Below are 260064 nucleotides of genomic sequence, written 5' to 3'. Positions count from 1 at the left end.
ACCTAAACCCTTCAGGTTCTTGCTCTGTGGAGAGGTAGGGCAACCCTGGCTACAGACCAGGTATGTTCAGGGCCCAGGTGGGGAAGGAGAAGGCCACACTTGCCAGGTACTATTCTGGTTGCTTTGCATGAAGAGCTGCAGTCAACGCAGTCAGATTTTGTGAAAAAGAAAGCCACTGTTGCCTGGTTGGTGGGAGGGATGTGTGTGCGTGTGTAGGGTAGCATGTGTGTGGCATGTTATGTGTGTATGGTGTTTACAGTGTGTGTAGTATGTATATGTAACGTGTGTGGTATGTGACTGTGGTGTGTATATGTGTATAGTGTGTGTGTTGTGTGTATGGGGTATGTGTGTGGTATGTGTTTGTAGTGTGGGTTGTATGTGTGTGGTATGTGTTTGTAGTGTGTGTATGGGGTGTGTGTGTGGTATGTATTTGTAGTGTGGGATGTGTGTGTGTTGTGTATTTGTAGTGTGGGGTGTATGTGTGGTATGTGTTTGTAGTGTGGGGTGTGTGTGTGGTATGTGTTTGTACTGCCCCCATGACTCAAATTATCTCCCACTGGGTCCCTCCCACAACACGTTGGAATTATGGGAGTACAATTCAAGATGAGATTTGGGTGGGGACACAGAGCCGAACCATATCATTTTGCCCCTGGCCCCACATACCATATGTGTGTGTGGTATGTGTAGTGTGGGTTGTGTGTGTGTGGTATGTGTTTATAATGTGTGTATGGTGTGTGTGTGTGTGTGTGTGTGTTTGAAGGGTAGTGGTCAGGGAAGGCTTCCTGCAGTGGGGGTGGATTTTGAGTGAGCATTCTCAGCAGGCAGGGTAGTGATGGGGACAAGGGAAGGTGTGGGGGCAGTGGGGGCAGGGAAGGCAAATGGCTGGGGCTGTATCTGACTGATACTGAGGGGCCTGTTAGGAGTCCATGCCAGGGAGGTGAGCTGCTGTTGTCCTGACCAAGCCCTTTGCAGGCGCCTGACTTCCCCGTTGCAGCAGTAGAGCCAGGTCTTTTGGCAAGTGCTCTTCCTCCAAACACTGCCTTCCAAAGACAGTGATCTGACTCCAAACATCTGCAGAATGGAAAAAGAGAACAGAGGCAAATGGGATGGGCGGGGCAGTCATATCTTAAAACTCCAAAATGATCTCCTCTGACTCCATGTCTCACATCCAGGTCACGCTGATGCAAAAGGTGGTTTCCCATGGTCTTGGGCAGCTCGGCCGCTGTGGTACAGCCTCCCTCCCAGCTTCTTTTATGAGCTGGTGTTGAGTGTCTGTGGCTTTTTTGGGCACGTGGTGCAAGCTATAGGTGGATCTACCATTCTGGAGTCTGGAGGATGGTAGTCCTCTTCTCACAGCTCCACTAGGTGGTGCCTCAGTAAGGACTCTGTGTGGGGGCTCCAACCCCACATTTCCCTCCTGCACTGCCCTGGCAGAGGTTCTCCATGAGAGCCCTACCCCTGCAGCAAACTTCTTCCTGGACATCCAGGTATTTTCATACATCCTGTGAAATCTTGGCAGAGGTTCCCTAACACCAATTCTTTACTTCTGTGCACTGGCAGGCTCGACATCACTTGGAAGCTGCCAAGGCTTGGGGCTTGTACCCTCTGAAGTCATGGCCCGAGCTCTATGTTGGCCCCTTTCAGCCATGGCTGGAGCAGCTGTGACACAGGGAACCAAGTCCTTAAGCTGCACACAGCAAAGGGACCCTGGGCCCGGCCCAGGAAACTATTTTCTTCTAGGCCTCTGTGCCTGTGATGGGAGGGGCTGCCTTGAAGACCTCTGACATGCCCTGGAGACAGTTTCCCCATTGTTTTGGGGATTAATATTGGGCTCCTCGTTAAGCAAATTTCTGCAGCAGGCTTGAATCTCTCCTCAGAAAATGGATTTTTCTTTTCTATCGCATTGTCAGGATGCAAATTTTCCAAACTTTTATGCTCTGTTTCCCTTTTAAAATTGAATGCTCTTAACAGCACCCAAGTCATCTCTTGAATGCTTTACTGCTTAGAAATTTCTTCTGCCAGGTACCCTAAATTATCTCTCTCAAGTTCAAAGTTCCACAGATCTCTAGGGCAGGGGCAAAAATGCCATCAGTCTCTTTGCTAACAGTTCCCAAGAAGTTCCTCATCTCCATCTGAGACCCCCTCAGCCTGGACCTTATTGTTCATATCACTATCAGCATTTTTGTCAAAGCCATTCAACAAGTCTCTAGGAAGTTTAAAACTTTCCCACATTTTCACGTCTTCTTCTGAGCCCTCCAAACTTTTCCAGTCTCTGCCTGTTACTCAGTTCCAAAGTTGCTTCCACATTTTCAGATATCTTTTCAGCCACACCCCACTCTACTGGTACCAATTTACTGTATTAGTCTGTTTATGTCTTCTGATAAAGACATACTAGAGACTGGAAAGAAAAAGAGGTTTAATTGGACTTACAGTTCCACATGGCTGGGGAGGCCTCAGAATCATGGCGGGATGGGGGGCAAAAGGCACTTCTTACATGGCAGCAGCAAGAGAAAATGAGGAGGATGCAAAAGCAGAAAGCGCAGATAAACCCATCAGATCTCGTGAGACTTATTCACTACCACAAGAACAATATGGGGGAAACTGCCCCCATGATTCAAATTATCTCCCATTGGGTCCCTCCCACAACATGTGGGAATTATGGGAATACAATTCAAGATAAGATTTGGGTGGGGACGCAGCCAAACCATATCATTACTATACCCTGGGAGAGTTACTAGCAGGAAGAGACAGTCCACCACAAAGACACCTCCATTCTGGATGGGAAGACTGAATCTGCTAGTACAAAAAGTTTGCACAGTTTTGCAGCTAACTTCCATGACTCTCATTTCTCATGTGAGAATCCTCTACTTCTCGATCTTGACATATCCAATGACCTCTGAGGCTCACCCGGTTAATCTCAGAGCCTTGACCTTTTCCTGTGGCTCTTTAGAATGAGAGAAGAGCTGAGTGCAGTTTGCACTCTCCTTCACATCTTTATCAGTAAACATGCAGGAAGCATCACCGTGTCTAGGCACCACGGAGGCCACTGTGCCCCAGGCAGACACAGGTCTTCCCTCTATAAGCCTGAGGTGTGGCAAGGTCAGCAGCCTGGAGGAGTGAGAAGCAGGGTGTGAGGGTGTAGGGTGAGGCCAGAGAACTGAAGAGGACCCCTACCCTAATCCAGGAGGTCACGAAAGGCTAGCATATCACCAGGGAGCCCAGAAAAGGGGCAGAGTGTTTTGCAGCAGTGGGAACAGCAGAGCAAAAGTGCCTGGACAAGAACAGGCATGGTGGGTTCAAGAAACTGAGAGATTTAAACAGCTGGAGCTCTGGGGGCCAGGGAGAGAGTGGTCTATATGAAGTTGGAGAGGTAGGCAGAGAGTACTTTATCCTGTGGGAAGCCCTCTCCTCCATTCCAGTCCCCATCAGAAAGAAGAGCCCATGAAGGTAATGCCAGCTGGCAGTGAGCACCAAAGACAAGGACGAAAAGCTACTGCCTAAATGCACAGGTGATCTGTTGCCATGGGCATTGCCTTGGGCTCCCCAACTACTGGTCCTAAAGCCATGAAGCAGAATCTGTCTATAGGGCCAGCTGGCATCCTCCTTCCACAGCCTGTCATGGTAAGTACCAGATTTATCTCCGACCCTACCTCTAGGCATCTCAAGCACCCTAATGGGAAGAATTTTTTTTTTTAAATAAGGCCAAAAGCCAGCTTTTAATCTATGAATAGAATCCTTTCAATCTATGGGTACAATCAGCTTCTCCATACCGTTTTGCCCACCCACCCCCATTTTCTGTTTTCCCCTTAATTATATCTAAAGTTATGTAAGGGTTTCTCCCAAATACAATTTATGGAGAGTTGATTTTGGAAATGAATTCTGTTTGCTCAGATAAGGGTAACCTGGCAAAGAGACATTGAGAATAATCTTAAAATTGGACATTTTGTGACCTGTTTTTTGCCTAGAAAAACTAGCCTGATTCAGCTCCATTTAGCAGATGGGTAAAGAGAGTCATGTTGCCTTGAATCCTTTCTGTGCTCACGGAGGTGGCCCAGGGTGTGATGCCCTGTCCTTTGCTGGAACCTCCTCTAGACTGAAGCTCATCCCATATCTTGTGTTTGTGATCAGCACTTCCAATCCTCTTTGCCCTGAGTAGTATTTGATTGTAGAATAGGGAGGAGGGAAGCCCAGGTAAGGGCCCCTGTGAGCAAAGGTGTGCGGGCTGGAAGGGATTGGTGTGTCAGGAACAGTCAAGAGGCCAGTTTGCTGGTGCAGAGACACATGTAAGGCAATAGGGAGATAAGGAAGGTGGAGGCCAGATCCCAGAAGGCCTTGAATTGCAGGCTAAGATATTTGGACTTTATCTTCTGGGTAACAAGGAATAATGGAGGCCTTTAAGGAGAGGGTGACAAAAGTGAAAAGGTGTGGGCTGAGAGCAGTGGCGCTGTGCCTTCCTACCTGCAGGCGTTGCTGTGGGGTTGGGTGATTGTGAACTGGGCAAATACCTCAAAAGTTTGAACAGGCGTCCCATGCCCCAGGGTCCAACTATGTGCCAGCAACTCCTAAATTCTTCCATTTTCTGAATTTGAAACTCGCATGACAGTTGCCTTCTTAGCATCTCCACTTCGAAGTCTCACAGGCTCAAACTTAAGAGGCTCCAAAGGAAGAACTTGCTATTCTCTCTCAAACCTGCTCCACCTCAGTCTCAGTCTCAATAAATGGCATCTCTAATTGCCCAGCTACTCCGCTGGAAAACTGAGGCATCATCCTCCCTGCTTCCCCCTTGGTTGTCCTCATACTCATTCATCACCAATTCTGTTGATGCTATCTTCAAATATTTTCAAACTTATCCATTTCTTTACTATGGTCCCTACCTTAGCCTAGCTGCCATCATCTCTCTCTCGAACTTCTCTGCAACTTACTGATCTCCTTGATTCTATTTTAGAGCCCCATCCAACCTACCGTCCCCAAGCAGCCAGACTGATGGTTACATAAATAAATTGTCATGTAACTTCTCTGTGTAGAGTCCCTTTTTGGCTTCCCTTTGCACGAGGACAAAATGTGCAGCCCTTGCTATGGCCTCCAAGGCTTCATTCTGGTGGTCCAGACTCCTCTTTGACCCCCTCTCTTGCTGCTCTTCTCTTTGCAAATGATGCTTTGTTCCACGGCTCCTTTCAGGGGCAGGATCCTCCTTTTGGCTTTAAGGTCTTTTTGCCTTGAGCCACGCTCTCCCCCACACCAACCCTACTTGTCTTCACATCTCAGGATAAGTAGCATTTCTGCAAGGGGCTTCCATGACACCCTAATCCTGAGCAGTTTTTCTGTTGTTGTCCTCTCCTATAGAGACCCGTTCTTTTCCTTTGAAATCCCGATCACACTTTGTGGTTCTTTTGTGCCTCCTTGTTTAAAGCCTGTCTGCCCCACTAGACTGTAAGCTCCCTGAGAGCAGGGAGCACAACTGTATTGTTCATTAGTGCGAGTTGGAGCCTGGTTAGTGCCTGACATGTGGGACATATTTACTAAATAGTGAATGATTGAATGAATGAATGGTGCTCTGCTACCATTCTGTGATCAACATGATCCTTCTCTCATATCCCAAGATTTTGTGGGCAGGGGAAGGAGGAGCTGAAGGTTGAGGATGATGGCTCGGGAGACAGTGATCACAAATAACTTACCATTGCTCAGCAGGAAGGTGCTGGGTCTCTAGCCCACACAGACCCCTAAAGACCCCTTTAGTACCCTGTGATGGAAATGGCATCTAGGTGCTCTCACCAAAGTCCCTCTTCACCTGCAGCCCAGATGCTGAATTACCCAAATGATTCAGGGGTCAAGGGCTCACTCCCAGTGGCTTATGGAGAAGTGGCTAAGCCTGTACTCACCTGTTTTCAAACAGCAATTCCCATCTTTGTATCAGGAAAGTAAGTCCACAGAAGGCCCGTGTAGGCTGTCAAAAGAGTAAGTCCATCAACCATGCTTTTTCTATTATGACTTGAGATTCTATCAATTTTCTAACTTGTGCATATGGATAAATTCATATTAATAATAATAATCAGAATTTTACTAACCTTCCCATCTGTTTATAGGGTCTTGACTCCCTTGCAAAGTTTCCACTGAATATTTCTGGATTCCCCTGGATGTCTCTTGTGTGCTCCTGAGCATGTCTGGTAGCCACTTTGTGCTTCTGTTTCTTCCAGGAACTGCCTCCCCATCACTGAGTTTCCCTCCCACCATGGGGTCCTGGCATGCCATCTGAACATGGCTTTGGACTCTGTTGTCATCTTCTGTGGGCTCCACAGTCTCCCGTGGTCACTCCTGCTACCTGACTCCTCTCATCAGGAACTGTGGTCCTTGTTAGCTGCAGCACTGATGCGCAGGGGCCCTCCTAGCCTGAAACTGAAGGCTGGCCTGTGCCCTTTCCAGTTACCAGCTTGTCTTAAAAAGTTTAAAGACAACAGACATAAATCTGTAGGACTAGATGGGGAAGAGATCTGAGGATCAGAGCCAGAGTACATTCAGAATCACTCCTTTGCTAAGATGTGGAAATTTCATATCTAAGTCTCCATTGCTGAGTCTTGCCTTAGGATGAATTCTCTTCCCGAAAGAAATTCAGTTCTTTATGCAGTTAGAGTTCTGAGAATTCTGCCCTGAACATGTCTGGATTCCCACATAGGCTTCAGCCGGGACTCTTGCTATTCACCATTGCGGTCCAGAAGAAGCTAAGTTCAGGGATCCTGGGCATTGAAGATAATACCCATGCTGTGGGCTGAGAAATTGGTCTTGACTGCCTGCTGTCTGGGGGAAGACACCATGTAGATGAGGCAAACTGGTTCTTCTGTAAATCTCTTTGTACTTGGCTTGCACTGCTGGAATCAACCTGAGGAATTAGGATTCCATGACTCTTGTTTCCCCCTTAGCAAACACATGTTTTGCATTCTTATCATGTCCAGCCATCTTCTGTTCTACCTTTATGATTTCTTACCTGGAAGTACAACATGCAGGAAAATCAAATATTCCTAAGTACAGTTGGAATGTCCCTTGGGAAGCTGCAGGAGTCCAAGGAGATGTCATAGATTTTTGTCTTAAGTAGATTACAGCCTGAGAGCCCTCCAAGTTGTCTCTGGAACTTGAGCTATAAACATCTCCCAACAAGACGCACACAGCTTGGCATCTGTAGGGGAGCACAAGACTGTAGTAATGATTGGCAGATAGCTTTGGGGCTGGTGGGGATTTTTGGATCTGACCCACTGATCCAACAGCAGGCCTGGGATTCTGTAGCTGGTTGAATGGGCAGGTGGTTTGGCACTGCTGTGGTGCGCAGTCATGCCTGAGAGTGGATCACCTGCTGCAGCTGGCACGGTGTCCTCAAGGCTCTTCCACGGGCTGGAGACACCTTTGCTTGGCTCACTTTCGTTGGCAAAGCTGATGCACATGGAATGTTTCCTTCAGAGTTAAAGGCTGTTATCTTGCTAGGAGAGGGCCAAGAGTTTTCTGTGTGTTTCCAGCCCACGAGGGAGAGTTCTTTAAGGCATCACTCCCATGCTGCTGAAATCATGCTGGGCTGTGGCTAGTAATTCAGTTCAACACCCCTGGAACTTCCTCCTTGGTGCCAGACACTGAGCCAGACCACAGGGAAACAGAGGTGGTGAAGATGTGGTTCCTGCCCTCAAGACCACCTTGGTCAGAACATAGAATGGGGTGCAGCCTGGTATCCACTTTCATCTACTTTTGTTAGGCCAGAAACTCTTTTGAGAGTCTGATGAAAACAGTGGATCCTCTGTAAAAATGTACAAATACACTCCCTCCCCACGGCATTTTACATGCCAGAGCAGGGATCCCTGAAGTCAGAACCTCAGTTTGAAAAGTTCATCCTAGAGGACAGATTGGTGGAGTGGCTGGAAGGACATCTGTCTGTGGGCTTTTGTTTTATTCCTGGCAAGGGAGAAGTTGACCCAGAAATACAGTGGCATTGGGATGGAGAGGCTTGAAATAGAATTCACGGAGGGTGAAGGCCAAGGAGACTTAGAGGTTTCAAACTGGTATAACTGGATAGCAAGTGTTGCCACTATCGTGGAATAAACACAGCCTCTCCTTCCTCATTGAGTGATGGGAAGAGAGGACTGCACCAGGTTGGGGAAGGGATGAGAGCAGGGATCTTGGGAGCCATGGAAGGAGAGACACGTAAGGGATACTTTTGTTTTGAACCTAGCTGTGCTGGCCTGTGCAGAGGTGGCCGTGGCCTCATCAATGGCCTGTGATCTTCAAGCTCAGCCTTGGGGATGTGGTTTTGTCCCTAATGTGCAGCTTGTACTTGGGCATAACCAAAGCACCTCAACTAGGCTGATGTCAGGAAATTGACCTAACTGCAATATCATGCCACGGCCACATTTGCATGAGTAGAATGTTAAGTTCCGTTCATGGAACTACAGGTTGTTGGGGACACGTCAGAGTCAGCTGCAGAAATTTTTTAACTTCCCATGCCTAGGCCACCTAAGATATGCTGGAGGTGGGGGCCTGGCTTAGGCATTTAAAAAGCTCCCAAGTAGATTCTAATGCATGCTGTTTATGAACTGCCAATTTGGAACATCCTCTCCTTTTATAACTGAAGGGATGACGTCTTAGGAAGGAAAAGGTCGTGACTCAGATTCTCTGCAAGTGGCAAGACTCCTCTTAGCGTTCCTGAATGTAGAAACAGTGCTTTCCTCAAATCCCAAGTACTTCCTCCTAGGGATAGGCCATAGTCTCAGGCTTTACCCACTAGACTTAAACATCAGACATTTTTGCAGACGGAGTCTTCCAAACAGCTTTTAATTCTTTGCTGGAAGGCCTAGGGGATATGCATCTTCCATCCCAGGTGCTTGTGATGGGAAGACAGCACATAGAAGTTTTCCCCGAGCTCCATACTAGAAAACAGGGGCTGAGATGGCTCTTTTTATGGCTTCTAGAGGACACGTGGGTCCCATCACAGCATGTAGAAGGCAGGTCTTGGCGTGCTCAAGGCCCTCAAATTCTTCCCTGAAGACATCACAGAGCCAGTCTGCTCGGCGTTGGATCCAAACAGCCTGAGTTCCCAGAGGGATCAATCTCCAGAGGGACTCTGTCTTTCCTGCTCATGGTTTAGCTTGGCCACAATGCTGGGGCTGCCAGTGCCCAGGTGGGCTTCTCTAGGGCCAGGACAGCAGGGTTGCTGGAGACAGGGCTGTTGGGCCTCAGCAGAGGCTATTTAATACAGGTGACATTTAGAGGGCACAGCTCATAGTTGGGTGAGTTCTCCCAGGGTATTTTCTAAGCTGCCCCAGAGCACACGGCTTGGGCCCTTTACCTGGCCCTCAAAGGCAGCCTCTAGCCCACCCCGTTAGCTGGCCCTGAAATGGGAGCTCAGTGGCGGACAATCGGTGATGTTTATAGTTGATGTTTGCGTCTTCTTTAACTTTCCTCCCCTATAAGGGAAGGGAGAAGTTCATAATGTAATTGTGTAAGTGACATGATCCTACAGAAAAACCCTGAATGAGGCAGCATCTGGCTCCAAGTGCGCATTCTTCAATAGCAGGAGAGGTGTCTGGATGTGTGAAGGGGAGAGCGTCTCTGGAGGAATGGGAGCCTGGAGTGGGGTTTCAGGCAAGATGAATCCCAGAAGCTTTTCTTTCAGGGGCATTAGTACAATTAGTTTGCACTGGGCCACACCTACAGAATTCCTTGCTCTATGTGAATTCGGACAGCAGGGGGTTAGTATCTGGTTACAGACAACTGTAACAGTAAAAATGCAATGTAGCAGGCTGGATTGGGAAAACAGTCTTTGTGCTTTCAGAACTGAACTCAGAGAAATAACAGACTGAGAATTTAGTCCAATAATTCTATCAGTCCTGAGACAATGAAGTGACACAGTCAGGGACATGGACCAGCATGAGACAGAGTAAAATGGGACAAGGTCCTGCATGGATACAGGGGGGATAAAGGAGATCACAGATGGCAGAGGAGCCACAGAATGAATGAGGAGGAGCAGGCCTGGGCAGAGAGAGAGATAGCACCTTCACCCTGCCTGACCTATGACTTTGACTTGTGCCCTAGGGAGGGGGAATTGGTGATTAACCTCCTGGGGATTACAGCGTGCTCTTGTAAATTTAACAGTTACAGTTTTGACTAGAGGCCCAAAGCATGTGGTTATTTACAATCTTGTTGAGAGAAGAGTTTGAATGGGACTCACTGCAATGCTGGAATGGACCATGAATGATTTGGTCAGACAAAGCTGAGCTGGCCTCCTGCCCTCATATCTCCATCTACACTGTTGTACTCCACTTCTCACAACACTGTAACTGTATGTGTGTGTGTGTGTGAGAGAGAGAGAGAGAGAGAGAGAGAGAGAGAGAGAGAGAGAGAGGGAGGAAGGGGAAGGAGTCACACCATTCATAGTATTATAAATGAATGGCCCCTCCTAGAATTGTGCAGTACACAACCTGTACAGCTGCACATATCAGCTCTGACAGCGAAAAAAATAAAAGTTTGGAAAATTTAAAGATTAGACTGTTGAGCTTAGCACTGGCTTGGCTCTGTGATGTGTAAGAGTCCATTACATATTTTATCTGGGGAATGGAAAAGGAATTTGGGAGGCTCTTGCTGAGAATGCTCCAACTAGTGAGAAAACTTTTCTCTCATCAAGAGAGAGATAAAACTCCAGTGAAAGTCAAAAAGGCTGTTAACTGTGGTGTCAAGCTAGGGCATAGAAAATATGAGCTCTCTACCAAAATATAATACAGGAGAAAGCCAGGAGCCTGTTCCAAAATGTCTGCATTTGTATATCTGTGGATTGCTGAAGGTGGTTTCTGGGAATACTGAAATGTTATTTACAAAGTCCTACTGTTATGTACAAATGTGTGTATGTGTATGGACAAATTCACTTGGCTTCAGAGTGTATATAGTGGACTCATTTTATGTGCATTTATGTTACATGCTGACTTTAGAAATTAATCACAACTTAAGATACAACTTTGCCATTGCCTTCAGACCTCAACACAACAAACAGCACTATTGACATGCATCAAGGTTATAGTTGGAAGCTTAGATACACAGTGGCAGGAACTCTTCAGAAAAGCAGGTGCTGTCTATGCAAGTTCCAATTACTGGTAGGAACGTGAGGGTTGTCTTAAAGACAGGATGTTTTAACAACTGTTTATTGAAGTGTAACATACATACAGAAGAGTGAACGTCACAAATGCATGGTGTGATGGTTTTTTACAAACGGAATTCTCCTAACTCCACTTAGGTTAAGAAAAAGAACATTAAAATCCTTAGATTCCTCCCAGTCACTCTCTCCCCCAAATGGAAGCAGTATCACTGCCCTTAATATCATAGATCTGTTTGACTGATTTTGAACTTTATATAAATAAAGTATGTGCTCTTTTGTGCCATCTTTCTTCTGTTTAGCATTCCATTTGTGAGATTCATCCATGTTGTGATGCGAATAGTAGCTCATTTATTTTATCATCGTTCTATGCATATGTTGGAATTTATTTATTCTACTGTTGATGGCATTTGAGTGGCTTCCAGTTTATAGCTCTCACAGACGGGCAGGAAGTTCCAAATGCCCTATAACTTTGGATAGTCACTTTCCTTTTGTTCTTTTTTTTTTTTCGCTCTAGATCTTTAGATCAATCTTTCTCAAACTGAAATGTTCATATATACACAAAATCATGAATACTGTACTTTATGGACTTTTTAAGGGTAATTTAGGTGAGTACCTCTTTCAGTGTGATTTGCAGACCACTGCAGGTGTGGGAACCAGCTGTTACTTGTCTACAAGGGGATAAGGACCTTGTATCAGGATGTAAATCAACTGTCTTTAGTAAATGCAAATGTGAAATGTAAATGTAAATCAACTGTCTAGCTCTTTATTATAGCTAACATTTTAATTTTTCATAGCAAGACTTTCTCAATGAACAAAGCATTATATTGATTTAGCTACTCCCACAAGTTTCTTACATCATTATAAACCAATAGTAGCAAGCAGTTCATGGGCTGGCTGCTTTGAACAAAATTGAGATAAACTATTTATTTATTTATTTTTGAGATAGAGTCTCTGTCTTCCAGGCTGGAGTACAGTGGCGCGATCTCGGCTCACTGCAACCCACACATCCCGGGTTCAATTGATTCTCATGCCTCAGCCTCCTAAGTAGCTGGGAATACAGGTGTATGCCATCATGTGCAGCTAAGTTTTGCATTTTTAGTAGACATGGGCTTTCGCCATGTTGCCCAGGCTAGTCTCGAACTCCTGGCCTCCAGTGATCTGCCTGCCTTGGCCTCCCAAACTGCTGGGATTACAGGCGTGAGCCACTGCACCTGGTTGAGATAAACTATTTAAACTTTTTAATTTTCACAGTATATGATGATTATAGACCCTCCTATCCTCCACTGCCACCCTCATAAGATGCATCACTATGCATTTTACATATTACATGGATTTGCATTTTCCCTTGGGGATTCGTCAAGTTCAAAGAGAAAAGTAGCTCCTTCAGTTATGCCCAGGAGAGAGAGAGAGACAAGAGCCAAAGATGCCAACAGGCCCATATATTTGTAGTCATCATTTTCCTGGATGACTAGACAAGTAGCCAGCCCCTTGAGAATGTGTCTTGGTCAGGGCAGTGGCTTCTCAGGTGAAGATGATATCTCTTGACTTTCTCAGGTAATGTGATCCATTTGGGATGTTAATACGGTGATGAACAATGCCAAGGCCACCCTCCAGCTGTTCTGCACTATGACTATGACTACGTCTTGCAGTGTCCTTTCTTCATATATTTGCTTATTCCACATTTTCTACCCGCAACACCTGGGTCTCTGCGATGTCACACATCATTCAAGCTCCACTGCAAGCTCCACTTCCTTTTTTGAAATAATTGATTGAGATAAAATTCACTCAATATAAAATTCCTCATTTTCAAGTGAGCAATTTTATGGCGTTGAGGACATTTATAACTTTGTCTACCTCTTTCTGGTCCCAAAACATTTATATTGCTCCAAAGCAAACCCCCTTATTCATTGTTGTGGGTTGAATTGCGTCCCCCCAGAATTCAGATGTTGAAGTCTCAACCCCCTGTAAATCAGAATGTGACCTTATTTGGAAATAGGGTCCTTTCAGATGTACTGAGTGAAAAAGAGGTCATTAGGATGGGCCTTAATCTAATGTGACTGGTGTCTTTATTCGAAGAGGAAAGCTGGATGCAGAGCCACGTACATAGGGAGAACAGCATGTGACAAGGCAGAGATCGAGGTGATACAACTGAAGGCAGGGACACCAAAGATTGTCAGCAAACCACCAGAAGCTGGGGAGAGGCATGGAACAGTTTATCCCTCACATCCCTCAGAAGGAACCAATCTTGCCGAGAACTCCATCTCAGACTTCTAGCTCCCAGAATTATAAGCCAATCAGTTCCTGCTGTGTAAGCTGCCCAGTTTGCAGGATTTTGTTATGGTAACCCTAGGAGATGAATATGCCCATTAAACAGTTTTTCCCATTCCCTCTGTGATGGTTAATTTTATGTGTCAACTTGGCTAAGCTATGGTACCTAGTCTTTGGTCAAACACCAGTTTAGATGTTGTTGTGAAGGTATTAGTTTAAGATCTGATGAACATTTAAATCAGTAGATTTTGAGTCAAGCAAATGGCCCTTTATAATGTGGGTGCGCATCATCCAATCAATCCAAGTAGAAGACCTTAACAGGAAAAAGACTGATGTACCCTGAGTGATATGGTTTGGTTCCTTGTCCCCATCCAAATCTCATCTCAAACTGTAATCTCCATAATCCCTGAGTGTCAAGGGAGAGACTTGGTAAGAGGTGACAGGATCATGAGAGTGGTTTCCCCCATGTTGTTCTTTTGATAGTGAGTGAGTTCTCACAAGAACTGATGGTTTTATAAGTGTTTGACAGTTCCTCCTTCTCACTCTCTCTCTTTCTGGCCACCTTGTGAAGAAGGTACTTGCTTTTCCTTTGCCTTCCACCATGATTGTGTTTCCTGAGGCCTCTCCTCAGCTATGTGGAACTGTGAGTCCGTAAAACCTTTTTTCTTTATAAATTACCCAGTCTCAGGAAAGTTCTTTACAGCTGTGTGAAAATGGACTAATACAACATGGAAGAGGAAATTCTGCCTCTGGACTGTCTTCAGATTGCAGTAACAACTTCTCACTGAATCACCAGCCTATCCTGCCCTGCAGATTCAGACTGGGGAGCACCAACAATCATGTGAGCCAATTTCTTAAAATAACTCTTGCTTCCCCCATATGTATACATATATATCTATATATATGTATAAAATAATTGGAGATACACACACACACACACACACACACACACACACACACACACACATACACACACACTGTTTCTCTGCAGAATCCAACTATTATACTCAATACCCCCAGCTCCTGGAAACCACCAATCCACCAATCTGTGTTGTGTCCTTATGGATTTATCTATTCTGGATATTTCACATTAATAGAGTCACACAATATGTGACTTTTCATGTCTGGTTTCTTTCACTTACCATAATGTTTTCTAGATTTGTCAGCATTATAGCATGTATCAGTACTTCATTTCTTTTTATGGCTGAATAATTGGTATATTCCATTGTAGGTATATGCCATAATTTCTTTATTCATTCCTCCATTGATGGACATTTAGGCTGTTTCCACCTTTTGGATGTGTGAATATGCTGCTATGAACATGTGTGTACATGTACTTATTTGAGCCCCTGTTTTTAATTCTTTTGGGTATACACCTAGGAATGGAATTGCAGTCATATGCCAATTCTATTTAACTTTTTGAGGAACTGTCAAACTGTTTTTTACAGCAGTTAAACTATTTTACATTCTCATCAGCAACATATGAGGGTTCCAATTTATCTACATCCTTGCAAATATGTTATTTTTCATCTTTTGATTATTGCCACCCAGTGGTTGGGAAGTAGTACCTCATCATGATTTTGGTTTGCATTTATCTAATGACTAAGATGTTGAACATCTTTTCATGTGTGTTTGGCCATTTGTATATCTTCTTTAGAGGAATGCCTATTCAAGTCCATTGCCCATTTTTATTTGAGTTGTTTGTCTTTTTGAGCCTTATCAGATACATGATTTGTAAATATATCCTCTTATTCTGTAGGTTTTTCTTTTACTTTCTTGATAATGTTCTTTTTTTGATCCACAACTTTTTTTTTTATTTTGACGAGGTCTAATGTATTTGTTTTTTCTTTTGTTGCTTATTCTTAGATATCTAAGCATAACTAAGAATCCATTGCCAAATCCACAGTCACGAAGATTTACCCCTATGTTTTCTTCAAAGAATTTTGTAGGTTTAGGTCTTATATATAAGTCATTGATCCACTTTGAGTTAATTTTTGTACGTGGTATAAGGTAGGGTCTAACGTGATTCATTTGCATGTGGATATTCAGTTGTTTCAGAGCCATTTGTTGGAGTGAGTATTCTTTCTCCATTGAATGGTCTTAAAACTGTTGTTAAAAATAAAAGTTAGTGATAGAATTATAGGGTTATTTCTGGATTCCCAATTCTATTCTGTAAGTCTATGTGTCTATCCTTATGCCAGTGCCACCCTGTCTTGATTACTATAGTTTTATAGTAAGTTTTGAAATAGGCAAGTGTCAGTCCTCCTACTGTCTTCTTTTTCAAGACAGTTTTGACTATTTGGAGCCCCTTGAAATTTCATATGAATTTAAGGATTGAATTTTCCATTATGCACAAAAGGCCATTGGAATTTTGATGGGGATTGTATTGAATATGTAGACTTCTTTGAGTAGTATTGACACTTTGACAGTATTACATCTTCTGAACCATGAGCACAGGATATCTTTCCATTTACTTAGGTCTCCTTTAATTTCTTACAGCAATGCTTTGTAGTTTTCTGTGTACAAGTCTTTTACCTCCTTTGTCAAGTTTGTTCCTAGGTATTCTATTCTTTTGGATACTATTATAAATGAATTATTTCCTTAATTTCCATTTCAGATTGTTCATTGCTGGTGTACAGAAACACAGTCAATTTTTGTGGGTTGATTTTGTCTCCTGCAACTTTACTGAATTTATATACTAGCTCTAATAGCTTTTTGTGAAATCTTTGGGATTTTTCTTTGCATGAGATCATATAATCTATGGAAAAAGAGAGTTTTATTTCTTTTATTCCAATTTGGATGCCTTTTATTCATTTTTTTCTTGCCTATTTTCTCTAGGTAGAAATTCCAGTATGATGTTGACTAGCAGTGGTGAAAGTGGGCATTCTTGTCTCATTCCTAAGACTGAAATTTTTCAGTCTTTCACCACTAAACATAATGTTAACAGTGAGTTTTTAATAAATGATATTTATTATGTTGGAGAAGTTCCCCTCTATTCTTAGCTTTCTGCATTTTTTTTAATAAGAAAAGGGTGTTGGATTTTGTCAAATGCCTTTTGTGCATCAATGGAGGCGACTGTGGTCTTATTCTTCCTTCTAATAATGTGGTGCCTTACATTTTCTAATTTTCTTATGTTGAGCCATTCCTTGCATTCCTGGGATAAATCCCACTTAGTCATGGTATTTACTCCTTTTTAATGTGCTGCTGTGTTCAATTTACTAGTGTGTTGTTGAATATTTTTCATCTGTATTCATAAGAGATATTGTTATGTGATTTTCTTTTCATGTGATGTCTATATCTGGCTTTGGTACCAGGGAAATGCTGGCCTCATAGAATTAGTTAGGTAGCATTCCTTCCTCTTCTATTTTTTGGAAGACTTCGAGAAGAATTGGTGTTAATTTCACTATAAATATTTGGTAAAATTCACCAGTGAAGTTATCCGGCCCAGGGATTTTCTTTGTTGGAAGGTTTTTGATTACTGATTCAATCTCTCTCTCTCTCTCTTTTTGAGATTTGTGTTTCTCTTCTTGATGTCTTGCCAACTTTATTCGTCAAAAGTAGATTGAGAAAGTGATAGTGGCCAGGCTTGGTGGCTCATGCCTGTAATCCCAGCACTTTGGGAGGCCAAGGTGGGTGGCCACCCTTTGCAGGGCAGCAGGTAGGATTGTGGTCCATGGCTCTCACCTCAGCACACATTGCAGTGAAGGATACAGTCTGGTGTGGGCTGGGCACTCAAAATGGTACCATGCTGCTGCTGCTTAAGATTTAGGGGTTTGTGTGATCCAATGTAAGCTCTCTTTCTGGAGAAATACCTCCTTGTAGTTTCCTGGGAGCTCTCTGTGTTGGTCTCAGGTTCTGCTAGGGTCAAAGAGCTCTCCCCTGGCTATGGACACCTGGGTGCGGGTTGAGGTGAGTGTCTCTCATTTACCGTTTTCCCACAATCAGAAGTCTCCCAGCTCCCAGCTGATCCTGGCCAAGCAGGTTGCCTCACTTTCCTCTCCTTCCTTGCTTTACATGTTTCCTGTCACTTCCCTGTTGTATTCCAGTGCCCTCTCTTGGGTGATCTATTCCAACTGTAATTGTCTACTCACTATTTCAGTTCTTCCTAGTGAAGGAAGTGAGTAAGAGATGCCTGTAATCAACCATCTTGAAAGCCCTCTCAATCTCTTGTTATAGGTCTGTTCAGATTTTCTGCTTTTTCTTGAGTGAGTTTTGGTAATTTGTGTATTTCTAGGAATTTGTCCACTTCATCCAGGTTATTTAATTTGTTGGCATACAATTGCTCATAGTATTCTTATAATCTTTTCTATTTTGTTAGGGTTGATGGCCATGTTCTTACTTTCATTTCTGATTTTATTTGCATCTTCTCTCTTTTTTTATTAGTCTATCTAAAGGTTTGTCAATTTTGTTGATCTTTTCAAAGAACCAACTTTTGCTTTTATTGATTCTCTCTATTTTTCTATTTATTTCTGCTCTGCTAATCCTTTGGCTAGCTATAGATTTGATTTGCTCATCTTTTTCTAGTTCCTTAAGGTGTAAAGTTAGCTTACTCATTTGAGATTTTTTTCTTTTCTAATATAGGTGTTATCAATTTTCTTCTGAGCACTGCCCCATTGTATCCCATGTTTTGATATGTTGTGCTTTCCCCCCGTTCATCTCTATGCATACTCTAATTTCCATTGGGATTTCTTCTTTGATCCATTGCTTGTTTAAAGATATATTGTTTCCATATTTTGGATATTGTCATTTGCCACAACATGGGTGGTCCTGGAGGACATTATGCTCAGTGAAATAAGCTATACACAGGAAGAAAAATATTGCATGATCCCCACTTATATGTGGACTCTAAAAAAAGTCAAATATATACATAGACTAAAACAGTGGTTATCAGGGTAAAGCAGGGAGTGGTGGGGGAAAGAAATGGGGAGATATAAGTCAAAGGATGTAGGATGAAGAAGCTGAAAAATTGAATGTGCAACATGAGGACTATGGTTGATAATACTGTATCGTATTTAGGGTTTTTGCTAAATGAGTAGATTACAGATGCTCTTGCCATAGAGAGGAAAATGGGTGACTGTAGGAGATGATGGACATATTAGTATGTTTCACTATAGCATCCATTTTACTATATATATATGCATCTTATAACATCATGTTGTATTATATATGCATAATACAATTCATTTTAAAAGGAGTATATTCTTTAATTTCCACATATTTGTGGACTTTCTAGATTTTATTCTCTTATTGATTTCTAGATTTATTCCTTTGTGGTAAGAAGAATCATCATTTGTATGATTTCAATATTTTTAAATTTATTGAGGCTCATTTTGTGGCCTAACATGAGTTCTATCCTTGAGAATGTTCCATGTGCATTTGAGAAGAATGTGCATTCATTCTGCTAATTTTGGGTGGAGTGTTCTGTATTAATGTTATATCTACCCAGCATCTTCATTAATCAATAGGATTGACTTCTAATGCCAAAATGGAAACTCTAAGCTGGTCTTTCCTACCTTAGAGTAAGAGCTCACCCTTTCTCACTACTATGTCCATTCGAGGCTCCAGTCTCAGCCTGGATTCCCACTCCTGAGCAACTGTGCTTTGAGAAACAGATCTTGGTGCTCTTACATATTGTTAAAGTTTCCTATTTTTATATTGATCCTTCTGTCTAGGTATTCTATCCATTACTGAAAATAAGGTATTGAAAATTATCTATTTTTATAGAACTGTTTATTTCACCTTTCAAATATGGGAGCTCTAATGTTTGGTGCATACATGTTTATAAGTGTTACTTTTTTTTTTTTTTTTTGAGACAAAGTCTTGCTGTGTTGCCCAGGCTGGAGTGCAGTAGTGCAATCTCAGGTCACCACAACCTCCGTCTCCCTGCTGGGATTACAGGCGTGAGCCATCATATTTTTTGATGAATTGACACTTAATATGTAATGTCCTTTTTTGTCTCTTGTCACAATTGGCCTTATAACTAGATTACCTTCCTGTTACCCTTAATAGAGTGCCAGTGACTTTAGAGATAGATCTAATACCCCCACTCCACCCCCAGGCCCTCCACTGGACACTGCTCATGGTATGCATCTAGAAATGTTGACCAGTTAACTGGACTCTTATGCTTAGTCATATCCCGTGGATCAGCCCCCACATGGCCTTGAGTGAGTTGCTGAGAGAGACAGCACAGCTGCCTATTCCTTTGACCAACCGCAACGCAGGTTTCCATTTACTTTGTGTTCATTTCGGTATGGATCCAGTTCCCTTGAAATGAAATGGGACTTGCAAGGAATTCTTTGTTCTTGCTTTGTAGAAAGAGGCAGAACAGAGAAGACATGTACTTCAGGGGAGTTTTGTGATACTTTTCTTGTCCCAGCTTCTTGTCCTATTCTGTTTCTCTGCAGTCTTTCTTTCCAGAGAAAGTTTGACTCAAAAGATGGTTGGATGTTGGGCTCTGGTTGAGCCTGAGGCTCTTGGCTTCCAGAGTGAGCCCAGCAGCCCTTGTGCTGGCTTGGTGTCTGTAATAGTAAGTTTGTTTAATGAACAAAAAACATAATGACTTTAATTAGGTTTTAGTGTAAATAATGAGCAAGATTACAGAGCAGGTTCTTTTGTCACTCTTATGGAATTTATGGTTGTTTGAAAAGTCAACACTGACTTCTAGCCACTTCTGTCCTCATTTCTTGGTCAACCCAGCATCTTCATTAATCAATAGGGTTGACTTTTGATGACTGAGTGGAAACTCTGAGCTGGACTTTCCTACTTTGGAGTAAGCCCACCCTTCCTCACCCCCATGTCCATCTGGGGCTCCAGTCTTAGCCTAGATGCCCACTCCTGAGGGGCTGTGCTTTGAGAAGATACTGGGCAGGGGTGAATAGAGGGCCAGCAATGTTGGAGGTAGTGGTCCATTCAATGAAAGACAGGCTGGGGAGTTCTGGCCTTCCACCCAGAGCCCGATTCCATCCTGTGCTGAATATCTACTATATTTCAGGTACTGTGCTGCTCACAAAATCCCCAAAGGCTAGAGGGGCTCATAGCAGGCCAGATCAAACCTGCTTCAGAGAAACTGAGAAGGACAAAGGCCAAAAACAAGCACTCATATAAGATCTGGCATATGCCAATAGCCTAAGGCCTCCCATAGGCCAAGACAGAGTCCACAGCCATTTGGGCAATGGGTGCAAAGTGGGCTTTGTGGGATGAGCTGGGGAGGAGCTGAAGTTGCTCTTTGGGTGATCAAGCCTTCTCTATACCCTAAAGGCTGAGATGCCAGTTTCCATGGTTTGTAAAGTTATTTTTTTTTCTAATCTGGTTCTCATTCCCTGTTGTCAGCATTTTATTTGCTAGCCTGGCATCTCCAGCTTCAAAGATACTACCCATGGACCAGTCTCCTATCCCAGGGACCAGCCCCCACATGGCTTAGAGATGCTGAGAAAGAGCACAGCTGCCCTATTTCTTTGACCAACCACAAAGCTGGTTTTCATTTACTGCCCTGAGAGAAACTTCCTGAAGACAGGGGCCTCTGTCTGTATCTGAACTTCTTGGGCAGTGAGTCCCTTTTTCCCTGACCACACCCTCCACTGTCCCTCATGAGAGACCTACCCACTTCCCTGAGCCCCTCCTGATGGTGCCCAATGCAGCTAGAGCTGGCCCAGCTTTCCCTGCCTGGGTCTCTACCAGGAGGTTGATGAGAGCTGTTCTGCCCATGGACTTGAGGGCCTCGTTTCCAGCTTCCAACACATGCTCTCTTTCCACTGGAGGAGAGGGCAGGTTCTGATAATCTTGTCCTCTCTTCCCAGGTGACTCAAGATTGGCCTCATGAGTAGGGCTCACCAGCCTCAGCTCTCTGGCACAGCCCCATGCTCACTGGAGCTGTGGTGTGGAGGGGCTTGAGTGTGCCTGATGGAGGGGCAGGCAGCACCCTAGTGTGTTCAGAGAGTAGCAGAAGCCTAGGCTGCTCTGGGCCCCACTGTGTGCTGCAGCCTGGTGGTCATAATGATTTCCCAGTTATTTATTGTCATAACATTAATCACTCTGAACTCACTTGGCATTAATGAGGACATAATGTGTACTTGGACAGGAATTTTTATTGTAGTGCAGCATTAACTAACTGGCCTATTATTTAAAGTGTTACCAGACCTGGTATGTACAAATGGTTTACTTTGCAGTCTCCAAGTGTTGAAACTTTGTATGGTTTGTGTCAAGAAAATAGGAATATGGAACACAAAGAAGGCAGGGGCTGAAGTAATGTGGGGCTGTCTTCTGGCTGTCAGGGATACAGAGTACACTCAAGAAGGGGGTGCCCACTGGTCAGCCTGGGCACCCACCTCTGCCCTGGGCCTCTGCTGGTCTAATTCGTATGTCTGGGCTGGATGCCGGATGTGAGAAGCTTGGGGTGGTATTGAGGTGCTTTCTGAGTTACCACCATGGGGACAAAGAGGAGCAGAATAACAGGATTTAGAATGTAAAAAGGCTGTAGCCTATGCTGAAGATCACGTGTTTTTCAGATTCTTCCTCGATTCTTCGTCAGTGGCAGCTGTAGCCCTTGTCCTCCTGCACCTGCCCATCTGTGGGTCTCCACTCTTCTCCACCATCAGCCTACCCTGTTGAGGCTTGGCCCTCACTGCCCACCCTTACTGAGCATCAGCTCTTGAGATGCTCTGAGCTTCCTGGCCTTTTCATGTGCTATTACCTTGTTTGGCTAATGTCTTTTCATCTTTTGAGATTTAACTCAGGCAACATACCCTTTATGAAGTTTCCTAGTTTCCCCCGCTCCAAAGGTTTATTTAGATGCCCTTTCTATGTGGACCCCTGTTAAGGGCCACACATGCACACATACTGGGGAAATGACTCAGATGAGTATGAGATAGTCCTTGCCAGTTTAGTGTGGAAGGCCAGCCAGCCACACACATCCACATCCACACACACACCCACACACACCTCAGTTAGCTAACAGGAATTTGGTGCATAAAATGCTTTAGAGATAAGGTGCTAAACTATGCAGTCCTTACAGCTAGAGAAGAGTAGACAAATGGACCACTAGGTTGATATTTAGAAAAGGGGAAAATTAGTCTGTACTGGACTTTGCAGAAGAGATAGGAAGTATGCACATCTGTGAGAACGTATTGAGGGGCATATTTGGCTTGGGGAGCAACTGAATGATAGCCCCATCCTGTCTCAATCTATCTGCTTTATGGTTTACAAAGTACTTCCATTTTATCTTCTTTGAACATCAAAACAACATGAGTAGATATGCAAAGAATACATTCGTCCCCATTTTTCAAATGAAAACACAACACAACATGAAACAAAAAAGGAGGCTCAGATAGGTTAACTAACTTAACCATGGCCCTCCCAGCTGACAGCCTGAAGCAGAGTGAGACTTCCTGCCATCATACAGGGATTGTTGGTGAATTACCAAGTTAAAGTTGATTTTTTTTTTTTTTTTTTTTTTTTTTTTTTTTTTTGTGATAGGGTCTTGTTCCACCACCCAGGCTGGAGTGCAGTGGGACAATCTCAGCTCACTGCAACCTCCACCTCCTGCGTTCAAGCATTTCTCCTGCCTCAGCCTCCCCAGTAGCTGGGATTACAGGTGCCTGCCACCATGCCCAGCTAATTTTTGTAATTTTAGTAGAGACGGGGTTTCACCATGTTGGCCAGGCTGGTCTTGAACTCCTGAGCTCAGGTGATCTGCCCGCCTCAGCCTCTCAAAATGTGTGAGCCACGGCGCCTGGCCAAAGTTGATTTTCGAATGCAAGAGTTATGCTTGCAGCTTTTACTCCACATTGACTTAAGCTGTGTTCTGAATGAAAAGAACATTGCATTGAGCTCAATGGTTCCATCGGAAGGTGAGAGATGAGAAGGAGTCAAATAATGTTAGTCGAAGTTGTCATTTGTGCCCATAGATGCTGACTGGTGAAATCCAGGAGGAGCTGAGGAATATACTGTCATTTGTGTACAGTGAGTAAACAGAGCCTCCTTTAGAAAAAAACAAGTTGCAGGTGACACATTTTTTTTTCTAAGAAGACACATAGCAGCCATTCAAATGCCAGCATTAAGGGATCAGGGAAAATTCACAGGAGTAGAAGATTGAATCATTGAGTGTGTATAGTGAGTGGTATAAAAGAAAATGAGGATTTTAAAGAAGAATTCACATGTAATAAGGTTTTCCATTTGCTGCATTGCATTCTCCAGTTCAAGTTAATCCATAGACTAACCATATATGGATAACCAAGGCTAATTAGAAGTAGTAGTCATGTGATCCAAGAACAAGTGTACTGGGAAGAGAAGGAAAGGAAGTACGAATGTGCAGAGCTACAATGGCAAATATGTCTTTGACTCAATGAACAACACTCATTGGTGATTTGTACCTACCCCACATCAGTTGCTGTATACATTTTTGAATGAATAAATGTGTAATGAATGTGTCTACAGCTCTGCTCTTGGACTATGACCTATGCTTCCACATTATAACATTATAACAAACACATGGCTTTGGTGTTTTCCTTTTGATTTTGACTGGCACTGTACCCAGTGGTCTCTTTATTACTTCCTGCTGCCCCTTAAGAGTCAAGGCATAAACCTTGTTTTTACCCCTAACTCAGCTGTGAGGCATTCCTAGAAGCCAGCTAAGCCTGGCAGGTGTGGAGTGGGGTGAGCTGAGGATGTGCCAGCCTGTCTTTGGGAAGATAGCTCGTGGATTGGCAGGAGGTACAGATGTAGTGTCAGACAGGTCTGTCTCAGTGGAAAAAGGACTCCTGGCAGTAATCAGGTCTCACAGAGAAACTTCCAGGGGCCTGAGAGAAGGCCAGAGCCTCATCAAAATTGTCACTCAGAAAGAGTAGGGCTTCAGTCCTTGTGGAGTCTTCTCAGCAAACCAAGCTTAAGATCTATGTTAGGGTAAGTAATGTTAGTGTTTGCATGGTTATAATGAACAAATCCCCAAATCTCAGTGGCTTAATGTAGCAGAAAGCTTATTTCCCACTCACGCGTAGTCCAATATGATGTTCCTGATGTCTTTCCAGGTGGCATTAGATATGTTCATTTAGGGACATTGGCTCCTTCCGTCTGTGGTTTTGCCTTACCCTGGGGCTGTGGATTGCTGTGCCAGGTTTCTGTGTCTGGCTGACAGATGGGGGAAAAGGAGAATGACACATGGAAGGTTTTAATGGACCAGACCTAGGAATGGAGCGCAGCACTTCTGCCCACAATCCATGGGCCAGCACTCAAAGACGTGGCCACGCCTCACTGCAGAGGAAGCTGGTGTATGGTCTGTGTGCCCAACAGGAAAAGAAAATGTATTTAATGAATCAGTCTCTGCCATGCCTTGCATAGACTGTAAATAGTCATAACTACCTACTATGTGCCAGGCATTATGCTGATCTCTGTATACAATTTATCTGTATCCTGATGGATATTTGAAATCATGGGCCCACCCAGACCCACAGGATACTGGGCTTAGGTTAGAATGACCTCTCCTTTTGATGGGGTATATGGGGTTTCATACACAGCCTATACAGCCTAATCTACTTCTTTTTTTCTTTTTTTTCTTTTTTTTGAGACAGTGTCTTACTCTGTGGCCAGGCTAGAGTGCCATGGCACCATCTTGGCTCACTGCAACCTCCACTTCCCAGGTTCAAGCGATTGTCCTGCTCAGCCTCCTGAGTAGCTGAGACTACAGGCACACACCACCACACCCAGCTAATTTTTGTATTTTTAGTAGAGGCGGGGTTTCACCGTGTTGGCCAGGCAGGTCTTGATCTCCTGACCTCATGATCTGCCCGCCTCAGCCTCCCAAAGTGCTGGGATTACAGGCATGAGCCACCACACCCGTCCCTAACCTGCTTCTTATTGGTTAGGGCCTAGGCTTGTCAACCTGAAGTTGGATGGTTTTTAGGGCTTTGAGTGCCTGTAGACTGATAGGAGCTGGATGGAGAACTGGGGGATCAGAGGGTCTAACATCATTGGCCTTGAACCATTGCTGCTGGTCCAGCTTCTCACCAAGCCCTTTCTCCAGGTTTAATGGTTCACCTGGGAATGTGGTATGTTTGGGATTTCATCATAAAGAGCCATTGGCCAGACTTTGGGTACCAGGTTATCACTGAGTGACACCCTCCGAGGTCTTTTTTTATTCACTGTCTTTCCTTTCTCTGCTCCTGTGTTCCTTTTTTCTCATTGTTTCTCCTAATTTCCTTTTATTTTCCTCCTAATTGTCATTGTGGACAGGTCTGCTGGTAAGTTGAAAGAGTTTATCCAAGCTGACATTCTGTTTATAATTCCTAATTTACATTCCAGCTTTAGCTTTTGTTTCTTGACTGTGGCCAGTGTGTTCTCTGTGTTTTCTTTTCGTCTCTTGACCGTGGCCAGTGTGTTCTCTGCGTGCTTGGCATTGGGTTGTGCAGAGTGAAGAAAGCAAAGGTCGGGCCTTCAATGGGTGACATGTTGATGAAACCCAGGTCTCAACATGACAGATATGTGGACACCACATAAGAGTGTTTACTTGTTTACTCATTACCTGCAAGTAGCAGCATCCTTATCATGTTCGTGGAAAACACCCAGGAGTTTGGGGCATGCAGGAGTAGGGAGCTGGGGGCTTTTTCCCCAGTTAGGCATGTACCTCCCCCTGTTAGGAGCAGCCCCTTCTTTATTGTTAATCATGCCTTTGTTTAAAATGCCTCCAAATTATGATGGGCTGGGGCCTGGAATGCACACAATAGCATTCTCTTCCTAGTTCTGTGCAACTTTGGGCAAGCCAGTATTTTTCTTTTGACCTCAAGTTCACCAACTGTATAGTAAAGAAATTGGAAAAGATGTTATTTGAAGTTTCTTTCAGCTCTGAAATCCAAGAATCTTAATTTTCTTTAATAATTTATGTAGCTCTCTTTTCACACAGGGAGGCAGTATGGTAAGATGGAAATGGTGTGTTTTCTAAGCCTCAGTTTTTTCACCCTTAAAATGGGGGTAAGATCTATTACTTTGTAGGAATTTGTGAAGATCAAATGAGACAATATATATGAGGTGTTTAACATGATCCCTGACTTGCGGGGGCTAATTCAAGACATGTCTGTTGCCCCTTTCACCCCAGAGTTAAGTATGGCCCATGGCTCTCTGGGACAGCTCAGCCAATCCTCCAAATAGACAGAGAAACCACATGTCACAGATGGTGAATCAGGCATGTGAGGCAGTGGCCCAAACTCAGGCACCTGGAGCCACCCACATTAAACCAAGCGTCCTGGGAAGACAAGAGGTGTTGTTTCTGGGGCTGGCACCTGGCTTTGCCCTTTGGAGCACAGGGAATAAAAACCCTATTAGGCCACAGAGAGGGCAGGCTCTCCATGTAGCAACACATGCAAATGTGTTTGTCATTAGGCTGTTCATGCCAATAATCCATATCTTTTCCTCTTTCCTTTGTTGTGTTTTTTTTTCTGATGGCCAGAGGCCATACAAAACACACTGTCTCATAAGCTTCAACGGCCCATTCTGCCTTCCCAAGCCGGAGTGGGGGCTACTCCCTAGGGTTCTGGCAGTTCCCGAGTCTTTGTGAAATTGAGCTGGGACTTGTGTGCTGGTCTCTTGGCCAGCAGTGTCATCCACTTATCCCTTCACCAAACACATAATGGCCTATGCACACTCCCAAATACCAGCACTAGACCCATGCAAGGAGGGTACCCAGAGTGCCGGCTGGGGAGGCCCTCAGATGCAGGATGCCCAGGCAGGCCATTGGTTTCCGAGGACAAATGAGTGGGATCCCTTCCACTTAGCCTGGCACTGACAGTCCTCCATGGGAGGCCCCATCTTCCTTCTCCTGCTTCTTCCCTGTAGTTCCCCTATCCAAAATATCTGATCCTCTGACCCCAAGCTTGCAACACCAATCTCCATGCCCGTAATGTAGATTCACTGGTACTTCACAAGTACCAACCAGTGCCTTTGCTGGGCATGCCACTAAGAAAGATGTCAATCATCTTCCCTATTCCTGCTCCACTTCCTCAAGGCTAGTCCTTGTGTCTGAGGCTCAGTCTGGCTGCACCTAAGCATTATTTTCCTGACTGTTCCAGTCCATGGTGACTTTCAGCCCTCTTCTGACCCCTGGTTACATTGCCTGCTCCATCACTTCCTCACAAGGCCACCTGAAAGTGTTATTCATTCATTTATGTACAAGCAACTGGTTTATTAAAGAATCTCTGCTTGATGAGGTTTACCATCATAATGATTTTTAATTTTTTTCCAATCATCACTTTCAGTGAAACCATCCCAAATCTCCTATTCATACTACCTAGTAGCTCCCTTAACAATATCTAGCCCAGATTCCATAATTTTTTAGTTACATTTGTTTACTAGAATTATCTTATTTGGTGATTTGACTTATTCCTAATAACTAATTAACCCATTTATTCTCCAATTTGATTCACAGCCCTTTTCTCTCCACCCACCAATGTCTAGCTTTGCTCTCTACTCTGGTGGCATTGAAAGAAAATGTGCTTTGTGTACGTGCATGTGTGAGCGTGCATGGTGGCATTTAGTCCCTCAGGTATGGTAGGGTGGAGTGAAGAGACCCTAAAGAGGGCAAGCATCCTCCTTCCCTGGATGAGGTTGTGGTCTTCTTCTAGGATGACTATAACTGCCCTTCTGTAGTTATAACTATAACTACAGTTTCCATGAGGAAGTGTGGTAGCTCCAGTGTGTCCTACTGACAAGGGCTCCTTCCCTTGAGACCCCACTGGTACTGGAGGTTCCTTGGAGATTGGGCCAGCCCTTCTGCCTGTTCCCATGTGGTGGTATCAGGCTACACCCCCTTTATTGTATGTCTTTCTGTCACCTGTACTGAGCAGTTCTCAAACTCATCTGCTCTCTACAGCCAAATGGCAAGCATCTTTTGTACCTCTTGGAACCTGAAAAGTCAGGAAGATAGTTCTAGTCCCTCTTTTCTCACATTTTCCCACCGCAGCAGTTCTCCCCAGGTTCCTTTCTCCTTGCTTAGGTAACAATGGGGCAGGTCAACAAACCTGATACTAAAGCAGATATCAAACAAGTGAACGAAATACAAGTCTCTTATTCTTGGACATACCACTGTATTAGGTTCTTGGGGCTTCCTTAAGATGGTACCTCAAACTGGGGGCCTTGGAATAACCAAAATTCATTATCTCACAGTTCTGGAGCTCCAACCTGCTCAGAACAGTGTTAAAACAACCATATCCCTAATGATATTAGCTTTCTTTTATAGAGTTCCTACGGGCAGAGCCTTCCATTTCTGATTGATTTTGATTCTTATGAAATTTGTGTCAGGGATGATTATGTCTCACATTGTGGCTGTCCCACTGTTACCCTTGGTCTACTTTGTGCGCCTATGGAGCCTGCTGTGTTCTCCAGATCCTGTATAGATCCACATCCTACAGGCAGTGAATTGGTTTGATGGGATTGATGGCTTAGCTAAATTGTTTCAGCATCACTGGAGCCAGTTTTAAGGAGCAGGTCAGTTTGGAAGGATTAAGGAATTATATGTGATTAAAAAAGTTTCCAAAATGAGAAGCCCCCAGATGACACTGTCTGAGAAACAGGAGCCAGTGGCCAGTTTCTATTCATTTTTCAAACTGAGATGAAGACAAGCATTTTACTGGCTTTTAATTTAATACCAGTGAGGCCTCCCACATCAATCAAGGCTTCCTCTGCATGTGACCTGGGAGGGCTTCTGATTTGAGAGGCAATTCTGAGAGGTGCTCAGGGATTTGGTCAGACACATGCAGATACAGCCTCAGTTCCTTACTTGAGTGCTAGTTCTAGCTTTACCACGGTCCCCTAATGTGACGTGTAAGCTCTGTATGTGAGATTGGGTGTGTGATTGTGTACTACCAGATGAACACACCTATGGATACGCCCTTTTAGGCTGAACTAAAATTGCCTTTCTTGGATGGTGAAAATAATACCTGATCATAAAAAAGGATAATCTCGAGGCTATTTCTTCCCAGCAGAAATTCTCCCGTAAGCCTTCTCGCATCTGTCTGCCCCACCAAGCCTGTGTGTGACCCCAGAGTCTGGTTGTTTTGCCTCATTCAGGTTTCTCTGGGTCCCCGGAATGATTCAGGATCCACGCTCTCCGTCAGCTCTGGAACGGGGCCAAGCGCATGCCTGCCTTTCTGCTGTCTTCATTAATACTGGGCTTGTGTCCCAGCATTCCTGAGAAATTGATAGAGACAGAACATCAATTGTAGTTTAGCTCTACAATGGGGAAACTCACGGTGACAGACTGGGGGATTTTTTTGCCAGGGAAGTCGATGGGCCCTTTCCTGGAGCAGCTCAGTGTTGAGGCTCTCTGGGCTTTTGTGAGGTCATCGAGTGGGACATAAGACAAGAGCAACAAGCCGCTAATCTGCTAATTGCAGCCTGGCTAAGTGATATTACCTTTGTGTTTGGCTTTCCTGGACTTGAAGAATGGCTATGTATGTGCAAGAGAACAAAACCAAGATGCCTTCTCCCAGACTGGGAGGAAGCTGTGGTGTCAGATTTAGAACTCAGCAGATCCAGACTGAGGCCAGCCTGGGCAGCTGTGGTCTGACCTGGAACTCCCATCTGGGGAAGGGCACAGAATGGGGGCAGAAGAAGGTAGCCTGAGCAGTGTGGGTACAGGGTGGGCCCACTCAATGTCTGTTAGATTCCTCTATTGGTTTCCCATGGTGTTTGAGAACATCATGTAGCTGTGGCCTCTTTGGGTCCCCATTGGTCAGGTGATTTTTGAGGGGGTGGCTGCAATGAGCAGGACACACCAGAGTGGGCAGTTCCTGGGTGGAGAAAACATTTGTCTTTGCACTATGGGCAGGGAGAGAGGTGGCAGATCTTTCCCAAACCCACCCACTTCTCTTGCATTCTTCATCTTAGTAAAACACCGTCTGCCACCTCGTTGGTCAAGTCAGAGATCTTGGAGTTGCCCAAGACTCTTTCCCCATTTCCACTCCAGCACCATGGAATGGCAATTCCTTCCTCTGTAATCTCTCTTCAAGCTGTGCCCATTTCTTCTTCCCCTCTGGAACCTCCCTTGTCCAGGCCTCTGTTCATGCTGGGCCACAGCGGTAGCCTCCTACCAGTCTCTACTTCTAGTCTTGCCTCTTAATAACTGACTTTCCATCCTTCACACAGAGTCATCTTTCTAAAGTGCAAATCTGGCCATGTCACTTTCCTGCTTAAACCTTTGGAAGGTTCCCCATTGCCTTCTGGAACAAGTTCAAACCTGATCTATGAGGTGTGGCCTGGCCCCACCCCCTCGCCAGTTGTATCTGTCATCATGCCCTCACTCAGGTTGCTGTGCCCCTCTCAGCCACTGTGAACCTCTTGTAATTCTGGGTGCTACCAGGCTCTCTCTTGCTTCTAGCCTTTGTGTGTGCTTTCCTCTGGATTCTCTTTCTCTTTTCTATTGGCTAACTCTACCCTTTTTTTCAGGTGCTAGGTTAGGAATTGCTTCTTCTGGGCTATCTTTTCTGACTCCCTCAGTCCAGGCCTGGATTTCTCTACGCTCCCATAGTGTTCAATAAATTCCCACAGCAAGTACTGATCATACCGATCATAGTACATAGAAAAGGCCTATTTGTGCAGTGGAAGATTTTTCTTTTCTTTATAGAGGGTTCAGAATTTCTCTTGAAGAAAGAATTGAATTTATTTAGGAAAACATCTTGATAAGTCACTTGGTTTAGAAGGTGAGACTCTGGGGGCCTGGTTTCCTAGGAGATGAGGAAACAAAAGAGATGACTAAGCTGTTACATATAAGGACCAGATGGGAATATAGGTGTTAGTGAGAACAGATCAGGGGAATTGGACATGGAGAGGATGGTTGAGCCCAATGGTAGGCTAGCCAAAGAATTTTCAAGACCAGAATAACTCACGTTTAATTAAAGTTGTAGGCATTTTTAAGGCATAAACATCTGTCAGCTACCCAGACCTCTAGTAAAATTTATCCTATACTCTAAGGACTTGTGTGGGTGTGTGGTATAAATTCAGAAAGTGAGGTGGGTTCATGTCTGGGTTTCTTCCATGCGGAAGTAAATAGCCATAACACATTGCAGAAAGGGGAAGAATCTAGAAGGGAAAGATGTCACAGGTGAATACACTAAATCAGGATGGGAGCTCTCCTTGGAACACACAGGAACTTTGCATGTAGGAGCAGAGGCTATTGCATGTTCTGCAAATTGTGGATCAAGGATGTAGACCAACTTTACTTAGATTTATAAGCGAGGGGACTCCACTTGAAACAGGGGTTCCAATTTCTTGTCTACTTCCTTACTGAGGTAGACCTAGGAAGGAGGCATGTTTCCATTATACTAATCCCACAGTAAGCTTAAAAATGGGCATGCAAGGAATGAAAGAAGAAAAATGATGAAAGGTAGGAAGTAGTAGGTCTAATTTGTGGCAGCTATTTAAGCTTTCAGAAATATCCTGGACAAAACTGAGGTCTCAGATCATAGGATTCATGGAGGAAGTGAGACAGAGGAGGCTTACAGATTCCCAGCTGATACCAACCCCTTCTACGTGCAGGAACTGCTGCTTGATCCCCTTCCAAGAACATCTTATCTGAAAAGGTGACTGGGCTTAACAGGGACCAGGACGCTGGCACAGGGAAGGAGCCTAGGCATCGGGCTGAAGGCCAGACAGAAGAATCAGGGCTCATCAGCACATCTGTGGAATGTTTATTTCTGTGTTTCCAGCTCAGGACTAGATGGCTGGAAACTACATATTGACTCATTATCTTCAGAGCCATGAATGAGATGTGGTCCCTGCTCTCAAAGTATTTACTGCCCCTCTGGAAAGCAGGACATGGGTGTAGGAAAGGAGAAGGTGCACAGGATAAGATGTCGTATGAGTTGGACTTCTGGAGCCTGGGTATGGGATGATCTCTCTGATCCCTGTGAACATCATCAGGTCTGCTTGGCTGTGGCACCTGCTGGAGCCAGAAGGTGAAGCCCAGGGCTTGCCATCACAAGCCTTTGAGCCATCTGCTTCCCCTGATGAGTTGTTATTAACAGTTTTGTTTTTGTGTGTGCTGTTCTTGTTTTATTTTTCATAATTATTCATGTTTTGTCCATATTTTATGCCATTATCAAAAAAATAGGATCCTCTCCCACATAATGGATTTAGTGATAACTTAGATATTAAAGGTACAGATAAATTGGTTTTTGCTGTGTGAAATTGATGGGCTTTTCTAAACCCCAAATCAAATAAATGCCTTGTGGTGGTCTTAATTAATCATCTTTTACCATACTACCAAGATTATTTTTTCCCTATAAAAAAAGGTGTCTGTCAGTGGAACAACCTGAACGAACTGGAATGTTCTTGCTTAATTTAATTGCCTGGAAGAAAACCTCATAGTTGATGGACTTTAATCAGATCCTCTTCTCTGTTCCCTGGAAATCTTTCTGAAGTACTGCTCCTAACCCTTGGTCCCTGGGGTTTCTCCCCCTCCTGAGGCCAGTGTGGGAGTAGTTCTTTGGAAAGCTGGCGGGGAATAGCAATAGTGAAGAGTGTGTGTGTTTTCCTCTCTGAGAAAGGTCACGGGAAAGCCTTTACTAAGAATAAGTTTTCTTTTGGAGGATATTCAGCACAATTTGGAGTGGGCCCTTCAGTGAGGGCTGCACCCTCTGGAGTTTCTGGGGGTGTCAGCAGCAAGAGCAGCAGCCTCAGACTTGGGGAAAGAAAATGCCACTCCCCCCATCAAGGGATGCCCACCTTCCCTTGGGCGCCGGTGTGTCTATCTCCTTCTGAGGAATAGACCTGGCACTGGGAAAGGCTTCCTATAGCCCCCTTTGCTCCCTGATCTGTCCTTCCAGCACTGTATTTCTCCTATTTCACAGGGTAGCCCCAGCCTTAGCATCACTCTAGCGGCTCTGAGTGTTTGTAGATCCTGCCATGGCTAGGGTATGTATGGTCCCTAGCCACCTCGCCTTTGCTCATGCTGTTCCCTTGGCCTGGAATGTCCTTTTCCCCGCTTCCTTCTGTGGCTGACTCCCCTCCGCCCTTGAATATTCAGCTCAGGTGTCAGCTTTTCTTGGAAATCTTCCTTGGGTCCCAGGTTAGATGTTTCCTCTGAGCTCCTAGCATGCCCTATGCAGACCTTAGTCCTAGCTCCAGGTGCATGCTATTGAATGAAGTTTTTGCTGGCTTGTCTTCTTTACTAGACCCCGTGACCCTTGAGTGTAGGGATATTGTCTGCTTCATTGTGGAATTCCCACCATTCAGCACAATACCCAGTGGGGTGGGTACCCAGGAAATATTGTTGGATATGAGAGGGAAGGAGGGGAGAGAGGGGTAGAAAGGAGAGAGGGGGGTAAAAGAGACTGATTTTAGGATCAGCTTTCAGGAATGGTACATGATCTCAATGTTGTGCTCTAATTCATGGCTTGCTGACCCTCTCCATGTCACTTGAGTACTGACCCAGGGCTCAGCTGCCACAGGTGCCTCAGACCAAGGGTTAGAGGATCTGAGTCTTGGAGCACTTGTATCCATCTGCAACTGGTTGAAAGCTCTGCTCTAAATGTCTTTCTCCCTGTGAACAGGCTCTGCTCTGGCTTGTTAGTAGACTCACTTTCCCTCAATGTGCCCTGTATTTTTTAATCTCCCTCCTCTTTACTTCTGCCATCCTCCGTGCCTGGGATACCTGTCTTTGCCCTTGTCTTCTGTGTGAGCTCTTTATCTATTTTCTAAGATCTTGTTCCAGCCCTGTTTCTGGGACTCCTCTACTACCACAGCCTGCTGGCCCACAGACCTCCTTCTCCTCTGCATCCCGGTGGTCCTGACTCAGACCTTCTACATTGTCACTTAGCATTCACAACTCGCCATTGATCAATGTCCCCCTTGGGATCCTGTCTCACCAGGAGAACAGTAAGTAAACGGCTGACCAACTGTGTCTCTCTGACTCCTCCGCCTGGTCCCTAGCCAGTGCTTGGTGGGTGTCTGGAATCCTTCCTTCCTTGGACTGGTAGCCCTGGGAGGCTGCTCTAGGAAAGGTGGGCCCAGAGCTGCACAGAGGACAGGGATGGGGGTACCCAGAAGTGGAGTAGGTGGGTGTTGGCATGGTGTGGTTTCAGGGACCTTCCATCCAATAACATCTCCACCTAGAATGCCACCATTAGAGACTGCAGTCTCTCACAGACAGCATTTTTGACAAGGCAGAAGCAGCCCAGAAGAGAAGTTTACACTTCTGCTTTGGGCCTATCTGTGGCCAGGAGAGTGTCAGAGGGCAAAGGACAGGAGAGAAGCTGCATGGCGAGGAGAAGGTGAGAAGGCCCACTATCCTGACTTCTCCACGTCTGTGTGGGCTGGCCCAGCTGCAGGAGGCTGGTACAGAAAATTCAGACAGACCCAGGCCTCCCTCTGCTTCTGCCAATGAAACTGGGACCACCCTTTCCAATTGGGAGAGGCCACTGCAAATGAATTGCTTCTTTGAAATGTCCCCTGGAGTCATCCTTATGGAATCAAGATGCAGAAAATAGTTTAATGAGGACACCAACCTGCAGGTGTACCTGTGCTAATTCTGTAGACAAAGGCACTAACCTGACAGCTCAGGGAGGAAGGAGCCATTAAACCTCTTTTGGGAAACATCCGTCCTGCAGGGCCGACAGAAGCACCTTGCTAAAGCAGGAAGCAGGAGGCAGGAGGCAGGACTCTGCCCCATGAGCCTGGCCTGCTGGCCTGCCCCCCTGACAGGCTTGCCAATGTCCATGGGGCCCAAGGGCTGCTCCTCAGCAAACCACGGCACAGGGAACCCTGTGGGTTGTGAGGGGACCCTGTAGCATGGAAGGTGGGGAAACGAAAACAGGATAGAAATTCCCGCAGGAAGACTGAGACAGTGGACGGAGAGTTCAACATAACAGTGTTTGGAGATTGTTAACTGTGACTCATAGTAAGGTATATATTTAAAATCATGCTCTATTGCATCCTGTGTGTAATGAATATACACACATTCATATAACTGAAACAAAAGTTTCACGAAACAATACCTACCTTTACTATGAGCGATGCACTCTGAACATTATATTCCATTCTTCCATTTAAAAGAAGAATGTTGTGTAAAGCTTGTTGTGTCCCATTACACTGATTTCACAAACCCACTGACGTGCTTCCCACAGTTCCAAAAATGCAGATCAGGTAGAGGCAGGAGTTGGACTGGAGAGCAGGCAAGGCTGAGAGGCCCAGGGGAGATGGCATAACCTTGACCTCTATATTTTTTCAGCGGGAAAACAACTGCATGCCCCTGGCAAGGTTTGTTGTAAAAGTTCGATGAAGTAATCTGTGTAAAGTACTTAGTACGGGGCTTGACATTGCCAGCATTTCATATCCATTAGAGATGCTGCCGCCGCCAATGACGATAATGATACTGATTTTGATTTCCGTCTTCTTGGATTGTGAATGTACCCTGCTGTCCGCTGTGACGCTACCTCCTTTCCTAAAGCCGCCACCACTGGCATAAGGTTGCCAGCCACATTTGTAGCTGTTTGCAAGCTCCTCAGAGAAGTGAGATGCATGTTGAGAAGATGCTGGAGAAGAATCAGAGCTTTGTTTAGGGCCTACAGTTAAGGCTGGGACCTCGATTTGTAACATCTGCAATGTGTTTGCAGCATGAAAGATTCTCTTGCACTTCCTAGGCTTGGTAAATGATGGAGACAAAGGACAGCAATGTAGAGAAGCAGAAAAGATGTCAGCCAAAAATGGCAGAGGAAAAGGTCATAGACTGGGCAGAGGCTGCCTGGAAAACAGTGGTAGACCGGGAGTCAGGGCAGGCAGTGGCCACCAAGTTGTTCCACGTTTTGGGCAAGTCTTTCTTCATGCTCATTCTTGATGGTGAGAAGCTCTGTGTCTCCCTCTCTCTCACCTGGACCTCTCTTCCCTGGCTCTGACATGGGAGAGGGCAAGAAGACAGGAGGGAGAAGTGTGCTATGGGAGTACCTAGCCCTGAGCTGCTGGGGACCGAGGTGGACAGGCCCGGCACCTGGAAAGAGACCTCTCAGGCCTGCCTGGGAGAGGCAGGTCACCTGGCTCAGGGCTGAGCAGCCACACCCATTTTGGTCGCAGCCTACAGGAAGTCCTCTTTGGAGCCCTCTGGCTTGCGCCCTCTGTCGTGTGGATTTGGCACATTGCAAAAACAGTGGGCTCCTTGCCCCTTCCACATGGCTCATATGTTTTCGATTCCCTCTCTTCTCTAAAGTGAGCTGGAGATGTTGGTGTCACAGCAGGGCAATGCCGTGAAGCCTGGAAGAAGGGGGGCAGGGCAGTGAGAAGCCTGGGCCTCTGGGTGGGCTGGCCTTTGGAGAGCAGGTTGTTAAGGTGGTCAGCTCCAGGCAGTCGTAGATCTTTGCAGGCCTGACCTGGCCTGTTAAACCCCTGGGGGTGATACCAGAGAGCCCGGAGCTCATTGCTGATACAAATGTAGGCTGCGATTCTGAAGGCAAAGGTGGGCCATGGTTGGCCTTCCTAGAACCCTCTGGCTCCCAGTGGTTGGATGCCCCTGCTTTCCTCTGCAATGCCCCATCCCTCAGGGCGTTGGCCAGTGGCAGTGACTGCTGGCCTCGGGAGCCCAGGCTGAGGCCAGGCCAGTGCCCATGCAGCTTTGTGCTGCTTCTTCATCTGTGGCCAGACAGCCTGGTGGGTGCTTGTTGGTGCCACGAATAACATTTTGCTAGAGTGGAAGCCCAGAAAAATTCTTCTTTTGTTAGGTTTAAGTCTCTCCCTGAGATATCCCTTTTTCCACTCTAAAAATAGCTGCCTAGCACAGTTGCTACATTTGAGTCACCCACTCCCTGCTTAAGTACAGTGCTCACACTCCCTGCTTAAGTACTGCTTAAGTACAGGGCTAGGTGAAGGTCAGAGCCTGCGTCGTTTGCCCCTTCTCCCTTCTCTGTCTCTGTCTCTGTCTCTAAAAACCTCACAGTTAGTTACATGAAACAGTAAATGAACACTTGCTGTTTTGTAGAGCGTCTTCTCTTTGTCTTGCTCTGTGTTCTGCTCAGTGCAGGTAGCAGGTGCCATGCCAGGCCCAGGCCTTGTTTTCTGAGGCTTCTAGAGGGACTCAAGGGGCACTGTAGCCCCTTGGAGACCCAGTTGTACCCTGAGGAAGGGCTGCGAGGGAAGGGAGTTCCTCTCGCCTGGGGACTCGGGAAACTTCCTGGAAGAGGCTCACCCGTGGCCAACCTTGGAGGTGGGGGCATTGCCATGGCATGCCTGGCCCAGCTGGGGTAAAGGCTGGAGGGCCCTGGGTGGTGAATTTCAGCCCTGACCCAAGCTCCCCTAAGTCTTTGCCTTTGTGAGCTGGGGGAGCCTCAGGGCAGGCTCTTCGGTACCACTCAGGTGGGTGAGTGATGAGGACGTGGGCCCGGGGTCAGGCACACGCTGCATGCTCTCAATCCACTTGTGGGTCTGGCTGGGGGTTGGGGCGGGGGCACTGTCCACTGGAGGGCACTGCAGCACCACCTTGGGCCACCCTGGCAGCCCCTCTACCTTAAGAATAGAGCTTGTCTACTTCCTGCAGCAACCTCATGGTCAGCTCTAGAGACAGAGACAGGCCAGGTTCCGCCTGTCTAGCGATGATCTCCTGTGGGGCTGGGGCCTCCAGCGGGGTGCTCTGACACACAGTTTCCGGCACACTAGGCCCAATGTCTCCACATACCCCATGCCTCCCACCTTCATTCACATGGATCTGTACAGACATACATGTTCACCATCACACACAAACATGGGTCCACACATACACATTCCCAACCACACACATCTATACACTGACTGTCACACCATGTCAGTAACACACACACACACACACACACACACACACACACATGCTCTCCCACTGCACTTCTGTGGTGTACGTCGTAACATGACTGGCCCAGCCATGTGCCCCACACATGCAGGCGGCCTGGTGCAGCTGTTTGTGTGGTAGGGCTGATGTCATGTCAAGAAATTTCGTGTTATATTTAAAATGACACCTGTAAAAATAATCGTCAATTTGCAATTTAAATACTGTAATACTCAATTATGTGAACTGACAGGAAGTGCCCCAGTGGCTTTGGAGAACAACACGCTTGTGTGCCGCCACCCTCCAGTGTGCTGGGAGCTGCGAGGTGGGGACAAAGCCCAGCCTTCTTCCTGAGCCACCTGCAAGGTTGCCGGGGTCTAGGGCTTGGTGGCTTCTATACCCTGAGCGGTGCCCAGCGCTGCCTGCTTGCTGTCTGCACATCCCTCTGTCCTCCTCTCCCAGCTGCTTCCCGAGAGAGCACCTCTTGGGGATTTAGCCAGGCAACTCGAAACACAGTTTCCACCCTGGGAAGACAGGAGGCTCTGGCGTGACTTTCAGCCGTCTTCCGGCCTTGGGTTACAGTCTGAACTCTCAGAATAACAGGCCAAAGCCACAATCCCTTGGCCTCACGAGACAATTTTGCCATTCTGCAGCCCCTTTCTCCCTGCCCCTTAGTCTTTCACACGCAGCATAAAGTCTGTAGTTTGCAGTTTCGCAGTTTGGAACCCGCAGCCCCAAGAACCCAGCCCCACTTCCCAAACACCACACCTGTGTCTCCATCTGGCAGCGCAGCCACCCCTGGTCGCCACGGAGCACAAGCGGCAGGGTATACTAAACAGCACACTAATGGTGGTGCTAGCCCCTGCATTCACACCACTCCTGAGAGTCCCTCAGCTCAGCCTCACAGCCCCCAGCCACTGGCCATCCCAGAGCTTACAGGCTGAGCTGCACCCACACAACATCAGCCTGTGGGTGTTCTGCAGGCACCCCATGCTGAGCACACCCACACTGAACACCCTTCTCTCCTAGACTCACTCTTTCTTCCCTTTTCTTTTCTCCCACTGTGAGTGACTGCCCCTCACTCCCAGCTAACCATGCCAGAAAACAGGTCTTTGTTTTTGTCTTCCCCGGCTTCTTTGCCCACCCTGGCACCCCAGCCAATTGGTAACTGAGTCTTGTTTCTTCTACCCTTATGTATCTCTCCTATCTGATTCCACTCAGTTCTCTACATCGGTCCCAGTCTAGGAGCATTTTCTCCTCTGTACCAGCCTCCTTGACTCCAACTCTGTTTCTTTTCCATGGAGGTGGAAGAGCTGTTCCAGAGCAGCGCTGTTCAGTAGAACTTTCTGGGATGACGGAAATGTTCCACACTTCCACCATCCAATATGACAGCTACCAGCCACATGTGGCTATTGGGCACTTGAGATATGGCTAGTACAACTGTGGAGCTGCATTTCAGTTTTATTGAATTTTAAGTATTTAAATAGTCACATATGCCTAATGGGTATCACATGGGACAGGGTGGCTCTAACTTATGACTCAGAGCAGGCCATGCTGCTACCTCCATGCCCTCAGATTTAGAAGAAACGTTGACCTCTGTAGTCCACCTGTGGCCCTACCCCTGTCTCTGGTCTCACATCTCCTGGCTCGCCCTTCCCTTTCTGTGCGCCAACCTACTGGACTCCCCCAAGTTCCCTGAACTGAGCACTCCTCTTTTGCCTACTGTTGGGATTCTCACTGTTTCCTCTGCCTGGAGACACTCCCTCCCATCTATGAGACATGTTCCTTCCTGACCCTCAGGACTCAGTGAAGGCCGCCCCGCCCCCAACCTGGGGCCCTCCCTGTTTTCCCCAGGCTGACCTGGGCCCCAGCTCTGTGCTCCCACAGTACCTGCTGAAGCCGTTAGCCCCCTGTGGGACAGTCACCTGTATCTGTGACTCTCCTTTCCTGGATAATAACCTCCTTGTGTTGAGAATTGGGTTCTGCCCTTGGGAGTCTCCCCCTGCACCTGCCTCAGTATCTTGCACACAGTAGGTGCTCAGCCAGTGTTTGCTGAATTATTAAATGGAAAGACTGGGTGGCCCAGACACCAGCTGTGGCTTCTCAGCAGTGTGTGTCCTGGAAAGCGCAGTTGAGATGGATGCAGAGTAGAGAAATTTTTGGATTCTGTGGTCTGTTTCTTAATGGCCTCAGTTTTCAAGGTAAGGATGCGTTCATGCCTTTTGATTGACAACTCACTACTTGCTCTTCTCTTTCCTCCCCTTTCCCATCCTTATCTTGATGCTGGAGACAGAGTTGTACCAGCCTGTGCCCTTGGATGCCATTCCAGGCAGCAATTCTGAAGACAGCTCTGGGGCTCCTCAGGTCTCTCTGCAGTGCTCCTCCTTCCCCTCTGCCTCCACTGCCCCATCTCACCAGCCCTCCCCACCAACATTTCCTCCAAGCCTCAACAAGTCACCCAAGAGTATTCTAAGGTCCCTGCTGGTCTATCTGACAATATGCAGATAGGCCTTGGTTGCCTTGGCTGGCTGTGACCTTGCTGACATCTATAGACAGAGAGGTGGGAATGAAAGACACATTACTCCTGGATGTTGGTGGAGAAGGTGGTGGTTGCAGTTGCTACGCAAGAGTCACCAGGCTGCAGACTCTGTCCACTTCTGAGAGTGCAATGTCCCCTGTGATTGGCTGGGATTTCTGAGCTTTTCAGCTTGCATATGGTGAGAATGTTGGCACACCGCAGCCCTGAGGGCCTGGGCTTTGGACTCCGGCAGTCCCACATGTGTGTGCTACCTCTGCCGCTCTCTGGTTGTATGAAGTCAAGCAATGTCTGTAACCTCACTGAGTCACAGCGCTCTGCTCTGTAGAATGGAGATGGGATCCTCTCTACCTCCTGCAGTGTCTGTGAATGCCATAACACAAGCCAGAGTGCTGAGCACCGTGCCCACCCTAGAAGAGGGCTCGGTGTATAGTAGCAGCTCTTAATGCTCCCAGGATGCCTAATAAATTCTTTCAGAAAAGTATGTGCCCGTGTGTGTGGTTTTTATTTGGCCAACCCAAGAGCTCTACTACTTCCCTTTTCTAAAGGCTAAAGGCAGGAGTGTGTAGAATCTCTTTTTCATGGTTAGGAATTATAACAACTCCCATTTACTGAATGCTCTCTATATGCTAGATATTCTCCTAAAGGCTGTATAGACATTTTTCTAATCTTTGCTCAAACTTCAAGAGAGCTATCAACTTTCTCATTCTACAGATGAGGAAGTTGGCTCAGAGAAATAGTTATTTTTCCAAATTCACACAGCGTGTGTGAAGCCAGAATTCTAACCCATGCTCCTCTCTTTATAAAATACAAATATCCTAACAGGCAGTGAGACACGCTCCACATTGGCCAAGGCAAGGCCTATGGTGTCTCAGAGCTTGTTTCCTCCTTATGGGGCCCCACCTCACTCTTGTGAAGTGGGTAGGGTGGGGGTTGTTATTCTCTTTTGACAAATGAGTAATCAAAGCTCAGAAATAAGAGGTTCCTTCTTGTAGGATTTAACATTTTGAAAGTCATGGGGCACTTCCTGGGTCACTGAAAATCAGATTCTGTTCAGGAAAATTAATGGTGGCTGGAGGTCAACCCCCATACTGGCTGTGGGTACCCTGGAGTTCCTTCCCATCCACCTCTTTGTGCCCTTTCTTTTCATAGCACACTCAGTGGGAGAAATGTTTCTTGGACCTTGCCTTTTGGATTTTTGCATTTTTCCCTTATTCACACCAGACCCGGCATCTCTAGAACTTGGTTTTTCTTGGAAAGGCTGCCTGTGAGAATGGGCTTTTGTTTGGATTTCTCCTCTCCCTGGAGGGGTAGGTGGGGAGCTGGGGGCCAGCAGGTCAAGGGCCCTCCCTTCCCTCTTCCCGTGGCCTCTCTAGCACTGCAGGCAAGGCTCAAACCCCAAGGAGAAGAGCTTGTACCTTCCCTGGGAAGAAAGGCAGGGGTCTTGCTTCAGGACTCTGGGCATGATGCTAGAGTTTGGTTGCTTCTGACCTTGAAGACTAATTCTAGAAGCTTCTTTGTTCAGGATACTTTGGGCAGTTAGTAGTTCTGTGTGTGTGTGTGTTGGGGGGGGGGCGGGGAGGGGGTTCCTTTTGACCCAAATGTTTATGCATTGCCATACATCAGAGACCCAGAGTAGCAAGGGAGAAGCCTCCACTGCTTCTGATATGTGTGTGTGTGTGTGTGTGTGTGTGTGTGTGTGTGTGTGTGCACAAAGCCTCAGTCACTAGGATGCTGAAATATCACAGGGGTGCTTTCCCATTCATTCTTCTTGAGATAGGGGATGCATCTTATTCAGGGCCACATCCCAGCCCTTAGCCCAAGGTTTGGTACAGAGAAGGCATTTATAAATAATACTTGAGTGGATTATTTTATTTTTAATTATTCCTTTACATTTAATTGAAGTATAATTACATACTATAAAATGCACAGAACTTAATGCACATTCAATGAGCTTTACCAACTGTATATCCCAATGTAACCAATAGTCCAATTAAGATAGAAAGCATTTTCATTACTTGAGAAAATTCCCCATGTCATTTTCCTCTAATTTCTCTTTCTCTACAGAAAAAAAAAACTCCACTATTTTGAATACCATCCTCATAGATTCATTTTGCCTGGTCTTGAATTTGTAAAAAAAAAGTTGGATCAAACAATATGAACTCTTTTTTCTCCTTGGTTCCTTTTGCTGAGCATAATATTTTTGGGATTTATCATGTTGTTTTTGTGTATCTGTCATCATTCCTTTTTATTGTTACCTGCTATATCATTATATGGGTCTTACCCTTGCTTTCTTTATCCATTTTCCCTTTGAAGAACTTTGGGGGTATTTCAAATTTGGAGCTTTTATGAATAATGATGCTGGGAGGATTAATATATAAGTCTTTTGTGGACACATGTTTTTATTTCTTTTGGGTAATTACGTAGGAGTGAAATTTCTGGATCGTGAAGTAAGTGTATGTTTTACTTTATAAGAAGTTGCCATACAACTTTCCAAAGTAGTTGTACCATCTTATACTTCTACCAGCCAAGTATGGAAGTTCCTTTCCAACATTTGATATTGATAGTCCTCTCAATGTGAACCATTATAGTGGGTGTGTAGTTGTAACTCGTTATGGTTCTAATTTGTATTTACCTGATTACTAATGATGTCAAATATCTTTTTATATGTTTATTGGCCATTGGGATTTCTTTTTTGTAAAGTGTTCATCTAAGCCTTTTTTCATTTTTAGGCTCTTTTAAAAATTGATTTATGGGAATTAAAAAATATAATTTGGATTCTAATTCTTAACTGGATATATGTATTGTAAATATTTTCTTGTGGCTTATTTTTTTTCATTTTTATGTGCCTTTTAGTGAGCAGAAGTCCAGTTTATCAATTTTTTCTTTTTGAGATGGGGTCTCACTTATGTTGCCCAGGCTGGAGTGCAGTGGCATGATCAGTGCAGTAGTTAATTGCAGCCTCTGCCTCCCCAGGCTCAGGTGATCCTCCCACCTCAGCCTCCTGAGTAGCTGGGACCACAGGCACATACCACCATGGCTATTTTTTTTTTGGTATTTTTTGTAGAGATGGGGTTTCACCATATTCCCCAGGCTGTAGTTTATCAGTTTTTTTCTGTGGTAACCACTTTTTCTGCTCTGCATAAGAAATCTTTGCCTACTCTCCAGTCCTAAAGATATTATCCTATATTTTCTTGAGGGTTTTAGCTTTTTCATTTAGGTTTGTAAAAAAATTGTTGAGTTATTTTTTGTGTATGGTATGAGGTGTGGGCCAAAGTTCAGTTTTTGTTGGGCAAACCCTATAGACAAGCATTTGCTGAGTGCCTCTTCTGCTACGAGAAGCAGGCTGATCCACCTGCATTTCCACGAGGGCGGTCTGAAGCCCAGGTGTCCTTGGCAACCTCTGTGTAAATTGAAAAACAATTTATCTGCCTTGTGGGAGTGCTTTCCTATGCAATAATTAATTAAGTAGTTGTTATAATTCGGTCGTGTATGGCCCAAAACGTAACTTTCAGTAATTTAAACGGGAGTGATCATCTCTTTGAGATCAAGGAAGGCTCCTTGGAGGAGGAGGTTCTTGAGATGGGCTTTGAGGAATGGGGAGGGCTTTAGTGCACTAAATGTAGGACATGAACTCAAATAAAATCAGTGGCTCCATGTCTGTGTCCCTCACGAAAGGAAAGGTGCTTAGTGGGGAGATCACACACATACACACACACACACACACACACACGTACGTATGTATCTATATATGTAGATCTATACACATATACCTATATCTCCAGTCTGTGTCTATATCTCATCTGTATCTAAATCTACTTCTAAGTCTAACTCTAGTTTATATCTATGTCACCAGAAATCCCTAGGCTTAGGAGTAACTTACAGACACAAACTTTCATGGAACTTGATGGCATGAGTTAGACAGGGCTGGGCATAGGACAGTTCTTCCGATCTGCTAGCAGATTTGTTGACACTGTTCTGGCCTAAGCAGCAGACTCATAGATTGGCACTGAGCAGGCCCTCAGTAATCATCCAAGCCAAGCCTATCATTACACAGACATAGAAATCGGGACCATAGAAGGGAAGGGACTTCTCCCCATGTTCTACAGTAGGTCATTGGCAGAGCTAGGGGCACAACTCACGTTCCCTGGTTGTGAGAACTGGGCTCTCACCATTTACAACGTCCCACTCTCTTAGAGCCGGGGAGCCTTTCATCCCTCTGCATGTCTGAGTTCCCTTGTTGCTCTTTGATGTTGTTACCATTTGTGAGTCCTCTGTGGATTAGAGAGGTTAACAGGGTATCAGCCTTGCTACTAGATTTGAACTTGTTAAGCCATCTGAGCTTCTTTCTTTTCTCCTTCTAATAACTCATGAGCCATTTAAGGACAGAGGCTGTGTTTTAGTGACCATGGCATCCCCACATTTAATGAACTGACAGCTTGAACCATACTCTACATGCTGTTCAAGTTCTGCCTCAACAGGGAAACTCTGAGGCCAACACGTCATTCCCAGGCCAGCTGGTAGCTCTGCCAAACACTCTTCTTAGGTTCAGCAACTCCTCCTCTTCTAGTGGCTTTGATGGGTTTTGTGTTTTTCTTGTTTTCTTTTTAAGAACCCATCCAGCCTCCAAAACAGCCCTAAGTCTGTGCTTTGTCACCAACGCAGATGCTGTACAACCTTGTAGCAAAATAGCCCCTTTGAGGCTTAAGAACACTGGGGGTTCTTGCCTACAGTGTAGACTCCACCAAAAAATAGTAAAGGGAAGCTTGCTTGTCCATGTATAGCACAGACATTTCACAAGCAGGGCAGTTGGTATTCAGGTACCAGTTGACTCTGATGAGATCTATAGAGGGGGGCCCCAGGTTCAGGAGAGACATGTTTGTTGGCTCGAGCCCTTGGGTCACGGCAAGGCTGGAGTCCTCTGGCTTCTCTTTTCGGTTTCCAGTGACACACGCCTTCGCTCCCCGTGCTGGAGTGTCCCCAGGGAACCCCAAGCATGATACTATTGCTCCATTATTGGCAGCAACTGCTCCTAATTCTGCTGGAACCATAGCTGTGAGATTCCCCACAACTAGCTTGCCCCGGAGGGGAAGGATCCGTCTGATCGTGCTGTTCTTCTTTTTGGAGGCTGAGTGTCCCTTGAAATCGGATTCCCTTTGTTTATTTTCTCATAGCCTTAGTGATGGGTTCCTGCTGACTTAGAGGGAAGCTATGTATCCTGTGGAGGAGGCCGTGAATAGCTGTTTTTTTAATCCAAATTTGGGGAAGCCTCCACGGCCCCTGAGCTCCCCTTGAAGCATGGGCAGAGCTCAGCTCCAGTTTATCACTGAAGGCTGCTTGCCACTGAGGAGGGCTCAGGACAGGAGGGCAAACCCTGAGCTTTGCCAGGCAACCTGAGCCTGGAAGCTGAGAACAGACCTGGGGCCTATACTATGGTTCCATGACTGGCCCTACGGAAGCCAGTTCGTGCTGTTCCCGTGTCGATGTTCAATTTAGTCTTTCTTTGTGTGCCTTGCCTTCTCAGTTCTTATCATTCAAACCTCACGGAGGCCTAACCCACGTCACTTCTAGAAAGTTTCTCCTACCTTTTCAGCAATAATACTGTCACCTTACTAGTGTCAGTCTTTTGCTGTCTCCCTACTTTGGCATCCAGCAGTATCTTCCGTTGGTTTTCCCCAGCTGACCTCTTACTTTTCTGGGATGAGTTAGCATTGTCTCTCCAGTGAGAGTGGAGCCTGGGCACAAGGACCATGCCTTATTCAGCCCTGACTCCCACAGGCATTTAGCACCCAAGGGAGCTTAAAGACAATTCAAGGGCCACCATAAAAGTTTCTGCTGCCTCCAGGTAGAACTAGTCACCCTCTCCTTTGTATCCCTAAAATTCTCTGCACAAATGTCTCTCTTAGCATCTGCACAATGGGACTCTTGTTTGTTTGCAGGTTTTTCTCCTAATAACTTAATGAGCCATTTGAAGATAGGGGCCATGTTTTAGTCACCTTAGTATCCTCATATTTAATGAACCAACAGCTTGGACTGTACTCCACAGCAAATAAACCACCCTGCTGCTGAAGATCCATTTTAATAGGGAATCTTTGAGGCTAAGAGATTATTTGTGTTACCAGACAAACTCTACTGGGTGGAATAGTAGGTAGCACAGAACTTGCTCTGCTGTCTATTAGGGACTGGCTGAGCTCTGCTCACCTTGGGAAGCATAAGGGAGTTTTGCAGGTGGAGCAGAAACAAAGGTACCTACTACAAGCTGCCTCGTGAACCTGCCAAGACTTCCATGTTTCACCTCACTGTCTGACTGCCTAGGCAGGAACACTGAAGCAGGACATGGATGTGAAGGTGCCCAACCTGGTATGTGACGCATAGTAGGTGCTTAAAGAATGCTGGTTCTCTTTGTCTCCATCTTGATAAGAAATCAAATGAGTGTATATGGCCATTGCCCACCATGGGTTATGACTTAGAATTGAGGAAAGAATAAAGCATTGTTCAGCTTAATAAATTACTCCAGGCTGGGCGCGGTGGCTCATGCCTGTAATCCCAGCACTTTGGGAGGTCGATGGGGGTGGATTACCTGAGGTCAGGAACCCGAGACCAGCCTGGCCAACATGGTGAAACCCCGTCTCTACTTAACTAAATATACAAAAATTAGGCATGGTGGCACACGCCTGTAATCCCAGCTACTCAGGAGGCTGAGGCACGAGAATTGCTTGAACCTGGAAGGCAGAGGTTGCAGTGAGATCACGCCATTGCACTCCAGCATGGGCGATGGAACAAAAAAATAAAAATAAAAAATAAATCCAATAATAGGGTTGTTAGGGTCTGAAATTCGAAAATTTTCTCTCCACTTGCAGCGCTCCACACTGCCTCTTCTGGTTTCTATGGCACTTGAGCCCCAGACACCCGTGCTTTGAGTGAGTCTTATTTCCCTATCTAGGCTGTGAGCTCCTGAGGGCTGAGAGGTCGACTTCTTCTGGGGTCATTGCTTGCTGATGACAAGTGTGGGATGTTACAGGATGGAGATCACTGGAGCTAATCTAATGAGCTATCTGGGATCCCCTAAGCTTCCCTTCCTGAGTTTCCATCACAGCCAGGGCCCCTGATGCAGCCCAGATGATAGAGTGAAGGGGTGCAGGTGAGGGAAGGCAGAGGTGCATGGGGATAGAGGTGGCATTCCTGGACTTCCACGGAGCAGTCAGCATATTGGGTTAGCCTGAAGAGCATTCTGCTTGGCGTCCACACACAGCAGAGTAATGGCCCGGAGGACCTCACCCACGTTGCTAATGAGGAGTTGCTTAACTTCTAAAGGCCTGTTGACCTCTGGCCAGCTCCAGGCTGCTCCCCAGATCCCTGAGTTTGTTCTGGGCTTCCCAGAATGTGCTTCCCATCAACCTTCCTGCAGCTCACCCGAGTGTCTGAGGTGGAGAGTGAGGTAAGTTGATACTCAGTATAGCTCTGGGCCTAGTCCAGCCTAGCAGCCCAGCCCTGATTACACAGGCGGGCAGGCTCCCTGCACTATGTGACCAGCTGCATGGCTGACATGCCGGGCGACCAGAGCCGCTTATGATTCCCAGGAGGGGAGAGCTCAGGTCTAGGGCATGGGCTCTGATGGACGATTGTTATTGCAATGTGTGTGCAGTTGAATGACATCATGCTATTGAGTGCATGAATTTTTTTTGTCAGTCTTTTAACACAAGTTTATGTTTTTCAGACCTTAAAACTGCAGGTCATTTTTTACATTTGCTATTGAGAGCAGATGTGACTGATCCCTATCGGGTTCTACTGAAAAACGGCAGGGTTGCAGAAGGTCAAATGCAGAACGCCTTTCAATCTCCATTATTATTTCCTCCACTCAGTGGCCTCAGCAGGAAGCCCATGCTTGGTAATGGTAGCCTTCTGGAGACTCTCCACGCTCCTAGCCCCAGCCCCTGACCATTGGTGATTCCCACATGGAAAGCCACATGTAGGTTCAGCGGGCTGGCAGGGGAAAAGAGAGCATGGGCTGAGAAGCAGGAGACTTGGCACTCCCTGGTCTTGGCTTCCCTGTCTGTACAATGGGCATGTGGACTGGGAGGTCTGTAAGAGACTCATGACACTACTCTTGGATTTGGAGATGATCAGATTGGGAACTGTGTCTTTGGCATTGTTAGGTGCCCCTCCAGTGATTTGGGGAAGTTCCAGGAGATGCCTTTAGTGAGTGAAAATGTCCACTCTTTCCCTGCCCTGATACTTGGCAGGTTGAGCCAGAGTGAGGAATAGGTTTGGTGTTCCCCACACGAGCAGTATCTTCCATGTCGGTATCCATCATTGGGGTCTAGTGGTTACTCTTGAGGGCAGCTCTATTTTTACTGGTCACTTTTACAGGAAAATTTCCAGCTCAGACTTGGGAAAAGACATGCTCCCTCCAAAATCAGATTCCTTTATTCTTGGAGGATTGGGGGAGAGGAAGGGGTTGTAGGGGGTGGGCCTGTTTTGATGTCCACAGTTGTGGTGAGCACTGACCTGAGTCTAGGATCCTGATGCAAAGTGGGTGGGAGAGGGCCTGGAAGATGATTCTGGAGGAGACTCAACTCCCAAACAGAAAGACTGCACTTGCTTGAGAGCACAGCTGGACCTGTTCTGGGCTGTTTTCACAGAGGTAGCACTAGATGTTCCCCTCCCTAAGCTGCTACCATGGCAAAGTTAAGGGGTATTTGTGACATTCTGGGGATGGCCTTTTGATTCAGACAGGACATACACCTCTGAATAGAATCCAGGGGAGTCAACTTTCTGGCCATAAGGGCCTAAGTGTTACTATGGGAATTCAGCCATACATTCATTCATCTGCCCATCAATTGCTTCATCCATGTAAACACACATCCATCCATCCATCCATCCATCCATCCATCTATCCATCCATCCATCATTCCTCCCTTCCTTCCTTCTTTCCTTCCTTCCTTCCTTCCTTCCTTCCTTCCTTCCTTCCTTCCTTCCTTCGTTCCTTCCTTCCTTCCTTTATGGAGCATCTCCTTGTGTCTTCCTCTCATTAGGATGTAAAGATGGACAAGGCAGTCCCTGCCCTTGAGCTCAGAGCAGGCCCAGTAAAGAGTTCAACTGGATATGATGCAGACAGTAAGGGAGATGGGATAGAGTGAAGCTCCATGCTTACCTCCAGAGGGAAAGTTGAATGCCATAGGAATGCAAGGGGAGAAAGAACGGGGAAAGGAGCGGGGTTGAGAGGATTCACTCAGAAGAGGGTGCCAGCAGGAGGCTGTGAGGTTCAAGGACACTATTGACCTTGGGTGCCCTGGGCCTTCCTGCTTCACTTCCAGTGGCATCCACAGTGTAAGAGCTGGGCCATCACTGTGTCCCACTGAAAGGGACAGGGTTGAGGTGTGTATATGTGTCATAGTAGGTGGGAAGGCTTGGGGTCCCAAGGTAGCACTTCAGAATTTGGGCGTCTAGAAAATGGGGTTCACATTAAAGGTAACTCTGTGTTATTTGGTCCACTTACTTTTTAAAAAGTATATTTTCTTTTAAATAAACTTACTCATCTTTTTGACTTGGGAACATCTGTTTGCCCACAACACGTGTTCTTGGAAAGTTGGTGCATGGTAGCTATTCAGAAAGATTTGCTGACTGGGTGAGGCCAATTGTGTCATCCAAGGCTGAGGGACTCAGCATGGGAGTCCCATGGGAGTGAGTGGAAGTCCTGGACCTCAACAGAGCTTTGCCAGCAGCAGTAGGAATGGCAGAGTGTTCAGCTTTACTCTGACTCTGGTATCCATCTCTAAAAACGGGATGGTTGGAGCTATCTTCCAGCTGAAGCCAGAGATGCATGGCCTCCCTCAAGCTCATGCCAAAGGATATTATTCTTCTTGATGTTTCTATAAACATCTCGACAGCAGTGATTCCATGACTCAGATGCTTCAGCTGTAAAATAATCTCTGTCATATCTTTTCTTCCCTCTGCCCTGTGGGGACAGCATGGGGGCAGGATGAACTCATGGGCAGGGAAGCTCTCTGGGAAGTTCTGAGGCCCAGCCCATTGTGCTTAGCCCGGTAAGCAGCATGGAAGTAACAAGGAGTTAAATGGTTTGGCCAAAGGTAGCCTTTTCATTTTCCAGGGGGAGCCTTCTTCAGACACCTCAGGTTGGCCTTACTTTAAACAGGAGAGAGCAGTTTTTAGCAAGAAGCTCTGAGAAGAGGAAGGCCAAAGTGAGTCCTTCCTCAGGCCTCATGGGAAATTTGGCAAGCAGCATTAATAAAGGCATCTTTTTCTTCCTTTAATGTAAAATGCCAGGTTACGGTTGGCTAAAGCGCTGTAGCATTGGAGCCAGTTAATCTTCTGAGTCCATATTTTTTACTGGCACTGCGGGAGCTGTCTTGGGTTTTTGTTTCCAGCAGTGGGATATCAGGATTTGTATCCTATGGTATATTCAAAGAATAATTCTCCTTTTCTTTGATGTTCCTCAGACATCTTGAGACACTTAGGGGTGCACTCTCAGGGAATGTCGGAGGGCTGGGTTGCACAGCCCTCATTATGCTATTAAAATAGATCCAGTAAAGGAGGACTATGAATTTCTTGAGCAGAAAACTGCATTGCTAAGTGGAAGGCTGGTTCAGAAGTCACTCCTTGTCCTGACTTCTTGAACCAAGAACTATATTTTATTGCAGTTTGGGCAAGAGTAAGATGCTTTGCTGCTTCTATAATTGTTTCACAGTTAGAGGTTAACATGGATTGTTTTTCCTGACATTTGGAAAAATCATACTTAAAAAAATATAGTTTAGACTTAAAAAAAAAACATTGAAAACGCTGTCAGTTCATAACCTTGAAAAAAGTTTTAAAAACCTGCTGTTACTATGGGATAATTCTAACAGTCTCTTTGAAGTGGCATTTCTTCCCCTAGCCTTTGCTCACCAACCCGACAAAGCCCAGCCAAGGTGATTTTCCCAAGGGGCTATTTCCATCACATTGTTCTTCTGGTTACAAGACTTCAGTGGCTCCCTACTGCATCCAGAAGAAAGTACTGTACAATTAGCCAAATTGGTCAGACCCTCCCGATCAGGCCCCCCGGAGCCCTTTCAACCCTATCTACCAGGTGGGAAGCCTCCTTCCACCCCAGCGGGCTTCACATGGCCACTGTTAGATGTCCAGTGCTTCTCAGTCCCTTGTCTCTGTTTCTGTTCTCCCCATTTCCTGGCACTTCTCCTCTGTCACCCCCGGTCTCCACCCATCATCATTCAGTTCACCTCGTCCATCCAGAACAAGTCTCAGCTCCTTTAAAAAGCTTTCTCTGCTCATTGCAGCCCTGGGTGCTTCTCCTTTCTCCTTCTCAATTTTACATGCACATTATGGAGAGGCAACCAGTTTATTAGCAAAAGTCACACAGACCTGGGTTTAAAGCTCAGCTGTCGTATGCTGTGTGACTTCAGGCAACTTGCTTAACTCCTCTGATTTTCACTTTCCTCAGACAATGGCGATATATGAATACATACTTACCTCACAAGTTTGATATGCAGGGTCATGAGATAAATTAGGTGAGAACTCTCAGCCTAACATCTGGCATTTGGCAAGTGCACTGAGAATGTTAGTTTCTTTCCCACCTTATGACACTTCCTACATTCAAATAGTTATACTTATTGGAGGATTTGCCACAGCTCTGTCCATAGGACTCAAGCTCTTGGAGAATGGGGACTCATCTCCTATTACTCATAGTGCCTTGCATAGGACGAGATCAAGAGACACTGAGATGAACAATCAGGTGAAAGGGAAGTTGATGGGCTTTAAAAGAAGTGCCCAGGGGACTGTCACATCAGAGCCATGCCCATGAAGGCTAAGCCAGTGGCACTTAGGCGATTCATCAATAGGGCTGATTGAATTATTGTACCTCTCTTTTCTGGATGGCAGTAAGGGACCTCAGAGTCTCCACAGAACTGAGAGTAGGGAAGAGGTTTGCTCCAAAGCGTGCTCTATCCCTGGGGGCTCAGGAAACATGTTAATGGTGAGCTTAACTGGAAACCCCTTAACCAGCTGATCTAACAGCCTCTCCTCTATGACCTGACAAAACCATCAATGATCACTAGGGAATTTCAAGAGGGACTTTTAGTTATTTTGCAAATGAAGGAGCTAGGGAGGAGCATTCTCAGAGATAAGGGAGAATGAAAGTGGTGAGGAGGGCCCAGGGCCATTGCAGCACCTGGGGAGGTGGCTGGACTGTGGCACTAGGCGCAGACAGTGGGGAGAAGGGATGGTGGGTGGGGTGGCTCTGTGGACAAGCTGCAGAAGTGGCAGGCCCACGCTGGTGACATTCCCCTTGTTTGCCATGCCTTGATAATCTGGGTGGCCCCTCATCAGGGTGACACAACCTGCTGTAAGGTCCCATTCCAATACTACCTACTCCCTGAAGCCTTCCCAGAACCTTCATACAGAGGAACCTTGCCCTGTGTTGTCCTCTGACCTCTGAGCAACAACTGAACATGATGCCTTCCCTTATCTAACACCCTCACCAGAATGCAAGGCCTCAGAAGCAGTTGCTCTGTTGAAGGGGTTTTCCTCTTTCACCCTCTCACTTACTGACATTTATGGGGAGTTGACTGTGTCCCTGGTGCTATCGTAAATGTTTTATATGGATTTCCTCATTTCATCTTCATGAGAAATGCATGAGGTAGGCAGTATGCTTAGCCCTACCTAAACCCAAGAAAGCTGAGGCTGAGGGCCTGAGTGATTTGCCTCGGGTCATACAACTTATTTTGTAAAGGAGCTGGGATCTGAGCCCAGTCCAGCTCTGGAGTTTGCATTGCTAAGCATCATGCTACTCTGTCTCCCACCAGGCACGGAGGCAGTCCACAAAAGACAGTCATTGTACTGTCATTGTAATGATTTCAATACTGCTGCTGCTGATATGCTGCTAGCTTTGATTACAGTAACTACAACTACTGCCGCAACTAGTACTACAACAACTACCATAATTACTACAACTACTACAACAACCACTACTGCAACTACAACATCAACTACATTATCAACTACTGCTACCAAGTACCACTGTAACAACAACTACTAGCACAGCTACAGCTACTACTTCAGCTACTGTAACTACTACCACAGTAATCACCACAGCGATTACTACAACTGCTATGATTACCACCGCAACTACAACTATAGCAATGCCTCTCCTGCTGAAACATCTACAATTGCTACTACCACTACAATCACTGTAGCTATAACAACAACTATATGATGGCAACGACTACTAATACAAAACTACCACAACTACTACTACAACAATGCAACAACCACTACTACTACCACTTCTCCCGGATTGGGCTAGGACTCTTTATAGGGCAAGGATCAGAGAATGAATTCTCCTTTCTTTCTGCCAATATAGCATGGTTGCAAGTATGGGCTCTGGAGCCAGATTGCTTCAATTCAGAGCCTGGCTCTGTCAGTTATGAGCTGTGCCACACTGGACAGGCCACTTAATCTTTCTGTGCCTCAGTTTCCTCACTTGTAAATGGTGATGATAATGGTCTGCCTACATCAGAGGATTACAAGAGCTCCTATACATAAAGCACTTAGAACAATGACTGGCACCCAGCAGGAGCTCCATGTGAGAGCCATTTTCACTTCTCTTCCTTCTCCTGAGTCATAGTTTCTTGTTCTCAGCTGGCTTTCCTAAGTTCTTATTATGGGGAGAAGGCTCAAAAGTGGTTTGCTGATATGCTGGAGGGGCTGGTCTGGGGACCTGGGAACACAGAAGTGTGAGGACAGGAGCTCTTTCAGAAACCACCCCCAAGAGGCAAATGTGTGCTTCGGGCAGGCAGTCCTGAGCTTGTGCATATTGAAGGACCAAAAGTAATTTCTTAGAAACTCTGGGGTAAGAGTGCTAGACAGGTCCTTGGGGACTATCATGGAGGAGCCACTTTTTGAACTGGATGGGGAAGAGGGGCAGCACTGGAAGGAGTTGGAAGATGAGGATGAGAGAAGACAGTGAGGGTGAGGCCTGTGTCTGGACAGGGGCTGAATCAGAGGGAATACCCAGAGGTGTTTCCTAAAGCACTCAGAGCTGTGTCCTTCCACATGTGGATGGGAGGACAGGCCAGGCACCAATCTGGGCAAAAGGCCCCAGATGTAGGCTGCATGGTGAGGTGTGCAAGGATCATATTCTTCCTGGTGCCCTGGAGAGATGAGCTCACCCTCTCTGAACCCTTACCTCACAGTAGTTTGCCTCTCTTGTGGCATGGTGGGATCAAGGGCTTTGACATCAGGCTGATCTGTGTTTAAAATCATAGCTCCTTCCCCACAGTAGTGTGATCATGGGGTCTTAGGCAAGTGCTGGCTTTATTTGATCCTCAGTTTCATCTTTAAAATGAGGACCACAACACTTGTGCTATAGGGTTTTTCCTGAGGATTAAATCACATGATATTTGTAAAGGGTGTTGAACATAGCAGACAATAAATAGGGGTCTTTTTATCCTCCAACACTGGTTCTCAGGATGTGGTCCCCGTGCTGGCAGGATTGGCATCACATGGGAACTTGTTAGACATGCAAATACTTGGGCTCCGTCTACTGAATCTACTGATTTAGATTTTACTGAATCTCAAATCTGGGGTGAGGCCCAGCAATCTGTGCCCTCCCCGCTTTCCAGGTGCTTCTGCTGCAGGCCTAGGCTGAGAAGCGTGGACCTAGTGCAGATCAGGATTAAATGCAAGAACACTTGTGAGGCTGCTGAGCACAGAGCCTGGTACACAGTAGGTGCTGAATATCTGATAGCTCCCCTTCTTCCTCCTACCCAGGCAAGGCCAAGCCCGATGGCTTACCCTAAGAGGTTAATGCTACCGCAGACCTCCCGGAGGTGAAAGGGCCTTGTTCTCCCGGAGGATAGACACATTATGACGGCTTCATTTGATTAAAAGGGGATGTTGATCATTAGTTATGACCCAAATTTCTTCTCTCCCCAGCAATCACTCAAAGTGTTCCCAGATGCGCAGGGGGCTATTGGGTACCTGTGAATACAACATCCCTTTATAACGAGGACGCCCATACTAATGGAGACTTTCAGAGAAGGGTAGTGGGCCTCCGCAGCCCCTCAGGCCTGCCTTAGGTTTGATGGAGTGAATGATTGAAGGGAAACATATGCATTCCAGATTGGACCCAAAGAGCTGAGCTTTGAGCGGCGGCCTGCTTCCAGCGGCTGCCAAGGGGCGGTGGGGGAGCTCAGCAAGAATTTGTTGTTCCCGTGGGGCTAATTATTGACTTTTAGAGGCAAGTAGCTGCCCCAATTTTGGTTAGCAGAGTTGTTCGTTACTGCATAATTAATAGGAAGGGGGGACCCTGGTGCAGAGCAAGGCAAAGGGCCTGAATATTTTTGTTTAAGGAACATGGGGCAACAGTGGCCAAGGTCAAATATTCGGTTCTTTTAGACAGAGTGGGCAGCCACTTAGGCTGGCAGGGCTGGCTGGAAGGGGGAAGGCGGGCATGAAGGTGAAGGAATCAGAGTTCTGGCCTTAGGCAAATTTGAGTGGTTTAAAGGATCACTGCCCCAGTGGCCCCAAGGCGGGTTTAGTTTTAGAAAGAATGAGCTTTGCTCCCAAGCTCAGGAAGCAGATGAGGAATCTTCCATCTGCAGACGATGGAATGGGTCTCCCGAGACCTCTGATGATGTGATGATGTTTGAAGGAAATTCGCTGATGCTGGGATATGGACAGAGCTCTACCAGCCCCGAAAATGAGACAGGGTTCACTCAGCATTGAACAGAGACCTAAAGGTGGTCAGGGCATGGGCGTGGCTGAGGATTTAAGGCTTGGGTCTGGTTAACCTTCTTGTGAGGCGGAAGACAAGAGACAGGATGCAGGGAACCTAACCTGTCTCTCAAGCCTGTGGTTACAGCAGCTTTTTCTTGCTAGGAGCTGATGTGTCCTAAGCCTTTTGTGCTGCTTTAGGTCTAAGCTAAAACACCTTCAGGTCCCTGAACTATGGGGTGAGGGCCTGAGTGCCTGACAGACCTCAGTGGAGGGAGCCCCTGGGGAAGGGTGGGCAGGTGCAGAAGGAGGGGAGGAGAGCCAACGGGCAGGGCAAGGGAAACGTGAACCTCCTGAGTGGCCGTGACCTGAGTTTCTCTATGCTGTGGGGCTGGGAAAGTTCCAGAATGGGAGTTCGAATATGAAGCCCTGGCTGGAAAGTCAGGAGCCCTGGGTTCTACCCGGTTCTGTCACTCACTGGCTGTGTGCTCTGAAGAAGTCCTGCCCTACTGGGCCCTACATCTTCATCTGCAGAACTGAGAGGAATGAATGTTCTTAATGACCCTTTTGAAAAATCTCTTGGCCTATGACACTGCAGTAGAGAAAAATAGAATTGGTATGATGTTTCTCTTCGACTATCATGCTTTCCTCTCCCTTGGTGTCACAGGTGGGAGATACAGTGGAATGAAAGACACAGGGGAATGCTGTAGGCAGAAAGCAAGGCTGTGACCCTGTGGAACGTGGCTGCTGGGTTATGGCTTCCTGGGAACAAGACTCCAAAGTGAGGGGGGAAGCATCTTAAAAACAGATGCAATCAACTTTGGGGCAAACCTCTAAACAGGCTTTACTTCATTCATGCAGAGACTCTTCTTCATCTTTCATAATCTGTCCGAATTACAGGTAAATCAAGTTCATCATGGAGGAAGGTGGGCATTGGAGGTGGTGGAGAAAGGAATGACCACGGAGGTTGAAAACAACATACATTTATTATCTTACAGTTCTGGAGGTCAGCAGTGCAAAATGGGGCTTATGGGGCTAAAATAAAGGTGTTGTCAGGGCTGCATTCCTTCTGGAGGTTCTAGGAGGGGATCCATTTCCTTGCCCTTTCCAGCATCTAGAGGCTGGACAGATTACTTGGCTCATGACCCTCTCCTGCATCTTCAAAGTCAGCAATGGCTGGACAAGTCTTTCTCATGTCACATCACTCTGGCACTGACAGTTCTGCCTCCCTCTTCCACATTTAAGGGCCCTTGTGATTACAATTAGGCACACCTAGACAATCCAGAATGCTATCTCTATTTTAAGGTCAGTTAGTTAGAAACTTTAATCCCATGTGCAATCTTAGTTTCTCTTTGCCATATAATGTCACATAGGCACAGGTTCCAGGCATTATGACACGGACACCTTTGGGAAGCCCTCATTCTGCCTACTACAGGTGTTAGTTTACAAAGAGCAGTACCAACCCCAGGTGCCATAAGCCCCAATGACAGTGGCCTCATTCCCAAAGATTGGCTCCTGGGCAGCCTTTTGGGATACCTGGTTTCAGAGTTGGGGGCATTCTTCTCTCCCTGACTCGGGCCAGGTGTCTTTTCCCAGGATGTCCCTTCCCCATAGGAAGGGCTGTCCCCACACTGTTGAACACCCCAGGGCCTTTGTGGGCATTCAGGGATATTGGCTCTGGGAAAGCAAATTTCCCCAGGCCGAAGGAGGAGATTTTTCATTCAGCCATTGCTTTTTGGAGGGGTGCAGAATGAGGCTGCCCAAATTGCAGGTGAATCAAGTTAATCCATTCCACAAAGAGAGGCTCTTATAATACAGCCTCTACTGCACGAAGGCTTAACTCCCTTTAAAGTGTCAACAACTCTTAGACAAGGAGGTATGATGTGCTTATCAGAGGCCTTTTCTCAGAAAAATTTATTGTCCGAGAGATGCCATAAAAGATTTCTCAGACTCTGGATCCCTCTTGCCTCCTAAGCCCCTTTTCTAGCTCTTTCAATAAGAAATTACCTTTCAGGTTTTGTCTACTTTTTATTTCGTGTGGCTTTTTTTTTTAATTTTTTTATTTTGGTGCTTCATTGTATAACAAGAACTTCGCATCAATTGGAGCGTCAAAAGATTACACAGTGATTTGTCATTCTCTTGCCTAATAAAAGCGTCAGATATTCCTAAAAGGTTGGTGGTTGCTTTCTCTGGATCAACCCGGAGGCCCTGAGCTGCCTGAGTGTGGGAGGAAGGTTGCCCATTAGCTACTGCTTGGGAGGGGCTTGTTACCTAGCTTCCTCACTAAGGGCTTGGGCTCTAGCTCCTAGTCAGTGGCCAGAGGGACAAGGACATGGATTGTGGAGTCTTTGGCAACAATGTAAGGCTGAAACACTTTTACGCTGCTTTTAGATGGTGCTTTTGGGACGTGAACAAAAGTTGTCTGAAAAGACAATTTGGATGAAAGGGACTTTATTTCAGTGACGTTTACAAACTGAGGAGACGCAGCCTCCCATCAAAATGAAGGTGTGTTCCAGAGAACAAAGGGAAGGCTCAGGTTTTATAGCAAAATTTCTCACCAGGTTCCCAATCAGGTCCATTTATGCAAATGAAGAATTGACAGTTCTGCTTGGTTGGTGTAGCTGAATTCTGATTGGTCAATACAGCTGAGCCCTCACTGGCCAAGGCAGGTGAGCTCTGATTGGTTGGTTCAGGTGTTTTTTCTTTTTCTTTTTTTAATTTTTATTTTCAGTAGTGAAGCTTGCAAGGTGAGTTTTGAAAGTCCCAAAGTGAAACAGAGGTGTGAATTTTCCAGGGACTTGGAGTACGTGTGTGACCCCTAGACAGCAAACGACCACTTGGCTGTATTTTAAATCTAGGCCCTGTGGAATCCACCGTGAGGGACTGACCCTTTCACATTCACATTTGTTCCCGGGGAAACTGTTTAGTTTCCCCATAGGCCTCCTGTCTGTGAGAGGAAGCCCATTTGTATACAGCTAGATTAATTTCAGAATTTCTTGTAACATAAATAAAAAATAGAGCATATAATATTGTAGTGGGGAAGAATATTTCTTTGTAGGAGAAGAAATGAAGTAGTCAGGTTTTGAGAGATGGTAGGGTTCTTGCCCTGATCCTGAGGGACTTTGAATTTTAATCCTCAGGTCAGTTTGCTGGGCTGTGTTGTGTTTGTGACGTAGTGTTTGGAGCAAGGATGTCTCGCTGCCCTGAGAACCCCTAGCTTTCTCCTGAGTATTCCAGGGACAAACTGATACAGGAGGGGAACTTCTCTCTAACGATTCAGTTTTGCTCCTGCTAAAACTCAAATTGGGCCTGTTTTTAAATCAGAAGTTCTGTTCTATTGGCCAGAAGCCTTAGTAGCAATATAATGTGAGCCACATATGTCATTTAAAATTTTTCTAGTAGCCATATTAAAAAGTAAAAAGAAACAGGTGAAATTAATTTTAGTAATAGATTTTGTTTAACCCAAATATGTCCAAAATATTATGTGGACATGCAATCCATACAAAAATATTAATGAGATATTTTACATTTTTTTTGCATTCAGTCTTCAAAATCCAGTGTGTATTTTACACTTAGAGCACATTTCTATTCAGATGCTAGATTTTCATTGGCAATACTTGATCTGTATTTAGAGTTCATAAAATTGAGTGTTGAAAACGCAGATTCACACACCCAAAGTGTTCCAACTATACTTAAAAGTTTTCCAATAACTGACTGAGCTATTAGTTTTTAATTTTAAATTCATTAAAATGAAATAAAATTCAACGTTCATATTCTCAGTTGTGGTAGCCAGGGTGTGAAGCCTCCCTGGCCGCATGCGGCCGGTGACCTCTGGATGGAACAAGGTGGATGGAGGGCATCATTCCACAAACCACATGAAGGAAACTCATGACTTGAGTTAGGAGGTCAGGCTGTGGGCAGTGGTACCCAGGCCTTCCCCGCCTCTGGATCTGGCTGCAGTTCTGAGCTCATGCTTTGCTGCCCGCTACTCCGTGCGTGTTTAGGATGCCAGGCCTCTGCTCTTGAGGCTTTCATTCTACTTCTCTCAGTCATTAATTCACACATTTAATCAAATCAGTTGAGGGCTTAACTACGAGCCAGGTGGATATTGTGGTGAGTTGAGCAAAAGAATCTAGGCCCCTGCTCTTTGAGGAACTTAGTTAATTTGAAACACTGCGGGCAGCTAGACAATAGGTAAACAAGCAGGATCATTTCAGATGATGGTGACTGCAATGATAATTGCAGGGATAATACCTAGAGACAATCCAGTGGGTGAAACTTTTAGAGCAGGGGCAGAGAGGTCTTTCTCAGGATAGGTCAGTGGAGCTGAGACCGGGAGACTGTGGGCCAAGTAGAGATTCAGAAGAACAAGCATGCCTGTCAGTGAGGGCTCAGTGCACAGGCCCTAGGATGTTTGCAATCCAGGAGGCCCGTGTGGCAGGAGCTTGGCAGAAGATATCTGTGCAGGAAGTGATGTCTTTAGTGGTTGGTGAGCCCTCCAACCATGGGAAGCAGAATGGAGTGGTGCTTACCCCCTCTGGCTTCAGATGTGGTTGCCTTTGCTCAAACCCCAGTCGCACCCACTAGCCTTGGGCTATTACTTATCATCTCTGGGCCTCTGATTTCACATCTGTAAAATGAGGGTAATAACCCTGTCTATAGATTTGTTGTGAAGATTCAACATGTTATTACATGTAAAACACCTGGCAAATTGGAGGTGCATGGAAATGTTAGTTACCGTTATGGTTCACTTATCAACTATGCCAAGCTCAGCACTGGGCTCTCCTAATTCTGGGATGGAGATGGGTACATGAAGGAGAATGAGTGGTGGTCGAGTTTTTGGTTCCTGTGCTGACCACGCATGTTTGCAGCACCCTCTCCCCCATGACAGCTGCCCCACAGGAAGTACTGCAGGAGAGGCACTGAGGGAGCACGGGGCATGTGGGTAGGACACCGCCACCTGAGTTCTCCTGAGTTCCTGACTCAGCTTGGCCCATGCACCAGGTGCGGGGGATAATGGAGAGCCCAGTTGGGCAGGTGGACCAGCTCTGCTCAGCCCCAGCTCATTCAGTTCCTCTCCATCACTTGTTTGTTGACAGGTTATCATGGCAACAGAGGAGGCACAGAAATGAAACAGAACCGCATGAAACGGAACAATCTGGACTTTGATTTAACATTGATTATAATTCTGCTCTCTGTCTCTCATGTCTCTTCCAAGTCCTGGCTCTTTTCTTCAGTCTTGGGATATCTTTTTGTCTCTTGCCTCAGAGAATCAGATGACTTAAAAATAAACTCACCCCTGAACTTCAGAAAAACAGTGATTTATTTTTCCCACATAGAATGCATGTTGAGGGAAGACCTGCTCTCCTGGGAATTGGGGAATTAGAGGGCCTTGCAATTCAACAGCCGCTCCTACAGGGCTGGTGGGGGAGGGCTGTGAAGATCACATATTGTCATCATCACTTTGTTTTTAAAACCCCCATCCAGGCTCCGCAGTGTTCAGCATTTCCAGTCGAGCATTCAAAATGTCTCATAGTTGAGGAAGGAGGCCTAGTGAAGAGTTTTTTCCAGGATTTTAATTACCAGTGTGTGTAACATGCAGAACTTTTATTGGGCACCCAGCCAAGCATGGGGCTGGAGAGGGGTAGGCTCATTTCCAGCCTGGAGCTCTCCAGCCTGCATGGCTCAGGTGGGTGTTGGCCCACACAGACTCAAAAACTGATGCTGGTCTGAGGAACAGAAGCAAAGAGACCCCACCTCATGCGAAGATATAACTGGTGCACCCGTTCACCTATTCATTTGTTAAACACATATTTATGGGATACTGCTGTGGTCTGAATGTTTATGTTGTCCCCAGATTCATATATGGAACTCCACCCCAGCATAATTATTAGGAGGTAGAGCCTTTGGGAGGGGATTAGCCCATGGGGGTGGAGCCCTCATGAATGGAATTAGTGCCCTTATAAAACTAGGCTTCCAAGACACTCCTCACCCCTTCCACCATGCGAGGACATGGTGTGAAGAGGGCTGTCTCTGAGGGAGCAGACCCTCACAAGACCTGGAATCTGCCAATAACTTGCTCTTGGGCTTCCCGGCCTTCAAAACAGTGAGAAATAAATGCGTGTTGTTAATAAGTCACCTCTTCTGTGGTATTTGGTGATAGCAGCCTGAACGGACATGCCTACTACTGCTGGGCACTGGTTAGACCCTGAAGAAAGAGTAAGAGACACAGTTTCCTATTCTGCATGGGTTCTGCACTTGAGTTGGGAAAATAAATAGGATAATAAGAAATGTGTACAGGATATTAAATATTGATATGGGCTACGGTGAAAAACAAAACAAGGTGGTAATGGGGAGTATTGGGCATGTGTGTGAGATTTTATTTTATTTCATTATTTTTTTTTTGAGACAGGGTCTTGCTCTGTCACCCAGGCTGGAGTGCAGTGGCATAATCACGGCTTACTGCAGCCAGCCTTGACCTGATGGGCTCAAGCAATCCTCCTACCTCAGTCTCCCGAGTAGCGGAGAATACAGGCATGCACCACCACACCCGGCTGGCTGGTGGGTAGTTAGTGGTAGTGGTGCAAAGTCATGAGATTTTGGATGTAATTTGAAGGTTGAACTGGTACCATTTGTGGTGGGATTTGATGTGGGGTTAGGAGAGAGAGGAGTCAAGGATGATTCCAGGACTTTTGGCTTGGATATTAGTCAGGGTTCTCCAGAGAAACAGAACCAATAATATATGTGTGTGTATGTGTACATACATGTAGAGACAGAGAGGGAAGGAGATTATTTTAAGGAATTGGGTCACATGATTGTAGAGGCTGCTGACAAGTCCAAAATCTATAGAGTGGGCCATCAGGCTAAAGACCCAGGGAAAAGCCAGTGTGTAGTCCGAGGCCATCTGTTGGAGAATTCCCTCTTGCTTGGGGGAAGTCAGTCTTTTGTTCTGTTCAGGCCTTCAACTGATTGGATGAGACCCACACTTATGGAGGCCAATCTTCTTTACTCGAAGTCTACTGATTTAAATATTCATCTCGTCCAATAAAAAGAAAAGAAAACTTCCTCATAGGAACATCCAGAATAACGTTTGATGAACTATCTAGGCACTGTGGCCCAGCCAAGTTGACACATCAAATTCACTATCATAGCTTGGCAACTAGAAGAATGGATTTGCTATTGACTGAGAAGGGGAGGGCTTTAGTGACTCAGGTTTGGCTGGGTGGTCAGGAGTTTGGTTTGGGGCATGTTAAGTTTGAGACGTTGTTAGACATCTGGATGGAGATGCCAATAGGCAGCTATGTAATGGGCCTGGATTTCAGTGACAAGGACCAAGCAGGGGATAGATGGTTGGAAGTCATAAGCCCTCAGAGATGGCATTTAAAGCTACAAGAAGAGGGAATGAGAACCCAGAGGAAGGAAGCACAGAGGGAACCATTCTTATGGGCTCTTTTCTTATCAGGAAATCTGTGCCCAAGGTGGCTCTCCACCTGCCTGGTCAGAGGACTACTGTGCTGCTTTGGCCTTTGGGCTTCTTGCATTGAGCTCTGCCAGAAAAAAACAAAACAAAAAACCCAACCGAAGGGGCCAAGTTAGTTCTGGAATCACTTGTAGGGGTGGGGTGAGTGGAGCTCTAAGAACATGCACTGCAGTCTGATGTGTTTCAGGCTTCCCCTCTGATGTTCTGGTGGTTCTCAGTGTCATGTATTCATTCTCTCAACACCCTCTTACTGAGTACCAGCTCTGCTTCATGTTTGGTATCTTCCGGAAACACACACAACAGGCACTGTCTGATGGGGCAGACACAGACATGCGAGTGAAGCTGTGTGGCAAGTGCCCTGGGAGTGGGAAAGCCAGGGGTGGGGTCCAGAGGAAGGACAGCTCGCTCGCAGTCTTCTGGCTTGGAATCCAGCCCCTTCTTTGCAGCTAGTATCTTTTGCAAGATGCTGTCAACCTCCATCCACCCAATGTCATTGCCTCTTTTCCTGAGTGTTTGTCTACCTTCTGGCTGGGCACCTGGACTCTCCTGCACACCCACCTTCTTGGCCCTTGGCTCATCTGCTGTTATTTGGCCTGCTTGGATTGTCATACCCCAGGTCCAGGGCCATTCTCATGGGCCCAAGCCCGATTTCTTTCTTTGCATTTAGCGAGTTGTCATTTTTCCCTCCCTTTGCATAGGGATTCAACTCCTGCAATCAACTCCAGGGTTGTTAGCTTAGCTAGGACACAGCCCCGGCCTGGAATAATATCATTGAAGGCAATTTGGAAGTTTCCATCATGTTTCAATAACCTCATGAGCTGTTTTATGGGCAGACCTTTTGCGGGGAGGCAAAGGCATGGATGGCAGAGACTTTGAGATGCTCTGGCCCTTATCTCAGGTCCATCCCTTCTTACTCCTCAGTGTCTCTGCCTGTCTGGCCCAAAGCCTTGAGCTAACTCTCCAAACCTGGCAAAGCTGGAAGCTTTGTCACCACTTTCAAATGTTCTGTCCCATGGCTGGGTGCCAGCACCACACAACCCAGGCATTTTTATCCCTGAATGCCCACGTCCTCCCTCCTGGTCCGGATTGTAATCTTGCCTACATTTCAAGGGTAATTTCATCCATCTGGCCCTGATTCGGGCATCCCAAGTGTGCCTGATGAAGACTCAGGTGCCAAGATTTCTCAAACTGGTTCCAAGCAAACCCCAAGCGGGCCCCAAGGCAGAGGTTCCTCTGTATTTTCTGGGTAAGATGCTCTCTGCCCACCAGAGCATGCAGTGTTCTCTTACGGAGAAGTCAAGGGAGACCTAATTGCTGTAAACGCTGTCTCTTGGAAGAGGTTCCCAGGCAGAGAGAGCTGGGCTCACAGGCCAAGTATGGGAGCTTGAATCACAGGGGCTTGGCTGGGAAGGGGCACATGAGACAGAGGGGATTGGGGGGAGCATGCTGGGCTGGCTGGTGCCTGGCCTCCACCTTACTAAGCCTCTTGGTGTGATGTCCCTTCTTCTGGCCTTGCTGCTCTTCAGCACATAGTCCCTCATGCTGGTCCCCTAGGGCAGGGGATCTGCATCGAGATAGAAACTGGAGAGGGGGAACCAGGAAGGGCAAGAAACGAGAGCCCTACATGGAGGAGGGCCCAACCCAGACTCCAGGAATTTGCCTGTTGCCAGAGAAGCTGCTGAAGGCCTTTGCTGGTGGGACAGGCACTTGCTGTGCCCAGCTTCCAGGTACTCCTGGACAAGCCTTTCTCCCTGCCACCCTTTGCACCTGAATTCAGCGATCAGCTGCGGGGTAGCTCACTGGCGACCTCACGCTCAGGTGGAGCTTTCCCCGGCCAAACCCTGGGGACTCTGGAAAGCATCCTTGTTATGTTGGCTCACAATCGCTCCCTCCTTGAGCAACCTGGGCCCCCAGGGAATCCAAGTTCTGGGTGGTCCTGAGTTCTCAAATGAAATGCTATTCTAATGATGCCAAGCCAAGTGGCAGAGACACGAGGCCAAGGTGGGGCTCACAGGATGGCATATCTAGATAACAGGATTGGACCCTCAGGTACTGAAAGAGTAAAATGCGCTGGGATTGGCGGGAAGCATAGCCTATCAGAATCATTGATGAGCTAGCATTTTAAAAGCTGCAATTTGGATATAAATTTGAGTGGATCTGCGAATTGCTTCCTAAACGTGGAAGGAGAGTGATGGAGGAGGAAGAATTGTTTTCATGAAGTGGAAAGAATTTAAATTATTATACTTTGTACAGGCCTCGAAAGTGTTTGAATACGTTGGTTTTCTCCCGTTAGTGAATATTATTTGCTGGCTTGTTTGCACATTTAAAAAAATAGCATATTAAGTAATTTTAGTGTTCACTGTGCAGTTTGAATTCTGACCTAACTTTGGAGGAATAACTTATATCCTTTGGAAGAATCTGTCTATACACACAGATAATGGCTATGCTCATTGGCATGATTTGGTATGTCCAGTACAGACCCTCCCCTTTCATTTCTGAATCCCACCCTTCCACATTACCTACCCATATTGATAAAGCTTCATCCACTCAACTTGCCCAAGTGTGGTTTAGTTTTGAAATATAAAAGGGCTGTTGTTCTTAACATGGCAAATTTAGATTAAAATTTAGACATGTTAGTAGTCCTGAAGTGTGTTCTTCCAGCTGGCCTGTACAATTTCTTATGGACTGGGATAGAAACGCATTGGGAGAGTCAAGAATATGGGCTCCACAGGCAGGTACCGCATCTGTCCCATTCTCCACTGTACCCAAACACCCAGCATTCCCTGGGACTCATATCCTGTCGAGCCAACATGCCAGAGCATAGCCACTTCCCTCCCAGGGTACAGCATCAACTGATCCCAAGGCTTGGCCTGAGAAGTGCCCCTTCTCCTTGGGGCCTGGGGCCCAGTCTGCCACCCAGCCCCTTGGGGGAAGGCTTTGGACTTGTTATGTTTGAGATGCCTGTTAAGTATTCACTGGGAGATGCCAAGTAGGCCATTGGATCTATGGGTCTGGGAGAGGTAATTTTAAATTGGCACATACGTGGTTTCTAAAGCCCCATGAGACAATTGGAAATCACCCAGGGACAGAGTGTTGGGAAAGAAAAGAAGAGACATGAGTTGCTTGGCTCAGGAGACTCCTATATAAACTCTGGAGAAATGAAAGGAACCAGCTGAGGAGTGCTTTTGAGGCAGGAGGAGAACCAGGAGAGTGTTGAGGACATTCAGAGAAAGCGCTGAGAATTAGCCTCTCAGGGCTGCCACAACCAAGTAAGACAACTGAGTGACTTAAATAACAGAAATTTATTTCTCATAGTTCTGGGGCTAGGAGTCCAAGGTCAAGGTATCAGCATGGTTGGCCTCTTCTGGAGACTGGAGGGCCTCTGCCCCAGCTTCTGGGGGTTTGCAGGAAGTCTTCAGTGTCCTTGGCTTCAGCTGCATCACCCTGCTCTCTGCCTTCATCCTCACATGATGTTCTTCTTAGGTTTGTGGCCCTGCAGCCAGATACCTCATTTTTATAAGGACATCCACCATATTGAATGAAAGACCCACCCTACTCCAGCATTACCCCGTCCTTACTAATTATACCTGCAGAAGAGCAGAATCAGTGGAAAGGAAAAGACCAGAAGGCACGAGCCACTATGGCATAGTGGGGCGAGAGTCTAGTTCTCCTCTCTGTGACTTTCCCTGCAGCCACTGCCTCTCTGAAGCTCTGATAGAAGGTTATAAGTCACTTTAAAACCAAAAACAATTTGCTAAAGAAATGCAGCACAGGGGCTGGGCATGGTGGCTCACATCTGTAATACTAGCACTTTGGGAGGCCAAGGCAGGAGGATCGCTTGAGCCCAAGAGTTTGAGACCAGCCTGGCAACATGGTGAAACCCTGTCTCTACAAAAAGTACAAAAATTAGCCAGGTGTGGTGGTGCATGCCTGTAGTCCCAGCTATTCAGGAGGCTAAAGTGGGAGGATCACTTGAGCTGTGGAGGTTGAGGTTGCGGTGAGCCATGATCGCACCACTGTGCCCCAGCCTGGGTGACAGAGCCAGACCCTGTCTCAAAAAACAAACAACAACAACAAAACAAATAAAAACGCAGGGACACAATGTGTAATGGTATAATGGTATTATTGGTGGTTTTTATCTTAATGGCAAAGTTCTGGGGGTTGGAAATTTGGAAATAATGTCACTGAGTGCCAACTTGGGGTAGTGTTACTGGGGTTTGGGTCCAGGCTTATTACCTCTCAAAGAACTGTACTACTAATGTTGCATTTTATATAGAAGTAAGGGACAATTGAAGGAGGCATTAGGGTCTCTGAAAAACCCTTAAAATTCTGCCATTCTGTCCTCTCTCAGTTAGAGTCAGCCTTCCTTGGGCTTCTGTGCATTGCCTCCAAAACACCAGAGATTGTTTCTGAGACAGTGGGCCTCAGAGCTCCCCCCTACCCCATTCCCTTCTTAGCTATCCAAGCCCCCATGCCCATGCTACCTTACCCAGCTGGTCACTCTGGGCAGGCTGCCCATGGGCCAAGGATGACACTCATCTTTGGCTCTCCTAATGGAGGCTCCAAATAAGTGAGCCAGGGAAGCATTCTGAGGCCAACAAAACTTTTACCCTTCCTTTGATATGTCAGGCCCTAGGGGTCCTTTTATAAGCCTGTGGGTAATCTACAAGCCATGGAAATGCCTACCTGTGGATATGGGTGATTATCGGTTTTCAGATGAGTACTTTCTCTATGTAAGGGTGTTTGTTGTTGTTGTTGTTGTTATTGTTGTTTCTTTGTTTGTTTTGAACATTGAGCTCCACAAGGCTGGAGAGCTTGAAGAGCAATTGGATCCATTATCCCCTTAGGTCCTAGCTTCTAGGGGGAGGGGGAAATCATTACTTCTTCATCTCCAGCAGCTGGAGAAACTGGAAAGGGATTAGGGCAGGACCAGAAGAGCAGAAGAACATTCCTCGGACTCCAGGCACAGGACACTTTAAGAGTCCTTATGAAAGGTCTAGTTCCTATATCTGGGCTGCCCTGAGGGAGGGTAGCTATGGGGAGATCTGGGGAAGAAATGAAGCCCGGGGAGCTCCTCAAATCCAGAGATGACCAAACTCTCCTGCTTGAGCAGAGAGTTCCCCTGCAATAAGGTAGACTTGCATTTCTTTGAGCCAAAGAAACTGAGTGGAATAAGAGGCTTGCTCAGTGCTATTTTCATGGAAAGCTGAACTCTGAGACCAGATTGGAGGGTGGGTTTCCATCAAACGAGAGGACCCTGCACCCACCACAGATTGGCCGCTCCCAGGCTGGTCGCAGTCATTAACTGGAATCCTATTGGCTGGTTTAGGGGTGTTGCTAAGGAAGCCTTTAAGTGTGGGGTGAGAGGTCGGCAGAGTCTGGTAATGGGAGTTTGGTCCCCCACAAGTACTCAAAAGTTTTTGTAGAAATTCCCTTGCTCTGCCCTCTCAGTAGACGATTGCCCTATTTGTAGGCCCATCTGCTTTAAACTCTTACAGGAGCTGAAAGGTCAAATGTAGTTTTAAAAGGTTTTAGAAACCAGTGGAATTTCAGGGAGAAGTTCTTCCAAATGTGGTGAGAGGCTGTGTGCTTTACTGAATGGATGTTTATATCTTGTGGTGTGAATCAGAAATATGATCACCAATGCCCAAACCACTTCCTTGGCTAGTGGGTACCTACGTTTTCTGCCAGCTAGGGCACTGGATATAATCCTGTGACCCTATTTTGTGTTTGACCTCAGAATCTACCCTTTTCCCCTCGGGCTCTCCCTGAATTTTCCCACATTTTCTTCCTGGGAAGTTCCAGCCCTGTCCACTGGTTCGCTGAGACCCAGATGGCACATGGGCATGGATTGGCCATGGTCTAGGGGTGAGGGTGGGTCGCTTCCCTTGATCCCTGGCTCCAGGTCTGGCACACAGTGGGGGTTCAGAGTACTCATTCAAGTTGGTGGAAAGAACTGCAAAAGCCAAGGTGGGAGGAACAAAGTCTCCCCCTGACCTCAATTTGATTTCCTAAGGGGGCTCTGCAGTAAATTTGGTAATGCTCACTTGTCACAAAGATATCTCTTGGACGTTTTGACAGGGCAGGAGCTAAAGGAGACAAGGGTGGAGCAATGAGTACAGCCCAGGAGGATTAGAAGGATTCAATGCGGGCATATCAGAACCATGTTTGGCACTCGTGTCACAAGAGGGTTTCTTAAAGAAATGCAATCTGGGGTAAGAACTGGGTTTAAATTTGGGCTCCATTTTTTACCAGCTGTGGACTTGGTAAGTTGCTTAACCTTTCTGCACCTCAGATTTGCCGTCTACACAGTGAGACTAATCATCACTGACCTTCCTACCTCAAAAATCAGGTGCAGTGCTCGACAGGAGCTAATGAACATTTGTGAGTGCTTTGTGAACCCTTAAGTGCTGTGCATATGGAGGGATCATATAAATAGTCTAGGTTATTGTTGATACAAATATCTGGTTGGCCCACTAAGCTGTGGCCCCACTGTTGAGTTTTTTTGGGCATCAATTTCCTGTTCTCCCATCACCGCTTCTCTTCTCATCCCTGACCGTTTTTCATCTGTATTTCTCCCAACAGCTAAAATTAATTATTTGTGAAGGCTTCCCTAAGCCCCTCCAGAGTGTCAGTGGTGGGGAGAAGTAGGGGGTCAGGACACATTGCTTTCATCATGGAGCGAGGCAGGAGGGAAAAGACGGTGGCTGGATCAAATATCTGCCCCTCACATGCTGCCGGTGGGCAGTGATGCTGGTGTTTTGACACGTGTCAGGTGGTTTTGATTCTAACAATTGCTCACCAGAGCAGTGGGACTTGTTTGGATAAATCAGAACCAGCCTGAATCTGAACTCTTTCTTTCACTCAACAATGGAGTTTGCTCTTCTTTTGTCTCTTCCTAAGTTTCATGTTGCCTGTTCATGGGGCAGCGCACCTGAGCTCCAGGGAAGTGACCCTCATTCTCTTTCTCTCTGGATGATTAACTGGTCTTCCCTCTTCTCAGAGGGCACGTGGGGGTAGAACAGGTTTTGTGTAGGTGCAGGGTGAAGATGCCGTTTCCACCTGTGGCCTCTGTGTGCCAGCACCATTTCTGCATCAGAGCAGAAGCCATTTGGAAAGTGATGAATTTTCCGTATCTCCTTCCCTCCCTCCTCTTTCTTCCTGGAACAGCTTTGTAAATGGATCCCACAAACTAACATTACTAGAGACTTTTAAGGAGGGCATTAGAGATATCAGTGGGCTTAAAAACTAGCAACAGAGGAGTTTGGGTCAGATACAGACCTTGTGGGGCCCATGGGTTCCAAGCAGAGCAATTGCTTGGGTCATGCTTGCTGATTGCGAGGCTCCAGAGAGGGCCTTCTTAGGAATTTTGAGACTGCAAAGTTATTTCTAGAAACCACTTTCTCAGGAGATACGGCCACCAGGGTACCCACAGAGCAGTTCTTATCACATTTGCCCATTCAGTGAACAACCAGTAATTGAGCTCCTACTTTTTGACAAGCCCTGGGGCAACAGAGATGAATGGGTCTTGGTTCGAAGATACAGGAAAGTTTATCCTCTAGCAAAAGAGATTAAAAGGTAAACAGGTCTTTTTGATATAAGGTGATTAGTTGGGATGGAGGCAGGCCCAGGAATGTGGCAGGACAGAGGAAATATATTTCTGTGATGTGGGGCAGTCTTGGAAGGCTTCCTGGAGGAGGCAGAGAGAGAGAAAGAGAGAGAGAGCGAGCGAGCTCATGTGTGAAAGATGAATTGGCATGAATAGGAAAGGCCGCAGCAAAGGGTTGCTGAAGGGTAGCCAACTTATATGGTTTGAATGTGTGTCCTCACCAAATCTTATGTGGAATTGTAATCCCTGATGTTGGAGATGGGGCCTGGTGGGAGGTGACTGGGTCATGGGGGTGGATCTCTCATGGCTTGGGGCTAAAGGAGAGAAGGGCTGTCTTCTCAATAAGTGAATTATTACCATGTAATATGCAAGCACCTGCTTCGCCTTTTGCCATTGAGTAAAAGCTCCTTGAGGCCTCCCCAGAAGCCAAGCAGATGCCAACACCATGCTTCTTGTACAGCCTGCAGAACTGTGAGCCAATGAAACCTCTTTTCTTTATAAATTACCCAATCTCAGGTATTTCTTTATAGCAATGCAATAATGGCCTAACAAACCAACTACCCAGATTCACTGGGGCTTAGAGTCTTCCCAGGATGTGGGACTCTCAGTGCTAAAACTGAGATAGTTTTGGGCAAATTAAGATGGTAGGTCACCCTAGGTAGTAGAAGGGTCACAACTTTTACAGTTGGAAAGACCTGGATTCAAATCTCTGCTCTGCTACTTAAAAGCTGTACGACCCTAGGTAAATTGTTGAACCACTTTGAACCCTAATTTCCTTACCTAGAGGATATACAGGCCACCTTCTTAGGACTCTGCCTAGGTCAGTGTTATCAGTAAAAGGAAGTTATTATTTTAGATGGAAAAAGCAGTATTTTCAAACGCTAGGCAGAATATAGTTGGAGTAGAGCACAAAGAAGTGGGCGGTAAGAAGTTGGCTGGAAATAGAAGCAGGGGCCAGATCATGAGGAATTTAGAATGTTTTCCCTTAGAACAATGGTGGTTCACTAACTTAACTTTACAATATGAGTAAGGCAGTCAGATTCTTGTCTTAGAGAGATTGTCCTGGAAGTAGAGGGGAGCACATTTTTGAATCTGGAGGGAGAAGAGAGGGTAAGAATGATGCAGTAAAGTGATTACAAACAGGGAGTTATATTCTTAGAGAAAACAAGAGGCCACCAGCCAGCCCAGGATCACATCAGGGGCCCCAGTGGTTAAAAGGGACAGGAACCTCATCTTCTGAGGTCAGAGGCTGCTTGTTGGGTGCAGCTACATGCTGAGCTGGGTTGGAAGGTTATGTGCTTACCAAACAGATCTGACACCTGGGAAACTGTGTGCATGAGGATGACTTCATGAGCTCCTTGAGATATGTTTTGGGTCCTTTGGTTAATGGGCGTGTCCTTCCTCTCTTCTCTTCTTCCTTGGCTTCATCCTGCATGGGAGGCTTCTTGCCAGTGCTTTGTCGCTCATCATCTCCATGGCGATGGAACAATGGTATGGTAAACACATGACCTCACTGTGTAATTATGCAAAAGAGTGAGCAGAGAAAGGAAGCTTGGGGTTTGATGAGTCTAGTTAGGGAGGGAAATCTTCTGAATCAGATGCCTGTGAAGTGGGCCCTGGCCTTGGAAGAGGAAGAGGATGTGCTAGCCCCCCAGTTGAAATAACTTGGATCAGACTGCTCTTTGGAATCAGGAAGGACTTTCTGTAGATAATGATAAGCAGAAGAAGTTATAAAAGAGAACTGACTGGGTTGGCTAACCTCATACAAATAAGTTGTTTTTTGCATGTAAATGAAATAAATGAAAAGACAACAAATTTGAGAGATTCTTTAAGAATCTTTAAGAAGACTTTTTTTGAAAGCAAATTATAGTAATTAAAGAAAAAAAACCCTAGTAGAAAATGTGACAAAGGATATAATCAGAAAATTTATAATGGAAAAAAGTTTCATTCATTCATTCATCTTTTCAATAATGTATTGAGCCCTTCCTATGCAGCAAGTGTTACTCTATGTGCTGGAGATACAGCGATAAACAAAACAGGCAAAAATCCCTGCCCTCATGAAGTTTCCATACTTTCTGCTATTTTTCTTTATGTTTTCTTAATTAGTTTTTTTCTTAATTAGTTTTATTAACATCAATTCTAGATACTTTCTTTATTCATCTGGAATTATGCTCACATAAAATTGAGTTCAGAATTTATTCTCCCCCTCAAAATAAACCATTTACTTTAGTTAATGCTTTAACCATTAATTCTTCCTCTCCTCCCTGATGAATAATGCTCCTTTTATGAAATAATACATTTATTTTATAAAATAATGAATCTCTCTATTCATATGTTTGGAGCTGTATAGCCTGTCGAGTGATTTAATTCACAACTCTGATTGCAGCTCCCTACTGTTTTTATTATTGTGGCTTTGTACCATGTCAGATGCCATAAGTTTACATGATTGGGAATAACCGTGACAAAAGTGACTTGAACACCGTATTGGTGTCTTTCTCCATGAGATGGCACTCACAGTCTTATTTCCTACCTTTATGAATAATTAGTGATTTTTGAACAGTCCCAGAACAAAGAAAACTTAAGTTTCACAATTTCCAAAGCTGACATCAAGTACTCTCATGCTTCATATTCTGTCATGTTTCTAAAGCTTGCATATTTTCCTCTCTCTGGGACATTAGATCTTTACACGTGGACATGGCTGGGTGGGGCTGTGCTCCTCTGTGTTCTTGAATGCTTCCAGCATGAGGGTGTACAGTACCTGTTAGAGCAGTCCTGCAGGCCTTGCTCTTCCCCTCCTGTCGTATACAATTCTTCTTTTCAAAAAGTATTTGAGAAAGAATTTGAAAAAAAAAAAACTTAATGTTTCTACAGGGAACATGATATTTCTTCAAGTCTGCTTGTATGTCTCACAATAAATTTTAAATAATCTTTTTAATAGAACTGGTGTGTTTTTTCATGAAGATTATTTTTAGGTTTATTATTAATATTGTTATTTCACTTTAAATATAATCTTTTCCCCCCACCTGTATTTTTAAACTAGCTACTTCTGGTATATAATCATCTATAGATGCGTATATTTTTAACTTATTGCCCACCTTACTAAAATCCTATTAGTTCTGGTAGTTTTCTCTTGAATTTTTTTTTTTTTTGGCAGACTAGGATATTGTCTATAAATAATGATATTTTGATTTCCTGACTTTTAAAAAATATTACTTTTCTGTTTCAGGTTATTGACTAGAAATAGAAACTATATAATCATGGTAGGGCTAGAAGTCTTACTTGCTTTGTTTCTAATTTTGGTAGACATGTACCTATTGTTTCGCCATGAACAGGAAGTTGATTACAAGTGTAAAATCCTGTCTTCCTGTTTGCTACGTTTTTTTTTCTAATCCACATAATGTATTACATTAAAAAATCTGTATCTTTAGATCTATTAGGATGATCTTATGGCTTTTGTTCTGTGACAGATTGATGTAGACTATTACATACTTCCATATCTAAAGTCATCATTGAATTCCAGGGATAAATACAATATTAGTCATATTAAATTATTCTTTGAATATCTCCTGAATTTATTAGTTTTTCATTTGGGATTTTGCTATACTCTATCCTTGAGCATATATTTTTGCTATACTATATATTTGAGTATATGGTATTATATACTATAGTATATAACATATAGCATATATATAGTATTAGTATATACCCTAGTATTAGCATAATTTTTCATTTGGGATTTTTGCCATACTATATACTCAAGTATGCAGTATATGTTAATACTTGAGGAATACATTTTTTCTATATTATATACTTGAATATAAGTATATAGCATACTCCAGTACATGGTATAGCAAAAATCTCAAATGAAAAATGAATACATAATTAACATTGGTCTGTGTGTGTATTACTTATACATCATATAATGTTATATATGTATTCATTTGTATATTATCTTTGCCAGGTTTTGTCATGAAATTATCCCTTAAAAAAGAGATTGGAAAGCTTTCCATCTTTTTTCTCTGCTCTATAACAATCTGAAAGCACTCATTCGTAAAACTGTCTGAGCTCAGAGCCTTTTGTAGAGATAATTTGTCCACAATTTTTCTCAGCATGGTTAATAGTTCTTGAGTCAATCTTTCATCTTCCTAGAAAATTGTCTATTTTATCAAGATGTTCATGGCAATAAACATAGCTGCTCCTACAGAGCACTCTGGCCATGGACTTTAATTAAGTTTATCCTGATTTTCTTTGGAGCAGCTGAGGCAGGCTAGACAGTTCTAAAGACAGTAATGGATTACTAAAGGAGAACAGGGAAAAATAGCATAGAAAATTCAACAAGCCATGGCTCCTCCTGCATCACATTCTCCGAGTTCATAGTCTCTGATCCGTAACATCTACCTTCTAGTCCTAAAGGGCTATTAGTTTTTCAGACATCTTGCCAGAAGTTTTTATTTTCTAGTTCTGGGCAAACTCCAACCAGAAGATTCTGTTTTAATATTGAAATTCCCTCTTAGACATTTCAAAGTTCTTGTGGCCAAGGCCACACGTGTGAAAGGCACTCTGAGCCTGCCCTTGGCCCTCTTTCCTTCCTTCCTGGTGTCCAGTGTGAGGGTGCCCCTCTCTCCATAGGCAAAAACAGGCCCTCATACCTGGGGGTGGCATTGTCCCAGCCTAGACTCAATCCTATTACTTTTCATTTAGCCACATAATAAACATAGTAATGGGAATACTGTTTACTTCACAACAAGGGAGAATGAAAATATATTTATAAAATCAACTGTTGCCCACCCCTAAAAAAATACATCTTGATTGAGAACTCTAAAAATATTTCAATCCAGTTTATGCACAAAGGAGACAAGTGTTTCGGATTATCAGGATGAACCCATAGAGTTTGGAAGACAAACAATTCTAGTTTATGGTCAACATTCAGCCTCTCCAACCTCCAAAAAAGATCTTTGTCATTCAGGTACCAGTTCATACCACCTAAACTTGGACAGATGGATAATGAAGGTGTTCAGAGCTAGACAGGCTGTAAAACCCTGGTTGAAACACAAGTTTTGCTCAGGAACTAGCAGAGGGAGAGCTAAGCTGTGGACCTGACCCTCATATGGTCAGCCCCTGTTGACAGGAACTCACAGAAAACACAATCAAGAAGGCCAGGTTCAGGCAGCTTACTAGTGTTACTGCAGTGCTGTGGATGTGTCTTCAGGAGGAGTCCACTTTCAGTGCCTGGTCTTCACTCTGAAGGTGAGCCTGGAGGTGTTTCTTCCCTTATTCCTTAATAAATGCTGCCCCTAAACGTTCAGGAATCCTGGAAGGTGGTGAAGAGTTTCAAATAGTCCAGTGATTGTTTTCAGACCCCCAAGCCACTGCTGAAAAGAGCTAGTCATGGCCCATGAGCTTGACTTCAAAAGGGAAGCTTGGGCCAGGCACAGTGGTTTCATGCCTGTAATCCTTTGGGAGGACGACGAGGGTGGATCACTTGAGGCCAGGAGTTCAAGACAAGCCTGGCCAGCATAGTGAAACCCTGTCTCTGATAAAAATACAAAAAATTAATTGGGTGTGGTGGCATGCACCTGTAATCCCAGCTCCTCAGGAGGCTGAGGTATATGAATCTCTTGAACCCAGGAGGCAGAGGTTGCAGTGAGCCGAGATGGTGCCACTGCACTCCAACCTAAGCCACAGAGCCAGACTGTCTCAAAAATAATAAAAAAGAAAGCTTGATCTTCTCATTCCGATTGTACACTCTTTGTAGCAAGGACTGTGACTTCTCTTTCTACCCTGGTCCCTTAAACTACATTTGTCAATGTTCATTACTGTGGATAAAATTCCAAACCAGCACAGATTTGTTTGGGGAAACAAATTCAGTGACGCAGTAGAAGCCTGAAATGAAATCTGACCCTGGGGCTGCTGCCTCTCTGGAATGACTATTTTTCTCCATGCTCCACCTATCCTTCAATGGCCGGCTCAAGTTTTAGCCTCCCCAGAAAGTCACATCTGATTACCTGGTCTAAAGGGATCTCCTCTCTCCTTAACCTTCCGGAGCACTGACTTCATGCAGTATCTCTGAATCTCACTCACTCAGCAAATACTACAAATACAACAATACGATACTAGTAAATGTTGAGCTAGTGATGAAAAATGGAATTAAGATTTACCACTTATGAAGGCAGCCTGACTTTCAGCAGGAGGTTTCGGGGTTCAGGGGCAAGTCTGGACTACAGTAGATCTCCTCCTTCCCCCTTCATTTTCCTTTCATGCCCTCTCAAATGGCGCTAGGTTATATTAAGCTGATTTCTGGTGCCAGCCAAGGAAGACCCACTGTGCACTCTCGGGTCACTGTGGGCTTATGCAGGGTTTGTGGAGATAGCCATCTCTGGACAGAGTTGGGAAATCAAGGCCTGTGTGTCTAGCACTTATATTCAAACTTGATATGTGTAGGGCAGAGTTCCATGGGGAATTATCTGTGTGTTTGCTCAGCTCAGGCAGTTCAGTGCATCCCAACTTGTTTCCCCAGGACTCAGTGTTTTATGACCAAACCAGCCCTGGGTGGAGGCTCAGCCACCACCTCCTATGTGACCTTGATCAATCTCTTCCTTTTATTGGGCCTCCCTGTGCCTGTCTGAAAAACAGGATGTTGGACTCAACAATCTGAGGCTCTTTCCATTCTGATGTTCTGTGACTCATATTTGGGCTGGCTAGGTAGAAGGACAAGACACTAGGTGCATTAGCTTGCTAGGGCTGCCATAACAAAGTACCACAGACTGGATGGCTTCAAGAATAGAAATGTATTTTTTCATGATTCTGGAGGTTAGAATTCCAAGATCAAGGGGTCAGCAGGTTTAATTTCATTCTGAGCCTTCTCTCTTTGGCTTGAAGGTAGCTGTCTTCTTCCTGTGTCTTTACATGGACTTTTCCTTGTACGTGTGCATGTCTGTGTCCAAATTTTCTCTTATTATAAGGACACCAGTCATATTGGACTAAGTCCCACTCTAAGGACCTCATTTTAACTTAACTGCCTCTTTCAAGACCTTATCTCCTAAATTCTGTCACATTCTGAGGTGCTGGGTGTTAGGACTTCAATATATGAATTGAGGGAGGGGGGAAACAATTCAGCCCATAGCACTAGGGCAGGGAGGGCCAGCAGTAAGCAGTGAAAACTTGGGTTTGAAGAAATATGTGTTTATTCATTTTAAGAATTATTAACAAGTAGCAGATTGACCTAGGCTTTGAACTGCTGTGTGGAAGTCTGTAGGGACATTCTTTAATGAATGGGTAGATTGATCTGTAGTTGGCATTACTGACATTCTCTCTACAAAAGATTAGATGGCAAGTTAAGTTCAGGAAAGAGTGAGTCCTTCGCTGTGTCTGGGGCTAAAGGTGCATCCGGGGCAAGATGAGACATAAAGATGAAAGAGTAGATTGAGGTCAGATTCTGGAAGACTTTAAATTGTAGATGAAGGAGTTTAGCCTTGTCCAGTAAGAGACAGAGATGGGTGAATAAAAGTTACCCAGGTATTTCCCTTTCTGGTGGAGGTGCCATTTGAAGGCAGGGTCTGGGTGAGGAGGAAGCACCCTGCTCTGGGACTTGAGTCTCTTACCGTGGAATTTCTAGGACTCTGGTGGGGAACCAGGGCAATGATAAAGGCCAGGACCTTCTGTACTCCTGCAGTTCCCCTGCTTTTGCAATGTTCTCTCTATGCCTATAAAATTTGGCCCTTGGAGTAAGTTTATACAGGGAAGTGTCTGGTAGAGGACCCAGGACTCTAGACCACAACACTAGAGCAGGGAGGGCCAGCAGTAAGTAGTGCTCATCTCATCTTAGAGAGCGGAAAACTAATGTTCAGAGGAGTAAAAAAAATTGCCCAACATTGTGCAGATGTGAAAGAACTAAGACAAGAACCCAGGCTTCCTGAGCATGAGCCCAGGGCTTCTACACAGTGGTAAGAAGATATAAGTGACATGCAGCAGAAGGGGTCTGGCCAAGGCAGAATGCTGTGAGATGCAGCAGGACACTGTTGAATTCATGATGCATTGCTTAGTTCAGACTGTAAATGTTCTCATACTGTTGAATGGGAACACTTAGCAGCAAACTCACAGATTGTGGTCTGCAGGGGCCCCTGTGTCCCATCATCCCCTGCACCTCCTCAGGTAATTGTGGGTGGAACGATGTGGTCTCAGAATTCTGGAGGAGCTGGTGGAGAGCACACCTCTTAGGACAGGCAGAGCTGCCTCCTAGATCTGATGACTTTTTAAGGACCCCTTCCTGTCCCCAGGCCTTGCTCCTTCCACTCAAGGATTAAGTGAGGCCCACCACAACACCATTGGGGTTGCATGGCTGTCAACTGCAAGGCAGGAGGGGAAAGGTGTCAGGTAGGTTTGGAGGTGGGGCGGGCTTGGCGTGGCATTTTACTTTTCATGGAAGACCATAACCAACTCAAACTGGATGTGAAAATGAGAGTCCCAGACCCAGTTGCTTGAAAACCAGACATGCTCTTCTTTTGCCGGGCTGCAAAGTCATGCTGGACCAGAGAGGCGGTAGGGCCTAGATTCTGCTTTCAGTGGAACTTGATTCCATTATCCTGTGCATGGGCTAATTTATGACCAAGTCTTTAAGCTTGTCTGGTCCCATTTAGGCCATGGAAAGAAGAGGGATTAATCACACCCAGCCCAGGGGATCAGCTCTAAGAACTGTGGCCAGCACCTCCTGGTGGTCATTGCTGGTGTGTGTGTGTGTGTGTGTGTGTGTGTGTGTGTGTGAGAGAGAGAGAGAGAGAGAGATTGATTGATTGATTGATTGGTTCACACACAGATGGGAGAAGCTGGGGGAGGTTTCTTGAGTATCAGCCTCCCCAGGATATCTCAGGTTTGACTTTCTACTGAGGGTATTGATGGGCAGGACTGAAGCAGGTCAGAGCTTAGACTTTCTCTTCATGGAGCTTAGCATTTGTCTTTGGTGGCAGTGATGAAGTCAGGATGAGCACAGGCTCACGTGTTGATTTTATGTGTTTTGCTTCAGTAATACACCCTCTTCATCATGGGGTGGGCTACGACATGTGGGCAGACTGAGGATGTGTGCCCTTTCAAGGCAACTGACAGCTGGAGCCCTATGGCTGGTGGAGGCAGACACAGGGCAGGGGCTCTCAGCTGGCCAGGAAGAGGGCACATTGTTGCTGGCTGGCTCAGCTGGAGCCTTAGTTGGCAGTAAAAGGGTTTTAATGTGGCCAAAGTATGTGTGTAGCTGATCTTAGAACTGATCAAAGGAATTAAAGATCCAAAATATCATTCAACAGTTATTGTTTTGCGTGTGTGTGTGTCTGTGTGTGTATGTATGTATGTCTGTTCATCTAATTAATGCTATAGTAACTGTTTCAAGTTTAATTAACTACAAATAGTTTTATGTTTCATTTATATGAGAAGTATAGACTAGCTGGAGATCTAATTGAATCCCTGCATCTTAAAATGTCAGAGCTGGGCGGCCTCTTAGAGATTGTTTGTCCCATTTCTCCCATTTGGTGCATCTAACATTGGGACCTAGAAAGGAGGGGTGACTAACCCAGGATCACTCAGCGAGATCCAGGTCTCTTATCTTGGTTTACACTAGAGTGTGCAAGAACTGTGTGTGCTGCTGGTGTGAACCTGAGGTTATTCCATCAGTAAGCCACAGTGCCTGATTTGGGAGTGCAGCCTTATTGGTAGCAACCAGGGGCAACAGATTCTCTGTGTAAAGACACCCCCAACAGTGATGATCAGCCAATATCCCATCACATTTGCATGGAGCTTTGAAGTTTGTAATGCATTGCTATGCATGCATCATCTTCTCTGATCTTCTCCATGACCCCGTGCCCTAAGGGTTAGCCCCATTCAATGAATATAGAAACCCACCTCATAGAGGTCAATCCCTAGGGGCTCCTGAACTTCCCTATTTCCTGTAGACTGATCATTTTTCCACTGATTTTTCTCTCTCTCCCCACCATCCCCTTACTACTTCTTCCCAAGAGCCTCCCTCTCATTTTCCCAACTCTTGCCAGTGTCAGCTGTGTCCACTGACCCTTGGTCAATTCCTAGAGTGATATGGAACAAGGAAAGGGAAACTTGCAGAATGGGAGATCTAGTTTCCCGCTTCTCTTGCTTCCTAACTGGACAGAGCAGTCATGAGCTTGGGCAAATCAGGTCACCATTGATATCATCCCCTTTTTTTTCCACTGGTTTATCTTAGGAATAAAAGCTGAAGCTTTTCCCCCCTCCCTGCTGGCCCTCATGTTAACCCCCTTCTTTTCTGACATTCTCCAAAATATTTAAAAGAGACATCTTCATTTTCTGTCATCAGTATTTCATTCCTTAATGCCTTGCAGTCTGGCTCTTGCTTCTAACCTCCAAGTTTGAAGGTCACTAAGATCCACTTGTTTGCCAAACTCAACACTGTTTTCCAGTCCTCAGTCTCCCTGTGGGTCACTTTCTTCCTTCTAGAAACCTGCCATTGGTTAATGAGTCAGAAAATGCTAGGTCGTGCTGCAGATACAAACAATTACCCCAGTGTCTTGATGCAACAGAGGTTGATTTCTCACTCCTAAGTGGCCTGGACCCACAGTCCAGCCACTGCTGGAACATTCATGGTCATCGTAGTAGAGGGAAAGAAGAAGGAGACTCTCAAATGTGCCACATAGAAGTGAGATATCACTTTCACTCATGACTCATTGGCTAAAAAAGTCATATATTTCCACTAACCATTGCAGGGAGTCAGGAATTCCAGTTCTGCTGTGCTCCTGGTGGGGCAGACAGACTGTTTGATCAACAGCACTCATGACGACCCTACTTCCATGCAACCCTGATGCTTCCTACCTCCCTCGACACCCCTTCTTTGCCTCCCTTTCTGGCTACTCTTCCTTCTCTCAACTCCTAAATGCAGACATTCTCCAAGATTCTCCAATATGCCCTTTCAATTTTTTCTCTGTCATCTACTCCAATCCTTTCTCTACATCTTTCTTTGCAAACATCTCCCAAATATGTGTCTCCCCTCTGTCTGACCTTTTTCCTGATTTCTGGTCTAAATTCAGACATGTACAAAACCAGACTCTGAATCCATGCACCAAAGGTCAATCTTTTCCAGCATTTTCCTTTCAGTCAACTGAGAAGCTGGAGGTACAGACTCCTGTTTCTCTGCTCAGCTGCCTTACTGTTGACCCTCTTCCACCTGGGGGGACTCCTTGGTTTGACACTTTCTCTGGCAGCTGTGCTCCTGGTGCTCCTGATGATCTGCTGAAATAGAACCCCAGGCATGGGGGCTCCAGATCTGCAGAAGGAAGAGACGCACCCTGGAGCTCCACTGTCTTGCCCTCTTGCCCCATCTGTTACTTCATTGTTTGGCATGGAAATCGCCATGTCTTTATTTCTAGCTCCAGTCTCAGATCTGTGTTTTAGTCCAATATTCTGCATCTACTGGAAGTCTAAGCCAGAGGGCAATCCTGGGGAGGTCCCCTATCTTTCTCAGCCCCTCTCATTTCTTGCAGCAACATCTGCACAGCAATTCAGATCTAGGTCTCTGAATTTCATCAGTTCTTCTTTGTGATTCAAAGTCCTTCCTTGCCCTCAAAATGGAGTACTCAATTGTCTCTAAGAGTTGTATGATCATTGCTTTTCAGGTCTATCATTTTATAAGAAGGGGAACTGAGGTCCAGAGAAAATGAGTGATTTTGCCGTCATCCCTATGATTCATCTAAGCACCATCCACCAGGCCTCTTGCCTCTGTGAGTTGTTCAGGGCTCTGGTCTGCCCACAGCTCTGCAGACATTTGTGTGTGAGAAAGGGGAAAGTGGGGATGCTGAAAGATGGCGGCAAAGTTGGTGTCTGCCGACTGAGTATGGCCACTTGTCACTGCTGGCTGAGGTCAGCCACGCTGGGCCCCACCAAGCAAAACCTTGGATGGCAATAAATAGAGCCATTTAGCTCTAACATGCTGAGCCCAGGAGAGGGTGAGGCATGGGAGGCGGAGTGGATCCAAGGAGCTCTTGGCACGTCAGGCTTGGTAATGCACTCTTCCCCCTCCTTGCAAAGGCCCGATTTGGTTATGTCTGAGCAGCTGGGGAGCTTTGCCTCAGATGCCTCCTGTGGCCCCAGTGCCCTGGCAGTCCCAGTATCGGCTGCCTGCTGTCTGATTGTCCATGGAAAGCCCAGCCAGATGGCCGCTGGGCCCTGGCAGTGTAGGATGTGAGACCACAAAGTCCTGGGCCTGGCTTGCCCCTGCCTCGTGCATGCCAGCTTTTGATTGGGAGATCCCAGGAGCTTGGATCTATAATCAGAGGTTTCTGGGCCCTGGATAAGGAAAGGAGAGTCCCTCTGATTACTGGGGGGTTCTTTAATTTGGTTCTTCCTTGTCGTCAGCTCTCTTGCCAGTGGGGCACAGGCAGGTGCAGGGGTGAGGCAGGATAGCTCCCTTGGGTGACCAAGGGTAGTAAATAACCTCTGGGGGCTGCCCTTCTGCTGGGTGGTGGCCTGGTGGTGGGGAATGAAGGGCTACTGGGAACAAGAAGGCCTGTTTGCCTCAAATCTGCAGAGAAAGCACCTGGGCTCAAAGTGAGAGGCCTGTGTCCGACCTGATTCACGAGGGTGTCTTGTACTTCTGGCCTTAGGTGGCAAGTCCTCCCTCTGGTTGGCTTTGTCTGTTTCTTTCCAGTCTCCTGTCCACTGGCCTCCCCCTGCTCACTCTGTCCCTGTCACTGTGGCCTGCTTACTGCTCCTCATAGCTTCCAAGCATGGTCTACTGCGGGGCCTGTGCTCTGGCAGTCCCCTGTGCCTGGAATACTGTCCCCTCATGCCCTTTGGCTTGCTCACCAACTTTCTTCTAGTGTTTGTGCAAATCTCAATGTTTTCAATGAGGCAGACCCTGACCACCCTGTTTAATCTTGGAAACTTCCCCATCCTCCATGCACATCATCTCCGTTTTACCTTGCCCTGTTCTCTCATATTTTCTGTAGCACTCATTACCTTCTTATATAAGTAATACTACATATTTATTATGCTTTTATTTTAATGTCTTTATTCCTCCACTAGAATTTAAGCTCCCTGAGGACTGAGGTCTTTGTTCTATTCACTATTAGAACCATGTCTGGTACGTAACAAGTCCTCAACAAGTAAATGAATCTGCAGGGAATCATGATGATAGCAAACCCCACCTCACAGGATTGTCGAGGGAGTCCACTGGGCGCTGTCTGGAAACAGGCTTTTAAATGTATAGGGGTCCACTGTCAACTTAAGGCTGTAGATGTACCACAGTGGGATGATGTTAAGAGGGCTTAAAGGCCACACCAGAAGGGAGGTGTTACTGGAATAAATGTGCGGCAGGCCTTGAGTCTGATAGTGGACCGTACTGTCAGCTGGTTGAGTCCACAGTTGAAAGGGTGATGCCTTCCATGTTCACCATCTGGAGCTGCTGGGGGCTGAGCCACAGGTGGGTTGTTACTAATGGTGGTTACTGAAGTGAAGTGTACAATAGCTTTCCTGGGTAGAATGGAAAGGGATGGAGTTACACCACAGGCTAGAAGGAGGTGTGGCCACAGTGAATTTCAGCTGTGCTGCAGCCTGTGGCCCAGGGGAGTGTCCACGCAAATAAATGACATATGTTTAGGGGCTGGAAGAAGGTTGAAAATTATTATCCTCACCTGGGTCATGCCTCATAGGTAGGTTGCTGTGGGTTCAAAGTGTGGAATGGGAGAGCTGTGGAGCTTGGAGGGTATCAGACGACATGTCTCAGCCTTTTCTGCTGCATCTTGCACTTTTGACCTTCCTTTTCTTCCCACTCTCTTGTGCTCAAAGTCTTCCCTCCTCAGACCCCTGCATCTGGGACCCCTGGCTCTATACAGGTCTAGCATGCATGAAATCTGACCACGCTGGGAGTGTGGGCTGGTGCTCAACGTTGCTAATCGCTCCCCAGTGCAGTCTCAGTTATTAATATCTTGGAAGAGGGGGCCCTACAGGCCACAGCTGATCTAATCTTCACAATCAGCAGGGACTTTACAGTGATCAAAAAGCCATTTCCTGCTGAACATATTGATACCAGAAGGTTCTAAGTCATATAAGAGAAAAGTTGATAGGTAGGGCCCTGGGAGATTGGTAGGTTCTGGCCAGGGCAGTGTCCAGGGTGGTCTGCATCCAGTGTTGTGCAACTCTCTTGTGAGACCATCCTGGCACTTCCCTCTGCAGCGTGTGCACACCTTGGAGATTGTTCACTCTTATGGTCAACTGGGAGTGTGAGTGAAGGGAGACGGGGACAGGCTTGAGTCTGAGTGAAGGCAGTTGTTCTGTGTGAGGTGTTGTTACTTTCTAATTGTCTCCAGTGTTTGGAAAGACTGGAGGACCGAGGAAGAAAACGCAGCCTTCCCTCTCCACTTGGGAATGCCCCGGGACAAGAAGATGAACTTAAGTGCTTCAGGGGGGTCTTTCTTCCTGACGGAGGGTGTAGAGGGGCCATGGGAGGCTAGACTTTAGGCCAGGGCAAAGAGCTTAGGGAGAAAAATGGGAGTGTATTAGGATACTCTCCAATGCAAGTGACAAAAATCCAACCTAACCTATCTTAAGCAAATAGGGGGATTTATCGTTGAATTAAAGTCTTGGCTCAAATGACATCATTAGGCTCTGCTCACTGAAGTCCTTGTCTCTGCTCCCCACTGCTGCTGGCTCTATTCTGCAGACGGCTCTGTCCCTGGGTTGGAGAAATGGCTGCTGACAGCCTCAGACTCATGTGCTTGCCGCTTGACACCAACACTGAACCAAAAGAGAGGTCTATGTCCCAGCTTATGTAGAGAAAACATAAGACTGGCTCTGTGGGTCATTTGCCATTGAAAAACCAATCCCAGCCACCTGTAGCCTGGGCCAGGGAGAGTGTGGTAGTGAGAACACCCCAACTGACAGAGCTCCATGACTGTGTGGAGTAGATTGCCTACAATGGAGCCACAGCAATGCTTCATTTCCCCCTTTACCATGGGCTAATCTTTCTTTCCATTTACCATTCCCTAGGGCCAAGGGTTACCAACTCTGAGTTAGAATGAGGTGAAAATATTCAAGAGTTAATGCAACCATTTGCCTTTCAAATCAATTGCACATGTAGGGAGGAAACTGCTGAGAGATTACTACGATCCCGTTACTGCTGGGGGCCTAGTTTTCCCTCTTTTTAAACAGGAGTGTATATAGTAGTCATGTTCATCCCACCATTGAATGTTGGGTGTGTAGGGGGCAGATAACATGTCACTCTCATTCAAAGGTCTTCATATCGATTAAGGCCCTGTGGAAGAAGAACCACACCTGTGGGGTCTCCTTGGCATTTGGACCTGGTTTAGATGAAAAGATCCTGGATGTCAAGCTGGTGCCAGCTACAGTGGGACTTGGGGATCCCGGGGCCAGCACAGGGGCACGTTGCACATGGAAAAAATGTTAATGGTTTGAAGTGTGGTTGTGGCAGTGATGTTGTGACCTTGGCAGACTGTATTTTCAACAGATGCCACAACAATATCTTCCATCCCACGCGCTCTTTTTGCAATGTGACCTTGCCAGTCCACTGTTGAGAGGCAGAATCTGTGTCCCTTCACCTTCAACCTGGGTGGGTCTTTGCCACTGTTTCAACTCATAGAATGTGGTGAAGCAACGCTATGGACATCCAGGGTTAGGCCCTAAAGGTTGATGCAGTTTTGGACTGGCTCTCCCTCTTTTAGGGACACTTGCTTTGGGGAAGTCTGGGCCTTGGGGAGGGGCCACACGTAGGAGTTTGAGCTGCAGCATCAATTGCCAGACATCTGAGTGAGCAAGCCTTTGATCTCCAGTTCTGTCTGACCACAACTGCATGGCAGATCCTGACAGAAAACCAACTAGCTGAGCACAGTCAACCCTCAAAACTGCAAGAGATATATTAATAATAATATTAATAGAGGATTTTTGTATGCCCCAAAGTTTGGGATGGTTTTTTACATACAATAAATAATGATAACTGTTGAAATTGGAGATCCCAGGGGAATCTTAACTGTCCACAACTTTGAGATGAGCTGAGGCTGTGGCTACTTAAATTCTAAAATAGATTTTAAGAACAACAATGTGGATTAGAGGGAGGCTGCCCTGTGAGTAGGGTTAATCAGAGAAGTCAAAGCAGGCATCAAACAGGTAGTTGAATTTTTGAGGGGGGACATTTTGGCTAAAAGTGTTATTAAAAACATGGTCAGAAAGATCCTATATCCCTCAGAAACTTCCCTCTGGAGGGTGAAGATGTAGGAATAGAATCAAGTGACAATTTTATTTTTAGTTCTCATTTTCCCACATCACCTGATTAAGTTCAGGTTTAGTTCTGGAGGATTATAACTGTGGGAACCTTAATGAGGACTCCATCAGCTCTCATGATGGGAGACATTTTTGCTGATAATCTTTCAAGTCCTCCCAATACCTCAAAGCCTTCCCTGATTGGCCTGCCCTCAGTGGTCTCTCCCTGGAATGAGCATCTACCCTACATGGCTAAGTGCTTAATTACAGCATTTCCCTTCACTGCCCTCGGGACAAATGCCTTAGTGGGGCAGGCAGTGCTACTCACCAGCCAGGCTGTCTTCTCATCCACAGCCTTCCAGAACATTTGGTGGCTCCATGAACAATGCACTGCACCTTCTCTTGCCTCATGGGCCTTTGCTGAGGCTGTTCCTTCTGTCAGAAATACTATTCCCTTTGCTCTCTTTTCTTTCCTTCCCTCCCCACTGCCACCACTTCCCACTGGGAAACATATACATGCTCCTATCCTCATCTACCCCTCTTCATCTAGCTAATGGCTACTCACCTCCCAGGAGTCCATTAAGAAGCCCCTTCCTTGAGGAAGCCTTCCATAACTGCCAGGGGTGGGATAGGGCTCATCCTTCCTTACACTTTCTCTTACATACATTTCTCTCACTCTTTTGTAATTGTCTGGTTCCTGGATCCATCTAGAAGGTGACCTCTGTGAAGGCAGAGACTGTGATCAGTTCATCTTGGTGCCTTTTTTTTTCAGTCTTGTCTTCCTCAGCTGGAACCTCCTATAGGTAGGAATCAGGCTTTCTCTTTACACCGCATGGAGAGAAGCATATGTGAGGGCTCCATACAGCTAGGTGACTGACTAATACGTTTTGGAGAGAGCAGTCAGAGACATAATCACCCGTGAATTCGTCTGTTTAGCATAATGAATGAGAGTATGGGTTCTGAAGTCAGCACAAGACCTGGTTTGAGCCACAGCTCCTTGGTGTGCCACTTTCCCAGGAGGGGGACTCAGACCTCCAGGCAAGACAGATGTTGTCAAGGAGCTTGGAGTGGGGCAGTTGGCTGATGGCCTCCAGCTACTGCATCTTTGGGATCCTCTGCAGTGTTTGAGCCAAGCTTGCTCTCACCCTGGGCTTCTCCCAGCCAACAGCTGAGCACAGCAGCACTCCAGGGGCCTGGGTATTTCAGCTCTGTGTGGGACCCTCTGCAGGCAATCTTTGCACTGGAGCTATCTGTTGGGCCATGAGATTTTTTCAGATATGCATTAAAGTCAGGCCTTTCTGCCCAATCTTTCTTCCTCCTGCCAATCCTTTTGCAGATGTCTGAAAGTCCTCCTGCTTCTCCCTTTCCCTCTCCCTGTTGTCTTTCACAGTTGTTTTTCCAATAAATCTCTTGCACTTCTAACTTTGCTTGACATCTGCTTTCCAGAGCAGCAACTGACACACTCTGTCACCTTAGATAGACTTCTTCACTGGTCTCTGCCTCAGTTTTCTCATCTATACAATGGGTGTAGAAACAGTAACAGTTTCATAGTTCAATAGTGAGGATTAAATGAGACCATACATGTTAAGTGCTTACTGTGGTTTCTGGCACATAATAAGTACTCAAAAAACCCAGCCAGGTACAGCCACATATAAAACCTAACACCTATAATCCACCAGACCTGGTGTTTCCCAGAGTGTCTTCCTTGTCTGTCTGCCCTGATCCCCCAGCCCCCAGCTCCAGGTCTGGCATGCAGTGGGTACTCAGTGAAAGCTAAGTGGGAGTGGAGGCCAGGAAAGCACTTCCTGCTTTCACAGCTGGAACAGCAAATGCAGTCCCTGAGCTGGCCCCTGTGAATGGACCTGCCTCTGGAGCCACAGCCACCCCTTGAAGACTCGCATGAGCTGGGCCAGGATGAAGACACACCCAGGTGGCCACCAGCAGGGCTCCTTTGCTGATCCCTGCCAGTGGGTGGCTTTACTGACCCTAGGGCTACCTCATCATGTGGCAGAAAGAAGGGGAGAGTGAGGGAATCCTTCTCCCTCTCTGTGGAAAGAGGTCCCACATGTCCCCTCTGGAAAAGGCCAGGCTCCTGGAGCCCCTGTAGTGGGCCTGACTAAGCCAGTTGCTCAGTCTCAGAGGGTGTGGGCAGGTGCACAGGCCTGAAGGTGACACCTGACCCCAACTCGGAGCCCCTCCGTGGCCAGGAATTAACAATTCTTAGGGCCTGGCTTTTCAGGATGCTGCTAATGGAAGCAATAGAGGGAGGTGAGGCCATGAGATGCCCTCTTATTTGTGGGGTCACAGGTGGTGCACTGTACAAATGCATTCATAGCCCAGGATCGCTCACTACAGATGGCCCTGGTGATGGTCTGTGAGCCCCCAGGAGGTCAGTGTGCATCTGCCTGCCCTGGGCCTGTGGACAGAAAAAGCTGTAGATCATAGAGGCTTCAATTAGTTGTCCTTGGACCATTCATTTATGAGGTGACTATTTGGAAAAAGCCATTGTTCAATATAGATGTTGCAAAAGCTATTTTCGCCTGGGAATCTTTTCTGGAACAAGGGACCCAGGGCTTGCCTAAGCTGACCTCCATGGCTTAGAGAGAGGGCCATTTTTCTCTCTGCTTTCCTTAGAAACTGGGGCTGGGTCTCAGGGGTCAAGCACTCAGCAACATGCCACCACCCTTGACTGAGCACTTCCATGGGTAGAGTACTGTGTTAGCCTTCATAGATGTCATTTCCAATGGATACTCATAGAAACCCTACGAGGGAGGTCATCAGGGACCACCCCCTGCCCATTTTATAGATGAGGAATCAACTAAGGCTCAGAGACAAAATGTCTTGTGGAGGCCCATGGTGAGAGAAGCCAGGGTTTCATTCCCTGCGTCCAGATGTCAGTGTCTAGTGTCCCATCTGAGTGCATTGTCTCTCAATGTACTCAGAGGGTCAGGGAGCTGGGAGGCTAGAGGGTATCTTGCAGATCACCAAAATAAAGGGCTCCTTGGAAAATCTGTGAGTTCTTCCTTTAATCCTTCCTAAAATACTTTACCCAAATAAAATTCCAGGGACCCCAGCCACCTACGTTCCTGGCTCCAGCCATGAGAAAACTCTATGTCCAAGCATGTTAAGGCTGATATCTTTTCCAGTTTGCAAAAATTTCTTTAAGTTTCATTGAAAGATGTTCTCTCTTGTGGGTATTTATAAATATATATGTCCAAATAAAATGAATTTTAGAGGCTAGGGTTACTGCCTGGTAACACTGCTGTGGAAGAAGACCAGGATGTGGCCCATAGTAGGCTGGATTGACTGAGCTTTGGGAAGGCAATATGCAAATGGATGACAGGGGCCTCTCTGGGGCACGTGAGTGCCAGGCAGGGCTGGCTTCATGAGTGTGGGGCCAGTGTAGTCAACCAGGAACTCCATGCTTAGATGGGCCCTGTGCTTGGAATTTATACACCGCACTCACTGACTTGAAATTTGTAATAATTTTATCTTTGCATTTGTGTTTCGTAAGTCAAGTCTGATGGGACATGTAACATGTGCTTGGAGCCCTGGCTTATGTGAGCTTCTCACTTACCCTGATCCTGGTTTGCTCTAATGCAGAGGCTGCAATACCCTTGGGGGTTGCCAGTTTGCTGTGGGTGGGGGCAGTGGGCTCATGGGAAGGGAAGATGCCTGGCTTGACTTCCTTGCTTCTCACTAGAGCATGGCGTGAGGGTACAGTGGCGGCTATTAGAAGGAGGCCCTAGCAGTTGGTGAGCTGATTGCTCAATGAATCAGGGGTTGGGACTTCTGGGCACCTGTGAAGGTCAGCATTTGCCTTGCAAGGATACCTGTGCTTGAGTAATCATGGCATTAAATAGCATAGAAAAACCACCATCACCATCATAGGGGTGCTGGGTAGCTCTGATACTGCCATACATGTATCCTGGAATTGAACAATTGAGTAAATGGATGGCAGATGGCAGGAACTTTGTTCTTACTGTTAGAGAAGGAGGTTATAGACAAGCGAGGAGAGGAGGCCAGAATGATTCATGTTGTAACAGATTAGAGTTGGAGACATTGGCATAAACTCACGTTTAGTTTAATATAGACACAGATAGATATGTATTTAAATTTACAGGTGTGTGTAGATACACACATTAGTATACCCATATGTATTTACTTTCTCTGTCAGCTGAGAGAGCCTAGAAGCAAGAACACCTCAGTAGCAATGAGCATATATAGTGCCCAGATATTGGTTTCTAATACCATTCTCTAGTAAGAGGAACTATGGGCTGATTCTGGGACTGGAGTAAGAAATATGTAAGGTGAGCCTGGAGGATCTTGTAGTGCCATAAAATAAGAAAGTGCTCAAAACCATCAAACCACCCTCAGCAAAAAGGGTACTATAGGAGTGCAGCAGTAACTAAAAGAGTTACCAACGGCCAAGTTGAAACAATTTGAGCAAGAAAATAAAGAGTAGTAATTTATATAAACAAATGAGCGAATAGAAAAACAGAGGAAGAATAGACAAATCTCCTGTGTGGAAGAATTCCAAATCATTTATGTAGGTACTCCGTCCTCAAAGAGGTGGAACGTAACTCCACATCTCTCAAGAGTGGGATGCACACAGTGACTTACTGCCAAAGAATGATGGGGGAAAAATAGAGTAACTTTTCAGTGGAGAAACCTGGCAAGTGTGACTTCAGCCAGGTGATCAAGGTCACCGTCAGCAGTGATAAGTCATATTGACTGTACATCTCTATGTCTTTCCCTACCACCCACTCTTGTTGCCCAACTTCCACATTTGTCAGGTTTCCAACCCCACCTGGCAGCCTCCCCACCAATCCTGCCCATTGACCAAGGCCCACACCCAGGCCCTTCTTGCAGGAGCCTCCCCTGAGCCCCAGGTTGCAGGGCTCTGTATGTGTTTAGCTCATCAGGTGCCCCTTATGGAGTTTAGGCTCTTGCAGAGCTGAGATTGGGAGCTCCCAGAGGGAGACAGGGCAGGACCAGCTCCCACCTCTTATTTCCTCATCTCTGGGGCTGTGGGTCCTGACTGGTAGGCTGCAGCTCACAAATATTCTTTTTTTTTTTTTTTTTTTTTTCTGAGATGGAGTCTCCCGCTGTCACCCAGGCTGGAATACAGTGGTGGGATCTTGGCTCACTGCAACCTCCATCTCCCAGGCTCAAGTAATTCTCCTGCTTCAGCCTCCTGAGTAGCTGGGATTACAGGCATGTGCCACCATGGCTGACTAATTTTTGTATTTTTAGTAAAGATGGGTTTTCACCATGTTGGCCAGACTGGTCTTGAACTCCTGACCTCAGGTGATCTGCTCACCTCAGCCTACCAATGTGCTGAGATCACAGGCGAGAGCCACTGTGCTAGGGCCACAAGTATTCTTGACGAGGATTTGTTTGTGCTTCAGGGAAATTCATGTGGAGGATAAGTAGGGCTTGGAGATAAGGGGTCCTGAAGGATTTGGCTGCTGGAAAGTTTTGGATTTGTGGCTTCTCTCTACCTCCTGGGCTTACCTGACTGCTGTCTCTCCCTTCCTCTCCCTGCTGTCTTCCTCTACTTGCCCCTCTCTCTCATGAGGTGCCTGCTAACTGCCAACTTATCCCTGCCAAGCAGGAGACACCGATGCTGCCCAGTTCTCTCTCTCCTCTACACAGGCCAGGACATCTTTTGGACCCGTGGTAAATCTGTTCCTGTCACTCTTTTGCATGAGATCTTCCTGAGCTTCTCCAGAGGCCTCTGGAAGGAGTGCAACTTAACGAGGATATGATTTGAGCTCTAGTGGCAAGACCTTGGTGTCACTTAAAATGTTCTTCTCTGCCTTCATACATTTATTTAGCAAATACAGTTTGAGTTCCTATCCCATGCCAGGCATTAGGAATAAGGTGGTGAAGACACAGTTTCTACCCTCAAGGTACTTAAATTCTAGTAGGGCAGAGGGCTGGTAGACAGATAATTTAAAACAATGCCATATGCATTATCTTAGGGGTTTTAGGAGCACAGCAAACTAGCCTTTAACTAGCATTGGCTGGGATCAGAAAATGCTTCCCTGCAGAAGTCACAGCTGAGATCTCTAGTGAAGGTTCTCTAAGGGATGGCACTCAGACCCAGGCCTCTTCTTCCTAGAGAGAGCATTAGAGAGGGGCAGAGAGGACAACCGGGTAAAGGCTTGGAAGGGACAGAAATAACCAGGGGGTTTTGGATCAAGGGCTAAGTACAGGTACCAGCACCGGGGCCCAAGTCAGAATGGGATAAGTGGCCCAGCTGACTGAGGACTTAGCAACTGTGTGCAGCTAGCTGGAATCCTACCCTCCCTCCCTCTCTCTCCCTCCCTGTCTCTCCCTCCCTCTCTCTCCCTCTCTCCCTCCTTCCTTTCCCTCCCCTCCCTTCTGCTCCCTTCCTTCTTTTACCTCCCCTCCCCGCCCTTCCTGCTTTTCCCTCCCCTCCCCTCCCTTCCCTTCTCTCCCCTTCCCTCTCCTCCTCTCCTCCCCTCTCCTCTCTCCTCTCCCCTCCCTTCCTTCTTTCTCTCTCTTTGCTTCTTTACCCTCTCTTCCTCTCCTTTTCCCTCCTCTTTCCTCCCCACCTCTCCCCTCCCATTTCCTCCCCTCCCTTCCCCTCCCCCTCCCCTCCTTTCCTCAACCCCTCCCCTTCCCTCCTCTCCCCTCTCTCCCCTTTCCTCTTCCTCCTCCTCTCCTCTCCTTATCTCTCCTCTCCTCTCCCTTCCCTTCCCTTCCCTTCCCTTCCCTTCCCTTCCCTTCCCTTCCCTTCCCTTCCCTTCCCCTCCCCTCCCCTCCCCTCCCCTTCCCCTTCCCCTCTTCCTTCCTTCCTTCTGGGCTGAGCTTATGTGGGGGCCTGAGTGACCCCAGCTGTGATTGGAGTGCTACAGGGCCCTGAGCCATCAGCCTAGCATTGTCATCAACTCATTGGCGGGGTCACGATGGCAAAACTGCTTGTTCTGCCTCAGCTGGGACAGACTGGGGGGGTGGCGATGACTTGCCAGCCAAGTGAGAATAAACACAGCATACTTCTAGTCCAGTCCTGCGGGGCCTTGGTCTTGACCTGCCAAGGCCATTCCTGGGCACACTCTGCTTCTCTCTCCAGCCAGACCACTGTGTTTGTGCAAAAAGAGGTCGAGCTCATTGCATATCCAGCATGGATCCCCTGCCCTTGGCTCTGGGGAATGATCTGGAGGCACTGTGCCGGAGTGCTGTGTGTACTGTTGAGGCTCCATAAATGTTCAAGAGCTGTAGACTTCAGGGCTAGAGGGATCTTTGGAATCAGCCCAACCCAACCCCCTTTCACAAGGGTTCTCAACAGGGACACCCCCAAGTATTAGGGACTAGAATCACTTGGGAGGGCACTTTCAAATTAAATGGACCCCCTCAGCAATTCAGATCATTGCCTCCCAGGGGTGTGTGTGTTGGGGGGGATGGGTGGAAGGTAAATAATGTGTCCTAACCGTGTTGAGTTGGAGCAGATGGGTGATTGCAAACTATAACCCACCAAATTCCATCTTCCAGACCCTGCCTGAATGCCTCTAGCTATGGAACTCTCTGCATGCATAGTGTCCATTTTTGTTGTTAGACAGCTTGACCATTAGAGAGAAGAGCTGCGTCCCTGGACTGATACCATTGGTTCTAGTTCAACGGAGAGACACAGCTTGGAGTCGGACAAACCTGGATTTTAATCTCACTTCTGCCATTTATTTAGACATACACGCTTGTCAAGAGACCTACCACCTCTAAGTCCCTTTTTTCCCTTCTTCAAAATAGGGATAATTGTGGCTACTTTTTGGAGTTGTTGTAGGGATTGCAGGAAATGATGAGAGTAGAGAGCTCATCCTAATGCCTGGCAGTCACTCAGTATCTTGTATTCCAGGGAGCCTGTTGGCTCCCTCTTCTGTGAGGTTGTGCTTCAGGTATGTGAAGATGGTGCTTATGCTCCCCTGCTACTACTTATTACAAATGGGAGCATCAGTCTGTTTTTATTAAACACAGGGCAAGCAGAGCAGGAGTGTAATAGTCCAGTAGATCTGCCATTATCAAGTACACAGAATGGGTGGCCTAAACAGCAGAAATCAATTGTTTTACAATTCCAGAGTCTAGAATTCTAAGATGAAGGTGTTGGCAGGGTTGATTTCTTTGGAGGCCTCTCTTTTTGGCTCATGGATGACTGTCTTCTCCCTGTGTCCTCACATGGTCTTTCTTATGTTTCTGTGTCCCAGTCTTCTCTTCTTACAAGGATACTGGTCATACTGGATTAAGGCTTCCCTAATAATCTCATTTTAGCTTAATTACCTCTGTCTTCGACTACAGTCCCATTCTGAGGTCCTGGGGGTTAGAATTTCTACATATAAATTTCAAGGAACACAATTCAGTCCATAACAAGGTTTCAGAGGAAAGCACAGATGTTTAAGGTAGTTTAGTTGAGCGATAAGCTGAATGCCATTCGTGTTTGCTCGCCGTTGGTTGACCTGCCTAGTGGTCCTATCCTGAGGCCCAGCTGGATGGAAGCCGCCTGCCTGGGCCTGGGCTACTGCTGGCACTCCACAGCGTGGGGGAGCTCTGCCCTCTCTACTGAGTGGCTGTGGAGTGCATTTCCATCGCTGACACCTTGAAATGTTTTATAGGGCAATTCCTGCTTGTCAGCAGCCGCGTTTCTTAATCAGCTCCTCGTTCATTTCTCTAAAGGCGCCTGACACTTTTGACTAGCTCCAGAGGGTTTGGTGTGGGCACGAACATCCATGTGTTCTTGGATCCAAGTGCACTCATACCCTGGGACCATGCCAGAATTCCCAACTTCTTCCATTATTCTTAGCCTTGAAATGGTGAGAGCAGGCATTTCAAAACCAGACTTGGGTTTTTGCAAACATAGTTTGGCCTTCCTGCCTACCTATTTTTATTTCCTTCATATTTGGAAAGAGAAAATTCCCAGACATGGGCCTGGGAATCAGGCCATTCTCAGGTCAGCTTGTAGCTCCAGTTTCTTACTTCTTGCCTCTGCCTTTTCAGAGAAAGCATTGTTTTAGCAAACTGCATTGTGGACTCCCATGAATGGATCAGGTGGTCACCTCTACCCAGTGAAGGGCATTGGAATGGTAGTTCTGGCTCCACCAGCTGCTCTTGTGTTCTTGCAACTGTGGCCCCTTTCAGGTGTGTAGAGGAGCAGAGCTGTTGATATAGCTGCCCCGGTGGAGTAAATGTTATGTCCATTGTTTTGGTTGGAATTACTGTCCCCAGGTACATGTTCATCCTACCTGGTCCTGCACACTGGCAATCTGGCAGCCACCAACTTCATCTAGGATCTGCTTCAGGAAAGTGATTAATATTCAGGCCCATCCCCAGCTCCTGCCCTTCCTTTTGCCATATTGTTTGTCCTGTGGCCTGGGCCACCAGAGCACAGCTATGGCTCCTTCCTTCTCAGCCACATACCACAGGGGACATAAACCCAGAGGAATAGTCCTTGCTGTGGTCTATCTTTCCTGGATGTAAGGCTTGTGCCCCCTGCCTGCCTTTGGTGGTACCTAGGTAATGTCATCTATGGGTGGGGACAGAGGGTCTTTTTCGCTATAAGGAGATAGCTTTGGCAGCAGTGGCTGTTTGAAAGAAGATTGGCCCCAGCCAGGGGAGTTCCTGCAACCCTCATCCATCAGCAACACTGCTTGGGTGTAAGTGAGAATGAAACAGCTGAAAACATTTGTTTAGCTTTTATACACATTTGTTTGAACGTTATTTATTTTTCCTCTCCTGCTGTGCCTTCTCTAGGAACAGGCAGGGAAGCTAGCTTTTTAGATCTCTTCTAGCATTTTGCAATGGTGGTGTGTTTGAGAGTAAGTGTGCATTTATTTAATGAGCCCTAAGTATTAATTTTATTTTCAGGAAAAAATTCATGAAAATGCACCCCCTGCCAACCAAATTCAGTGGACCAAGCACTTTGCCTATTTTGATGGGAGGAGTAGAGGTTGACAGCAAGCCTCGTGCCTGGCAGAGGATGAGGATTAGTGACAGGGGCTCTGACTGTGTAGGAATCTCCAGATATGGCCAGTAGGATTGTGAATTCCCCTGAAACCATGCCAGACAAGGACCAGGTGAAAGATTTCAGGGGTGGATAGCATGGAGAAACTTGGGGTGGCAGAAAAAAGTGTCATCAGTACCCAAAAGGCCCTCTTGTGACCTTCTGTGCGTGGCTGTCTAGTGGACAGAACTAGGACCAATAGGTAGACTTTATGATGTGGCCAGTTTCAGCTTACCATAAGGACCCATTTCCTCATGGAGAGCTGTCCAGCATGGGTGGGGAGTGGAACCGTCAGAGACCAGCTGAAACTACTGAGCTGAGATGTGTGCAGGTGCCCTGAGTGCTGGTCATCCTCTTGCCCCTGAGCTTCCTCCTGAGACTTTGCATTCAGCCTGGAGTGCAGCAGCTGCGTATACTTACTTTACTTCTTAGCTTTGTCCTAGGTCTCTCTTTCCCTCCTTGTTGTCCCCACTGGAGAAGAGACCTTTTGTGATAGAGCTGCAGTAAGGCACAGTTTCAAGGTTGTACTACTTTGTGTTCAGTATTCTATGCTGCCTTCAGCCTCCTACCCCATGCCTACCTCCCTCCCTCCCCTCCCAGCTCCCTTCATGTCTGGCCGTCACCGCAACCTGCAGCATGGGGATCTGTCCTCCCAGCAGCAGGGCCCTGGGTTGTGCCCTTCTCAGGCCCTCACTTTATAGAGCGCACAGTGCAGCAATATTGTTGGAGCCAGGAGAAGTTATGGTCTAAGGAAGAGAGCAGCATGTGGGGACCATTGTGCACTAGAAGGAAATCCAGGACTCTCTTTGATGGGAAAGAGCCTGGATTAATAGGATCTGCCCTTTCTCCCAAGTTCTGGCTGCAGCATCCCACACCCTGCAGATCAGAAGGACACACTGAGCCTTCAGAAAGCTAGCAGGCCCCAGCTCCAGGCAGAATCAGCTCAGCTGTGCATGGGTATAACTGAGGTGATTCAGAGGCCAGGAAGAGTCCACGCCTTCACTCTTGGGTGGCCTTTTTTCTATGAAAGCTTTGGTCTGGTCAGTCACTGCACTGGGAAGAAGGCAGTGTAAGTTGTATGAAGTGTAAGAAGTATGTAAGTTCTGGGAGAACTTACATAACCTGAAAAAAAGTGGGGGTGGCACAGGAGCCAGGGTTGGCCTAGGGATGGTAGGATCCAAGTTTACTAGGTCCCCTCACACCTTGTGGAGTTCTTTCCCTGAGATGAATGTCCCAGGTTAATGGGGTCAGGGATGTGATTGGGACAAAAGTACAAGCAGAGAAGGATTAAAATGTTTGTGTGGTCCTAATTATATGAGCATGGTGACCATGTTGTTCACTGTTAATGGCCTGAAGTATTTAGCATTTCCATTTTTGTTTTAATGAAAATTGTGTGATTTTTACACTGTCATCAACAAAACATAAAGCCTCAGGCTGTATTTCACAATTTATGTAGTAGACCTTGTGCACTTTTGATACTTCCATTCCTAACACTTATATCTATTTTTAGGGGGACATGTAGGGAACATATGATATTTTTTTCTGATGTAGCATTCATGGACAGAAGGAAAGTCACTGAGGTGGCACTTAGCTGATGGGTGAAGAGTGACTTTCTCTGATGAACTTAGGGCTGACCTAGAGTTCAGACCTTGACCCTGGCACCCATAGGACTGGAAAACCTATGAAATAGAATTGACATGGGCTGGGTGCCATGGCTCCTGCTTGTAATCCCAGCACTTTGGGAGGCCGAGAGGGGCAGATCATGAGGTCAGGAGATCGAGACCATTCTTGCTAACACGGTGAAACCCCGTCTCTACTAAAAATACAAAAAATTAGCCGGGCATGGTGGCATGTGCCTGTAGTCCCAGCTACAGCTACTCAGGAGGCTGAGGCAGGAGAATCACTTGAATCCAGGAGGCAGAGCTTGCAGTGAGCTGAGATCGTGCCACTGCACTCTAGCCTGGATGACAGAGTGAGACTCTGTCTCAAAAAACAAAAAACAACAACAAAAAAAGAATTGACATGATCAGAAAACAGGTAATGAGATAAGGAAAGAGAGGAGTACTGAGCTGTAGGCAGCCAAGGCCTGCAAACCGAGGGGAAGTTTCTGAGATGGGGAAGAGACCCACAGTCACGGCCACTGGGAATCCTGCTGATCGGCATTTGTGGGAAATTTCGGGCAGTGGGTGCTCGTGCACAGACGTGGATAAAGACAGAGAGAGGGCCAGGTGGGTGGTGCATGCCTGTGATCCCAGCACTTTGGGAGGCTGAGGCAGGTGGATTGCTTGAGCTCAGGAGTTCGAGACCATCCTGGTAACATGGCAAAACCCTGTCTCTATAAAAATTACAAAAATTAGCTGCATGTGGTGGTGCATGCCTGTAGTTCATGCTACTTGGGAGGCTGAAGTGGGAGAATTGTTCAAGCCCGGGAGGTGGAGGTTGCAGTGACCCGAGATTGTGCCATTGCACTCCAGCCTGGGTAAGAGTGAGACCCTGTCTCAAATAATAATAATAATGATAAATAAAGACAAAGAGAGGCAGAGCAGGACATAATGAAAACCATCTTTTGCAGAGTTCCTGTCTATGCCAGGAGCTTTACAAGACTGTCTCTAATCCTGACCCTTGCCCTGTGGAAGACATACCCTAATTCCCAATTCCTGATCAAGGAAACTAGCAGTGGTACTCACTGGTAAGTAACAGAGCTGGGATTTGAAGTCAGGAGGATTTGATGCTGAAGTGCCTGATCATTTTATGCAGCCTCTTATAGATGCAGAATGTACAATTTTCACAGAGGGATCCTCAGAAGCTAATGAACCCAAGTTTGTCATTTTATAGATAAGGAATCTGAGGCCAGAAAAAGGAGGGGGAATTATTTAAAACCATCAGGCCAGAGAAGAAATTAGCCTAGTTCTTCTGACCTTTAGTCTAGTGGAATGTCAGGATCTCAGCCTTAAAATAGAATCTTCCAAATTGCCACACCTGTTGTGTACTACTTTTGATGGTTATTATCTTTGGCAGTGCTTCCTTGACATGAATGAATTCTACATGAATTTTGAAGTTGTTTTAGAATATATTTTATACATTATTCATAACATATTTATGTAGCTTGTTTTAAAGCCAAGAGAAACCTAGAGCAATAGCTTCTGCTTTTTGGCTGTGACCCTACATTTTATATCTTATACACACATATATGTAAAAATTGTACATTATATGAATAATTGAAACATGTTTTCTGAAATAGTACTTGTCCTTACTCTGTGTGACACACTTTGGTATTTTCTATTTTCATTTACTCTGTTCTATTTTGTTAAAAATATTCTGGTTATGAACCATCTAAATTGATTTCATGACAAACTAATGAACGGTTCATGACCTACAGTTTGAGACATTATGGCCTAAAACAATGTCAACATCAAACATGATTTAAGAAAAAAGTCATTACAGAGGAGATAGAAAGTTGCCAATTATCTTTGGTCATAAAGGTAAAAATAGTAAGCTTTGAGTTTCATAACATCAAAAAAGAGATTGTATACTTGTAAAAAACAAAGTGGCACAGACTTGGATTCTCTGCAGACCATGGCAGATCTGTGATGCTCCTGGTATTATGTGATGCTGAGTTTTATTTTCTGCCTGGATTTCTGAACTAACTGGATACAGCTACAGATACAGACTAGAGTGGTTGCTAGAACTGCAATGCAGTAGGCCCAGAGCCTGCCTCTCCCTGACCCAGGCAGATGGCCTCTAGTCTCAGGCCCTAGGAAGTGCCCAAGGTGTGTAGAGTGTACATTCATTCCATATAGTGGTGTGTAATTAAGGTCTGATGCTTTATATATTAGCATGATGGTAGGCAACTGACCCTCCAGATCCCCTCCAGAAGCTTGTGCTAATTTCACCTGATGTCGCCAGCTTCCTTAGGTTTGCACTACTTCTTCCTGTAGTCTCTCTTCTTTAGCCTCCTTTCTCCAAAGGGGTATGGAATGGCTGCTCCCACTGACTCCTGACTCCTCCTCCTTATAGCTCCTTCCATTGGTACATCAGCCTACTACACGACAACCAAGTTTTCTCTTACTTCTTTTAGGATCTATATTTTCTCCATCTATCCAACCATCCACATCCATCAGTGCTTCATGCTAGGAAAGTTTTGTCTTAGGGTTAATATTTAATCCAAGACCTGACTCATGAGAATGACACACAACTGAAGACCTGGCAGAACATCATAAGGAAAAAAAAAAAAGGCAAGTGCAGAGCCCTAAGGCAGAAACAGGTCTGGCATGTTTAAAAAGTGAAAGAGCCAAATTGGTAGAGCAAAGGGACCATGGGGAGAGTGGTACCTGATGAGATTGGAGAAGGTGTTGACCAATCAGAGCAGTCATGAACAGGTAGAGACCAAGTCATGAGGGGCCTTGTGGATCATAGTAAGGTATTTGAAATTTATTTTTGTTGTAGTGGGAAATCATTGAAAACCTTTAAAAAGAGGAGCAACACAATTGGATTTACGACTTAAAAAGACTTGCTCTATAAAACTACAATGAGATACCACCACACACAGGTCAGAGTGGTCAAAATCCAAAACACTGAGAGCATCGAATGCTGGTGAGGATGTGGAGCAACAGGAAGTCTCTCATTGCTGGTTGCTGTGCAAAAATGGTACAGCCACTTTGAAAGATACTTTGGCAGTTTCTTACAGAAGTAAACATATTCTTAGCATATGATCCAGCAATTGTGCTTGGTATTTACTCTAATGAGTTGAAAACTTATGTCCACACTTGTGGCCACACAAAAACCTGCACAGAGATGTTTATAGCAGTTTTATTCTTAATTGTCAAAAATTAGAAGCAACCACAATGTCCATCAGTAGGTGAATAGATAAATAAACTGTGGTAGATCCAGACAAGGGAATATTATTCAGCACTGAAAAAAAGTGAGGTGTCAAGTCATGTAAAGATATGGAGGCAACTTAAATATGTATTACTAAGTGAAAGGAGCCAATCTGAAAAGGCTGCATACTGTGTGTGTGTGTGTGTATACATATACATACATATACATATACCATTCTAGCTGGTGTGTGAAGAGTAGATTGTATAGGGTCAAGAATCAAGAAAGGAGGCAGGAAGTCCAGTTAGAAGGACCTTACAGTAGACCAGTTGAGAGATGTCAGGGACTTAGATTAAGATTTTGATGATTAATATTGTGAGAAGTAGTCAAATTTGGGATATACTTGGAAACATTGTCACCAGGACCTGCCAGTGAATTAAACATGGAGTATGAGGGAAAGAGAGCAATCAAGGGTGATTTTAAGATTGCTGGCTTCAACAATTGTGCAAGTAATAATGTCATGGACAAAGATGAAGACTTAGGGAAGAGGAGATTTGATGTGTGTGTGTGTGTGTGTGTGTGTGTGTGTGCACAACAGGGTAGTAGGGTAGAGAGAGAGAGCAGGAGGGAGAAAGCTATCAATAGATCTTTTGGGACCATATAAGATTTGAAATGCCGATGACCATGTGGAGACAGTTTCAAATATCTGTCTGGAATTTGTGGGAGATGTATAAACTAGTGTATAGGTTTGGGACTATCAAAGCAATGATGCTGGTTATAATAATGAGACTGAAATCATCCAGAGGGAGAAAGTAGTTGGGAAGAGATGAAGGCTGCATTCAGAGCCCTAGGTTGAGCACAATAGGAGATTACAGCAAAGGAGAAGGAATGGTCATTAAGGTAGATGAAAGACAAGACAAGAATAACATCTTAAGAACTTAGAAAAGAATGCATTTCAATTTCCTCCTCCTAAGAGGTTAAATGTGTTGAGGACTGAAAACTTATCAGTGGTCTTGGCAAAACGTAAGTCTTTGGCAACCATGATAAGAGCCATTTTTGGTGGGTAGAAATGATGTAAGCCCAGCTGGGGTGAGTTGAAGAGTCAGTGGGAGATAAGGGGGTAATTGCAGGAACAAGGTCCTGAGAAGCTGAGAGGAGATGAATTCTGGAGCAGAGAGAATGGTTTGTTTTGCTTGGAGGAGAAACAACATATTTTCACCATATCCCTATGGCAAGAGAGTGAGTGATGGCGGGAGACATTTGCTGAGAGTGAGGTTTTAGATGTTTAAGGGAGTAGAGAAGATCTATTCTAGAAGAGAGACAATGTAGAGAAGACAGCATAGTTGTCTTGGAGACTTGGAAAGCGAATCCACCAGGCAAGAAAGTAGGATTACTGGAAGTGTAGACACCTGTGCTTACAAATGTAAAGCAAATCCAATCATCATGATCATGATGTGATTTCCCCAGCAGTGTTGGTTCATTGGGTACAGACTCAGAGTAAGCAGATGGCTGGTTTTATTCACGTTCAGATCTTTCTGGGCTAGTGTGATATACAGAGAAAATGGGGTAAAGGAGGTAAACATGTGTTAGGGGGTAGATATAGTGCTGACCAAGGCACCTGAGCTGGATGGGGAAGAGGATGAGATCATGTGTGTGTGGGAAGTAGGGGGTGAGTAGGTGATGGTGGTGAGAAAGGGAAAGGGACCATGGATTGAGCATCTCAGTGAGGTCCGCATTGCTGGAGTGGGTGCTCTTGAATAAGAGAAGAGGTGGTCATAGAGAGGAGCAGCTTGACATCGCAGAGGGGATGCAGTTATTGGTCGGAGTAACTGGATGAAAAGATAGAAAGTAACCATGGGAGTTGGTGGCTGTGGTGGGATGGAGGAAAAGATCATTGAATCGGATGGAATCAAGAAATGGAGGCACCGATGTGCTGTGCATAGGTTTTCTATCCATGTGGATGTTAACATGTTAACAACAAGAGCCACATGCTAAAGTCATCAATGAATGGGGAGGAAGAATGGGGAGAACTGTAAATGACCAAGGTGAACAGTGGGTGGTCAAGTCTGATGACTTGCACTTCAAAGAAGCAAGGGCTTTGAAGGAGGAAGAGGCAATGGGAAGCAAAGAGGACACCTACCTCCCTTAAGACCCTTTAGGTGTAGAAGGGAAAATACAGCATCTAGTTGACAGGATTCCAGGGCAAACAATGTCTTTGGGGATGGTTAGAACAAGATGGAGAAGGGATTGTCCCCAAAGGAGGTGATGACTGAGCAGGCTCTGGAAAGAGGGGACATGCTAGTTAACTAGATGAACAAGGCAGGGAAGGGCTTTCTATGCAGAAGGAAACTTGTGTGCAAATTGTTCCAAAACAAGAAAAAGCACAACGTAATTGAGAGGCATAAGAGCCCTTTACAGATGCCTTTGGGGTGGCTATAAAGAGTGGGAAGGGCAAGCTAAGACTGGGAGAGACTGGGTGCCATGTGAAAGAACTAGGACTTCAGGAGCCCTTGGAGAGTTCTAAAGAGAGGAACAACATTGGGTTTCAGAAAGATCACTGGGGCATCAGCATGGAGCATGAAGAGGCTGGGGACCACACTCGAGGCATGGAGACTGTCTGGGGGCTGTTGCCACAGTCCCTAAAGACAGCTGGGAGGGCTCATCTCTCTGGATGGGGATATTTTGACTCCCTGTGCCTGTCTCTTAGAATCTGGGTAGATTTTTGAGGCTGATTATTCCCACACATACTTTAAGGATGGATTAACTCTAATTGCCTGCTAAGAAATGGACTAACTGGTTGTATTCTGGAAAGGGGCTGGGCGTCCATTTTCAGAGAAAGAAAAAGGGAGGCCAGAAGTGTATTTTCCTTCTTGTTCTGTTTCCTGGATGGGACTTAGGACCACCAAGAGACAAATAAGCATAAAAGATGATGGATCTGAGGTGGGGGAGGAGAGGGCCATAGGGGGTGGCACCTTTCTGGGCACAGATGTGAGCAGGCCTCAGCTCTGTCATTAAGGACTTTTCCTGTGTGCATTAAATTCACTCCATGCAGAACTGTGCCCTGCCATTTACCCCTTTACCCCTCACTGGCTGCCACCTGTCTTCTAACCCCCACAGTACCTGGCCTGTGGCTGTGGTAAGTGTTCTGTGTTATTTGCCCTTGGCAGTAACTTTTCTGAGGCCTTTTCCTCCACATAATTCCCATGTGGAGCCATCTTGGTTAGTAAGCTGTTTGAAGCAATTTGTCATGTTGGAGTTTTAAACGAGAAAAGGAAGGCACAGGGATGCCTCTTTCCTCAAAGCCAATCACAAACAGTTTTTCTGAACATTTAAAAATATTAGATCTGGAGTTCAAAACTGAGTGTCACTTCAGCAGTCATTTATGACGCTCCATATCCTGCCCATCCGAGTTCAGCTTCAGCTACAGACTCTGGGCTTAGTTTCCAGAGGCCCCCGCAGGCTGCACCATGAGTGAGGACTGTCTGAACTCCATCTTGAGCCCGGAACAAGCCCAGAGTTTGCTCTCTGGCCTTAGGTTAGCTGGAGTGGGGGAACATGGAGGGAACACAGGTTAGCTGGGAGAGTGGGACAAGGTACACGAGGGCCGTGGAGGCCGGGCATGACGTTTAAATCTTACAGACCAGGGGAGTGACCAAAAGAGTCGTCTGTGTGTGAAGGAACTGAAATGATTGGAGCTGGCCTTGCTCGACTGTCACCTCTTCCGGGACAGCTCTTGACGGAAGCACTGACCTTAGCATGGGCTCCTGGGCAGCCTGCCACAGAGCCGTCATCTCTGGGCAGCAGCAAAGGACTGTCAGTTGGTTGGGAAGGTGGACTATGTCTCCCTTGGGCTGAGGTCATTATGAGAGCGTATGTGACCCTAGACACTGAAGCTACACAAGATTCAGCCACAAACCTCACTTGGGCCAAGGACTCCAGCGTCTTACCCAGGCCCTTGGTCCAGAATAATCGTTGCTGCCTAAAAGCAACAAGAACATTTTGTCTCATTGTTTTGCTTCAGTCTCCTTGGGCACAGGCATCTGGCAACAGACACTGAGCTTCCTTAGCCACAGGGCACAGTTCTGTAGACTCGAGGCTGGGGTTGAGGCTGCTCCACCAACGGCAGGAGTCCTGGGCTTCCCCAGAGTAAGCAGCAATCCTGCTCCTGGAGATGGCCTCAGAGCCGAGACCTGGCCGCCCTGGAGCTGCTTTCTGATGCACACTTTCCCTTCCTTGTGCCCTCCTTACTCGCCCCCATACCCCTCCCCGCCCCACACACAAGCCTCAGTTACTCACTACACCATTCACACACAAACACATCCGGCCTGATGCACATGCATGGTCACACACATACACCACAGTACACACCACACACTTTACCACCCATCCCTCCATAGCACGGGTCCTCCCACACACCATACCCACCACACCATACCCATGCTCCCACTTACACTGGGTCACTGCCTCTCAACTGCCAGCCAGCACACACCTCACAGGTAGGTTCCCCCAATGTCATACTCTCCACACGACTGCACACACCACTCCCTCGGGGTGCCAGGCAGTGACACACCTGTCATCAAGCTTTTGATGGGGGTCTCCACCCAAAGCCACATGCCCTCAGCACTGCTTGCTCAGCCTTCTGTTATAACCAGGGCAGCTGGGGATGGCCCTGCCAAAATTGTCAGGGGGTTGATGATGTGTCTACGTGAGAGAGAGAGAGAGAGAGAGAGAGAGAGGAGAAGGGCATGATTTGGAAAATACTTCCAGAATTTGAAAGCAAACTTATAATATTTCCTCAATTTGTGATCCATTTGTGGCCCTCATGTTGCTAAATATTGCATGATAGAGTAAACATTTGGCAAGACCTGCAGGTTTTATTTAGAAGATTGGGGAGAAAAAAGCTACTCAACAAGGAGTGAGCTGGTGTGTCCAGGAGAGATAAAAGGTATTGTGCATGGAAGATTTTAGTGGAAATGGGAAACCAGGGCCCTGAGCAGATCTGTCAGCCAGTTACAGGAAGGACTAAACCTTTTAGCTGGCTGGGGAGACCGGCTCTGTGTCCTGGTGCTTCCCCCAACTCACGTGTAGGTGGCGTCTTCCCACTGACTGTCCAGGGGCCAGGCAAACACTGGAGCATCTTCATCAGAGAGGCATTTGGGGGGCACGCCATAGATTACCTGAAGCTCTTCTCCGCCCCTCCAAGTGTGGCAGGTTTTTAAAATCCAACTGCGGGCTACCTCCCAGGATGGCTTCCTTGACCTCTGTTCTCACTCCTCAGAGCTCCATTAGCACCAACAGCCTGGAGCCTGGAACTTGACAATTCATCTGCAGTGTTCCCTAAGCAACATGATGAACCCAAAGCTGTACTAGAGATGGAGGAGAGAGCAGTAATCAAGGCAGACTTGCTTCCTGCTACTGTGGGGGACAGAGATAGTAAATAATAATAATAATAATAATAATAATAATAATAATAATAATAACAACAACAACAACAACACATGGTTGAGAAACGCCAGAGGAGTGATTTGTGTCGTAACTCTCAGAGAACAGAACCGTTATAGGAAAGACAAGTATTGTTTTCTAGAAAAAAGAAGAAAGGGGAGGAGTAGAAAAACTTGAATTGTATATCTGGGAAAGAAGTGCCATTTTTTTCCCGAGCCAGTTCAGCATATTGAAACTTGCAGTTGTCGGCGCCTAGTGGAAGTGCAGTCTTTCCTCTGAATTCGTGGCAGCTTCTGGAGCAAATGGCCAGGCCTGGACTTTCTTCGGGGCAAGGGCAGTCGTAAAGCGGCACAAATGCTAGCTGGCTGGTGCTGGGCACCAGGGCGCCGTGCCAATGCTAACCTGCCAGTGTGCTAACCTGAAGCAAGGTAGCAAGACTTGCTGCATCTTCTAGACCCTGCAAGACATGCTGCTCATAATGGGAACTGGAACTTCACCACTGAGGGTAGAGATGATCAGATAGAAGGGTTCCAGGTGCCTTCTCCAAAGAACAGATGCTCTTGGAGAATGATCTTTGCGTGGGCTGAGAAGTGGTGAGGAGCCCTAGGCTATTCTGCACAGATGGTGGACTCTGCTCCACGCCAAGGAAGGCTTATGGTGAGGAAGAATGACTCACGACGATGCTAAATGCAGTGAGGATAAAAGCAGTGTCACTTGGTCAGGGATTGTTTCTTGGATCCTCTAATTCACTTACTCTCTAATGGTCATCTCTTATCACTGACTTCTGCGTCCCATTGATTTTGGAGTGTGTATGTATTAGGGTAAATGTCTGCTACTTTTTAGAATCTTGGAATCATAGACTTTTGGGGCTGGAAGTATCCTTAGAGATCATGAATCCCACGCTTTTATTTTTGATAGATGGTGAATGGAAGGCCAGAGAAGGGAAGGAACTTGCCCAGGTTCATACAACAGGCTAGCGGCAGAGGTGGGTCCCAGGCTTCTTGCCTCCCGGGACAGGGCTCGCTGACTTTGCCTAATTACCCAAATCTGTCCCAATCTGAAATCAGAGTCTCTGGCTAGGGATCTAACAGCATTCCGGAACCCAGTCGTAAATCCCCAAGCCCCGCAGCCACTCTGCTCTGACATTTGTTGTGTTTTACTGCCAAATGCTGCTGCTCAGAGATGCCATCTCCGGAGGGAGAAATTCTTGAAAGAGACACACCCCTTTTTTCCCTTTCCCAAATTAGGAGTTAATTAGTACCAAAATGTGCAGTGCGTTGACCGGCCTTCCACTGGGTTCCCAAAGCAGAGAACTGTCTCATTTTGAAAGTACCTAATTGTGCCTGCATCTCTGTTTGGAGAAGGGAGTCTCTAGGTCTGGTCCAGGCACCCTCAGGGACAGATCTGTTAACTCGCTGTCACCTTCTTTTGAGATACAATCATCTTGTAACTCTGAGCAATAAAACGAGTAATTGTAGGCCTTTTGAAGCAAGGCTGTGTGCCCTGGCCGGTTTGTTTGCCCTGAAAAGCCTCCAGTCTGGGTGGCTGGCCCCATCGCCTGCTCATCCATCTGCCCAGAGACTTCTTCCAAACCCCCACCGTCTCACTCCTCACTTCAAGCTCACAGGGAGCCCCCTCCTTTTAATCCACGTTTTTTGTTTTGTTTTGTTTTGTTTTGTTTTGTTGTTGTTGTCGTTGTTGTTCCCAGGGCTCCACATTTCAGCAATAATTTTTTTACCCAAATGTCTAGCTGTTGGCCTAGGGAGGCTCTCCTTCCTCGCAGTTGGAAGAAAGCTGTGTCTGTCTGTTGGAATGCAAGCTTCCCAGAAAAGCTGTGGGTGCCCCAGTTCCACGTTTTGTACCCCCCCTACCCCACGCCCCCGAGCTATCCTCTATGCCAGCTCCTCTGTCCGGGAACTTTTGAGTGTCATGGGGCTGGGGGTGTCAGCCCATAGTGGGTAGGAGGGTCGCTCGGTTCAGGAACAACATTTGTATGACTTTGAATTTAAATGAAGGTCTCAAAAGACAAAACTAATTAAGATTTACTCAGGCCGCCATTGTCTGATAATGCAGTACCAGCTCATTATTGGAACCACATTTATGGAGGTTTAATCACTATGAGACAGACTGCTCTGGCATAGCTGTCAAACCACACAAAATGTGTTTTTAATAATTAATCAGTACAGTATCTTGTCATTGTAGCATTCATCTCAGGCTTGGGTGTGTTTTTAAAGGGATGCTGTCAATGTACTTTTGAAATTCTGTCGTCTTTTGTTTTTAATAACTCTTCAGATCCTTTAAGCAAGGGGAAAGGAAAAAACATTCCTCCATGAATTCCATCCCTGAACCCCTCATGATGAACAAATTCTGGAATGTGATTGAAGCGTTCCTGGGATCCGGTGCTGAGCTGCTGACATTTTGTTTTTCAAAGGAAGAAAAAAAAGTTGTGCATTCAATATTTGTTTTCTTTTCATGGAATCTGCAGGCGTCGAAGGATGGTGAGTTAGGCTTGGGGTAGAGGCTCTTTCTGTCTTTAAGGCTGTAAGCCTGGGATCTCACGTATAGGCACTCAGGCAAAGGTGTTTTGAGCAGGCTGCGGTTTTTAGATAAAGCTGTGGCTTTGGAAGAGACCTACTGAGTGAAACTTGGATTTTGACTATTTTCCCTACTTGGGCTGGGGAAGGCCAGGAAGAGCTGTGCTTTCTCTGCCCCGGAGACCTCCCTCTCACCTTGCTACCATACAGAGGGTTTGTGAGGATCAGACAGAATCACCTATATGGAGTTACTTTTCATTCTGTCCAATGTCTCCCCTAAGCCCGCAGCTGGGAGATTGTCACTGTCTTTAATACTAAGATTGTCATTGGGTTGATGTAAACAGTGCAGGTCCAGACTGAGTTGGCTTGAGTTCAAATCTTGGCTTAGTGCCAGCCAGCTGTTTGATCTTAAGTAAGTCATTTGTCCTTTATTAAGTCGCAGGTTCCCTGCCTACAAGCTAAGGATGACATTTGTGGCTGCTTCACTGGTTCCTGTGGAGTCAAAGAGATGATTCATGTAAGAAGCTCAGCACACTGCTGGGAGCATGCGGCCCTCAGGGAGCATTAGTGTAGGTTGTTGTCAGTGCATGAGCCCCGGTGGCCTTTGCCCTCCTTTCCCTTGGCCTTAGAGCTCGCTGGTGTGAGAATTTGCCTGAGCAATCTTACATCGGTCAGAGGGGCCCTGAGGCCGGCAGTCCCCTTTTGCTCTGTCATCTCAGTTTCTATCTGTATTTGTCTAAGGCAGTGGCTCTCATCCAGGGGCCGTTTTGTTCCCCAGGGGACATTTGGCAATGTCTGGAGACACTTTTAGTTGTCAGAATATTGCGGAGGGAGGGGCGACGTGTTGTGGGCATCTAGTTGGCAGAGGCCAGAGATGCTGCTAAACGTTCTACAGTGCACAAGACAGCCCCTACAACGGCATTATCTGGCCCCAAATGTGGTGCTACAGTTAAGAAACCCCATTCCAAAGCTACCTCTCCTTACCATGAGGTTCTGAATAAAAAGGCCCGTACCTACACTCAGATGGTGACATTCTTAGGAGGATCACAGAAGGTTAACTAATTCACAAACAAGAGGCCCTGGTGCAGTAGAACAAGACAAAAAGCACCGTTCTGGGTCTGCTAATTCCGTGGCCATGTATTACCTCTGAGGGATTCATCAAAAGGAGAAAGGGGACCCTCCCTTCCACTCCCAGCCCTATATTCAATGCCCCAGGATGGAGTTGCTGGCCAGATATCAGGGCCATACTGTGCCTTGTTGTTGCTCAGTTTCCTCATAAGACTGTCTAGACAGTCAGAAACTGCCCTTGGCTCTACACCATGCCCAAAACAGCTTCCTGGAATTCCTGAACTCTCTCACCTCTCCATGCCTATCATAGGTACCCACGTTCTTGGCCTGGGTTCTGACCTTGATAAATGGCTCTGTGTCCACTGAGTGCCCTCAACAGTCCATTGAGAACCATGTTTGATGACATGGGTGTGTAGTTAGCCATTCTTGGTACTTCCACCCCTGTGGGGGCTGACGGGCTCCAGATCTGTACTGCAGGGCTTATTTCTCCCCCTGGGACCACTGTCTGTTGCCCTAGCCAGATTATCTGGGGAGATCGTCTCCTGTAGCAGAGAATTCACTTGGGGTGACAATCAAGGTTTAAAAAACGATGGCCAGTCTTGCTGCCTTAGAGAGGTTTGCAGATGGATCGATTAGACCTGAGTACCTCTCTGCTTCTGAAGTGTGTCTAGTCAGTGCCCAGCTGGAAAATTCAAAGTGCAGGCTCTGGAACCCTGCACTCATTGCCCTGCAGCTCTTATGGAGGCCAGCCCAGAGGCGGAGAGAATCTCTGCTGGGGGTTAGGTTGATGGGATGACGTATACTAGGAAAACAGGCTCAAAATGTTTCCCTGGGACTTTTGCAGCCATGGCTCCAGTTGTAACAATACTAAGATTGCTTCTTCCCTCCTCATCCCACTGTGGCCTGGGTGTAGGTGAGAAAGGGACAGTTGTGTGACTCATTCTTAATCTATCCCAAGAACCTACCTTCTTCCAACTAGGGCAGGGAGCATCACATGGCTCGTCCCATTTATAAAGAGCCCTTTATGACCCACCACGTCCTTCCACTCCTGTGAGCTTTCTGAGATCCACCATAATGGACAGTTAAATACTCTCTGCATATAAGGAGGTAGGCTCAGAGAGGTTAAATGCCTTCCCCAAGGCAACCAGCTAGAGAGGAACAGAGCTAAGACTCAAAGCCAGGACGTCTAATTTCCCTTGAAGAGGGGACCTAGGAGAAGCCCTGCATGATCTAAAGCAAGGCAGCTCCAGCCAGTACTACGCTGTCCAAGGCAATGCATTTTAGAGGACTCCACTTGGACCCTTGTCCGACCATTCACTCCTAGGACAAAGAGTCTTTCAGGTTGATGGAATGTGTTCATCCTAAACCTGGTCCCACTCCACCCTCACATGCTTTGGGTTCCTAAGACATTGGAATTCTCTGCTCCAGTGGCCTTGAGTCCACCTCCAGAGCCTGTGTGGTCCTCTCCTTGGGAGGGCAGACCTGGCTGCTGATATGTGAAACCCTAGGCCCCAGGTGGGCTCAAGGGGTGGCTGTTTGTGGGGATGCACATGGAGCTTGAACGTGTGGCCTGCTGACTATGATGGTAAATGGGCCTCCTTATATATTCTAGCCTTGGGCTAGAAGTCCTGGTTCAGTCTTGGAGGCTCTGTGGTCCCAGAGCTGTACACAGCCTAAGCCTACATCATCAATGCAGCTACCCACCCTCCCCCAGCCTCACCTTCCACCATCTGGGCTGTTCCTGAAGCAGCAGCCTCTGATCACAGTCTCCCTCCCACCCATCACACGCTGCCATATTGTTGGAGTCGAAAGAATAGGAAAGCACTTGGAATGTGACTGAAACCGTATGTAGCTGTATATTGTTTTTCCCAGAAAAGAATCCTAATTAGGTCAATTCCATATTGCTCCTATGGTCTCAGATGCACAGTAAAGCAGGCCTTCACAGTATACAAACAGCCTCTGTCTCTGAGGATGGAGGGAAGGGGAGAGACTGCCTCGAAAAAGACCCCACATGCTAATACAGAATGGATTCGTCACAATCACTGAGACCTGATGAGCCACTCAGTGTGGACTAACTTATTGTAAGCCCTCAACAAACGCAAAAGCCTTAACCCAGCAGTAACTTGCCAGAGACCATATCCAATAGGACCTGTGTCTTTTTCTTTGCATTTAATGTGTTCTGAGGTTCAGGGGGGCTATTTTCCCAATTGTTACACATCTCTTTCTTTAGCTTTGATCTGAGCTCCTCATACACATCCCAGCACTGGGACTTTCAGCAGCAGGCGTCCTGGAAGCCTACTTTGGTAACAGGACCTAGGTAAGCCATGCTATTCTGCAAAGGGAACAATTATGTTCCCCCAAACACACAGAAGCATCAGAATTCACAGCATGCACTTTACAAGGGCAATAAAGTTTTATATGCAGCTCAGTGAAATACCGAATACAGCCAATTGTCCACCAAAATAAACTGATGGGAGAGAGAATGGCTATATTTGGCTCAGACTTAATTATTTTGCATTTGTACTTCTCAATTCCATGTAATAAAATTCCATTCTGCCCTTATTTCCTGGTTAGGTTACTTAATCTCAACTTCGGTAACTGAGCCCTTGAGTGGAGTAGACTGTCCAATGTCAGTGGTAAGAAAATGTGAAAGGTTTGACATCAATTACAACATTACACACAACATAAAATTTAACAACTTGAATCAGGCTTTCATTGCTCTTTAAAGAGACCGTATGGCTTTTTAAGATCTAAAAATTAATCAGTTTCTAAGAGTCATACCTTTTTGAAAGTCCCAGATTTTACTCTTAGCTTGAGAGGTAAGAGGGAACCTGTCTCTATCTCTGTCATCTCTCTTTCATTTTAAAAAATCGCCTCCCTTTCATTTAAAAAAATGTTCCCCTTTTCATTTAAAAAATGCTATCTAAGTTCTTTTGTTTTTATTTTTCTAGGGAGGTGATTTTCCTTTAATGAAAGAAAAAGTGAAGGATATAGAAATTGAATTGTTGTGCTAAGGTTTTAAGTTTTTGGGGGGACCATGGCAAAAACACAATGATCTTACATTTGGCCACGAATGAGGGCACCCCGGGCAGCAGCCAGTGGCGTCACTAGGACCAGGAAGGCTCTGAGGACCCCTGCTTTGTGGTCTGTGTCAGAATCTGTATGGCAGCTTTCACTCCATTGCTACTTGACACTTGATCGTCTCATAAAACACCACATGTAATTCAGCAGTGTCGGCCCATAACAGGCCAACATGTGGCAAGAACAGGAGTAAATGACCTGCCTCCTTTAATAAGTGTGGTCTCTGCAGGTCAGCCCTGAGGTCAAAGGCAGAGCAACAGGGCAGACAGGGCGGCAGCTGTGCGTTCTGGCAGAACACGGGAACTGAGCCTGGTGAAGATATGTCTGCTTTCTTTCTGCTTCTCTCAAGACGGATGATGTATAAAGTGAGATTGTAAACTGACTGAACGTGGTTGCATGTCCTATTTGAATTTGTATTCCCAGCATAACTTGGATCATGGCACACTGAATGAACGTCTTAGACACAAATAACCATACTGATAGACCGATGTGATGCCCCATCATCCTTCAGTGTTGCCATCACCCTGATATCCCCTGATCTTGTCACGGAAAGGCATGCATCAGGAAGTTTCTGTTAACCATGGGCCGAACGCTGAGTGCTCTTTGAGGAAGGAGGATGCATGCCAGAGTGTGTTGAGGACTTGAGTGACCACAGCAGGGTCCCTCTCTGCGTCCATCCTGCTGCATCTTATTCCTAGAGATTTCCCATCTGCTCTGCCCGGTTTGGAAGAAATAGGCATCTTCTTCATATAAGAGTCCTCTCTGCAGGGCACCATTCACCTGGCCCATCCTTTCCTTTGCCAATCAGTGCTGCCCAAACTACAGCAGACAATCACATTCTGCCCTAACATGCTCATGAGCCTTAAATAAAAAGTGTTCTGAAAATCCCAGTAATTGCTTTGACCTTTGAAATATTGTTTTCTTGTATGAAAACCTGAGGATAAAGCTGGTCAGTTTGATAATGGTCACATGTTATCACATGCAGCTAAACCCTTGGTAAGGTCAGGACTTAATTACCAGAGACTCAAGAACCAGCAGCCCTCAGAAAAGGTCAACTGGGGTTTCTCCTTTTTTCTCCAACCACAGCATCTACAAGAAAAAGGCAAAAAAAAAAAAAAAGAAAAAAGAAAAGAAAAGAAAAGAAAAAGCAACATAGTACACCTGTGCCAAAGGATTAGTCTGGAAAGCAATATACAGGGTATGCCTCCTTGGGGGCATCATCGTCAGGACAATCTCCCTCTTTGTCCCTAGTCCTATTTGTGGGACTCTGGGGAAAATGAGTCCCCTGTACTCATGTGTGGGAGCCACCATGCCTAGCACCAGGGCTAATGCATTTTAGAAAAACTTGAAACACATCACAAAGGTATAAACAGAAGTTTAGGCTTCAACCACAGATAGCCAGAAAACGAAATTAACCCTCGGCACTAACACGCACTACCTTCTGTGATGAATGTTTTAAATCGACTTACATTTTTTGGAGCAGTTTTGAGTTTGCAGCAAAATTGAGCAGAAAATGCAGAAAGCTCCCATAACCTCCTGTCCTGCAAACACATCCTTCCCCACTATCAATTTGGGTCACCATAATGGTACATTTGTTACAACTGATGAGCCTTCGTTGACAAATCATTATCACTCAAAGTCAGTAGTTTACATGAAAGTTCACTTTTGGTGTTGTTTATTTCATGGGTTTTGATAAATGTATAATAACATGTATCTGACATTTGAATTTGGTTTTTACTTAAGTTGTCTTTTACAAAAGGTAATTTTGGTAACAACCCAATTAAAAAAAATCCTCATTTAAAAAAATCACAAAATAAAAGAAATCTTGCTATTTAAAATATTTTAATTAATATCTGAATTTACTGTTATTCCTTCTGGAAATAAATTAGTGATGGAATAAATAATGAATATAGACAGCAGTGGTACTATCCATTAGAAAACATTTAATCCACAACCGGGAGAATTAGAGGCAACAAAACCATTTTTATTACCATGCTTATCACAAATCCCCCACATAATTTTATGAGAAAGGTCATTAAACTTGTAGCTACTGCATTATCTTTTTCCTTGGACCATTTCTGAAACAACATTAGTTTTTCACACTTCTTTACATTTCAAACATTAAAAAAGCCTTAATCGATGCTTTTACATAAAAAGCAAAGGGCTAGGTTTCCCACCATAAAACGTTATGTTGTTTACACAAAAACTGCAGCTAACCTCGTAAAACTCAAGTGATTTCCCAGTGGGGTCCTGCAGGGACACTTGGCTATAGCAGGCGCCACACTGATTTCCAACGCTGAGGCAAAGCGTACTTCCTGTGGAAAGCTGTTCTCAGCTCCGGCCATTACTAATCAGGCTTTTCGACTGGGGCACCCCAAACAGGCATCTTCTCTCCATTCAAGGCCTGCAAAAGACACCTCTAAGCAACTAGGAAAACAATGTAAGGTAGAAAAATTCCACACAAATATTAATTCTTGCAGTCCCATTCATCTTTATCTCCAGACTCCTGAGACCAGAGCTTTCTGGAACCCCTACTGCGTCCTTGGGGTCAGCTTCCAGGACAACTCTCTTGGATAGAAATGATAGAATGTCTTTGGAGAGAAGAACTGCCCACTGGTATCACACTTTCCCAGAAACCACATGTTCTTTCAAAACCTTCCATTAGGTGTCAGCGGCTCTTAAAATATACGAATGGCAAGATTTTTTAAATCTTTGCTTCCTGAAGTTGAGTAATCAAGCCAAAATGCTCTGGAAAGCTAAAAGTCATTGACTGTTTTCAAATGTCTGGTTTTCAGATAAAAACCAGGATAGGTATTTTTTTTAAAAGTTAATTGCTGCTTCTCTTATGAGAGTGAATATATGAACCACTTTTCCAGTTTTAAGTTTGAAGGTTGGGTGTTTGCTTTCAATCATGCATAACAATTTATTTGCAACTTCAGGGAATTGTTTTCATGTAGAATAATTTTGTAAATAAGGGATATTTTAAGAATCTACCTCATGACCACCTTCTTTGTGGATACTCACTCAGGAATCTCACTAGACCATCCCTTATTATACTGAGCAGATACAGGGAGAATAACACAAATAACACAAGTGCTTTCTTTTTTTTTTTTTTTTTTTTTTTGAGACAGAGTCTCATTTTGTCACCCAGGCTGGAGTGCAGTGGTGCGATCTCGGCTCCCTGCAACCTCCACCTCCCGGGTTCAAGCGGTACTCCTGACTCAGCCTCCCAAGAAGCTGGGACTACAGGTGCCCGTCACCATGCCCAGGTAATTTTTGTATTTTCAGTAGAAATGGGGTTTCACCATGTTGGCCAAGCTAGTCTTGAACTCCTGACCTCAGGTGATCTGCCTACCTTGGTCTCCAAAAGTGCTGGGATTATAGGTGTGAGCCACTGCGCCAGGCCCACAACAGTGTCTTTGAAGCTATCGAGCAAGAAGGATTTACTCTGCCTTATATGATTCCAAAGTGTTTACATGTTGAGGACTTTGGAACTCAACTTTGTTTCTTTCGAGCCAGAATTAGAACATGGGCCTTCTAACTACAGAACCCTTCTCTTGAAGATTATGCTATAGTGCCCTTGAGGAAGTATAGAGGGAAGAAGAGCCAGGCCTAGTCTTCCTCAAGATAAGTTTAAAGTCTAGTTGGGAATATAAAACAGAAATGCATACATGAAGACTAATAATACAAGGTAATTGTTGATGGGATGGTGTGGTTAATAAATACTGATGACAAACAAAGAAGCTAAGTTGTTAGGGATGGTTTGCTATTAATAGATGACCTGGGACTTTATCTGGGACTTAAAAGATCAGTAAGATTCATCTAGGCATAAGAAAGAGAAAAGGCCAGTGATGACCAGACAGATCAGATAGGATAGAGTACAGCTTAAGTATGGAAAGATAGGCTAGGGTCAAATTATGGAGAATCTTGAAAGGCAAACTGTGGATTTTGGAGAGGCTGGAGTAGACACTCGCTAAACTTTAGTTTTCTCTCTCTCGATGTCTTTCTGTGCTAGGTGCTATAGTTTCCTGAAAGGGTAATAATAATTATTTTTAAAGTGGTCTAATAATGTACTGACTTGTTTTTCTGCTTTTCCTGGATCTTTTGGAATAATGGTACATTAATTTCATAATAGTCCAAATAATCTTTATGGACATGATATACAAGTAGTCCTTTTTCCTGGGGGCATAAGTACATTCTCCTAGCCAATCTCACGTAGACTATATGGTCTCAGTGTCCACCATTTTTCCTCTTCAGTTATTTTAAAAGTATCATAAAGATTATTTTTGCGCAACTATATAGGGTGCATAGAAGCGTTTACTTTTTATGTTTTAAAGGATTTTTAGTGTGTCCGAGAACAGTTGGAGATTTCCTTCATCTAAAGTCCATAGCTCTGGGGTCCTTGAAGGTAAATGCAGTCCTTCTCTAATCAGATTTTCACTTTAAACAAAAAAGTTCTGTGATTCCTCCAAGGCATGGAAGGATGAGAGTTTCTAATCAGATGAGCTCCCATTTGTCTTTCAAATTTCACAATCCTACAAGGAAGCTTTGCTCACAGTTGTGTGAAGGTGATTCTGAAAGCTGAAGGGAGTTAGACATGGGAAGATAATTCCCAAAATAGTGAAAAGGAAGATTTTATTATTTTGTTGCTTTTTTTCCTTTTTGGTAAGAAGGAATTTGGTGGAGTTAGTTATTTGGCAGTGCATGTTTGGGCTGAAAACATCAATTTTCTTTGCCAAGCTTCCTAAAAATAGTCTTTCTTCAGGCGAGGGCCCTCTCAACGTGAGCAGTGTTCATATGAAATAGGACATGTTGCGTTAATGTAATTACCTATTGACCTGAAGATTTCAATTGCAATGAGACAAAAAATGTGGAATTATACTTCTTGCAAAGTTATGAGCTCTCCTTGTTCTGTGTGTTTAACAATAAGTTCTTTCATGACGTGACACCATGGTAGTGGGTGGTGAAATCCGATACCTGGCAAAAATACAATGGAATTATATAATACCAAAAAAGTCGATTGTTTTCCCTTTGGCTAATTAACTCCTCTGACCAGGGAAGTACTGAGGATGAGGTCAGCTGGTGGCTTTTGTTCTCCAAGTAGTTTCCATGCCCTTTTAGTCACTGCCTGAATAGTGTGTGGTTATAAAAGGAAGAAGTCCAGGTACTACTGGAGCACAACCTAGAATGGGTGTTGCTATGGTTTGGTAGCAGCTTTACTGACTTCATGGAATTCGTCTTGCTGGGATCCTGCCCATCACTCAGGCTTGAGTCAGTAAGTCAATGTCCATAGCTCTGCTCCTTCATTTCCCCAGGATTTTTTGCACACTGGTATATAATAGTGCAGGGGCACACAGGACTATTTAAGAAAATATATATACATTTTTTTTTTTTGCCAGCTAGAGGCCTGACATGAGAATTTTGATATAATTGGGATGCAAACAACCCAAATGCAGTAATTGTTGTTGTTCTTATCTTACAGATGGGAAAAACGAAGTTTAGAGGATAATGTACTGATTTGTTTTTTCTGCTTTTCCCAGGTGTTTTGGAATAATCATACATTAATTTGTAATAGTCCAAATAATCTTTGTGATTTTTTTAAAAGAACTGAAGAGGAAAGATGGTGGACACTGAGACCATATAGTCTATGTGAGATTGGCTAGGAGGATGTACTTATGACCCCAGGAAAGGGATGGAATACTTGAACAAAACACAGAGAAAGCAAATCATAAAGCAAGTAATTGATACATTTGCCTATATTAAAATTACAAACTTCTGCATGATAAAAGAAACCATAGACAAAGGGAAAGACAAGCTATTGAATGGGAGATGTTTTCACCACATATGCTAACAAAGGACTAGTATCTGAAACATATTAGAAAGTTCCTGCAAATCAGTAACGGCAAGAACAGTAGCTCAAGAGTGAGAAAAGTAGCTGAATACAAATAATCAACTAATTTTGTTTGGCAACTCACAGAAAACATTACTGTCCAGTAAAAATACAAGAAGATGCTCAAACTCATGAGAATGAAGGAAAACAATAAATGCCATTTAACACTCATCCATTTGGCAAAAATGGAAAAGTCTGACACAACCAAGTGTTACAAATAAAGATGTAGAAAATGAGGAAATTGGCAGGGGGCAGTGGCTCACACCTGTAATCCCAGCACTTTGGGAGGCTGAGGTGGGTGGATCACCTGAGGTCAGGAGTTTGAGACCAGCTTGGCCAACATGGTGAAACCCTGTCTCTGCTAAAAATACAAAAATTAGCCGGGTGTGGTGGCATGCCTGCAATCCCAGCTACTGGGGAGGCTGAGGCAGGAGAATTGCTTGAACCTGATAGGCGGTGGTTGTAGTGAGCTGAGATTGCGCCATTGCACTCCAGCCTGGGCAACAAGAGCAAAACTCTGTCCAAAAAAAAAAAAAAAGGAAAGAAAATGAGGAAATTATACAGTGCTGGTAAAAGTGTACCTTGGTGCAAGTACTTCTAGGTGTATGTCTTAGAGAAATGTCCTATATTTGTAAAAGGTACATTAACAAGTATGTTCCTAGTCTGTAATAACATTGCCTATAATAGCAAAAACCTTGGGATCAACTTAATTATATAAAAATACATTCTATACTGATGAATCTTAAGAACATTCATTGAGAAAAAACACAATTTTTAAAATGATGTATTCAATATGGTACGATTTCTATCCATTTAAAATTTCTAAACAGTGCTTTATATTACTGTGTGTATACATATGTGGTAAACGTATAAAAATCTGCCTGAGAGGCACACAGAACAATTTCTAATAGTGGTTGCCTTTGCAGTTGAAGAAAGGGAGAGGATTAGGAGTTGGGAGGTTGCTAACTATATTTGTAGTGTTTTATATCTTTTAAAAACAATTGCTCTTTTTTAATTTACCAAAAACTGAAAAAATACGAATATGTATGAAATCTGGGAAGTGGGTATACAGGTCTCTGCTACATTATTTCCAACACTTTTTGCTATAGTCTGAATGTTAGTGTCACCCCAAAATTCATATATTGAAACCTAATCACCAATCAGTTGGTATTAGGAGATAGGGCTTTTGGGAAGTGATTAGGTCATAAAATCAGATCCCTTGTGAATGGAATTAGTGTCCTTATAAAAGAGGCCCCAGAGAGTTGCCTTGCCCCTTCCATCATGTGAGGACACAGCTAGAAGCCACCATCTGTGAACCAGAAAGAGACCTCTCACCAGACACCAAATGTGCTGGTACCTTGATCTTGGACTTCCTAGCCCCCAGAACTGTGAGAAATAAATTTGCTTATAAGCTACTCAGTTTATGGTATGGTACTCAGTTGTTGATAAGCTACTCTGTTTATAGTATTTTGTTATAGCAGCCTGAGTGGACTAAGACACTTTTGTCCATGTTTAAAATAATTAATAATTTTAAAATTAATAATAAAAATGAAATAAGACAGTAACAGATTGGAAAGCAATTTATTAACTATAACCAAACATAAATAATTTCATGACCGACAATATAATAGAAAGCTGTTCTTAATTTTTTACTTTAGTAGAAAAATTTAGACCACAGACAAAGAGGAACTTGCAGACCATGAATGCTATTTAGACACTAAGACTATTGTGTAGTATTTGGGATACCCTTTTAAAATAACTTGAAAAGGAGGCTGGAGTCCCATCTGTCTGAAATGGTTTAGGTTAAAGCTTCTTGTTTTGCGATTCTTCTGATCAAAACTGTGACATTACCCTGGGGTGAAGCAGGGGGATCTGTGTTGCCTAGTATTCTGCACTGAGGCTGGTGTAAAAATGTCATCATATGGTCCACCAACCATGGAATCCATGAGCTGGAGGTCTGAGGTATTAGTGACACAACCCCTCTTTTTTTTTTTTGAGACAGAGTTTTGCTCTTCTCGCCCAGGCTGGAGTGCAGTGGCACCATCTTGGCTCACTGCAACCTCCGCCTCCCAGGTTCAAGTGATTCTCGTGCCTTAGCCTCCCAAGTAGCTGGGATTACAGGCATGCACCACCATGTCCAGCTAATTTTTGTATTGTTAGTAGAGAAGGGGTTTCTCCATGTTGGTCAGGCTGATCTCAAGCTCCCAACCTCAGGTGATCTGCCCGCCTCGGCCTCCCAAAGTGCTGAGATTACAGGCATGAGCCACCGCACTCGGCCACAACCCCTCATTTTATAGGTGAGAAAGTGGGGAGTTATTAGGGGAGATGTCGCCAACTTGTTAGTAGCAGAACCAGGGCAGGAAAACTTGTTGCCTGCTCACAGATGGTTTTCTTTTCTTTTTTTTTTTAATACTCTCTTGCATCTGAAATATTCTGACTTCAGGGTTTCTTTTTTTTTCTTTCTTCTTCTACTAGAAATGAAGATGGCATATGGAAAGGCGATTCTTATACTCAGAAGGAAAAGTTCCCATGGAAGCCATGGATTCATTCATGACAAAGTGGGTGGCCTGTTTGTTTGCTTGAGGCAAGTCTTTGGAAGTTTTTCTTTTCTTTTTTTTTGCACAGAGAAAAACGCTTTAGTAGTTTTCTGGCAAAATACCAGGTTTATTGATTGAGAGTGACAAACTATTTTCCAGTTTGTAATTGGTAAATATAAAAATAGTGCCTTGACGGATGTGTGAGGCACAGGAGTTACTCATTTCACCCAACTAATAGCTAATTACAGAGGTAGAGGGATGGAGATTAATGCCAGCAAACTGACACAAGCTCTATGACTAGTGTTCCTGAATTTCCTGGTCTTTACATTCACCATATGGTCAGTTTGATGAAGTCACCATATGAAAATATGGTGACAAGATGAGGTTGATAAACCTAAAACACAAAACCAAGGAGCGGTGAACCCTGCACATCAGCTGGGGCTTTGATCTCCATGTGTCCTGTCCAGAGCCACCAGAAATAACTCCCTGCCCCAAAGGTGACCCTACGAGCTAAGCAACTAGTCTTTCCTGGGGCATAATATTTCCTGTGTCCCAAGGACTAAGGAATTTTTATGGCATTTTAACAGGCGTATGAAGTCAGATCTAGTTTGGAATTCAGCTTTACCACTAACTAGTACCACTAACTAGCTGTAAGACTTAAGGCAACTTATTTGACTTTTTAAAGCCTTAGTTTCATCATCTGAAAATGAGGATGAGAATTGTAGTAGCTTCCTTAAATAGTAGTTCAGAGTATTCAGCGAGACAATGTGCATAAAGCCCCACTCCTAATGTGCCTCCTAATGCGCCTCCTAATGCACCTCCTACCTCACAGTGAGTGTTCATTACATGTTGATGGTGGTTATTATCATAGCGGACCCCTTGATGCATTTGGCTTTGTCTTAGCCTGTTTGATGTTGCTATAATGGAATACCTGAGGCTAGATAATTTATAAAGAAAAGAGGTTTATTCGACTCACATTTCTGTTGGCTGGAAGGTTTAAGACTGGGCATCTGGTGAGGAGCTTAAGTAGCTTCCATTCATGGTGGAGGGTGAAGGGGAGCCAGGATGTGCTGAGATCACATGGCAAGAGAGGAAGCAAGAGAGAGACAGGGGAGGTGCCAGGCTCTCTGAAACGATCAGCTCTTTTGGGAACTAATAGAGTGAAAACCTTGCTCATCCTTCCTCCAGGGAGTGAATTAATCTATTCATTATGGCTCCATCCCCATGATCCAAGCACCTCCCATTGGTCTCATTTTTAACATTGGGGATCAAATTTCAATATGAGATTTGGAGGGGGACAAACCTTCAAACTACAGCAGGCATGTCTGATGGAAACATCTATATGCTTTGATTGCTTGATTACCCTAAACAAAAAAGCCCTTAGAACTCCTGCTATAGACATTCACGGGCCATCTTCCTTCCCTGAAGGGATCTCTCTTGCCTCCCATCTTTGCTAGTGTTTCTCAGAGTCTGCTCTGAAGACTTTCTATCTAAAGTAGGATAAGAAGAGTTCTGTGATCAAAACTGCTCAGAAAATAAAGCCTACATATGTTCCTTTTCAAGATTCGTGATGTACACTTGCATTGGTCTCCTGTAAAGGAACAAGTTTAACATTGTTCAACGTGGTGTTTCTAAAACTAACTGAACCAGGGGGATCCTTTTGGCCTAACTGCTGTTGCTACCTGACAGATCCTGATTTCTATGGTGCATCGCCTGGACCTTGCTGCCCTAGACTCTCAACTCTGTTGTTTATTTGTTGGCTATGGTAACTTGGAAGCCAGTGATGGGGCTACTGACAGCCAGGAACTGCCCCACCCCACTGACACTTTGGTGGGCTGGGCTTGTACACAGGCACTCTGAGAACCCCCTTGTGCTCCTTGCTCCTAAAACTAGCAAAATACAGGGGACTGTGCTCTCCAGATGTTTGCTAATCCCCTGTGAGTGTGCTGATATATGCAACTATGCTGGTGTTACTCTGACCTGAGAAATAAGGAGACCATATGTCCATGTTGCAGCAGCGGCAGCATCCAGCAGGACCAAGGTTTCTGTGCACCAAAGACTGGTTCTAGATTTGTCTCCCAGACTGTGGCTCCTGCATCTAGTGCTCCAGGCAGCTAATGTCCCTGTGCACATCCTCTGTTCTGAGGAGGCCCAGCTTGATTTGAGTGGCAGCAAGCCCAAAACATACCTGGGCAACTCTGGTCCCTGCTTTTGTTCCCTTATCATCAGCTATGCCCTAAAGTCGATTTTCTTCTCTGTCAGATTATAATAACATTATGCTAAGAACAGCCCAGATGAGTGCTGCCAAACTTTAACTTGCATACACGTACAAACTTTAATTTGCATACCTGGAGGATCTTGCAAATTGGGATTTCCAACTTTTGAGATAGAGTTTGAGATCTGGAAATCAGCATAGACTATGGGTCACACTTTGAGTGGCAGGAAGCTAGGTTTAAAGACTGGATTCTCCTAAAGAGAGACTGTGGAGTGCATTTTGCCTAAGGGTTTTCAGGTTCTAAACAATTTAATAGATATTTTCTCTCTTGTTAGAACCTTGCAACAATCCTTTGAGGTAGCCTAGCAGGATTCTTATATCCATTTAAAAAATGAAGACATTGAGATTCTGAGAAATGGAGTAACTTACCTGAGGTCAACTCATAACGGAAAAATCTGTCCAGGGCTCTATTTACTGCAGCACAACTGCTTGATTAAGGAGGAAGGAAAACTTCTAAGCATTAGCTCCTGAGCTGCCAAAGCAGTATTTACCCTTCTTTCTTGGTATGACTTTTGACCAAGATTATGTGTATGCCTATCACCACCTCTAGCTGACAGCAACCTCTGGAGGATAAAATTCTATTATGTCTATCTTCCCACTCCTAACAGCTCTTGACTATGGGGTTGACTATGGGATTGTTGACTAAATGACTGGGTATCTGAGGGTGCTCACTTATTGTCAGTGAAGGATGACACTTTCTGTGGTTCTTATCTTTGTAAGGGCTCCTCATTGCTTATAGCAAGGGCTCTTAATCTTTGGGGAAATGAAGGATTTTACTGAGAATAATATCTTCTGTGCTGCTGCTTCTCAGAAGGTTGTTGCTGTGGTTTCAATGTCCCCTCCAAAAACACCAAAAACAATTTTTAAACTTAATGGCCATTGTAACAGTATTACAATATAAGACCTTTAAGACATGATTAGGCCATGGCCCTCATGAATGGATCAATGCTGTTATTGTGGGAATAGGTTAGTTATTGTGGGAGTGGGTTCCTGATAAAAGGGTGAAGTTCAGTTCCCATTTCTCTCTCTCTCTTGCGTTCTTGCTTCTGCCTTATGCTTCTGCCATGGGATGACCCTCACCAGATGCCAGCACCATGTTCTTGGAATTCCCAGTCTCCACAACCCTGAGCCAAATAAGCTTCCATTTTTATTAAATTATCTAGTCTGTGGTATTCTGTTATTGCAGCAGAAAATAGACTAAGACAGAAGATTGGTACCAAGAAGTGGAGCTGTTGCTACTCAAAAATACCTGAAAATGTGGAAGCCATTTTGGAACTCAGTAATAAGTACAGACTGGAAGAGTTTGAAGAAGAATGCTAAGAAAAGCCTGTATTGCCATAAACAGAGCATTAAGGGTGTTTTTGGTGAAGGGTCAGAAGAGGAGAGCTGCATGGGAAATCTGAACCTTCTTAGAGATTACTTAAGTGGTCATGACCAGAATGTTAGTAGAGGTATGGATACTCAAGGCCCTTCTGATGAAGTCTTAGATGTAAATGAAGAACAAAGTATTGGAAATGAAAGTAAAGTTTATCCTTTTTATGTAGTTGCAAAAACTTGGTGGAATTGTGTCTGTGTCCTAGGGCTTTATGGGAAGTAGAACTAGGATATCTGGCAGAAGAAATATTTAAGCAACAAAGAATTGAGGCTGCTGTGTGGTTACTTGTAACTGCATACGGTAAGGTGCAAGAGCAAAGAGATGACTTAAAGACAAAATTTATAATGAAAAGTAAAGCAGAATAGAAATATTTGGAAAGTTTATAGTCTGTCCATGTAAAGAGTAAAAAAACATATTTGGGAGAGAATACTAAGGATGTGGCCAAGCCATTTTTGATAAAGAGATTATCAAGGATAAAAGGAGCTAGGTAGTATTCATCAAGACAGTGGAAGAAAGACTCTGAAGGCCATCAAAAATCTTTGAGGCTGCCCACTTCCATCACAGACTTAGAGCTCTAAGAGGGCAGAATGATTTCGGGGCATAGGCCCAGGGTGCCTCTCATGGGCTCACTGCTCAGAGCCATCTCAGGTTTCTGTGCCCTGCATTCTGGTACAGCACTCCTCTCTGCCCTAGCCATGACTCAATTGGGTTCTTGTGTGTCTTGACCTGCCACTCTGAAAAGTACATGCTAGAAGCCTTAACAGTGTCCGTTTGGTGCTAATTCTGTAGTTATGCAAAATGCCAGAGCTGTGGAGAATGGCATCTTTCAGATTTTGTGGAGAGATGTTGCAGATGGCCTGGGGGCCCAGGCAGAAACCTACTGCAGGGGTAGAGCTACTACATAGCATCTCCATCAGGGAAACACCTAGTGGAGCCCAGACAGCAAGGCCACCTCAGAGACCTCAGGACTTCAGAGTCACTAGTATGCAACTCCAGCCTGGGAAATCTGCAGGTGTAAGACTCCAACCCTTGAGAGCTGCTGGGAAGGCTAAGCCCAGCAAAGCCATAGGAGTGGGGTTGTCTGAGACCTTGGGGGCCCAATTCCCACAGTAGTGTGGCCAGGAAGCAGAATGTAGAATCAAAGGAGATTATTCTCTAGCTTTAAGACTTACTGTTTTATGGGGCGTGGTGGTTCACGCCTGTAATCCCAACACTTTGGGAGGCCGGGCGGGTGGATCATCTAAGGTCAGGAATTTGAGATCAGCCAACATGGTGAAACCCTGTCTCTACTGAAAAAATACAAAAATTAGCTAGGCGTCGTGGCGCACACCTGTAAGTCACAGCTGAGACTGGAGAATCGCTTGAACCTGAGAGGCAGACGTTGAGTGAGCTGAATCATGCCACTGCACTCCAGCCTGGGTGACAGAGCAACAGAGTGAGACTCTTTCTCAAAAAAAAAAAAAAAAAAAAAAGACTTAATGTTGTTTTCCCTATTGGGTTTTGGACTTACTTGAGGCCTTTTACTCCCTTCCTTTTTCTTGTTGGCCCTTTTTGCTGTAGAAATGTCTATTCTATGCCTGTCTCACCATTGCATTTTGGAAGTAGGTAACCTGTTTTGATTTCACAGGCTTACAGCTGGAGGGAGTTTGCCTCAGGATGAATTGTGCTTTGGGGCTCAGCCATCCATGTCTGATTTAGATGAGACTTTGGACTTTTGAATTTATGCTGGAGCAAGTTAAGACTTTTGGGCTATTGAGACGGAATGAATGTGTTTTGTGTGTGAGAAGGACATGAGTTTTAGGGGCCAAGGGCAGAATGCTATGGTTTGAATATCCCCTTCAAAACTCATGTTGAAATTTAATTGCTATTATAGTAGATGGTGCCTTTAAGAGGTAATTAGGCCATGCGTGCTCCTCTCTCATGAATGGATTAATGAAATGATCACAGGAGTGGGTGCCTGAAAAAAGGATGAAGTGCAGCCCCCATTTCTCTGTTGCCTCGTGTGCTTGTAGGCTCTCTCTGTGCTGCCTGGTGTCCAAAGCTCCTTGAGATGTAGGCAATGTGCTTTCTACTATGATGTCCTGGTTGAGGCTCCTTTGATAGCAAGTAGCCAAAATCTATTTGAGTTAGTTTAAACAAAATTATATTTGTTTTTGTTTTTGTGTGAGGGGGGAAGGCTACTGGGATAGTTTCTAGAATCAATGGAAAAATTGGAAAGGAGCAAGGCAAAAATTCAGGTGGCATTTCCAGGAACCTCAGTGACCAGAACTAGGGGCTTGAATGATACAAGGTCATTCTATCTCTTCTTTTTTATTCATATTAAGGGGACATGGCTGCGGGCAGCTTCCAGTTCATGTTTCACAGGCCTGAGACCAGACAGAAAAAAGTTCTTTTCTACCAGTTTTAATAATAATCAAAATAAGAAGTCTTGAATGGGGTTTCCTGGGGGCAGTGTCCATCATGGACCAATTGCTGTGGCCAAGAAGGTAGAGTAGGGTGGCCATGCTGCTTGGGTTACATGCCCACTCCTTACCCATCCCTGCATCAGGGAGAAGTGATGAAGCCAGAGGAGAGGTGATAAAGCCTCATGCCTGGCTCCTTTTCCCACCATATGGGCGGAGGGGTGGGATGACTCCCTAAAGACAAGGAGGCACCCACAGGAACTCTGGGGAAAGGAGGTCAGGTTTGTTTTCTCTAATTTCTCTTGTGAAATCCTTTGTTGCAGTTGGTTGGGTTCTTGCTGTGCGACACTCAAATACTCACTGCCACCCCTGGGCTCCTGGGACTCCCTCCTGTCCTGCTTCTTGTTTTGGACTTAACCCTATATTTGTCTCCAAAGGTTGCAGTAACAAAGTACAACGTTACTTTTAAGCACTGGACTTAAAACAACAGAAATTTATTCTGTCATAGTTTTGGAGTCTAAAAGTTTGAAACCAGGGTGTAGGCAGTAGGCAGGGTTGATTCATTCTGGGCACTCTGAGGGAAAAAGTGCCCCATGCCTCTCGCCTGGGCATGCCTGGGCTTGTGGATGCCTCACTCCAGTCTCCACCACCATTTTCCATGGCCACTGTCTTCACATGGCTCTCATCTCTCTGTGTGTCTTCTCTATGAGGACACCAGTGATATTGGATGGAGGACCTCCTCCTGCAGCATGGCCTCATCCTAGCTAGTTACACCTGCAACCATCTTCTTTCCAAATTTGGTCCCACCCTGAGGTACTAGGGGCCAGGACTCCAACATATCTGTTGAGGGGACAGAATTCAGCCCACTTACCAGGCTCCCAGATGAAGACCAGCATCTTCAGGAGGCCTTTGCTGACTCTCCCAGGTCGGGTCCATTTCTCCTTAGAGCTCCCATTGTCTTGACTGTGCAGCTGCTGTATAGCGTTGGAGCCTTGGGCTCTCTACGGACACCTCACCTTTTTGCAAGACCAAAGTTCCTTGAGGGCAAAAATTCAGATCTTTTTAATATCCCTGTGGTGTCTAGAACGGCGCTTAACACCACGTGAGCACTCAGTGAATGCCAGGGAATGAATGTGGGGGTGACGGAGTGGTAATGAGACTACTTGAAATACCCCCCAGCTTTCTTCTCCAGATTGCCAGCCTGAAAGGGAACTGGGCAAAGGTGATACCTATCAGTCTTTTGACTTCAGCCGCCCATGCAGAATCACTGGAGGGGTCAGGGAAGGAGCCCTGCTAGCTTCAGGTTTCCTCTGAGGCCTCAGGCGGTGGGAGAACTCCATGCTCATGCTCTGGGCTTGGCCTCAGTGAGGCCCAGCCACGCTGCCTCAGCCTGTGGACTTCTCTTGGGGTCAGGAAGGCAAGATGATGGGACAAACCACTTTTGAGACACGTGTATATTTGTTCTTGATCTACAAGGCCAGGTATGTCCTGGGACTCAGGAAACTCAGTGTTTCAAACTTGCTTTGTGATAATGTCCTGCCTGTACCAAGCTCAGATTCTTCCAGTAGGGCCTCCAAGAAGGAGCATTTTCATGCAAAGGGATGGGCAGGCTCTGTGTCAGCTGTCAGCACCCGGGAAAGCAAAGGACCTGGAATGCTCTGTATTTAGCTGGTGACAGTGAGATGTCACAAAGAGTTACTTGGGGAAGACGACATTCAGCACGAACAATGACGTGGTCAGGAATCGCTCACCATCTATGATGACGTGGGGCTGACCAGCAGGAGATCAAAGCTGGCAGGCGCCTTGGCTGGGGTGGTAGCTGGCCACTGTGCTCCATCCTCTCTGCCCTCCTCCATAAACCATCTGTGACAGGGTGGCATCTCCAGCAGGCCGGCAGTGCAGAAGGGAACATGTGCAGCCATATTTCAGCCTGGACACCAGGACTTTAATGTGAACGCCTGCGTGTCTGGTGCTGAAGTTGCGCTGAAGCTGATTTGTGGCCGTCTGAATTTACAGCCTCGGAGAACAACAGCATCCACCAACTAGACCCATATGTGTTCAGTCCCCAAGCCTGGGTCTCAGAGAACAGCACAGGGGAAGGATGCGGAGGGGAGCAAGAAAGGAGATTTTATTTTGGTTCCCAGCAATCGGTGGTGAAATAGACACGCACACAGCGGTTTCCTAGTGGCATTTTAAGGGCATCCACCCGCTCTCACAACTCATCCTCCTTCTCTCTCTCACCCAAGGTTTTCTGCACAGCCTTGAGCTTGAAGAGATTTATAGAAGTAACTCAAAATCACAAACATCCTACTGTCCAAGGCTGGCACCACAAAGTCACCTGCTTAGTCTGGAATTCCCACGAACTCTTAATCTCATTACACCAGCTCTGAGCTTCAAAGACAGCAGGGCTCAGTTTTCCTTGTGGGTGGGACTGGATTGCTCTGCTCCCAGGCAAGCACAGAAAGACCCTATAGAAGGACACAGGGCCTGACTCACATAATGGGAGGGCTCCAGCAGGGCTCAGCCTCCCACAGTCTCTCCTGTTGCTGCTGCCTTGTGACAGGTCTGAACTCTCCTAAGCCAGGGAGATAAGCTAGCCCTCCACCAAGCCCTCTAGCTCCAAGATCCAGAAACCCAACAGTTAGTGAACATTCTAGCAGCTCTGCACTAGGCCTAATCCTATCAGGTTATGAATTACTCTTTCTTTCCCCAATAAAGAAAGAGTCTAAAATGCTTTCCCCCAGGGGCAGGTGACATAGACTTGTTCAGACTATGGCAGGGCCTGACATCAGCACCTGTCCTGAGAGCAGATATGCAGTCTCTGGGGTGAGTCCATGAGGGCACAGCAGGATGGAAGGGGAAATGGGGAGAAAGGTCTGCGAGTGGGTCATAGTTGCCAGGCTTGCGTTCTGTCTTCCACCCAGGAAACAGAAGGTATGGATGTTCCTGGGCATCTAACATTCTTTCTTGATCAATCCTTGTCAAGTGGCATTGTTTACGGGGAATGTAGCCTCTCTGCGAGTTAGGGGTGTGTGCGTGTGTGTGCATTTGTGCATATGCGCGCATGCACGCATATGCTTATGAGGAGAGACAGTGGTAGCAAGGTGACAGCAGAGATGAGGCATGACAGGTAGAAAGGGTTCCTAAATCAGAGTAAGAGGACTGTGTTCAAAGCAATGGCTCTGTCATGTCCTGGCAATGTGTACTTGGGCCAGTCACTGTGCTCTCTGAATGTGAGATTTCTTTGCTAGAAAAATGGATAATAATCCCTTCCCTGCTTACCGTCTTCCCAGGGCTGTTAGGATGACAAAGGAGAGGACGTATATGCAACATCATCCCATAGACTATAAATCAATAAACAAAATGGTGTGTGTGTGTTGGAGGGGGTGGGATATTATACACTCATAGGAAATCAGTAACAGCTTTAGAGCTCACCAGGCCCAATCCTCTGATTTTAGATAAGTTCAGAAAAGTTGAGAGGCTTGCTAAGGACATACAACATTAGGCTGATGACATAAGTGGTTAGATACAAAATAAGATGGAACTCATATGTATTTGGAAATTTAAAGAAATATTCAGAAAAATAACTCTATCTACTCTTAAAACAAGACTCCACCACCACCATGGAGCTGCTTTTTAGCTTTGTTTTGTTTTCATCACAGCTGTGGATGTTTCTGTCAACATTATTCCAAACTAATGTTCGGTTTGGATTTCTAACTGCCATAAAATCTCTCAACAAAGACACCACGTTCCTCTTTGTGGATTCCTTGGTTTCTTCCCTGACCACGCTGTTACTCTGTGACCTAGGAAAATGAGCCAGGGCGGGAGAGCAAGGGATTCACCAAGAAATGCTCACATTGGAGAATGATCCTGACCTCTGGATCATAAAGTGTGGATCATTGGCAAATTGCTTAAGATAACACTGTGGCAGGGAAAGTAATGTTCAGTTTAAAAAAAAAACTGGCATCAATTCTCTGAGGGAGAGAATTGTCTTTTGTTCTGCTAAATACTTTGATTACTTTTTGGAGTGTGGAAGGTGAGCTTCCCCCCAGGACATGGCTTAACTGAGCTAGACTGGATATGGCTTCCAATCTTGGCTGTGCATTAGAATCATCTGAGCTTTGAAAAAAATATGCATGCATGTACCCCACCTTTAGAGCCTCTGATGTGATTGGTCTATGCATGGGTATCTAAAAAAAAATTCCCCAGGAGATGTGATTCCCCTAGGCCAGAACCAAACAAGAGGGGCAGGGAGAAGAGTGACAGAAGTGGAGGGGCTGATGCTTGATGGGATACAAGAGAAGGAAAACGAATTCAATCTGGGTGGCAGTGGGTTGGGGCTCTTTGCAAAGAGATGGCAGTGAGGAGTTTTTAACAAGCAAGGGGTGTTAAAAAAGGAGTCACTGGCATTTAATTTTAGGTTGGTTGTTGTGATGCAGTGTAACCCCACCCTATACCTTCAAATTCCCATGGAAAGTCTCTACCTGCCAAGGCTAGTGTCCGTAGTACTGCGGGGAACGTGCAAAAACTAAGGCAGGCTCCAGTGATGGGCCGAGAAATTCCGACACCTGCAGAAGATGAAACTGGAGCAGGGTTAAGAATTCAGGAAGAATGGGAAATTGGAGCTAGAGGGAACTGGGACAAATAGAACCACCCTAAGAATCTTCTGATATATTGCCAGAGATGCTGGGGCTCCTACTGTTGGTGGGCAAAGCATTGAAGGTGATTTTATTTTAGTCTGAATACATAGCCACCAAGAACATGAACACTTACAAAGAGCTGAGACTTAAGCCAAGGAATAAGAAATAATTCACCATCTTCCACTCCATCCACCTTTCACACTCCACATGTGGAATATTTTATAGCTATCACAGCTCATTTGCATTCTTCTTGTTTTGAGCCTTCCAACAGGCCTCAGAGGTGGGTGAGGAGGGAATTTGTCACATTTCATTGGTGAGAAAAGGTAGTCATCAGTAGCTGGAAACTTGTGTACAGCGAGTTACAGCAGTGGTGGAGCTGTGGCTCCTGGCCTGAGCTTAGTGATCGCCCCGCCATTCCAGGCTGACGTTGGTTTTTCTGACCACCTCAGCCCTGGAGGGAGATCTTCTAAGACTCTCTAACAATGTGAGTTCCATATTCAACCATTATTTAATCTCTTCTCGTTCTTCCATTTTTCGTCTCCCCTCTCTTTCTTTTCTCTCCTGTTTCCCTTCTCCATCCCTCCTCCCCACTTCCCCAGTTCCCCATCTCCTCATCCTCCTCGGCCACTGCTTCTTTAGCATTTACAGGCCCGTGCTTTCACTGGATGGATCTCCCCCCAGAGCAGTAGCTTCACATATGAAGTACGTACAAAAATGTTTTCTAGTCCTTCTTCATTATTTGGTCTTCTGTGTTTCTTTATCCCGTTCCAGGATGAGTCAAATGTTCTTACCAGCATGTATTGCAGAATCACCGAGCCTGGAATTGGAAAGCACTTGCCCTCCCTATCTGTAAGGAACTTCCTGGGCTTGCTCACCATCACCACAAATTGTTGATGTAACACTCATTCTCGGCAGATACTGAGTACTAAATATGCTAACTGGTTTCAGCTGACCTTTGCTCTAGATTCAAAAGAAAGGAATGGTGACCCATTTTTCCCACATGGAAGTAAATAGCTGAGTGTATTTTATGCCCAGGTGTTTGCCATATAGCTTGATAGAAAACCATGTCCTGGAAAACTATAAGCCAATCTAACTTATAGAAATAAACGGAGTGAGAATCATTATTTTTTATTGGTACCACTTAATGTAAAGAAAATGCACATTTTCCAAAAATATGGAAAAAACATTGCGTTTGCCTTATTGGGTCCAAATGTTAGGTTTAAATTATTTTACTATGCAAAGTTTCTTTCATATCTTGGCAGTAGTGATTTCCATTTTTATTCCTTTGGTATCCATAATCTTATGAGAATCAAAAACATATGCTTTGAGATCACTGGATAGCTCCTCCTCCAACATGTAAAAAAATGCATGGGGAAGGTTATTGCTCTGGTAGCAAAAATACCAGGAACGCTATGGGAGAAAATTATGAGGACATCTAGGCTGGATGGGAAAGAGGTTCAAAGGTGCATTCTGGTTTTCATGCTTTTGATTTGCAAGTCATTAGACTGGAAGAGCCTCTGCCTCCTGCTGACTGCCACTAGGAATGAAATTTTTTCTTGCCTATTAGGGGATGCTTATTCAATGACTCCAGGTTTGTAGTATGTGAGGAGAATGAGAGGACTGGATTCTCCAGTGCTTCTTGAGATGGGGCACTTGTTGTCTGGAGGACTGGGCTAAAAGTAGATGGACTTCTGGCATTCCTTTGTCTGCAGGAGGAGGGGGCATTTGGCAGAGTAGGAGATGTATCATGGGGGTTTCAATCTCAGGAATTTTAGGCTCACAGAGATCAGGATAAGTCAATAAAAAGATTGAGTGCTTTACGTTCTTGCCTGAAAAAGTAATTATTAGAGAACAAATTTTGAGAACAGTCAGATATTAAGGGAAGGGAAGGTGAGAAGGTATGTGGAGAAGAAGAGAAAGGGCAGATGGAGGCTCAGCATCCCCCAGGGGTAGGATGTCAAGGGTTCGTGTTGGCCTTGCCCATGCACTGGGCTGTAGTCCAGCTGTTATGTCAGCAGGTTACACAGTGCTTCAGGGATCCTCACTCAGCCAGCCTCATTTTGCAATGTTTTAAATCCTTTTACTGGGAAGTGATGATTCAGTGCAATGTCATAGGGATCCCAGTGTAGGGTGGGAGCAAACTGACATGGTGCTACATTTCAGACCCTAGGTGTACCCAGAGAGATAAAAGATATGATTCTAATGCTATCAGTTTGAGTTTTGTCTGCCTCCAGAACAGAATGTACCATCTGTAGAGGTGACTGGACTTAGACTCAGAGCTGGGCAAACTTTAAGGCCTCTATACAACAAGCATGGTGGTCGAACACCTGTAAAGAAGTGGCTTCGGTCGGGCGCGGTGGCTCACGCCTGTAATCCCAGCACTTTGGGAGGCCGAAGCAGGCGGATCACAAGGTCAGGAGATCGACACTGTCCTGGCTAATGTGGTGAAACCCCGTCTCTACTAAAAATATAAAAAATTAGCCGGGCATGGTGGCAGGCACCTGTAATCCCAGCTACTTGGGAGGCTGAGGCAGGACAATCGCTTGAACTCAGGAGGTGGAGGTTGCAGTGAGCTGAGATTGCACCACTGCACTCCAGCCTGGGTGACAGAGCGAGACCAGGTCTCAAAAAAAAAAAAAAGAAGTGGCTTCATAGGCCTCACCTGTTGTTGGGGATGTAACTCGGAGGACTGAGCTGGCTCACAATTTTGCTTATTCCTTGTTCCAGGAGTAGCCCACGAGAGCCCTAAAAGCATTGGATTCAGAGCAAAGGGCTCAACTAGAGTTTTTGGATCCCATTGATTTTAGTGGGTTCATAAACTCTATTTGTGGAATATTATACACAGATCTGTGTATTCCGGAGATACAGAACTTTCATAAAATGCCATACACATTTTTGACTCCAAAAAAAAAAAAAGGCTAAAAATCTCTAAAATGGGGAATTCTCTACTTTTGGTGAAAATGGAGTAGTGATTACTATTAGTTAGAATCTTGTTTTTCTCAGAAGCCAGGGCTGGAGATGTTCCTCCAACTGTGCCTGCTTTTCCCATTCTGTCTTTCTCTCATCCCCCACTGCAGAGTTGGTGGCACCGGGACCTGAAGTCTTCTATCTCTTTTCCTTCATGTGCTACTCTCACTTCCCTAGCCAGGATGTGGGGTTGGTAAAAACAGGTCCCTTCTACCTGACGCTTGTAACTCGAGGCCCAGCCCTGAAGATCTGAGTTCTGGAGACTAGAGTTTCATGGCGATTGTTAAGGTGATTGTTGCAGGATTTTCAATGCCCTTCAAATCTGCTGCTCCTTCTCTTTCTGATTCAAACCCAGGGACTGTCCAGTGCAATGGCTCCAGACAATAGGAGCCTGTGATTTTGTTTCTCCAGTGATATTTGCTGATAGTTTCTGTGGTCTGCAGGTCTCTTTTGATGGGTAAGTGAGCTTACTTTTCAGTATGATATGGAACCCAAATCAGGCATTTAAGACTACATCTGATATATGGCTGACCTGTCCAGCCTAAGGTCTCTCCTCCCCTGTCTCAATTTCCCTCCAGGCCAAGCCTCTAATGTTTCCCAAAACACCCAGGACCACATCATTCCCTTGCCTCCTTTGTACCTGCTGTTTGTCTTGTCTGGGCTGTGGCCTTGCTCTGTGTACACAGCCAGATGCCCCACATTTTCTCTGTCCTTGAGTTTATGATTAGTGAACAAGTATCTTAATCCACAGGCCATTCTTGCCCGTATTTCTGCAACTCATATGCTACATTTGATCCTCAGCAAAGTTATCTTGGAATGACCTTTCTCCCCTAGTCCTTTTGGAAAACTCACTCTTCTTTCAAATTCAACAGAAGCATCTTATTCTCTATGAAACTCTGTGTGATTTCCCCAAGCCAAGCTGTTCCCTCTCTCTTTTAAGGCCCCTTGTACCTGGGGGCACATGATGATTCTTGCCCTGTTTTCTCTGTATTGCACTTTTTTCTCTACATGTCTGGGAGCGCCTCTACTTGTAAACTTCTTGAAGACAGAAATTGCATCTTAGTTACTCTGCCTTTTCCTACATTTCCATATCCAGCACTCAATAGGTGCTTAGTAAATGTTTCTGAATGAATGAATAAATAAATGAATGGCAGTCACTCATCTAAGTCCTAATTAGTCGTAAGGATGAAGAATAAATGCACTCCACTCACAAATAAGCAAATATAATTGAAGTAACACAACTATTCAAAATATTTTTTCATATTATCAATTAATCTTTGTATTATATGAGGTTGGTGCAAAAGTAATTGAGATTTTTGCCATTATGGCAAAAATCTCAATTACTTTTGCACCAACCTAATAAAAGTGTAGAGAAAGTTTACAATTGTATGCTTAATAACCAAGTGGAATAATAAAGACTCCCTTACACCAGGACTCCATGACCTCCCTTACCTTGACTTTCTGACATTGGCTAGGATGCCAGTCAGAAATGCTGAGTGCCTCCTGCATGACCATCAGCTCATTGATCTCTAGAAACCAGCACAGTCTCTTTGCCAAACAAGACCTTAAAAATACTCAGGGGAAGCACCCGCAGCATTTGGGAGGTAAAGTGCTGCATTTCTTTGGGTTTCTTTGTTGCATTTCTTTGCATTTCTTTGTTGAACATGATTCAGGAAGCAGGCTTGTGTACATCTGTGTGGACAGGACAGATGTAAGAGTCCCACCAGGAACTCACCTCATCAGGACCCCAGTCTTCTCCCAGGAGGGCTCACATTGCATATCTCAATGGCTCAGCCTCCTTGGTCTCTAGGTTTCCTCTGCAAACCAAATTTTCACTCATTCAGGGTGGCTCCTTCTGCAGATCCAAGTCCTGCTCAAAATTCTCTTCACTGTGAAATATCAATGAAGCTTAAAGGCAGGGATGGAGCACACTAGTAATCAACCAGATTGGAGGATTATCACAAACAGAAAGCTAGGAGCTCAGGGAATTCAGTGGTAGACTTTCGGCCCAACCCCCCACCCTATTTCCCCATCATTAGCTTCTGCCAAGTTGCTTGGCATCCTGGGTCTCACTTTTCTTCACTATAACATGGGAATAAGAATAGTATTTCCACTTGCATCTCTAAATTATTATGAGGAGCAAATGAAATAAAGACTGAAAACATGTATCTAGTATACCATATTTGTTTGGCTTCTCACTGTATCCTTAGGGCCTAGCTGGGAGCCAGAACATAGAGGTGGCTCAGATCCTGGGGAAGTGGATGGCTTTTTGAGAAACAGAAGAGTATCATGGTGTATGTGACTCAGGCACCAGCCATCTTTGTTCAAGTCCCAACTCATTTTTCCTAGCTGTGTAGACCTAGAGTAAGTTACTTAAACTCACTCTATGTAACCAATGTCCTTTTTTTTCTGGAGAGACAATAATAGCATTTACCTTGTAAGATGGTTGTGAGGTTTAAAAGAGATCCTGCCTTTAAAGTTCTGGAACTTTAAAGTTCTTTAAACAGAGTCTTTCAATAAATATCAGCTGCTGTTATCCTTCCTCCTAAAAGCCTCCATTCACCCATAGGTAGAGAATAATACTCATGTGCAAGATACTTTGGGAAACTTTTATTCTCTTTGCCAGCACATAGGTTTATGTAACTTTGTCCATGAACTCCAAAGCATATACTGCTGGTCCCTTTTATGTAAGTCTTATACAGCTCTCTTTCTCTCCAGTGAAGTCAAATAATATATTTTAAGGCTCACGTTGCTTTTCCTTTGATTCTCCTAAGTTTTGTAAATAACTTTTAAATTTTTGAATAGTTTTAGATTTACAGAAAAGTTGCCAGTATAGCACAGAATCCTTGTATACCCTTCATCCAGTTTCCCCTAATGTTAACATCTTATATAACCATGTTACATTTGTCAGGACTAAGAATTCAACATTATACATCACTGTAAACCAAGCTAAAGGTGTTATTTGGATTCTACCAGTTTCCTACGAGCATCCTTTTCTTTTCCAGGATCCCAGCCATGTTGCCCTCAGTAGCCCTCCCTCCTTGGACTGTGACAGTTTCTCCATCTTCTTTTGTTTACATGACCTTGATCGCTTTGAGGAGTACAGGGTGAGTATTTTGTAGACTGTTCCTCAATTTGGGCTTGTCATATTTTTTTTGTCATGATTAGACTGGCACTGTGGGCTTTGGGAAGGACACCCTACAGATAAAGTGCTGAGCCCCACTTGAGTGAGAAATCTCTATGTCTTTGCTGCCTTTTCTTCTCTTCATTTTCTCTTTCTCTCTTTTCTGATTTTTCTCTCGCAAGTGGACTCACACTCTAAGTAAGCTGAAGGGAAATATGATTGTTCTCTGGAGGGAAATTAGAATTTGGAACTGAAGAAAGCATTTTGCTTGTGCCAACCTCCGTTATACTTGACATGCCAAAGACCACCACAGGGATTTAACCTTGCTTATTTCTCCCAGCTCTCACATTTGCTGGCTCTATATTGACACATGACATGAAATTGAGGGTTCCTTCAGTTCTATGTTCATTTCAAGTTGCAGGTGCTAACATTTCAGCCACATGCCCTGGGGGTCTTCTGCTTCTCTCCTCAGCATGCCCATGTCTCCATCTCTGCACGCTCATATTGTGTCCTTTCTTTACAGCCCAGGTCACATGCCACTGCTGTCCCTCCACAGCTAGGCTGGAGTCCAAGGTGGGAGTCAGGATAGATACACAGCTACAAAGGAAAGCACAAGTTGTGAGGGATTCTGAAACAGGGCTCAGTACCTGGGCTAGTGGTTTGGCCTCTGGGTGGAAGCCCCCATAATTCATTTCTATCTCCAGGCCATAGGTTCCAGCAGTTCTCATGACCCAGGTTACCACACATTGCTAGACAGGTGGGAGGCTCTAGCTGAACTGTCCTGAATCCCCAGCCGCAGGCTGTCTGACCCACCCAGGCAGTGTTTCCTAGCTGGTAAGGAGAAACCTTTGAAATAGGTGATCCTTGAGTGTGTTATATAGGAACTGATAAGTAATTTCACCTTAAAACTAAATGCTTTTGGGGGAAGACAATATTATTGAAATAATTTAAGCTTCATCTTTAAAATTCTAAATAAAAATACTTTAGCTAATGGTAATTAACATTCTGAAATCATATTTCTTAATTTTGAAGATGGGTTCAAGAAGGGGGAAAAACCCAGAAAGATGACTGGCAAATTTCAAACTGAATATTTAATTTTCACATGATTTAGGCTGAAATGCTCTGCAATCTATAGGTTTGTGAAGGTTAAAATTCATCAGAGCACATGGTTTCTTCAAGCGAAATCACAACTGGGGGCTTATGAAGGACGTCTTCAGTGGCACATGCTTGTTGGGGGAAAAGCCTTGTTTAAAACATAAGACAGAAAGTGAAACTGATATTCTTCATGCATTTCTTTGAGCTGCAGCCTGGTCTGGCATTCACTGAAACCAAATATTGCTGCTGTTCTGCCTTTGCTATAGCAGGACAAATCAGAAAGTGCTCAAGAACAATACGCAAATTACAGGCATTCAAAGACACTTGATGTGGATTCAGGCTGAGCCTTCTGGAGAACATCCCCAAACTATGTTTTCTGTGTTTCACAGAAACCACGGTTTCTCTTCCCCTTCCCCTAACTCCAGTTTCACCAAAGGCAGCATGGTATGACGATAGAAGAAGTATGGGTTTTAGGGGGTCACTGGCTGAGGTTCAAGTCTCAGCAACTTTGTTGCTAACTATGGTATCCTGAACAAGCTATTTGGTTTCAGAGTCTCAATTTCATCTGGTGTAAATAGGGCCAGGCTAGTTATTCCCAAGCATTTCAAAGTCATTATGAACATTAACAGTAGTTACCATTGGGAAAGCCTCTAGTATAGCTGCTAGGATATGAAAGGTGTTAAGGAAGCATCCTTTGACTTCTCTGCACTATAGATTTTTATTATTATTATTTATGTAGTTGGTCTATAAAGAAAGAGAAAAGTCTCCTAGAGCTTATCATGGAAATAAGCCCTTGTCCATTCCACTGGCTTACTCCACTGGCCTACTCCACTGACTATGTAGGATGGGTACTGAGATGTCACATGGCAATAGGGTCCGTGCTTCTTTTGGTCCTGCCAGTCAGAACATGGGGAGGTGAAAACTGCTGCATAGAGGAGGCAGGGGACTTGAGGGTAGGAGAAAGCTACCCCACCACCCCCTTTTCTCACTGTAAGGACATTTGAGCACTCTTTCCCCCACCATTCTGCTCCATGTGAACATGTATGTCCCACATATATGTTTTGCTTGTTCATGCCGAGTCAGCTGCAGCAAAGCACGAGTCTGCAATTTAGTGTCATTGTCAGGGCCTAACACATGGAATGAGTTTGATATTCACTTGTAGAAGAAGAGGAGAGAGCTGGGAATGGATTTGGAGAAGGACTGACCAGAGGATGGAAGAATAGTCAGAGCTTGGTTATGGAAATGCCTCCATTGGCAGAGAAGGGGAGCCACTGGATGGGCTTCTTATGGTCACTGAGGTTTTAGGGATGGTCTGAGGATACTCCAGGCTTTTAGCACAGACCTGCAAGGCAGACTGCAGGGAGAACAGTACTTTAGATCCACTAAAAATAATTCACCTTTATAGATTCTTTCAGCACTTCACCTTTACCTCTAAATGCATGAGAGGGGTTTCTGCCTTCTATGGACCACAGTTCAAAGACCACACTACTTACTCATAAGTCTGGCTCCCAATAAGGGGCTCAATTATCAGACTTTCACTTCATTTACCCCTACGCTCTACTGACCTCACAACTCTCTGGCCTCATTGGGATGCCCGATCCGTTGATCCTGACGCTTTCTTACTCTCTCGCCTTCCTTGTGGCTTCAATCTTCTCCTGATCAAGCTGTGGCTCCTTCATCAGTGCCATATTCACTACTTTAAAAAGTTACTACCTCCCTTGTTTCCTTTCCCTCATATTACCCTTGTCCCTAAACTCCCAACCTGGTTAAACTCAGCCATTTCCTTACACTGAGTTGTACCTGAGCATCTCTATACTACCAGAGGGAAAAAAAACATCTTGTCATAACTGGGCTGATTGAATGATTGAACTCTCTTTAAACTAATGACCACAAATCTCAAATTTCATATCTTCTCTTATCTCCAGAAACCTCCAAAAAGCCTCACTTCAGACTGATGAATTTGCCTCACATGATACCAAGAAATAGGTGTGTTACAGCTCCCATGTAAACAAAACCCTTCAGTGTGCCCTGGAGAAACAGTCTATCTGTATAAATGGCATGTTATCTTTACTAATGTATAAATTAAAATAGAGTTCCATTCTACATTTAAGCCCAAACTGAAATAGCTCTAACGTCCACCACTAAGCTTTGTCAATCAGGGATGAAGTCTTCCTCAGATCATATTGACTTTTCTCAGCAACAATCTTCGACTGACATCTGTGAAATTATTTTCTTTCATCCCTTGTCTGATGTCTTCAGAACCACCTGATGGTAGCTCAGCACTAATAGTGACCATTGTGAGGACATCAATGTCTATTCCAGGGATGATCTTGCCACAGTCTCTTAAACTCATTAATCTCTGGAGGTTAAAACACTCCGATTCTCTGCAAGAGTTCAGGAGGGAAAGACGACCTCTGTGTCTCTGCAGCATGATGGTATAAATTGTTTCCATTTCGTCTACTCCTAGGTCATTCCTAGTTACTAAATACTCACGGTTACTCTCCTACCTAAAGTTTTCAGAGCTGTTATTTTTCCTTCTAGAAAAGAGATTGAGTATGAGATTAGTTTGTTTGTTTGCTTGTTTGTTTTTGTTTTGTTTTGAGACAGAGTCTTGCTCTGTCACCCAGGCTGGAGCGCAGTGGCGAGATCTTGGCTCACTGCAACCTCTGCCTCCTGGGTTCAAGTGATTCTCCTGCCTCAGCCTCCCGAGTAACTGAGATTACGGGCATGCACCACCACACCTGGCTAATTGTTGTATTTTTAGTAGAGACAGAGTCTCGCCATGTTGGCCAGGCTGATCTTGAACTTCTGACCTCAGGTGATCCACCCTCCTTGGTCTCCCAAAGTGCTGGGATTATGGGTTTGAGCCACTGTGCCTGGCAGGGATTAATTAGTTTTTTTGGTACTATTTTGCGCAAACAGAGAATCAGAGGGCATTTTGCCAGATATAATGTCTACTCCCCCAGTGATGGATGATAAAAGCCTGGTGGAGCCGGGTAAAAATCAGCTTGTTTCTCTGAGTCTCATCTTTAAAGGGTATCATGCGGTAGAAGTAAAGCCACTGACACTCCCAGTGAGAGCACTGGGGCTTGGCTTTTCATTTGTTAAATGAAAGGGTTTGATTAGATGACTTTTAAGGGTACTTTTAGCCCAGGAGCTTTAATTCTAATCAACATCTTGAATGATACTGCAAATGGCAACCTTTTAACAAGGTTTTAGGCTTCCTGAATAGAAAGTCCTAAGGAAGTAGACCAGAGGTCCCATCAATTTCCTGGTAAGAAAGCCAGTCAATAGAACAACCATACATCTAGGCTGTGATGCATCACAGCTGTTTAAGTCACAACTGAGTCAGTAGGCGATAATTTTGTATGTCTTGTCTAATAGGGGAAAACCGAACAATTCACGGCTGGGGTGGTGGGGGTAGGTATTATACCTCCTTCAAAGAATGATTTAAAAAGCAAGCAAAATACTGATATTAATTGCAGACACCAAGTATAGGACCTTGGGCATATCTCTCTGAGCATTGGTTTATTCCTTTATAAGATAGGCATAAACATAATTCGTATGTCTTTAATTGTTTTGAGGATTGAATGAGGATTGAATATTTAAAGTTCTTAGCACAAGTACTTAACAAATGCTGTCAACAATTTTGATTATATTATTTATTATAATTATTACTTCTGAATATTGAAATGAGAGTTTAAAGGAGGTTTTTTAAAGGTGAAGATAGATTTGGTGGTACAAAGTCTTTTCTGGTACCCCTGATGTCAGGGTATATAGTTACTTCCCTGCTCACCGTTAGCTGTAGTTATTAACCTCACATCCCACCTCTGCTCAACCCTCAAGGAGATTTCTTGTCTGTGACTCAAAATCATGGAAGACCTCATCTCCACTTCTGGTGCTGGGTCAAGGGGATATGAGAGATGTTGGTGTAGGCTTCCTGGGAGATGGAGTGAAGAACGAATGCTTCCCCTCACACCACAGCCACTGAGCTTCTCTCCTCCCCTGAAGATGATAGAAGGGGCTTCACTTATAAATGTAAATGCAAGCTTGGCTTGGAAAGGTCTCCACTTCCTCTGCCCAGATCCTGATTCCTCTTGTCTCTTGGCAGCTTGAATAATTGAAGAACTTACCCAGTATTCTAGAAACCTGTCAAACAATCACACTTTCTTTTAAACTTTTGTGTTCTGACAGGATCATGTAAATCCTGAAGACCCCAAGCCACAGATCCCCTTGCCTATGGCATTCTTGGCCTTTTGACTGATAATTAACCTATTGACTTTGTAGAAGCAGAGAGTGTTGGGCTTGACACTGGGAGAGCTGGATTCAAATCCTACTCTGCCATCAGTAACCGTGTGATTTGGGTAGAGAGATGTGCTTTCCTGAGCCTCGGTTTCTGATGAGTGAGATAAGGATAATAACAGTATCAAGGGTGATCTTGAACTCCATTTGTTGGTAAAAAAATACTTATGACACAACTTTAAATAAAAAGGAAATTATACAGTGTTATAGATGGGATGATCACATTTTTTGAAAAGGCCAATTATACCTGCACACAAAAAAGACTGAAAAAGATATTCACCAAAATGTTTATGGTATTATCTCTGGGCATGAGAGTGGCAAGTGATTTGTAATGATTTTCTGTGAAGATTATTGTTTCTGTAATTAGAAAAAAAACACACAAGAGCCAAATGAAAGGTATTTCCTTTTTTTTTTTTTTTAAAGTGTCTTCCTCACACTTTCTCTCTCACCTTTCTTGTGGCTTCAATCTTTTCCTGATCAAGCTGTGGCTCCTTCATCAGTGCCATATTCACTACTTTGAAAAGTTACTACTCCCTTATTTCCTTTCCCTCATATTACCCTTGTCCCTAAACTCCCAACCTGGTTAAACTCAGCCATTCCCTTGCACTGAGTTGTACCTGAGCATCTCTATACTACCAGAGGAAAAAAAAAAAACATCATGTCATAACTGGGCTGATTGAACTCTCTTTAAACTAATGACCACAAATCTCAAATTTCTTATCTTCCCTTATCTCCAGAAACCTCCAAAAAGCCACACTTTAGACTGATGAATTTGCCTCATATGATACCATATGAGGCATTTATTAAAAAAAAAAAAAAAAGATAACAGCTTCCTCAAGGTTTCTACAGCCTAATAGGAAGAGATGCTTATTCTCTCTGAGGGCTGACTCTGCCAGGCACTCTGGGAAGGACCAGCTGGGCCGCCCAAGCTGGCTACTTAGTCAGATTCACAAAATCCCTGCAGGCTGAGTGATGAGGAAGCCTTCAGCAAGGCTGTGGAACTTTAACTGGGTCTAAAGATGACAGTAACAACCCAGTTACAGTCTTTTGTTTCAGGCGGGTGTTGAGGTAACCCACTAGCATCAATTACTTTGGTATTCCAAAATGGTGGTGGCCCAAATCAGTAAATTAACTTTAAGCATCTTTAATGTGCCGGGTCTTGTAACCAGCACTATGAAAATTTTGTTCTATTGCCTATTATTTTATGTTTTCAAAATAAATGATAGAAATCTTTTTAACATTAGAATTAGGAATTTCACAAATGTTAAATGCATCCAAAAAGGAGCAGGATTTATATACATGCTGTCCAGATACACAGACTCACACATATATTTATATATTCATAGACATTCATATAGTTAATTTTATTCCTTGTCTGTTGCTACAGATACTAAAAGTGCAGGCTAAGGGGGAAAAATCTAGATTCATTTGAATCAGCAGTTGTGAAATTGGACTTAGCTCAAGAAGACAAGAACGTGGCCTCCAGAAAGCAATTTCCTCTGCGGCTTGGGAACAACTGCAGATGACCCCCTTGATATCTGACATAGGGAGTTTCCCAGTGTGAAGGGAGGGGCTGGCTAGAGGGGTCACGACTGGACAGCTTGGTTTGGCCAGAAGGTGATGGTGCCAACCCACCCCAGGAATGCTGGCGACCAAGGTGTTGGCTTCTGTTTGTCTCATTATGTTTAGGTATAGATAGTTACAAAATGTTCTGGAGGATGGGACATCCAGGGAGCTCACAGAAGATCAAAGTAGACTCCATTTGAGGAAAGCATGGCATGGTGGGAAGTCACTGAGCAGATCTAGGGTCTCTAATGAAGTGTTGCCATCTACCCATTCAGGTTTATCTCTGGTCCCTTCTCCCTGCACTCAACACTCAGGCAGACTGAGCTACTGAATATGCATGTGCTTTCTGAAGTCATCGTGCCTTTGCACATGTTACAACTTTTCCATACAATGTGCTGCTTTGCCTTCTTCTGGCAAACTCACCTTAATCATTGACAGCTCAGTTCAAGCTCCTTTTCCTTATTCTTGTTTTAATTTGGCTTTTTTTTTCATAATTTCTTGCATGTTTAAAAATGATATTTATTCACTTAAGTCTTTGAATATTCTAAACCCAATTATTATTATTATTATTACTTTTTTTTTTTTTTTTTTTTTTTTTTTTGGTACAGAGTTTCGCTCTTGTTGCCCAGGCTGGAGTGCAATGGGATGATCTCGGCTCACTGCAGCCTCTGCCTCCCGTAAACCCAATTAAAGTCTCCTAAAAGAGTGTTCTATAACATTAATTTCATCTGGTGTGTGAATTCATGCTCTGAATTGGCTATCTTCTGAGCTTCAGATTTCTTCCTATGTTTTAGAATTGGGCTTTGCAGTCTCACTTTATGTTATGTTCAATTTTTTTGTGTATTATTTTCTCTCTTCTTCTGTGCTCACCCATTTGTATCCAGCAGTTTCCCCCAGCCTAGAGCCAGGTTTAATGGAAGTTCAGGGTTTATGCTCCACAGTGGCCTCAGGAACATTCCAGACCCAGTCACCAGGCCAGTGGGCACCTTGGTTCTGTTCCTCATCATGAGTTTCTGCCTTTCTTCTGTGGTGTTCCTAGCTCATGGCTCCTGTGAAATGGTAGACTCAGGTAACTGAGAGCAACAGGTTTTTGTTTTGTTTTGTTTTGTTTTTTTTTGGTGAGAGGGTGGTGTGGAATCTTGCCCCTGCCTGACTCTAAGCAGAGACCCTGCCTACACTCCCCTGCCCCGAGACCTCTGTTTGCTTCCACACCCACCCATAGCCACAGGCACATAGCTCTATCAGCTTGTTACTGAGTGTTTTTGTCCCACTTTTAGTCTACCAAAAATGGATCTTGGTTTTCACAGGGACTCTGCCTTTTCGTTCTCCTTTTTGCATTTCCTCTGCCACTGCTCTGTACTTTGAGCGGAGGAAACACGTGGATTTTGGAGTGACTGCCACCTGGACCGGAGGCTCTTCCCTTTTGAAATGCTGAATGTTTTCATATGTCTGGAAATGGTTCTCTGATAGAAGCCATGTCCCATTCAGTCCCAGACAGAAAGACTTTAGTGAAGTTTTTCCTTGTCTGCTTAAGAGTCCCAATAGTTAGTGTGAGAGAGGACTGAACGGAAGGTACAGGGAAGTGGCTGCGAGTGTGGGAATTTCACTTCTGCTTAGGAGCAGCCTTAGCAGTCTACTGCCTGGATGTCTGCTGAGAATCAGAGGGCATTTTGAATCAGAGGTTGCCTTAGCAAATCCCTTTCCAGCTGGTTAGTGTGTCCTATGTCCAGCCCCCGCTCTACATATAGCACGCTGTGCAGGGAGCCTGAGTGGCCATAGCTGGAGGAGTGTCCACCTCCCCACCAGCTGCTCAGAGGCCTCTTTGCATCTCTAGTCCTTGTTCTGATCCAAGGGACATTAGGGAGCCAAGGGGCTGGGAGGGAGCAGAGGCAGTGTGGCATCCTACCTGCTCCATCATAGATCTCTGCACCTGGGGGATGGGTGGGCGTCAACAGCAGGCACTTCCCCAGTGCCCTTGCTCTCCTCTCGCCTGCACAGCTCCCTGTGTAAATGCCTCAAGCTTCAGGTAGGTGGTGGCTCCCATCTCTAGCATAGACTCAATCTCTTCACACTGGTTTTGTCCTTTCAGAAGGAGATTGGCTGAGGAGGAGATTCAAGCAACGTTGTATCATGGAAGTGTGCTTGACATTATGTCTTAAGTATCTCTGCGTGCTTTACAGAACTTAGAACTTACAGAACTTAGAACACGCAAGATATACAACAGATATTTAATTCTCATTTGATTGATTGACAATCCAAGTGATTTTTCAATTTGAAAGCAAAAGGCTTAATTTCTCTTTGCAACATGTAAATGCAAACACACGATGTACGGCCAGTTCTCTGGTGCTTCATTTTAGAGTAGTTCCTGGACCACAGGACCACTCCTGTGACTAGGAAATCCAGAGGTGAAATAAGCCACAGACAACTGGATCTGGGTATCAAGTCAGGCTCCAGGGCCCTGTCTTGTGTTTCATGGCTCTGCTCTCCTCCTGCGTTGGTCTTTCTTCTCTGCTGATGGGAGGTGGTAGAACACAGTGCATAGCTCTGCAGCCAGACTGCTGAGTGACCATGAACAAGTTAACTAGCCTCCCTGGGCCTTAGTCTTATCATCTAAAAAACCACCATAATAGTGGGAATCCTCCCATGGGTTGTTGTGAGGCTTACATTAGTGAATATGCGTAAGCCTTTAGAGTAGTCCCTGGACCATAGTAAACACCATGAGAGGTTTGCCATTGTTGGTGTTATTGTTGTCTGTGCAGACTGGGGAGAAGGACATGGCCTTAGATTAAAACTAATATCTCAGCCCAGAGGAAAGAAATTTCTTTTCGTCCCTGTCCATGTACATAGCTCTCCAGGGGGACTGTCACTACCCTGCTTGATTCACATGCTAAGATCTTGACCCCATTGCCATGGACAGGGTTGATAGTTACTGTGATTGACAGTTCCACCATAATTACAAGGACTTGGGGACCAACAGTTCCCCAAAGGAGCAGCAGACATTTTACTATTCGCTCATCCATTTACTCAATGAATGTTTATTAATTGTCTCTTATGGACCAGGCACTGTTCTGAGCATTGGGCTAATATCAGTGCCAAAGAACATGAAGAACTCTCTGCCCTCATAGAACTTATGTCTCACTGATAACAAGAGGAGACACATAGTGCGTAAACAAAAGACAGAAAATTTTGAATGTAGTTAAGTGCTATGTTTAACATAAAATAAGATGATGTCGGGAGAGTGCAGAGTGGCCAGAGATAGCATCTCTCAGTAGGCCACCTTGAAACGGAGACCTAAATGCCAAGAAGGAGTCAGCCATGCATAGATTTGTGGTAAGAGTGTGCCAAGCAGAGGGAGCAATTAGTATAGTGGCCCTGGAGCAGGAATGAGCTCTGTGTGTTTGAGAAAGAGAGAGGAAGACTGTGTGACTGCAGTCCACTTGGTGTAATGGAGAGGGGGATGGAGCGAGGCTGGAGGGGGAGCATGACCAGGGAGAACTCGCTGGTACTTTTAGGATGCTGATGTTTTTCCAAAGTCATTCTGGCCGCCATGAGGGGAATAGATGGTAGAGAGGCAAGAGTGGATGCAGGAGAGGAGTGAGTGTCCCAGTGAAAGATGATGGCAGCTGGGCTAGCAGGCAAGTTGCAACTGGAAATGGGTTCAGGACCTGACTGGAAGCAAGGCTGGCAGGATTGGCCAATGGATTAGACATAGGGAAGGACATCAATGATGACAACTGGGCTTATGATTTGAACAACTAGGTGGATAGTGCTGTCCTTTAACAAGAAGGGGAAGATTGAAGTGGGTAAAGGGAAAGCAAATCCAGAGCTCTTTGTTAGATTTGCTGAGTCTAGATTTCTGTTAGATTAGTAGGTACTTAGATAGATGCAACTGGAATTCTGGAGAGACAGAAGGGCTGGGAATGCTGTCATCAGCCTGTAGATGGTATTAAAATCATGTGGCAGGATGAGCTTACTTAAGGAGTGGAGAAGAAGAACAAGGAAGAGCTCAGGAGGAGGGAAGGGATGCTGGATAGAATTAAAAAGTGCTGCCTACTCCCTTTCCCTTTTCTGAGAAAGGAGAGACGTCTTTACTGTGAAATTTTTCTTGAGAGCCTTGACCAAAAAGAGGAAGAATTCCTTTGGTCCTTCTGGTGGCTGGACCAGGAGAAGGAGAGCTTTATCAGGCTACCTGAATGTTCCCAAAGCTGAACAAATCAGCTTTCAACAATCTTGCTTAAGTTTCTCAGGCATTCATTTTATTAGTTAATTGGTTTTTGCTCCATCTCTTTTGGGGCATTTTATTGTTGTCAAGCTCATCATGGTTTTGTATCTTTTAGGAGTTATTTAACATTTATGAGCTCTGGATTTGCACATTTTTTTTTCATAAAGGGGTCTTTTGGAGGTCCTGCGTCCATGGGGGGAGCTTGGGGGGTGTCAGGGAAGAGATGACTGAAACTCTGTCTCCCTAATTTTAACAGTACAGTTGTACATTTTGCTATTTTATATAGCACTCTGCGTATGATTATGCTGTCATTTGAAGATAGATTCCACAGCCACAGATGTATGAAAACCACAGTGGTAGAGCATCAGCTTGTTGAGGACAAGGACCCTGTTTCACTGTAGATTCTGTTCCCTCTATAGACACTCTTGGCAGCTGGGGGAATCAGTAAACTTTTGTTGAATGAAGTCATAGTAAAGTACAAAGGCTTGAAGGGTAGCGGCCCTAATTTTGAGGCTATGTTCAACAGGGATGCAGATTCTCAGCCATCTGATTGTACAGCAGAGGCGACTGCTGTTTCTGCCAAAATGTCCTATGCAACATGGAAATGATTACACTAAAATGCAGTTGGAGATGCCAGTAATCTCCTTGGAGCAGACAAGTAAACTTGGAAATCATTTACGAATGATGCACCAAATCTGTGTGACATCTGTGCATTGAACGGGGAAAATGTATTTCTCCCAAGAGGCTTTTCATGTGATGAGATTGTGGCTTTCAAGTGACGAGGGGAGAAAACAGGAGGATCTTGCCAGGCAGGCCTGGCCTCAGACTTTGATTTGGGGCATCCTCAGTGGGATATGAGGATGCTGGAGCTGGTTGTGCTGTCCAGCACAAGCCTGTCACTCCTCAGAGACTGTTCTGGTGTGATCTGGGGATATGCATGTTGGCCACCACTCAGCTGCTGGGAGGATGTTTTCTCAGCTTTGCCTTTGCGAGGCTGGTGATGGGGAGCTGCCCTTCAACAGGCTTTGATGACAAGCCAAGAAGCTAGGAGAGCCTGTCCCAGACACACTCTCCTGGCATGACTTATGCTTGGGCTCCCAAGCCAAGAAGGAGGCGGTTCCAAGTGGTCACATTGTGTGTGAGGGCACATTCCCGAAGGCCTTGCTTAATTCAGATCTTACATAATTCAAGACTAATTTTCCTATAAATTACTCTTTGATAAACAAAATTATTAAAGTGTATGAAGCGGAGAGAATGCATTCTTGAAGTGTGTAAATTTCAACTCTTGGAACTCAGGGCATATCACATGCCATTAGTGGGCAGCCATGTCAGCAGCAGAATTTCCATTATCCTTGGATTGATACAACTCCTTTTTTTTTTTTTTTTGCAAATTTAAAGGTACAATTGCTTTAATGCCACTTTTATTTTTGTAGCATTCTCTCTAGTCATTCTCACAGCGCTGGCTGCTACATTGAAATTTCAGTGTACAGTGGTAGTTGTCTGGTTTTCTTCACAGGGTGTTATTGCATCTTGTTTCTGTTCCAAAATGTTATTGCTGCTAGCATTATTATCACTTAATGAATGCTGGGATAATGTTGGTATAAGATATTAAAGAGATTTTAAGTTATAATAATAGGAAATGTTAAATAACCCACACAAGTTTTAAGAGCCAAAACAATAGCATGATTTGCCAGATATTTTAAAAGATGGTGGGTTTTTCTACTTAATAGATAAAATGATTTTAATCTGTTGTATTAATGTAAAACATAGTTCATAATTCATTCAAGCTTAGAAATGATGTGATCCCAGAGGAATTTGCTTGGAAGATTCCCATTACTTCAAAATTTGTGTTGAAAGTTAAATTTTATTACTTTAAAAAATTTGATGGACTTTCAAATTTGGAGAATTCAAATTTATATAAATGCAGCTATGCTACTATTAGCTACAATTTTTATGGCTGTAGGTTATGGAACAACTAACTCAAAATTTCTTAAACACATGAGGGAATGTATCATAAGGATACTGGCATGTCTTAGGGAAGCCACAGCTCCTGTACCTGAGCTTCAGGAACAGCTGGAACCAGGGACTTTGAAGCTGTCAGTGCTGCTTTTCCCCATTTTTTTTTTTTTTTTTGCTTTTGCTTCTCTAAGTTTATTGAAACTTCATTATTTTCTCCCACAAAGAGGGCTACATAATTTGTGTTGCCCTGTGCAAAATGAAAATGCAGGCCCATTGTTCGAGAAGCAGAAAAAAGCTTCTATCCTGCTTTCACCGTCTTTCTTTAAACCTGTCATGATGCTTCTAATTTGCTATTTAATTCTCCTCTCCCTGGGGCATTAGGCCTCTTGTAGGGCAAGTGGAGATCCTCACAGGCCTCTGCATGGGCACTGTGACTCAGCAAGTGATATGTGTGCATCCTCTGAGCCTTCCCATTTCTCTACATGGGGAGGAGGGTGATAGCCAAGAAGCCATCTGGTAGAGCAGGGAGGGAAAACTTGTAAGTTGGGGCTCCAAGCCCCAGGTGCATGACCATTGTCTCATTGTACTTCATTTAGTGTTAGTTTCCTGGGGCTGCCTTAAAGGAGCACCATGAACTTGGTGGCTTAAACAACAGAAATTGTTTTGCAGTTCTGGAGGCCAGAGCCTGAGATCAAGATGTCAACAGGGTTGGTTCCTTTGGAGGGCTGTGAGAGAGAATCTGTTCCGGGCTTTCCTCCTAGCTTCTGGTGGTCTCAGACATTCTTTGGCATGTAGATGGCATTCTCCCTTTGTCTTCTCATCATGTTCATGTGTCTGTGTCCAAATTTCCCCTTTTTTATAAGAATACCAGTCATAGGGGATTAGGCCCCACCCCATTCCAATGTGACCTCATTTAAGTTTAACTAATTGTATCTGCAATGACTCCATTTCCAAAGAAGTTCACATTCTGAGATAGTGGGAGTGAAGACTTCAACGTATGAATTTTGGAAGGAACGCAATTTGACCGATATCATTTACAAAACAGAAATCCAAAGATAAAACTATTAAGAATTTTAAAATGGTAGCCACAGCACACTAAACCCCAAGCAGGAGGCTCCCTCTGGAGCACAAGGCCCTGTGAAGCTGAACAGATTATATGCCCATTCTGCACTGGGTAGAAAATGTGTCTCTAGATTTAGCTCCTTGGAGAAAGATGTCTCTACCCCTCTGACTCTTGGGTACGTATGTGATAGGATTTTATCTATGACTCTGGAACTGACACTAGAGCCCACAACAGAAACCAGCAGGCGTTACTGACCCCATGTTCTAGAGACAGATGTCAGCAGATGGAGTCAGACCCCTGCCCACCCATTATTTCTTCCCTGGGCAGAGCTTACTAAGAGCTGGCAAAACCACTGTCTACTTCCATCACCAACATCCTTACCTCCTCCAGCCCCCAACTTCATAAGCACAGAACTGGGAAGGGCAAGGGAGACAGGCCTGGGAATCAGGGTCTTTGTCTTTGTGGGAATTGTAGCGGTATCCTGCCTCACTACCAGCAACACGGATGGTGTCAACTAGTTAGGGTTAGCAACAGAAACAGCCAGAACCAGGAGAGATGAGACGACAACAATGAGCAATTAACTCTTTCCTACTCTCCCTCCCAACCCAGGCCATAGAAAGCCAGGGAGGAGTTATCCCAGAGTCAGACCACGACTTCTTTTTAGTGTGCAGGAGTGGGAGGAAGGGCGAAAAGGGAAACCAACCCAACATTTGCCATTCCAAGCCTCTCAAGCACAAGCCTGACCTGCATTGAAGGGAGAGAAGGAACAAAATGTTTGTTGAATATCAGACTGTAGTCTTACACTGCACTGAATGAGACTGGCCTAATTATAAATGAGAATGATGGTAAGCTATGGGATCTGCTCAGATGGGGTTAAGGACAAGAAGACAAAGCTCACACAGCTGAGATTAGTAATAGGAAGAAAATATAGCTTTCTGGCATTTACACACCCACTGAATTGAGATGACGAACAAAATTGGTTACACGATACTTGGATAAAGTTTTGATTTCATTGCCTCTGTGATATTTCCATTGGATTTTAAAGAGGACTGCAGTGCTCACTCAATTTTCCATTGACCTCCAATACATCCCTCTTCCCTTCCATATGAGGCCCTACAACTGGCTCTGGTCAATAAAATGTAATCAGAAGTGTAGACATGGCACCTCCAGGCAGAGGCAATGAAAAGCCCATGTGTGAATATCCAGTCTCTCTTGATATGTTGTGTGTAGCTGTTGAGAAGTCTGCATAATGCAGTAAATCCATCCAGTCCTGGGATTATCTTTGATGGGAGACTTTTTATTACAGATTCAATTTTGTTACTTATTGTTGGTCTGTTCAGGCTTTCTATTTCTTTCTGGTTCACTCTTGAGAGGTTGTATGTGTCTAGAAATTTATCCATTTTCCTGTAGGTTTTCCAGTTAATTAGTGTATAACTTATTCATAATATTCTCTAATGATCCTTTTGTATTTTGTGCTATCAGTTGTAATGTTTCCTTTTTCATTTCTGATTTTGTTTATTTGGGTTTCTCTTTTTATTTGTCTAGCTGGTAATCTATCAATTTTATTTATATTTTCAAAAAACCAACTTTTTGTTTTGTTGATCCTTTATATTTTTCTTTATTTTGTTTAGTTCCATTCTGCTCTTTATTACTTCTTTTCTTTTACTAATTTTGGGTTTGGCTTATTCTTGCTTTTCTAGTTCTTGAAGTGCATCATTAGGTTGTTTAAAATCTTCCCAGTTTTTTTGATATAGGCATTTATTTCTATAAACTTTCCTCTTTCCTTCTTAGTGCTCCTTTTGCTGTATCCCATAGGTTTTGGTAGGCTGTGTTTCCATTTTAATTTGTTTCAAGAAGTTTATTAATTTCTTCCTTAATTTCTTTATTGCTCCAGTGGTCATTCAGGAGCTTGTTTTTAATTTTCATGTATTTTTAAAGTTTCCCAAATTCCTTTTGTTATTGATTTCTAGTTTTAGAAATCAGTCTAAAAGACTGATATGAGAAGATACTTGATATAATTTCAAATTTTAAGAATTTGTTGAGACTTGTTTTGTGGCATAATATATAATATATGGTCTATCCTGGAGAATGTTTCATATGCTGATGAGAAAAATGTGTATTCTGTAGCTGTTTGATGAAATGTTCTGAAAATATCTATTAAGTCCATTTGTTCTATAGTGCACATTAAGTTCAATGTTTCTTTGTTGACTTTATGTCTAGATAATCTGTCCAGTGCTGAAAATGGGGTATTATAGTCCCCAGCTATTACTGTGCTGGGGCCTACCTATCTCTTTAGCTCTAATATTTGCTTTATATAGCTTGGTGCATATATATTTACAGTAGTTATATCCTGTTGCTGAATTTATTTCTGTATCATTATAGGAATCATATCATGATTTGTCTCCTTTAAATGATTTTTAACCTAAAATCTATTTTGTCTGATATAAGTAAGTATAGGTACTTCTGTGTGCCTTCAGTTTTTGTTTGTGTGGATTTTTTTTCATTCCTTCACTTTCAGTCTATATGTGACTTTACATGTAAAGTAAGTTTCTTGTAGGCAGCATATAGTTTTGTCTTGTTTTTCTTTTTAAAAATCCCTTTAGCCAGTCTTTATCTTTTAATTTGGCAAATTAAACCATTTACATTCAAAGTTGTTAATGATAGGTAAGAACTTACTCAAGTATTTTGGTAATTGTTTTTTGACTATTTTATATTTCATTTGTTCTTTTCTCCCTCTTTTATTATTTACCTTTACAATCTGGTAACCTTTTGTAGTGGTAATGTATGATTCATTTATATTTTTCCTTTGTGAATCAGTTCTACCAGTGAGTTTTATATTTCTGTGGGTTTTCATGATGGTAGACATTGTCCATTCATTTCAAAATGTAGGACTCTCTCAAGCATTTCTTGATGAATTCCTTTAGTTTTTGCTTGTCTGGGAAATACTTCATTTTTCCTTCATTTTTGAATGATAGCTTTCCTGGGAATAGTATTCTTGGCTGACAGCTTATTTTTTTTCTGTCAGCACTTTGAATATGTCATCTCATTCTTTCCTGGCCTGTAAGGTTTCTGCTGAGAAATCTACTGTTAATCTGATGAGGATTGCCTTATATGTGACTTGATGCTTTCCTCTTGTTGTTTTTAGAATTCTTACTTTGTATAACTTTTGACAGTTTGACTATAATATACCTTGGGAAAGACATTTTGGGTTGAATCTATTTGGTAATCTTTGAGCTTTTTGTATCTGAATGTCTATATATCTTGCCAGAATTGGGAAGTTTTCAGTTAGTATTTTGTTAAATTGGTTTTCTGTACCTTTGCCCATCTCTTCTCCTTCCAGAACCCCCCAAAAGTTGAATATTTGGTCATTTTGTGGTGTCTCAAATGTCACTTTCTTCATTTTTATATTCTTCTATCTTTTTGTGCGTGTGTCTTACTGGGTTATTTCAAAAGGCCTGTCTTCAAGTTCAGAAATTCTTTCTTCTGATTGATCTAGTGTATTGTTGAAGCTCTCTTAACGGTATCTTTTTATTTCATTCATTGAATTCTGTAGTTCCGGGATTTAAAAAAAATGATATCTATCTCTCTTGAATTTCTAATTCAGACCATGAATTGTTTTCCTGATTTCTTTGTACTGTTTATCTGTGTTCCCTTGTATCTTCCTGAATGTCTTTAATATCATTATTTTAAATTATTTTTGAGGCATTTCATAGATTTTCTTTTTTGTCAGAATATGGTATGGAGAATTGTTGTTTCTTCTGAGGCATCATGTTTCATTGCTTTTCCATATTTCTTGTGTATTTATGTGGACATCTGCATGTCTGGTGTAAAAGTCACATCTTCCAATGTTATGAATTGGCTTTCAGAGGGAAATTTTTTTTTCCTATAGATGTATGTATAGTGTTTGTTGTGTAGGGCACTTTGGCTTTGATTCCCAGTGGGCGTGGTAAAGTGGTCTCTGTATGATTTCTTTGGCTATAATCAGTGTCAGTGGTTACTGAGAGTACCTCAGCGGCTTACTCCGTGGTTCTTAGCAGAAGCTATGGTAAGGCTGGGGACAAGGATGCCATGCAGGCCAGTCCGCAGGCACCATTGGTGACAACAGCAAGCTGAGTTTGCTGATCCTAGGGCACCTGAGCAGCATATACAGGCTCCAGTTGTACAGGGTTTAGGGCAATTGATCCTTGGGCTTCCAGGTTGCTTGCTTGGATGCCAGCAGTGGTAGATGTGGATCAGGTGGTCAGGTTGGCCGTCAGGCTCCTGAGTGGCATGCATGACATCAGCAGTGACAGTAGCACTGTCACTAGGGTCAACCCTTAGGTCCCTGAGCAGCATGCATGGGTGTTGGTGGTGATAAGGGTGGGTGGTAAGGCCATACAGGTGGGTTTTGGTGTCAGTGGTGTTGGTAGGACCCATGCCCATGCACCCCAGGGAGGTGCATGTAGGCAGTAGTGGCCGGTAGGGTGGACCTATCCTCAGGCCTTGTTGTAGTGGTGGGAAGGACAGATCAATCCCCACGCCCCTGGTAACATGCATGAGTATTGACAGTGGCAGACAAGGCAGGGCTGTCATTAAGCTCTCCAATGGTGTATGCAGGTGCTGGCTGTAGTGAGAGAGGAGGATTGACCCCCATACTCCTGGATGGCATGGTGGAGCACTGGCAGTGGTGACATTGGGTGGGGCAGACCTATCCTCAAGTCCCCAGATGGCAAACATGGGCACTGGTGGGGGCAGGCAGGGCAGCCTGATCCCAAGACTCCCAGATGGCATGCTCGAGCACCAGCATGTGCTGATATTGGATGTGACTGGGGATGCTCTGTTCTCCTATTTGGATATTATTTTCCTGAATATTTTTCATATTTATTTTTAATCTTCTTACATCACTGCATCTCATTTCTGTCTCTTGTAAATAATACATTGCCAGTCTGGCACTCTTCAGTTTTTAAATGGATCACTTGATACATTTATAATATTTTTTCATTTACAATTATTTTAGGTTACTAATATTTTTGGATACTGCTTTATTATATTTTTCTGACTTTTTCAATGTTTCTTTGGTATTCTATATTTCTCTTTATTGTCTTTTTTTGGACTTAGTACTATATTTAACTGAGTCTAAGATGACATTGATTATAAGCACATAATTTTATCACTAAGAAAAGAAAACACCCCCTTATTCTATAATAGAATGCTTTGTTAATACTTAGAATAATTATTTCATATTTACAGAAATAATGCTATTAGAAGCATTCAGACATAGTTTTTTTAAAAATCCCAAATCACACATATTCATACATAAAAAGGAAAATGTAAGTGAAATAAATTGATAAGATATTCTTTAAACTTCTTCACAATGAGAGTCTATCAAGTCTGTTGGTAATAAACATTTTTAAGAGTGCAATTCTATTGGATTTATTATCTAATAATTCAATTTAGGATTTTATTCCAAGTTGCTGACAGGAATTTTGCAGTTTTAATGCTGGGTTTTTCTTGATCTTACCAGACGGTGTCAATGGAAGGTTTTTGGAAAACAACTGGGTCTCATAATCCTAGTTTTAATGTTTTGTATGTGGCATGCCCTCTGACACCTTGGGGACTTGTAGTAGTCCAGTAATGCTATCAGGAGTAATTACAAGGCCTTTACATATGCAAACAAAGGCTATTTCATAAGACTCTACTGCCTAGCTGACTCCAATTATCAGACACTTTCAATCACAAGATTCATCCTGATTTTAGAAATGTTAAAATGTGAAAAAAAAATGTGGTGTGTGTGTGTATGTGTGTGTGTATATATATATATGCACAATGGAATACTATTTATTCAGCCTTATAAAAGAAAGAAATCTTGCCATTTGCAACAACATGTATAAACATGGAGGATATTATTTTAAGTGAAATAAGCCAGGCACAGAAAGATAATGCCATGTGATCTCACATATGTGGAGCTCTTATGTGAAAACAGAGAGTAGAATGGTGGTTACCAGAGGCTGAGTACTGGGGAGATGTTGGTCAAATGATACAAATGTTCGGCTAGACAAGAGGAATAAGTTCAAGAGATCCATTGTACAACATAATAACTATAGTTAATAACAATGTTTTGTATATTTGAAAATTGCTAGACAGTAGATTTTTAAGTGTTTTCATCACACAAAAGTGGTAGGTAATGCATATGTTAATTAGCTTAATAGAGGCATTCCACAGTGTATACATATTTCAAGACATTGTTTTACACCATAAATATGTATAATTTTTCTATCAAATTAAAAAAGAAATAGCAAAGTCTAAGGTTATTCAACATCTTTAGCTCCCTCTAAATAAATGGAACAACTATAAAATGAAAAAAATAATAAATAAACCATTGAATTTTCATAAGAAAACATGAGACAATTCCATTATGACCAAGAAGAGGTGACTTTTCTGATATGACCCAAAATCTAGAAGCTATAAAAAAAGTTGATAGATTTGTTATTAAAGAAAACTCTTATTGCAAATAAATGCATTAATTAATAAAAATTAGTATATGAAAGTCAAAAGACTGATGACAAAGTGTAAAAATGCAATTAAAATCATAAACAAAATTATTCTCTTTTTAATGCATAAAATTCTTGAAGTAATTGAGAAAAAACTATTAATCTAATATGTAAACCAGCAAAAACAAAAAGGAAACTAAACTCACAAAAAAATAAATATAAATTGCCCTTAAATAAATAAAAAGATGCTCAGCCTCACTTACAGCAAGACAAATGAAAATGGAAACTATGCTAAGATATCTTTTTTTTTCCTTCAGATTGGCAAAAATCCAAAATGTCTGTGCACACTGCTGGTGAGGCTATGGTAAAACAATTACATATTTCTGGTTGGTGTGTCCTTGTGAAGTGAAATTTGGCAGTAAGTAACAAAATTACTCATGCATTTCCCACGGATCAGCATCTCCACTTGACATAAAATAAATGCTAGAGATACACATCTACAGGTATGAACTACAAGTTCTGTAGTATACAAGGATACAGTTAATTTATTCTGTTGTCTATGATGGCATAAACAGCTTAAGTGCTTATCAATAGGGGACTGCTTGTATAAAGTAGATTTCAGATTACAATGGGCTACTATATAGGTAAAAAAAAAAAAAAAGAATAAGTAGAAGAATTCCAATTAATAAACGTAGGAGGAATGAGGCAACTAGAACATTTTCATTAGAACATCACAGTAATAGTTGCTGCAAGCAAGATCCACAGATTAATGCTACAATTAGTGAGTGAAACATTAACGAGAAACAGGATAATTGCATAGCCTTGAGGTATCTCAATACATTAATCATGTATTAATGATTGTGGTGCTCACAGATTGAGAAATGTGCATAACCTAGATGAAGAAAACCTTGTGACATCACAAAAGGACACTTGAACAAATTAAAATGTATATGATACAAAATTACAAATATGTCAATTAATCATAAATAGGATTGCTATGTCTTCTTGGTGGATTGACCCTTTTATCATTACATAATGTACCTGGTAATTTTCTTTGCTCTGATGCTTACTTTACCTGATACTAATATAGCAATTCCTGCTTTTCTTTTGGATTAAGATTTGCATGGTATATATATTTCCATCCTTTTACTTTCAACCTACCTGTATCATTATATTTGAAGTGAGTTTATTGTAAACAGCATTTAGTTGGGTCATGTTTTTCAAACTACTCTGTTGATGTGTGTTAATTGGTGTGTTTAGATAACTTACATTTGATGTAATTATTTATATGTTAGTACTTAAGTCTGACATTTAAAATTTTTTTTCTCTCTATATTTCATTGTTATTTCTTTGTTTTCTTTTTTATGTCTTCTTGTGGGTTAAACATTTTTGGAATTCCATTTTTATTTTATTTATTTTTCTTCATTTTAAAAATCAGCTTTATTGAGGTGTAATTGCATATTTTAAAACTGCATATGTTTAAGGCATACAATTTGATAAGTTTGGACACATACATGCACTCATGATAGGATTACCATGATCAAGGTAATAAACATATCCATCACCTCCAAAAGCCACCTGCATGGTTTTTACAATAAGAAGTAATTCTCTTTTTAAAATTGCATGCATGTTGAGCTAGCAATACCACTTAGTATATCCCCCAAAATATAATTGTACATGTTTACAGAGATGCTTATAACTGTGTTATTTGTTTTATTTTTTAATTTTTATTTTTTATTTCAAAAGGTTTCTGGGGAACAGATGGTGTTTGGTTACATGGATAAATTCTTCTAGTCATGATTTCTGAGATTTTGGTGCACCCTACAGCTAAGCAGTGTATACTATACCCAGTGTGTAGTCTTTTATCCTTCACCTGCTTCCCACCCTTTCTCCTGAGTCCCCAGAGTCTATTGCATCATTCTTATGCCTTTGCATCCTCATAGCATAGATCCCACTTATGAGTGAGAATGCATGATATTTGGTTTTCCATTCCATCCAGGTTGCTGCTAATGCCATTGTTTCATTCTTTTTTATGGCTGAGTAGTATTTCCATGGTGTGTGTGTGTGTGTGTGTGTGTGTGTGTGTGTGTGTGTATAATTTTCTTTATCCACGCGTTGGTATCCTTTCCGCAGCTTTACATTTGTGTTTGCTTTGTCCAAGATCAGTTGACTATAAGTATTTAACTTTATTTCTGAGTTATCTATTCTTTTCCATTTGTCTATGTGCCTATTTTTATACCAGTACCATTCTGTTCTGGTGACTATGGCCTTATAGTATAGGTTGAAGTCGGGTAATGTGAGGCCTCTGGATTTGTTATTTCTGCTCAGTCTTGCTTTGGCTATATGGGCTCTTTATTGGTTTTATATGAATTTTAGGATTGTTTTTTCTAGTTCTGTGAAGAATGATAGTGGTATTTTGGTGGGAATTGCATTCAATTTGTAGATTGCTTATGGCAGTATGGTCATTTTTACCATATTGATTCTATCTGTCCATGAGTATGAGATGTGTTTCATTTGTTTATGTCATCTATGATTTATTTCAGCAGTGTTTTGTAGTTTTCCTTGTGGAGGTCTTTCACCTGCCTGGTTAGGTATATTCCTAAATTAATTAATTAATTAATTAATTTGCCACTATTGTAAAAGAAGTTGAATTCTTGATTTGATTCTCAACTTGGTTGCTGTTGGTGTATAGCAGTGCTAGTGATTTGTGTACATTAATTTTGTATCCTGAAAATTTACTGAATTCATTTATCAGTTCTAGGAGCTTTTTGGATGAGTCTTTAGGGTTTTCTGTGTATACGATCATATCATCAGCAAACAGCAACAGTTTGACTTCCTCTTTAATAATTTGGATGCCATTTATTTCCTTCTATTGTCTGATTGCTTTGACTTAGACTTCCAATACTATGTCGAATTGAGGTGGTGAGAGTGGGTATCCTTGTCTTGTTCCAGTTTTTTGGGGGGAATGCTTTCAGTTTTTCCTTCTTCAGTATAATGTGGCTGTGGGTTTGTCATACATGGCTTTTATTATCTTAAGGTATGTCCTTTGTATGCTGATTTTGCTGAGGGTCTTTATCATAAAGAAAGCTGAATTTTGTCAAATGTGTTTCTCTGTGTTGAGATGATTATGTGATTTTTGTTTTTAATTTTGTTTATGTGTTATGTCACATTTATTGACTTGTGTATAGTAAACCATCACTGCATCCCTGGTGTGAAACCCACTTGATCATGGTGGATTATCTTTTTGATATACTGTTGAATTCAGTTAGCTAGTATTTTGTTAAGACTTTTTGCATCTATGTTCATCAGGGATATTGGTCTGTAGTTTTCTTTGTTTGTTGTTGTTTTTTTGTTATGTCCTTCCCTGGTTTTGGTATTAGGGTGATACTGGCTTCATAGAATGATTTAGGAAGAATTCTCTCTTTCTCTTTCTTTTGGAATAGTGTCAATAGGATTAATATCAATTCTTCTTTGAATGTCTGATAGAATTTAGCTGTGAATCCATCTGGTCCTGGACTTTTATTTGTTGGTAATTTTTAATTATTATTTCAATCTTGCTGCTTGTTATTGGTCTGTTCAGAGTTTCTATTTCTTCCTGGTTTAATCTAGGAAGGTTGTATATCTCCAGGAATTTACCCATCTCCTCTAGGTTTTCTGGTTTATGCACATAAAGCTACTCACAGTAACTTTGAATGACCTTTTGTATTTCTGTGGTATTGGTTGTAATATCTTCCATTTCATTTCTAATTGAGCTTATTTGGATCTTCTCTCTTCTTTTCTTGGTTAATTATGCTAATGGTCTATCAATTTTATCTTTTCAAAGAACCAGATTTTTGTTTCATTTATCTTTTGTATTGTTTTTGTTTGTTTGTTTTATTCTTGTTTCTGTAGTTTCTTGTGGTGTGATCTTAGATTATCTATTTGTGCTCTTTCAGACTTTTTGGTGTAGGCATCCAGTGCTATGAACTTTCTTCTTAGCCCTGCTTTTGTTGTATCTCAGAGGTTTTGATAGATTGTGTCACTATTATTGCTCAGTTCAAAGAATTTTTAAAATTTCCATCGATTTCATTGTTGACCCAATGATCATTCAGGAGCAGGTTATATAATTTCTATGCCTTTGCAGGGTTTTGAGGGTTCCTTTTGAAGTTGATTTCCGATTTTATTCCACTGTGGTCAGAGAGTACTTGATATAATTTCGAGTTTCGTAAATTTATTGAGACTTCTTTTGTGGCCTATCATATGGTCTATCTTGGAGAATGTTCCATTTGCTGATGAATAGATGAATAGAATATATATTCTGCAGTTGTTGGAAAGAATGTTCTGTAAATATCTGTCAAGTCCATTTGTTCTAGGGTATAGTTTAAGTCCATGGTTTCTTTGTTGACTTTCTGTCTTGATGACCTGTCTAGTGCTGTCAGTGGAGTATTGAATTCCCCCACTATTATTGTGTTGCTGTCTAATTTCTTAGGTTTAGTAGTACTTGTTTTATAAATTTAGGGGCTCCATTGTTAGGTGCAAATATATTTAGGATTGTGATATTTGTCTTTTGGACTAGTCCTTTTATCATTATATAATGTCCCTCTTTGTCTTTTTAAACTCGTTGCTTTAAAGTCTGCGTTGTCAAATATAAGAATAGCGACTCCTGCTTGTTTTTAGTGTCTGTTTGTATGGGATATCTTTTTGCACACCTTTACCTTATGTGAATTCTTATGTGTTAGGTGAGTCTATTGAAGACAGCAGATACTTGGTGGGCGAATTCTTATCCATTCTGCCATTCTGTATCTTTTAAGTGGAAGATTTAGGACATTTACATTCAACATTAGTATTGAGAAGTAGGTAGTATTCTATTCATTGTGCTAGTTGTTGCCTGGATACATTGTTGTTGTTGTTTTCATTGTTATTGTTTTATAGGTCCTGTGAGATTTATCCCTTAAGGAAGTTCAATTTTGGGGTATTTCAAGAATTTGCTTCAAGATTTAGAGCCTTTTTAGAGGTTCTTGTGGTGCTGGTGTGGCAGTGTTGAATTCTCTCAGCATTTGTTTGTCTGGAAAGACTGTATCTTTCCTTCACTTACGAAGCTTAGTTTTGCTGGATACAAAATTCTTGGCTGATAATTGCTTCCTTTAAGGAGGCTAAAGATAGGAACTCAATGCCTTCTAGCTTGTAGGGTTTCTGCTGAGAAATCTGTTGATCTGGTAGGTTTTCCTTTATAGGTTACCCAATGCTTTTTCCTCACAGTTCTTAAAATTCTTTTCTTTGTTTTAACTTTAGATTACTTGGACTATATGCTTAGGCAATGATCTTTTTGCAGTGAATTTCCTGGGTGTTCTTTGAGCTTCTTGTATTTGAATGTCTTAATCTCTAGCAAGTCCAGGGAAGTTTTCCTCGATTATTCCCTCAAATATGTTTTCCAAGCCTTTAGATCTCTCTTCTTCCTCGGAAACACCAATTATTCTTAGGTTTGGTTGTTTAACATAATCCCAAACTTCATGGAGACTTTGCTCAGTTTTTACAATACTTTTTTCTTTGTCTTTGTTGGATTGGGTTAATTTGAAAGCCTTGTCTTCGAGGTCTGAAGTTCTTTCTCCTACTTGTTCTATTCAATTGCTGACACATTCCAGTGTATTTTGCATTTCTCTAAGTGTGTCCTTTATTTCCAGAAGTTGTGATTGTTTTTTATTTATGCTGTCTATTTCTGTGGAGATTTTTCCATCCATATCCTGTAACATATTTTGATTTCTTTATGTTTGTGTTCACCTTTCTCTGGTGCCTCCTTGAGTAGTTTAATAATTAACCTTCTGATTTTTTTTTTCTGGCAATTCAGAGATTTCCTCTTGGTTTGGATCCATTGCTGGTGAGCTAGTATGATCTTTTGGGGGTGTTACAGAACCTTGTTTTGTCATATTGTCAGAATTGTTTTTCTGGCTCCTTCTAATTTGGATAGATTTGGGTATATTATGTCAGAGGGAAGATCTGGGGCTCAAGGGCTATTGCTCGAATCTTTTGTCCCATGGGGTGCTCCCATGATGTGGTGTTCTTCCCCTTCCCCTAGGGATAGGGCTTCCCAAGAGCCAAATTGTAGTGATTGTTATTTCTCTTCTGGGTCTAGCCACCCTGTGGGGCTACCAGTCTCTAGGATGGTACTGGGGAGTGTCGGCAAAGAGTTGTGTAATGCGATCTGTCTTCAGGTCTCTCTGCCATGGATACCAGCACCTGCTCTGGTGGAGGTAGCAGTGGAGTGAAGTAGACTGTGAGAGTCCTTGGTTATAGTTTTGTTTAGTGTGCTAGTTTTGTGTTTATTGGTCCCCAGCCAGGAGGTGTTGCTTTCAAGACAGCATCGATTGCATTAGCATAGGGAGGATACAGGGTTGCCCTAGGGTTGCCTGGATAAGTTTCTCAGGCAGTGAGCAGGGCCATAGATCTCCCAAGAGATTATGTTCTTTGTCTTCAGCTACCAGGTTCATGGAGAAAGACCATGAGGTGTGGGAAGGGTTAGGAGTGTCTGAGTTCAGCCACTTCTTAAGTGGGGCTTGCTGCAGCTGCTGTGGGGGATAAAGGTGTGGTTCTCAGACAGATGGAGTTATGTTACAAGGGGGATTATGGCTGCCTTTTCTGAGTCATACAGGCCATCAGGGAAGTGGGGGAAAGGTGGCAGTGACAGGCCTCACCCAGCTCCCATGCAACCCAAAAGGCCAGTGTCACTCCTACAGTGCTCCCCCAACAGCACCAAGCTTATTTCCAGGCAGCAGGTGAGGTGAGCAGAGCTGAGAACTTGCTCCAGGCTAAAAGCCTCCCTGCTGAGAATGCAAGCAGGGCTTTCAGGTTTTAGGCCTACCCCGATGCAGTTTTTGTGCTTGTATCTGCACTCCCTGTTCACCTTCTCCCCTGGATTCTGTCCAGGACACTTAACATTTGGTCAAAATTGTTACAAAGCTCATCTGGAAGTTTTCTTCTCCCCGTGGCCTTTCCCCGTGGAATTCCATTTTGATTCACTTATAGTGTATTTGAGTGAATCTTTTTGAATAAAATTTTAGGAGTAGCTATAGGCATTTATATATGTACATGTGTATGTGTATATATATATGTACATATATACATAAGTGTGTGTATATATATGTATGTGTATATATAACTTATGACTATTTACCAGTTTGAGTGTAGACACCATGCCATGCCTCCTTTGAAGTTTCTTTCTTCCTTTTATTATTATTTTTTTTAACAGTCTCACTCTGTCACCCAGGCTAGAGTACAGTGACACAATCTTGGCTCACGGCAACCCCCACCTCCTGGGCTCAAGCAATCTTTCCATTTCAGCTTCCTGAGTAGCCGAGACTACAAGCATATGCCACCAAGTCTGGCTAATTTTTGTATTTTTGGTAGAGACAGGGTTTCACTTGGGCTCAAGTGGTCTGCCTGCCTTGGCCTCCCAAAGTGCTGAGATTACAGGTGTAATCATTACACCCAGCCTCTTTAAGTTTCTTCACCCTTCTACACATAAAATTGTCTCAACAGGAAAAGAAAAAGTGAAGTCTATGATATCTATAATATTTACCCATATTTTTTCTCTTTCCATTGTCCTTCCTTCCTTTCTGATGTTCCAAAGTTCCTTCTTTTATCATATCCTTTCTGTTTAGGGAAGGTCTCTGATATAATTTGTCCTCTCCAAATCTCATGTTGAAATGTCATCCCCAATGTTGGAGGTGGGACCTGTTGGGAGATGTTTGGATCATGGGGGTGGATCTTTCCATGAATGGCTTGACACCCTCCCTGTGGTAATGAGTGAGTTCCCACTCTATTAGTTCATGCAAGATCTGATGTTGCAGGAAGTCAGGGACCCAGAATGGAGGGACCAGCTGGAGCCACGGCAGAGGAACATAAATTGTGAAGATTTCATTTTAATATGGATGTATATCAGTTCCCAAAATTAATACTTTTATAATTTCTTACGCCTGTCTTTACTGCAATCTCTGAACATAAATTGTGAAGATTTCATGGACATTTATCAGTTCCCAAATAATACTCTTATAATTTCTTATGCTTGTCTTTACTTTAATCTCTTAATCCTATTATCTTCATAAGCTGAGAATGTACGTCACCTCAGGACCACTGTTGTACAAATTGATTGTAGAACATGTGTGTTTGAACAATATGAAATCTGATTGTAAAACATGGGTGTTTGAACAATGTGAAATCAGTGCACCTTGAAATCAAACAGAATAATAGTGATTTTAGGGAACAAGGGAAGACAACCAAAGGTCTGACTCCCTGCGGGGTTGGGCAGAATACAGCCATATTTTTCTTCCTGCAGAGAGCCTATAAACGGACGTGCAAGTAGGAGAGATATCACTAAATTCTTTTCCTAGCAAGGAATATAATATAAAGACCCTAGGAAAAGAATTGCATTCCTTGGGGGAGGTCTATAAATGGCCACTCTGGGAGTGTCTGTCTTATGCGGTTGAGATAAGGACTGAAATATGCACTGGTCTCCTGCAGTACCCTCAGGCTCACTAGGGTGGGGAAAAACCCCACCCTGGTGAATTTGAGGTCAGACCAGTTCTCTGCTCTCGAACCCTGTTTTCTGTTGTTTACGATGTTTATCAAGACAATACATGCACAGCTGAACATAGACCCTCATCAGTAATTCTAATTTCACCCTTTGCCTTGTGATCTTTGCTTTGCCCTTTGCCTTATGATCTTTATTGGCCTCAGAAGCATGTGATCTTTGTGACCTACTCCCTGTTCATACACCCCCTCCCCTTTTGAAGTCCTTAATAAAAACCTGTTGGTTTTGTGGTTCAGGTGGGCATCACGGACCTACCAATATGTGATGTTACCCATGGCTGCCCAGCTGTAAAATTCTTCTCTTTGTACCCTTTTCTCTTTATTTCTCTGACCAGCTGACACTTAGGGAAAATAAAAAGAACCGACTTTGAAATATTGGGGGCTGGTTCCCCCGATAATCTGATTGTTAAAAGAGCTTGGCATCTTCCCCCTCTCTGTCTTGCTTCCTCTCTTGCCATGTGATGCACTTGCTCCACCTTCATTGTCCACCATGAGTAAAAGCTTCCTGGGGTTCTCACTAGAAGCAGATGCTGGCACCATGCTTCTTGTACAGCCTGTATAACCATAAGCCAAATAAACCTGTTCTCTTTATTAACTACCCAGTCTCAGGTATTTCTTTAAAGCAATGCAAAACAGACTAACACATTCTCTTGATTTTCTCTTGATTGTTGATTTTCTCCCACTGCTTTCAAGATATCTTCTTGGTCTTTAATTTTCAGAAGTTTAATTATGTGTCTTGGTGTGGATTTCTTTTGGTTTATCTTGTTTGAAGTTCTCCCAGAATCTTGTATCCGGAGGTTTATGTTTTTGGATAAATTTTTTTAAAAGTCAGAATTATTTATTTGGGGATATTTTTACCCCACTATCTTTTCCCTTTTTTTCTGTCAGTCTAATAATGCAAATGTTCTATCTTTTGATATTGTCCACAGAACTCTGAGGTTGTATTAAGTTTTTAAGTCTATTACTCTCTGTTCAGAGTGAGTAATTTCTGTTGTTCTAAGTTCAATGATTCTTCCCTCTGTTCTTACCATTCTGCTGCCGAGTACATCCATTAAGTTTTTATTTTGGTTATTGTATTCATCAGTTCCAAAATATATTTTTCATTTATTACAAGCATGTTCATAATTACTCACTGAGGTAATTTTATGATAGCTACTTAAAATTCTTTTCAGATAATTCTAACATCTGTGTCATCCTGGGTTTGGCATCTGTTGATTCTCTTTTCTTACTCAAGTTGAAATTTTTCTGGTTTTGGTATGAGTGATTTTTTTTTTTGTGGTATCCTGAACGTTTTTGGTATTATGTTATAAGGCCCTGGATCTTATTTAAGTCTGCTTTAACAAGCCTCACCTGATATCACTCTGGAAGGGAAATGAGTGTCCTGCCTCATTATTGCCAGGTGGGTCCTAGTTCCCCACTTGACCTAAGTAGCAGGGAGGTGGGTGGGGAGGGATGAGGCAAGGGCATCTACTCCTTAGGTAGGAGTGGAAATTTAGGTTCCCTCCTAGGTTTTCATTTATATTACCCTAGTTGGTATAGGAGGGGTGCCTTCTTACTGCTCTCCATGTGGCTTCTACTGACATCACATACATGGGGCATCCTTTTTACCACTGGATGGTGAGAAGGTCCTGCCTCTCCATTAGGCCTCCTGATACAGGCATGGTGGAGAAAGTGCAGCTCATTACCATTTGTTGGGGGTAGAAGTTCAGAATTCCTACCTAGTTTCTACTGACTCCATGGGGAGAGGGCTCATTGCAGCCAGGCATGACCTGTGGAAAACCACTGGACTTTGAGAGACCAGGAGAAACCAACAGAATGCTTATTCCATTAAATAAGATCTTCTCTTCAGAAAGTCCCAAGTTTATTTTTCACTTGAAAATCCTGGCTTCTCACTTGTTGTCTGACACCACACCAGTGGTAGAGAGGTTTTGTGGTGGGTGGGTCAGGTTCCATGTTACAGCCAGGTGAAGAAGGTAAAAGTCCAGGCTTCCCACTCAGTCTTTGCTGATGAGGTTGGAGGTATGGCCATTTTTATCCCATGGTGTTTCTCTAGGGCAGAGAGGTCAATGTCTAAACTTCTCTGTCTTGCCAGGTTGTCCCTTCCTGTTCCTTTATCTAGAGAGAACTGGCACTAGTTGGAATTTTATTTTGCTTATTTGTTTGTTTTGGTTGGTGTTTTTGGATTGCTGGCTTCTCCAGCGCCCGATCTGGGATAGATTAGGCAAGAAAAAAACCAAGGGAACTCTCTATCATGTTATTACCTGGGTCCTGAGGCTCCTAGTCAGTCTGAATCTTTCTCTCTACATTTCAGGCTTCTTATGTTTTTGCTGTGTATACCGCCCAGGACTTTTAGCAGGAGGCACAGGGAAAACCTTCCAGCAGGAGTGAGAAACATTTTACAAGAAAAGCACCTCTATTCCATGCTCATTTGAAAGTGGAACTGTTCCCCTCCAATTTGTAGACCTTTATTATTATTATTTCTTCTGCTAATACTTTTGATATTGTGTGAAACTATGGTTGGTGATGGGGGGACATCCCTGTTTTTCTCTTGGCTTCTGAGGGACAGCCTCTCATGTGTATCCATTGAACTTCTTTTAAAGAAGTAGCCTATTTTTCTTTTGTCTTGGTTATTTCCTAAAGTCAAGAATCATTGCTGAGGCCAGGCGTGGTGGCTCATACCTATAATCCCAGCACTTTGGGAGGCCAAGGTGGGCAGATCACCTGAGGTCAGGGGTTTGAGATCAGGCTGGCCAACATGGCAAAAACTAAAAATACAAAATTACCAGCCCGGCCACCCCATCTCTACTAAAAATATAAAAATTAGCCAGATGTGGTGGCAGGTGCCTGTAATCCCAGCTACTCGGGAGGCTGAGGCAGGGAGAATTGCTTGAACCCGGGAGGCGGAGGTTGCAGTAAGCCGAGATCGTGCCACTGCACTTCAGCCTGGGTGACAGAGCGAGACTATGTCAAAAAAAAATCATTGCTGAATTGCTGTCAATTTTTTTTGGTATTTATGGAGAAAATTATGAGCACACATTTATCCCCATTTTATAGAGAACACAGCTGACACCTCAAGAAGCTGAGTGCCATGCCCAACATTACATAGCTCAGATGTATTCAAGCCGGGATTCTACCTCAGGCCTACCTGGCTTCCGAGTCCACAGATTTTACAACTTAGTATACTTGTGACACACAGAAAGGACAGTGACCAGGTGACTTTGTTGACACAGCTCAGCAGTTTATAGGTGTACAAGAGGTGATGCTGTGTGACATGATAGGCTCTGTGGTTTTCTGTCCTGCATCTGCTGAAGTTCAACATATGGCTTTTGTCATGATGCTCCTGTACAGCTTGCTTTTAATTTATCTGCTCAGGAAGTCTCAACTTTCACATAGTGTTTGGTTGCCAGTAGAAACCCATTGTGATATTATTTTCCAGCTCATCTCATCAGGGCCTGTCCAAAGTCCAGTGGTTTTCTCCACAGGTCATCTAATGTGAGTGAGTCAGAAGCCATGGCTGCTGAATCATAAATTTAGAATCCACATGGCTCCTGATTCTTTCTTTACTGTGGCCACCAGATCATCCTCCTTGCTGAGCATGACAAAGCACTAACTAGTGAATGGGAAACATATTTCAGGGAAGCTAACACGGAGGTGAAAAATAGACTTGGGCTTTCTGAAGAGAAGGTCTTATTTAATGGAATAAGCATTCTATTGGTCTCTCAGGCAATACGACAACCTTTTGGGTAGAGCTTCTCAACGGGGTGCCAGGGCATGCCAAGTTGCTACAAATGGATTACAGGTGTGTCTGAGATACTGATCCTCTTAATTCTTGGGGCAGCCGGGCAGGTTCTGGGGCTCTCCAGAGTTGTGGCCTAGTTACCTCCAGCTGTGAGCAGCTCCTTCAATTTACCCTGGAAAGCCATGAAAAAGGTATCATTTTCTATGTGCACCAAGAGGAGAAAAAGGCTGGGAGCACTGTTTGTGGAGATGTCTTCAGAGTCAGGTACCATATTGCGGAGTTGATGAGCTCCAGTTTTCTGATGCTGTGCTAAGCTCCATTTACATTAGAACTATAGTGCTTTCTTGGGGGTAGGGGCTCTTCTGATTGTAAAAACAAAGAGTAACAGAGAGTGTCACTGGTCTCTGTGAAGGTGTGAAGGGTATAGATGGTATTAACATGTCTTGTTCACCAAATCATGGAATTCTGGAATGAAGGTGGACATTAGCTGAAGCTGAGAAAGATAGTTTGATAAAAAGTTAAGAAAACTATAGTTATTTCATCCAATAAGTTTAAAAACTAAGAAATGAAAATACCTTCAAACTGAGAACATAGAAACCCAAAATCTAAAGGTCTCTATTGGTTGTTTTTTGTTTTGTTTTGTCTTGTTTTGTTTTTTTTGAGACAGAGTCTCACTCTGTTGCCCAGGCTGGAGTACTGTGATGTGATCTTGGCTCCTTGCAACCTCCGCTTCCCAGCTTCAAGCGATTGTCCTGCCTTAGCCTCTTGAGTAGCTGGGATTACTGGCACGTGCCACATCCCGGCTAATTTTATATTTTTAATAGAGATGGGGTTTCGCCATGTTGGCCAGCCTGGTCTCGAACTCCTGACCTCAGATGATCCACCCTCCTTGGCCTCCCAAAGTGCTGGGATTACAGGCGTGCGCCACTGAGCCTGGCCTTCATTGTGTTTCTAAGGGAATTAAGGGACTCGAAGGACATCCTTACCCTCTGAGGTTGCTATCAGGTAGATAACCAAATTCATTTCAGAGCTCCTGGCTCCACAGTCAAGGACACATTGTCCAGCTTACTGGAGCATCTCTACTCTTTTCAGTTCTGCTGTGTCTTGATTTCCTTTTTGAGCCCCACTGTAGCCCCTTCCTTTACCAGCTATCCCCACAGCCCTTGGGCCAGGGTAGCTGTTATCATCTACCCAAGCAGCTGAGAGTGGAGGTAGTTTCAGAAGTGAGCATTTAGAGAAGTCAGTGGAAAAATAGGTTTGTTGCCTATTAAGCGTCTAATGTTTTTGACTATTAATGGAATATTCTGTGTCATATTGGGGTTCTTTTGGGGGTAGGTAAAAAGATTCACTCTACTTAGAGCACAGATGAGGTAAGGAGGGACCAGGGTGGGGCAAGAACAGGAGGAAGCAGTGGTCACAGGTGGGGCTGGCAGTTTATGTCCCACTGGAGCTGGGGAAGTGGAGTATGCTATCAGACGGGCAGGCAGTCTTCAGTTATTATCTGTTCTCACCATTGCTGCTGCTGCTGATGCTGCTATTGTTATTAATACCATTATGTCAGCACCACATATTTAGGGCTGATTATGAGTGAAGCTCTGTGCAGAACCTTTCACCTGCATTACCTTACTTAATCCTCCTGACAGCCCTGCAGCTTTAGTGTCATTGTCCAGATGAAGAAACTGAGGTAGAGATCGGTGATCCAGACACACAGACCTGTAGGTGATCCAGATACACAGAGTGAGAACTTGAACCCTACAGGGCTTCAAGTTCCATGTGCTTTCACCTCATCCTGTTGTCTTCCTAATCAGGCAAAGTTTCAGGGGCAGAGATTGAAGAAATGGTGGGGTATTCCAACAGAAGGGACACAGCAAAAGGAAATCAGGATGTGTGGGGTAGAATGGGTCCTAGAACACTGAAGAAGTGAGCAGAGAGAGCTTTCACCTGGGGCTGTGGATTTGGAAGCCCTCAGTATAGGGGTTAAAGCCAAGAGAAGGAATTAGCATGTCTAGCAAGGGTAGAATGAGTGAGGAAAGCAGTGGGCCAAAGAGAAGGTTGGAAAACACAAACAGGTAAAGGCTGGGCAGAAGAGGAGAAGTCCAGGGATGGGCCTGGGAACGAGTAGCCAGAGACATGGGAGGGGAAGAGGAAAGAGAATGAGTGGAATAAAAATGGGAAGAACTTGGGGCATCTTGGCTGCCAAAGAGCTCTTGTCTTCCATTCAGGTGGCCGAGCTGGCACTCAAGGCTGGAGTGGCTTCCAATGCTAGGGGAGCAAAGGCCTCGTGCAAGCGTGCTGCCATGGCGCCAGAAGCAGAGAGCAGGTCTGGTCCTAAAGCCAACATTCCCTGCTCCCCACGGGAAGGTGAACTCTGTCCAGCTTGTTCCAAGCACAGTCTCTACTGTTTGTTCACACTCAGAATACTTTTGCTAAAGCTCTGCAAAGCACTTGGATGATGCAAATCACCACTCTTTGCAAAGCACTACACCAAGGCTGGCTACTTTTACTTCAAGCTGCCTGAACATAATTGTGTCTGGGAAGTGCTCCTATTCCTGTCTGTCATCAGCACCTTTGGATTCAAAGTTGATCAAACTGTTCACCTCAATCTTTGCAATTTATATGTTTTTAAAGCCCTGGAGGTTGTGGGTATGGTTAACTGAACACTTCGATGAGTGTCAGATCCTTGCCATTTTTGACACCTTCTGAACATCTTGAAGCTGTTGTACAGACAAATCCTCAATTTATTTTGGACCACACTCTGGGATGGAATTGTTATGAGAGGTGTATTGGGAATATTTTTGTTGAATATTTTTAGAAATCTTGCATTCTTTAAAGGCATTCTTATCTTCATGAGATTCTACTAAAAAACCTGTTTGTGGGAGACACACAGTGGAATTTAAGAAAGAAAAGTGAAGGGTTCCTTTGGGGAAGGGGACAGTCATGTTGACTTAGAAAGCAATCACACTGCTGGCAAATGTATGGGATTCTGAAAGCTTACAGAAAGGGAATCTCCTAATAGACTAAGCTAGGCTTAGTGGGTTATCTGTGAACATTATGCAATATTTTCATGGGGTGAATTGGAGGAGAGGGAAGTAGGAAGAAGAGAAGGAGGAGAAAGTGGGAGGCAGAACAAAGAGGCAGACATTTCATTCCAACAGCCAAGGACTTGCACACTGGAAACAGTGACCCTGAAGTGCGCATCAGACTGTTGGCTCACAGGAGAGGCATGGCAGGACCCTTTCTTCTCTTTCCCAGTCACCCCCAACATTATTTGACTCATCCTTCTGGACATATTTCTAGCTGTACCTCTGAACTCTGAATGTTCCCCAAGCTCATTGCAATGCACAAGTGAAAATTATTCATATGTTTGGAGGTTACACAAAGCTGAAAATGCTGTCAGAAGTAAAGGGATACAGTTACACAATCAGGCCGATCTGTTATGAGAAAAGGACAGCTTTGCTGGTAACAGCCTAATGGCTAAGTGCTGAAGACAGGTAAAGCAAGATGAGGAGTCCCTTCTGGTCATCTTCAGGGTAGAGACAGTTGTCGTGAGCAGATGCTTAAGAGGATGCACATCAATCAAGGCAAGTGTCACAGAGCTGGATGCCAGCCACCCAGCTGGTTGCATGGAATCTTCAGAGATGACTCAGGGTATGCAAAATCAAAAGCAATGGAAGGAGAACAGACAGCAAAGTGCCAATACACTTTAAGACCAGGACGAGGCTGGGTTGCTCAGGGTCAGGGCAATGGATAGTGAGTCAGAATCTTGGGACCTCTCATCCTGTTTCTGCAAGGATCAAAGCAAGTGATGTTCTGTCTCACTCAAGTCACATAGCGAACTTCTCTTTACAAAAGAGGACTTGTAAATCTTCCTCCAAAGCATAAGTCAATGAATCTTTGGATGTTCCAGGAAACTTAACTGCTGAAGGGTGCTTGTGTTGATATAACTTAAGAGAAGGACTGGCTTTGCCACAGGGAGGCTCAGTGGTGTCCTCTACTGTGTGGTTGGGGGTGCTTAGAAGGTCTCCTATATGCAAGAATCTTTTTCACTATACCAGACATTCCACCATTGCAGTTAATTCCTTTGGACAAAATGTTACTGCCTAGAGCTACATCTCTTAAAGTACAGTATCCTGGGAAAGAGGTAAAGCCAGAATGTCTGCGCATACCAATGACATCCTTTCTCTCCGAGTCATTGTGAGACTTCTGGATAGTTGGAGAGGGGAAGGACGAAGGTTATGGAAGAGAAGCACGTGGTAGGAAGAGGGGAGGCTCTTGCACCTTCTGGAAGTCTTCAGAGAATTAAGAGCCTCAAACTCCAAAAGACATCTAATGAAATAAAAATTATTCGTCTTGGAACTTCTTTTTTTTAGGTTTCTGATCACATTTCAGGGTTTTGAGTACACAGAGTCATTGGCTTTCAGAGTTGCTGACAGTATTATGTTCCGTTAGAGCATGGCATCAGCCACCCCAGGGGCGAAACCCCATACCCACCACTTCTGTCTGTCTGTGACCATTTTTAACCACTCCAAGCTTCTGATTTCTCATTTCTAAAGTGCGGATAGTGATACTTACCTCCCAGATTTTCTATGAGTTTAATATAAAATACTAGATAATGAAAGCCCTAGTACACTCCCTTGAAAAATTTGTAAGAATGCTATAAAATGCAGAGTGTTCCACTTTGTGCAGGAAACCTTTTTTCAGCTCCCAAACTCCCTCAGTCTTTTAGTGAACTACAAGAACTACAAGAACAGTGAACTCACTACCACATGAGGCAGCTCTCTTCATTTCTCTAAAACTGGAATTGTCGAGAGATTCTTTGTTGAATCAGTATCTGCCTTTCTGCACCTTCCATCCATTAGTCATAGTTTTACTTCGTGGATTTTCTTAGCATACTTCTTACAATTCCCTTAACCTCTGCCATAACACCCTTAAGATCTTTTGAAGACAGCGAGGAAGTATTCTTGATGTCTTCACTTTTCAAGGCTAGGAAGTTCTATTTCCATCAAGCCGTACTCATCATCTAACATGGGTTAAGCCTCCAGCCACCTGTCTTGCCTCCTTTGGACTACGTAGAGATTTTAAAAAATCAATTTGCAAGTTATACCATTTATAGGTTTGGTATTTACAATTTTGTATAATTTATATAATGTTTATATATTTATTTTATGCAATTAAGAGCCTACTGTGTCGACACTGCACTGGGGGATGATACAATTCGGTGTCAACCACCTTCGAAGCAGCTTTTCCCATTTCAGCCTCCACAGCAGCAGGTCCTTCAGCTCTAATTGAGCATCAACACCAGTCAGTGCTTCTCTTTCTGTGGTTAAGAATCAGTTTTTAAAATTTCTAATCTAAAGCAAACCAATATTTTTGTAAAATACAATAAAGATAAATCACTAGAAGAACTAAATAAGCACATAAAATACAAACACAAAGTAGATTTTTATCATTAGATTTACAGACATAAAATTATGTTTCAATAAATGTTAGCAAAACAAACAGCACAGGAAAACAAATTACACAGATTGAACATGTTTATTACAGGCATGAATATAGGCAATTAATATAAAGAATTGTTATTACATTGGTAAGTTTTTATCATTCTGCAATAGTGCAGTGAATTATGAGTGAAATAGGGATTTCTGTATTAAAAATCTGTACAGGTTGTCTGAATGAATACTAGGATAAATATTTTAGTACAACTAATGAGTTAGCTTCTTGCTTACTAATTAATCTGATCAAGGTTGGATTAATAACCTATATCTTGTATTTCTCACTCATTGGTTCTAATTCTTTCAGACCACAACATTCAAACCACAACTAATACGTCTACTTCCCCCTATATGTGACAACCTGCTAGACATTTAATAGCAGGTGTCAAGTATCCTTTAAGTTTTCTCTTTCCAGGTAAGTCATGCTTTTCCTCCACTTACCCGTCATATGACATGGATTCTAGGATCTTCACCTAGTCACTCTCTGGCTCTCTTGTTGTTAAGTGTTCCTAACATATTGAGTGTTCATTTACCTCCAATACTCTAATAGACATAGTGTTTTTGTTTTCAATTGAATGAGAAGACTTTGACAGATGGTATAAATGGATTTAAGTTCTAGCAGAAAAAAAAAAAACGCCCCTCACATGTTTCTCTCTCTGTTTTTTTTTCTCTCTCTCTTCTTTCTAAAGCTTAAAATTTTTTCTGCTTGGGTAATACCATTCAGGACATAAGCACGGGTAAAGATTTCATGACGAAGATGATAAAAGCAATTGTAACAAAAGCAAAAATTGACAAATAGGATCTAATTAAACTAAAGAGCTTCTGCACAGCAAAAGAAACCATCATCAGAGTAAACAGACAACCTACAGAATGGAACAAATTTTTTGTAATCTCTCTGTCTGACAAAGGTATAATATCCAGGATCTATAAGGAACTTAAACAAATTTACAAGAAAAAAAAAACTCCATTAAAAAGTGGGCAAAGGACACAAACAGACACTACTGAAAAGCAGACATACGTGTGACCAACAAACATATGAAAAAAAGCTCAGCATCACTGATCATTAGAGAAATGCAAATCGAAACCACTATGAGATATCATCTCAGACCAGTCAGCATGGCTATTATTAAACAGTCAAAAAACAACAGATGCTGGCAAGGTGGTGGAGAAAAAGGAATGCTTTCACACTGTTGGAGGGAGTGTTAATTAGTTCAACCATTGTGGAAGACAGTGTAGTGACTCTTCAAAGACATAGAGGCAGAACTACTGTTTGACCCAGCAATCCTATTATGTGGTATATACCTAAAAGAATATAAATCATTCTACCGTAAAGACACATGCACATGTATGTTCACTGCAGCACTATTCACAATAGCAAAGACATGGAATCAACCTAAATGCCCATCAATGATAGACTGCATAAAGAAAATGTGGTTCACATACACCGTGGAATACTATGCAGCCATAAAAAGGAATGAGATCATGTCCTTTACAGGGACATGGATAGAGCTGGAAGCTATTATCCTCAGTAAACTAACACAGGAACAGAAAATCAAACACAGCACATTTTCCCTTATAAGTGGGAGATGAATGATGAGAATGCATGGACACATGGAGGGAACAACACATACTGGGGCCAGTCGAAGGGTGGGAGCTGGAAAGAGGGAGAGTATCAGAAAGAATAGCTAATGGATGCTGGGCTTAATACCTAGGTGATGGGGTGATCTGTGCAGCTAATCACCATGGCACGCATTTAACTATGTAACACACCTGCACATCCTGCACATGTATCCCTGAACTTAAAGTAAAAGTTGGAAATAAAAAAAAGTTTTCGCTTTTTTAAAAGGGAAAGACTACAACCGTTATGGAAAACAGTATGAAGGTTTCTAAAAAAATTAGCAATAGAACTACCTTATGATTAGGCAATCTTACTTCTGGCTGTATATCCAAAGGAAATGAGATCAGTATCTCAAAGAGATATCTGCACTCCCGTGTTTAATTGCAGCATTAACAAGTCCCAAAATATGGAAATGACGTAAGTGTTTGTCAACAGATGAATGAATAAAGAAAATGTGGTATATATGCAATGGTATATTTTTCAGCCATAAAAAAGAAAACAATCCTGCCTTTAGTAACAATATGGATGAACCTGGAGGACATTATGTTAAGTGAAATAAGCCAAACACAGGAAGACAAATACTGCACAATCTCACTTATATGAGGAACCTAAAAAAGCCAAACTCTTAGAAGCAGACAGTAGAATGGTGGTTACTGGGGCTGGGGAGCAGGATGAGATGCTGGTCAAAGGGCACAAACTTTCAGTTCTAAACTAAATGAATTCTGGGGATCTAATGTACATCATGCTGTGTATAGTTAATAATACTCTATTTTTTTTTACTTGAAATTTGCAAAAAGAACAGATCTGTTTTATAAACTTTTATTTTAGGTTCAGGGGTACATGTGCAGGTTTGTTATACAGGTAAATTGCTTGTCATAGGGGTTTGTTGTACAGATTATTTCATCCCACAAGTAATAAACATAGTACCCAATAGGTAGTTTCTCTATCCTCTCACTCCTCCCACCTTCCACCCTCAAGTAGGCCCTGGTGTCTCTTGTTCCTTCCTTCCTTCCTTCCTTCCCTCCCTCCCTCCCTCTCTCCCTCCCTCCCTCCCTCCCTCCCTCCCTCCTTCCTTCCTTCCTTTCCTCCCTCCCTCCCTCCTTCCTTCCCTCCTTCCTTCCTTCCTTCCTCCCTTCCTTCCTTCCTTCCCTCCCTCCCTCCCTCCCTCCCTCCTTCCTTCCTTCCTTTCTTTTTAATTTTTTTTGAGATGGAGTCTCACTCTGTCACCCAGGCTGGAGTGCAGTGGTGCAATATCGGCTCACTGCAAGCTCTGCCTCCTGGGTTCACGCCATTCTCCTGCCTCAGCCTCCCAACTAGCTGAGACTGCAGGTGCCCGCCACCACACCCGGCTAATTTTTTGTATTTTTAGTAGAGATGGGGTTTCACTATGTTGGCCAGACTGATCTTGAACTCCTGACCTTGTGATCCACCCGCCTCAGCCTCCCAAAATGCTGGGATTACAGGCATGAGCCATTGCACCTGGCCTTTCTTGTTCCTTTCTTTGGGTTCACATGTTCTCAATGTTTGGTTCCCACTTATAAATGAGAACATGTGGTATTTGGTTCTCTGTCCTGTGTTAGTTCACTTAAGATAATGGTGTCTAGCTCCATCCATATCCCTGCAAAGGACATGATCTCATTCCTTTTTATGGCTGTATAGTATTCTATGGTGTATATGTACTACATTTTCTTTATCCAATCTATCATTAATGGGCATTTAGGTTGATTCTATGTCTTTGCTACTGTGAATAGTGCTGCAATGAACATATTCATGCATGTGTCTTTATGGTAGAATGTATTTTTTTTTTGAGACGGAGTCTTAATCTGTTGCCCAGGCTAGAGTGCAGTGGTGCAGTCTTGGCTCACTGCAACCTCTGCCTCCTGGGTTCAACTGATCCTCCTGCCTCAGCCTCCCAAGTAGCTGGGACTATAGGCACACGCCACCATGCCCAGCTAATGTTTTTGTATTTTTAGTAGAGATAGGGTTTTGCCATGTTGGCCAGGCTATCTTGGACTCCTGGCCTCAGGTAATCCACCGGCTTTGGCCTCCCAAAGTGCTGGGATTACAGGCACGAGCCACCGCACTCATCCCTATGGTAGAATAATTTATATTCATTTTGGTGTATACCCAGTAATGAGATTGCTGGGTTGAATGGTAATTCTGTTTTAAGTCCTTTGAGAAATCACCACACTGCTTTCCACAATGGCTGAACTAATTTATATTCCCACCAGCAGTGTATAAATGTTCCTTTTCCTCTGAAACCTTACCAGCATCTGTTATTTTTTGACTTTTTAATCATAGCCATTCTTACTAGTATGTGATGATATCTCATTGTGGCTTTGATTTGCATTTTAAAAGAGCAGATCTTAAGTGTTCTTACCACACACGCACACAAAATGGTAACTCTGTGAGGTGATAGATACGTTAATCAGCTTGATTAGGACAGTTATTTTACAATATATGTGTATATCACATCATGTTGTACATCTTAAATATATACAGTTTTTGTCAATTATACCTCAATAGACCTGGAAAAAAGTAAAAGGGGCAATTGGCCATACCGGCTTCAGCTGTGAACAGAGGTACAGTGTTGGTGGTGAGAAAATTGTCCTGCCTTTTATGGGGCTTTTTCCTCTACTCCATTCACAGGGGCCTTCTGACAGTTATTTCATATTTCACACACTTTTCTGCCTTCAGGCCAGAAGATATACTCTTATGTCTCCATTCATTCATTTATAGATATGTATTGATATGTATTCAATACTCTTCTAGGACCTGATTGTATAATGGTAAACACAACCAATGTTGTTCCTGCTTTCATAGAGTTTTCATTTAAGTGGATAAGACAGACAAACAGATCAAAGGATGAAGAGAGGTTTCCAGGTATGTGTGTGTGTGTGTGTGTACGTGTGTGTGTGTGCAGATATAGAAGAAAATGATTCCCAGTACATGCAATGGAGTGGGAGTAGGCTCCAAAGCATAGATTGGATTAGGAGAGTAGTCCTTCTGGTGCCTGCTGCATTGCTGATTTCTAGCTCATGAGCGAACACTGGGATGTGAGTTCCACAGAGGCAGAGCACATGCTCGCCTCATTCATCCACCTTCTCAAGGTCTTTCACCAAGGAAAACACTGGTCACTGGGAGAAGAAACGAGGGCTGGCAGGCCCCCAAGGGGGCATCAGCCATCCACATTCATCATGAGAAAGATCAAGGCTGGAGATGGGTTGAGCAGATGCAAAGCCAAAGCTTCTGTGCTTTCCAGCAGAGTCTGCTGGAAACCTGGGAGGAGACAAGGCTGGGTGAGACCCATGGTAAGGCCCTTATGGGAGTTTGATCCGTTTGGCATTTTTACTTTATATATGAAAGTCATCTCTTTGCCAAGGCCACAGACCATGCTGTCTGCTTCTTTGAATCTCTTGATCAGCACAGAGCTGGGCATGCCAAGTGTACTCAGAGAGTTCTTGCCACATTATTTACCTTGCAAATTTGTACCTACTTCTTTGCCCTCTGATGGGAGGAAGGCACAGTGCATTGTCCCTTGATTTTACTGTAGGTCCACACTGGAAGAGTCTCCTTTCTGTTCTGATACAATCATATTCCAAGGCCCTATTCCAGTTTTTTCTGATCCATGAAGTTTCCTCTGATTAGAACAGCCCGTAGGTTCCTCTCCCCTCTCTAGGCTTTTGTTGTATTTAAAGCCCTCACACCTAACACCAGAATTCATCTCAGATTGCAGGACATGGATGAGTTCTGAATGCAGGCTCTCTTGGAGGATAACTGGGCTTCTCTCTTCTCTGTGGGCACAGCCTACAGGGGACTGGGCTAGCTGGCCAGCACCCATCCAGATAGACTCTTTGGGAAGGTACATCCAGGAAGGGTGGCTGACTTGGGGACCAAGATTGCATGTGCACCCCCTGGCTGCATAGCTCATTTCTACTGTCTGAATCACATCACATGAGCCTAATGTTTGTTTTGGAGAAGGTTGCAAAATTAATGGATGAAATAAATGCAGCAGATGCTACCTATTAGAGAAGAATTTTATGTAGCAGGCCATGAAAATTTTGTTTGCAAAATAAGATCTAATTAGCTTGGCTTGTGCTAGAATATAATGAATTAAAGTGACAGAGTAATTAATAACAATAGTTTGGGTCTCTTCCCCAGTTTTGCTTCCATTTGTGTTATTTGTTGAAATCGTTTTTGCCAAGGTCTCCTATTTGAAACCAACCCTGAGAGTTTTTCCTCAATGTTCACATGCCCCCATATGGGAGATGATTCTAGCAAAGCAATTTTTTTCCTATAGGCTCCATGATCTTTATTATTTTGGCTGCTGGAAAATCTTGGCTTTGATCCCTTCCTCGTTGGTCTGACAAGTGTTTTGAGGAGTCTCTTCTGTTTTGCCATCCATCCGTCATTCTGTCCATCCAGCAATGTTTTGCCATCCATCCATCATTCTGTCCATCCAGCAAACATCTATGAGCATTAGAGAATTCAAGTAAAAGATGGTGCTGTTGTTAGGGAGCTGATAACTTAGTGAGAAAGACAGAGAATAGTGTCTCAAGAGCTATAATACAGCTGTGTGCTGGGTATTATCAAGAACAGAGTGTGTGAATCAGCTTGGGGGCAGTGAAAATAGTTTCAGTAAGTTTTTTTCAGCTTTATTGAGGTATAATTGACAAATAAAAGTCTTACACTGCATATTCAGGGTATACAGCATAATACTTTGAGATATATATATATATATATATATACACACACACACACACACATATTGTGAAATGATCTCCACAATCAAGCTAATTAACATGTCTCTCATCTCATATAGCTACCATTTGTGTGTGTGTGTCTGTATGGTGAGAATACTTAAGATCTAGTTTCTTAGCAAATTTTAAGTAAAGAATACCTTATTAGCTATAGTCACCATGTTGTACATTAGGCATCCAGAACTTATTCATCTTATAACTAAAAGTTTATAACCTTTAACCAACATCTCCCCATTTTGCCCACCCTTTAACCCCCAGTAACCATTGTTCAACTCTCTGTTCCTATGAGTTTGACTTTTTAAGATGTTGCAGCAATAGTGCAGTATTTGTCTTTCTGTGTTTTATTTCACTTAGTATATCTTTTGTTTTATCCCTGTGGTCACAAATGACAGAATTTCCTTCTTTTTTTAAGTTGGAATATTATCCCATTGTGCACACACACCACACACACACACACACACACACACACACACACCACATCTCCTTTATCCATTTATCCATCAGTGGATACTTAGCTTATTTCCACAGTTTGGCTATTGAGTTTCACTGAGTTTTGAGGGAAAAACAGAAGTTATATTGAGTGGAAACTGCTGATGGATTTAAGAAGAGAATGACATGATTGGATCCTTAGCTTAGAAAGATTACTCTAGAAGCACTGTGGAAGACGGGTTGAAGGAGGACAGGGAGGAACCCAGAGGATAATATCATATCACATAATCCAGCAAGAAAAGCCTGGGGCCTGAGCTAAGACAGAGCCAGTGAATAAAGGATGGCAAGAGATATTAATACATAGACTTTAGAAGACTGGAGACTGATTGGGGCCCGGGGGTTGGTAACAGAGAGTGAGCTGGACGGGGTTATTAATAGAATGAGACTGGGTTTTCTGGATTTGTGCTTGGGTGGATGGTGACATGAGGAACACAGGAAAGAGGCAGTTTTGGGAACAGGAGAAAGGGGAAATATGAGAGCTAACATTTATTTAGCACTTACTGTTAAACAGGCATGTGTCTAAGCAGTTAATCTCACAATGGCTCTGTAAGCTAAATACAATTATCCCCATTTTACCAATGGAGAAACTAAGGCACAAATGAACAGGGTTTTAAAGTTAGTTAGTGGCAGCGCAGTTTGTTTCCTGGGCTAATCCCACCCTGCCTTAGAGATGATGGGTTCACATTGATCTTTGCAACATCCACAGGCCAGGCAGGCAGTTGCATTGTAGGTGTCTTCCTCAAAATGATAAACAAGGACACCTTTCAGTAGGGTCATTTGGGGCAATTAAAATGAGAAGCTGACAAAGTTCTCCTTAAAAGCTTCAGCCATACATGTTGGCTAGTTGCTTTCTATAACTTGATTTGTGAAGTGCTTCCTGCTGCTTTAGATGTCTGATGCCACTCAACTGGACACATACTTATTAAAGATCTACTATGTGCTTTGTGCTCTGCAGTGGGCTATATCACAATAATCAGAACAGATGTCATCTCTTCATCTGAGTTTACAGAGAGCATTTCTATCAAGGACTGGGTTTGGAAAAGAGCTGATATTGACTGTTCCTCCTTTGGCAACAGTACTAATCACCCTTTTGAAGCTTTGGCTCTCACTGTGAGATAAAGGTCTGTAGTTCCTGGAGGTAAATTAGGAGAGAGAGAAGAGGAGGTGATAATCAGGGGAGCTTTCCAAAGACCTCTAAAGTTTCATCAGCCCGGGATTCCTGATGATTTCCCATCTTCCCAGCCTATGATCTCACTGCTTCCCAAGCACTCACTGCTGTCGGTAGTTGTTGAAAATGTGCACAGCTTTCTGACTGTTCCTGATCCTCTCTTCCTTGGTTCAATCCCAAAACTTCCACGAAAAACCTGGCCTCATTAAACAAGACCTGTGGTGTTCAAACTCAAAGGAAAAGAAAATAGGATAGAAATCATGAAATACTTCCTGACAGCATGTGTCTCCAGGGGACTGGGGACTCTTAGCAAGGAGGGAGATCAAACACTGGAGGGAGGACTGGACAGAACAACCTAACTGTCAGGAGATAAATAAGGTGATCTCTTGGGTGCGTCCCGTCTCTTAGTTCTTATATTTCCTGAACTCTCAGGCCCTTCAGAGTTTGTTCAAGATGAGTAGCTGCTTCCGAGTAGGACAGATCGCTCATTCCAACTTTGGTTAGTTATACTGAAGGTCTGAATTTTCTCAGCAAGTGGGCTCAGGTCTGTCTTCTGGTCCCCCTGTGTGGTATAAACCCATAAGTGGTTTTCCTTTAAGGGAAGCCCCTGAGATTTTATCCCATAGAGCTCAGAGCTCCTTCCCATTTTCCTTGAAACCTCTCCTTTTTAACACACACAGAGGTTCTTTATCTCCTCTCCCCTGCCACAGTTGTGTGGGTGAAATTCCTCACAATTTAAGTCTTGCTTCTCATCCAGGTTAGTGTGGTCTGTAATTGCCTTTGGCTCTTCGTACTCAAGCCATAGTCTCTCCAGGATCAAAATTTGGAAATTTCATTACCCCTTGCTTTGGTGTCCTGAGCAAGTCCATGTTTTGGGACATGGCATGCCTTCCTAACCTTTCAACCAACAAGAGCATCAGTGTCGTTACACGATACCTCCAGGTTACAGTTTCTAATTTAGCACACTTCCTCTGTAGGGACTATCCAAGAGAAATATTTCTCGCGTGAAATTATTTTTGGAGACTTTCCAAATCAACAAGTCACTTCTCTACCCTCAAGGGGTTGGAGGGCTGTGGATTTGCCAAAGTTAATAATATTAATCTGTCCATCATATTAGAAATTCATTGTGTTTGAGAATAAAGGGAGCTATTCTTTCCGGGTCTGACCCTGAGTGGAACTGCTTTCTTCTCTGTGGCATCCAGCCTGTGGAATGCTTTGGGGTGCACCCCTGAATCCAAGCTCACCCTTTTCTTAGGATTTTAAATCGAAGGATGCCACGTAATCATAGACAGCCAAGAGATTGCTGTGCTCCTCAGTGCTTCTAGCCTTAAGACTTTCCTGGCTGGAGTCCTGAGTCCTTCCAGGGTTGCACTGTTACATAAAAGACTAACTATGTAGCCTTTGGGGTATGGTTATTAGGAGACCAGTCCCTGCAAGTAGGTGGTTGGGATCTTTGCCTTTTGTTAATTCATGACCCAAGAATTCAAAGTGAAATGGTTAGCCCAGGAGAAAAAAGGCAATAAAAATATTTCTGAGCATTTACAAGCACTTGTTTACAATAAGTATTACCTTATTTAACTCTCCCAACAACTCTATGAGGTAGGAATAATTTCTATTCACCTTTTACAGATGAGGAAACTGAGGCATGGTTAAGTAACTTGTTTAAGATCACATAGCTAATATGTGGTGGAGCCAAGATTTGAACCCACCCTTTCTATCTTCCTAAACACAGTGATGTTCAGGTGTTCATTCAAGCTTGGGCTTTACTAGCATTTAGTACAGATATCAGCACCTCACACAGTGTCACATGGTAGGAATTCAGAAAATACTGAACTGAAAAAAGCCTGGAAAGAGATGCCAAATTTAAGATCCCTTTCACACACATGCATGCTAGTTTATTAAACATGAGGACATCTTGGTTCTAAATCAGGCAGTACATTTGTAAGGAATTATTTTAGAATTGACACTGAATTAGTTAAAGAGGTTTGGAATTATGAAGTCTTCATATTAGCTTTCTTTTGCTTGTAAAATAAACATGCTTGCAATGAACTTTAAAAATTAAGATGGTGCAGTATGTGCTTTGTTTGGAGTCAGTCATACCTGGTTTGTTCTCAAGGCTACTATTTTCTGGCTCTGTGACCTCCATGTAGGCCACAGAGTTCTTATCACAGAATGAACAGTAGGGGGTACATGATTCTTCTTAGATTTTGCAGCCCCAACTGTCTACAGATCTAGGATTCTAAGAGCCAATGGAAGGTATTTAAGTCTGTGGTCAATTAACTAATTGATCTTTTGATAAGCACTATATTAGTCAGGGTTCTCTAGAGGGACAGAACTAATTGGATAGATATATGTATGAAGGGGAGTTTATTAAGGAGTATTGACTCACATGATCACAAGGTGAAGTCCCACAATAGGTCTTCTGCAAGCTGAGGAACAAGGAAACCAGTTTGAGTCCCAAAACCTCAGAAGTAGGGAAGCCGACAGCATAGCCTTCAGTCTGTGGCTGAAGGCCCAGGATCTCCTGGCAAATCACTGGTGTAAGTCCAAGAGTCCAAAAGCTGAAGAACTTGGAGTCTGATTTTCAAGGGCAGGAAGCATCCAGTGTGGGAGAAAGACAAAGTCCAGAAGACTCAGCAAGTCAGCTTCTTCCATCTTCTCCCGCCGGCTTTTTTCTAGCCGCACTGGCAACTGATTAGATGGTGCCCACCCAGATTCAGGGTGGGTCTGCCTCTCCCAGTCCATTGACTGAAATGTTAATCTCCTTTGGCAACACCCTCACAGACACACGCAGGAACTTTACTTTGCATCTTTCAATGCAATCAAGTTGACACTCAATATTAACCATCTCAAGCACCTATAAGGCATTTTCTAGAGGCACTAAGGATTTGCAGAAAGTTTAGAAGCAATCCCTGACTCAACCTAGTTACAGGGATGGAATCGGTGGGTAAATGGAACCAGCCGTTGTGTTCTGAGGAAATGCTGTGTGGGTGACTGGGATAGTGGACACCAGCAATGTTCAGACGGACAGAGCTGTGTGGTTCAGCATGGTCAGGCAAGTGGCATTTAGGGATGAGAAACACTCTAGCAATGGACAGGAGAGAGAGAGGGGATTCCAGCTAGGGAGCTTGGCATGACCAGAGACATGGAGGTGGAAGATGCAAGGCTGATTCTGGGAGGATGGACAGGAGGGCTCATAGTTTGTTTAGCATAAAGTACACTTTAGTACCCAACATTCCCAATCAGAGCAATACTGGCTGGGTAAAAGTAGGGCATTCTAGATTCTGATCTTGGCTTTTATCCCTAATTAGTTGGTGACACGAAACCTCTCTGGATGTTTCTTTTTTCCCCTGTAAAACAAGAATTTTAGAATAAATCAATGCTTCACATACACTTTCAAAATATGGAACACTCAGATAATAAAAATATGTGTACAGACTAACTTGGACAGGATTAGGAGGCATCTATGTGGGGCTTGGAGAGAACATTTATCACATATTTTATAATTATGACAAAAATAATATATACATTATTAGAGAAAATATAACAAATTCTAGTATTTTAAAACTTACTTCTTTGGTGATAACTTTTTAAACATAGTTTTTATTCTTGAAATGGCTGCACACAAGTCCTCATCGATACTTTTTAATGATGATGCCTTCAAATTCTTAAGTCATCATTTAAGATAAATGATGTTTACACAAATTCTCAAAGAAATAATGCTTGCTCAGTGGTATGGAAAAAGGTAGAAGAGTTTTCATATTAATTTATTGTCTTCTAGTGAATAGAAACCTTTTCTTTCCCTTAGCCAGACTATAGGTGATTTAGTCTCTTTAAAGTTTAAATTACAACATCAAATACATGATCCTTTATTTAAATTTAACAGGATTCTTTTTTCTTTTTTCATTGGTAGATGTAATGCCGAAATTTCTTATGGGAATATAATTGGATTTTAAATCCAATTGAATATATAACTCCAAAATGATAATTTTTTCATATGTTGCTCTACTGGTCTTAGTAATTCTTAGTTATTAGTATTCAAACAATTAGCATTCAAAGTATTACTTAAATATTAATGAACCATATTATTAACTTCATTTTTCAAAGATGAGTTTTTGCTTCGAATCCATAAGCCTTATAAATGTACTTTAGTGTGTTTTTATAGGGACTTTGCAATTTCCAATTAAGTTAATTCAGGTGTCAAACTACTTCCTGAAGCTAATAATTGTCCTTAAGCAAATCTGCAAAGTGGAGCTTATTCCTCTCCCTCACCCCATGAAATTTTTTTTTCTTTACTAGCTCATACCCTCTTTAAAATTTTTCTTTTGGACAGCTAAGATAATTTTATTTAAAACAACAGAGTTATATTGTGATCAAATTTCTTCGTATAAACTGTAGTGCATGGGTTTTATTAGGATCACCATCATGATAACATGATTTAATATAGAATTCAGATGTTTGTACAGGAGACCCTGTGAATAAAGCTCTTATCTGAATCCCATGATGTCAGATGTTGAGGGAGATGTAAAACCTGTTGTCCTACTGTCCTATCATTGCAGCAAGACCACTTCAGGTCACAAACCAACATCACTTTTCCTTCATATCAGATTTGTTACAGACTTACAAAGTATTGATTTTAACACCTTAAGTATTTATTTTACTTCCAATAGTTTGTATTGATGTTTTTCTACAGAACAAATAGTATTTTTCCAATCATTTCTTCCTCATTAGTATTAACTAGTGTTATTAATTGAACAGTTACTATTGTCTATACATTCATAAATGCAAAGTTAAAATATGTTTTAGGCCGGGTGTGGTGGCTCACACCTGTAATCCCAGCACTTTGGGAGGCTGAGGCAGGTGGATCACGAGGTCAGGAGATTGAGACCATCCTGGCTAACATGGTGAAACCCTGTCTCTACTAAAAATACAAAAAATTAGCTGGGCATGGTGGCACATGCCTGTAGTCCCAGCTACTCAGGAGGCTGAGGCAGGAGAATCACTTGAACCCGCGAGCCGAGATTGTGCCACTGTACTCCAGCCTGGGCGACAGAGCGAGACTCCGTCTCAACAAACAAACAAAAATAACATGTTTTAATTTAATGATCTCTTAGATTAATGTCTAGGTCATTTGACATGTTGTCTACTAACAGTATTATTCAAAAGCAGACCCTTTCCTATTTCTTCCTTCTTTTGGCCCCAAACACAGTGCTGATAATCTTTCAGGTTGGTAAAATGTCCAGTTCTGCAATTTCTTGAGGTATTTTGTTCATAGCTTTAATCGACCTTGTAAAAAGATTCTTAAGCTGATCTTATATTGCTGTAACCAAATTAACGAAAGAACTTCGGTCCTTAAAAATGTCATGTGTACACTATAAATATGTATAACTTTTATTTGTCAAATTAAAAAATACCTTTGGTCTTTGTTTTCAACTTGCAGGTACATAAGCATGTTCATATCTTTTTCTTCATAAGAGGGATGTTTTAGAGTGATGTCTGGCATAAGTTTTTTGTTGACACCATTGTTCCATTTAATATATTTGCCAAGGGAAAAAACATTTACGCTGAGGAAGATAAGAATTTGGGAGACAGACAAATGAAACTTGAGACATTCTTCATTATATTGCCATATTGCTGACATATTTTGACTACTCTGCTTATTGTATGAGTCTTCTGAATTTTTTAGCTTAAATCAGAATGACTTTTATAGTGGAGAAATAAATATCTGTAAAAATTATTAAATAAATATCTGTAAATATTTAAATATGAAGTAGAGTCATGCATCATTTATCTACAGGGATACCTTCTGAGATATGTGTCATTTGGTGATTTTGTCATTGTGCAAACATCATGGAGTGTACTTACCAAAACTAGATGGTATGGCCTTCTACACAACTAGGCTACATGGGATAGCCTATTTGATCCCAGGATACCCACCTGTATAGCATGTTACTATACTGAATACTGTAGGCAGTTCTAACACAGTGGTATTTGTGTATCTAAACATACCTAAAAATAGAAAATGTACAGTAAAAATAAGGTATTATAACCTTATGGGACCACTGTCGTATATGTGGTCGCTGAGTGAAACATTGTTGTGTGACACATGACAGGTATTTAAGGGGACTGTAGGATTTTAGTTTCAGAAAATCATCTACATTGTTAAGTTGCACAGAAGCATTGAAAATGTAAGCATATGGTAACAAAATGGAAACGTTCAAATACTAATATAACAACTAAAACTCTAAAATAATTTCAAAATGTGCCTATTATACTCATTTATAAGAAAAATCTTGAAAATCTGATATCTTGGAAGTGTAAATGTTAATAGTATCCCTTAATGAATTAGTTTAATTATAATATGTTCAATATTATCTGGTTTAAGAAATATTATTTACAAAATTTTGACACAGTAATTTATTATGAAGTTGCACTAGGAATCAGAGAATTTTTAACATACATATATATGTACACACACACATATATATGTATACACATATATGCACACACATACACACACACACATATAAAATGCCCACATGCAAATGGGTGGTTTTTATGGACCGCAAAGTTATCATTAGAAAGTCTGCTAACAACTAAACTGCAGATTTCTGAGCACCGCCTTTTGTAGGTTTGCATGTGTGAAGACAGATGAATGTAGCAATTAAGAGGTTTGGCTGTGGAGTCAGACTAAAGAAAATTCAAATTCAAACGCTGTTACTTGTTAGCCCTGTGACTTTGACTTTGGGCAACTACTGAAACTACACCTAATGTTTACAAGGTGAACAGTGGTGCCTACCTCATAGAGTTGTGAGGATTGAATGAGATAGTTTATAAAACATGCTTAGCGTAGTACCTGGTAACTAGTAGGTATTCACTTAATCAATGGCAGCTGCTCTTTCTGTTGCTGCTACTAGTATCATTAGTGAATTTTTCAGCTGGGAGGTTAAGATGCCTTACTGCTTAGCGGCGGTGCTTCCTTTTCCTGTTTTTGGAGCCTGGGAACATTTCCTGGAAATACAGCATGTCAGTGTGGGATGGACCTGAGGGAACATGCACCCAATTGCCCTGTTGGGAGAGTGGGCCATTCCCTCAAGGGGCTCTCAGAGTTGTCAAGGTGGATGGCTATTGGGTGCTATATCCAGGATTAAAGGCCAGGCCTTCTGATTCCTAGTGTAGGATTCTTTCCGCTGCATCTATGAGTTTAAACACAATCTTATTCCTTATGAAGATGTGCTGCTCATTTCACCCCTTCTTATTTGGTTCTCTTCTATGCCAGGTTAGTTAAGATTTCCTCTGGGACAAAGCACATTATTTATGTTCTCCCTGACCTGAAAGAGCACATGGATTTGGTTTATTCTTTCTTCTCCCACTGACCTCCGAGAATTCTTTAGAGGTAGGAGTTTGTGGCTGTCATTTTAAAATTATAAAACTTGAAGAGTTTGATCCATGATAAGGACCTAAAAAATGCACATGATTACTTATTACCAATGGCAATTTTCCAGAGGTCAATGGGTAGGGAGTGACTGTGAGACACTACCAAGAATTTCATGTAATCAATGCCTCTGGTGTTCAAGCCTTGAGGACTGCTCATTCTGGATCCGTGTATGGCTCCTTATAATAACCAGTTGATGATTGACCATGCATATGAAGAGAAAGATGAAAGATTTCTTAACAAAACCATTTGGCCTCAACTTCTGGCAGATGTATCCACAACAGCCAATTATTTGAATAAATGTTAAATGTTAAGAAATGGGTTTTGGTAACATGTCATACTCCATCTTGGTCAGGCAACTAAAAGTGCAATTTTGAATCATTAGGGCCTTGGCATTTTTCATTCCTCCATTGGATACGAGTGCTGCATTTTAATGGTGGAGAGAACTCCAGGAGAGGAACCATTGTTATGAAATCAAACTGAGACAGACATCTGTTTGGAAGACTCAGGCTCATCTCTCATTTCCCCAAAGCACTTCATCAAGGTTAAATAAGAAAACATTTGGCTTCTACTTTTATGTCTTGAACTCCTAAAACTATGTAATCATGTTTTTTTGATAACTCGGGGCCAAGTATGGATCAGGTGTGTCTGTGTTACCTGGCCTGGCTGACGGGAATGATCAAGTTCAACACTTAATTGTCAAGTTTCCCTTTGCCTTTGTGCTGTTTAGATAGAATTTCAGAGCTTGTAAAGGCCTAGCCATAAATAAAACAAGATTGCATGTGGGGATTTGGAAAATGTAACATTTACGAAGCCACAGATGCAGAGCAGAGGGAACGCAGAGTGAAATATTTAATTACTTCATCACTGAAACTAATTACCAATTGGGGAGTGTTTTCATTTGTGGAACATAGATTGATTAGCAGGATCACCAGAGTTCCAGTCTCCTTACTACTGATTGCATCTTTCATAGAAGAAAAATGGGTTAGTTTTAACAAGCTGGAGTCAAACTAGAGACAAGCAGGGTTACCAAAGAGTGATTGCATGGGATTAGTGTTATTCAATAGGCAAAGAGGTATTGAGTTTGGATTTTTTTTCCTTATAGACTATTAGAGATAAATTTTACATTTGGGATTTACTTTTCCGTAATAGGTAAGGTTGTATTTTTCATTCAGGAAGTTAATTTGTTTGTTCCACAAAAAGTTTCAATCAATGTTATATAATGTTCAGTGACCTGGAACCCTGAGGCTAAGTTTTGTCCCAGATACTGGACATAGATATATTGTTTAAAGACCAAATTTGGAAAATTAGGACCTCTGTAGCAACTTTTTTTTTTAACACAGAAATATTAAAGCTGTGGTCTCATGATGGAGCTCCCTGATCAACAGGAGTCAGGCTCTGATGGAGCAGAACTTTGTGGGGAGACTTTTCTTGGGGGAGTGGAGGTGCTTTGTTTGGCTTCCATATTCCAGGCTTGCTTCTCCTTCTTGGGATAGCTCTGTGTCATACAGGTGTCCAGTTACATCATTCTTTCTTGCCCTTGCCCTTGTCAATTCCACTCTAAAAAAAGATGAATTTAAGTTGATGTGTCCCTGGTCTGTTTTTGAGATAGAAAATAGTTTCAGGACCCAGCTTGCAGGTGGGCTATGGCTCCTGAAATGATGCTGTGTGGGCAGGCACATTCTCCTCGTTGGTGTGGAGGTTCTTGCTGTGGGTGACATTAAGAGGTGGCCTGGCACCTGGCACAGTAGGAAGAATGCTGGGGCAAGGCAGGGACCTGGGTTCTGGTTCTGGCTTTGCCGCCTACTCTCTGTCCTTGGGTACATTTGTTGATCATTTATTTCTCATGGCTTACATATGAAGATCATATAAGATAGGGAATGGGGAGGGTATGGAAAGGCCTAAACTTTGTTCAGATTAAAATGATTATTTTCATTTCATTGGCTATGAAGGTTGATTATTTGGATGCTACAATAATAACTTAGAATATAGCGTATCCTGTTCTAATTTTACTCCATACTGGAATTGTGATTGCTACTTTGAGACAGAGACAAATTCTGAACCCTAGGCTGTGAATTTGTGGAGGAAGGATGACCTTCCTCCGGACCAGTGTACTCTCTTGACGGTTGAGTCTATGGCAAGACTTTTCCAGAGCAGCCAGTGCCCTCTGATATGGTTGATTGGTCTGGTGTTAAGGACAAAACAGTTTTGAAGCCATGTGCCTCTCACCGCTCTTGTCTGTGGTGCAGCTCCCTGCTTTCCTGGCCTCGGGATTTTCCAGAGTGGACAATGGATGACCCCAGGCTGGGCCATGGCTGCCTCATAAAAGGGATGAACTGTGTGTGATATACGTAGTAGAAACACTATTGTCTCAAGGAAGGAATTTAAACCCGAGGGCTTCACACATTACTTAGGTTAAGACTTTCAGGATTGACATAGAAATTGATGGGAATCCAATTCAGGGGCCCCAGAGGCACAGTTTAGGAGGAGCAGACAGGGTGAGGGGATAGACTCCCTCTCTACTCCTTCACTTTGCAACTTTTACCCCACAGCAAGGCAAAGATTTCTGCCTGACATTATAGGCCAATGCTAAAATCAAAATATTTAAAGGAAATGAAGACACAAAACAAATGATAAAAACAAAAAAATTAGAAATTAAAGGCCTAAAGAATCAAGTGAATAAAAGGGGGAAAGTCTTAAATTTAGAAAGACAAGAAACAAAATGATGGAATGCTTCAATGTAAGCATATATATATATATAAAGAAAAGAGATAAAGTGATTAAAATACCTGAAGATAACTGAAAAGTTAAAAAGAAATTTTGGCCAAACAAAAAAGGGAAGTAAACATGTACCAAAAGATTTAGAGAAATAAAACAGTAAAACTGTAGAGCTGAGGAGAAATAAGAGAAAATGGAAATCAGAAAGTAAAAGTTTAGATAGATAGAAGGTTAAATGTGTAAAGAATACTCAAAAGCCAAATAGTACTTTAATGATTGAAAATAAAGTTACCTAGAAATAATGAAAAAGAGGCAAAATATAAACTTTTTTAAAGAGTGCCAAAAAAAAGTGCAAAAAACCCTCCCAAATTTCTACAACTCTACAACAGAGGCAATCAAAAAGATTTCTTTGTAATGGTGAAGTTCCCACAAATTTCAACTGAGTCTTGTGTATTTATCCCTTGGGTATTTGTGATACTTCATAAAGAAGATTCTTAAGTAAGATTCCTAGGGCAGGGGGCATCGGCCCCTCCTCCAATCTTTGAGATAGGAATCTCACATTTTCTTAGGCATCTGTAGTGTGTTATACAAACATAGGTGTGAATTTCAGTGTGAATTTCATAGCATAGTGCCCTCTGAAGCCCATCGGCTGGAAATTCTGGACCAATCTGAGAGTGGGGATTGAGAAACATTGTTCTTAGCCCTTAATTCCAGAAAGGTAAAGACATCTTAATAATGCTGTCAGCTCCTGGAACCTTATCATTTTCCTGTCAGTGGAGCTACACAGTTTACATCTCATTTATTCCTTACAACATTTTGAGATAGGTTCTATTAATATTCCAGTGTTACAAGTGAGGAGATTTATCTAGCCCCGTTAAATCATTTATCTGGAGTTCATCAGCTTGTTAGTGTTGGCACTGAAATCCAACCATTGAAATCCAAAGGCCATGTTCCTTTATTTATTTATTTTTATTTTATTTTATTTATTTATATATTTTTCATGATTTTTCTTTTTTTTTTTTTTTAAATTATACTTTAGGTTCTGGGATACACATGCAGAACGTGCAGGTTTGTTACATAGGTATACACGTGCCATGGTAGTTTGCTGAACCCATCAACCCATCATCTACATTGTGTATTCATCCTAATGCTATCCCTCCCCTAACCCCCTCAACCCAGTAGGCCCCAGTGTTTGATATTCCTCTCTCTGTCTCCATGTGTTCTCATTGTTCAACTCCCACTTATGAGTGAGAACTTGCAGTGTTTGGTTTTCTGTTCCTGTGTTAGTTTGCTGAGAATGATGGTTTCCGGCTTCATTCATATCCCCGCAAAGGACACGAACTCATCCTTTTTATGGCTGCATAGTATTCCATGGTGTATATGTGCCACGTTTTCTTTATCCAGTCTATCATTGATGGGCATTTGGATTGGTTCCAAGTCTTTGTTATTGTGAATAGTGCTGCAATAAACATACGTGTATGTGTGTCTTTATAGTAGAATGACTTATAATCCTTTGGGTATATACCCAGTAATGGGATTGTTGGGTCAAATGGTATTTCTGGTTCTAGATCCCTTAGGAATCCCCAAGCTGTCTTCCACAATGGTTGAACTAATTTATACTCCCACCAACGGTGTAAAAGCATTCCTGTTTTTCCACATCCTCTCCAGCATCTGTTGTTTTTGACTTTTTTTTTTTTGAGATGGAGTCTCACTCTGTCACCCAGGCTGGAGTGCAGTGGCACGATCTTGGCTCACTGCAACCTCCGCCTCCTGGATTCACGCCATTCTCCTGCTTCAGCCTCCCGAGTAGCTGGGACTACAGGTGCACCCCACCACGCCTGGCTAATTTTTTTTTTTTTTTGTATTTTTAGTAGAGACAGGGTTTCACTGTGTTAGCCAGGGTGGTCTCGATCTCCTGACCTTGTGATCCACCCGCCTTGGCTTCCCGCAGTGCTGGTATTACAGGCGTGAGCCACCATGCCCAGCCTGTTTCTGACTTTTTAATGATTACCATTCTAACTGGCGTGAGATGGTATCTCATTGTGGTTTTGATTTGCATTTTGCTAATGACCAGTGATGATGAACTTTTTTTTCCATATGTTTGTTGGCTGCATAAATGTCTCCTTTTGAAAAGTATCTGTTCATATCCTTCGCCCACTTTTTGATGGGTTTTTTTTTTGTTGCAAATTTGTTTAAGTTCCTTGTAGATTCTGGATATGAGCCCTTTGTCACATGTATAGATTGCAAAGATGTTCTCCCATTCAGTAGGTTGCCTGTTCACTCTGATGAAAATTTATTTTGTTGTGCAGAAGCTCTTTAGTTTAGTTAGATCCCATTTGTCAATTTTGGCTTTTGTTGCCATTGCTTTTGGTGTTTAGGTCATGAAGTCTTTGCCCATGCCTATATCCTGAATAGTACTGCCTAGATTTTCTTCTAAGGTTTTTATGGTTTTAGGTCATATGTTTAAGTCTTTAATCCATCTTGAGTTAATTTTTGTATAAGGTGTAAGGAAGTGGTCCAGTTTCAGTTTTCTGCATATTTATTCTCTATTTGTTAATAAATAAATTTATTAAATAGGTAATCCTTTCCCCATTGCTTGTTTTTGTCAGGTTTGTCAAAGATCAGATGGTTGTAGATGTGTGGCATTATTTCTGAGGCCTCTGTTGTGTTCCATTGGTCTTATATCTCTTTTGGTGTCAATGCCATGCTATTTTGGTTACCATAGCCTTTTAATGTAGTTTGAAGTCAGGTAGCATGATGACTTCAGCTTTGTTTTTTTTGCTTAGGATTGTCTTGGCTATATGGGTTCTTTTTTGGTTCCATATGAAATTTAAAGTAGTTTTTTCTAATTCTGTGAAGAAAGTCAATGGTAGCTTGATGGGGATAGCATTGAATCTATAAATTACTTTGGGCAGTATGGACATTTTCATGATATTGGTTCTTCCTATCTACGGGCATGGAATGTTTTTTTCCATTTGTTTGTGTCCTCTCTTATTTCCTTGAGCAGTGGTTTGTAGTTTTCCTTGAAGAGGTCTTTCACATCCCTTGTAAGTTGTATTCCTAGGTATTTTATTCTCATTGTAGCAATTGTGAATGGGAGTTCACTCATGATTTGGCTCTCTGTTTGTCTGTTATTGGTGTATAGGAATGCTTGTGATTTTTGCACATTGATTTTGTATCTTGAGACTTTGCTGAAGTTGCTTATCAGCTTAAGGAGATTTTGGGCTGAGATGATGGGGTTTTCTAAATATACAATCATGTCATCTGCAAACAGAGACAATTTGACTTCCTCTCTTCCTACTTGAATACCCTTTATTTCTTTCTCTTGCCTGATTGCCCTGACTAGAACTTCCAATACTATGTCGAATAGGAGTGGTGAGAGTCTTGTGCCAGTTTTCAAAGGGAATGCTCCCAGCTTTTGCCCATTCAGTATGATATTGGCTGTGGGTTTTCATAAATAGCTCTTCTTATTTTGAGATACATTCCATCAATACCTAGTTTATTGAGAGTTTTTAGCATGAAGGGGTGTTGAATTTTATTGAAGGCCTTTTCTGCATCTATTGAAATAATCATGTGGTTTTTGTCATTGGTTCTGTTTATGTGATGGATTGCATTTATTGATTTGCATATGTTGAACTAGCCTTGCATCCCAGGGAGGAAGCCAATTTGATCATGGTGGATAAGCTTTTTGATGTGCTGCTGGATTCAGTTTGCCAATATTTTATTGAGGATTTTCACATCAATGTTCATCAGGGATATTGGTCTGAAATTTTCTTTTTTTGTTGTGTCTCTGCCAGGTTTTGGTATCAGGATGATGCTGGCCTCATAAAATGAGTTAGGGAGGAGTCCCTCTTTTTCTATCATTTGCAATAGTTTCAGAAGGAATGGTACCAGCTCCTCTTTGTACCTCTGGTAGAATTCAGTTGTGAATCTGTCTGGTTCTGGGCTTTTGTTTAGTTGCTAGGCTATTAATTACTGGTTGAATTTCAGAACTTGTTACTGGTCTATTCAGGGCTTCAACTTTTTCCTGGTTTAGTCTTGGGAGGGTGTATGTGTCCAGGAATTTATCTATTTCTTCTAGATTTTCGAGTTTATTTGCATAGAGATGTTTATAGTATTCTCTGATAGTAGTTTGTATTTCTGTGGGATCAGTGGTGATATCCCCTTTATCATTTTTTATTGTGTCTATTTGATTCTTCTCTCTTTTCTTCTTTATTAGTCTGGCTAGCGGTCTATCTATTCTGTTAATCTTTTCCTAAAACCAGCTGCTGGATTCATTGATTTTTTGAAGGGTTTTTCATGTCTCTATCTTTCTCAGTTCTGCTTTGATCTTAGTTATTTCTTGTCTACTGCTAGCTTTTGAATTTGTTTGTTCTTGCTTCTCTAGTTCTTTTAATTGTGATGTTAGGGTGTTGATTTTAGATCTTTCTTACTTTCTCCTGTGGGCAATTGGTGCTATAAATTTCCCTCCAAACACTGCTTTAGCTGTGTCCCAGAGATCCTTGTGCATTGTGTCTTTGTTTTCATTGGTTTCAAAGAACTTACTTATTTCTGCCTTAATTTTGTTATTTACCCAGTACTCATTCAGGAGCAGGTTGTTCAGTTTCCATGTAGTTGTGCAATTTTGAGTGCATTTCTTAATCCTGAGTTCTAATTTGATTGCACTGTAGTCTGAGAGACTGTTCTGATTTCCATTCTTTTGCATTTGCTGAGGAGTGTTTTACTTCCAATTATGTGGTCAGTTTTAGAATAACTGCCATGTGGTGCTAAGAAGAATGTATATTCTGTTGATTTGGGGTGGAGAGTTCTGTAGGTGTCTATTCAGTCTGCTTGGTCCAGAGCTGAGTTCAAGTCCTGAATATGCTTGTTAAGTTTTTGTCTCATTGATCTGTCTAATATTGACAGTAGGGTGTTAAAGTCTCACACTATTATTGTGTCAGAGTCTAAGTCTCTTTGTAGGTCTCTAAGAACTTGCTTTATGAATCTGGGTGCTCCTGTATTGGGTGCATATATATTTAGGATAGTTAGCTCTTCTTGTTGCATTGATCCGTTTACCATTATGTAATGCGCCTCTTTGTCTTTTTTGGTCTTTGTTGGTTTAAAGTCTGTTTTATCAGAGACTAGGATCGCAACCCCTGCTTTGTTTTGCTTTCTATTCGTTTGGTAAATATCCCTCCATCCCTTTATTTTGAACCTATGTGTGTCTTTGCACGTGAGAAGGGTCTCCTGATTATAGCACATCTGTGGGTCTTGACTCTTTATCCAATTTGCCAGTCTGTGTGTTTTAATTGGGGCATTTAGCCCATTTATGTTTAAGGTTAATATTGTTGTGTGTGAATTTGATCCAGTCATTATGATGCTAGCTGGTTAGTCTGCCCATTAGTTGCAGTTTCTTTGTAGCGTCTATGGTCTTTAGAATTTGGTGTGTTTTTGCAGTGGCTGGTACTGGTTGTTCCTTTCCATATTTGGTGCTTCCTTCAGGAGCTCTTGTAAGGCAGGCTTGGTGGTAACAAAATCTCTCAGCATTTCCTTGTCTGTAAAGGATTTTATTTCTCCTTTGCTTATGAAGCTTAGTTTGGCTGGATATGAAATTCTGGGTTGAAAATTCTTTTCTTTAAGAATGTCGAATATTGGCCCCCACTCTCTTCTGGCTTGTAGGGTTTCTGCAGAGAGATCTGCTGTTAGTCTGATGGGCTTCCCTTTGTGGGTAACCTGGCCTTTCTCTCTGGCTGCCCTTAACATTTTTTCCTTCATTTCAACCTTGGTGAATCTGACAATTACTTTTCTTGGGGTTGCTCTTCTTGAGGAGTACCTTTGTGGTGTTCTCTGTATTTCCTGAATTTGAATGTTGGCCTTTCTTGCTAGGCTGGAGAAGTTCTCTTGGCTAATATCCTGAAGAGTGTTTTCCAGCTTGATTCCATTCTGCCTGTCACTTTCACGTACACCAATCACACATAGGTATGATCTTTTCATATAGTCCCATATTTCTTGGATGCTTTGTTTGTTCCTTTTCATTCTTTTTTCTCTAATCTTGTCTTCACACTTTATTTTGTTCAGTTGATCTTCAATCTCTGATATCCTTTCTTCTGCTTGATCAGTTTGGCTACTGATACTTGTGTATGCTTCACAAAGTTCTCGTTCTGTGCTTTTTAGCTCCATCAGATGTTCTGTCTCCATCAGTCTGTTCTTCTGTATACTGGTAAGTTAGCCATTCATCTAACCTTTTCTCAAGGTTTTTAGCTTCCTTGCGATGGGTTAGAACATGCTCCTTTAGCTTGGAGGAGTTTGTTATTACCCACCTTCTGAAGCCTACTTCTGTCAACTCGTCAAACTCATTCTCTGTCCAGTTTTGTTCTCTTGCTGGTGAGGAGTTGTGATCCTTTGTAGGAGAAGAGGCATTCTGGTTTTTGCAATTTTCAGCCTTTTTGTGCTGGTTTTTCCTCATCTTTGCAGATTTATCTACCTTTGGTCTTTGAAGTCGCTGACCTTCAGATGGGGTCTCTGAGTGGACGTCCCTTTTATTGTTGATGCTACTCCTTTCTGTTTGTTATTTTTCCTTCTAACAGTCAGGCCCCTCTTCTGCAGGTCTGCTGGAGTTTGCTGGAAGTCCACTGCAGACCCTGTTTGCCTGGGTATCACCAGCAGAGGCTGCCATGTTCTTTTTTTTTTCTTTTGAGACAGAATCTCTCTCTGTCGCCCAGGCTGGAGTGCAGTGGCGCGATCTTGGCTCACTGCAAGATCCGGCTCCCAGGTTCCCCCCATTCTCCTGCCTCAGCCTCCTGAGTAGCTGGGACTACAAGTGACCGCAACCACGCCTGGCTAACTTTTTGCATTTTTAGTAGAGACAGGGTTTCACTGTGTTAGCCAGGATGGTCTTGATCTCCTGACCTCATGATCTGCCCGCCTCAGCCTCCCAAAGTGCTGGAATTACAGGCATGAGACACCACGCCTGGCCAGCTGCCATGTTCTTGACCCTTCCTCCTCCTGCATTCCATCTGTCTGTGCTGCCATAGGGGCCCTGCATCTGCCCTGGTCCCAGACGGCAGAGTGAGACTGCTTTCTTTGAAAGCAGTAGTTTGTGTTGACTTTTCACTTTAATGACTGGCTGTGACTGGACAGTAACACGTGCACTTGTCAAAGGCTACTGCACCACATCAGCAGGTGATGACATGTTGACAAGCTTGCCAAATGCCCATTGCATTTGCTGGTCAGGGAGGGTTGGGGGGCTGAACTACAAACTCCAGGAGGGCAGGGGGCATGCTTTTCCTGATTTCTCTCTGGCTCACCTGAAGCTTGTCCCCTCACAGAGCCAGGCTTTCAATAAATAAAAAGATGACTTGATCCTGCATTTACTAATTAGATCAAAGGCAGAAACTAGACATTTTTAGTGACATAAAGATGGTGTCAATCACATTTCCTTCTTTTCTTCATTAACCTGCTTCTTGGAGAGTTCTGGTGTGCAGTCCACTGTGGGACTTCTGCATGTCCTGGGTGAGGGGGACAGTGAGGCCAGTTCTGATTAGAGGTCACATCTACAGAACAAAGGGACAGGGGACACCACTCTGCTGTGCAGTGTGGAAGAATCCGAATGGCACTGCTGCTTAGAAATCTTCCTGCCTCCTGAACATCCTACCACTAGGATCACTCCTTTAGTTAAGTTCCTGTTTCTAGGAAACTGCTACTAGTAAGCAAACATGTTATCAGGAAGGAAACACATGATCTTACCAGAAGCCTCTGACACTCTGACACTTAACTACTGGGTAATTGGTGAGACAGAAGACAGGACCCTGACTGTTGAGAAGTAAAGTGGGAAAATGGGGGTGGAAGCTGGGGAGAAAAGGTCTTGAGGCTGGAGATCCTGGGATGGTGGAGGAAGGACGAGTCCACCATTCTCTCTCTGCTATAGGGGCTGGCTTAGGTGACACCATCTCCTGGAGGACAGTGGGGCTATGTTTTGTTTACCTCTGTATTCTTCCAGCAACTGGTTCAGAGCCTGACAAGGAGCTCCATAAATTGAGTGGGCATCCTGGTTGCAGAATGAACAAACAGATAGGCTTTTGCCTTGATTCTCTCATTATAAGGAGTAAACATGAAAGAATCACCAGAAGAGATGGATCAAAAAGGAGAAAGCAAAGCAAGAGTTTACTGAGCACAAAGCCAATGTGCAGTGCTGTGTCAGGCTGGCAGAGGACATAGACATGAAGGGAGCCCCACTCCTCCCTTTGGGAGCTTCCTGGGCAGCGGAGAGACATGTTACCTCGTAAACAAAGTACACAGTTTAAAAATATGTTTTTTTTTTAACCTCACCAGTAATGTGACAAATAGATATCATATGCTTCCTGATAAAATGCACAGAGAAGGACGCATCATCACTTCTGTGGTATGCTGGCTAAAAATGCACAACCTGGACCTAATCAGAACACATCAGAGAAGCCCAAACCCAGTTGTCTTCAAAAATGTCAAGGTCATGCAATGTGTGATCCTGGATAAGATCCAGGAAAAAAAAGTTCTAAAAAAAACCAAACCCACAAAACTTTTGCTATCCAGGATGCTGGTGAGATATTTTGCAAAATGTGGCTATAATCTGTAGACTAGACAATAGTACTGTATCAAGGTTAATTTCTGATTTTAATAATTATACTGTGGTCGTGCAAGAGAATGTCCTTGTTTTAGGAAATATACAGAGATATTTAGACATTAAGGGGCATCATGTCTGCAACTCTCAAAGGATTCAGAAAAATGTAAATATGCGTGTTTGTCTAGAGAAAGAGAGAATGATAAAGTAAATGTGCTAAAGTATTAACATTTGGAGAATCTAGGAAAAATTATATAAAAATTCTTTGTATTATTTTTGTAAATTTTTTTGTAAGTATGATAAAGATATTGAAATACATGTGTATATGTATATATTCCTGCATGGATGAGAAGCAATATAGCACAGTGGTGAGGCACGCAGGCCTTGGAGCCAGACTTCCTAGGTTCAAATCCTGGCTGGACCACTTGGGAACTGTGTTACTTTTTACTTAAGCTCTCTGAGCCTGAATGATGTTGGATGATACTGGTGCATACACTGGCTGCTTGTAAAAATTAAATGAGTTAAAGCCTGTGACAAGCTTAAAAAAGTGCAAACATGTGGCAAGTATGCAATACATGCCAGCTCTTATTACACAATATAGAGCCTTTGATAATTATTAACAATCATTTAGTTATAAGACATATGGTATATACATATTTGTTGACCTACTGTGCTATCTTTTCAAATAATTTACATATTTAATTTTACAACCTTCACTTAAAGTATAATAGCAAGAAATATCTTCTCCATTATATAGATGTGTAAACTAAGGCCAAGAAAGTTTATGAAACTTACCTAAGAACCCCCATAGCTGATAATTGGCACAACTTGGAGCTGATTTCAGGTGTCCTGACAATTAATCTGAGAGGCCATTCTTCTCTGCAGGTGTGGCCAATATCACTGTTCTCATTTGCCATCTTTTAAACTCTGAGTGAGAAATGTCCTGGGAGAAAGTGGCTTCAAGGGGCCTTCCATCACGCATGTTGTTATCTGCTTATCCATTGTCAAAAGCTGCAGTTATGGCGAGGGAGGGCGAAGGGAGCATGGATTCTCCCAGTGATTACTGACTGGTTCCTTGAATCAGATCCAGAAAGAATTGGTTAGTCCCTGATTCTGAGGATGAAAAGCATCCCTGGCAGGGAAACTCTAAGGCTGCCTTCTGAGGAGCCTTAGAATACAACATCAGGGCATCTTTATAGAAATGTTATATGCTCTATGTCACAGTACATGATTGTACAAATTATAGTAAACACGTAGGCATTCTGGAAACTGTGGATTCTGTTTGGAAGGAGGCTTAAAGTCCCCTTAGACTTAAATAACCATCTTTCAAAACAACAACAACAAAAGCAGAAAGCAACAAGAGTTTTCTGAGAAACAGCTTTCATCTGGACTTCAGAAGGCCAAGAAACTGGATTCCTGCCTCCCTGGGTCTCATGATCTTCAGTGGGGCCTCGACCAGACAGATGTTATTACTATAAACCAATCTCTGGCAACCTCAGATGGAAAGGGAAGCACCTCTCAATTTGTCAGGGGTAATAACTTCCCTGCATTTACTTACTGCTTTATAATTTGCACAGCTTTCTATTAGACATTTCCATTGATTCGCTCAACAAGTATGTTTGCTGGGTGGGGGAGAGGCTGTGATTCCTCTTGAATAGATGACAAAACCACGGGCTAGTAGAGGCTAAACAAATAATTCATGAGCCAGTATTAGAAGGTGGGATCCCTGAGTCTGGAACCAATGCTACTTACTGACATGGTCTCTTTAGTCCTTACTTTCCTATTTTGGAGGTTATTTTATTTTATTTTGACATTGCTACTTATGCATTATCCATATGTTTATTTACCAGTATTTATTCATTCCAGCCTGCATCATCCTGCCATCCTTTCAGGCATTTTTGGGTTATCTCATCAGTTTTAAGTCTGGAAGCGCTCAGAGGATGTGGAAAACCTCAACTAGTTGCTTAAAAAGAAGGAAAATTGTGAGAATAAATCTGCTGCCAATATGATCACAAAATGCATGATAAACCAACAGAAATGGTTCTGAAGGTTAACTCTTAGTTTAAGTTTTCTGGAGTAAAGTCATCTCCATCTGCATGACTAATTGAGAGCTGGAAATGTTTTCGTTTGTTCAATCATGGTGAGCATCAACTATGGTCCAGATGCTAAGTTCTTCCTTCTTTCCTCATCTAGGTGAGAGGCTGCATGTTTTTAAGCCCAGCAGTCTTAGTTATGGAGGTTATAGACTTGAATTCTAGCCCTTTTGTCACCAAGACCTTTTAACATCTGTGTTGCAGTGGGACCAATCTAATACTTGCACCTCCTACCTTACTGTGACAAGAAAATAAAATGTTGTCAAAAGCCTTTTGCAGATTTCAGAGTGTTCCTCAAATGTAAGATGGTATTTCAGTAATGATAATGCCAAAGATAATGAAAATTGCTTGTGGGAATTGCTACTTCTCTCATGCTTCCTAAGTTTTGCATAGATGAGAAGAATACGTGCAATGAATAGAATAGTAAATGTCATTTATATAACTATGTGAAGGAATGAATTGAACAGAACTGTAAATTACCTTTTCATAGTATTTCTATTGAATCAAAAAGTTTACTAGCATAAACATTTCCTTAGCAGGTACTAAAATTAAAGGCCTTTATATAGAAAGCCTTTCACTTCTATCCATCCTTTAAAACTTGGCTCAGCTGTCACCTTCTCCAGGGAGCCTTCTGGGACTCACTCCTCCTTCTTAAGCTGGCTGGATAAAATGGCCTTTCTCTGCTGCTATAATATGTGGGCTTATTTCTACTTCTTGTCTGATGTTGTAATTACCTGCGTGTGTGCTCTCTCACCCTCTAGATTGTCTTATTCATCATTGCATCCTGAATGTCCAGTGCAATTCCTGGCGTGTTATTTTTGCCTTAGGAAATGTTTCCTGAATGCATGGCCAAACATTTACCAGTTCAAACAAGGCTTGGCTTGTAAACACAATGGAGAATGAGGTCAAGGAAATGTGGTTCACTTTTGCCATAAAGTGCTTACATATTGCACTCTCTACCACGGTGCTTCATGATTTTTTCAACCTCTTATGTGATTATCCCCCCAAAAAACCCCATGGGCTAGAAAAAGCTATAATGACTTTAGTAGTTTGAATGGTTTAATATTTTCTTAAATCAAGTGTGGCTTATTTTCATCGTAAGAAAAAAAGACAGGAAGAATCAGAAGATGTAAGGCAGGAAGAATCAGAAGATGGTCCCTTCCCCCAGAAAGTTTTCAAAAATCCTGCCTGGCCTTTGGGAGTTCCCATGAGAGTATGGAACATAAGGAATCACTATGATATAGGCATATTTGAACATTTTTAAAAAGATTAAACATGATATAGTACTGGAACTGAGCATGGGAGATTGAAGTCCTGGATTTTATGCTTTCCCTTGCTACAGGGGATGGAAAGAATATTGTTTCTCCTTAAAATGATTTATTTAAATGGGTAGGTTAGAATTCTACTTAAAACCTAGTGTCTGAATGCACCTGTTTAAGTCAGCTTCTTGTTCTCCCAGGTATTTAGGCATTGAATTTTCCCCATTAGGAGAGTGATTGACACTGTGGCCCTTACAATAACACATGATTATAACTCTGCAAATGGCAATTACATTCAATGGAAACCAGATGTTGCATGGAATTTGACTCTCTTGGTTTCTTGGTGAAGTAGATGAATTTGTAAAGTAGAAAACCACAATCATTACTCAGATGGACTGTACATGAATTAATGACATAATATCTAAATCATATATGGCTGAAAATAATGATTAACTTAAACTATCAAGATAAGCTAATGAAAAACAGACTCTTAAAAAATTAAAGATGTGTTTTCTTCAATACATATTTTATCCATGTACTAATAACAAAACCAGACTTATTTTTATGTCTCTTCAGTCTCAAGGAAGAAAAAAATATTTAAAAAGAAGCTCTTTTCGGCAGTTAACATTAGGGAGAAAGTGAACAACTATGATAGTTTTTCTTGGCTCGTGAATTTTTGGAGCGTCTGAAATCAATCTTTTAAAATTATATTGTTGTTAAGGACAGCCAGCAGTGTTTTATGCTGAATGACACAGAGACAGTATATTTTTAAGGACACATTTGGCATGCAAAATATCAGCTTGATATGCCTGCATAATGCATAACCTCTCAAATACAAGTTCTTTTCCTCTCCCCATGTCTCTCCAGAGCCTGTGCGCAAATGTGTGTGCACACACATGCATACACACACACACACACACAGACACTATGACTGCTCAGGTCAGGAAGGCAAATCAGTGTTCCACACAAATCCACACTGTCCCTTGAAAAGCTCAGCCTTTAGTTAGCAACCTCCTGAGTGGTTAAGTTTGCAAACCTTGGCCCATCATTTCCACTGTCATGAATTCTCAATGACATCATCACTGTAAAATTAGGAACTCTCTTTCTTTTCCTGCAGATGTGAAACTTTGACATTGCATTCCATGGGCCCGTGCCACATTTCATCAGCGTTTTTCCTTTGCTTTCTCCAAAGCCTGTGGCCGCATGTGGCGCATAGATTGCCAGTGCTATTTGGGATCTCATATCAAATGCTGCTACCTAATCCCAGGCGGCCTTCCACAGCCCACACCTGCAGCTCATTGAATCCTCCTGGAGTACAAAGGGCTGATTTACAGCATGAAGGATCCAGGCACTGGTTGCAGCTGGGGCTCCAGCAGGAAAAGGAAGTTGTTCATCATCTTGTGTGCATTTCATTAACAATAGTGTACCCGATATGTGGCTTATAGAATAATTTCAAATCACTGACAGAGAGCATTATGGCATTTGGCACTACTAGGAAAAATACTTCAGGATGGGCAAATTAAACCTGAGCGTGAGGTTTCTATGCGACCCTCTGGAACGGTGTGCGCTGATTTACACGAGGTGGGTTGACCTTGTGATATTTTCTGATTCCTTGGGCATTTTCCCATTTCTCATTTCTTTCCTTTTGTCTTTGAAGCAGCCCTGGGGTAGAATCAGAATATCCTTAGCTTTCTGTTCTTTTCATGTATTAACAACCAAGAGCTCAGAGTAACCTGTGCTAAGCATGCTGTTTAGAAACTAACCACTTGAGGAAATGGCTGTGTAGCTGGTGAGATGGGAGCTCCACAGCTGAATGTGACAAAGAGTGTGTCCCTTTCTCCTTTGAGTTTTCATGGCTGTACCTGTGAGTGAGTCCCAGTCAGACACCGAGATCCCAGGGCTGGCTCACCAGCACTCTGGGAAATTAAAAAATGGGAAAGACTCATACTTCATTCTATTGCCATGCCTGGATTTGCAACTATTTCATTATTGAGTTGCTTTTATGCAAGAAAATCCCTCATGGAAATGTCATGAGGGTGATGATGATGAATGAAGATGAAGGAGGAGACAAGGAAGTGAGTGACAGGCCTGAGAGAGACTGTCTCATGGTTTCCAGGGCCCTTAGGCAGCCTCTGGGTCCCTCTCCTCTGTGGTCACAGTGTGAGCCGCCAGATGGGGCATACCACCTATTTACAAAGAAGGCTCCAATTGCTCAGCCTTCCCAGATTCTTCCTAGGGGGACACTGTGGGTCCCAAATGAAGAATCTTTGAGGGCAGTGGAAAGCCTTAGCTTACCTCCAAACAAAAATGCTCCTGGAGCTATGGCTGTCTCTGGGTTTGGGTCCAAACCCTACATAGGAAGAATGGGCAGCAAAGTGCAGAATTAAAAGGGAAATAGCTCTGATGAGTTTATCATGGCCATTTTAACTTCAACTGTTTTCTAAAGGACAAAATCAATAAAAATCACCATTCTCAAGGGAGAGGGAGCAGGGGAGGAAAAACAAATTTCTTTTCACTTTGTAATGATAAACAAACTCAGCTAGGAGCAGTATCTGATGTGGCGGTGCGGAGTCTGGTCTCCAGTTTCTATTGATGTGTCAAATGTATCCCTTATGTGAATCATGGTTTAAAAATACTTCTACTCAGTGGGTTTGGGAAATCAATAAGCTTTTATGATTCTTTCCTTGCTTCACATAATTTCTAATTTCAAAAGAAACTCTGGATATTCCTTTAAGATGTTTATATATTATGCATTTTAAAAACTAACAATTCTCTCAAGGGTTTCCCAAGCATTGTTGTTGGAGTGTTTTTTCTTCCCAAGCATTTTTTTCTTTCCTTTTTTTTTCTTTAACATAATGCTAATGATTACGAGGCTTACATATAAATTGAAGCCGTATTCATAAAATGCAATATAAAAATCCTGGGAAGGAAGATAAATATAACAAGCTATGAAACTGTGCTAGCCTCTTTCAACGTTGGAATGACTACAAACGAGGACATTAATGATCAGGATGTGTGACATTTCCCAGGTTAGGGTCTCTGGCTCCCAGGCAAACTGCCTTAAGATGAGCTGTCCTGCATTTCTTGATTTCTCTGAAATACAAATCTAATTGCAGGTTGGAACATATCCTTTTGCTTAGTCTGTAAAAATAATTTCCCTGAATATTTACCCAAAGCGCATTATTGCTTATACAGTTGTGAAAAGCATTTAGCACTTTATAATCCTATATTTGCTCCTATGTGGGCCTGGGAGTGTACTCTCCTTACAAAATTCACAAATGCCTAGAAGGCTAACAATTTTTACAAAGTGTTCCTCATGGAAAACATCTGGAAGTTTTCCAGAATGGCATTCCAGATGTTATAGTTTTAGCAGTCACAAAAGCGCACCGCACACTGTGTGTGTGTGTGTGTGTGTGCGCGCGCGCGCGCGTGTGTGCTCATGCGTGTGTGTTTTTGCTGGTTCTACACAGTATGTTACTTATATATCCCCAGCTCTCTTTGCTCTACCTCTGGAACATTTTAAGTTTGAATTGTTTAATATTTCACTTCTGGACAACTCTGCTTTCAGGGCAATTTCACATCTGTAAGGAGGGTAGTATGATGTAGACTACTGTAACCAAATATGCACTCTGAGAAGGGAGTTTTAATTGCTATTTTTAAATTGATTTTTTTCACTGTTGGATCAGAAAGAATAAACATTAAGAGAGAGAGAGAGAGAGAGAGAGCCCTGGATACGTCATCTGCATCAAGAGAGAATCGCCTGCCTTCCCTTTCCCAGATTACACTTAATAGAGAGGAGACAGTACCCCCATGTGCCATAGCTACGGAGTGCTGGGTAGAGAGCGAGGGACAGAGGCACAGGACTTCAGTAGACAGGACATAGGATGTCCTTTCCAACTGCTAAATGCTGCTCAACTGGCGAGAAACTCAGGAAAGCACAAGATCCAAGTCACTGCTCCTGCATCTTTCCCCTACCCATTCTCCTTCCCTCCCACCTTCTAGATAGGGGCTCCTTCTATAGCAGCAGCCTTAGGAAGATATGACAGCGCACAGAAAGAAGAGACTAGACTCTGTTTGCAGAACCAGCTCCTCGTGGGTCCTGCCTAATGACAGGTCTCCTTCTCAGGACTAGGGGAGAAGTCAGGGATGAGGAGAAAGAGGAATAAAAGGGGAGACCTGGACATGGGCCAGAATCGAAAGGCGTCCCTGGGGTTCAGGGAGCCATGGGGTTTTAACAGCAGTGAGCTGCTTTCATCACATGGTGGGGGGACAGATGAACAGGGACCCATTTCCTTAGCAAACTAACCAGACATAATGAGAAGCTCCCCTGAACTAAAGTATTTGTTGAGCATCACATTGAACCAAACTTGTTTTGTATTACAGGTTCCTTTTGGGGGAGTGGGGAGAGCATAGTGGCAAGGAAAAAAGCCCAGCAAATGATGGGCAGGTAGTGAGGATGACGGGTTCAGGCAGCTGAAGCAGAAGAGAGGCAGGGCATCCTGGGAGGTGGTACAGGGAAGGTTTGTAGGAGGGGTGCACTTGCGGAGTGCCAGCCGGAGGAGGTCAGGCTTGCTGTCATGGGCATTTGAAAAAGAGTGACACGAGGGACTTGGTCTTTGAGGAAAAGTTTTATAAAACAAGGGGTTGATGGGAGCTGGAGAGAGCAGTCCTCTTTGAGTCTCACTCAGCTCAGCCTACATTCCCTGAGTAGGATGAAGGGTCTGCAGTGTGTGGTGCCTGCTGTGCTCTCTGGGAACTCAAAAGCTTCCCTGGAAGCCTCCTCAACTCTTTCAAGGGCCCTAGTTTGGCTTTGGGAAAGTCAGAATCAGGGCCTCTTCAAAGGAAGAGGTTGTAGTGCCCTAAAATGCTGTCCTAGGAATTGCCCCAAACCTCGGCTTCCACTGCCTCGAATCAGCCAATGCTGGGACCGGATCTCCCACCAGCCCTTGGCCTCTGGTTCCTACAGTCACCTGGACTCATTGCTAGAAAGAAGCTGCTCCCCTAGGCTGAGGCAGGAGAATCGCTTGAACTCCAGAGGCAGAGGTTGCAGTGAGCTGAGATTGCACCACTGTATTCAAGCCGGGGCAACAAAGTGAGACTGTCTCAAAAAAAAAAAAAAAAAAAAAAAAAGAAGAAGAAGAAGCTGCTCCTTTGACTGTCCTGCTTCCCTGGGAAACTCTTCAGTGTTGTGGGGCAAACCAGAACAGCTGGTCTCCCTAGCTGAATCTCTTCCCTGGCTTTATCTCCATCCACCTTAGAGAGGTGGTAGGAATCTTCCCACCACTTTCCAGGGCTGCCGTTGAACCTGTTTAGAGCTGGCTTCTGGTTGGCCCTGACACCTTGAAGTCCTAAGACACTGCTGTGAGATTATAACAACAGTGGAGTCTTCTATGGATGCTTGCTCCTTCAGGGGATACCAAAGAAGTGCCTCCAAGCCTGATCCCTCTCTTGAATTCCTCAGCCTTGTTTTCTAGCATACAGATGGGGTGGTTACTGGCAACCTGCTCGGAGAAGCCAGGAGAGCAGTGTGGCACAATGGAAAGAACACAGCACCAGGGCTGAGATGGCTTCCATCTGGATTCGTTACCATCTACGATTTCCCCTGTGGGAGTTATTTAACCTCTTCACGTCTCAGTTTCCTCATCAGTGACATGAGGATCGTGATTCTTGCCTCTCAGACTTATTGTTTTGAAAAGTTTGGTGCCGCATTTGGCAATATTTTACTTGTTTAACAAAAGTTTAGACTGGGCATGGTGGCTTAAGCCTGTAATTCCAGTACTTTGGGAGGCCGAGGCGGGCGAGTCACGATGTCAAGTGATTGAGACCATCCTGGCTAACATGGCGAAACCCTGTCTCTACTAAAAATACAAAAAAATCAGCTGGGTGTGGTGGTGCACAACTGTAGTCCCAGCTACTTGGGAGGCTGAGGCAGGAGGATTGCTTGAACCTGAGAGGCGGAGGTTGCAGTGAGCCAAGATTGCGCCACTGTATTCCACCCTGGCGACCGAGTGAGACTCTGTCTCAAACAACAACAAAAATGTTTGTTTCTTCTCTGCCTCAGGGGACATGCAGAGTCCTCATTCCAGGTAAAATAAATGTCCGTCATCCAGCATAAGGGAGGAAGTGGCCTATGACATTGACCCCCAATGGCTGTTTGCACCGTGGCTCGTCTTCCTCCCTGGGTTTCTGCTCTGCTGTGCCTCTAATCCTTTGCAATGCAGCCTGTTCAGCTTTAAATGGCCCCTCATTATCCATCCTTTAACACCCAGCCTGACTTTACCATTTTTGCTCAGGCAAAATGAAAACTATAGTATGTCATATGTTCATCTGTTGTAGCACTTAACACCTTGTGTAATTGTTTTTGTTATTGTTTTGTTATCCCTGTAACTTCTGCAACTGGGAGCTGGCATGCTTGGAATGTCTCAGAGCAAGGGATATCCAGTGGAACAAATGAGCAGCACCGCAGTAACAGATGACTGAATACTCATGAAAAGGCTATCCTGGCCAGAGAGCCACAAATTGGGTCACTGTAAGGTCTCCCAGGAGAGAATCACAGGGACTCTGGAGTGGATACTCCAGTTCCTCAGTGAAGAGCTTGGAGACAGACTGGCTGTTGCCTCAAAAGAAGCTCTAAGTGGTAAGAAGTCCTCTCTTGGAAGAGCTGTAGAGTGAACTTTCCAGCTACAGAATCCTGTTTACTCAATGACTCAAAAGCTCTGTTTAGAATAGGCGTTTGACTGACAATAAAGATAAACTGAGAATGTTGAATTGTATGTAAATAAGTGGATATTACTTTGAAGCAAGGTTTAAGGAACTGTGACTACCTCTTTTGTGTCGATTTCATTTCCTTTAGGTAGTTTTAAGAACTGTAATGACAAAATTCAGTCGTCTTGCATTTTTTTCTAAATTAAAAAGACTGGAGTTCAAATATGACAGCCAAACCAATCTGTGACACAACAGATGAAGATGTGGCTGATACGCAAATAGCGCCAGAGACTTCAGCCACTGGTTTAGCTATATCCGTTCAGATTGTAGGTGATATAGAGGGTATGATGGAACTTCAAGGGTTTTTTTTACTTTGAACTTTGCTCATCTGGTCATGCCAGGAACCCTCCTGCACTACGCACTGAACAGCTAGAGTAGTACGTGGAGTTTGAAACCATCACTGCCCAGCACTGACCAGTGGAAAGCTCAGCTCTCCAACATGTCAACCCTCAATGGCCCTTGATCAAAAGATGGATCCTGATCAAGAAATGCTGGAATTGGCCAGGGCTGACCTTCTGCTACATCTAGAATGTAGCCCAGAACTTATAACATCAGACTGGAGTTTGTTGTGATCTGAGAACATACGTATATTAGATGGCAGTTTGAGACATTTGGTAAAGTCTAAGTATTCTATAGTAAATTCTTAACCTCTAAGTTTAAGGATGGGTAGGTATTTCCAAATTATACTGCTTACAAAAAGAGGGGAATGTATAAATTTATAGGAAATAATTTTTGAGATACTCTAGTAGGTCACTTTTATTTATATATCAACTCCCCAGAGCTTATTGTGTGTGTGTGTGTGTGCGCATGTGTGTGCATATATGCATATATAGTATACATATGTGCACACATACATAAGCCGATATTCAAGGGACAAATTTTAAGGTTGATATTCAATGGATAACTTTTTAATGCTGTGATATTAATTTCCAAGACTGAGTCAATAGCTTCGGAATAGTTTTATTTCTTTTCTTTTCCAAGAGCTTGATATTCTGCATGACATGTGTTTAAACCAAATTCTCTATTATTTTATGCTTTCCTTGAGCAGTTTGTCAATTGCCATGGCTTTGACTTTCACGTTTATGTCTGGCATGCTCTAAGAGTAGGGCATAAAGCTCTGGGCTCGTTGTGTGGTTTATAAAATTATAGACTCCTATAGGCTTCCCTTCCAGTGAGGGAAATGCAGTGTGCATCTAGAGGTCAGTTGGGACATTTGTGCTCCTTGAGATCTAGACTTGATATAAACCCCCACTCCCATTTTGGGAAGTCTAGCTTGTGGAAGCCCAAATACTTCTCCCACTTTTCTATGAACTCCCATGAACATTTAAAAAAATAAATTCATGGCCTATTCTCTGCTTTCTGGACTTCTGCTTCCTTATACGAAGACAGATCAGTATTTTTGGTAAGTGATTAAGGTGATTCTTACGCTGGTGTCTGTAGCCCACACCTTTGTAAACACTAATGTGGGGTAGCTCAATTTGGTTTATGGCCTCCTCCCCAATATACGTATCCAACACTGTTCAACAGAGCCAAAGAGACTTCAGTTCGACATAACTTTCCTCCTATAAAACTCAGTTGTGGTGGATGACCCCCTTTTATTATATTTACAAGACAAAGCAGTGTAGGAATAGTACGAAAGACATCTTAAAGTCAAGTCAATGTAAGAGTTCAGAGGACAGAGAAACTGTTGTGTGCCAAGAAGTGCATGTAAAGAGGCTGGAAAGACTTCCCAAGAGGTGGTGAAACTAAATTTTAAGGAACACTCGGAAGCCAACTTAAAGGAGAAAAAAAAAAAAAGGAAAAAGGACTGCTTACCTGTAGGGTGAATAGTATGAGCAAGAGCTTGGGAGGTGGGCTTGGGGACAGCAAGAGTGGGATGTAGTTGAGGACCCCAAGAAAGTGAGCCCAGACTGGGATTCAGTGGGGAGCCCTGGGTACCAGGAGGAAAAATAGTTACCTTGCCATCACCTCGGAAAAATTCATAAAACCTCTTTTTGAATTAGTGCCCCTGCCTTTATGGACACATAACAGGTTTATTAGATGACTCCTCAGGGAGGATCCTTTCCTGCTTAGTTGACCCACAGTACCTGATGTTCTGCTAGGAAATCTGTGATACCTATTGGTGGACATGTTCTGCCTATTCCCTGGGGTTTTCCTTTCTTTTAAGGCTTCTGAAAAGACTGCCTACCTTTCTTTTCTTTCTTTTTCTTTTTTTTAACCTCAGCTCTCCCTCACCTCTACCTTCCCACTCCCAGGCTTTGCGAGGCTGCGATTCCCTGTCTCGCCTCTCTCTAGTTTTGTTCCTCATGAGCCTTGATTAGAGGTGAACCCACAGAGCAGTCCCCTCGGGCAGCTGTCTTTGCCTCCACTCTTCCCCGAATGGAGGCATCTGGTTCTCATTCTCTTTTCAATGCATTCGTCTCCACTTTCCCCTTGCTCTGTTTACGTATATATTATACTGCCTGTTTGAAACTAGGAGCTTCTAACCAGTTTTGTCCCCATTACCCCATAATTAAAGTGGCATCCAAAGGAAATCTGAAGAGAGTTGGAGAGGCTGAGGAGAGCTTGGGTATGAATCAAGCGTTAACAAGAGTAGCATTTCTGAAGCCAAGGTAATGTGAGCATGTCAGACCTTGTATTAGTCTGTTCTCATGCTGCTAATAAAGACATACCCGATTAACCCGAATTTTTTAAACTAAAAATTTCCTAAGGCCAAGTCAATATTTCTTTTTTTTAACATTATTATACTTTAAGTTCTGGGATACATGTGCAGAATGTTCAGATTTGTTACATAGGTATACACGTGCCATGGTGGTTTGCTGCACCCATCAACCCGTCATCTACATTAGATATTTCTTCTAATGCTCTCCCTTCCATAGCCCCCCACCCCCTGACAGGCCCCAGTGTGTGATGTTTCCTTCCCTGTGTCCATGTGTTCTCATTGTTCAATTCCCACTTATGAGTGAGAACATGTGGTGTTTGGTTTTTTGTTCCTGTGTTAGTTTGCTGAGAATGATGGTTTCCAGCTTCATCCATGTCCCTGCAAAGGACAGGAACTCATCATTTTTATGGCTGCATAGTATTCTAAGAATAATTAAACACAATATTTTGTATGTAAGGAAAATATTAAAAAATTGAAACAATGTTTATGTTCTTGTTAAGAAATATATGTGAGAAAATCTTAAAAGTAAATGTAAAAACAAAACAGAGTCATTGTCTTGAAAAAAAAAAAGAAGACATACCCAAGACTGGGTAATTTATAAAGGAAAGAGGTTTAATGGACTCACAGTTCCACATGGCTGGGGAGGCCTCACAATCATGGTGGGAGGCAAGGAGGAGCAAGTCACATCTTACATGGTTGGTGGAAGGCAAAGATAGAGAGCTTATGCAGGGGAACTCTTCTTTATAAAACCATCAGATCTCATGAGACTTATTCACTATCACAAGAACAGGATAGGAAAAACCCATCCCCATGATTCAATCATCTCCCACTGGGTCCCTCCCATGACCTGTGGGAACTGTGGGAGTTAAATTCAAGATGAGATTTGGGTGGGGATACAGCAAAACTATATCAGACTCTTTTGAAGGAAGCATTCCTAACCCTGATCCACAGACAGTTTTTGCAGAAACCAGGTTCAAGTTTATATATGGGCATGTGCATTCTTCTGAGGAGAGGATCCAAAGCTTTTATATTATCAGAGAGATATGTGACCCAAAAGAGGTTAAAATCCACTGTCAAAGATCTTTCCATGTGGTTATCCGTAGCAATCCGATAATTACTATGAGGAAGCTGAAGCTTAGAGAGGTTATGTACTTGCTCAAGTCACTAAGTAGTGGGAATAAGATCTCAGGGAATGAGAGTGAAACCAAGATAGGCTGAGTGCATACTCTGAACCACCAGCCTCTCCAGTGTGGGAGACAGCTCTGCACTGTCTTTCCGTTTCCTAGAAACACTTGTCACATGTTGAACTTGTTCAGGACTTGTTTTCTGTTGGTACCTGGAACAGCAAGGGTCACTTAGAGCAGACAGTCTCATCTTTGGCTGAAATAAGGAGTTCGTTGGTAGCTGGTAGATATCCTGATGCTCAGGGCCACATCCCAACCCAACTCAGTTGAGTCTCTGGGGATGGGACCAAGACACCAGTATGCTTTTAAAATTCTTCAGGTAATTCTAATGGGTAGTCAAGTTTGAAAATCATCAACCAGCAGCATCTGGAATGGTGAAATGAGACTGAGTGCAATTTAGGAAACCTAGGTTTTGGTCCCAACTTACCCACAAATTGGTACATTAACCCTTTATTGTTTCCCACTCCCAGGGCTCTCCTAAGCCTGGATGCTCCATCATTATTAGCCTTTCCTTCTCTCTCCTAAATCTAAGCCTTGTTTGTTTTTCAAAGCCCAGCTCCTTACATGTTCCCCCAAAGCACTGCTAGTTCCTCTCTCATTTACCCAGCACTGCTGTTTGTTCTGTGTCAATCTCAGCCTCCCCTCCTAGAATCCATCTGAGAGTTCCTCCCTTAGGTCTTCTCCCCTCCTTGCCCCCAGTGTCTGACATACAGTAGTCACTCAGCAAATGTTCCTGGATGAATGGATACATGACCACCTGATCTTTAGGCTATTACATATCTCTTAGCCATCCTCACCACACTTTTCAAATCAGTGTCCCCACTGAAGTTATGACGCTCTTTCAATGTCCAATATTAATTTCTAGCACAGTTGCTGGGCAAGGATGTTTTGCTGGGATTCTTTCAGCTGTTCCAGTGAAGGAGAAATGAAAAGGAAAGCAACTGTATCTACTTCATTAAAATTTGTATACAGTATTATTTATAAACTGCTGGCCAATGGAACTGAAGTGGGATAATTTGTTTTGGAGAGCTCAGTTATTCGACACTTCAGCTGCTTTTCAAACTACCGCGCTTTCCCAACTTGGGTGCATCTGATTGATTTTAGCTGTTTCTCAGAGTCCCTGTTCAAGGGCATCTGCTCAGCCTCTGGCCAGGGTGGAGTGCAGAGCCTGCTTCTCCGCCTCAGTAGTTGCCTCTACTTTCCTCACAGTCATCTCTAATATCGTAGTGCTCTTTCTGATGATTTTTCAGCAGCCAGTCCCATCCCTGCTTTTTTAAAGCCCCGGTTTTTCTTCAGTGTTCCCAAAGGGCTCTATTGAGATTCTCCAAATGCACTTCTAATTCATGGAATTAGTTAGAGGTGGACAGGGAGAATGTGATATTCTCATAGAAAGGAAAGGAAATGCATAGGATCTTGGACCTAGAGGCCTGGCGAGTCCCAGAGATGTGGCTGTTTATGGATATGGCTCTTCTGCCTCTGGAAATTTAGCTTTACAATATGTTGACAGTCACAACAGGCAAACATAATGGTGACGGAGGGCTCCAAGGAGCAGGGTGTTAGATTATCCTCACCAGTCTCCTAAACTTAACCTTGGAAAGGAAGATGACAGGGTCACCAATGAGATACCAGGCTAGTGCTGGGACTCTAAATCTGGGGAAGCATAGGAAAGGGGAATAAAACCTGGCTCCTAATTCTAAGAGGCCCAAGACGGGTGTCATCAGCTCAATTTAACATTCATGAAGCTGCAATGATATAAAACTGATATTGCTTTTCCAAGTCTATCATGTGCAAATCAATTTGAATTAGCCACGTTCTGTTTAGCATCAAACATTTGGATCTGGAATGTCTTCATTAACCATAAGCAGCTTTCTTCATGTCAGCTTTAGTGTCACTCAAAAATACCAATAGTAATGATAACAATAATAATATTCATAATTAACATTTATTGAAAATTTATGTGGCACTCCCGTGCTATGTCCTTTGCATACATTTTCTTATTTAAGTTTTATAATAAACCCTGGATATATATACTTCTCTGATTTTGCAGAAGAGGATGTTAAGCCTTAAAATAATTTGCCTAAGCTCTGTGTAATTTTAGAATATGTGTTTCTGATCATTACTTTGTAAAGCCTCCTTAAATCATCTATATTGCTCAGAGGCACCTACCTTCCTGGGGACTATGCTTAGGTTCAGCCTTCACCTTTTCTCTGTCTGCAGCAAGCAGTCATCATAGAATCTGTTTTACTTTACTTAAAAATCCTTTTCTTCTGAGTTTTATAGAGTACTGCAAATAAGTTCCTCCAGACAAGATGGTAAGGTATTTGAGCCCTCCATTTCTATTGAATTGGCTAATGGAATATATACATTTAGAAAAAAAACTGTATCAGCTCTGGAAACCAGAGATTTATGCCAATCACACTTTGTGACATCAAAGAATTTTTGAAATCTATTAATAGGATTTGGACTGAAAAAAGTCTACATGGAGCATCCTGTTTAAGAAAAAGCAGTGTGTAGTGAATTATATGGAGGGACATGAGTGGGCTATTGACTTGGAGGAGTGGGTACTGGAAGTGAAATCAGGCTGTAGGGACATTCAGTGCTCATGATTCCAATTGCTCTTCTGTGAAAATGTAGAATTGGTCCCCAACTTGGTTCCCCAAGTTGCACTAGTGAGATCTGGAGTTTACTCCTGAAACATGTAGCACCAAGCAAAGATCTGCATATTATGAAGAATTTGTCTTGATGCCAAAGAGTTAAATCCAGCAGAGACAGAGATACCATATGGTGAGTAAAGTTGGTTTTACTGATATCTCAACTAGAACAACATTTATGGCTAAGAATTTCCCTTTGAATAATACGTTGGCTTTGTCCTTTACATTTCAACATTAATCCCCCTAGTTTCATTGCCTTTGCAATGATCACATCAGTGTCTTCATTGGCCCTGAGGTTCTTTCAGGGACATTTTCTTTTTAACTTCCTCTAGTTTTCCTTCCTAACTCTAACAACTTGGGAATACTATTGTAATTTCTATTTTTATTTTTACTGTGGTCAGATAATGTGGCTATAGAATTTATGCATTTTGAATTTATTAAAAATTTATTTGTTGCCTAACAGTAAATAAAAATTTGAAATACTGCATAGGCATATATTCTCAGTGGAATGCTAAGTTAGTCTCTCTTTCTGTCTTTCTCATTTAACTCTTAGAACCTTATTAATTACATGGGTCAAGTCTTTTATAACATTGCTTGTGATTATCATAGATTGTGAGTACCTTATTAGATTTTTTCACTCTATTTTCATTTGTGTATTCTTTTACAATTAAAACAGCTTTTGAAAATATGATTTAAATATGAAATTATTATGACTTACGAAATTATTATGACTTACACTATTATTAATTCTTAATGATCAATATGAGAAGTATGGGTAACATTTAATGTTTTAGTCCTATTCCTGCTCTGATTTTATTTGCATTTATGTCCTACGTAAATCTTTTTACTTAGGACTCATATGTCCTAAGTAAATCTTTTGGCTTTTAATGTTTCTATGTCATTTACTTTAAGTTTCACTTATAGGTAATATATCATTGTTGTATTTTTAAACTTTATCTGAGATGATTTTCGGTTTCTTTTTACTAAGAGGGTTTAACCTATTTATGTTGACTAATATAACATTTGATCCCCTTCAATTTATTTGTTTAATGATTTCTCTTATTGGTTTTTTAGATCTTATTGTTTTGGCTTTATTTGGTAAATTTTATAATTTGTATGGGAATATTTATTGGTTATTTTCTTTTGTAGGTGTTTGAAAAGTAGGTATGCCATGATTAATTTTATAAGAGGTTACCTTAAAGGTTTTTAATGGCAATCTTAAAATATGTTAAATTATTTATGTTCATAGAAAACACATTTTCCATGTGGTGGTGAAGTGTTGGTGTTTTGGCTGTACCACGCCCCCCCACTCCAAAGGAAATAAGTTTTAAAACTTGTTAAAACATCCTTTCAAGAAGGTCTAGTTTTGCTAGTGAGTTCTTTTTAACTGGCAAATATAAACTAATTATAATGCTGCATAAATGGTTTCAGAATATGGAAAAATAAGTAAACATACCCAATTTATTTTATGAATCTAGCATAACTGATAGTGAACATTTCTATTTTATAGAATTCTTATGAAGACAAAGTGAGATAATAGATATAATGTTCTCAGCACAATATCTAGTACATATTTAGTACTTATTATTATATCAATATAGGTGCAAACAACTATTCATTAAACACTTATTCCTGATAAAACTCTTTAAAAATGAGGACAAGAAAGATAAAAATTATAGTTCATTTGGTTTATAAAAATTTTCAAATATTCTTCAAAATTTAATTTATAAAACCACTGGAACATAGTTTTCCTTCTCTTGACTTGGGCACATATGTCTTCCTCCTTGAAATCACTTGGAAGTTGTATTTAAAATACAGGTTCTTGGGCCTTACACCAAGCTACTGAACCAGAATTCCCAAGAAAGAAGTGGGGTGGTTTTTTTCATAAGCACCCCAGGTGATTTTGCTGATTAAGGGAATTTGGGGAGCACTACAGATCTGGCACTGGGGCTTTTAGATATTCTTGTTTTGGCTTTATTTGATAAATTTGAAGTGATTATTAAAATACTCACAGCATGGAATAATAGGTTCCTTCCAAGTCAAAGCAAATAACATTAAAATTAATTAGAAGGGCCCTTTAAAGAATGTTTTAAAAGATTCATATATCACCAATATCTAACATCTTTCTTAGCAGAGAAAGAGAGGAAGTATTCTTAATAAAATCAGGAACAAGACAAGGACGGCTGCAATCACATTACAGTTTCACTCTGACAGCTTAGAGGCAAGCTCAGGTTCTGGAGTCCAGGGGTCCTGGGTGGTGACCCTATTTTCTTATCTAACTACCTGTTTAATCCTTGGCATGTTTCTCTCTGTCCTTCAGTTTTCTGAACTCGAAAATGAGGATAATAATAGTATCCCCCTGATGGGATGTGAGGGTTGAGGTGATCTCATGATGTGCTAAGTAGGGTGCATGGCCCATTCCTTAGCACTCACAAAAGTTAGTTTTCTAAAATTTTTGGTCATGTACACATGAGGAAGTGGCTCGGAGACAGGGTGGACTTGGCCCAGAGGACCTGAGTTAGTGGTTGTAAACTCTGGCTTTGGGGCTCAGCCTGACACTTTTCTCACACAACTACCTGCAACTTAAAAATGGACTTGGAAGATCTGAAACATGAGAAGCAAACAGCAGAAATAAATTTGATGTCCAGCACAGGTAAACCTGCCTGCATGCCCAGAATGCAAGCACTTGTGCTTCCTGGAAACAGCCTGTCTCTCAGAGTGACTTGGGCAAGGACTTCTAGCACCTTCCACCTTAGTGAGGGCAGCTGCAGAACAGATGGGAGAGAGTGCCACAGGACTTCCATCCCAGCCTTCTCTTGTAACCCACCTCTAGAAGGAAGCAGCAGGCCTCATACCCCGAATCCAAAGCCACCTCCACAGGGTGGCTTCCCTGAGGTGGGTGGTAGTGTAGATTTGCTCTCCCAGCCAGGACAGTTTGAAACTTTCAGCACGGAAACCACAGTTCAAGCTTGAAAATGTAGTGAGCTTAATTCTGCGGGTCTCGACTCAGACCTTTGAGCATCTTTCCTTCATGTAAACAAATCATGTTAGTTTTTCAGACTTTGGTGGCTGATGATCTTTGAAGGCAGGAAACGCTGCTGATGTGGGAACACAAACGTCTCTGGATGGGCGGGGCACATTGCAGTTCAGCCAGGTGGCATCAGGAAATGTCTGTGAGGGGAATGGCTGGGAGGATGAATGAAATAGTGAACAGCTGCACATAAACCTTTTTTGGTTTCCTTAGCGTGCTTGATTTTTTTATTCTCATTCATTCATAAAAGAAGATTCACGTCTGCTATGATGATAAGAGTAGATTTCCATTCCTGTGAAAACCGAAAATGCAGAGTGAAAGGCCAAAAAGGAAAAGGCATCAGGAGGCCTGGGTTCTAGTCCTAATTTGCCCCTAGTAGTTGTGTGACTTTGGGCACATTAGCTCAAATTCCAGTTTTCTGTAGAATGTGGTTGATGATATCCACTCTGCCAATCTCACTGGAGACTGTATAGCAATTCTCACAGAATCTTCATTGGGGACACGGTTCAATTCTTATTTATTCCTCTCTGTGTGTCTGAATACAGAAAAACTGCTCGATACATTTTTGTTGAATGAATGAATATTGTTATGAAAAAGCACTACAAAACCTAAGTAACTTTTAATTATCTTTTTATGTGTCTGCGTCTGCTACTATCCTGTGACTTTGCTGAGGGAAGGAAGGGCATCTTATTCACCATTGCACTCCTACAGTCTACACCAGTGCCTGGCAGGTGGTTGACTCTCAGATCATGTTGTAAAATTAATGAATGTAAGCTAGAGGTGATGCAATGACAAAGAAGCCCCCAAATCCTTGGTCCTTCCCTTGTTCTAAGTTTATTTATTCTGAAAATTCTGTCTGGTATTAAATGTATCTCAGTTCATTTTATCTGTGTATCTTCTCTCTTTTGTAAGCTGTGAGGTCCCCAGGGAAGGGAACTTACCTTCTATATTGGCAGTTTTCCTGGCCCCTGAAGAGATGTCTTCAGTGTGATGGATGAAGCAAATGGTACATAGGTCTGGCTGAATGCTGGACCAATGTATACTTTAAAAATAACATTCCTTTTTTATTATTATAAAAGTAATCGAAGTTTATGTTAGAATATTTGGAGACTACAAAATAGTATAAAAAAAGAAATAAAAAACCCTCACCCTAATACTACTACCCAAGGACTATTTAACATTAGAGAATTTTAGTTTTATTTGAAGTTAGCAGGATAAAAAGAAATTGAAGAAATTACTCAGCTTCTGGCAAATGTTTCTTCACTGTTAAGAGATGTTAATTTCTAAATGACTTCTCACTTTCACTCTTTCTCGTTGTAAGAAAATAAACATTAAGAAGTAGGTGTCCATGTGTTTTCATACATCTTTCATGGCCATGACTTTAAATTTCATGTAAAACTTATTTAAAGGTTAATAGACACTATTGATAAAAAAAACAGACAACACATTTTTTCTTAATAAATTAAGTTAAAATATTTGCACTAATTTTTTATGATAATTCTTTGATAGAGATTAATAGGGAAAAGCTAATGTATAATAACAATATCCTATAAATGTGACAAAGCTCTTTGAAGAAAGAAGAAGAGGCATATTATGCGGAAATTGGGAAAGTAAGGTAGGTTCCTATTACAACCTCAAATGCATCCATGACATCAGAGGATTAGTTTATTATTTCTTTTCTTCTGAGTTACTTGAACAATAGTTTTAACTTACTCATTTTTGCTAACATATACTTATTTTATACATTACAGATACGTTCTAAACCCTTAGCATATTTTAATGCTTTCTGTTCTCACAACTCCATGATTTTGCTGATGGGGAATTGAGGGCTTGGAGTTAATCAACCTGGTTAAGATCCCACAGCTGATACATAGCAGAGCAAAGGAGGTTTGCAGCAAAGGAGGTTGCAGAGCAAAAGAGGGTTTTCCACTTTCAGTAGATCTGTAAGGGACTTTGGAGAGTTTATCTAGTTTAACCATCTTGTTTCAGGGACAGGAAACTGAGGCCAGAGTAGTTAAATAATGCTCATGGTTCCCCAGGCAGTTATTAGTGGAGCTGGGCTGATCTCCAAGTCTCATTCTTATTCTGGTGTCTTCCCCATAATTCTGACCTTTGTTATTGTCACATAATCTATCCTGGGACTAAATCCTCTTAGCTATGAAAGCTATATGCTTGGAGCCATTGAGGATGCTGATATTTACTCTCACCAGTTGTATCAACTTTGGTGTGTGCAGGATCCCCTGGACCAGTAAATCTGTCTCCAGTGCTGGGAGTGTCAACAGTATGTTAAGAGATGGGTTAGAAAAAACTAGAGGTTTAGATGATTGCGGGTTCCAGACATGCCAGGAAGGTCCAGGCCATCATTTCCCCTCCAATTTCACCCTTGTCTCTTGGAGTTAGAACCATAGGTGAGAAAGGGTTAGAGGGAATACAGCTACTATGTTTTCTTAGGCAAATCATCGATGCCAGTCAGCAAGTGTGGGCACAGACCATGTGTTGAGTCTTGGAGACGCTTTCCTTTGTGTCTTCATTTTCAACACTAGCTTCTTGTTGTTTTTTAGCAAAGGTTTGGTGGTGTTCCTCAGGTTTCACCCTTTCAACATCTGAATGTCATTCCTTTGGCTAACTGATTTTTTTTTCTCCACTTCTTCACTTGGTGATGACAGGAGAAACTGTTGGATTTTTAAAAGTCGATTTAGTGGTCCATTTGCAAGAAGCCACATCGCAACCAATCTGTTCTTAAGATTTGGAATTGATTTGATTCATCTTCTCAGATGGCTTATTGAAATTGTCTTTAGAATGTGTGTAAAATGGGTGTTGTGTGCTCTGCTGATGGCACCAGACTCAGAATTTCCATCCAGGTATTTATTTAATTGTCTTTTCTAATTCTCTCTACTGACACTCATCTTGAAGTTTACTTTTGCCATTTTGTTGGAACAGCACTCCACCCCTGCCCCAGACATTTAACTCCTTTCAGATAGATCCAAGCCCAACCCTGAAATTCCCAGGTTGGCCCTAAATCAATGCCAGACTGTGCCGCATGTTAGTAATGGCTCACACTTCAGGGAGAAGAATTTTCATGAGCAGTTTCAGAGATGCAGATAAAAGCAGCAGAAAGCCCACACACAGGCTATAGTGATCATTTCTGAGACAGGTAGAAAAGATGTATGGTGGAGAGAGGATAAACTCGTTGTTAGAAATAAAAATGAATATTAGGAATGCGTGTTAGAAAGCCCGAGGCTCTCCAAATTTAAGCTGAACTCTTTAATCACATTTGAAATTTGGTCCCAAGACAAGAATAAAATGATGCAGGGTCTTCTGAAGGGAATGATGGTCTAGTGGTGTGGGCTGTTTCCTGGGGCCTTCTCCATGACGGACTTGCTGCTCTTCAGAAAGGAGGGCTCTTCACTCTGTGACACAGTGCAGAAGCACAGCCTTAAATGTGTGTGGATCCTTCATGAAGGTATGGGCAGTGGGCTAGGCTTTGCTTCAGCTTTGCTTTCCTTACCATCAGAATCTATGTTACACAAGCAAGCATTTTATGAGACAAACTTGGGAAGATCTCCTCTCCTCTGTGAATCAGTTTTTTTTCCTCTGCAAAATCAGTGATTTAGAACGTAGATGCTTCCAGGGACATTGTTCTGTTACCACTATGATTCGTTCTCTACAAAGATTTTGGAATCATAAAGCTGAAGGTACCTGAGAAGTTATCTGGTCGCACTTCCTGGCTCAGTTAGCCTTTGCCATTTATCAAACACATAAAAACATAGTTGTTTCAAGCAAAATAATGTATACTTTCTCAGAATTCTGTGGGCTGGCTGAGCTATCTCTCTTCTGCTTTCCTGGGGTGACTCAGATCACTGATGTCTGCTAGAGTGCAAGGTTGTCTCCAAGGTCCGATGTGGCCTCACTTACATGTCTGGAAGTTGGTGCTGGCTGTCATTGGGAGGTCCTTGTTCTTCTCCGTATGGTCTCTCATCCTCTAGAAGATGAGGGAAGCTTCCTTATGTGGCACATTCAGGGCAGTGTTCTACGAGGGGGAAAGCTGCAAGGCCTCCTCACCTCTGGTCTCAGAAGTCACAGAGGTCACCTTCGATACATTCTATTGGACAAAGCAAATTACAAGCCCCTCCCAGATTCAAGGGGTTGGGAAGTAGACTCCACCTCTTAATAGTAAATTGGCAAAATCACACTGCAAAAAGGCATGCAGGATAAAAGGAATTGTTTTGGTCATCTTTGCAAGCAATCTACCACACTTCCTAGTCACACCAACAAGAAACCAAGGCACAGAGAGTTCACTGAAATAGGCCAGTGTCATGATAATGAGGAAAATCCAGCCATTCTTACTCCTCTAATCCAGTGCTATGTTCATTCCAGAACACACACTCCCCAATGGCCACTTTCAAGTTCATTCATCAACCATAATAAATATTGGCAATGCACCGCATACCCAAAACTGCTGCACATTTTGATGGATTCAATAATCAATAACAACTCACCTCTTTTCCTTCAAGTAACCTATAACCTACTATGCCAAGGATGATATTCAAAATGGGTTAACTGGCCAAGTTTTAAATAGGGCCATAACCTATTTCTTTAGTCTGTCTAAGAATGTGTTATAGGAGGAAATAAAAGTCTCTCCTTATTTTGAGTTCAATAGGCATTACTATATATTTTAACCAAGACAGTTGAGGTTCTTTTCCACTTTTTGCAATCTCCTCTGCAGTAAGTTTAATACACGAAGAAAGACAATATCCAAATTATCATAAATCTGTCAGCATTCTGTTTCAGAACAGAGGCAAATGGAGCTTCCATGTATCTGAAACGTTGTATGTATCTGGATTACCGTTTTTATCCTTTAATGGGGTGGACCTCAGGGTCATGTTTTATTATATGGATCTTAAAAATGTAGAGCTGGAGTTTCAGAGGAAAGGGTTGAGAGGTGACCTGAGTCAGGGTGGGACATTAACCTCTGACCTCAGAGACTGATGGATCTCAGGCAGCATTGCACTCTAAAGGGGAGGCTGTTCTGGCACAGGGAGGGAGAGCAGACTCCCTGGTGTTTCATTTTCAGCTTTGAAAGGTTAAACTTAGGCTTGCCTTTGCCCTCTAACCTGCCAAGGCCACCCCATAGCAAAGCTCACCTTTAGAATATCTCACTTCCTCTTCTTGGAACTTATTCTGCTCTCCCCCATCCTTCTGGTACGTGGTGCACATTTCTTCTCATCAGCTACTCCATCCCATACTTGGCTTTCAGAAAATAATCAGCTGCCAGTCATCCACACTTCAGTGTGAGTGTCAGGTAGTGGGCAAACCTGATAGTAATGAGGTGGGGTGTCCCACCTCATTCGTGGGACAAGGATTTCCAGTCATCATGATGTAGGCTCTAAGAACTTTGCTGAGTGTGTGTGAGATTGCACCTGCTGCCTTCTCTTCTTTTTACCCACCCAGAGAATCTAAGATTGTTGAGTAATAGAATTTCAGGATTGGAATGGTCGATAGAAATATTGTTGATATTTCTTATTTTGCTAGTGAAAAAACTGAGACCCAGAAATAGTGGCTTGACATGTGAAACAATTAGTTAGTGGCAGAGTTGGGATTCAAATGAAAATCACTAGATCTTTAAACAAGCAAAGTTGGAGCCAGATACTATTTTTCCTTCCTGAGAAATCCATCTACACAGAGCTGGATGGTTTTCAGTTGTATAATCTTCATAGTTTTTTATAATGCAGCAAAGGTGAGGGGTAAGGTTTTTGGTACAAAAAAAGGGAATAAGGAACTGAAAGGAAGCTTTGAGTTGCTGTATTTTTTATTGTTGCTGATGCAATATATGGAAGTGGCATCAGAAAAATAGCATTTGACAGATGGAGGCGGGCTTTAGCATTCAGACATAAGTGTACTATGTGGTCTTGGCTGCTCTCATAATTTCCTTGTTCATATATCGAACAAAGAATAAGAATAGGTAATCTCTAAGCAAATCCAGAGGCTTTCTAGCTCTGGAACTGGGGGAGATAAGATACTGATTCAGCAACCAGAATGCGCACAGACTTGGCATAATGAGGGGTGGTTATCAGCTGTTTTAGGGACAGCAAAAGTGCCAGTTTGTGTAAGAGGAATGACTTTCGTTGGCAACTTTTAGTAAAATAGGGATGATAGTTACTTTCTTGACACGATAAAATATGCCTATCAGGAAGAAGAATGTTCACTCATGTCACCATAATTAAATGTTCTCTAGAATTTGGGTATTGTCTTTCTTCGTGTATTAAACTTACTGCAGAGGAGATTGCAAAAAGTGGAAAAGAACCTCAACTGTCTTGGTTAAAATATATGGTAATGCTTATTGAACTTACTTTTCTGAAGGAAATGCCTCTGGTGACATAATTCCCTTGCTCTTGACAATGCCATTAGCACCTAATGTCTCTTGTTTTGGGAACTCTTTAAACACATGAAAATATGACTCCTAGTTCTTTATTGAAAAAAAGTGGCTTTTTAATGGTAGAATTTTAGGCATCATTGACAAGCAAGTAGGAGAAACATTTTAGACAGGAGCTTTCTAAATGGTCTCCAAATCATACTTTGACATCTTTCTATTGTGTTCTCATTGGCTCATCTTCAAGGGAAGCCACTTCATAACAGCTCCTTACTCACATTCTTACTGATTTGATAGGAAGGATAGCTCCAGAAAGGAGCAGGAGTCACCAGAGGACTTCATTTCTCATCTACCTCTTAGCAGCCAGGAGGATGTGACCAAGGCAGTTAATACAACCAAACCCCTGTATGTTTTTATGAAAACAGATGTCATGATTCCTATTCTGTCTGCTTTAAAACATTGTTTTAAGGAGCAAAGTGTGCATAAAGTGTTTTATTTTTTAAGGAAATTTATAGATATGAGGGATGGTTGCTGTTTGAATCCCTCAAGTCCATGGGTTTTCATGGCTCCCAAGAGCCTGCACAGCTACACATCTGCCCTCTCCCTATAAAATCACAGCCTTTTCATAGGTGTGCACCCAAAGCCTGCACACTGACTCCCATACACCTAGCGTGTGTGGCTTTTTGCATAAGAGCCAGCTTGGAATTGCGTTAGCAGAGCAGGTACAGAGAAAAAGCCTGGGGCTTTGGAATTTTTAAAAGGGAACCAACACCAACATCTCTGAAATAAATTGATTTGGTTGAAACTCTTCCAAAGAAATTACCTTAATTCTGAGACTAAATATGCTGCATTCCAGCCCAAATGGACTTTTCTTGGCCAATCCCCTGAGAAGTAAACATTGAAGTTTAATAGGGAAAGGGCAGTGGAACTTGCAGTTTTAGCTTACTGATGTCACTCCTTGCTTTTTGAGCCAAAGAACAAGAAAATCCAACACTTCCTTCAAGTATGAAGGCATCAGATGAGAATGAAACAAATACGTTTGTGGTTTCTATATATTTTGTTTTAAAGAAAAACACAGAAATTGAAGAGGATACATTTTTCAGAATCTTGACAGACATATGTGCTTCTTCTGAGAGGGGCCCACCTGGGAATCTTGGCTGTCTTGTACAAAAGGCTGTCTTTTTATTTCCTCTATTAAAAAATAAGAGGAGCACAGAGGAGCTAAACTGTGGAAAGACTTAGTGTTAAATCAGACTATAAAAATCAGACCCAGGAAGATTATCTGAGAATCAGGGCTTAGTCGAGCTTTTGAGCTGAAAGGCAAGTGTTCATTTAGCTGGTGAGAAAGTGAGAAAATCAAGATCTAGAGACTGTAACTTACGCTAAATCAACATGGCTTCTGTCAGCAAGGCTAAACTGGAACCCAGGGCTATTTGGCAACAGGACTCCTTTTATCTTGTTTGAGAACAAATCATTCCTTCGTAGCAGAGATATATTCTTGGGGCCACCCCCAAGTCTGGAGTTCTCACACTGCCCTGCAACATTACTTTAAGTAATTACATGATAAGGTAGTGCCACCTAACTTTAAGCAGTTTATAGCTAACTTCAAATGGCTGCTGATTGGAGTCCGGTATTCCAAGGCCTTTTTCTGGGCAGGCAAATCAAGCATTTGATTTCGAATGTACTAGAAGAGTTTGCTATTTGGAGCCATCTCTTGATGATTTCCACTGGAGAATGCAGAATACTTTGTGAATTCAATTTGATTATATCAACTTGAAATGGACACTACTGAGCTCAGCAGATGCTCAAAGGTGGGGAGCAGGCTCTCCACTGGGAGGTGGCTCACAGTCCAAAGAAGGAGAGAGGGAGCAGTGGATGGCAAGGATTGGAGTGTGTTTATCCACAGCTCCTTACATCTAGTAAGTATTTAAAAAAACATTTGGCGATTGCACATAGATGGGTAAATGTTATACTGGTGGTAGAATTGCTGTGAGTTAGAGAAGAGGGGACAATCCATCTTCCTGGGGTGTGGAAAAGAACAAGGTCAAAGAAAGCTTCAAAGCTGATATTTGATCTGAGCCTTAAAGGAAAGCACATTGCAGAGCAAATAATCATCCATTTGTCTAAGTTTCAAGTTATTCAGTTCTGATACTTTAAAGGGGTGTCCCACTAGTATGTACATAAAGTACCCAAACCTCCCCGGTGTGGAAATGACCCCTGGGACGGAGAGCAAGGCTCAGGGGTGCCCAGCTTGCTGTCATCAGAGCTGTGGTGTCTGCTTCTGGGCTGAGATTTGAGTTTTGTCCTCAGTGGCTGGAGCCCCGACCTCAGGGTGGCCTCACCTGACTTCCTGCAATGCCCTCACTCAGGTCCCTGGGACAGGCTGTTGTACTTGGCCTCCCTCCACCCCCAGGGTATGCAATTACTCAAACTCCCAGCTGCTCCCAAGCCCCACACTGAGTTTCCAAAGAAAACCTGTGAAAACAGATCTCCGGTGGCAGCTTCGGCCACATTTGGCAACTGTACACGTCCTCGGTCCACCAGCAGACTCTTGAGTCCCAGACGCTCTCTGCTCCAGATGCAACGTAGCCTGGATGGACACTGTCTTTGGGGTGTATCCAGGAAAGATCTGCCCGGGGAACTCATAGGTCCGGTGTTTTTCTTTTGGCTCCATCCAAGCCAAATGGAGCTGGATGTCTTTGCAGTGCGCTCTGTCTCTTGCAAGTGTAGGCTCCTATCTCTGCAATCCTGCAGCAGGAGAAGGGCTCTCCTTGTATATGCATCACCTCATGGGGACTGGGAATCCCTATCCTCTTTTTGTATGGGGAACACAACACAGTATCTCTGTGGGACCTCCCTGCCCAGGTGCCTGTCTTACCCATTGTCCTGCTCTCTCTGGGTTTGAATCTGCCATGTCTTTGCTTTCTTCCTTCTCATCATCCCACTTTGATGACCTCATTCAGGTCACCATTTGCCTGTATTATTTTAGTAGTCTCCTAACTCTTCTCCCTCGCTATGTTGCTTTCATTCTTTGAAAGCATTCTATTGCCAGACTTACTTTTCTGGAGGAAATGCCTCTGTTGACATAATTCCCTTGCTCAAAACCCTTCTAGGCTAGCTTGCCTACTTATCCTTGCCCAAGAAGATCAAAACTTTCTCTGATCAAGGCCCTGTGGCCACGAGGATCAACTATAACTTGTGCTTTTCCACCCACAGCACAGAGATGTTTCTTGGAAGTGGCTGCCCAGTCAGGCCACTGCCCTGCTCCCACCCAAACCTGAATCTAGAGTTGCAAATAAAATGTAAGCAGAGCCAGGTTGTTGAGAAAGGGTGTACTTCCTACCCTCTCTTTCTCATTCCACGCTTTGCAAACTGAGAAGTCAGTCCCTTCTGGGTAGAGGAGGGACAAGGTGGAAGGAGTATGGGTGTCAGAACACATCTTGGAGTCAAGCATTTTGCTGACAAGGAAAAACTTTGTTGTTCTGTTTTGTGAGGGAGAACTAGTCATTTATTGTATTAAGCCATTGGAAAGTTGGGTTTTCTGTTTGTTTCAACTATTGTTACATTGACTAATCCAGGCTTCAGTTGCCTTTCTAACTGTATTTTCCATTACTCTCATTTATAACCCTATCTTTAGGCCATACTTGCTGTTCTGCATAAACTCTTCTTCCCTACCTGTGTGCACCTCACCCTATCTCTGTAGGCATCTTTATCCTCACCTCTATGAATGCACATTGTTCTGAGTGTCACCCAAGATGCAGGTGATAACTCTCCACTCCACCCAGCTTCCCTTGGCTGCTGCAGTTACAGGGCAGGTTCCTCTGGTCACTTTATCTGTTCCTCTCTCACTCTGCTTACCTCGGCCCACTGTGTATTATCGGTAGTGATTTTCTTCTCTTCTTTCCCTTGCCAACTTGTACATTCCCAGAAGGTAGGGAAGGTGATGTTTGCTTTACCTTTATTATCCTCATAGCTCTGAGGGGTCCTTTCTACCCAAAACCTTATATTTAAAGTCACCTTGTTATTATAGAATTAATGATTAGAAGAATAAATGAATACTAAGTGTAGGAACTTCTTGTGGCAAAATGGTAGGATCAGCAGTGTTGTCTCCCCTTCCCACCATCTCTGCTTCTCCTCCCTCCCCGCATGTATGACATGGTGGTGACAGACAGTCCAGAGTCTCAGGGCTAGACTGCCTAGATTGGAATCCTAGCCCTGCCATTTCCCATCAGTTATGTGACTGTGGGCATGCCCCTAGCTTCCGTGCCTATTTCCTCATTGTGAAATGGATAATCACTGACCGACCCATTAGGGGTGTCTGAGGATTCGGTGGGGTAGTTAGTATTTCCAAATTTCTTAGAATGGCAGTGGGTCACCGAGGCACAATCTGAGTGCTCACATTGTTATGAGATCTTTGGGGTGTCAAATTTTCTGGCCAGAAATCTCTGTAGCCACGGTGTCTTTGCCCAAGTTATTGTCTGGTGTCCAGGAAGAATGAGGTATGCAGACAAGTGAAGGGTGAAGAAGAGTTTTATTTAGTGTTAGAACAGCTCAGAGGAGTGGGTAACTCCTCTCTCTGTAGGCAGGTCATCCCATTGTGTTCAGCTCTCAGCAGAAAGGAGGCCTTGGAGAGGGTGACTCCTCTCCATAGGCAAGTCATTTGGATGTCTCTGCAGGTCTCTGAAGCTCTCAGCAGAGAGGGTAGCTCCTCTCTGCCCACAGGTATCTCTGTGGCTCTCAGAGGAGAGGGTACTCCTTTCTGCAGCTGGTCATCCCATCATCTCCAGCTATCAGCAGAGAGGGTACTCTTCTTTGCAGCTGGTTGTCTAGTCCCATTTTCTCTCTGCCCTCTTAATCCTCTGGCAGTCCTCTGCTCTGCTCTGGCTGAGCCCAGGACTTTTATGGACCTCAGAGGGGAGGAAGTCCATGCTGATTAGTCCATGGATGACCATAGGTGGCCTGGAAGAGGCACCATGAGTCCCCACTCCAGTAGCAGAACTGGTAGTCTGGTCCCCAGCCTTCAGGCCCTCCCTGGCCTGAAGGTGGGGCCTTTACTGGGGACCCACCCCCTTCCTCCCAGGACTCTGTCTGCCTCCTGCTGCCATTGAAGGCCCTGGGGCTTGGCCCCAACCCCACTCCAAGATGGGAGTAGGCACCTGGAGTGGAGAGAGGCCAGGCAGTGAGAGCAGACACCCCTGAGCCTGCAGGGATGGGGGCAGGGAGGGGCCCCCGAGGGTTGAGGCTGCAGAGACACCCAGCTCCTGTGCCTGGGAGGGCAGCAGCAGCCACACCTAGGGAAGGCAGATCCTGCCTGCTCCTTGCTCTCTACCAAGAGCACAGGGAGGCTCTGATCCACAGCTACAGTTTGGGTGGCTGTAGCCCCACCCAGGAGAGTGGGGCTACTTCCTGCTCCATAGAGCAGGAGGCCTGGACCTGCAGCTGTGGTTTGGGTGGCTGCAGTGGCACCTTGCTGCAGCAGCATCCAGGAAGCTCCCATCCCAACTCAGAAGGGGCGAGGCTCCCACTGGCTCCACGGAGTGTGCAGCCCCAGCCATGCCTCATTGCTGCAGCCAGCATGATGGCAGCAGCCACTGCCATCAACATCCCATGGCTCCTTGTTCCTTCCCACTCTTCTGTTTGTACATCTGGGCCTTCTTAGACTCTGAGGAATCGGAACAAGATCAGTCGAGAGCCTGGATGATGGATGGGTTTCCCCTGGTGTGTCACTGACCGTGAGCGAGGGGCTGCCTGGGCCTGTGTGGAAGGTGATTCTGAGCCAGAAAGTGAGCCAAGACCAATGGGCCATCAGTACCACTGATTCAGGAGAGGAAGTAGCAGCACATGTGCTAGGCATTATCCATTCTCAAAAGAACTGGGATTTTACTAGGGATTCTAATTTAGAGGAATGAAAATTCATTGAAGAATCTCAAGTACCTATAAGCAAATGTTCAGAATTCTGATGAATCATACAACCTCAGAACTGGAAAACCATAATGATGATGCACTACATACCCTTATTTAACTTAGTAAGAAACCAATGCCTGAAGAGAAGTGACTTGCCCACAGACTGATTTTATTTTTCCACTCAATCCACCAGCATTTGGCACTCTCTTATATTGGAGATAATATAAATTGACATAATCCTTTTGGAAAACATTTGGCAATATGCATCAGGAACCATAAGCATACTCATATACTTTCACTCTGTAATTCTACTTCTAGAGTACTTCCTAAAGAAATACTCTTTAGAGAAACCTATAGGCATAAAGATGTTAATTGTAGTAGTATTTATAGTAACACAAAACTGGAAAGAACCTAATGTTTACCATTAAAGGGGTTTTAGAATAAATTATGACATATATACCAGATGAACTATTATGTGATCATTATAAGCAATGGAGATAAAAACTATGAAATAATATGGAATATATTTAAAAGATATAATGTTAAATATAAAGCAAAATTTAAAAATATACGTAGAGTATGATTACAATGATATAAAATACATACAGGGGAAAGAAAGACATGAAAGAAATTTAAATAACTGTGGTTCTGGTATTTTTTTATTATCCAAAATTTTTGCAACACTTTTAACATTACTTTCAAAGTATCTAATAACTTTTTTTTTTTTGAGACGGAGGCTCACTCTGTTGCCCAGGCTGGCGCAATCTCAGCTCACCGCAACCTCTGCTTCCTGGGTTCAAGCGATTCTCATGCCTCAGCCTCCTGAGTAGCTGGGATTACAGGTGCACACCACCATGCCTGATTAATTTTTATATTTTTTTTAAAGACAGGGTTTTGCCATGTTGGCCAGGCTGGTCTCAAATTCCTGGTCTCAGGTGATCTGTCCACCTCAGCCTCCCAAAGTGCTGGGATTACAGGCATAAGCCACGAAGCCTGGCCTTAATTTTTATAATAACAAGTTTTATCATTATAAAACTTTTAAAGGCTACTTGTTACCTGCTGTAGGATAAAAGAAAGGACCTCAGTTCATCACTCAGGAATCCAACATCTTTCCCTTGTTCTTCCTTTCTATCCACATTGTCCCAGACACTTTCAAAATAATCCCTACATTCCGGTCAGCCTGGGTCTTGGTTGTGCTCTGTGCAAGGAGGACACAAGGTCAGTGAGAAAAACATGGAGCTTGGAGTTGGACCAACTTGTTACCCACTTTTGCTAATTTTTAGCTGGATGACTTTGGGCATGTTGCCTATCTCCCGGAAGCCTCTGTTTTCCCATCTGTAAAGTGAGAAATAATAATACTTACCTTTCAGCTTGGTGTAGGGATTAAATGAAGTAAATACATAAAGTACCTGTCCTAGCTTTCTTTCTGTTGCTATAATAGAATACCACAGGCTAAGTAATTTATAAAGACATGTATTTCTTACAGTTATGGAGGCTGGGAAGTCTAATAGCAAGGTGCTGGCATCTGATGACGGCCTTTTTGCTGTGTCATAACATGGTGGAGGGCATCATATGGTGAGAGGGCAAGAATGTATCTGTTAGCTCACATCTATCTTCCTCATCTTATAAAGCCACTAGACCTATCATGAAGGTTCTACCCTGATTACCTTATTTAACCCTAATTACCTCCTGATATAGTTTGGCTGTGTCCCCACCCAAATCTCATCTTTAATTGTAGTTTCCATAATCCCCATGTGTCCTGGGAGGGAACTGTGGGAGGTAATTGAATCATGAAGGCGGTTACCTCCATGCTGTTCCTGTGATAGTGAGTGAACTCTCATGAGATCTGATGGTTTCATAAGGGGCTTTCCCCCACCTTTGCTCTACACTTCTCCTTGCTGCCGCCACGTGGAGAAGGACGTGTTTGTTTCCCCTTCTGCCATGATTGTAAGTTTCCTGAGGTCTCCCCAGCCATGCTGAATTGTGAGTCAATTAGACCTCTTTCCTTTATAAATTAGCCAGTCTTCAGTATGTCTTTAATAGCAGCATAAAAATGGACTAACACACCTCCCAAAGGCCCCACCTCCAAATACTGTCAAAGTATGAATTTGGGAACTAAATTTCAACACAGGAAATTTGGGAAACATATTCAAACCATAGCAGTACCTGGCACAGTTTAAGTACCTTTAATAAAATTGGTTTCTCCCAGTGGAATTTTTCAGTTCCGTTTTCCCCATCCCTCTTGCCTGGAATCCTTGCAGTTTTCTGATTTTTAAATTATGTGATATGATATGTGGGAGGTGCTTTAAAGCAGTGCTACTCCAGCTATGGTCTGTGGCCTGTTCTCAACAGGATAGGTGTAGAAATAGAGTAAATATTCATATGATTATGTCACAAATGAATAACAAGTTGAGGCCCAGCACAGCACTTGTGTGTCCTGCTTTAAAATAGTCTGAGGGGGAATAGGAGGGGTGGAGAAATGGAGAGAAAGACAGGTGAAAAGTTTGGCCAAAATATTGAATATTGGTGGCTGGTACATAGGGTGGGGTTCTCTACACTATTTTACTTGTGTGGATATTTGAACATTTCGATAACAGGTTCTGAAAGTTCCTACACAAACTTCCTTTGAGATCTAGCTTTAGCCCTGTTTTGTTGGGGATATTTTTTCTATGCATTTTGTTTTTACTGATCTCTTACTTTTAATGACAAAGTTTCATGGTGACTTATGTTTTCGTGTGTGTGTATACACTCACATACATATATAAACACATTTATACATATGTATACATATATGCACACATATATAATCTCCAAATTGAATATAAAGTCCCTGAGGGCATATATCCTGCTTCATATTTCTGCTTGCCCCATACAAATTTTTTAAAAACATGGAGATGCCCAATCATTGTTTTGTGATGGATTTAGATTAGGTTTTCCAACTTGTCTAATGTTTAACAAGGTACTTGTTAAAAGCACAGATTCCTGTGCCCCTCCCTGGAGATTCTGATTTGCTTGGCCTAGGGTAGAATATAGCCAATAGATCTGCCAAGAAACCCTTTTTCCTTAGAGTCAGAAGACCAGTTTTGTTTTATAATGTCCTCTATTAAAGTGAGCATGCATTTAGAGGGGGAAAGTCAGTTCCAACATGGACTGAGGCTAGCTGACTAGCACTCTCAGTCTCTACTCCTCCATCTTTGGCCCAGGACAAAGAGTAATAATCTGGAGTTGAAATGGGAAAATGATCGTGGTGAAAGTGGTCTCTGAGAGACAAGATCAAAGAGAAAAAGATAACTGATTTTTAATCAACACTGAAGCTATTTGTTGTACTTATATGTCAATGGGCTCTGAAAATCCCTTCAATAATGTCCTTTCAATTATTTAAACAACTTTCACTATGACTCAGCAACATGGAACAAGTACCCACAAAAAGATCATGAGCCTAAGAAGCAAATACTCTATGAGGGTCTTGATTAAAGCTTATAAATAATAATAGACATAATGGGTTCCATGCATTGGGTGCCTATGCATCAAGCACTATGTTAAATGACAGACATGCTTTGGTTCTAGTACAGTTGAAGAAACCAACACTTCAGGAGATTAAGTGGCATGTCCGAGTCCACACAACTTATACATGACAAAGCAGCTATCTGAACCCAGAACAGTTTGGTTTTAAAAGTCATCTTTCTAGTATGCCACATTGCTTCTTTGCATGCCCAGTACCTTGCCAGGGCAAGAAAATGGGGAATTCTCAGTAAACACTGGTTAAATGACTGAGTGAATATTGCACAATGTTAGGTTTTGGTTTGTTTTCAAGCCAGTATTGGAGGCCAGAATGCTCAAAAGCAGGATATAGAAAATTTAGAGGAAAAGTCTAGAAAAAAATATTTGTTTAAAGAAAAGAGAATAAAATGTTAAAAAAGTAATACAAGCAAAATAAAGATTTAGAGGAAGAATGAATTGATTGGTGTTATTAAACAGAGAGGAAAGAGCTAAGGAGCCCTCTAAATGGTCCTCCTGGTTTATGAAGTGAGGAGGAGAGTAGCGAGCAGTGGATGCATGGCTGGAGGAGCAGGTGGAGTCTCGGGGAATCACTGCCATGCCTAGGACTTACCAGGCTACTGGGCTGAGGCTTGTGGAATGGTTGACCATGGCATTTTGGATGGCAACCAATGCTGACTGCTGAGAAATGTACAGGGAAGGAAAGAACTGCAAAACTCACTGACAGCTCAGCTCATGATGCCTCATTCTTCTGCCTGCCCTGTACGTATATTATCCAGTATTCCACCAGTCACCTCTTCCCAGCATCAGTCTTGTCTATCACAACAACTGGAAATACCATTATCAGAATATAATTGCATTTCTGCAAAGAGGCCTGAGTCTCAGTGGATAATCTGACATCATAGGCCATGATGGATCATCTCGGACCATATGCCCTGAAAGACACACATACCATCCTTAAGCCAAAGATGATGTCACATGCACTCGTCTCTCTACTGAAGCTGCTGCCGCCAATAGGTTAGGTTCCTAATGAAAGCATGGAAAGGAGCAGAAAACTAGTATGTGTCCACATAAACTGGAAGCAGTGGAGTTACCCCATTAGTCAGCGATGGCCAGGGAATGAGTTGGTAAGGAGAGGCTCAGTTCTCACCTCCTTGACCCCGCATGAACTGTAGGGCTGGCTCTCTTCCTCAGCCTTCCTGTTTATTTTATACTCACACTCTTCCTTCCTCCCCTGACCTCTTATTTCTTTTGGAATAAAGCAAAATTAAATCTCTTCATTTTAACTGGCTAGTAAGTAAATAGGAATATTATTTTTATTACATGAAAAAACAAAACAAAGTGTTTCCACCTGAGGGTGAGCATAAATCTTTTGATGATGAAAGTCATCAGGCCTTACCAGGGCTATCACAACATTCCCTTGATGTCCCAGCTGCCTGGATATGCATTTGGAGCTCTTCTTGTGCTGGAAAATGTAAGCTAATATTCCATAAGAAGATTAGTCGAGTTCCAGAGAGTACAACTATGTGAAGTTTCTGATGCTCTTTCTCCAAAAGATAGCCATTGGGTGGCAAGCTACAAACAGACAACAACTGAAGGGCAGGGCAAATATTTTTGCTTCAGGCGTTCTGCCTGTTGAAGTGGAAACCATCTTTCAAAGCCTTCTCCAGGAATCTCAGGTTCTCCAGTTGGAACTGTCTTTGCCTCGTCTCGTTTTAGGTAGCACTCAGTACTTAGAGCACTGGCCAGAGGCTGCCTCGACTTAGCAAACGTAATGCCATGGCACATTCACATAATGCCTTTCCCTTCCCTTTGGGCTTAGAAGACAACCTCAAACCCCAGCGGGCACTGCATAGGTGTTTCGTGAAATCTAACATTTGTTTCAGAGTATTAGAGAGCCACAGAAACCCCTCTGAGTAATTACTATGGCAGTAAATGGCTCAGCTCCCTACTACCTGAAACCCAGGAGGATCTTGGTAGTATTGCAGCTTGAGTTTGAAGCCAGCTGTGACTGCACCTTTTTTTCTGATCAACTCACATTAGCCTCCAGAGGAACCTGAAACTCCTAGTGCAGAAATGCAGGTGATCACACACTGCCACCATAGGGAAATGGCTGTCACTGACACTATTTCAACATTCGGAAGAGGTTCCAGGTAAGTGGAGATACAATAATAGTTTCCAGAGATGCAGAGAATGCTGCCGGTCCAGTGATTGTCCCCATCTAGCTGGGGGATAATGAAAAGTGCCCTTTCTTTCATTCAAATCGCTTCCTCCTGTTGGTTTTTTTTTTTTTCTAAAGAAGAGCACATTACCTACTCAATAATGCAAAGTTACAGCTATACTGTGTTTGTTAAGGAAGAAGCTCATTGTTCTAAATTTATTGTTAATGCTTTTTCCTTAGGACAATTTTATTACATAAATTTATAAAATAAAATTTTAAACTCACAAAGACCTATGTGGAATTTTAAATATTTCCTATAATTATCTCAAAATAACATATGGATTAGCAAACAGCCCAGAGTAGACGATACTAATGGAGATATTTACAGAAAAAAAAGTACACATGAAATATTGTTTGGCCAGGTTTAATACACACAGAATACACTTTAATACTTTCATATGGTCTGAATAATATCCCCATATTGATTTTTTCCTTGTTTCTACCAACTCCACAGCAAATGTACGACAATGGCTCATTGATTTATTGTGAGTGTAGCAATGGGTTTATAACGGCATGAATCATGCCGATTGCTCAATTCACCACATGCCTTAATAAAAGTTTTACTTTAATAAAACTGAACTAAGGCAAATATGCCCAGAGGCTGGCCTGACATTCCTTATACATTACCCTGCCTCAGGAAATTATTGCCATATATTTTACAGCAGCTACAGTAGGCTGGGGGATCAGGATTAAAATGTACTAACTACTGTGATATTTAACAGAACTCCTGTGTTCCCAGTTAACCCTCACAGGTACAAAATGAACAGAGCAATTAGGAGACAACACAGCGCAGGGAACAGAACTGGACTGGGAGGCAGGCAATTATGGATCAGCGCTGGCCCTTTTTACTCCATGTGTGTCCCCTAAGCTCTGTTCATTGGAGGTGGAAATATCTCTTCTGCTTCCCTTCCAGATTTGCTGTGAGCGTCAAATGAGAAAGAGAAAGTGCAGTGCTTGATAAACCACAAATGCTCTGCAAGCATTAAGTTGGCGGTGTCACCCTGAGGGACAGAGTCTGCAAGGCACACAAGCACCAACTCCCAGCCCTGTGAACTCTGTCTATGGCAAGACCAAACTTCCTGGTTAATAACAATGCAAAAATAACAGATATTATTCTATTTACAGATGTTTAGGGGTCAAAAAGTGAAAAAAGCCAATATTCTAGTAGTGTTACATTATTCTTTTATAAACTAAGCATTGTTTTTTGTATTCTCTAGTAAGAGTTGAAAACACCCCTACTGCACCTGCGTTTTGTTAGAAAAACTTCACCTGGGGTGTGAGAATGCAGGCCAAATGCATTGTGGGTGCTGAGGCAGTGAATTATCACCTGCTCATTATTGCTCTGGAAGAAATTATAGTTAGACTGTCTGTATACTATTCAGTGCTGATTGGTGCAATGTATATTAGTTCATAAGACCAAGGAAGCCTCTTTGGATTTGCTAATCAATACCAATCACTTAGGCCTTATTATAGAATATGTAGTAGCATAAAGAGGTGGTATGATCCTGTGCAAAGAGCTTGGGCTTTGGCAAAATTTTGACAGCTTTGGGCCTGCTGCATGATCTTGGGCCAGGTACAAAATCTCTCCGGGCCTTGGTTTTCATATCTGGAAAATGGGGGTTTTGTTGTTGAATTAACAAATGTAAAATGGGCTCATAGTAGACACTTAAAAATGCAGTTCCCTGGACCCACTCTCATGTATTTTGAAGTAATCCATCTGCATCTCTCTGAGTGGCCTGTCCCCCTCACACATAGCTCTTTTCTCTTCCCACACTGGGTCTCATTTCACGTGCACAGCAGCCCACTAGGGAAGGCCCTGCTATGCCCAGCATCCGCCTTAGGTTCAGATGGGCTTCCTCTCTGCTCCTGAAGCATTTTGATCACTTTCAGCTTGTGTTCACCACAATATTTGCCTTTCTCCCCAGTTAGAACCTGGAGGAAAGAAACTGTGTTTTGTTCTTCCCAACTTTGTTCCCTTAAGGTTTAACATTCTGTCAGGCACATAGATGATGGTCAAAATAGTAAGTAAATGACTGAATAAAGAAATGACAAATGAATGAATGATGTACAGCCAGTTCACATTCTCAAAGAGTATGTGCCTTCACAAAAGTGAACTTGATCATAAGTTTTGAAAATGAACTCAGGACATACTAGATCAGCCCAAACTCAATTTACAATTCAAAGTTGCTGCTTCTAAGGTAGGATAACAACAATTACACATGACTAGTATTTATTGAACACTTACTATGTGCTAGGCACTATGCTAATCACTCTGCATATCTCCTGTCGTTAGTCCTTGCAAGCACTCATGACCCATGCATTTTTATTATTCCCACGTTACAGATTAATACACTGAAGCTTAGGGGGGTTAAATAGCCTTCCCAAAGTTGCACAGCTGCCAGTGGCTGAGCTAAGATTTGAACTGTGTCTTTCTGATTCACAGACCTGCGTTCTAGCTCCCTTGTCGCCCTGAGAAAAGACCAGTGAGTCCTGATGGATACCAGTAACATTGACAGCCGCAAAGGAGTTAATGTTTGTATATACGGCTTGTACTGTAGTCTTATAGTGAACAAAACTCACTGTTACATAGTTGCCTATGTGAGTTCCACTTCCCCTGATCCGTGGTCTGAAGCTCTACCACTTTTTTTCTCATTCTCACCCAAGAGGGGCAGCTGAAATGAAACCCACCGTCATCAACCAGGAACTGAACTCTCAAAAGAAATGAAGAATCCAGGGGCAACGGCAGTCTCGCTATTCATTAATGGGTTTATTGAGAACTCTCTTGACATTGAGCTGTAACTACAACATTTAAGAAAATCTCAAATTTGAAAATAAATAAGTTGGCTGACATACAGACATTTTACATATGAATTTAATAAAATCAATTTTTCTTTTTGAAATATTTGGTAATCTCTAAAATATATCAACTGCAACCCAGGAACATTGTATCCCAAGTTGTGATTCATGAAATGAAACGGAAATGTATTATGTAATTCAGTGGGGAGTGTCCAGCACAGAGCTCATTAGGGCTGTTGCTGGTGATGTGGACTGCAGTTTGGAAGCTCTGTGGTTTGGGCACGCTTCTCACAGTCCTTACCTCCCCTTCCTCCGTGGACATTTTAACCAAATATCGTCACCCTTTTAAAAATATCATTCTTGAGCATTTTGCCCACAGATGAGGATAATTCAGGGGAAGACGTAGGAAAAACTCTGAATTGTTTCCTATCTCCTCTTGCTTTACCATTAACCTATCTCGTAATGAGTCAGGCTCAGAACTGACTCATGGCCTTTCTATGTAGTTCCTGGATCCAGACCAGGCCTAGCCCATATATTGCACAGGTGGACACCATGGTGTCATCTGAGGTGAATGCAGCCCAGAGGAGAAAAAGGGACTTCCCCAGAATCATACGGTTCTTTAATGTCAGAGCCAGAACTGACTCTGAAATCTCTGGATTTTTTTTTTTTTTTTTCAGTTCATCGCACAGCCTGAACTTGTAGTAAAAGCATAGTTTTCCCTACATATGGTAATTTCCATGAAAACAAATAAAAAAGTGAGGAAAAAAGCACTGATCTGTAAAATACTTTTCTTTCAATCCTATCTGAGATTTTATGGCACTTCTTTGTTTAAAATTTTTTTTATTGAGATAAAATTTACGTTGCATAAGATTTGCCATTTTAGCTATTTCAGAATTTACGATTCAGTGGATTTTAGAACATTTATAATGGTGTACGGCCATCACCACTACCTAATTCTAGAATTTGTTTTACCCCAAAAGAAACCCTGTACCTGTAAAGTGTTCACTCCTCCTCTCCCTCTCCCCTGAAACCCTGGCAACCATTAATCTACGTTCTGTCTCTATGGATTTACTTATTTTGGATATTTTATATAAATGGAATCATACACTTTGTGGCCTTATGTGTCTGGCTTCTTTCAGTCTGGTCCTTGCTTGGTAGTGGTGAATTCTCTCAGCATTAGTTTGCCTGGAAAAGACTGTATCTTTCCTTCATTTATGAAATTTAGTTTCAGTGGATACAAAATTCTTGGCTGAGAATTGTTTTGTTTAAGGAGGCTAAAAATAGGACCCCACTCCCTTCTAGCTTGTAGGGTTTCTTCTGAGAAATCTGCTGTTAATCTGATAGGTTTTCCTTTATAGGTTACCTGATGCTTTTGCCTCATAGCTCTTCTTTCCTTTGTCTTGACTTTATATAACCCGATGACTATGTGCCTAGTTGATGATCTTTTTGCAATGAATTTCCCACGTGTTCTCTGAGCTTCTTGTACTTGGATATCTATATCTCTAGCAAGGTTGAGGAAGCTCTTCTTGATTATTCTCTCAAAGACATTTTCCAATCTTTTAGATTTCTCTTCTTTCTCGGGAAACCAATTATTCTTAGGTTTGGACGTTTAACATAGTACCAAACTTCTTGGAGGCTTTGTTCAGTTTCTAAAATTCTTTTTTTTCTTTGTTTTTGATGGATTAGGTTAATTCAAAAGCCTTGTCTTTGAGCTCTGAAGTTATTTCTTCTGCTTGTTCAATTCTATTGCTGAGACTTTCCAGTGCATTTTGCATTTCTCTAAGTGTGTCCTTGATTTTTCAGAAGTTGTGACTGTTTTCTATTTATGCTACCTACTTCACTGAAGAATTTTCTTTTCATATCCTGTATCATTATTTTGATTTCTTTAAGTTGGACTTCACCTTTTTCTGGTGCCTCCTTGATTAGCTTAATAATCAACCTTCTGAATTCTTTTTCTGGCAATTCAGAGATTTCATCTTGGTTTGGATCCATTGCTGGTGAGCTGGTATGGGAGTGTTAACGAACCTTGTTTTGTCATATTACCAGAATTGTTTTTCTGGTTCCTTCTTATTTGGGTAGACTGAGGGAAGATCAAAGGGAAGATCTGGGATTCAAGGGCTGTTGTTTAGATTATTTTGTCCCACGGGGTGCTTTAGTGATGTGGTGTTCTCTGCCTTCCCCTAGGAATGGGGTTTCCTGAGATCTGAACTGCAGTGATCGTTTTTGCTCTGTTGGGTCTAGCCACACAGCACAGCTACCGAGCTCTGGGCTGGTCTGGAAAGAGTCCTGTGATGTGACCCATTTTCAGGTCTTGCAGCTGTGGATACCAGCACCTGCTCTTGTGGGGGTAGCAGGGGAGTGAAGTGGACTCTGTGAGGGTTCTTGGTTTTGTTGTTTAGCGCGCTGGCTTTGTATTGGTTTGGCCTCCAGACAGGAGGTGGCAATTTCAAGAGTGTATCAGCTGCAGTCCTATAGGGAGGATGCAAACTTGCCCTAGAGACACCTGGGTTAAGTATTCAGGTTTCTTAGGCAGTGGGCAGGGCCATAGAGCTCCTAAGAGATTATGATCTTTGTCTCTGGCTACCAGAGTGGGTGGAGAAAGACCACCAGGTCGGGGCAGGGATAGGCATGTCTGAGCTCAGCTTCTCCTTGGGTGGGACTTGCTGCATGTGGGAAATGGGGGTGTGGTACCCAGTTCAATGGAGTTACATTCCCAGGGGGATTATGGCTGCCTCTGGTGAGTCATACAGGTCATGAGGGAAGTGAAGAAAAGCCTGCAGTCACAGGCCTCATCCCACTCCTATACAGCCCACAGTCCTAAAGGCCAATCTCACTCCCACCATGCACCCCAACAGCACCAGGGCTGAGAGTTTGAGTCTATTTCCGGGCAGCCAGTGACCAGGGCTGAGAACTTGCCCCAGACCACGAGCCTCCCCCATTGAGAAAGCAAGCAGACTCACAGTTTTTTGGCATCTCAGGGAGTCTGCAGTGGTAATCCAGTTCCTTCAAAAGTCTGTGGATTCTCTTGGCTTTCTTGGTATGTTCATGTGGTAGTTCTTGGAGCAAAAGTTTACGATATGAGTCTCTACATGCTGCTCTGCCCATTTGAGTGGGAGCTGCAAGTTAGTCCTACTTCCTGTCCACCATCTTAATCCCTTCATCTCCTTTTTTGTTTTGAGGAAATTATTTTCTATTCCTAGCTTGTAGATTGATTTTTTTTAATCCTGGAAGGGTGTTGTATTTTTTTTTTTTTTTTTTTTTTACTGCTCTTTCTCCATCAATGAGGTGATCATATGGGGTTTCCCTCCTTTCTTTCTATTAATATAGTATAGTACCTTGGCTTCTTTTCTTATGTTGAACCACCCTTGCATTCTTTGAATAAATGCAATTTGGTCATGATATAAAATCCTTTTAATGTGTTGTTGGATTCAGTTTGATAATATTTGTTGAGAAATTTTGCATCTATATTCACAAAGGATATTGGTTTATAGTTTTCTTTGGCTTTAAAATCAGGGGAATAATGGCTTCATAGAATAAATCAGAAAGTATTTCATCCTCTTCTTCCAAGTTTTGGAAGAATTTGAGAAGAATTGGTGTTACTTTTACAAGCACCTTTAGTAGAGTCCACCAATGAAACCTGGGATTTTTTTTTGTTGGAAGTTTTTTGATTACTGATTCAATCTCTTTACTTATTATAGGTCTGTTCAGGTTTTCTATTTCTTTTTGAGTCACTTTTGGTAATTTTTTCCTTCTAAGAATTTATTCATTTTATCTTGGCTATCTTACTTGATTGCATATAAATGTTCGTAGTATTTTCTCATAATCCTTTTTATTTCTGTAAGCTTATTAGCAATATACCCACTTTTATTTGTGATTTTAGTAATTTGTGTCTTCTCTTTTTTCTGGGTTTGTCAGGTCAATTTTGTTGATTTGTTTTTCAAAGAATCAACTTTTTTTTTTCTTTTCTCTATTTCATATATCTTCACTCTTTTTATTTTCTTAATTCTGCTAGCTTTCAGTTTAGTGTGCGCTTCTTTTTCTAGTTCTGTAAGGTGTAAAGCTAAGTTATTGGTTTGAGATCTTTCTTTTAAGAAATATAGACACATAATCATATATTCTATGTAAGCACTGCATTCACTATATCCTATCAGTTTTGGTATGCTGCGTTTTTAGTTAGATTTGTCTCAAAGTATTTTCTAATTTCTCTGTGATTCCTGTTTTGATCCATTAACTGTTTAAGAGTGTGTTGTTTAATTTTCATACATTTTTGGAATTTTCAGATTTTCTTCTGTTACTGATTTCTAGTTTCATTCTGTTGTAATTAGAAAGGATACTTTTGTATGATTTCCATCTTTTTAAGTTTATTGAGACTTGTGACCTCACATATGATTATTCTGGAGAATGTTTTATGTGTTCTTAAGAAAATATGTCTCCTGTTGTTGTGTGGAGTGTTTTGTAGATGTCTGTTAGGTCTAGTTGGTTTATAGTATAGTTCAAGTCTTGTACTTTCTTACTGATCTTCTGTCGAGTTGTTCTACTCATTATTGAAAGCAGGGTATTACACTCTCCAACTATTATTGTGGAATTTTCTCTTTTTCTCTTTAATTCTGTCCATGTTTCCTTCATATATTTTGGGGTTCTGAAGTTAGGTGTGTATATATTTTTAATTTATATGTCTTCTTAATAAATTGGCCTGTTTATCACTATACAATATCCTTTTTTCATCTCTTGTAGCAATTTTTGGCCTTAAACCTATTTTATATGATATTCATATAGATACTTAAGCTCTATTTTAGTTATTGTTGTATGGAATGTCTTTTTCTGCCCTTTCACTTTCAAGCTGTTTTGTATCTACAGTGAGTCTCTTGTAGACAGCATATAGTTGGATAACTTTTTAAAAAATCCGTTCTTCAATATCAGCCTTTTAATTAGAGAATCTGAGTCTTGCATTTAATATAATTACTGATGAGGTAAAACTTACTTCTGCCATTTTGTTACCTTTTACTCCATATGTCATATTTTTTTTTTTGTTGCTGAATTCCTCCCTTACTGTCTTCTTTCGTGTGAAATTGATGTCTACTAGCATAACATTTTGATTACCTCTTTATTTATTTTACACTGCGTTCTGCGTTAGTTATTTTATTAGTGGTTGCCTTGGGGATTACAATTAATGTCTTCATTTATAACAATCTAGTTCAAATTAGTACCAAAATAGTTTCAATGGTATATAAAAATTTCCCCCTATATAGCTTAGTTTTCCCTATTGAATTACATGTTTATATATTGTATCCCAACTGACATAGATTTATATTTATTGTTTTATGTAGTTGTGTTTTAAATCACATAGGAAAAAAGAGAAGTTACAAACCCAAAATACATTTATTCTAACTTTTATATTTTTCTATTTATTTATCCTTACTAATATTCTTTATTTCTCCATTGGGATTCAAGTTATTGACTCTTGTCCTTTCACTTCAGTCTGAAGGATTCACTTTAGCATTTCTTGTAGAGCATGTCTGCTAGTATTAAACCCTCTCAATTTTTTACTTATCTGGGAATGTCTTAATTTATACTTTGTCTTAAAAATAGTTTAATTGAGATATAGTTCATACACCATATATTTTACCTGTTTAAATTGTACGGTTCAATGGCCTTTACTGTAGATATATATGTAATCATTACCAGAGTTTATTGTAGAACATTTTCATCACCTCAAAAGACAGCCCATACCATTTAACTATCCCTTCTCTCTGGTTTCTTCTAAATAATTAATAACAACATTTATTTTGGCTTATGAATTTTTTTATCATATAGTGTCAGAAACTCAAGCTATAATTTCAGCTGTAAAAGATCTTACACTGTATCTTAGGAGAAAAAAAACTAACAATTATGCAACAGCCTGGTTCTGTCACTTTTAAGCTTCAAGACTGTGTCAGGTTGCATTTTTTAAAGATGGCCACAATAACATATCTCATCCCACATGTTCTTCTGCAGTATGACCTCATCACTCCACCAGCAAGAAGTAGAGTCTGATTCCTTTCTTGAATCTGGACTGATCTCAGTGACTCATTTGTCATCATAGACTGAGGCAGACATGACACTGCATGACTTCAGAGGGTATGTCAGAAGAAGACTTGCATTCTATGCTTTCATCTCTTCTCACTGTCTGGTTGTTTCCTCTCAGAACATGTCCTGTAGGAACCCAGCCATCAGGCTGTGAGAAGCCCATGACCCATGGGCAGGCCATGGGTAGGTGCTCCAGTTGATAGTCTCAGCAGAGCTCAGCTTTTGCATTATCCAGCTCTAAGGACCAGACATATTAATGAAGGAGAGTCCAGATGATTCCAGCTACTTAGCATTCAAGTCACCGCCTAGTCAGTCCAGTCCTCCTAGCTGAGATGCAACTATCATGGAGCAGAAAGAAGATACCCCTACTCTGCTTGACCTTCAGAATTCATGAGCATAATAAAACAGTTGCTGTTTTATGTCACTAAATTTGAGGTGTTTATTATGCAGTAACAGATAAATAGAGCACAGACCTTGGGCAATTTATTTAATTCTTCTGTGCCTTAGTTCATTCTGTAAAATGGGGATGTAATTGTACTTACCTTAAAGGGTTGTCATTAAAATTAAATGAGCAAATGCATGTACAGCACTTAGAATAGTTCTTGAGACATAGCAAGGACTCAGTAATTGCTGTTAAATAGAGAACAGTTAGGAGCTAAAGGAATTAAGAGGAGGAGGAGCTGATATAGTTGAATCTGTCACCAAGGAGACCTAACTTGGGCTGAGTCCCAAAGGGTGAGTATTTTCAATATGCAGAGGTTGTCAAGGAGATTGGAAGGCTATGTGCTTAAGCACATGAACCCCAAAGTAGGACTGGCATATCGGTGGGACAGAACAAGGACCAGCATGAGTGGTGCATGTGTTGGGGAGGTGTGAGGGAAACTGAAGTGGTCGGGACCCTACTACAGAAGGCATCAAAGGCCGAACAAAAGCCTCTGAGTTTTCTGTAGCAGATAACATGGATCAAATTTCTCTTGTGGGATGTTATTCTTCCAAGTAAATTATCATTGTAATGATGGTCTCTACTCATATTCATCAGACTGTTCTCTAAATCTGTTGAAGCCCGTGGGTTCTAATTAAAATGGAAACAATGTGCAACACTGAGTAGTTGGTTGAATTTTGGTGTAAATAATTTATTCAAATTACAAATATGTGACTACTGACTAATGAGATGCATTGAAAGATTTGATGAGTTAGTCATTTCTGGACAAATTGGGTGTCAATGTACAGGTAGTTCCATAGTAAGAAGAGTCCCCTGGCTTTCTCCTTGTGGCAACCAGACACAACAAGACACCCGTCAGATCAGATCCCTGCCAGTGTTCTGGTTTGTTATAACTACTATGATGGCCTTTGAAGAAGCCTTGAGTAATTACTCCAATAGTTCTTAAGGTACAGCAGGCTGCTGGAAGTGTCCAGCATTCCTCCAATCTCTATCGCTGCCCTGACATGACACACACACACACGTGATTACTCTCCACCTGGTGTCATAAGAGTGTCAACTCTTATGCCCCTTTGGACTGAGACTCTCTCTTTCCTGTGGTCCTAGGAGTGACATGTGGAGGCAATAAAGTTTCCTTCAGTTTTAGCCATTTCTGGTGCTTTGTTCACTGCATAGTGCACATTTAATTGGAGGAAAAGAACCTGGCCTTAGTCTCATCTTCACAGACTAAAGCAAATGAAACCAAGGAGGCCTTGAAAAGGAAGGGTTGGATATCATGTATGGTATTTGGATAGCTTGGTCTGGTAGTATATGTCAGATGGGTCACAGGACCAAGACTGGAAGCAAGAAGAGAGCTTGCACAGTGCCTACTGGGCACGCAGCAGCTATTTAGTAAATATTTATTGAAAGAAGGAATTAATTAATTGTGTATGTCCAGTTGTGAACCTATGGAGAACCTATCTAGAATGGTGGCTTTAGAAAAAATGAAGGGAAGAGAGATTGCTATAGATTGTCTTTCTTTAAGAGGGAAAAACATAGATGAACCTGATGACAGAGCAAAGGTGAAGATGGCACTCTGGTTTTTGTCCTGGGAAACAGAAGTGGGGAAGAATGCAATGGGGAAGTAAAGTGCTTGGAAAGGTGACTCTGTGCCTCCAGAGTTTGTCTTTATATTCGCCACTATGACATGCTATACATGTCAAATCCAAAGGTTTGAAAGTTAAAAATGAGAGAAATAAAAGGAGGGTTGTTGTCCTATTCCTGAAGGAAACATGCAGTGCTTAGATAAGCACCTCTGATCTTAATCCCTTTCATGACAGCGTGATCCCAGCAAGAATTAAAATGTAGCAGAGACATTATAATAGAATGATATGCATAGGGCTCTCTGCTCAGGTTCTTGCAATAACATCTCTTGAATAATTAATTGATCCAATTATTTCTTCATTCAATGACTATTTTACTGAATAGCTGCTACAAGCCAGGCAGGCACTATATAAGTAAGTGCAGATATGATTATAGCAAGTCATAGTTCCTTTCCTCAAGGAAAGACTGGGAAGTAAATACATTATCTTAATACAGTGGGATAGGTGCTTCTCTGGGGCTCAGTGCTAGGAGTGATAGGACCACAGAGGAGAGGCCAACAGCTGAAGTTAAAGATCAGGGATCTGTTCTTCCCAGCTGAGAGCCATAGGGTAGTCAGGTGTGTGTGAGGCAGATGAGAATTGGGGTAGGGGAGACATGCCAGACAGATAAACAGCATGTGCAGGCATCCAGATATTTGATTAATACTTTTCAGAAATTATTAATTGTTCAATGTAGTTGGAATTGAGAAATCATAGCTGAGAAGGGAGAATGGGAATTTGAGTCTGGAGGTAAACAGAGATTGGATCCTGAATGACCTAGCAGCTCTGATAAAGATATCTGGACTTTATGGTGGAGAAGACTGAGCCATTTAACAGTCTTACCTTATAAATGACTGTGTGTGTGCAAGCATGCACACACACACACACACCCCAAGATAAATGTATAGATTCCGGGGAGTTATATTACCCATTAAAGGCTACACTTTGATAATCCCTTGAGCACATACAAAATTCATTATGCATATTACTTTTAAACTGTGTGTTTGACTCTGTCTGCCATCTGGGAGGAAAGGGTAATCGGAGGTTATTTACACATGTACTTCAGGAGCTGGTTGGGAAACATGGAATCAGGATCTCCTTTAAAGGGAGAGTAAGTATTCTAGAGTGTGGAGGTTATTTCCTTAACACAGAGGGTGGTTCTTAGTAGAGAAAGTGGAGTGTGCTAGTTGGGTCCAACTCATCAGCTTAAAACGAGAAAAACCCAATTTGTGAAATTGCCAATTCCCACAGCAAGTGCTTGCAGAGAGGGTTTGTGAGGTTCCTTTTGGAGGTAAGTGAAGTCTGCAACATCAAGGGTTTTAGAAAACAACAACAACAAAAAAGGGATAAGCAGTCATATTTTCTGGAGGGCAAAGAAAAGCAAAACTCTTAGTGATTTTCCTTCAAATGCTTGAGTTGAAGAGAAGACCCAGTTATTCTTTAGGGGCCTTCATCAACTCCCGAGTGGGAGGCAGGGAGAGTGTTATCAGATAGCAGAGAGGATTTGATCTTTGCTGATTTGGAGGCAGAAGTCATTGCATAACCAGCCAAGAGCCTAAGTGAAGACAACTGTCTGGAGTATTAGGGACCAGTTACAGGAAAGCAAAACCTATAGTGGGAGAAAAATGGATTCAGATTTATGGGCTTGATGGAAAGAAAGGGGATCCAGATAGGAAATCGTGCCCTCCCACCTTGGCTGCTCTTTAACTAGGGGTTTTTTCTTGGGGTGGAATTCCTGACAAGCCAAGTTGTTCAGTTTCCTTCCTCAAGCATGACCCTGGAAGGTGTCTGCTGGTTTTAAAGACATCCCCCAATTACCCACAGGAGGGAATTGAGCAAGCAGCTGCAGGAAAGCAAATCTAAGACCCAACCAAAATGCAGAGTTGGGCAAGCAAGTCCTCCTAGGGGGTCGTGGAGGGGGACAAGTATTGTGCTTAACTGGCTAATGGGGAATACAGGAGTCTTTGAGTGAGGGGCCAGTGGTATTGGGAGAGCAAGTTGCTTTTTACTCTCTAAATTTTGATTCAATGACAGCTGGCCCAAGAAGTCTTGTGTGCAGGTCTCTCTCAGCTGGCCATGGGCAAACAATCAGTACTCTTTGTGCATTTCTGTGCAGCTCTCCCTTCTAGAAAATTCCATGCTCAGAAACCCACTTTCCACTCTGTGCTTTCCAAAGTTGATGCCTACACCACATCCTGGCCTGCTCTTGACTACTCCTCCTGAAGGACCCTGCCTGGACTCCTTAGCCACCTGAGAGAGGCTCAAGCTCCTCAGCAGGTTGGGACCTGACTTTGCTTTCTGAAAGAGAAAGGGGAATGTGTCCAGGTCTCCTGACCTTGAGCAAGTAAATAGGAGCCCTGTGATCTTGAGCAAGTAAATCCAATTAATTGACCCTCAAGTCCTTCATATGCAAAATGGGCATAATGATGGCTCCCTGCTAAAACAGAAAGAAGTTTGCACAGAAGCTGATTTCTGGTAAAAGCAGTGTTAACATTTGCAACATATCCTTTGTTTAGGAAGCATATACTCACATGAGACTGCTAAACCATGCAATTGAAAGGCCATCTCCTTGGGCACTGATATTTTTTAAAATTTAAAACATCAAATGTAATTCAAACTTTTGCAGTGGTCCAAATCGAAGAGGGCCCAAGGCTATTAAAGTTTATAGCAGAAGTTTGATGCATTTGTATTTGTTGCTGTGATTTGTGTGGAGCAAAGAAGAGAATAAAAGATACTGCAGGGGTTTCAGTTTGAGGAAACTCGATGGCTCCAGGGAAGCTCTCCATCCCTCAGATGTCAACTTGCACTTACTTTACCCCAAAGAGAGGACCCAATCTAGCCATGACAGGCCTTATCAGGAATTCTTTGCAGCCTTGAAATAGCCCAGCTGTGTTGGACCTGTTCTAGAATTAAGATTTTTGACATGGCGGTCATGTAATATAGAACAAAGATTGTTAATTTTCCATGTGAACTTGGAGGAAACTGCTAGGCTTTTGTGTTGAATCTCAAGATTCTAAGGTCAATATTCGGTGAGGTTTGTCCAAGTTCCTGTTTTTTATTTCCACCCTTTAGAAGTGTGGATAAGAAGAGTGACAGAATATTATAATGGAAAAAAGCCAAAACAAAGCACACATGCACACAAACACCCACATACACTCACACACACCCCCACTGGACAATTAATGAGCCCAGAGTAGAAAGAAAGAGAAGAATATGAGAAGACAATAAATAGGAAAAGAAAATAACTGTATAATGATGTTTCAATGACATTTATTTCAACAAATATTTTATGAAATGCAATTCAACCACAGTGATTTGAGCTTTGCTTTTGAAATACACTGTAATAAGATTTGACTTGAAGTTTTTGATACTTAAGTATGTGCTTAATGGTATTTTCAAAAATGATCATCAATCTACTTATCTAAGTCTTTATTTTTTTCATCTTAACAAAACAATAACTATGCTCTGTTTTTCATATTTTGTGTGAATGATCCAAAATATGCCATCTGAAATAAATTCAAGGTAAAAAGAAAAAAAATAAAGAAAAGGACTGGTTCCCGCAGTCAGCAGCATGCAGATGAACACCTCCAGGAAGTTGCTTCCCCACCTGAAGAGAGGAAGCCCTGTGCTCGTCTTGGGCATGACGGGAAGAATTAATGGGATCTATATTTATGTATTTTGGAAGTAGAAGTGTTGTAAAATAAAATGTTTTTAATTAGTCAATTAAAAAGAATCATGTCCAAGGAACTTTTCTAGACCTTAGTTTTCCTCCAGATAGGAAAGGAAAATAACAACTAAACAGATTTGATGACCCAAGTTCCAAACATCAGGTTTATGGCTCTGATGTTTTTGATGCACATGTATCCTCTCTGACAGCAAGTTACTGAGAGCCTAGCTCCAGCAGATGGTCTCTGCCGACATTCTCCTCACACGCAGGCTTTGCTGACTATCCTGGCCCATTCTCCCTATTCTATCCTGTGGCTTCATCCAGGGACCTGCCGCCTGGGTGCTGGCCTCTGGTGTACCTGGCCTTCGCACGCTGATTCAAAACAACTGGGGAGTAGACTGTATCTTGTATATCCAAGTCTGCCTCAGATTCTAGCATAGAACTAAAAGTAAATATTTTTGGCCAATTGTTTGATGAATAAAAATCGTTTTAAAAATTAAAATAAATTACAAGAACTCAGCTCAAAAATAAAATCATGCCGTGAACTTGCTAAGTGTTTCAAATGAAACTTCACTAGCCCAGAACTATTAACTCATTCCTCCAGCACACAGAGGCAGAAACAGGTCAGATTTAGGCTTCATCATTCATGTTTTTCTAGGAGGACTTGTCATTTTTTTCTAAGATCTATGTAGATAAAATAAGGTAAAATTTTTTAATTCAGACATAAAAACTGAAAAATGGAGAAAATTGATAACCTCTGTTTATCTTCACAACACAATGTACTTATTTGACAGATTTTTTTCCTCTCAATAAATTTCCATTTTTCTTTTATTCAGCTTTATGGAAGTATGATTGAAAAATAAAAATTGTATGTATTTAGTGCATGTAATGTGATGTTTTGATATATTATACCTTGTGCAGTGATTAGTACAATTAAGCTAATTAACATAGCCATCATCTTACTCAGTAATGACCATTTGTATGTGTGTTTGTGGTGAGAACACTTGAGACATTTGTTTCTTTTTTAAGGTTGAATAATATTCCATTGTTTGTATATAACACATTTTCTTTGTCCATTTATCTGTCTACACTTAGGTTGTTTCCGTATTTGACAATTGGGAATAAGGCTGCAATGAATATGGAAGTGCAAATATCTACTCAAGACAGTAGTTTTACTTGTTTAGAATATAGACCCAGATGGAGCTGAAGAATAAATTTCTATTTTTAAATAATACAATTTTTTTTTAAAAAGGAAAGAAAATTGTGGTGTGGAAGTGGTAGGGAGTAATGGAAAGAGGACTGGATTTGGCTTGTAAGTCTTAAGTATAAAAATAATACACTATCTATGGCAGACTTCCCTGAGTCTCAGTTTCCTCAGTTAAGTATAAATATAGTAATAAAATATGCCCTCACAACCTTGAAGGGTTTTGAATAACTCCAGTGATATAATGAATATAACAATGATTTATAAACTTTAAAGTACTTCACCATATTAGTTAATATTATTACAGAGATGAAACAAAGCTCCCCATATCTTTTGTAGAAAGTAGATTTGGCATTAGGCATGATTGTTGTATAATTTCAGATAAGCAGACCCACTTAGATCAGAGTAGGCACTCTGGAATTTTGAGAAATGAATGATCTAATCTCTTCTTTGTTTTTGTAAAATTGTCAGACAAATTGTTTCATGGTATTTTTTTTTTCTCTTAACATCTGGTTTTTCCTGGTTCAATCAGAGCTAGACATACCAAAAGAGTGTAGAAAATATTTTTGGGATATATTTGCAGACACGAGTCATTTGGATCTTTTCGTGCATTTTATGAGTTCTTATCTCAGCCCAGCCTAGACACTTGAGTCTTTAAATATGCCTCATGTACAAGATGATGTAGTTATCAGGTGAACCTATTTTACAGGCAACTTTATTAAGAAGTTTGTTGAGACTGTACTAGCCAAACTCCTTTACAATAGAAAAATGGTGACCAGTAGTATTCAGGTAATTTCCTATTATGGTATGGTAGGGAGAAAGCCTCACTGAGGAGGTGGTTCACCATGTGGAATGCCAAGCAAGAAGTCATGAGTCCTGCCCATATTAGCTCAACTGTTACCTCTCAATGCTGACCTCTGGCCCCCATGACCAGGTCTCTCAGACCCCACTTCCTTGCCATGAACATTCTGGCTGCCATTATCCTGGCTGTTGAGGCAGGTGTTGAGCTAGTGGCAGAAAGATTTGCCCTGGTGTCATTTCTTCCTTCCCTCCAGACCAAGGTCACCACTGCCTCCATAAGCTAAGGCATGAGCAACCAGTTCATCTAGGATTCTGTCTTACTCTGCAGTTCACCCCTATAGACTCAGTTGGACCTTTAAAAAGAGTATGCAGAAGAGAGTTACATTGTTAACCACCTAGCCAGTGTGCCACATGGCCTCAATGGGTGGAGTGTAGAATTAATGTGCACAGACCAAACTGCTGCTCAGCCCAGCAGGAGGAGTTTCGGTCTACAAATAACCAAGTAGTCAGTCAGTGCTCAGTGTTCAAACACTGGATGCTACATGAATGAATGAATGAATGAGTAGATAGCTGCCCACTGGTTTTCTCATGCATTTAGCCTTTGGATGTCAGTTTTCATTCATTCTTTCATTCATTCACACAATACAAAAAGTTGGTTGAATGCTTGTGGATTGGGCAATGTCAGGGTCCTGGGCA

At 43.1% G+C, this 260064-nt stretch overlaps 1 protein-coding gene and 2 long non-coding RNA genes across 6 annotated transcripts, besides 5 other annotated features; 2 read left to right on the top strand and 1 right to left on the bottom strand.

Annotated features, from left to right (window-relative positions):
* Nucleotides 8699–9625: an enhancer, noted in NCBI's record as "NANOG-H3K27ac-H3K4me1 hESC enhancer chr2:19974780-19975706 (GRCh37/hg19 assembly coordinates)". NCBI's record gives its function as "activates a minimal SCP1, AML or CMV promoter by ChIP-STARR-seq in primed H9 embryonic stem cells {active_cell/tissue: H9 hESC(primed)}" and the evidence as "EXISTENCE:reporter gene assay evidence [ECO:0000049][PMID:30033119]".
* Nucleotides 9626–10553: an enhancer, noted in NCBI's record as "NANOG-H3K27ac-H3K4me1 hESC enhancer chr2:19973852-19974779 (GRCh37/hg19 assembly coordinates)". NCBI's record gives its function as "activates a minimal SCP1, AML or CMV promoter by ChIP-STARR-seq in primed H9 embryonic stem cells {active_cell/tissue: H9 hESC(primed)}" and the evidence as "EXISTENCE:reporter gene assay evidence [ECO:0000049][PMID:30033119]".
* Nucleotides 52932–53448: an enhancer, noted in NCBI's record as "H3K4me1 hESC enhancer chr2:19930957-19931473 (GRCh37/hg19 assembly coordinates)". NCBI's record gives its function as "activates a minimal SCP1, AML or CMV promoter by ChIP-STARR-seq in primed H9 embryonic stem cells {active_cell/tissue: H9 hESC(primed)}" and the evidence as "EXISTENCE:reporter gene assay evidence [ECO:0000049][PMID:30033119]".
* On the bottom strand, nucleotides 67173–72951 carry LOC105373461 (uncharacterized). The gene is made up of 2 exons (NR_188370.1): nucleotides 72802–72951; nucleotides 67173–67382 (listed from the first exon to the last, which is right to left on the bottom strand). It is a non-coding gene; the product is annotated as an uncharacterized LOC105373461 (long non-coding RNA).
* A 6528-nt stretch (nucleotides 72952–79479) lies between these two features.
* Nucleotides 79480–161809, top strand: LOC124905977 (uncharacterized). 3 transcript variants are annotated; one of them, XR_007086240.1, is made up of 4 exons: nucleotides 79480–79871; nucleotides 123058–123140; nucleotides 139784–143432; nucleotides 160897–161809. XR_007086240.1 is itself a non-coding variant. In XM_047446558.1 (4 exons), the coding sequence occupies exons 1-4, from the start codon at nucleotides 110339–110341 to the stop codon at nucleotides 160945–160947; spliced, it is 405 nt and encodes a 134-aa protein (XP_047302514.1). In that variant the 5' UTR covers nucleotides 110143–110338; the 3' UTR covers nucleotides 160948–161809. The 3 variants fall into 3 exon arrangements, 2 of the variants coding, with proteins under 2 accessions (XP_047302514.1, XP_047302513.1); XM_047446558.1 differs by lacking the exon at nucleotides 79480–79871 and adding an exon at nucleotides 110143–110507 and having other exon boundaries at nucleotides 139784–139885; XM_047446557.1 differs by lacking the exon at nucleotides 79480–79871 and adding an exon at nucleotides 110143–110507 and having other exon boundaries at nucleotides 123058–123166; nucleotides 139784–139885.
* Nucleotides 129417–130616: an enhancer, noted in NCBI's record as "BRD4-independent group 4 enhancer chr2:19853789-19854988 (GRCh37/hg19 assembly coordinates)". NCBI's record gives its function as "activates an origin of replication core promoter dependent on BRD2, P300/CBP, MED14 and CDK7 cofactors, and independent of BRD4, by STARR-seq in HCT116 cells {active_cell/tissue: HCT116}" and the evidence as "EXISTENCE:reporter gene assay evidence [ECO:0000049][PMID:35650434]".
* Nucleotides 161810–179183: 17374 nt separating the features above from the next.
* LOC105373459 (uncharacterized) lies at nucleotides 179184–196524 on the top strand. 2 transcript variants are annotated; one of them, XR_939780.2, is made up of 4 exons: nucleotides 179184–179280; nucleotides 182763–182873; nucleotides 193687–193803; nucleotides 194228–196524. It is a non-coding gene; the product is annotated as an uncharacterized LOC105373459 (long non-coding RNA). The 2 variants fall into 2 exon arrangements; XR_001739315.1 differs by having other exon boundaries at nucleotides 193687–196524.
* Nucleotides 208187–210290: an enhancer, noted in NCBI's record as "VISTA enhancer hs1273". NCBI's record gives its function as "enhancer in: somite[6/8] | limb[7/8] | branchial arch[7/8] | nose[7/8]" and the evidence as "EXISTENCE:transgenic organism evidence [ECO:0001131][PMID:17130149]".

The sequence above is a fragment of the Homo sapiens genome, chromosome 2, assembly GCF_000001405.40.
Source record: "Homo sapiens chromosome 2, GRCh38.p14 Primary Assembly".
Taxonomy (NCBI): domain Eukaryota; kingdom Metazoa; phylum Chordata; class Mammalia; order Primates; family Hominidae; genus Homo; species Homo sapiens.
The sequence above is the reverse complement of the archived record's forward strand: the minus strand, read 5'-3'. Positions and strand labels throughout refer to the sequence as shown.

Excerpts from the sequence above, each read along its gene's own strand:
- LOC124905977 (XM_047446557.1), top strand. The coding sequence starts at position 110,339 with ATGAATTCCATCCCTGAACCCCTCATGATGAACAAATTCTGGAATGTG. Across the intron at positions 110,508-123,057 it reads TCTGCAGGCGTCGAAGGATG|AAATGAAGATGGCATATGGA; the intron begins GTGAGTTAGGCT and ends TTCTTCTACTAG. Across the intron at positions 139,886-160,896 it reads ATCGCTTTGAGGAGTACAGG|ATTGGCAAAAATCCAAAATG; the intron begins GTGAGTATTTTG and ends TTTTTCCTTCAG.